This window comes from Centruroides vittatus, unplaced genomic scaffold (genome assembly GCF_030686945.1).
Source record: "Centruroides vittatus isolate TY-2023 unplaced genomic scaffold, ASM3068694v2 contig_955, whole genome shotgun sequence".
In the NCBI taxonomy this organism is placed as follows: domain Eukaryota; kingdom Metazoa; phylum Arthropoda; class Arachnida; order Scorpiones; family Buthidae; genus Centruroides; species Centruroides vittatus.
In genome coordinates, this window is record NW_027122634.1 from 1,081,252 (window position 1) to 1,337,141 (window position 255,890).

Below are 255,890 nucleotides of genomic sequence, written 5' to 3' on the forward strand. Positions count from 1 at the left end.
ATTACCTGTACAGTTTGATTAACAGCACGTACATTATTAGAATTTAATTCACTTAATGTGCAGTGGTAATAAGTGTGTTTGACAGGAAACATTGTTAGCAATAATTGACAACGCTAGAAAACTTGGACAACTCCGAGCTGTTTTACATTTTCTCCATAATTAAACGTTATCAATCAATCGATAGGTAAAATATAATTGTAATTAATTAATTAATTTTAATTAATCGAATTAAACTAAATTATAAATTGCAACTGCTTTCATAAATCACCAGCGAGTAAATTTTTTTTTCTCCTATCTTTTTAGATGTCAAATAGAAAATTTTAAACATGCTTTTTTTCTCCCTTTAAAAAATAAAAAAGCTTAGAAGTAAAAATCGATGGATTTTTGTAAATTCTGGCGATAATTTAAAGGCCGTACACAAATAATCCTGTTGAAAATTTTTAATGAAATCAGCTGACAAGTAAAAAATATATCTGAGTGTTTTGTAACTCAAAAGAGGAGGATCTCACGCACCAGTAGTGAAGAATAGGCCATCAACAAAATGGCTGTACATCTAAATTTGGTAAATTTATCGAGAACATAAATCTAATATGAGAAATGGGATTTCATATTTTATATGTCCACCAATTTTAATAGTATACGGTGTCTGGCATATTTGCGAGTTCTAAGAGTCAAGTAGATCAATAACCCCGCTTCAACTCCATGCAAAGTTATGCACTGCAAAAATATGCGCTTTAACACAATTCTCTCGTCCGACACGTCACAGACATCGCTTTCAAGCGTTTCTATGAATCATTGATGAGCTTTTGTTACAAATTTCCCAATAAATTCGATGTATTTTTTTTTTTTTTTTTTTTTGTAAATGATCCTTTGTTGCGACGGATTTTAAAGAGATGGCCCTAATGCTAATGCTAAATGTAATGTTCGTGCTCAATTTTCGACCCGAGGCGGGTCGATTTTCTACACCGGAAGAACAGATCGTGTACGGAACCTACCAGGCCATTAAAGAAAAACGTCCGGTTTGCTCTAATCAGACTTTCTGCATCGTAGGATGCTGCCATTACGATCACGGAAGCGTCGCGTCGTGTAAGTACTGTACCAGCGACTTTCTCTGGCGCCACGTGTAGTCTTTATGTAGAGATAGGTTACGTTATCCTCACCTATGCGACGACGATAACAGGAAGACGACAGGATACAGGTGTATTTGCTGATTCGATTAGGTAAACGTCGAAAAGCTCCAACGATCCCCGGCTCGGACCGACGGACTAAAAACGTGGGAATGTGCGTCATTAACTAAACATAACGATGGTTAAAAGATGCACGAAACGTATTCAATTTGACTTAAATAAACATCTACCGAATGTACCTTTACTCGTAATACAGATTAACGATTTTAGAATATTACACGCCAAACCGATAGACACTTATTAACGTTACGGGATAGGAACAAATATGGCGCCGATCCACGAAACGGCAGGAGGACGGAAAATTTAGATACGAGACGACAACATCTGCCAAAAACCCGTCATAGGAAAATTTTAATATAAACTAACGATATTTACCAAATCCACTCTTTAATTAAAGCCGTAACGACGATAAACATTCGAATAAGGTCTAATGAAGGAACAGAACGTTTGTTCGAAGATATTTATGAAGAATACTTGAAATTTAACGAAATTAATTTTGCCAATGACGATAATACCAAGACGGCTTAATGATATTGATAATTATTACTTTACCGACGAAGAATTTACAACTTTTATAATTATATACACGCAGGGTGGCCCAAAAGCATGCTAACCGTGTTTTGTGTCACGGGTATATGAATGGTAAATTGGGTTTAAAATTGCGCGTTTTTCTCTCGCAAAATTGGGAAATATGATTTAAAAATATGCTAAATAAGAAATTAGTTTAATCTCTACAGTAGTTTTTTTGGACCACCCTTTATGTAATTACTACTCGTCCACGCTTAAATACTGTGACTATCACTGCAAGATACTTCCTATATATATATACGAACCACACAAATAAAAACTGCACACGTGTTTATACAGTTACAACACTGGCATGTGGCTTCTCTTTTTTTTTAAGTTTAGATTTTGGTTTGATGTTAGAAAGCGGTCGAAGAGTTTAATTGAGCGAGTGGAAGCGAAAACCGATTTTAATTTTCTACTTTGGTAGAAGGAAACGGAAACTAAACTTTTACGAATTTAAAAAAAAGAAAAGAAAAAGAAAAACTTGATTTTCGGAAGCCCTAAAGCAAAAAAGATTCTCTCCGCATGTTACTTTCCTAGATTATGTCGGAAATGTTTCTTTTCGAGCTGACAAAACGCGACATATTGTTCGAAAAACTGCGGGTTATATACAGTCGATTCGATTTTTATTTATTTATTTAATAAATTTACACTGTTTATAACTTTATAACCGATTTATAAACGTTATACTATTTATTTTAAATTATAAAATTGATGGAATAAAGTCTTTCTATTGATATTATACAGAGTAAAACGTAAAAAAAAAAGCATAGTGTGTGCGCGGGCGCGTGTGTAATGTAGAATGGGAAGAGAGAGAGAAGAGAGTGGATAGAACAGAGATGAATGCTTAGAAAAGATAAATATCCAATCCGCTCGGATGATCTAGATAGAGAATGATGATGGCTATGTCTTTACAGATGTCAACACTATTTTCGAAAGAATTTGGGAGAAAATTTTTTTCTTTTTTTGTACCGAAAATAAACGGGTTTTAAAATATTAAACACGTCTAACGTGTCTAAAACTCGTTAATACCTAATCTAAAGTAATAATCTAAACATGTTTTAATTACTTTCAACCTAGAAAAAAACCGATCGCTGACGATAAAATCTGATAAATACAACAACTAATGTTATTTTTTTGGATCAAGATCCATAATACTTAGCAATAAATAAAATTAAAAAGACAGAAAATTGATATTAAAAATACTGATGTAAAGATATTTAATTATGTGATCAAACTTATTATTTTATTTATTTTTTTTTCAGGAAAAGATAACGTTTCGTTTAAGAAAAAAAAATAGTCTAAATATTATTTTAGAATTAAATATGTTTAATTATTGAAACAATTAGAATTTTTAAATATATTTCTAGAAAATAAACTTTTCTGGAATGAGAGAAAATTGTATTAAAACAGGGGGGAAAACGGCTGTTTTAATACAATTTCTGCATTCAGGTAAGTATTTATGTCGGTGATTTTTTAAATATATAAACAATCGTTTACGCAGAGATGTAAAAAATTAATAATTAATTAATATGTCAAGATAATATTTAGAAAAATAAACGTGCAGACGTTTCTCGTTCATCCAAAAACATTAAATTAGCGAGACAACATCTTGAATTATTGAACGAAGAACCAATAGACAATACAACAAATTGTAATTACAGAAAAGGCCAAGAAGAAATTAATTCGATACTACACATAATATAAAAACAATTAAAAGAAAAATAATAAAAATTATCATCGACTCTTAAAATTGCTGATAATTTATAAATTCGGACGATGTTTATTGCATTTTCTTTCCTTTTAAAAACAGATTTTTAATCAATTTCGAATAGAAATTTAACAGAACAAAATTAAGTCGGCAGATAAATTCACTTCTTAAAACTTCATTTCATTAAATTCTCTATTACAAACTTCTATTTACTCTTTTCTCCGGCCATTTATATACACTGCAGAAGTTTTTCTATCCAAACATCCATTTGCAGAATTCTATCATCAATCTTCTCAAACCGGTAAATTCGTTTTATTGATTTTTTCTTTTTTTTATGTTATTATTATTATTATTATTATTTTCTTTTTCTTTCAAATTTGTAATCATAAAATATATAAAAATATTAAGCGTGTTTTATGTCTTATTAAAATAGTACAGATATATGTTTAGCGTTATAATACGATGGTGGCAAATTACTTTCGAGAAGATTCGTCTTCTTTTTTTATATTTATATATATTTTTTAAATTACAAATGGCTTTTCTTGATTCTCTTCCATAACAATATATCACCGCCATACTTCACTTCTGTTCGATACAATTGCCTGTTATTTACTTAATTTTCTTTCCGATATTTTTCAATTCAAATCTTTAAGTTTAATGTCTCCTCTTTTTTTTAAATTTCTATATATATATATATATATTTTTTTTTCTATTGTTAAAAGGGGAGACAACTTTCGCATCGCATCGCCTCGTATCTTATACACTAGGTAAATACACTGAATTTTCTGTCTTTGCCGTCGATTAGATTTATAAAAATAATCTTATTTATCGAACTTGTTTAAGGAAAAGAAAAAATGCCGATTGGCTCCTTTTGATCAGAAAATTTCAATTGTATCCGTCTCTTACGTCAGTTAGATTTATAGTAACAACCCTTTTGTACTATTTCTCTAGACCTTTTACCTATCAAGACGTAAGCTTATATTAAAAGTTTTTATTGAACTATAGACGACTCTCTTTTGATCCAAAATTTCCAGATAAAGTTTCTTTTTATCCTTCTAGATCTGTATTAACAGCTTCTTTTTTTATACCAAATAGATTTATAGCAACTGTCTCTTTGGTGGAATTTTTCAATTCTAGTCTCTTTTTACTTAACTTTTCCGCTCTCTTCCTCCTTTTATGTATTCCTTTTTCTTATTGACACGTTGGTATATAAAAATACTTTGATTAGACATACAGATTTTGTCCCTTTCTGATCCAATAACGCGTTTAACCTCCGGGATTTACATAACACCTCCCACTGTCGAATATACAAACCCCAGCACCTGTAACAATATTAACTTCTTTTATTTGCTAATTGCATCTATATCTTATATTGACGATGCCTATTTTTTTTTATCAATCAAATTTATAGTAACTTTCTCAACGGACTAGTTCCAGTTTACATTACATCACAGGAATCATTTCCTCTGTTTTTTCCAGCTCTTCGGCTGTATATTTAATCATTTTTATTCTTATACACGCATAGAAAATCTATGCGAAGAGGTTCCTAAATAGAACTTTCTAAAGCAATTTAGCCAATCTTAACTCGAATTAGATCTATTTTACCATTACTTTTAGATCTCAAACTAGCCATTGCAATTTTTTTTTCTTACTTATCTGAGCTATATTTATACGTAACACTCCCTAGGAACCGAATCTGTCGACTAGATCTGTATCTACAGTTAACCACTCCTTTGGATATAAAACTTTCTCGACTCTAGTGCCTTTCTAACGCCAACTGTGGCAAAAGTAACTGCGTTAACCCGAGCCACACCTATAATAACAGTCTCCTTTTACCGAACTTTCCAGCAAGATCTACAATTAAGTCCCTATTTATCCGAAATCTAGTTACTATGGCTATTGATCCAGCATCTCCACCTCGACCTTTTACTCGCAATCTTTTTCGATACGCAACCCTTCACACAATCTCACCAACGGGTATCAACCGAAATTATATTTTCCTATCTTTTATCCAATTTCTTAGACAGAAAAAAGCAGTTTTGATCTACATTTTTTTACCATTTTCCCCCCATTTTTTTGCGTTATTAAAGTAGAGAAACTCGATCCCGAAGTATATTCACTTTCTTTAATTTAAATTCTTTAAAATGTAAATAACCGAAGCTGGACATTTTAAAACTTTTCGTTTTGTTGTTTTAATTTCTGCAGACAATTTAAAAATATAAATTTGTAGCAATGAAAGAGTTCACCAAATTGCTCTTTACGTAATAGCGTCTGGAATAACGTTTCCTCTTTATTATTGTTATATACTTTTTACAGATTGTCTTTCGTCACGCCTTTATCCATTGTACAAAACATATTTATTTATTTATTTTTTTATATATTTTTTTCCTGTTTGATGCTGCCAATTGTTATATTTATGACTCAATAACAATTTTTCACTTTATACGTCATTTATGCTTTGTTACGTAAGTAATTTCCGTTTAGTGAAATGTTTTTATGCTCTCGGAAATGTCTAATGGGCCTCAAACTTTTAGTGAAACGAATGGGGAAAAAAAAACAAATTGTACAGAATTTTTCATACTTTAGAAGTGAAGCCGATCGTAACGAGACGTTTGTATTTTCGTACTTGCAGCTACACCCAAAACACGGATAAAGCGCGAACTTTTTTTAAATTTTCAAGCTATAGAAATTATTATTAAGTGATAATTCTGAGTAAATCGAAGAAATTATGAAGTATTATTATAATGATTCGTTAAAAATTAAAATAATTCGTATACGGCGTATAAAAGGATGCCATGTTCCTTCGGGTTATACGCATTAACGACTCGTAAATATTTTCTCGATCATATTTGGATTAATATTAATGTAAGATATGGAATTTTATTTTATTCTGACGAAAATTATATTAATTTCTGAACTACTCTTCCTTCTTTATGTTAATAAAATAGATTGTTAAGTGTGTAGAGACAAGATAAATATACGTTACTTTTGTCTCGTGTTTAAAATTTATCCATACGTAAACTTATTTACTCTGCTCTAATTCAATTACATTAGTTTATAAAGTACATATGAACATAAGGTAATTTATGATCGCATAAACATGTCGTTGCTTTTATATATTCTTGACTTATATAACAAATTTGATTTTATAAGCATGCAATCATCATCTTGTACATAACGTAGAGTGGTTCTTATCCTATTAAATTCCAAGAAATGCGTAAAAGACTTGGTAGATTTGTATTCAAATTATGTTTTCTCGTAAAAAATTGATATGTAGATAGCTCTATACATTTGCAAATGCTTATTGATATGTATACTTTGCGTATAATATACGACGTTGGTATAATGGACTAGCTCATAAACACTTATTCGGGACTGGATTTAGACTCGTTGTGGCCTTATGCCAAGGCCCTTACCCTTCACCAAATAAGGATGCGTGTAAAAATGTGAGGCCCTTAGTTATAGACTGGTAACGCCAGGCCCTAAACTGCATCTTATTCGGTGTAAGATATCTTGTAACACGTCTGACGTTTTAAAGTACACAATACATGCATACAAATCGCTAGTTTACGTTGTCAAGATGCAGCAGTTCTCGATTAAACAAAATAAAAGTATAAAAATAGAAATGTTTATTTATAAATTTAACATATGCAAGAATTCAAATTTATTTTTTTGACGAGTCGTCACGAAAGTAAAGTTTTAAGAGGTTATATCCATAGTAGATATATCTTTATACGGCGTGTGCAGCTTTTTACGATCCAAATAACGTAGAAAAAAGAGGGGGAAAAGTCCAAAGAAGTTTTATACAGGAAAGTTAACCTACAGGAGAAATTATTTATGCATTGTCAGTGTGTATTCTCTATCCAAGTTTGTAAGATTTTTTAAAACTTCATTTGTATGCGCCAACAGAGTTAAGGGGAGAAAAAAGTTTATAGATATGTAAGTCTGTAGTTAATATCCGCCTAGAACTTGTTTGAATTATGTAAATGTTTTTTTTACTCATGCATAAATATAGTTTCTTTCTGCTTTTATACTATATCAGTATATTTTTCTTTTCTTTGCCCCCACGTAGCCTTATCTAAATATACAAAAAGTTAATAAAACATATAATCAAATAAGGAGAGTGATATTAAGCGTGGAATGTAAAAATCCGAGTTAGGAATATGAATGGAAAATTCAATAATCGATTTTTATTTAAGAGAATATTTCAATATAAAGAAAAATAATCCCTGACAGAATCTCAATCTTGAAAAATGAGTTTTTTCTTAGCATACATTCGTGACAGGCCATCTTAGCTTTTCTCATTTCCATCTACTTTCTCATAATCTCGTCTTCTTTATATTCTTTTCTCTTCTTCTTCCTTGTCATACATCTTACATCGGCAAACAATATTGTCTTCTCTTCTACTTTTTACTAAACTATAAAGCATTTCCCAGATTAATATTAGTAAGCGACGGATAGGGATCTTTTCTTCTTGCTCTTCTTCCTTTCTGATGGATGATGATTCTTCACCCAATGTGCGCCAAAGAAATTACCCTCCAGATATGTATTAGTCCATTTTAGTATTAGATGGGTAGGGAAATTTCCCTAACGGTCCTCGATTTCGGCAATTTCCGTATAAATAGGTCCTTACTATAACGAGATGTTTTATGTTCCCTGCTACATGTATCTTATTTATTGAAGATGTTTAGTAGAAGAGATCCTTTCTGCTACGAAAATAATCATTTTGTTAAGTTTTACTCGCTATAAATTGATCAGTAATAGCTCTCATTTATTCTGATTTTATTAAATTATAAAGGAATTAAGGGGAAAAAGATGCTCCTACACGATAATACTATGTTTTTATCACAACGCGATTGATTTAGAATTTTATTTAAATTGTCAAATATTTTCTATATTTTTTGCAATAAAAAAAAGGCTTTCTGTGAAAGGATAACGATGCTGAATCAGGAAATTTTTTGTTGAATCAAATTAGTCCGCAGGGAAATTGCTATATTAGAAAATTATGCATATGGGGACTCCCCTCTCTAAAAAATGACTCCGCAGGGACCTTACATCTTCCCATTGGCACTGAGCTGTTATGACGATATTTTCCCCACTCCAAAGATGTTTTGTCGCTTTACTAAATGTAAAGAAATTTCCCTAGGTTAAGGAGATTTTTCCTACGTGGAAAATTTCCTGCCTGTTTTTCATCATGGGAGAAATTCTTGAAGATTTCTGTATATTAAAATTTCTTCGATAGTACTAAACGTTTTTAAAATTTATTCTTCGAAAATTCCCTTTATTAGTGAAGTATTTGTTAATATGTAAAGATTTGAAGTTAATATCTACGACTCACAGGAGAAATTTCCATAAAAAACAGTATAATTTACAGGAAATCTTTCTAATTTGTATGAAAAAAAAGAAGAGTTCTTTAATTAAATATTCATATTTGCTTAAAATTGCCCTAATATATAATGATTTCTTACATTTACAGCGAGACATCCCCTTTTAAGCATGTATATAACCAACGATAACATTCTTCTATCCACGAAAACGTTGATATTTAGGAATTATATTTTATTATACATGCATTCGGTAAATGGAATTTTCCCCATTGGGCCCATCCTTTCCTCTTTTTATTATTTTTAAACCATATAAAAATACTTAAATAGTAAAAATATTTGGGCACATATACAGATGGCAGCACTTAACTGTACAGCAGTTTAATTTATTATTCATTTACTTCATCCCCTTTCTCTGTCTCTATTCCATTTTTTCATTAAAAATTTACATCTTTAATTTCGTAGACTATACTTTATCATCAGAGCAGAGAAATTTCGTTTTTAAATTTTTACTCTTTAAGTGGTGAAATAAAAAAAAGGGGGAAAGAAAAGAAAATAATCATAGTGAAAGAAAGAAAATGTTCTTCGACCTATCAGTATCACGCACTTGAAGGTTTTCTGATAGAAAATATTTTCTGTTTGGATAATGTACGTTATCGATTATGTCTCAAGTAAAAAGTCGTTTTTTGATATACGGTCCACCCATCCTAATTTTGTATTCTCGCAGTCGTTTTAATGTTCGGAGGGAGTGAATCTTAGAAAAATTCAACATCAGCAAATGATATAGCACATATTAGTTATTAAAAATGCATTCGATTCATTTTTTCTCCCTTAAAGAAAGAGGGGAAAAAATTCTAGATTTACCATATCGCCCGCTTACTTAAACAGATGTAAGGTTTTATGTACTCGTTTCCGATCGAGAAAATTACAAATTTTATCATTTAAAACACATATATACAGCCTATACTTACATATTTCGAGTGCATACATTTTTTTATTGTTATTATTATTATTTAAAAATAAAAATAAAGTCCCACTTCGATGCTATCTAGAATTGGGTTACTCGCCTGATTCTCTTTCGATTCTCTTCAGTTTCTGGTTCAATGCACACTGTAAAGCAGCAACTGGAAATTTTCCATGGAAAATGGTATGCCTTGCCTTACATGATTATTCTACAGTTATTATAGCGATAATTAAACTTTACTTCACCTTCTACAATCAACGTAATCTTTCACAAACACCCGTTAAGCTTATTAACCCCTGTGAACAAACTTGAAATAAAATTGCAAAGTTTTGTTTACGTAATAGCGAGTTTTCAATTCTTTTCTACTCTTTAGATGAAACTATTTCGTTTTATTTCTTTCGCCTTTTTTTCTACTTGCCATTACTTTTCATGTCTGTTTCTTTTCGTGCCATGTTTTTTTTGCATTGCTCCCGAATAATGAACATTTTAACACGTTTAAAGTTTTATAAAGTGTTTTAAAGAATACATTTTACGCGATTTTTTTTACTTAAAATTTGATTAAAATAATTATAAAAGTTCATTTTAATTCCTTATTTAGCGTCGGAGTGGAAATCAGTCGAATAGGAGGATCTTTCGGTTTGTTTCTTTTTTCCATCCACACACCTGAAACCTTGCTCACCCATCCATTTACAAGGTTGAGACAACCTTTCAGGTGTAAGGAAAGGTAATTCAAATATCTTCATCGACCGCCTTCTAAATTAATCCTTAATGATCATCGAAATAGTAAAAATATACCACCTTTCCCTCCCTTTATGATAAGGGAAAAATTATAAAATTTGTCTAGTAATATTGGACGAAATCGTGAGATGTACTACATGTGGGCCTAACACACCTGAAACTTTGCTCACCTGTACCTAATTGTTCAGGTTGAGACAAAGTTCCAGGCACACTAGGGACACATTTTTTAAATAAATATATATATATTTATATACCTACAGGAGCACTTATAACTTGAAGAAAAGAGCTTCGTTAAAATAAAGGATCCTTAAAGTTGGTTGGATTTGCCCGAAGCCATAAACTCGAGTTGCCTTACATTATGAATTTCTTTAACATGACTCCTTGAATACGCATTCGTACTTTTCAGCATTATATATATATATTTTTTTTTAAAAAAAAAAAGCTCTTTTTTACAACGATATGCAATGTCAACAAAAAACTGAAACTGTTTCTAAAAACTAGGCACTACCTAAATATCCAGAAGGCATGTTCCTCCACACAAAACTTCAACTCGATAAAGATAGTCGGATGCACTTTGTAAGAAAACCAAAGCTTCCGGCTATGGTGGTTCAAACGTTTCCCTTTTTTTTATTTTTTTCACTCCCCCTTTATCGTTTTGTAGAAGGCAAGTCGGACTATCTGGATACATTTTCGAGATTCGGCTTGTTACATAGAACGAGGACAGAAACACAGATTATCGAAAGAAGCGAACATAAGCTGCTAACATTATAACAAATCACGAGAGAAACAGCTGCAACTTACTACAGATATTTTACCTAATAGTCAAGTGTTTCTAAATAACTAAATTAGGAAGTAAATAAAATGTCTCGAAAGTTTTCAACGAGTAGTAAAGCTAATTTATTTGTAAGCATCTTATATGGAATTTACTAATTGTTGGCGAGGATTACCTGTACAAAGCAGAAGGGAACAATTAAGGTTTCACTTAAAACATCTTCCCGTCTACTTCTAATCTCTCTGTGACAAGGAATTTATGGTTAGAAAACCTTATTCATCCTTACAGGATAATGTTCTTTCTGCAGGTTGTTCGTGTCACATTGCTAGTAATCCAGCAATCAATTTTCCTTTCCTTTAAATTCTTAATTACCACTTATTCCTTTCTCTTTTAGTTAATTTTCTTTCTTTTATCTTAATCTTTCAAAACACAATTTACATTTATAAATGTCTACAGGCTGTGTTTTCGTGTCATCAAATAATAGCAACGTTTAATAGATTGATCCAAATTGTTCCCTCTTATTTTTTACTACTAATCAATGGCTTTTAAACACAATTCTTTCGTCTTTTTTCTTTTTTTTTCCACCTAGAAACAAATTTTTCTTAAATTTATTTAGTCACAATACTAATTTCAATTCGATTTTTCTTTATATTTTCACTTACTTGCTTAATGTTTCAATTACAATAAAGTAAAGCGTTAATTACAATTAATTCAAGCGTTGATTTCAATTAACTAATTTTACTTCAATTTCAACAAAGCTTTTATTTGTATATTTCACTGATTTAAACTTAATTGTTACTTTCAATAAGATAATAGGTTAATTGTTATCAAATGTGTAAATTTTAAATAATATCTCTATTCAATTTAATTGAATAGCATTTAAATTCAAATAAAAATGTCAATTTCGACCAGATCGCTTAATTACAATTAAGTAGCGTGTTAATTTCAATTAGATTTTTTTCCCTTTACCTTTAAATATTTAAAACAATGGTACTTTCGGGTTAGAATTTGCCCTTATCGACTCGTCTTCTAGCATTGGCGAAGGTTACGGTGATGCAACTTTTGAGGGATGTAACCAGGAATCTATAACGATTATCACAGTGAAATTCGGCGAGGATAATAAGAACATAAGTGGCTGTACTATAACCAAATTTGGTGTAGATATTCTAATTAGGTGGATCGCCCTCCTGTCTAATTTAGGAAGGTATTTTTGGCTTTTGCACATTACGGTTAAAGGTAGAAGGGCAGAATAGCTTTAGCATACCTGCAGTTTATCAAAAGAATACTCTTCTGTCAAATTAACTTTTAATTAAGAAAGAAAAGAAAAGATGCTTCTGCCTTCGTTTTGAAATATTGATTCTTTTAAACGCATCTTCCCTAATTAAAAATCTCACTGATGAGATTGCTGAACAATGCATTAATTTTGAAATGAAAAAAAAATTTAAAAAATTACATATAGTAAGATTAAATTTGAAAACGCTCAAATAATAAAAGAAGCTTTTATCAACACTGTTAAAGGTTGGAGAAAAAATTATTTACTATATACGGGTGTCAAATAATATTAAAAAGTTCATCGATCTTACTACAATTCGATTTGTAACATTATCTCGTTCTTCTTTAATTTAATAATTCAAGAAAGCTTTTTTTAAAAACCAATTAATTACTACGCTATTGTCTTATTTGTGAACAATTTGGAGAAAATAAGCATTTTTTCCCTCGCTCAAATGTAAGGAAATGTTGCACTCTTATTGCCAAATAAATTAGTCACGTGTATATCTGATACACTTAAATTCTATGTTAATAATTAGTCTATCGTCTTATTTGATATGGTTACGATGATTGATGAAAATAAGAGTAAATTTGAACAAGAAATATAATAAGAATAATTGAATATGAATACTTCATTAAAGAATCTTTACAGAAATTTTATAAATAACCGTGAAGATACAAGGAATGATTATTATCCTTTGTAACTTCTTCCTTATAGGTACAAAAACAAGTATCACGGATCCTTCATAACCCATTTTTGAAAGTACAAAAAGTGATTGTCAAGGGTCGTAACCTTCAAGCTAACGTTTATGCGAGGAATGACGTTTTACACTTATCCTTAATGCATCATGATTGTACAGTAACTAGGCTATACATTAGGGATAAAGTTTGTGAATAGCATGTAATTGTATAGTGATAATTACTGTATAGAATTGTATGCTAATTGCGAGGAAAGATCCCTCGCATATTAGCATACTTCTTAGCACGACATCAAAATATTCTTTATTTTTAATGCTTAGTGAGCTTTATCTAATATAAATTCGAATTTATTTATTTTTTCTCGAAATTAACTTTTTTAGCTTTAATATAATTTCAACAACAAGAAAGAAAAACTAAATAGGGAGGAAAAAAACGTAGAGAGACAAACTTCTTGGAAAAAGCATCTCTCTCTCTCCTGCTTCTCTCTCGCTCTCTCTTAAACAATTTTCAATCAGTCTTGCTCCACTTTTCCTTAATCTATTTGATTAAACTGAAAATACATATTGGAAATTCCAACTAGAGAAGAGGAAAGTATTTTGGAGACGAAAGAAGAAGGGAGGGAGAAAAAAAAATCTGAAGAAAAGCGTAGAGAAAAAATTGGAGCCAACAGTGCAACTGCATTCCAATTACGTGGCTATTAATCTAAAAATTGTTTAGCTTATTTCTAAAAATGAAAAGAATGGATAATTATGTTGTATATTAATCTGGAGAAATAAATTTGCTGGAAGAGAGTTGACAAACAGTACAGCAGGCAAGCGGTCCTTCATTACAAACTCTGTTCTCTGATCGCATAAAGGGATCTGCACTCCGCCATAGTCAGTGACTTAATAAATCAACTTTTTCTTTAGTGCTGCAATAAATGTCGCTTGACATGTCACGAGGTGACGTCTACAAATGACAGAATCTAAACGAATCGGTTAGGTCATTCTCTCTATATCATCTAGTCTCATAAATAAAATGTCATATGCCTGGTGTGCACCAATTTGCCAACCTTTGCAGCTACATCTAATCACTACTAATTAATAAAATTAGAAAGAGAAAAAAAGGAAAAAAGTCGGCCAAACTAATCTTATAGACTGATACAACTCTGCTCACGTGACTGGAAAGTTCTTTTATTACGAAGTATCGACAATTCGAGTGGGAATTGTTCCACAGAGACCACTTCGTTCACGTAAGCTCTTCGTGAGTCTAGACTTGTGCTAATATTTAATACAGACCGCATTACCTGTCACGAGGACCACACCCAATGCGAGATGTAATGCGAAGTACAGGTATAGTTTGATTTAATGTCGTTTGATATGTATTTATAATGAATGCTGCAGAATTTTTCATCGTAAAAATGGATAAAAATGCCTGCTAAAAAATTCGATTTAACGAGATTGATGGTAGAATTAACTCTTCTTATATTAAATTCTTCTAAGAAACGGCCTTTTCCTAGATTTGTCCGCATTTACGGGCTATTTTCGCCGAAACGAGATTGTAACCTGTTTTTATGTTTCGTAAATTAAGAGTGGCGCTGAGTGAAATCCCAGTTAAGTAATTACTTTTAAAGATTTAATCCAAGAAAAGACAGAATCTGTAGAAATTCTCGTTAATGTTTAAAGGTGATTTAAGCCCAAAAAATCTATTGTGTACTTTCTTCTGTAAGTTGAGAAATTTTTGAATTTTTCACCAAATATATCACTTTTTAATATTAAAAAAAAAAACCTACCTGAAAGACAACTTATCAAGCGAATATATAAAAATTTAATCAAAATTACGCAGAAATATAATAAAAGTAAAACGTTTACGTTATAGCGAGGTTGTATTGAATTTCACTCTTCTTAAATTAAATAAAAGATCTTTTTTTTAAAAGAAAAAAAATCCATTTCAAGACATCTTCGAAAATATCTTTTGATGGATTTTTATCCTGTACTTAATTTAGAAAGAATAAAATGTCAATAAAATTTTTCAATCTCTTTCTTATAACGTTTTGTCGTGCGAAAATAGTAAAAAACACAATAAAAATTAATAATAATAAAAATATTCGCGTTATAACGAATAAAAGCACAAATTCGAGCATTATTTCCGAGAATTTGGCTTGTAATTTCATAATTTATTTAACATGAATTGGTAGAGAAAACTAATTAAAAACAAATTTGCCTTATAATGAAGCATGGCGTAATTTACCGTATAATGAGGTAATATAAAAAATAATAATAATAACATTTAAACTTACTTTAGTGAATTAACATCTTACGTATAATACCTACCGATTTTCTATTAATTAAGAGAGGAAAATAGATCGAATTTATAAGAATTAATTATTGTTATATAAAGTTTATATGACTAAATATTAATTATATTTAATATAACAGAAGTCAAAAATGTCAACAAAATTCCTCTTATAAACAGTTTATGATACATTGAACAAAGATATAACTCATATTTTAATTATATAATATTTATATTAAATTTTATTGCTTAAAATAAAGTATTGAATGAAGGAATAAGAATTCAATAAAAATAATATACTGGAATGTGTCAATTCTCTTATGAATATTATATTTAATTTATCAAAATCTTCGTTATAAGAGAAATGTTTATAATAAAGTTTTGATATATTAAGCATAATATTTATATATTACTAATTAAATAACTTTTAAGAGGATTAATAACGTGAATAATTAAGTTAATAGTATTAAGAGGATTAATAATGTGCAGATGGGAATCTTTTAACCTCGGACGATGCCTCCAATGTGTGATTAGTACAGGTATATTTTCGAAAATTAAATTTTGTTCAGACTTTAAAAATATGCCCATAATGATAAAGTATATCGTCTATGCACAAAGAGTTATAGCTTTACCATTACATATGTATATTTATACATATACAATGCTAAAGTATTGATATTGTTTATGCACGTATATCATAGCATAACAATAAAGTATACGTGTAATTTTGCATTCATTTATAATGCTGAAATGTAGAGTTATACCCTAATATTAAAGGTATACACAAAGGTTTTTGATAGTTTTATTACACATTACTCATCTGGTTGCATTTAATTAAGTTAATAATAGTAATAATAACTCAATTTTATGTATAGATGACATATTTTATATTTTAAAATGTGATATCAAATGCATTTTGCTTGTTACTAAAGAATATAACTAATATCAAATAAAAATCGATAAGTTTTATGCATTTCTTTACGTTCACCTTTATATTATATTGTGTAATAAACTAAAAAGCATTATAAAGAAAAAATAAAGTAGAAATAACTTAAAATATTAAAAGAATTTCGATAAATATTTACGTTATATCGAGTTTATGAGAGATATTAAACAAAAATACTCATATTTTCATCAATTAAACATCTTTTAAAAGGTTTAACGTAAAGTAAATACGATTTTATATCAAAATTCCGACGAAGTGATGGCATTTTAAGTATAAAATATTACATTTTTACAAAGTTTAAACGTTTTTTAAGCTATTAATAATACTGATATTCGTATTGCATGCATTAAAACTAAATTTATATCTATAAATATCGAACATTTCCGTTATAACGAATATTAGAATATATTAAATATATTAAAAGAATATATTAAAAGCTAAAATAGACATCTCGTAAATTAGAGAGACTTTAAGAGCGAATTATTAATAATTGATGAGCATTTTATATGAAATTTATATACAGGTTAATAAATATTTTTATTGATTTTTTTTCTGTCATTTTTTTAATGCAGTGGGCATTCGAGGATTGAGTAAATCATATGTATCAATACTTCTCTATATACATAAAGTACAGCAAGGAGCAACGAAATCGTTCACTATATAGGATGGTCACTATAACAATAATTGACTGTATATATTGTCCAGTATGAATTACGTAGGGTTAAGCTTAAATTAGACCCTGAAGATGTCCTTAAGGGCTAGGAATAGGCTTAAATTCTTCTGTTTCTCCTATTTCTTTTGTCTTATACGTTACATAAATTAATATATATAAAAAAAATCCTCGAGAAAATCATTATTACATTATCCATTCTTCCCAAAACAGAAGGAAAAAAGAAATAAATTTAAAAAACTTTTAAAGCAATTAAACCGAACTCATTAAAGAGTCGCAAAATTTGTGTTCATATTAAATAGAATTAAATATAATAATTCTTTCTCCTCTCCTCCTTTTTTTTATTATTATTTTTAAAAAATAATTTACGGTATGTAGTAATTTAAATATTTTATAAAAGTTAAAAATGATTTAAGTAAAATATTAAAAAAAAAAAAGAAAAATTTATTTTATTCTTAATGAACGTTTTAAAAATAATGTTTAAAACTTCTCTATCTTTCTTTAAATAGCCGCATTAAGAGATAACAAAAATAATTTTTCTAATGGAAGAGAATCTTATAAAATCGCTTAGTTTTGTAATTTTCTTTTATAATTTCCAATTTTGTTTTATAACTAACTAAACCAGTCTTGGGAAATTTAAATGGAAGAAAGAAACACTGAGAAATGGGGAAGAAAACGGAAAAAAATAAATAAGGAGTAGAAGAAGAGGAGGAGGAAGAAGAAGAAGAAGAAGAAGAAGAGAGAGAAAAAAACAGAAGGGAGAGACTATTATGATCTGTCTATTAAAAAATTCTTTCCTACGACAAATTATGCTTTAATGAAAAATAAAGAGTTAATCTCTGTAATCAAAAAGCCATTTTTTTACTTTTTTGCCACTTTCTAATTCCCATAGTAGAGTAGGGAAAAAAGGAGAATTAAAGAAGAATTTTTATTCTTTAAATAATAAAATATATATATATATATATTACCGCTAGTTTTCACTAGTGACAAATTAAGAAACGACGTTGTTTCTTAAGGTTTTCCTTTTTTCTTTTTTTTTTTTTTTTTTGATGAAATTTATCGTCTCAGATCGGTTTGTATCAATTAAAAAGTGATCGGGACCGTTTTCTAATTCGGTGGAGTGGGTCTGCGGGTTATACGAGGTTACGAGGTGAAAAGTAGAAAGTAGAATATAAAAAAAAAAAAAGGGAGAGAGGGGAGAGAGATTGATAAAGTCCGAAAATAACTTTTCCGATTTTATTGGATGTTTAATAAAGATAAAAGAAATGTGGACATTAGCGAATTTTAGATGGAACATTAGATGGAGATAGAAGGAAAAGATCCACATCACGTGACAAATAATCATCCGGCACGAGAGAGAAATGACAGCTGACAAAAAGAGAAGACACGCTATTGGTGGATAGATGGACAGCACGTGATCTTTGTGACAAGGGAAGAAGGACCTAGTGACGTCTCTATTTCCTGCAGCAGATAAGGGGGTTCGTTTATCTGACTTGTCTCTGGGTGTTGTAGCATCCGCGCACTTATTTCCTGCTCGTTCTCATCATTAGAAGATCTTTTGTTTCGCGACTGATATCGCGCCAAAATGGTCGAATCTTCTTATTAACTATAAATTTGCATCTCTCTCTCTCTCTCTCTCTCTCTTATCGATTCTATAACGATTTACAATTTTTTAACAGTTGTTTGGCGCCTCTGAAATTCTTCTATTTCTTTTTTTTTATCCCCCTGTCAACTTTTCCATAAAGTTGCACTAAATCGATTTGTGTAAAATGGCGAGTGATGGAACGTCTAGGTAGATAAACAAGATTCGAGCATTCAAACATTGTCGCAGCTCTCTTCTCTCCCTCTTTACTTTCTCTCTCTTTCGCCTAACTTCTAGATATGAAGCTGGAAAGTTTGAGTGCGCGATTTAATAAAAATCTTGAAAATTATATTGCTTTATATCGAAAAAGGTGTCAATTTTTACTAGATAAATTAATATTAAAATATCCGGTGCGTGTAAAACTAGCGATATTGACAAGAGTTTGGACAAAATGAAGGGGTTATCATAATAATTCATCGGTCTGAAAAGTATGCAAATGCATTTCGAGAATATTATAAAAGTATAACAAGTAGGAAAAGTAAAAATCGATATATTGCTTCCTGGTAATATTATCGAGTCAGATCAATCGTCCAACCGCAAATTTCCAACAGACGAGGGTCGTAATAAACGAACACACGATGGTGTGATCTGTCCGGCTATAAAACATAACGAGGGACATTGCAGTGTAATTGCATGGGTGTAATGACCGATGGAAGACGCCAGATGGTGCAACAGACGACAGACTGTTGATAGAAGACTCAGGTAAGTTCTGTAAAAAAATAAATAAATAAAAAAGTATTCCCTAAGAATAACAACAATTAAATCTTCCTTTTTATTGCGGCTTCATTCAATTAAAAAAAAAGTTTCTAGAATTTTACATTTCTCTAGAATTCTAGAATGGAAATTTTACGTTTTATTCGTGGATGCAGATTTAATCAGTTATCTTCGCGTCGCGTCGCGCTTTGACGCGCGCAATTCTAATAATATCCCTTCTCTCTTTCGTGTATTAAAACGTCGATTGTTTAAAATATTATCTCGCAACGCGTGTTTATATAGTTTAACATTTGTCATTAAACGATGCAGTTTAGTTTTCGTTATATAGAGTAGCGCGCCGCGACGCGTCGCGTGGCTTAGATAACGAGGCGAATCGTGGCCAGTTTTCTAACTTTTGCTATGCTATCTTCTTTCAGGTTGCGTCCTATTTTACGCTCGAGTACGACAATGAAAGTTTCTATTTTCTGACTCCTGACAATTCTTTCTTTAAAGATCAATTGCTGCCATACGTCGGAATACAACAATGAAAGTTAATATTTCTGATTTCTTCGTGGATCTATTTCTACAATTCGTTCGAATATAACAATGAAAGTTTCCCAGTTTGGAATGTTTTCTTCTCTCTCTTTTTTTCTGAGTCCGTTCCAATTATTTAGTAAGAATGAATCGTTAAAACGAAAATTCTCAACTCGGAAACAATGAAACTTTCTGTTTTACTAAGTTTTAATCATTAAACTCATTAACAATGAACATTCTGTTATTGAATTCGACAACAATGAAGGTTTCTGTTACTGTGATTACTGTGCAACGAGATTCATTGAAATGTTCGCATACACTTCGTTCTTCTGATTCAAACGATTCGAAAGTCTCCCTCTTTCTCTATTTTATATTAAATTAAGAAACAAAAATACACTTTGATTGATTCTAATTACGAAGATTCAAGGTTTTTCTAGAATTTTTTATTTATTTATTTACGAAGAGAAACACGGTGACAAAGTTTTTTTTTATTTTATTGTGAAGATTATTTCTTTGGAGATCGCATTTCACGGAAAAATAGAAAGAAACAAGTTTCTTAGTTGAGTCTGATTTACTAGATTCACTCGAACTAGAAATCTTTGTTGTTGTCTCCGTGTATTCTGTAATAGAAAAGATCTTTCAAAATACGAGCCATAAACCAGGAAAAGATTTTTTGTTGTTTATTGTTGTGTATATGATGGAAACAATTCTTCAAAGCGAAAGTCATTTAATTCTAGAAACAGATATTTATTGCTGCTTTTTAACGTATGATTCCGCAGAAGTTCCGCAGAACAATGGATAAACAAAATATAAAGAAAAAAAACAAGTAAAAGACATTTTCTTTTGTCGTTGCTCTTATTCGTTAATCGTTTTCTAAGACATCGAAATCTTGTATTCCATGACAGAATTCCGTTTGTTGGAATACAGTGATCAGTTTTTTTTTTCTTTATGTAAGAAAAAACTTTTATGTAGTGATTTCCTTTATGTTTAAATGCGTCGAAATCAGAATATACAAGATGGATATGTCGTCGTGTTTAGCAGTGCATCAAATTTAGAATAATGGAAAATTTCTTCTATTAAATCCACTGTAACCGGCAACAAAAGATGGAACATCTGTTTTATAAAAATGTAATTATTTTATTTATACTTTACCAATAAATTTTTACTAAAATAACAGAGAATTAGTTGTTACAAAATTGTCTAATACTTGACGCGTAATGAATTATTTTCGGATATATCGAAAATCAGGATTAAATTGTTATATTGTGTTGTATTAAAATAAGATATAATAAAGACAAAATTGGTGTTCCACTACAGGAAAGTCAGTGTTATTTCTGACTTTACTGATCCATTTTATGAGAATATTCTTATCATATACTAGAAATCAACAATAGAAATGTGTTTCTAGGTTTAAATAATTAAAATATTTGCTATTATACGCTAGAAAATAAGAAGAAAAAATAGTTTTTCTACTGTTATAAGCCCGAGATTATATTAGAAATGAATTTTAAAAAGTGTTTAAATTAAGAGACGTTAATTAAACAAGTTTGTAATTTTTCAAGAACTTTGTTAACTTGTAAATTAGAAGTGTTAAATTATTTATAATTTGAATGTTATAACGGTATTTATCAATTGTTTTTTTGTATATATAATTGGCAGGTGCAGTTTGAAATTTGAAAGTTTCAATGATGAAAATGTTTATCATATAACGAATTAAAACTTTTAGCAGAAGGTAATTTAGTAAAGCGAAAATATAAATTCCATCATTAGACCAAACACAAACAGAATAATCAGGAAAATTGCAAAATCGATAACAATATAAATGTAAATTGTTTCTAATTATCAATTTTTTTTCGTTCTTTCCAAAACTATACGCTTATAAACGATGAGGATTATGTTTCTGAAGTAGATTAAAAGAATTTATTTCTCAATATCTCGACGACGACGACTTTTGGAATTGTTAGGAACTTGAGAGTAGTTGGAAGCAGCAAGGAATTTTTATATATTTATAGAGGATCACTCGACCCGGAAATCATAAAATCTTGACAGAAATTAAAAGTTAAAGGAGCATTACGACATAAATTTGATTGAGATGGAAAGCCATACTAAGGCATTGCTTCCCCGAGCAGCAAAATTTCTGATCACAAGAGTGCAATTTATTCACATCCAGACGGTATCGACCTAAAGTCGATTTTCTATGAACAAGTAGCGATCGTGTGAGTAGCGAAGAGTAAAATAAAAGATGTAGTCTCCCGAGACAACGTCATTGTGGCCGAACTGTTTACACAACCGCAGTGTTGTGTGGACGATGAAAGCAGTAATGGGATTACAATACGATTATTGGCTACATCGATGGTCACATCGTTGCCAACTTGGAACAAATGCTGTCTCTGACCGCTCCTACGGACTCGTGCAAGAGATTTTAATGAAATATTCCAACGAATTCTGAATACAAAATCTAATTTCCTTTTACAAAAACATCCGTATTGCGACTAAGATGCCAACTTTGAAGAGGAATCATTACCTAACTACGCTTATTTTCATCTTAAATAGGATAATTTAGTTAGAAATTTGGTCAAGTAGTGATTAAAACACGCTTTTCTTCCGATTTTCTTTTCATGTAATAAGGTCAAGCGCGATTATTGGAAATGTCACGGTCACATCTCTGCTGGCTCAGAATGAAAACCACAATCTGACCTCAGATACAAATAAAATTAAGAGATTTTAATGAAAGATTCCACTTAATTCTAACTGGAAATATATTTTTTTTTTTTTACGTCAGAAAGAATTAAAATACATTTTATATTAGAATTAGATAAAATCCTCCATTAAAATCTCTTAATGTAACCTGTATTTGAGTTAGATTGTGATTACTTTATTTAACAACATCGATCAGATACGAGGGTAGTGTTTAGTTTTAACGTAAAAAGTTTTCAAGAGCCTCTCCTGAATTCTGATTTATGGATATCTATTTATCTAGAAAACTAGATTAATATGGGATCGATATCTATAATCTAGTTTTCTTGTAATAGCCCTTTCCTTATTATATATGGTATCTAATAACTACATCAATATTAATGAAATTCATTGCCTGACTTGAGATTATTTATGAAAGATTTAATGAAAAATTTTCAAAATTCTAATTTATTATCTATTTTTCTACTATTAAGACGATTTTTTCTTGCAAACAACGTGATCACGACAAGATTACACGGCATATCGAAGCTGAAAAGAGGTGCTGCCTGCGACCATAAAATATAACTGAACTAAGCGATTTTAATGAAAAATTTATGGAAATTCCAGTATATAAGTTGGCAAGAAATCTTTTCTGTCATATAACGTGAATTATAATAGCATTGTTAATTATTTGGAAGTCGTATCGAGAAGAGAATTCACACACGAGTGTAGATAAAACTTAACCACAAGATTTTAACGAGAGATTCGGACGAATTCCAATTATCAATTTAGTTTTCTTGTAATAAGAAATTTTTTTATTTATACATAAACTTAGTCTATATCTCTTATCGAAGTTCTGACAAAAAATTCGTGTTGCCTCCTCATATCTATAGCAATTAGAGAGAAAAAAGGGAAACCTTATTGATTGAAAACGTAATAACATCTCTCGTTCTTCCCCCGTTAAACTAAAACTTCGTGGACAAATTAACTGCCGAAGATTAAACATCAGTCTAGTGAAGTCATATTTCTTCAAATAACACATCTTCTTCTTCCCTTTAAGTAAATATCTGCAAAGACATTAGACGGTTCTGTCGTATTGTTCTCCAATCTAGCCTATACGTTGCTATGGAGACTCCCAGTTGATAATGGTTAGGGGGCTATTTTGCACAGCACGAGTAGCGTGCAGTGAAAATAGCATTTCTTAACGATTTTTTTAAGAAACGAAAGGGAAAGAGAGATGTAAAAATCCCTTTTATAAACAGAGGAATGAGTTTAAAAAATTGCTAGACACAGAAAAAGTTTCTTTTTTTATCCATTAACCTAACCTCGAGGGTTGTAGTTAATGTCCACGCAAGATTTAAGTTCGGTATTTTAACATAAATAAATAAAACCGATATAAAAGAACTTTTTAACAATTTTTTAAAAGGCATAATTCTTTGGAGTCATTAAAAAGTGATATTATACACATCAGTATAACGTTGTATGCCTATTATGCAATTTACATTAGGAGGAATAGGGTCTAGAATCTTCCTTTCCACCTGTCGAGACTCACGCGAGGCGAATTCAATATAATTCAATGTCGTGAACTTGACGTAATTCATTCGTGACAGTTTAGTCTCTTGGCAGCGGTCTGCCTGTAAGATTCTAGGAACCACTTCTGGGTATCTGGACTTATCGATTGATCAATAAGTCAGCAATCATGAACGTCAAAGTACAAAGGAGTTACAGTGTCTAATGCAGTGGTAATTGCAAAGGAGACTAGCCTTTTCAACAGATAGTAACCAAGGAGACCAAACACATTAAGGGCAACAGAAATGGTTCTCACATGTTCTATAATGGCACAACAATCAATTATTATTCCATGAAAATGTACGACGTGAAGAAAATAAACACGTAATTAATCACCAGCTTAAGTACGAAACGTCATAAATTTTAATAGAAAATGCGGAGTTTTTGAAGACGGAGAAGAGAGTATCCCCCTTCTTAAGTGTATTTATTGTATTGTTTGTTGTGATAGATATACAGCTGAATTCGAGGAAAATTTATATTGGTTGAGTGGAAAGTTTTAGTGAAAGAGGAGAAATTTATTTAAATCTTTTCGAGTTGTTTTCGTGATAAAGAAAATTGTGGAAAATGGAAAATTTTTGAGGAAAGATGAAAAAAACATGGTATTATTTATGACAGGTAGCTTTAGTTAGAGCTTTCGATTACGGTTTAAGACCAAATATATTCTCAAGTGTGAATAATAGTTTGGTTGGCCTTTGTGCAACCGACGATGCGGCACCTTGCATAAATAATTTAATCGTATTTTAATCTTTATTTAATTTTGCCTTTATCCTTTAATTAGACTTAATTGCCTCTCGAAAATTAAGATTTCTAAGCTGTACTTTTGGTTTTAAGTAATATTAAGCTCTGTTTTGGCTTTAATACTTTTCTGTGGCCTTTCGGCTTAACTAAACTTTTATCTTTGTTCGTGGGTTAACTACATTTTCTTTCTTCGTTTACTATTAACTCTACTTCTACCTTAAAGATAAAAGAAGCTTGTTTACTCTCAGCTAACCTATAATTTATTTTAATCACGCATTTCGATATATCTTACGCTGTTTTTTATCGCTCATTTTGATTTAAAAAAGTTTAATTAACTAAATATTCCGTGATAAATAAAATATACATATGTGATATTTTTCGTTTTCTAACAGTTAAAATCGAAATCGAATAATACCAACAACAATACGAGAAACCAAAGCTTTGTAAAGCAGCCTGCATCTTTCCTCTCGAAGATCACAAAGAGAATCTTAACAATGGATTTACAGATTAAAGCCAGGGATTAAAAATGTTATAATATCTAGAGATTAAAAATCAGCTTACAGCTATTAAAAAATTAATTTTTATCCAATTAATTTTTAATGTATTTTTTAAATTAACGGGTTTTTTAATCGACTGTTTCTCTTATTTTTCTAGACGAAAAATTTCTTTTCTTAAAGATCCGCGAAGAGAATCTTAACAATGGATTTACGGATTAGAGCCGGGGATTAAAGAAGTTAGCTTATAGCGAGGATTAAAAGTTATCTTAGAACTAAGAATAAAAAAAAATTAACTTAACAGCTATTTAAAGAATTGTTTTATCTGCCTTTCATCTATGGCCTTTACATTAACAATAGAGTTTTTAACTTCATCCTTGGCCTTTACGTTAACTGTTGTTATCTTAACCTATCCTTGGCCTGTAAAATGATGATTTTCAAAATGACTTCTCCTTATTTCCTATTCGAAAAATCTCTCTTCTACGGAGAGAATCTTAACAATGGACTTAAAAAATTTCAATTAAATTAAAGATAAATATTTTTTAAAATCCACTTTGACAATTTTTCGACTGGAAAGTTAACTTTTACATTAGTACAGGAGTCGAAACTGGAAAACATTTAATTTATTTTAGACCTAATAGAAATTTGAGGCAATTTGATAAGATCGAATTAATTTAAGTTAGTTAGTAAAATTAAAAAGAAAAAAAAAAGAAGTCGTAAAAGCGAATGATAGCGAATGAAGCAGACTACTAATAACAGAACAAGGGAAATACAAACTGTTAATTCGCTGGTGGAGCCAACCAGACCTGTTGCTATGGTGATCACGATCCAGAATGTTGTTGACTCAGCACAGATAATAGCATTACGTTGTTCATTGGTCTAACGTCTTACATGTTAAGTAGAGAAACATTCTAGTCAGCCAAATCTTTACAGTGCCAAAAGCAGAAAGTTTTTACTTACATATTGGTCCTCGCTTGAGTAGAAAGTTCTGTAAATTGCTGGCTGAATAACTCATCCGAGAGGTCATCACCACCGAGAAGAAAACTCGTAACGGTTTCACGAAATTTAATCCTGTTGAGAAAATCAATAAAGAATTTCAATAACAAATACATATATCTTCTCCGTATAGCTTATTGTTGGAGTTGTGGATCCCTAGAAGTCAACTTTATTCGCATCAAAGAAAAGTTTGTTTACGATCCTTTCTCTGGTATTATTTTACGATACGAGTTGTGTCGGTATAAAATATATATATAAATTCGCTAAAATGTGTTTGTGCGATTATGACTTCATAAGATTCTACAGCGAGGATATAAGCTGCGCGTTTAGTGGGAATCTCTTTAAGACCATTCGGCCATTCGCTAAATCGAGTCATTAAGAGATGCAATTCGTTCCGAAGCGTGCTTTGAAACGTGTTAAATGTACATCCTAGTACTTTAAACAGGTCACACCTCTCGTAGAAATATCACACCGATGGGAAATGCTGATTTATAGCTTTTTCTTCCTTCCTGTGCTAACAGTTTTCTTGTTTAAACAATGCGATAAGAGGTAGAAGAGGGGGATCTACTCGCCGTCCTTCTCGCCGTATGAACTTTTAATTATCCCGTGTATGCAAAAAACAGGTGCTAGTTTTCTTATATTGATGTTGATGTCTTGTTTCTACAAGTGGAAACATACGGGAATTCCTATCGACAGTTAAAGGAGGAGAGTATTGTAAGGTATCTACGACATTATCTAGAAACGAAAAGCCGCCGTCGATGCTACTTACGTGTTAATAATGCTAAACAATTTTCCTATCTACGAAATTATAGAGATTTTAATAAACGTTTCCCGTATTTGTAAAGAATAAAACCGGGCTGCAACGATATCCAACGGGAGAAAAAGCCATATAGATAATGAACAACTTAAAATGGTAATAAAGTCACGCAATTAATTATAATTCATATAAAAATACAAATTTTATTGTTTCAAATGATAAAAATTCATAAATGTAAACTAATAAACTAAAAAATTTATAAAATTAAACTAGATAAATGGATCTACAGTATTATTTAAGAGAGAATATGTTGATGTTATAGAGCTATAAAGTTAAGTAACTATTATACTTACGGGGAGAATAAAAAAAGGGAGAATTTTTGTTGTTAATGATAAAATTTTGTTTTCTCAAACCACAAATTTCATAAAACTGAATTAATAGCTAAACCTTTACAGCGCTAAGACAGGTATATTTCTAATGCTTGTAAAGCTAATGAATTAACTATTACGCTTTTTTTAAAAAAAAAGGCAATTCTTTTACGATTATTATCCATAAAAAACCTTGTCCTATAAATCGTAAAATTCATAAAATTAGACCAATACCTAAACATCTGTAGCTCTATCAAAGGTAGAAAAAACTTGCAGATGGCTTATACACTACGTTAATAAAGATAAGCATGAATTTTTTTTTTTCCTTAGAAAGTGGAGTGATAGGTAAATATCAGTAATCGAAAGCTAAAAGTACCGAAAGTAGAATTAATATTATAGTAGACATGTTGTTACTATAGTAACAATCGTACATGGGTAATATTAAATGGACGTGAAATTTTTATATTAGCTAGGATATTTATAAAACGAACAAAAATGGATTAAAAAAATAAAAAAATTATATCTGACATATAAAGTTCTAATGTTGGGTGTGGCCTTCTCTACAAAGCATTTCTGACTAGACGTTTAAAAAAAAAATATATATATATAAGTTACTTTTTTATACTCGAATCATAAATATCTACCAATTGAAAATTTATAAAACTCCAACTGCATCGTTTTTAGAAAGATATAATAATAAAAAAACGCCTTGTACGATATGAAATCTTAGCCAATAAGTAGGATGGAACTTTATTCAATTTAGCTTTATAAATAGACCCCACCCATGATAATGATTTCTGGGTCACTATCAAATTAGCTAGTTAAGAAATAGCATTCAAAGTTGAAAAGTTTTCTCTTAAAAAAAATGCAATAAATAAAAAAATATATCCTATATACGACGGAGACACGTTCTATTGGCTAGTATTTTGTAGTGTCCTTGCATTTCTTTCTATGAGCGAGACGTTACAGTATAAATCATTATCAAAGAAAAATTCTTATTTTTGAAGATTTACACACACAAAAAAAGGTGGATATGAACTGTAAACAAGATTAAAATACTTCTATAAGTATCGTTTTTTATTCAGAAAATAGTATTTTCTAAGTACGAATGACAGATGCTGATAATTGGACTTTTACAATTCTTTGTTGGAAATACTTTAAAAGGTCATAATATAATTGAGAACTAGAAATTATTCTTAGCGTGTAAAATCGTATTTTCTCTGAAATATAGGCTAATAATCATGTATTAATATCGCTTCTAAATTAGCAAAGGATGAAGAATTCTTATTCTGCTGATTCAGATACTATCTTAAGTTCAATAAATAAACTAAAATATCACATAACCTATTCTGACATAAAAATATTAAGTATCGAACGAAATTTACATAACATTTTAGTAGATATTTAATATAAGCGAAGATACATCTACGTTCTTTATAAATAAATGCTCTCTTCACCTATATATATATTTCGAATCTTGACCCAATCTACATCTTTCTGTCGTATCTTATATCTTATATTTACAGCTTAAACTTGTTCATAAAGGAAGAAAGCCTTCACTTTAATATTTTTCTACATTAAAACAGCCAAGAAATTGCTTTTATATATCGGATTTTTGACTCGTTAATTTAAAAACTTGGTGTTTATTCTATATATAAAATAAACACATGACGAATAAATATACATTTTCTATTTTTAAGTATCATTGAAACCAACGTGTATATCTAATTTCTTAAACATAATTGAGATTCTACCACCTCGAAGAAGGGCGTATAATAATTTACAACTTTATAAGAATTTAAAATTAATTTTTTGACTGGATAAAAGTTTAATCTATATTTATTCGAAGCAATCTCTAGAATTATTATTTTTTTAATATTTAACACGCCAGTAACTTCTAATCTTTGTTCTTTATGTGTAACTGAAGATTACTACACTGGGAAAAAAGGGGAGATAGAAGAACATCTTCGTCATATCTTGTATTTTCGGGCCAGAAATTTAGAATGGTTTTTTAAAGTCGACAGAAAGTTACGATCTAGAACTACCTCGAACTATGGATTATTTTCAATCCTCTCGATGGCCTCTATCCTGATAAATCGGGCGGAGATATTTTACAGTTTCTATCTCTTAAATGGCTATTGCTAAATTCAAAAAGAAGTATTATATTAATCCATTATACTATATCTAGAGCAGCTAAATCAAAAAAAGAGGAAGAAAAAAATGTTTCTAAGATCTATTCCGAGTAAAGGACAGAAAAACTAAATTAGTAACGTCGATAGTATCGCGGGTGATCATTCTTAAAAGGAGTACTTAACGAAGTCGACTCGGCCACATTCGCTGTCGTTAGATAATAAAATATGATTATTATTATTATTATTATTTTTTTAATTAAAAAACACGTGATATTTTTAAAGGGTCATAAAATGTGATTAACTACGTAAAACCTATTAGATCCATTAAATACTTTCTGAAAGTTGCAATAAAAGTAATATATTGGAGCAGTTGTTGTGTTATTCTTTATAGAATTAAAGGGAGAAAAAGTATATTTTTGACTTTTCATATATAACTTATATATATGTTTTCTAGTTTAATTTTTGAACTGGCAATTTGACAAGTTTCGTGGTCTAAATATGTGACACATTGGAGATAAAACTTCTGCCACTTCCGCTTATTTTTATCCCCGTGTGAATGATAAAAGAGCAGATGGATTTTTCGAGTGTTTGTTCTCTCCCTCTCTCTTCTGTGCGAACTTTGATTGTTTGCACGTTTGGATCTTGTCTTTCTAACGTTGCGAAAATTCACTTTTGTAAAATAAAAATACTTAATAACAAAAAGCCAAAGGGTAAATTAATAATACGATAATTTACATAAACCTATCAAAAATGTCAGTATTTATTAAATCGTAACGTAATTTAATAAAGTAAAAGGTCAGAGCGCTTATTGAACGCATCGATGAACCAGTGCGCTTTTATCGTAGACGACAATTTGCTCACCTCCTCGTAAAATGATGGATTTGCAGCGAAAAACAGGAAAGAAAACAACGGATTAAGCACTCGAGTTGGATTAATCTCTACAATCTGCGTGCAGTTGACTGATTTCTGATCTCGAAAATATTAATTAAACTCGTTTAGACGGAGAGTGTTTATTCATACTGACTTGACTCCAACTTAAAAAGATTAAAACTGGATTAACAAAAACGGTACTAATCGAAAAAAAACAGAACCATATTTTAAAAAATCAACAGAGAATAAAAGGATACAATTTATTTACATACGATAAATATAAGGTTGTTGCATAAACACATATTTTACCAGATAAGGCAGTGGTTGTCACGATAGCTAGCTATTAGTTTCAGCCTGTTTCCCTTCAACGACTTGTCCCCTAATTCCACCCTGCTGTCACAAACACCGGTTGCTAGGTAAGCTCCAATCGATCCAACTGGTGCAGCCCTTCCTTCCTTGTCGTTACCAACCAACTACACTCCACCCACTTTCTGGTACAATCGTTACCAGCAGAATTACATCACACACACACACACAGCTAGTTGAAGGCTGGGCACAACGGGTCAACCTACATTATGAAACGATCATTTTCTGTATCACAGAATAAAAAAGAAATGTGTATAAAATAAAATAAGCCCTATTATTGTTCATCTTCAACGCTAAAGTATATAATTTTGCTTTCTTTTCTTGCTTGTACAGTTGAGATTTATTCATTTATTCGTCTAGAAAGAGGGAGAAAACCAGGATAATTTTTTACTTTATCACAAATTCATTTATAGTGATCGATATATATATATATATTCTTTTTTCGTTATTATTTTTACTTTTAAAGAAGTCGAAAACGAGAAAGAGAAAGCTTTCTTTCCACGTACAATTTTGTCAATATTTATTTTTCGAACAAAGGTTTTGGTACATTTCTAGCAACGGTCATTAACAAAAGGAAGAAAGGATGCGAAGGAAAAACAAATCGACCATAGCTTTCATTGTCAACAGGCTACATCAATAATGTGTTTAATAATAATTAGCATGTAATTGTATCTAAGCTAAAAAGAGGAGTAAGAAAAGCATTGCGATGCTACATTTGTTAGTAACGTCGCAATGAGAAACTATCACTCTTTGTTCTGTTTCAGAAAAGGAAAAGAGAAAGAAGAGCGGGACGAAAAAAAAGCAGCAAGCTTCTCCCGCTCAGACTAGATAACAATACATGCTGTGCATGTGCAGGAAGAAAAAAATTACAGATAATCGTAAATCACGAATGAGTTAGTTTTAAAAGTTCTTTTATTGCCCACATAAAAGTTCTGTTAAAACTGCGATATTTTTCGATGCCAGAGTTTTTATAAAGTTTAAAAATTCGTGTGTTAATTATCACTTAAAAATATGAGAATTTTTCTAATGTAATGATTCTTCTTCTGTGTGCTCTGTTTTTCTTTTATCTTTTGCATTTTTTTTCTTATATTCATGTATACACATTTGTCTTACTTGTAAAATATTTTACATATTTTTCATTGAATAGAAAGAAAAGAGTTTCATATTTTTCTTTAAACTTTTATCCTTCTTTTGTTATGATTTCTGTACAGATTTCTGTTTCTTGTACACTCTTTTATCCTTTCTGTGTACATTTCTGCATATTCTTTCTTGTCTTTTCAGCATATTTTTGAATTTTTCTTTCTTTTCATCCTTATCTAATATTTTTGTGTACCCTTAATACATTGTTTTGTATATACACTCCCATTCAGTGCATCTTGTATCAAGATATATTCGTATATTATTCTATGTTCTATATCTTATGCGTATACGTGGTTCTTTTTTTGCATAAATATTTTTCTTAAAAGCTTATCATTTAATTTTCTTGTATAGATTTGAAAATACAGAAATTTCTAGAGCAAAACACAAGTGTACATATATCCGTTACGCATTTCTGAATTTTAAAATGGAGAATAATTTCCATTTATTTATAGAGAAAGGCCGCAATAAAGGAGAAGAATAATGACCAATCCATTCAAAGAAATGAAAAATAAGGAGAGTAATGATGATATTTTCAATAAGGATGAGTTAAAACGCAGAATTTTCGTCTCCCCTCGCAAAAATTATTAATGATTAAAAGGCAAATTGGGAAATTTCATCAGTACGTAAGATCGCGTGTTGAGAAGAATCATCTCTAGAGATGAAATTTACGTAAGTCCTCTTTCCGTAATGATTACTTGTCGTAGCCAACAATTTCATTCGACTCGATAATTTAGATGGCGGAGGTTTTGGGACAAATTTCGAATTGGCATCTTAAAGAGATCATTTCTCAAAGTAATACTTGTTCTTTGTGACTCTGGCAATTGAATTTAATCAAGAGAGTAGCGAAGCCCGCTATTGACCTATCACTGTTCTCGCCACACGTGTGAGTATTCGACTCACCCTTATTGATCAAGTGCGTGCACATGCCGCACGGTGCTATAGCGTGCTACAGTGGGTGGTGCTTGATTAGTCATTTGTCTAGTTGCATGGTTCCAGATATCGTGTCCTTTCTCTTAAAAAAGAAAGATAAGCAAAGAGACTTCTATTACATAAACCATTACCGATGCCAACCGTGACATAAAACCATTTACAATACGCATAATCGTGTAACTCGTTATGCGAATAACTATACCCATATATAAGATTGTAAAAGGTCAAGCTCAAAGCTAAACAGCATTTCGTGTTTTCCTGTTTTCGGTTAAAGTCACTTTTCTATTATCGTCTCGTAAATTTTTACTCCAGTGTCTATGGCGCTATGCTACTTTAGTAACAATAAGTGCGCGTATTAAGAGTTTATACGAGACGATCCTATGGGGAGAGTTAAGCTTTATGTTGCTAAATGAGAAGAGAAATTTGGATCGTGAAGAGGAAGGAGGGAGAAATAAATAAATAAAGAAATGGCCTAACTAGAAATCGAGCTACTCGACTGAACAGAACGGAACCAAAAAAAGTAGAAGGAAAAAAAGAGACCATTTCGATTTTATTGTATTCTTCCATTTTCCAGTTGTGTTCTTGCTTTTGTATCTAAAATGCATTTCTACGAGATGAGGGAGCTACACAACAAAACAACGTAATAATCTCTTTTACTACCCAATGCATTTCTATAATTGAATGTACTCCTGATGGTTTCTATAACCATTGAGTGCTGACGCATGATAGAAAATAAATAATATTTAGTGTGGTGAGTGCTTCCAACTTTTTTACAATATATTATTGTGTTAGAAATTGTCTAAAAGTTATTTGTCATGTCCTAGATGTTGACCTATTTACAATGAAGGCTACATAAAACATTCATCGAAATTAAATTTTATAGAAAATATTAAACTCGGTTATAAGTTAATCAAATTGAGTGAATTGTAGAAAGCATGCGAATGTATACGTCTACTTCGAACTTCAGTTAGAAGTTTACCAATAAAGGATTCCTATAAGTTGCTGTAATGCTGCGAAAATAAATGTTGTGGAAAGAATCGGATGATGTATTGAGCTATCGATATCATTTGATATTGATATATCATTATTAGCTCTTCTAGTACAATATTTGCATATAGATTATTATAAAGTAAAGATAGTGTAAATTACGGTAAAGTAAACAAAGTGTAGATTATTAAGTTGTGAAGTAAAATATAATTAAGGGGTATTACAATCATCTTACTCCTCTCGTATTGATCATGCTAATTAATACTCGCAATAATCAGTACTGATTGATCAATAATGAAGTGTAATTAATAATTCTATATATTACTAATTTATAAATTTCTACATTCTGCAATACAATATATTTCATAATTATTATACACATTCGGTAAGGGAGGTCACATAATCCGCGGCTCAACCTTTACTTCCGGCCTTTCTTAGTGTTTTACGTATATACACTATCAGTATCACATGATACTAACATCATTATACTCTTTCTAACATTAAAATAGTCATTGTGTAAACCAAAACTTCCTGTAACAGTAATTGTTAGAGAAGAATTAAAGGAAATTCACTGTATTCTTATGTAATACAAAGCTAATGAATAATTATCAACTTTCTACATTTTATGAATTTCTATATAATAATTATAAACTTTATTATCCTCCACAGCTTTATTCATAACTATTATGCATTTTATATTGTAGGATTAGTAAGAAAAAATAATTATGCAAAATACCTCACGCGATCTAAGACCTTAACCTTCACTTTCAGCCTTTATAACTCTTTTATTTTTACACATTACTGTACTAGATTCATATAATTTCCTACGCAATAAAGAGAATAAAAATTTCGATTCTATTATAATTTATTTATTATATAAACTTTTCAGTTTGACTGTCCTATTCTTTATAGCTACTAAATACATTCTTTTGTATTGTTCGTAAAAAAAAGGGCTGTATAATCTTCCCACGTGATCAGAGACCTTAACCTTTACTTCCGGTCTTTTCCCTGTCCTTTTTTTAGTGTCGATAATGGCTTTATTTCCAAACATACTTTACAACTTTTCGAATTGTAAAAAACTTTAAACAGTTTTGTATCTCAATGCTAATACATAAGGAGGAAGAGTGAGATATAGAAGAGGATGTGACAAAGATTGTTAAAAATTAAACTTACTGAAACAGAACAAAAAACAATTTCTGGTATTTGTTATGCGTGACCGATCGCAAGTTTCTTCGACAATGGAGTCTTGTGACTTTTAAATTTCTGCCTGAAAGTCTAGCGTATCGTTTTACTTATAGAAGCACACCCAAAGTATCTATAGTTTCTGGCGGGGGGTAGAAGCGCAGTAAATGGATGACGCCTACAGAATAGAAGAGTAGAAGAATTAAGCTAAAAGTATTGTTACAATCGAGTCACGAACTAGTCAATTAGGAGATTATAAAGAATATTAATAAAACTTCTTACTCCTTATGCAGTCTAATGACCTCATTGCACTGGAAGAAATTGTGAAATAAACTGTATATGGGTCATTGAAACACATCTCCAGCTGGTTTTAATCTCCATACACAGCTTGCAATAAAACACTTATAATGACATTTGCTTGTATTTTTTTAATGTTCTATGGCTGTTTAATGGAATTGTCTCCAAAACGCCAGATGGCAAGTAACTAGACTAATTTTATATTTTTAATCCCAATAGAATGGCTAGAAAATATATATATATATATATATATAGAGATAGATAGATAAACATTTATTCGTTGAAAAGTGGATTCTCGGAACTGTTAGCTAATGATTGGGTCTTATACTGTAATAGGCCTAGACTAGTTTCTATTAAACTGCAAGAGTTCCAGCTGTCATCAGGATATTTGTAAAATACAGCTAGATAAATTGTATTTTTACGCTCTAAACAATAAAATAAAAAAGGAATACGGAAGAGGGGGAAAAAAAGGCGACGTTAACAAAATTTCCAAACCGTAAAGAAGCATACGACGATATTCTTTTCTATCGCGTATAAATTTATTTTTTTCATTATTTTATAGTTTAATTATTTTTTTAATATATAAAAAAACTACAAGGCCATTATAAATTAATCTATCTTTATTACGTTATACGTTAATGCTGAAAGAATAATAATAAAAAAAATGAGAGAGACTAGATTGACAGTTAATGGCATAAAAACTGGTCGAGAAAATATTATAATTTTCTAAAAAGTAATTACGGTAATTGTAAAGCTATCGTTTTATCAATCACTTCTTCTTAGAATAAGTTTAGGTAATAAAATATCTGCGACGTAAATAACTTTCAATTATTAAAAAAAAGGCACATAAAAAAGGAGACTTAAAGAGGTGAAGAATTGGGAGTTGCTGTTGTTGTTGTTGCTCTAACGAATTAAAATTTTTTTTAATTATATTTTTATGAAATAGCTTGATTAATATTAAAATATGTAAAAGATAAACTTTTGATGAGACTTAAATTAATGTTAAAAATTTAATAATTTAATTAGATTTATTTAATTTTGTTTTTGTTGACTAGAAGAATTGCGGAGTTAGAAAAGTTTTGGGCTATGCTAGAAATTAAGTTTGCAAACTTTTTCCCCCTTTTAAAACGTGATAAGCTTGTATTGGTTGGGCTAAACTTTGTTGATTCTTTTAGAAATCGAGATAGATAAATCCTCACATTATCTTCCAATGAGAGATGTTCACGACATTTGTTCTTGACGGTTGTCATTGCTGAAAGTGCTTCTCATTCCAATGTAGGAGAAAGACCTAGAGGAAGAATACTCATAATTTTTTTTTTCTTTCTTTCTTTTAGTCGAGGATGTCTATTTTCGATCGAAAGATGAAGAAGAATAGAAAGGAGGAAAAGAATTCAACCAGATTGCTTTTGAATGTTCGATTTTTAAATTTGCAATCTCTATTGACTTGAATGGACTCTTCATATTTTCTCGGTATGAGGTTAATAGGTCTTCTCGAAGAATGTTCTTTTCTCAGTCGAAATTCTGACATTGAATGATGGAATATGGTAACTAGTCTTTTAGACGGAGATACGATCGGAGCTTATTCTTAAAATTTGTTTTTGAGATGTTTTTGAACATTCGTATCTGTTCTTTAGTGAAGATAAATTTCCGTGGTATTTTCCAAGAAAGTAATAAAAAATTGATGTAGATTATGTTACTGGTCACTCGCTCCTTCGAAATAATAATGAGATGTATGTAGTCATCCAAGGTTGCATGTTAAATTCGTATCTTTTAGCGCGTATCCTCCTCAGATAAATTATGTAAATTTTGTGTAACTGCTAAAAATTTTAAATTCAAAAGAATGTTCTCAAGTAATAGCCAAGCTATCACCCAAATAGAGGATATGCACTACACTTTTATCCAAAAAATGTCGCTTGAACAGCAGAATACTCAGTAAATACTCATCAAGGAAGCTATGGAACAGAGAAGAGAAACGCACACTAAAAACTATATACTGTATATCAATGTGTGTAATATCTAAAATATTCAAGATATAAATTTACGAGTATATTCTTCAATTTTCTCCTTTAGTCACCAAAAATTCAACAGTTGTTCTAAGAAAACAAAAATAACATAGCTAACGTTACTCGTGATAAACAACTGCTTTGAGATATTAATAAAGCGTAGACAAACCATCTGGACGAACACGTGCTAAAAACACGTATTTAGCACGTGTTTCTCCAGATGGTTTGTGTACGTTTCACAACTGATGGTTTGTTTGTATGACTCCTAAATATTTTAATTCAGAAGTGATGTTCGCACGTTTTACCTATACGATCACGCAAGGGGGGAAAAAAGACACGCGCTAAACACGCATCAGCGAAGCATCGGATCATCAATAACAATACAAAAATAACGTTACAATGTAGTACACATATAAAATATTATTAAAGATTAACCGCAAAACACTATCGATAATGTGTTTAAATTATATTTTTTCACATTCCTCTAGCGTAGGACAATTTTTTATTATTATATCGTTAGTAAATTCTCATTGAGTTTACAGAATATATCTCCTAACTTCTAATCCAGAAATAAAAATAGATAGCTAAGAAAATAAGAATCTGAAAAGATTTTTCTTTAAAAAAAACTCGAACTAATCCCTTTGAGTTCCATCGCCATGTTGATATTCAGCTTTATCTGTTTTGACTTCTGTAAAAATGGCTTTATCTAGTTGCACTGAAGATTCTTTTGTCTTACCCGAAAAACAGTTTCATCATCGGTAATTACCGATTTCATAAAAGTTTCATCACTGCTCTTGTGGCAGATGGCCAGAAGATTGTCTTTCTGCTCTCAATTCTTAGAACTTGAAACAAACTTCATATACGTTCCTCCATACAAAAATCCCTTATATTTAATACCTAAAACATTAATTCTACACCCGTTTTTTTTTTCTTTTCTTATATAAAATTTCAATCATTTTATTTTTATTCGTGTATTTTTTTTTATGCAATTTAAAAACATTCGAAAAATTACATTTTTTTTTAATTTTTCTTACTTGATATAAAAAATTATTAAAGTATAGTTGTTTAATTTGTTAAGTAAATTAATTCAAGATGACATAATAAATGTGTAAATAGGCAATTTAATTCATTTACTGTTGACTGAAATTTTTTGACAATGAAATGTAATAAATTAATGGAAGGAACTTTAATTAAAGAATTTTTTTTCTTTCTTTTTTTTAAGATCAAAAGAAAGTTCTTCACAATTGTTCATTGTCTGAGTGTCTTTCTTGAATTAAAGACTAATTTAAACCTGCTTAAAGAAATATATAAAATAAATATTTATAGCACTTAAATATGGTAAAATTTTATTTATTTCGTAATAAAAGCGGTAATTTCTATATAGAAAATTCATAAACAAAATTTTTATTTGGTTATTTGCTGTATAATTAAGAATTCAGAAGCGAATTTAAAATGAATTAATTAACTGGTACCAAATAATTTTGCCATTCATGCCATGTATTTTGCTATACAGACGACTTATAATAAAAATTATAATTTCTTCAGAATTAATTCAATTAATAGAAACAAACAAGAAGTCCCAAAGTTTCGATTCGTTTTATAATGAATTTTATAAAATAAACACGTTAAAAACATTTTTTTTATTATGTTTATTCTGAAAAATAACAAGATAATTAGAAAAATAGGAATTAATAACGTTAGAGGATGCTGTAAAATCTTTATACGAGTTTTGTTTGTTTATGGGCGGAATGTAATGAAAAATTGGAGCAGACGGTGCCGCCCGTCTTGGCTTTGAAGACTTTAGTCACAGAGTTGACGCCAGAAGCAATTATGTTTGTGTATCTGCGATTTCCTTCTCAATACTTAATAACTTAGATGGAAACCGTTTATTCCTCTGCTTTATTACAAGAGAAACATTCGTGTCAATGCTGTTACAAAGCAAAATTAGGTCGAGCATTATGACCACTCTCGTCCGACGCCTCTTACAAATTACATTTATTTGTTTACCGAAAAATGTTTTCGAAACTAAGAAAAGGGGGAACGAAAGCTACAAAATGGAAGAAACGTTCCACATATAAATAAATATAAAAAGAAGAAGGAAACGATATTTAAAAAAAAACTTCAAAAAACTTCTACATTAATAAATTGATTTAACAAAGAAAAACTTCTTCGACTGCATCTAATTAAGAAGAGTTATTTATTTTTATATGAAAGAACAACAATTACATGAAAATGAATTTCCAACATTAATGTATTTCGGTAACCAAATAAAAGATAATAGGATTTAAAACAAGAATGGACACAATCCATTAATAAAATGAGTTAAAGAGGCAACAAATGACTCCAACCTTTAACATTTAATCGTCTGATGAATATTAACTGTTGAAATAAAATTATATGAATTAAAATTTGTTAAAACATAAATCTGTATTTTCAAATTTTTTAAAATATTTTGGAGATTAACATCGAGATCATTTTTCTTTTCGTACAGAGCAACAATCATCTCCGTACCGTATCGAGTGCAGCTCTAGCATCTAGTAACTTATAATAGAAAATCTATTCAACCTAGTAGAAGTTCTAGTGGAACTCCAATTGAGAATCTAGTAGAATTCTAGTAGAGCATCTAGTATTACTCCGGTAAAGCATTCAATGAGGCTCGATAAAACATCTATACAGCAGTTCCAGTCCAGCATCAATATAATACTTTTCAAACAGAAAATCCACTTGCATATTTAATGCAATTTTAGCATAAAAGTCTGTAAATTTGAAATAAAACATTTCATACAGATGAAATTATGCATTTAAAATCCATTTTAAAGGAGTATTTAATCTAAATTTAAATATAACAAATATAAAATATGAAAATATTCTCCTTCAATGCATTCTATTTTTACGAAATATTCGATAGATTTAATACTATATTAGCGTAGACTGGGATGTAACTCTATAATAGCGTTCTGTCTGGATACAGTCTTTTCTCTTTCAAAGTTTAGTGTAGTATATACATAGATTTTTTAGGTGTAGTAAAATCCTCTAAGAGAATGAATGTCTAAGGCAATTCTAGGAATCTTCAAAGCTTTGAATTAACAATTAGTACTATTACAATTATATTACTAGAACATTCACTAGAGATGTGGTGAAGCAGTCACGCAAGCGTTAGCAGAGCATCTCACATTATTTTAGAAGAGTTGAAGAGAGAAACCAATACGACTTGCTATGGAGGTTTCGGGGGCCTTCGCCTATTAGACCGTCTAAAGTAAATGTTGCAGAGCGAATTTGGCTTTAGTAAAGCGTCTATTGGAGCTTTAATAAAGAATAGAGTTAAGCTCCAGTAGAGCAACTAGCGCAACCATGTTAAAAGCATCGAAATGCTCTCTTTTCATATAAAGCAATTACAATTCAATAGTTACGCTAGAATGGCACTTTCGGTTCCGTAGTATTATCCATTTATTTCTTTTCTCTTTGGACTTTGATAGAATATTTTATAAACAAAGTTATTTACTCTTTTATAGATAATTCGATAGATAAAACGAATAGATCTCATTGAGCAAACCGAATTAAATCTTCGTCTGTGAACAATTTTCAAATCAGTAAATCTTACGGGGAAGAAAGCGTGTCCTCTGAACTATTCATCCCGAGAAACAATCAGAGAAACGTAACACACCTTCAATCAATGTTACTTTCATCTGGAATCAAATTACTCGGAGCGTGCTCGAAACAATGAGACAGCCAACAATTTCCAATAGCCAATTCTCATGTTTCTTCGTTGATAGTCTAGATATAAAAGATGAATTACATCTTTCAGTTTACCACGCCAAAGTGAATACGTTGTAAGCATTTTTTCACTAACGTTTTTATCTCTGACGAAAATAGAATAGAAACATTAATTTGGCGATAAATTATATGCGGATAACAAATGAAGATCTCTCTGTTGACTTACAGCATCTTGTTTACTACTATATGTAGCGAGGATGAAGATAATATGATTGATTATCCTATGAAACGGAAGAATCATTCGTGTTTAGTTAGGATAATATAAAATACGGGCATAAATAAGAAGAAAATAAAAAGAAATTTTCCAAATCGTATCCATAAAGGAGTGTCCTTCTTTGTCTTTGGCATACAAATGCGTTTCGGCTTTTATCAAAACTACTGTTTGTAATAAAATTCGCTTGTCTCTCTTCTTATCTTTAGTCGAATAGTACATTAAATATATTTTACACGTGTAAAGCTTGGCAATTTTATAGATTCTTATGCGTGTCTCTCCGCCGAAAATCCTCTAAATAAAACGTCTCAAATGATCAACATAGTAAAAGGCAACTTAACCCAGTCTGGAAAATTATCTCGATGTTTGCATATTAAACACGAACAAATATTTAAAATTCGATAGGAACCAAAGAGAATTAATTCTTTAAACTTAAGAACATTATCTTTAATCTGTTAATTAACAAAAGCTTATTTTATATATATTTTTTTCCTTTAGAAATTTTTCTCTTTATTAATTTTCTAAATTAAGTAGAGTTGCTTGGCAAACTTTGTCCAATGGGTGGTGCCTTAAATTATGATTTTCAAAAATTGATTTTCGATAATCCCATTTTACAACACATTAGTTTCATAAATTACAAACGGGATTAGATCTACAATATAATTATCTTATTAATACCAAGACATCATCAATAATGCTTAATATATGTCACATTATGTTGTAATTCCATTTTAAAATTCCGCACGGTGCATAATTAAACCCGAGAATATATTTATCATGAAGATTTATACGGCCTAATGTATTATATTCGAGCCGTCTTTATCTGAGAAGGTGGCATAAATATGGATGTATAAAATTTCATAGTTAGTAATTCGTGTCGCATTTCAATTAAATATACTTAATACCGATTAACTCAGGCATACCACAGACGAAAATTTGTTATAACTAACGAGGAGGAGGAGGAGGAGGAGGAGGGGAAGTTTTTGCTTATTCTACTGTAGTACTTGAACAGGTTGTTAAGATAAGAAGCCATATTTTTAAAATCTGCAGCTTTAATATTCGAGAGTGGGCTTTTAAAAGCACTTTGGGAGTATTTAAATAATACTAATAGCGTTTTCTACTTTTAGTACAGTAGGAGAAGGGTACTTGGTCACTCACAGACACATTCAAAAATTTCCTATGCAATATTCTACCCAATATGGCTACCTTGGTAATGGGATTAAACATAAAAAATATATATATTCATTTTATTGAGTCGTTTTCTTGGCATAAAAAGAAATTTCCATATTTAATTTATTAGAAACCTGTCTGGACTTTCTAAAAATAAAAATTAAATGAGTATTAATTATCCGTTGAAAGTTTGATGCATTCGTTTGTGATGAGAATGCTAATGATTGACGTATATTCCGGATCGTACAGTACATCTACAATATAGATTCTGACCTTTTGTGCGCGTTGCAGGTGCTACATCGATTATATCGATTATTACTATGGGAATATTTAGGTCTATACTTCGTATATAGGTGCTTTCTGCACAGAGATGCATATTGATGATTTCGATTGGTGCGTTTATATCTCTTATCGCTTTGTATCAAGTGCTTTTTAAACTGAAAAATTGTCATTCCAGTTAAAATCTAATTTAAAACACGTCGTCGGAAAATTCTAGTACATTTCGAAAGCGATAATTTAAAAAAAATTCATCTTTTTGACGCTGTAATCGATAAGTGATGAACCAACCCTTTAAGATGAATTTCAGTTTCCTTTCCGCAGCCATTCAGTTCCAGTATATTATACAACCAAACAAATCGGTGTGGAAGACCAACTCCTTGCTAGCGTTTTGCTCCAGGGATTTCGACGTTTACTACAGCAACAATGAATTTAATATCGAGCTACACGTTTCAATAGATACACCATATTGAAGTAGGTAACACCTTATTTCATCATATCAGAAAAGCTCTGGAATGATGCGAGCTCTCCAAGTTGGAGTTGTCTTGCTAGCTTCAACCTGTTAGGCACCGAATTAATGTTATTATCTAGAGCTATCCTTATTATCCAGATCGATCGTCCAGTAATTACACTTGTCTTTCTACCCCGTAACTACACCTCCGGTTGTATTGGATATAATATCGTAAATATCACTAGATATAGCTAATGTGGTTCCTTATTGAATAAATGTAACCTGAATTTATACTGATTGTGTCTGGTTTGTATCTAAAATTGTCCTGTTTTATTCTAAACGAATTATTGTCTAACAATGAAAAGTACTGATGACATTTCTGAGAATTACAACATGGAGTTAATGAGTAGATTGCTAATTAATCGGCTGTTGGGTAAATTTCATATTTGATCTAACTTTAACGAAATGAAAGCTTTAATAAAATGGAGAAAGACAGTTTTATTCACAATAAAACATTAAATTAATAGATCTGTTATGTTTTAACTACTGCAAGGATGATTATTTTTAATTATATCCCAATAGACTACGTACTATTACTAATTTAGATTAAGGCGTCAAAGATGAATCCTCAATCTTACTTATGTGATTATCACCGAAATCTAATTTTTGAAGACGTTAACAATAAATGAACGTAACAAAATTAGTTTAAAGAAAATTAATTTGAGCCATTAAGTCTACCATCAATAATACACAGCTGATAATTTTTTCTCTCTTTTCTTGCCCCCTTAATACACTTTTCTGCAGTCAGTGGCAGCTGGAATTAGATGATGAGATAAAGATCAATTTATAAAGATTGGCAGAGTATCAACGTGTGTTTTATACTTTAGAATTTTTATATTACAGTTAATCGATATTTGCATGTAATAAGTTAAAAGATAACATTATAAAGACAACAATGGAAATGCGATAAGTCGAAAATAATCATTTTCCCAGCCGTTGTTTAAACTTTAATGTAGATCTCACTTTAAAACTGATTATCCATTAACTATCCATAGTTAATTTCCATATACGCTTCATAGAATGATATAAACGAACAAATTTATTTGTAGAAATAGATTTTCCTTTCCTGTTAAGATCAAACTGTTCTAAATACCCAACAGAGCAGATCAAGACAAAGCCTGGAAGTGTTCCCAATACATTAAACACAATGGAAGTCATCCAGGTGGTTTTTATAGATATAACGGACAAAATTACTAGCTTTAATAGAGAACGACACTAGAGAGTAAAAGCTGTTTTCTATTGTTATATAGCAATGTTTGATAGGAATGCGATAAAACGTGGTTCTATCACTTTCTCCGACATCTCAAAGCAAGTTATTTTGCCGTTCGACCACTAAAGCTAGAAATATAAAAAGAAAAACTTCCTAGTAAACGAAAGTACATTAAATTAGAAACTTTCACACTTGCTTTCATTATTTAGACAGCGTATCCAGTGGAGAACCACACGCAGGGCTTACACGACGTTGACAAGGGGAGGACATGGAGATCACACAAAGAGATTACTGTTGTTTGTCGCAGTAATCCTTAATGAAGAAACTTAGTGTTCTGAACAGAACAGACAAACAGTTAAGTCGACTATCGAAGGAGAAAAAACAATCGAAGTTGTTTAGCATATATTCTTTTTCCTTAATGTAACTTGGTGCAGTAATAAAGGAATAATTCACTGTCGCCTTCTTTCAAATATATCGATTAAACATGAAGTAAAAAAAAGAATTATATAAAGTCTTCTTGGTTGAGAATACAATTTCAGACATCTACATATTAATTTTATTTTTTACAGCATTTCTCGAAACGGAAATTAACTTTATAGCGAACACTCATTAAAACAAGAATCGTTCGCAAAATGAATGATAGGTTTCATAACATTCCAGACAACTCTTCAACTTTTTACAATTTCCAATTAAAATTTTACTGCCCGGATTTTGAAATTAAATTATTATTTTTTAAAGTAATTTCCCTTCTTAATGTTGTTCACTCAGCGAAACAAATCTAGCTACGTCAGAGAAATATCTTTAGAAAAATAATAATAATAAAAAAAGAATATTCTAAAACAACATTGTCAGCAGTTGGTCTGAATCTGTTCTTGTCATCAGTTGATAATTCATGCCTTAACTTGGGCGGTAACTGTCATTCGCACATGAAATAATGCGAAATAATGCTCTAAAAACCCATTTTGTCTTTTTTCTTTATCTTTCGATTGATATCAGCTGACGACATTTTAACACTACTAATTGGACCTCTCTAATGGTAATTTCAACCAAATTATGTACAAGAAACTTTAATCAATGACTTTAAAAGCTAAGAAAAAATTATAACAAAAACTACACATTTCTATTTATATGTAAAAAAACAAATTTTATATACATGTATCAAATTTACGGCTTTAAATATTCTATCATCTCCGCTTCGCAACTAAATCTATGAATTTAAATTTATTGTATTTCTTTTAAAAAATGTTATCAAAACCAAACCAGAATAATAATAATAATAATAAATAAGATAAATATTAAAATGCATACATTTTTTCTGGCTAACAGTAAAAGTATTAAATGGAAGAGATCAGAAGCAGATTTGAAAATAAACAAATTTAAAAAAGAATTGGATGTTGAAATGAACATTGATATAAAAGATATTATTTCAAGATAAAATTACAAAAATAAGCAAGAATATTAAGATAAATAATTAAATCTTAAACGTCAAAATAAGCGAGCGTATGAAAAAAGCATTAAAGTTAACAAGTGAGTATGAAAAACAGCGTAGAAATAAGCATTTTTTCAATTAAGAAAACAACAAGATGCGAGGGAAAAAATGTAGTATAAACAGCGAAGAATGCATTCAAAAGAAAATGTGTAGTATTGCTTATAGATATTTATGGAAATACTGAAGAAGTAAAACCAATTCTTGAGGAAAATAGAACCATTGAAATAGAAAAGCAAAGAAATGAAGAGTAAAAGTCTTCATGAAAGGAAGAAAAGAAGAGAAGGGAAATCATTTTGAGATCGATTTAAGAAAAGAATGGTAAAGTAGCTATACCATAATAAATATGAAAGGACATAGATATAAAAACATGACGAACATAAAGGAGTAAAAGAAATATCTGCTACTGTATAGAAGAATAAGATTTAGGATCAAGAAATAAAAGAGATTACTCACGTATATAAATATATACATTTTAAAATATATTTTATATAATATTTAATACAAAAAATACAATTATATTTATTCGTAAAATCGATCATTTTTATGATAAAATAACTCTTACAAAGTAAGAAATTGGATTATTATTTAATTATAAATCTCTTATAATGGCACTTGATATCAGTTTTGTGTAAATACACTTAAAGTCATAACGTTAAGTACTGCAGATGTTTTGGTCCCTGAATATTTATGTAATTAAAAATTAAAAAAGAAAGAAATTTAATGAACAAACATAAATTTTTAAAATATATTTTCAAAAGTTTCTGAAGAGAAATAAAAAGTACTTTAAATAATTACAATGCAGAATTGTATAAATTAATTAACATAAAATTGACTTTTTTATGACTAAAATTTACATCATTTTTGACTTTTTTTTAAAATAAAAATACAATAATAGTCATTAAAAAGGAATTTTTTTCCCCTTTGAAAATATTGAACATTACGACTTTCATATAACGATAACGATAGCCTAGATAAAAATACAAAATATTTACCTAAAATATTGATTTTTTAATATCTCATAGGAATATTTTGCTTTATTGTTAATAAAATAAAAATAACTTTAGTATATATATATATTTTTTTTCTTAATTTTCTTTTATTACGGCAAAGAAAATTGCGTATAAGTAGTTATTTAAAATGAGACATAGAAAAATAGCGTCAATCAACGTATGTATCATAGGAAAAAGAGTGGAAAAATAAAGAAAATGAAAGTACAAAAATGTAATTTAAAAATTTTTATATAATTTTAAAGTTTATTTTGCTTAAACAAAATAATTGGTTGTATATCTTTAAACTTTTAGATCAAGGACACAGTTTGTAATTGGAATTTTCCCAGAAAACTTGATAATCAAATTAATTCTTGTTCTCATGGTTGATAGAGTGAATAATGTATAAAAATAAATTAAATTGGATTCCATTAATATAAAAGAAAAAGAAAACATTCCATTCTCTAATTTTAAAATTATATTTATATATAATTTCATTTAATTTTATATTATAAAGTAAATAATTCGATTTTACGTTTATATAAAGTAATATGATACATCACTCAATCTAATTCAAGTTTCCAAGCATATATAAAAATTTAATAAATTAAAAATGAAATTAAATATTTTATTTCTTAATTAGAATTTTAAAATATTTCATTTTTAACTAAATCTAAATACTGTAAATTAAATATTTAAATTATAATGACAAAAATTATACTGAAAAATGTTAAAAGATCATTTTTCTTATAAATAAATATAATATTTAATAATTAAATTTTCTACATTCATAACTGTCAAGTTTTATTAAAATATATTTATGTAAATTTTTTACTCAATTACTTTTATTAATTTTATTAAACTGGTTAACTAAAATTATAATTAATTCTAAGATCAGATCTAATCTTATAAATTATTAATTAATATTTTTAATTAATTTTTAAATATATTATATATATACACATAATTTAATTCAGTTTTTATTATAAATAAATAAATATATAAATATAAATAAATAATTCTTATAATATAATAAGATTTTAAAGTAAATTTAGTACATAGGATGTATAATTATCAAATTATCTTATATTTTTAAGGGAAAAAAACAACTTAATTTAATTAATTATTTTAATTAGTTTTTTCATTTGTTTTCGAATTGATAAATATTAATATATACATTTATAATGTTTTTTTAAAATTATTAATAAATTATCTTTATTATTATTTTTTTTTCTGGGCGATATGCTGTAGTTTGCTATAAAATGTAAAGTATAAAAAGAAATACCAAGAACACGTGTTGTGTGAATTTAAAGTGGAAGCCCAAGTTGGGCATTTTGCCAAAGCAGGGCTGCTTAAAGAATGTTGTTTCAGACAGGAAAAACAAAGTACAACTTGTAGCATACACGAAGCATTCGAAGAAATAAGGATTTCTAGTTAAGTTCTCGATTTCTCTGAATGTTTTTTTAGAAATGCTTCCGTTGTAAATAGGGAAAATATGTTAATCAGATGATCGACATCGATAAATTATAAATATGGCGACATATATTATTTACCTTCTGATAATTAATTTATAATAAATGACATTTCTATATTTCTATATATATATATATATATATATATATATATATACGTAACTTTGATTTATTATTTTTCTCTTGTTCTTTTAATAACTTTCCGTTTTAAATTAAGTATGAATTATTTTTTTCCTATTTTTCTAATACATTCTTCTTTTTATTCTTGTATTTATCGTCTTATTTTAGTTATTTATAATATGCAGAAATCTTCCTTTGGGTTTATGAGTTTTATATATATATATATTATTACACGAAGAAATTTTTAAGAATATTAGGAAATGAAATATTCAGTAATACATTGAAATTGTTAGAGAAAGGAAGAGAATTTAAGCAAGAATCTACTTTGAATATATCTAAAAATGTTAGAACTGTAAATAAGAAGAATGTGAGAATATTAAAGCGGGGTAATTGTTAGAGAAATGAAGGAAATTTTAAGAATGTTAAGAGATATTTTTAAGATTTTTTAAAACTATTATGAGTTAATAAGATTATAGTAATCTGAAATAATTTAATTTAGTGGAACAACTTTTAGTTACGGTGATATTTTCGAATAGTTTAAATGCATCAGTAGTGTAAAAATGGATATAAAAGTATAAGACAGGAGCGTTATTAAACAGAAAAGAAAATTTATATCTTGGAAATATCATTAACGATAAAAATAGACGTGTGATAGATAGTAGCGCAATAAATAAATTATATACTTTAATGCATTCAGACGTTGATAAAGAGAAAGAAAAATATTGGATATGGAAAAATAAGGGACATTTCGAAAGGGAAAATACTTCACAGATCCGTCCGGAAATATTGGAACATATGAAAGCGAAATGTGAAAATATTAAATAGGGAAATTGTTGGAAAAATATGGAGAATTTCAGAATGGAGGTATTTTCAAAAGTATTCGGGAATATTGGAATGTTAGCAGAAAGAATGCGAGAATATTAAATAGAGAAAATAAGGGAAATTTCAGAAATAGTTACATTTCAAAAATATTTAAGGATATTAAAGAGGAAGTCGATAGTATATTAATTTAACAAGGAAATTTTGGATAAAGATATTCATTAACGATAATTAGGAGGAGAAAATATCAAACGTCCCCGATAAATAATTTTCGCAAAAATCAAATTTTAAATCCACTTTGTTAATTTTTATTGCAGCTCAGAGAGCTATTTACTCGAACACAAATTGCACCATCATTAAAATTATCGGAAGTGGACGGAATTAAAAGGAGCCTAAAGCAAATAGAAATCTTTTAACAGTCGATAAAAAAAAATGGCCAGAGAAGTAATGTGCAGAACAAATATGTGCTGCATTGGCAGAGTTTGTCGATATTTTAATTTAATTTAATATTGATTGACTCGAAAGAAATCAACTTTGGTACAGAAGTGTTATTGAGAAACAAAGAGAAGAAGATCAGTCAGGCACGTAGTCAACAAGTCTACGGGTAACGGGATTACTTGTAATCTGTGTGTCAGTCTCGACGCTTGCAATCACAAGTCTTGGGAGCAAATCAATCGTTTTAACTTTCCCAATCCACAAAGTCGAAACTGAAAAAATTGGATTTCGTCCAGTTACTTTGGGAGAAAATCTAAGATTTTCTATTTCCATTTAGAAAGTCGCACATTGACAAATCGTCGAAGTATAATCTTTACTCCATTTAATGGCTTTATCTTCAGTTTTCTTTGATGTCGAGCATCTGATAAATGGATGCAAAGTTTAATTTGAAAGCAACAGTCTATCTCTTTCTCGTTCCGTGACAAACGGAGCGAAAGAAACCTAAAGTGCACAAGTTTATTAGGCCCATAGCTGAGTAGGAGCAATAAGAAAGCTAGTAAAATCCGATGGAATTCGGAGACTCGCAGTAATATGCCTAAAATACTTTTATATTATACTACTTTGTATCCATCATTCGGTTGAAAGTTTTCTAGCCACTACTTTTCTACATCGGTTAGGAGAATGATAGCATTTCGATGTTGTAGAAAAGCCATAAGACACAGAATGTAAGATAATGTTGCTGTTACGACCATTTCACTTACTTTATCACGTAAAGAACATAACGATCTGCTGAACGAAAACCGCAACATTAATTGTAACCTAGCCAGACGTGTTTCTCTTTAATAATAAAAGCCACGTTTGCTACAAATGCTAAATTTAGTAAGTTTATCGTTAAATTCTTTATCCGTCTTTTTTCAGATAAATATTGCTCGGATGTAGCGCGAATTCGAAATTCTACAAATTATCGAGAAGATCGTAAAAATGACAAAACAAAATTTGAAATTTAAATATTCGCAACTAGAGAATATCTTTAGAGCACCTTTATACTCAGCTTTTACTCTGATCTATGACTTGGTATTGTTGATATATTTTCGATAAAGGGACAACTTTCAATAGTAAAGCTTCTACAAATCCTTCTTTTGGGTTGCTACAATGAACGTCTTTGGTTATCCGGCATTACACGACCAAGAATAAAAGTCTATGGTACTTACCATTTCTGTTCGGGGAGATTACTGTTCAAAATCTCTAACCGATAGGAGATGACAGTTGAACGATCACCTATATACTCGCACGATGCCAGTGATTTATTCATTGGTTGGACGCCATATTGTCTCGTGAGAGGTAAGGAAGTAGATGGCACAGGACTTCCGTACGGTAATTAATGCTCTGTCACCCCCCTGAGATTGCAGAAGGTGTCGAATTCTGATGGATTTCCCAACTTCAATTATGGAGAAGATCTTCTGTTCCCACTGCACTCTGTCCCATGACGTCTAAGCAAGACCCTATGTTTACTTTTTCGAGTGATGGATATACAGGGTGGCTTGTCAATTAAATCATAGTTATATTCCAATAAACTATGATTGAATTGGATGAACTTCTTTATTGATATATATTCTGAAAAAATAAAGTGTTATCATCTATATAAAAACCAACTTTTTTATAGAAAAAAATACGTAAAAAGGAATTTAATCACTATTCAACATGAAAGATGATATGATTACACCTTTAAATATTTTTTAATAAAATAAATAAATATATTTTTCATGTCGATTTATGAAAGAGTAAAGTATGGATCATTAAATATATTTTAGCCAAAATTTTTTGATTCGAGATAGTTTTAGTAAATAATAATAAAATATAAGAATTTTAAAAGTATAGACTATTATAAGAGGATGAATAGTTGGTAAGTTTGAAGTGCATAATAAAATTTTGGCAAATGAAGATTGTCGTCTTATAATGGAATTTTGGTAGATGAGCATGAGCATTGTGGCGTATGATAAAATTTTAGATAAGTAATTCAATATTGTGATAATTTAGCATACATTATATTCACTGCAGGACGTAGGGAAAAGTCTTAAAAGTTAGTTTCATCAGTTTATTATTCTGAAACGTATAATAAGTGAAGATAGCGCTATAATATACAATAATGGGGAGAATTATCATCCAACTCTCGTTTAACGCAAAGTTGAGCTTATCTCCTTTGACAATGCCTTATAATTAAATCCCGGTTTACGAAGACATCTTAAATAAAGCCAAATAAATATTGTTTAATAAGCTTTAGTTTTAAATGATATTAATTTCTGACGTAATCTTTGACTGGCATCGGATGGTTATTTAAGGAAATGGCTTTACATTTGTAACAATAAGATTTAAGTGACTTTTAAGAATTGTGTAAGATAGACGAATAATCGATAGGAAAATGCATAGTAAAAGACTTAAATGGGATTTCTTTCTTTGAGAATGAAGATGATAGCCTAGATTTCCATTCTCAAAGAAAGAAATCCAATTCTGGCTTCTTAAAAAAGATTTAATTCTAACTCGCGAAGGATAGGAATTGAATGTAGGAAAAAGTCTTTTTTAGCAGATATTTTGTCATTTTCGGATTAAAAAAATTCACCGATCATCTAAAATAGCCACTCTGGTTTATTTGTCCCGGTTTGAAAAAACCTATCAATCAATCAGTTCTGTTATCTCAAAAGCAACATTGCTATCTACAGTTATGTTACAGAAATTCTCTGGTTTTTTTCCTTTCTTTTTATAGAGAAAAATCAAAGATTTTCCAAGTTACTTTTCAATCTAAGGAGAAAATAAACTTCATTCTTAATAGATCTTCCACCAATTTTCTCAATTATAGAGATCGTTTAAGAAAGAAAAACCTACCTCTGCACTTAACCTTTAACTTCTTTTGTTCGTAGACTCGAAATTGCGAGGATGAACAGTTGTATGTTCGTACAACGGGCACGTCCTTATGACATAGCTGCAATCTTCTTTACACATTGTTATTTAAGACAGAGTTTGGAGGATGGGAAAATGCGATCTCCCGCTAGATAACACCAGCTTCGTCTGGAGTAAGCATCGGCTCAGAGTTCTTTTTGTCCTTGCACCTAGGTCAAGGTATAAAAAGTAATGTTTTATTGGGATATCAAATCAATCACAATTAAATCTATTTTTTGAAAAAAAAAAAGTTTAATGGAATAAACTCAATTTTAGATTTATTTTTAGGTTTTTCTCATAATTTGCATTTAAAGCAGGTGAAGTTTTGCCTAAGTCCTATTTACAGCTAATTATCCGCTTTGCCTAGTCCTTATTCCCATCCAATTAGTTTCACATAACCCCATTTCCATCTAGTTATTGTAACATTTATTTCTAGTTAGAGATCTATTTTAGTCTTTATTCACATTTAAATTTCATGAGATAACACGCGTCTAGACTCTATTTTTATCCAACGAGATTTTTTGTGTGAAAACCTCCGTTATCATAAAAATATTTTTATGGAGCCAATTCCAGAAAAATAATATTACTAGAAAAATTTCATAAAGTATGTTAACAAAAATCCTTTCATTAACCTAATTTTCAATGGAAGATTTCTTTCTAAGACTTACTCCTTATCCACAAATCTATATATTGAATACATTTTAAGTTTTAGAATCCTTTCATTAACTCAAAATAAACTCCTTCATGTAACAAAATTCGATAAATCCTATAGGCTATACTCATCAAGGAACTCTTATCATATATCCTACCACTATCAATATAAATACCCTTCATAAACCTAAAGATACTTTATCTGCATTAGATCTATTCCAGCAAGAAACATTATTCATGGATCATATTCTAGCAATAAATCCTCTATTTAACGAGAAACTATTTCATTGACTCACCTTCATTAAGAAATATTTTTCTTACATCTCTAGCACTAAATCTCCTCATAATTCGAATTTCAATAAAAGAATATTCTCTTAGGCCGCATCCAGTAAAACTTTTTCGTATTTCTATTTTAAGCCAATCCTTCTTACGTATTTACTACTTTGTGTAAAGCTCGACTCAGTCTTTTAACATTTAGCATAGCGTATCCCAGTGCAGAACCAGTTCCCACTCCTCGCATTGGTTAGGTTATTGTCTATGATAACGAAAAGAAACTTGTTACACAATGACAATAAGCTTGCATTCGATTTAGTTTTTAGGCGTAAATATGTTCCTTATGAAAGAATTGCGAATTAACAAGAACAAGAGTTGAAATAATATAATTGAGTGGGACAAACGCTTTGACTTTAAAAACAGCCATTAATCATTTGTCAATTCCAGAGGATAAAAAAAAGGGGGAAAATATTAATCATCAACCCTCAACCTAGTCATTTAGCGACAGCTAAGAAGAAAACCTGATTTCCATTGCACTTTAATGATTTATTACAGCATAATGTATATCTACATCTTGCTGCGAATGTTATGAGGATATACAATAGTTTTAGTTTTGAATCTTTCAGACAGCCTATTTTTATTCTGACTGCAGAAAATGACCAAGAGATATAATTCATTTTAATAAAAGAAGCATTTATTTACTGTAGAAAAAAATCTTCAAAAAGAAAAGAAAAGACATTATGGATAACTCCGAATTTCAAGAAAAAATATGTATATTATATATTTATATTTTTGAATTCAGACAATGTAGAAAATATTCAAGTGAAATTTTTCATTTTCCATAAATTTTAAAGAATAGTTAATGACGATAATAAAGGAGGAGTTTTGTGGAGTATTTTTCCCACTTTTCGAGATCAATTAAGGCATATCCCAGTTCAACTTGGTATTAATTAAAAATAAATCAAAACACGTAATGAGAAAAGATCATGAAGAAGTTATGAATCATCAAAGTGGAGAAGATTCATTAATCAGTTTTGTAATACAAGGCATCATGTAAGGAAGTCATTAAGCGAAATACGACGTAATCTGCAGAAAGTGCTTAAGCCGTGAGCAGCCAAACATAACAACTATGCTTTGGGCGGAATTTGATGTAGTTTGGCCAAAATGAGCAGGAAAGGAACACTAATGATTCTACAATACCCCATCGTTTATTTCATTAGGTTTAGTGTAAATTTATGTCGAACGAGAATATTAAAAAATCGAATAATGCTTTCTTATATTAACAAAATGGTGGATTATATATATATTATTTAGCTTATAGGAATTCATCTTCCTCATCAAAAGAGACTCATTAAAATTTTCCTCCCAATCACAATTCATAAAACTAAAAATAAAAGAGCAAAATAGAGAGTTACTAAGTAAAATGAAAAAAAAAATATTGCATTCCAATTATATTTTTTGTTGGATTTTTAAAATTTTTTATATAAATAAATGTTCATTTTTGTAATATTTTCTCTTAATTTAAAGATTCAATTCCCGAAGCAGAAGAGAAGTTCAATTAAATGTTTTGTACAAGAATGCAATTTGCCGGCGCTATTTTTTACTTATTTGTTTTGATTTACTAAATATATAGTTAGATTTTCGTCAAAGAAAATCGTAAACAGGAATTTATTTTTGTCTTAAGGGTAAATTCGTTTTTCATTCACATCTTGTTCAATCAATAAAAAATAAATAAAATAAAATCAGCCCGTGGGGAAAAGACACGAGCTTATTCGAGTACATTTTCTTATGATCAAAAGGGATTTTCAAAAATCGTCTATTCACGAATAAACAGAATGTATTGAAGTGGAAACTCGACCACGTGCCATCAATATAAATCAAATTATGGATAACACGTCACACTTATGATATATCTGACGGAAGACAGGATTTGCAGTAAAATTTCATCTGGAGTCAAACTTGTGACCACAGTTGGCGTGGTATTCATTCTTATATGGCTTATAACCGTAACGCTGTTTTTGACGCAGAGGGGGTGGAAAATGGCATGATGCCAGCAACGTGACCACTTTCACTGGTTGACCCAGAGGACTAAACATCTGGTATCACACCAGAAATCAAATCGAAACTTCATATAAGACAGATTCCACGCATCGCTGGCCATAAATTTTGTGACAATTTGGAATAGATCCACGGAATTTTTCGCGCGTACTCTTTTAAAAAAAACACTATGGGGTTATCAAAAAGTGGAAATTATGATTCTAGACGCGTTAGACCGTGTTTAAATTGTTTAATTGGCAATTAGTATTTAACTACACGCTAGATTTATATTGTAACTATAATTATTCCATTTAGTCGAATTAAATACTGCTTAAGTAATGTGCACTATTATTTAGACATAAAATCGATTATCGAGTGGACCAAAACCGAGAAATCATTTAAAATTCATATTTGCGGAATAATTAAATTGAATTAGTCGGATTGTAGCTTTGGTAGAAACATTAATAACTGAACCATAAAGAGCGTAATCTAGTGCTTTTCGGTGGGCCCCCTTGCCCCATCGATCGGGCCCTCTTCAGAAGTCACTAAGCACGAATTAATCATGTTTATCACGGTTTAAGCCCAGATGAGTCTATCAGCACCAGCGTGTCGCTTGTGTGGTCCATCTTCCAATACAATTACTAGTATTAATAGACAATTAACCTGGCAACACGTTCCTCGTTAATCACCATCATGTCTTGCCCCTCGAAGGTCAAAGTGCATCAGGTAACACGCAAGCAGGTGTTTTAGTTCTCAGCTTTGTCGTGATGTTGGACTGGAACGAAAGCTGCTTAACCTAAGTAACAAGGAAAGCATTTGCATCAACCGTCAAACACGAATTTTCTAAGAGAGATTTCGGCATACAAACGTCAATCTCTTTGAAAAAAACACACATCGTCTCCATCCAGTAAATTAAAAGTCTTAGAAAAGAGTAAAGTTTTACAGGTACGACGCTTAATCTTAATGTAAGGTCTATTGATTAATGGCGTTATTCTGTTATCTATAATGACTCGGCCAAGAAAAATTCGGTATGACATTGGCAGACGTGTCAGATAGCAATGATGATATTTTACGGAAAGTAATATTTTTTGATTCTAGTAAATATCGCTAAAAGTTTAATAACGTTAAATATCTGATCGGTAAAGTATCAATCTGGCTTTTTGTTACGGTAATTTCACTTACGTAACACGCATTAACTGATATAAACGTCAATCACACTAGGCTTATAAGCCAATATAGGCCAACTACGTTGCTAAATTTAGTATAGGCCTATAGGAAGAATGTTTAGTATAGTTTCAATTATCGTGGAATAATAGCGATTATTGTAGTATTAGGATCGTGACTGCAATTAAAGCCCAGAATGACACGAGATAAACAGAGATGAACATAATGAGAGAGTTAACTTCATAGTTGCGACATCCTATATGTCAGTTGCAACAATCGCATACTTCCATTGTTACGTCGTTTATGACGAATTAAACGTATAAAGATTTTCCTTATCACAAATTTCAAGAAACGCTAATTTGTTTAATATTAAGATTGTTTATCGAGTAAATAATCCCATTGTGAACAGTTATTTATCATCATATCTCTAAACTAAGGTATAATTAGCAGCTGAAGTTTTAAGCTTTATAATCATCAACTTTGTGCAAGAATTTTAATTAAATGGCAAAACCAATGTTAAATTATATTAACACAAAATTTTACGAATTTCAAAAAAATACAAAAAAAAATTTTAAGACGTTTAAATTAATTTTATTAAAAGAAAATTTCGTATTTAGGAGAAATCCATTAAAGAAAGCGAAATCACCTATATTAAACGTTTCACGGAGAATAATTAATCAAGGAAAGGTATTAAGTCTCCTCTTACAATCAATTTTCCCAGATAAAAAATAAAAAAAAAGGAAAACATTCTAGTAATCAAGATAATCGTTGTAAGATATATAAGCCACGGTTCAGTTTAACATTTTTCGATGTTCATTTAAGTATTTTAAAAGCTAGAAAATATTGCTATCGATAAATACCACAAGGGAATTTATTTACGTTTCGTAAATCTACAGAATTACTTTAGGTTCCCCCGAGGACACTAACTCTCCCCCATATCTTTGTTGACTTTAACCACCCCCTTAATTATGTGTTACCACAAACGAGATTTTCCTCCAGCACTTTTGTTTGGTCATCACTATTAGAATGAAAAGCAAACTTACAAATCAGGTTTCCCGAATCTTTTCCATTAATTCTTCCATCAGGACTAAGATCTGGATAAACAATATCCCTTAATCATGTGTCCTAGACGATTTATTCCATTCCGGATATAGTTAAGCATGACACAGAATGTAAGAAAAATAGCAATTTAGCACGGTTTAAGGAGTAAAACATTCGTGACTCGGTTTAAAAAAATAAAAAAAGAGGGGAGACTAGAATAGATAATGTTGAAGTGGTTTCGACAATGTTGCACAAACTTCACACTATACTCGTTCGGGTCCACTTTGGGGAATTAATTTTAATTTAACGTGTAACGAGGCGTAAATGAATGTTAGAAAATACTTATTAGTACCTCAATTGCATTTATAAAGGTTGATTTTTTTAATATATAAGTGGAACACTTTAAAATATTCCAAAATGATAAGGAGAGATAAGTGTTCGATACACCTTTCTGCTGTTTTTTTTAAAGAATGAGAGTTTTTGTACTTTCCAATTTCTTCAGAAAATAATTAAGCGAGAAAATCAGATAAGTTGATATAGCGGAAGACAAAGAATACTTCAGTAGAAAGAAAGCGCATTCCCAAGAGATCCTTTGGTTTTGATCAGGTTGGATGACTAATTCCGTACGAACCTCGTGAGGAATGTCAATCCTTGCATCATTGGTATTATATTGTGACTCCATTCAGAAAGGTTGCAACAATTCCATCGACAACATTTCGGATGCATTTATCTGGAATGCCAATGACGATGTTTGTGATGCGGATGAGAAATAGCAGGAATGCAATTGTATCCGGAGGTAGAACAAATGGTGGACAGCCGATAACGAAATCAAAGTTGACATTTAGGACAATTCATGGCATGAACACGTCACTTACAATATATAAGAAAATTTATCACGTATTTTTCTTCGTAAACGGCCGAACAGTACTTTTGTTCAATGATTTATTTTTTGTTTATTGGACGTAAACAAAAGCTCAATTCTCTCAAACCAACTTTTTAGTGTCGGTGCCTTGTTAAATTGGTTTTCACCGAGATGAAAAAAAGAAATAGATATACAGCTTATATTTATAAATAAAATATAAAATGTAAAATCAATAAATTGAAAGATTCGACAAAGATAATTTTATTTCACCCCGTTCATAAACCGCTTCTCTTGTCTTTTAGAGTGATATAGGGTTTAATATTGTCTTATATTGTTCTCATCTTTATTCCGTACCTGCTGGGTGATATTATCTTTCCATATCTATATGCTACAAGCGGCTGAATAAGGAAACTACTTAATTTAAAATTTCCTCTAGAAAAATCCTACCGGAAACAGGGAGTGATGACAATAGACGGCACAGCAGGGATCCGCTGCAATTATTACTCTGGACAGATTAATTTTCGCCATCTCACAGCAGATGTCACCACCAACACTAGGGGTCCGTCTACTAGGTTCTCATCAATCTTGTAATTAACGCCGACCGTGTGCGAGTTAGCGAACAATGCTGTGCAACGGGTCCAATTTCCGTTTTCGCTATCCTCAAATTCAACCATCTACATCTATTGACTAACTTGAAATTATAAACATACGAATTACTATAGAAAACTATTGTAAAACTTAGAAATTAATTCGGCAGAACAAAGATCAATGCGTGGCAGGAAGTGAGCAATTAAGATCTCTCTCGATAGAAACGACTTTCGTGCAATAAATATTCTAGGTTCTGAAGTTTGTAGATTATTATCAATTTGTCTGTTCTAGGTTGTCCTACTTGTACTTTTATCCATCAATTTATTTTATTCTAGGTTCTCTCCTCTTTGTACATTTATCCGTCAATTTATTTTCTTGTAGGTTCTTCGTTTAGATTGTTATCATTATTATTTTTTGCAGATTATCTTCCTTGTAGATAACCATCAATTTTATATGGTTGTAGGTTTTCTTCCTTGAGATTATCATCAAATTTATTTATTGTACGTCAGCCTCCTTCTAGATTATCATTCATCAAATGTATTTGCTGCAAGTTCTTCGCCTTTGTAGATTACCATCAGCTTTACTTGATACAAGATTTCTTCCTTGTATATTATATTATTATTTGTCGCAAATTTGTCGTAGGTTTGCATCAACTGAAACTTATTTTTGTATAAATAAACAATTGCATGCGCCTAAAACCTGCAAATAAATGAAAATTATCGTTATTATATAGGTATCATTTTAAATAGTTTACATTACGCTTTTGATATTACGCGCATTACAGTTTTGCTTACTAAAAATTGTATTTAATCCCAGCCTTCATTTATATTTCTTTGTGTACTAAAAAATTATCTTTATAAAGGAAGATAAATTGCATATATTTTTTTCCTACGTACCAAAAAAAGGAAGAGAAGTAAAATTAATGTTCTAATTTGTTGCGAGTTCCTACTTATTCATCACCATAAAATTTGTTATTGGTCTCTTTTATTGATTATCATCAAATTTGTTGTAGGTTACAATCCTTGTAACTGCCATCAAATTTATTTGCTGTAGGTTAGATTCCTTGTAGATTATCTTCCATCAAATTTATGTAAGGCAAGCGCTCTCGTTGTAGATTACCAATTAAATTTACTTGTTAGAAAAATGATTTTCTTCCAGTTATACCATTGCTAATTACTCTTTGAATGGAATTTTACCTATTTATTATCACGTAGAACTATTAAGATTTAATAAGATTTTTGTGGTTTGTATGTTTACCGCAATGTCAGGTCCATAGGTTTCACTATTTGAAGTTATCGCCATTTGCAACAGAATAGATTATGATTCTTGAAGGCAGCATCAACTTATTAAATTACATATCATATCATTTTTCTCATAAGTTTTCTCTTTTTTCATTAATATAAAATATGTTTATTTTGGTTTTGTTTTTTAATGTATCGAATTTCATTGTAGACTTTTCTCATTAAAGATTCATATTCATCAAATTTATTATTGCATTTTCCAAAATTATCAACAAATCTGTATCCATTTCATTATACTTTTCTTGTAAATTATATCAAAATGACTCAATGTTTTCCTGTAGATTTTTAATATCACTTTATTGATTACAGTAAAATTTATCTCGTATATAATCTCTTCATTATATAGATTATCATCGAGTTTATTCTTTAAAGACTCTTCTCCATACATTCATTCATTTCACTTAATGCAAACTAAGTTTTTCTATATTTAAATTATACTTTTTAATTGTTTCTAATCTTTGTTTTCACGTTTCACGATACTTTTCCATCTAAAACATCGTAGCATAATTTTTTTGTTAATGATTCTTCATTATTATAATTATTCGTTGTAAGTTCTAATTCCTTTATATTATCATCACTATAACCGTAAAGTTACTCTTAAAGATCTGCATGAAAAATACTAATTAACTGGGTATTAATTATATCCTGTTTCATTTTAAGAATAGTGAAGTAAACTCTTCCAGAACGTGCATTTCTATCCAAATTGGTTGATTTTAACTACTTTTTTTTTTTTAGATCTTTAGAGAGAATGCCACAAACATACAACGTCTTTAATACTCTTTTCTGTAATAATGAAAACATGGATCAGAAAGCCTTATTAATTTTGGCTAAAGTATTCTTGTTACAGCAATAATGATCTCTGCATTTTTTCCATAAAGAAAAGAGCAAAGAAAACTTCTACTAATAAGCAATAAACACAATTTTTTTTTCGGTTTTGTTTTCAAACTTTCTTGGAGACTCTACGTCCTTATTAAGCTTTCAAAACTATTTATAAGTTTTAATATCTCGGAGAATCGTCGCTTAATATTATCGAAATTCTTTCGTACCATAAATATGTCACAATTTGTCTCTATCAATGAAAAGTCACGAAAAGTGCAGACATTGTTGAAATTAAAAAGGTTGTTACGACACAAAAGTTTACTTTGCCTTATTAATTTGTGGGAAGAGAAGAGATAAATTTTTACTAACATCAGAAAAACTTTCATTTTGTAATGTTGACTTATCTCGTCAACGCTCTCTGCCCACCATCTCGTTATCTTCAATATGAAAATTTATGACTCATTACTGCCTTACTATCCAACAGAGCTACACCAAATAAAAAATGTAATATTTTGTCTTCACTCCGAGGATTAAACGTTTTCAAGAAATTCTCCTAAAAATAAAAAAATAAAGAAAAAAACATTCCCTGGTTTTAACCTGTTAAATTGTTTATGAAAACTTTCTAATTGTGCAAGAATTTAAGCTTTAACCTATGATGGATAGATATCATCTGCATCCTATTTCCTTTTAATGAATATCTAAGAAATGCTTTCTGTTTCAGATCATTTTTCTTGTAAAAAATAACATGTAAATATTTTGATTAAACCTTATAATTTTAAAAATGTTTCAACTTTATAATAATTATTTTTAAAAAAATGATTACTGAGGAAGCGATTTTAAATTTAAAAAGTAAAAAAATAAATAAATAGAGATCTGCACAAAGCCGGTATCAGAATAGAAACAAAAAAAGAATCTTCCGAAAGAAGAAATCAAATTATTAGTATGGAGGAATTTTCCGTAAGATATAGGTCTATTCCACTTATTACCGTGAATATTCAACCAGAAATTTTGAATTATCTTTTCATGGAAACAGAATTCTGTTAATGAAAGTGTTCATATAGTGAGATGGGGAATGTATCCAAGCGTACTACTCTTAAAACTTTAATGCATAATGATGAATTATCGATAGGAAGCTCCTAAATCGTGATTTCTTATTTAGCATTAAGTCTGACCTAGCGAGAAAATTCAACAGATTAATGTTTTTAAGTTATAAAATATTGGCATTTTTTTTTTTTAAGGAAAGGGGGAAAAAAGACATGAAATGCAATAGAGTAGGTCGTTAATGAAAATAGGTTATTAGTAAAGCATTTTTATTGTTATTTTTATATTTTAATTTAATTTTTAATATTAGTTTCTATATTAAAATTCAAAAACAAGTGAAGTGTTTTGTTTATTTGTTTAAGGGAAATGCCGAACAATTTTACTCGGCTTTGTCACACAGAAGGATGGTGATTAACTGGAAAGTCAAATAAGTTCAGCTCCGTCTCCTAATAAGTTAGCAAACTGGAATTTCACTAAATTGGGCGGAGTTTTACGCTTTTATCTTGATTAAAATAGCAATATAATGGTTTTTGTAGGCTATTTTTAATCGTTTACTACAATAAATGCAATGCAAGCTATCATAATAGGTATTTAAATATTTAATTATTGTTAGCTACCGGTAATACACTCTTAGATGATAAATATTTAAACATTATAGTTATTGTAATAGACATTTAAATCATAGATATTTAATTAAAGCAACTGTAAGTAACGTTTAAATTATAAATAAAATCGAAAAATAAATATTTAATAGTAAAAAAGGTCATAAGAAAATAAATAAAATAGAAGAAGTAAAATATTGAAAAAAAGCAATAAAATAAAGTAAAATAGTAAAAGAAGGGAGAAGAAGAAAGAATAAATCCGATTTTAGTTCGTTTATCAAAACTAAACATTGTAACATTCTTAATGTAGAAACCAAATTAGTCGAACCTGTAGGGATTGGTGATTTAATTTTAGATCGGCAATAATAACTTTGAACTAATTCAAATCTTTATCATATGATTAAGCATATTTAATTATTCAAACATTAAGAGTTGTCTTATTGTTATTTCTATCTTCTAATAACAATTCGAAAGGGATTTAATATATAATTTATTATTCAGTTTTAAAGCTATATATATATATATATATATATATATATATATATATATATATATCAAACTTTATTTTTATAAATTTACAGCAACATGTCTGCTCTAATAAAATTTAAGCATCATAATATTATTTGATAATAGTAAACAAGATAAAAGAAGAGAAATTCGGTTTAAACCCATCTAAACATTTCACACTGAATATAGATTATTAAATCTGATGAATTTAAAGTTTACAGATAGAAGTTCTTTCAATAAAACAAATGAGATTTTATTTATTTACTAAATATAAATTTATATTGTTTGCTTTACAAAATTTTTCTTCTTTTTCTTCAAAAAAAAGAGAAAAAAATAAGTAAAAGAAAAATATATACGTATATATATATATACGTATATATATATATATATTATTGAGAGACACACGTCCGAAATTAGCTGAGAAAGTTTAGAAGATAACAATCAACCGAGACGAGTTTTAATTTAAAAGTAAAAATTCCAAAACTTAAAATTCCCCAAGTACAAAAGATTAATTCTTTGTATATCTTCCAGTAGAGTGTTGGGGGCTGGAAGTTCTTTTAAAAAGCAAACGTTTTTCTCGCTGCATAGAGCGACATATTTTACTGATCTAGCTAAAGAAGAAACCATCTTATCAAGTTCCGTTTGTTCGTTGTGAACAGAAGATACCCCGAGGGCGTTTCTGCAGAAGATGAAACGATCAAGTTCTTGAATGAATAGAGAACGTTCCTTTCTGATGTCTAGCTGACTATCCAATGTCATTGATGACACTTTCCTCTCTCCTAATCCACCAAAGCAGAAAAAAAAAGAAGAAAAAATTATCATATTGAGCATCTTTGTTTTGAAATCAAGACTTTTGTTCTGATGGAAAAGGTATAAAAAAAATATATTCTGCCATCGTTTCAAAAAATAAAAAGGATGTAATCAAGAAAAGCTGTTACATTAAATAACTACAGTCAACATTATATGAATCTACAAAGTCTAGCAAAAGAAATTGGCTATAACCACAAAATATTCCTATTATTATTAATAAAAATTGAGATTAAACTTGTACATTTTCAATACTCTGTTTTCTTTATTATTAAATTTAACAGCTTTTTTAATTAAACAGCTTCTTTTTTTTATTATTATTATATTTTCTTTATTTTCTTTTTATGAAATGGCATATTAAGCTGTTGTGTATGGTTTGGAAAGAAACTACACTTTTGAAGTTTAATTGGTTTAAAGGATTAAGAAAAGAAGTAAAAATTCATATTTAAATAAATACGCTAGAAAATAAACATTTAGATTTATTTTAATTTTATTTTATTTTTTATAAAGTGCTTTGTTATCGATTATACTATGCAAATTACAGAATTTTCTGCTGGCGTGAGTTTTTTAAAGGGAAAAAAATAACCATTTACATTCAAATGATAACGGTAAAAATACAAATTTAAGTTATAAATATATATACATATAATTTTTAATTATTTTTAAACCGAATGTTTGTTTTATAATTATTATAAAATTTAGATGATAAATATGTAAAAAATTCGATTAATTTTTTAATTTTTTTAAAAAATATTAGTTTATTTTAAAAAGATGGATTCCATATACGACAAACTGCAGTTCGGTACTCGGGTTTATTTATAATAGTCCCAAAATAAACTTATGTTGATAGAGATATTAAACTTCAAATGGTTCGATGACCAAAAAAATTTTAAGAGCTTCAGATATTTTTGGACGTTATTATTAATTCTTTAAACTATTCTTTACCTTAAATTTTTATTTTAAGCTAAAAGATAACATAAAATATATGTGGTCTAATGGCTTAGCCTATGTTAAGATTTCTTCTTTTTAAAGTTGGGTTTCAGGTTGTTATAGTTTCTCTTATGTTTGTCTTTATTTTTTATGTCTTTTACGTTATCTTCGACTGTACTCGAAAGGATAATCGAAGCTAACATAAAAGATATAAAAATCGATGAATCATATGAAAGGGATTTTAACCATGTAATAATAGGTAAGGTAAAGGGGGGAAAAATATTCCAAAACATCTAAGATAACAACTTTTAAGCCGAAATGCACAAGTTTTGTATAATATATTTATAAAGCGTAGAAAAATATGAAGTTAGATGCGAGATATCTTTCTTTACGACGCAACACGTTAGCGAAACTTTAGCAGAAATGCCACTCGCTAAAGTAAACGTCGCCACTCATAGCCTTATGTTGACATTACACTTGCCAGCAATAAAAGTAAGGACGGGGACTTAAGCCGGCAGATTGCCCGCAGGAACCCTGACTCACGGCTGTCCACCTGACCGATAGAAAGACGTGGATGCAGTGTAAACGTTTATACGCCAAAGTTCAACATAAAACTAAGCGGCTGGGAAATATCCTCAGCTGTAAAACACTTCTGGATCTGCCACACATCTGTTTAGGCAGGATTAGAAAAACAGACGTTCACTCAGAAGTCGATGACATTGTCCCTTTTTTTCTTAAATAAAAAAAGAATAACTCAAAACTTACACGAGAATATCCTGTTACAGTACAATAGAAGGGGGAAAAACTGATTAAAAAATAGTCTTGGGTGTGGCTTTGTTGTGTCAGTAAAATCTTTAATGCGAGTTATGTAACAAAACTATAAAGCAAGAATGAAGAATTTCTATTAATTGGACATTTGACAGGTACTAGGTCTACGTGGAACGTCATCTGTACAGAAATAAAGGCAGATCCGGGCTATGCTCAGTTGAATGACAGCTCAGTAAATAGCCGAAGACTAAATGTTTATTTTACCATTAGGTGATAGGATCAGAGAGGAAGTTCATTCGACAGCTTTCTCAGTCCTGCAGTGAATACGATTCGAGAGTATTCAGTAATAAAGGCCTTCCAGTTGATACGCCATGGCTAAAAATGACGATTAAAGGCCGTTCTACCTCTAAATTACCACCATCCGGATTGAATAAGAAGAATTTCCTAACAGCGATTTTTCATATCCGAATATGAAGATACAAAATGATTAACTTACTATACGATGTTGAGCGAAATCGTTTTGAATATTTTAACATTTACGAATAAATAAATAATTTTAAAAAATACAAACAAAAACTAAATTATTTCGATAATAACGTAGACTTTAAAAAAAACTTTTGACAATGAATGGTGACTGTCAAAACTCCTTTAATGATAGATCAGGCACTGCATTGTCCCCGTTCCTCGAACATTACGCTTATCTAAAACATTAATGTTTATTTTAAGTTTCTAAAATACACTCGGAGAGACTGACGGATATCGCCTACTTTAAAATAACCGCCAAGAATACGAGCGAATATATATATATATAAGTTATATTGCAAATACAGCACTTTTTCCAGCTTGTATCAACCGATGAAAGGTAATTGAATTAGGACCGGTTTTTAACTCGTTTAATAATTAAAGAAAATTGAAATGTTTATGATGCGAAAAGAGAAAAAAAAGAGGTTAAAAAAACAATCTCGACTAGCCAACAGATAGTCCAAATATTTCTTGTGAGGTGGCCAAAAATCTGCCATTAGCATCGATTACTGCTTTCGGCGCTTCGCCTGAAGACGAAAGCTTGGCTACACCAGTGACGTCATGTCACCATGGTAACGGGCAATATGTGTGCCTCACATGGTTTGCAGTCATGTCCATTTATAGAAATGTATTCACCAATCTTGACAGTTATCGTTTTTATTTTCGAAAATATCGACTGATTTGAGACGAAATTAAAACAAACAAAAATGATTTTTTTTCTTTTATTCTATAGAATTTATGTTTTTTACCGTATAAAAAAGCTTTACACGTAAAATAGTGTTAGCATATATATATATATAAATTTATTATGTATATCTGGTATCAAGTCGTTCCCTTTCTATGACATTTCTAAAGCTGAAAAATCGGTATTTGGTGATATTTCCAAATTCTAGCATCTTTAAAGTTATAAATCTAACAAGAATGACAATATGTCACAATTGATATATATATAATATATATATATAACAAACTATTTTCTTAAAAAGTAAAAAATAAACAAGCAAATAAAGAGATTTATAGGAACATCAGCTTAAAGTCCAATCTTGTGCCACAATTCATACGTTTTTTTACCTGATTTTTTTTTCCTGTTTCTTCTTTTTCTTCTCTAAAGATGTTCATCTGGGCTATTCTATATATAAAAATACCCGGTTAAAGAAGAATGTTTGTTTAAATCGAGACTCGACATTGTCAGTTGACTGTGGCATTTACAAACAATAGGGACTTTATAGCAAATCGTTGTACTTCAAAATTCGAAAACGATGTATTCAGTATGGAATACAGAAAATACAAAGTGAATAAAACCAAAAATATTTATATAGTATTAATGTAAATCTTTTCCTGTAATGTCAACAAAAACTATTTGTTTCACGCAAACTTTTTCAATACAATATATGAACTACAGTATATAAGCTATATGTTTTTTACATTCTTTACTTTTTTGTTTGAAAAACTAACTCAATACATATAAATTTCTGCACGTTTCTAGATTTACAGTATAAAAACTGATGTATAAACTATCCCAGGCTACGTGCATAAACGCTATTGACAATGGGCCTCATATTTATACTATAAACAAAATATATCTCATACTCAATAATGTATCAGTGAAGTTCAGGGTATGTCAACTTGTTTTTTTTTTACGTTTATAAATAAAAATATCGACGTACAGAATATAAATATGGTGTATTATATAATCTTTTTATATAAATTATTCGAATCATCATTATCGATCAATTAAATATATCTGCATTTTCTTTTAGGTTCCAGATTGTTGCCAACAATCTATAAATCTTTCTGATAAACTGTAACTATAATAAAAATGAAGATAGTATTTTTTATTTAATTTAATATTATATTGATTTCCACTTTAATTTATGTGTGTATAATTTTATATTGATTGATCGGAGGAAGTCTTCATGAAAGTATAGATTATAGCCTTCAATCTATAATTAATAATCTACTATATATAAAATTGCATAGTATATAACAGAAAGAGATGAATTTATAATATATTTATAACTTTGTAAATTGATAGTCCTTTAAAGATGATTATTTATGCAATAATCTATAAAAAAAAATATATATATATAAACTAATAATGCAATGATATGTTTACAGCCTATTGTAGTTGTGGGCACATATTAAAACATATATTATTTATAAAAGTAAATATTTGATTCCATCTAAAAATAGTGATATCGATAAGAAGAAAGTAAGCGTACTATATAAACGAATAAAATATTTTAAAATATCAATTTTTTAAAGCATTTTAGAAATTCAAAAGTAAAATAATAATCTGTCTAATTTGCATATTTCTATCTTTTAGTAGTATTTGTTTACCGAAAGAAAACTTCTGTTTATCTTTAGGACTTAGAACATAAAAGGATCTTTGTGTCTATAAATACTATCTAAAAACTCTTTTACAAATTGCCATCATACTTATATTAAATGTCTTTTATAAATTACAATCATAAGTAACTTATAAAAATTTATGTATAGTATATAAAACAAAAATTTGATATATATAAAATTAGAAGAATGCAAATTGGATTCTTAGAAATGGATCCAAAGGTTAATCGACAATGCATTCAGTTGCCATTTGATTCCAATCAGAGTTAAACAATCCGAAAAATTTCATTTATTGTTGGGTTAAATTTTATTATTCCAATGTTTCAAGATTCCATTAAATGTCAACGAATAAGAAAAGCGTTTGTTAAAAATGAAAGCTAAAAAAAAAAATACATTAAAAAAAAGTTGAAATAGAAGTGATTCTTTATTAAATTGTAAGTTTTTGAAATAAAAATGCACCAGAATTATTTTTATTATTCAGCCATTTCAATGTGATATGAATAAGTACTAAAAATATCCTAACAGGAAGAAGAAAAAGTAAAGAAAAAGAATTATTTTAACTTTAGATTAATTTAATTTTTCTAAATATAACTTTTTTTATTGAATTTTAATTTAATATATATTAACAAATAACTCTATTTTATACGAAAAAAATCTTCATTCTTCGTATTAGAAAATTATTATTTAATATGTAATAAATTATAAAATATTTTTAATATATATGACGTATCCTGATATAATTTTTTTAATTATTTTCCTCTATAATATTTTCCTGCGCGAGTTGCATATATAAAAAGTAAAAATTGCAAATTAGTTATAATACCGGTTATAAAAAGTTAGCACGGTTCCATAAATATCACCGATATTTTTATAAAATATTTTATGACCTTGTAGGCCTAGATATATTACATAAAACAGGGCTAATCCTAAAGTATAATAATCGTTAAATTATACATAATTAAGCCCTACCTCATATTTTTATGCTATATTATTATAAATAATAAAAAAAATGTTATTCCTATAAAATTCTTTAAAAATTCGCCATTTTCCTATTCATATTGAATTTTATTCTCTATAGAGAAAAAAAAGGCGATCCTTTTTTAAGGTCATGATTTTCCTCGTCTTCCATTTTACCTTTATGTATTATCATAATTGTCTATTGTGAGTTCTGACCCGTCTAAACCAGTTTAACACATACAGGTGCCAATCTTAAATCACATACTGTTTAACATGGCACGTTTCAATATATCATCATTCCTTACATTCGCATCAATCAATCAATTCCCAGATAGCACATCTGTTCAAGAGTCATGCACGGTTCATCATATCCAAATCTCACTTCTATACATCAAAAATGTTGACAATCTCACCTCAGCGCTTTCAAAATAGGATATTGCATCATACATTTTTGAATATATTTTTAATATTACATTAATCATTTTTATGTTGAAATATTCTAACTAATTCTTCTTTTGTATTATTTTGAAACCGTTTATTTAACGTCATTCTTACGTATACAAGTAGAATTTAAAATAAAAAAAATAAATAAATAAATAAAGACAAGAATCTCTTTAAGCAATTATCATTCCGGTTTGTCCTTCACGTTTATTAAGATTCGAATAACAACGGATGCATTATCTGTCATTATCCTATACAATAGTAATACCAAATCGTACAAATGTTCTCACACAAGCCAATTGCTCATGTTCATCGCTTTCCTGCTCCAAATCTCATTTATAGCATTCTATCTCAGGATTATTACAAGACCTTTATCCATTATGTCTTTCACGAATCGTTGCAGGAATAACTCGATTCTCTTAGGCCTACATCTTTCATCTTCTTCTTTTTCTTTCAATAAATTATACAGATTTACACGAATTATCTTCTAAAATATTATATAAAACGATTATAGATTAAAAAGAAATTCTTAACGACTTTTTTCTTTCTTCTTCTCTCTTCTTTTTCATTTTTAGAAAGTTTCAATTTTCTCATTATCTTCATTTTTACGCCATTTATTTTTAGATTTTTATACTCTTTTTCCACAGAATTTTGTCACCTTATCCGCTAATTAACGGATAATAAGCAAATCCTATTCTGGCACTTTGCGCCTCTTCGAATTTTAAGGTATGCACAGTTTTCTTTAAAAATCTACTTTACTGTCTTTACTGCTTTAGTAGAAGTTATTTGATACTTTCAATGCGACGTGATCAAGTAAAAAAGAAAAGAAAAAGCAAATGTGTTGCACGCAATTCTTTTTCTTTTTTATTTATTTCATTGAGATGGAATTCGATATAACAAGAAACCTCACTGGTTTAGAGAAGATTATTTTCACTTCGAAACTATTATTATCCGGTCGAAAGCTTAATTTCTAGTTTGGAAATTTCCTATATATATATATATATATTTCTCTATACGTGTTGTTGTTATCCATCATTCTTTAGTTTTACTCTCTAGTTTGAATTCTTATTCAGTTCCAGATTTTCTGTTATGCAATTTACTAGCGTGGTCCCTCACGAAAAACTCGATTTCTGAAACATATTTGATATTCGATGAATGGCGAAAAATCTGAAAAGAACGGATTTTGTTCAGAATTATTGATGTCCAGAAATTGAACAATGGATATGAGCACAATACGAGTTACATCTACAAGAAAATATAGAATGAAATAAAATAAAATAAAAAATAGACCATTGCTAATGATGCCAAAATGTGTTTCTCTCCAATACATTTTAATATAGATCCTCTACAGTATATAAATATAACACTTTTGTATTTTCTGCTGTGACAAGTTCGGCGAAAGATTTTATATCTTTAACTTAAAAAAAAAAAAAATCTATTTTCTAGATTGAAATTATGGTTTTATAACTAAAAATTTATTAAATATATCTATAAAGCTATATATTTATAGAATAATAATAATAATAATAATAATTTTTTTAAACATTTACTAGGAAGTCGTGCAGTACAGAGATTTATATAGGCTTTAATTTTTTGTTTTTTGTTTTAGAATAATACAAGTATAAAATTTTAAAACAGAAATTCATTGTTTTTTAAATATATTTTTAAATTTTTTAAAATAAAATCATCGTTTGTCTCGACAATAAATTTTTGTATGCATGTATATACTACAAATATAAGGTTATAACAATATTTTAAAATTACATTTTGTGTAGTTGTAGGGGGGAAAAAGAATTTATTTTACAAATTTTAAAATGTAAATCAAATAATTTTCTACTTTTAAACAAAATATATTCATTCTTATAAACAACGTTGTATAAAATTATATAATATTTTACCAATTTTGTATCAAAGTTAGAATATTTTTACGAGTTTCCTCTTAATTTTTCTTTTCTTTTTTTTATTTTCAAAAAAAAATATTTTTTTATTATCTTTTTGTATTCTTGCCAACATCTCCATTTACAAATCACAGCTTTGTCATCCGGATATTTTAATTAGGAAAATAATAATAATTTATAAACATTTTTTATTTTTAAAAATGCAATTTACAGTGTGTATATTATATATATAAATGTATTTTTTTTAATTTAAAAATATAAAATGTCCTTAATTAAAACGATTACAAATCAACTGAATGCACAAATTATCTGACAGAAATTGCTTATCGTTTAGAAGTTAAAAGTTATTACCATAAACTTGCATAGAGTGTAAAGATGAGTAAAGTAATCTCGAGAGAAATGAAATATTCATACTTTTCTTTGATTAGTTTCATGCTGAAGCAAATCCTTCAGAGAACAGCTATTTTAGTGTCGGGTGATATAAAGGATTGTCACATAAATTGTGTCTCGTTTGAGGATGGAATGCCTAATCACGGGTAATTTTCGAGCGAAATGCGAAAATATCTCTGAAAAGACAACAATTTTACATAATAAATAAGTCCTAACTAGTATCTGTCGGAAGCATTTTTTTATATATATATGTATATAAATATAAGTTATATTTATACGAAATTAAAACTTAAGAAGGAGTCGTATTGCATATACTTGGAGTAAATTTTTAACAAGATTTTTCTCCTTCATTTAACAGCGATATAAATTGTCAGATTTGGAATTTGTTTATGGCTCAGAGCTGTCACTTTTGTTTTAAAATCATTATCAATCAGTTAACTATTATTAATTTATGCTGATACGCTAATTAGTAAAAGAAATAAAGTATGTTAATTACCAGGAAAAATAATAAATTGATTTAACTCGAAATTCGGATACACACACACACACACTTAACAAAACTGATAAATTATTTAAATAACGATGGCTTAAGCTTTTATTAATCCGTAGCTCACTTTATTAGTTTTAATATTATTTATTATTATTTTTATGACTTTTAAAACGAGTAGAGATTTATCTTTCTACGACTTAGAAATGTTAGAAATTTAAACGGGAAGAAAAAAGATGAAAGAATGATCGTATTATCTAGACTTAAAATAATTTTCCGGTGGTGAAGATGAAATGTAAACTTTAGCGTGATTATTTTTCATATTCGAATACAAAAATCCAATGAAAATAGAAAAGAGGATTAGGAATACTTTAGAGAAAAGTAAAAAACTTTCCCTAACTCGACAAATTAATATGAACTACAGATTGGTGAAGATATGTCAACGTTGCAGAATCCTTGGTAAAAGATTGAGACGTAATGAAGTAGGCATAAACGGTAAAGAAGGAAAATTAATAAATCTCTACCTTATATTTATAGAATCTTAAGATATTTTTCAAGTAGCTGCGACATTTTTTTCCACTTACTTATTGCTTCAATGTAATTTCAATATTCGCATTTAGCTCCGGTTTAGATCCTTTTTTAGTTACTTTATTAAGGTTTGTTGATTCTCTAGCAGAGCAGAAAATATTACATTTTATAACTTAAATAATTTTCTAGCTTATAAAAATAAAAAAAAATTTTAATCGCTCCAAAACTTTTAATGAGTTAGATAAAACTAAAAGAGGTAAGGGGGAGGAAGGAAGACAGAAAGTAATAATAATAATAATAATAATATTATTATTTTTTTTTTAAACAAGATTTTAGTATAGCTAAAATTTGCATGAATATATCTTCTTTTATTTTCGATACAGACGAAAATTATAGTTAATTTTAAAAAATGATAATAATCTGTTAAAGATCCATTATGGTTCGATTTAGGTCGAATGTAGTCGGTAAAAAAGCATGGATGGTGCCATTAGATATCCATATTTTTATCTGAGGGATTAATAGAGCTCCACCAAAATGACATTTTTGGAAAGTTTTTCGTCCAAGGGATCATCAAAAACATCTGCGCTTGAATATTCAACAAAACTTTAACAATGTGATCGACTTCTGATAAATAAATAGACAATTTTTTTTCTAAAAAATTCTATATATACTGTATATATATATATATATAAAGTTAACAAAAATAAAATTTTTCAGTAAGTGCAAAATCTTGAATTAAATACTCGGAAAAAAGATCAAGATATTGTAATTTTTTGATCGTAAAGTAAAAAGTTTAAAATTCGATTTAGAAACTTCTAGTAGGACCAAAGTACAAGAAAATGAGCCAAGACTTTAAGAAAACGTTAAAAATTCATTATATTAGCTTTATATATTATTTTTTTAAACATTAAATTCCATTAAACTAGTTAAACTGGGGAAAAAAATCCAAAAAGATCGTTCGTCTAAGTGAATAAACAGATGAAACTTTACAAACGGAAAAAATTGAAAGAAAAAGAAGAATAAGAGAGATTAGTTTTGCCGAAATTTTTACCGATGAGTAAACTAATTGAATAATTTCCAGTTTATAAATTAAAATTAATAACAAAATTATTTCTTGGAGAACAAGTATCTTAAAAGAGAACTAGTTTCTAACAATCTGTTGGAAATTCGATTTGCGAGACATCTGGAGAATTTTCATGACTTTAGAGCTCCGAGCAATATTCTCCTGATGAGAGATCATCAGAGAACAAAACAACCAAATGATACTATATATGCTTAAATTTTGTTTATAATGTAGCAAAATTCCTTTGAATTAATGTTTTCTCCTATTACTCCGCATCACAAATGAAAATAGATTTGCAACTTTATCATCCAAATAAAACCTGCAAACCGTTACGAATATTTTACTATGTTAACAGACGTTTATATAATTGAATTATAACAGTTAACAAAGTAGAATTCGAGTAATGTCATTAAAGGTAGAAATATTTAAATTTTACGCTCTCTACTTTATTAAATTATTATATTATTTATTTTCAAACTTGTCGTACAAATAGAAAAAAATCGTATTGACAGAATGTTTGGAACATACCGTTCTTTTTGTAACGTACAGTACAGTACAGCTTATTTTTTATTATTACTATTATTATTCGTAAACTAAATCAATGTTCGTGCTATGAAACATTAATATAAACAGGTAGGGCCAATAAAAAGTAAAACAGTTCGGTCGTATTTTATGTCATACTTCACGAAAAGTGTATTTTGAATTCAGATCGGTCGTCGTGACGTTCGAAGTTTGATCAGAATGTTCATTTCGCACGCTTGATGCCGATTTCTAATTTTAGAACCAGAATTAATTACTCAAAAGTTAAATTCCGTAATGCCAACTAATCAATTCTTGTTTGTTTTAAATAGCTAAAAATATTTCTGATATTAGTTATAAACCATTTTAATTAAAAGCTTAAATTATTATAAACCGAAAGACGTTCTTATAACAGAGGAAAAAATTATGGAGATTGATGAGGATTTTTTCCCCTCTGTTTAAAGAGGAGGATTTTCGGTTAACAGTAAGCCCTCGTATAAAAATTGCGGAAATTAACGTGTAAGTAGCGTGTTGGAAATGATGTTGTTTCGGAAGATTTGCGAGAAAGTCATACAGCGATGGCCTCGTATATGGCCTATGTGATAGTTCTGTCATTAATGTATGGAACTATAATCTCTAGACTTATATGCGGTAGACAAAAACATAAAACTTGTATGATGGTGATGGAGATGCGTTATCTGGCTGGTCACTATGTTATAAATTCATGTTAGGAATGATATGACGGTAATATGTGGCGTGAAATAGTAGCTATGCGATTGATAGGAACTGCACAGATGTGTTGAATGATTTCGTTCTGGAATGTTACGTAGTAAAGTGAAAGAATAAGTAAGGACATTTTCCACATTTTAAATCCTTCCATACTTATAAAAGTTGTATCTAAGTTTCAGTCCAAGATCTCAAGAAAATAATGATAATAATAATTTCAGAATTGAAGTCAATTTTCTCCGTTATTTTATAACACTCCAAATAAGTTAAGGTATTATTTTTTTTCGTGTTTATATTATAACGATAATAAAAATATATCTAATCTGGAGAGAGTAGAAGATAGATAAAAGGCGAATATTTCGAAAGAGCAATTTCTTGTTACAATAGAGGATAAATGAAGTTCAAATATTAGATAAAGAATAGAAATGAAGTACGGTATTTTTGAAGTAGGCTTCAGAACAATGATGTAACAGTTGTTTGCACGGTACTTTCTGTATTCTTGTTATTGTTATAGATTATTATTTGACCAGCATTTTTTGTATTTATTCTGCATTTCTAAACCGGTTTCGTATAATTTAATATACAAATACTCTATTATCTACTTAGACTTTAGTATTATCTTAGTATTGAAAATGTATTATGTAACATTATTATGTTATTTTCATTCTTATTCTGTATTATTTAAGTACTGCTTATGGTTACTTATTCAGATAAATTAATGTAGTAGATAATAAATAAATTATAACCAACAAAAGATTAATATATTATAACTTTAATTAACGATTTTTTGTCACATCTACCAGACAGATTACTATAGATGCTGTAAATTAATTACTAGGAAAAAAATATAGCAAGTTTACGGCTTAAAACTAACGAAAAAAGGGGAAAAATACTTTTTCCTACAAAAGCTTATCTTCTAAATGAAGCTATGTAACCTATTTGCAGAATTTCCAACGTGGGTAAGATTAAGTTAAACGATAGATATTATCTAAAAATCGAAGAGATAAGTGGAAAACACTTCAATTTATATCTACTTTTAACAGTTCAGTAAATTTCAAATACAAATAAACACTTTTACAGTTTGAGTGAACATAATAGAAATACAAATCTGATCCACAATAGTTTGCTCATTCGTTCCAGATGAGAAATGTTACTTTCTGGATGGATGAAGAAACAAGTGATGATGTCGTCAATGCTTGATATATAAACAGTACGTGATCAAACAACAGTATTACAGATTTAGATCCGGGATTCTACTTTATCTCTTCGACGTTCGAAGGCTTCACCTTTAAACAGAAGGATAATGTCCATGTTATCACATAACGATACTATTAATGAAACAAAATCCTTTAAATTGTTGTAAAGACATTTGCATAATTTATTTGAAGTAAAAGCGAATAAAACTTTCTTAAAACTACATTTGTAACTTCATAATCTCATTTTACTTTCTGAATCCTTAAATTCTTAAAAGGATTCAGAATAGAAAATTTTAACAGAAAGAAAAAAAAAAAGATTTTTTAAAATTCAATTTTAAAATAATGTAGCTGTAATAATAATAACATTATTAGTTTTACAGTTTTTACTGGATTATATTTTAATTAAATAATATTTAAATTTGTTAAAAGTCTTTTACTTCCTTAAAAAATGGCAAGTAAACTGCTTAAACATTTGCAAAAGCTCTTTATAAAAATACAGCATTGATTAAAAACCTTAAATTAAGTTGTTCTCACTAGGGTATAACATACAAGATTGATTAAGTGTCAAATACAATAACGTTTCTAATTATTATTGACTTAATTTGACATTTTTTGTGAATTAATTGAAAAGAAGCGTACACGTAGCACTTTCTTAAAAAATACTAAGGGGTTATTTACACGTGTTTATTAACATATATCCGTATATAAGTCATGAAAGATGCAGGTGCAACCAAGATATAGGATTGATGCCGTGACTGTTTCGATAGAGTCATGCACGTCATACAGTGCACGATCTCGAAATTTTCTTGGAAGTTGAATTTTATTCTTTACAGAAACACGATTATAATTAGAAATCAGAAAAGCGTGACCTCCTGGAAGGCGATACAATCTATTTATTTTCATATATAAAAATCCGCATCCGAACAACCACACAATTCTATTCAAGGATTACAAGATATACTCCCGAATTGTATGTCTGCATAAATATTTATAAATTACCGAAACCGCATATATGGATTTATATATACATTTAAAAAAATGCGAATAAACGAATTACAAAGTCAAATTCTCGTTATATTGTTAATACGAAATTTAATTCGACTTTTAAATCTGTATTATAATAAGCTCGAACGTTTTATGTGTGGGCGTGCTGTTTAGTAATTGTTGTGATTATATGCTTATTTTTAGAGATTCTATCTACGCTTCGTTATTATCTAGAAAAGAATTGTGATAAGAAGATCAAAAATGTATGATTGATCGCAGCAATCGACTTATAAAGAAGGGTGACTCCATTATGGAACCAAAAATGAGTTTCATAAACGTAAAATTGTTTGCTTTTTTCAAAAAAAAGGAAGTACAGTATATATGTAATACTGGTCACTGTTTGCATACTGATATAAAATTGAATCAATGAAATGACTTGCACGACTTCTGAGGCGAGATAATCAGAGTAATCAAATTTTTAATTTCTCAAGATGTCATGTTAATTAATTTCGCAATTAACAAGGAAAGAGAATTATGTTTACATTCAGTTAAAGAATTAATTGAACAAACAGTTTCTATAATAACCAAATGCCGAACGATTATTTAGTTGCGAGACATTTTGCTTTTAAATGAAAAATCAATCGATAATTGAAATATGAAAGTGTAAAATTTTATGTTTCACTTTCTTTTTTATAAAAATTTCTGGTATTAATATATTAAACCCGAACAAGTTTCTATAAAGACGAAATAAATTATTAAATATTTTTGTTTTTTACTTGGAATTTTTGGCAAAATTTTGAACGAGACTATAATTTATTAATTATCTTAAGAATTTATTACTGTACTTTATAAGAAAAATGAAAATAATAAATAAAAAACTATATATATATAGCTTTATTTGGCAATGTTTCAAATCCAAATAAACATAAGTAGGTTAACAAAAATTCTTTTTCTTAAAAAAATTAATTTAATAACAGTTATTTTCAACATTTTAATCAAAAAATAACTAAGCTGATTGAATTATTAAAATTAAATTTTTAAACTTTTTAAAAGGCAAATATATATATATATATATATTTTAAAGAAAGAATATATAATAATATAAACCAAGTTATCTTAAGATTTAAAAATGCAGATTTTTGAAGAGAAACGGTTAGAACATAGTTAAAATAAATGATTTGCACGGACCGAAAAATCAGAAATTAATGTAATGCAAAGTAAATTGGATGACTTCTAGAAATTATGCAAATTAAAATAAAAAATATCGATGGGAAGAGGTAAATGTAGAAAATTAGGAAATTTTTAAATACTTTCCAGAATTTTATCCTTTTCTCTCTCTCTCTCTCTCTCTCTCTCTTTTTTTTTTTTTTTTTTTTATATTTCTCCCCTTCTTCTCCTAAAGAACGAACAAAAGTTTATTAAAAAGGTAAAGATTTAATTGAAAGGCGAGTTGTTAAAGTGTCAGATACACTTGGTTGACTTAACAATGCCGAAAGAGGTTAGGAATGCGTATGTATCTTCCGAGCATTAAATGCAGTTTGTTAGATATGACTTTTCCCCATTGGAACACATTGCTTGTCAATCCGTACCAACTGAAACGAAACGTCATTTCCTTTTGCATAGTTCAGTAAACTTTTTTGAATGGGACATGAAAGCCATGCAAAAGTATTCTATAGGCAATCACGCAATCAAGAAACACAGTTATAACGCCGACCGTACACATACTATACATCTGGTAGGTAGTTTAAACATCATTATATACAACTTTAACAGTACCTTTGACATATATATATGTATGATATATTTTATTCGGGTTGTTTGATTTATATATATATATATATATATATATAGTTATTTTCATAAGAGAATATCGATAAGAATTATATATATTTTTAAAAAAATACATCGCTTAATAAGATCTTCTATAGAGAAGGGTACGAAGTTACTTCTAAATTTTGTTTGAATTATCATTTTAAAATGGTTCCGTAACAGTAACCGCCGATTCGTGTCTTCCAACAGAATATATTAACAAATGTCTTAATAAACTGATTTAAATATGAAAAAAACTTTTCTAAAGCAATCTAAAACATACCTTTCTTTAACGGTAATGCATTATGCATGGTTTATATAAATTTTTATTAATCAAGTCATTAATATTTAAATATTAAAAAAAAAATTCTTTAGTCGGAGAAGTTAACTTTTTATTAACTTTGATCTCTCTCTCTCTTTCTCTCTCTTCCTGGTATTATTATTATTATTATTATTATATTTTCTTTTTAATTTATAAACTTGAAAAACTAGCGAGAGCTTTTTACGAATTCGTTTTTAAATTATTCAAACAATTAAGTTTAATTTTAATTAAGTAATAAATATATAAAAATTCTATGTTAATATTTAATTCTTTAAGAATGTAATTTTGTTTATATATATGAGGAAACGAATACATATATATAGGTTAGTGGATTCTTAATTATATAAGAGACGAAAGGAGAAAAAAACAAAACAAATTTAGCCAGTTTGAAGGAGGATTTAGTTTAAAGGTTATGCATATTTAAAGTTTTATAGCTATGATTCAACTTGCTTGCTTAAGATTACAGGTTTTTTTTTTTTTTCTTCCTATATTAGGCCTTTCTGTTTTAGTCAGATTATAGGGTTTATAGGCCTTTCTATTTTACTCAGATTATAGGTCTTTCTTACTAAGGTTAATAGGCCTTTATGCGTTTTAGAATTTCTTTTTCCTAACTATAATTATAGTTCTTTTCTACTATACTTATATACCATATTTTCCTTACTGTTGTTTTCTTATATTCTTATACACTACAGATCCTTCTAATAAACTTTATATATATATATATATATATATTTAGATCCTCATCCTTTATTTATACAAAATCTTTTCACTGTATAAAGTGAACAACCACAACCAGGAAAAAACTTTAAAGGAAAGTTTAAACTTACCTGAATTTCGATAAATTAAAATAAATAAAACAGACGAAACGAGGAAGATATAATAAATTTATTTTAAAAAAATTAGACGTAAAAAAATGAGAAGGAAAATTATTAATAAGCAACATATGTCTTAAATATAGTTAAATTTATATGAAAACTCACCTCTTACGTATGGAATGGAAGCAGAAGGGTCCGAGTCGATATCCAAGACTTTACACGAGGGTTAGAAAAGGGGAAAAAAGAAAATAAAGGTAAAAAAAAAAGCAAATAATGCCTGTCTGGTCTCTTCATCTTTTAATCAGCGACAGCACATCCATCAAAATGTTTCTCTTTTTTTTTCCACTAGATAAAAAGACCTGACCTATCGGCAGACGTTCAAATTGACGTCTGCTGCTCTCGACTGACTGTCTCGCAAACGCTAACGTTCTCTGTTAGCAACTTAACTGTCGTCTGTTGTGACGTCACGCGCGCATCGACCAATAACGTACCGTATGGGTCGTGACGTAACGCGATGATGGGGACACTCACCCAAATCTCGATTTTTTTTTATTTTTATTTTTAATATATATATATATAAGCTCGATAAGGATGGTTTAAAACGATAAAAATAATTTCTATTGTCTTGTCAGTAAGAAAAGGAAGCGTTGAGAATAATCATAACTAGAAATAAAAAATAGAAAAAAATGTGTGTGTGTGTTTGTGTGTGTGTATATATATATATATATATATCGGAACGTCAGTTTGAATTGTGAATGTTTGGAGGAAAATTATGGAGAAATTTCCGCCCATTTTTCGAATTTTATGTTTCGTATATTTTATGGTAGATTAATTCTCGTTTAATATATAATTTAATTCTGTATTGTTATCCTTAGTTAATAATGGAATGAGTAGTTCGCTATAGAATTTATATTATATAGCCTTCGGAGATTGTTGTGGAATGTTGTCTCTGCACTATTGAGGTAACAAAAGTGATTGTTTAGTAACGCAGAGCAGAAATGTAATTTTCCGAATATTTTCTTACCCTTTTCTTCTTTTAATTTCTCCTCGGTTTACGAAGAAAAATTGTTTTTTAAAGAAAAGGGAAACGTAATGTATTTTGTAAAGAAAAATATACATAATTTCCATTTTTAATGATGATTTCTTTTTAAAAATATGCTCAGATTTATAATCTCCCAACAAAAAGTAATAATATTAAAACTGAATTATGAGGTAATAGTTATAAACGAGATAAACTAATTATTAAAAAAATTATGACGTTTTCTAAAATTCTTCCCACTTTTTCTCTAGAGAGGAAAAAGAAGAGTGCATAAAATATTGATCAATTTTAACATCATTAAAGAATATTTTCCAAAATACGATGAAAGACTTTGTACCATTTTCTAAACAAAAATAATCCAATATAGTCTTATATATTAATATATATATATATATATATATATATATATGTGTGTGTGTGTGTGTGTGTGTATGTCTGTATGTGTCTGTGTGTGTATGTTTACAAAGTTATCCAATTAAAAATATTTCTTTGTGTATCTGAACTAAAGAGAAACACAAATGATTTTCGTGTTTCTTTCCTTTATTTTATTTAGTTTATTTTTCTATTCTTGTTATTATCCTTTTGAAATCTCTAAATCATTGTAGATGCTTGACATAAAGATAAATAACTCTTGAAAATTTTCGTTTTTGTTTTGATCACAAAAGACTTATTGAAATTATTCTTTAAACCGACTCTATTGGATTTTTTTCTTCTTCTTCTTCTCTTCTCTCTCTATTTTCTAAATACTAGGAAATTAAATGGTATATTATTATATATATATTTTTACTTTCTATCTACCTGAATGAGTTCTTTTATTCTTCTATAATATCCGAGACTAAATTCCGTATCGGAAAAAATAGTTTATATAATTAATTTAATTATATAAATTATTTTTAAGATCTCGGCTATAATAAATTTAAGATATAATAGTTTAGAAAAGTTTAATTTCTCTATTCCAAAATAAAGCTTCGAAGCATTAAGGAAGCTCTAAATCCTATCAAGAAGGGATTTTATATAATTAATATAATTATATAAATTATTTTAAGAGTTTGGAAGACGTCAAATTGGTGTTGCTTTACTTTAGTTATACTGCTCCATAACGTAGCTATACCGAACAGGTAAGTTTGTGTAGATTATTTATTAATATTTTATTATAAAACCTGAACTTACAGAAAAATTTTATAGCCTTATTAAATTAATTTAAGGCATTATATAAGGATTTAACATCATCATAGTTTAATCTCATCTATTTTGAAAGTTCTAAACCTATTAAATAATTGAATTTATTTTAAAAAAATTATAACCTTAAGGCATTAAAACTTTATTAAATTGATAAAAATGTCTAAATCAGTTCTGTATAGAATTTATTTTAAGAAATTCTGAACAAGCAGAAGAAATTCTATAATAAGATAGGAGAGTTAATATAATTAATTTATGCCCGCCTACGCGATATGATATTTAGATCGCTTTCAAAGTTAGAAAATGATAATATGAGATTTTAAAATAATTACATAAATTATTTTGGGATCTTAAATTATAGATGATCAATTTCGCATAATTATTTAATGTGGCGTAAGTTAATTCTAACCATTCTAAACTTATTAGCGATGATGTTCTAAACTATATAGAGAGCTTATATAATTAATATAATTATATAAATTATTTTAAGATCTCAAATTGCGTCATTTTCATTATATAAACATTTGGCATGGCGTTAGTAACGGCTTGGAATTTATACGTGAGTAGCAATAATTCATTTTTAAATAAGTCATTACCATCGCTACAAGTCGAACTTTTATTATACATCTTATAAAAAGCGAGTTAAACCGATTTAGATGAATTACATCCATAAAATATGATTGAAGATCCATTTTTCCCTCATTGGACTTTCAGATCAGAATCTTGTCATTGTTTCATTCTAAAAAGAGGAGTCGTGAGGGGTTTAATTCTGTATTAATTTAACATCATAAATTTAAAAATATATATTTCGAAGGTCTCGAGTTAAATTATTATAAAATAGAAAGTCATAAATTTATATATATATATATTTTTTATGTTATTGTTGATATACGTTAGAATTGTTTCTTCTATAAAAATATTTTTCTTGCGATTGGTACCAAAGGCAGATCATAAAACACACCAGCAAGCTGTACTGACTGTTACAGTGGAAAGTTCAGAAGAAAATATTCTACAGATTGTGTGAGTCTAACCTTCAAGCGCGGGATTTTCCACTATTGTCTAAATTTAGTACTGTTGGACGAGAATACGTCTTGATTCAAGGTCTGAACACCATTTATTTCTCCGCCCTTAGTCAAACTGGTGCCTCTAACCACAACAATAATTATCAAGGACTAGTTTAATTAAATAAGTTAAGCATGTGGGTCGACCTTATAATATTCTATTTTCGAACATTTTTATAAAAATGTAACTTTTCAATTTTCTACATTATTATACTATTTTAATACTTAATTATACTTTCGAGTATTGAAAAACTAGACACGCCCGAATTGGATGAGGCTTTTTTCTCAGTATTTCGACTTATTAAGAGGTCGATTTTATTCATCTAAAGAGAGTTATGAGAAAAGGTGAACTGATGATCTTAATTACTTCAGTGGTTCTAATTGGTTTCTCAATCATTTGAATGATATAATTAATACGTAATTGTAAGTCTTTAGTTATTCTTTTATATTAAAAACAATGATATTTTCCAGTAAAAATTATTGTTATTCAGTTATTTAATTTTAAAGATTATATTATTTATCAAAAAATGAAGAGCAATGAGCTTTATTGCTTTGCGCTGTTATCAATTTGAGATTAATTTAATTACAATAAATATTTAATTAATTACCAAATTTATTAGTACATTGTTAAAGATCTTGTTTTAAGGTTAATTTATTCATTAAAACATCATCCAGGCTAAATATATTGAATAGTTCAATAATATTAATTAACTTCGTAAAAATAAAATTAATTTTTAATTATAAATTTATTGACTATATCGAAAATATCTAATTTTTAATTTAAAATATAATTTTTCAGCTTTTTATTTGAATAAAAAAATCGATTTATTCGAAGGAAAAACACGAGTCATAAAGTATGAATAGGCCTACTTTAATTAGTTTACTAAGACCTTAACAATGAATTTATGAATATAATTAACTACATTTCTAACATTTATGTTAAATATTTTAAAAAGTACACATTTTAAATATGAATTTTAAAATATTTATCCTCTTATTAAGATATTTTATTCATCAAAATCGAGTTTTCGTGACGAGTATCCGATGTTCGGTGGTTCAAGATACTTTCTTAGTAAATTGAGTAGTATAATTAATAGACCAACTTAATTATAGTTGTTATACTGAATATTTAAAAAGCAGACAAACCCGCCTTAAAAATGATTTTTTGTAGATGTTTATCTAGTTAAAAAAAAGAACCTAAAAACATTGCTTTATTCAACAGAATTTTTGAGAACTGGTTCAATGGTATAGACTAATTTCGCTACAGGTTCTAAATAACTTAATTATATTGTTTAATAACAAAGTATAGACACGTTCAGTTTTAAAATGCGATTTTTAAGTATTTTATGTTATTAAAAATGAAATCGCTTTATTCATTAGAACCAAATTTACAGGGCGAGTAAGCAGAAATGCATTATCAGCAGCAGTGGTATTGACTAGTTTCGTTTATTAAATGGCACATTCAATGGTTTTATTGTTACGAATACAACAGGTATTCCTAGTAAAACAATAAGAGAGGATTAATTAAATTCCTCTTATTAAATGTTCCATCATTAAGTAAATTTCAGTAAAATTATTAACAGAATCAAAAATTACTTTTAAGACTTAAATAGATTTCTATCGTAAATTCAATTAAGTGTTGATGAGATTATAAATGAGAATGTTGACGAAAAATAAGGTTTAAGAGATAATAATAGAATTTTCATTGAAATAATTTGGATAATGCCAATATGATTTCACGCGATTATCTTTAGCGATAACCGAAAATAAGCTTTATAACTTTTTAAATAAATATTCTGTCATTATCTCGCAGCTTAAAAGGAAAATATTTTATTCTTTTTTATCAATTGTTTATCTAACAAAAATAAATAATTTTGGCATTAGATCCAGAGACTAAAAAGAAAGAAAAGTATTTCCACTCATCACAAGTGCAGACAGCCAGACGTGCATCCTTCTCATAAATTTTTTTTATAAAAATAGAGAAAAACGTTAAGTTTTCGTATAGAGCAAACATAATTATTCATAAAGCTATATTAGTCTATATAAAAGTGTATATACCCTACTAAATATTTAATTTTTTAAAGGAATACATATATGTTTAAAAACAAACAATTAAAAAAAATATTAGGAAAATTGGTATTTATTTTTATACAGGCAAAGATCTACTTCAATATAAGAAAGAAGTTTAAATTGTTTTGGACAGAAAAAAATGGCATTTTATATATAGGCTATTCCAGTTTCTTTCAAACGAAAATGATCAGAATTTCATCTGAACTTTTTCAAAAAACCTGAAATATTTTTTAAAATTGATATATCGAGATAAAATTCTTCATTGTTCTTCTCTTTCGTTCTCCCTCTTGTTCTTTTTTTTTAAAGTTAAAGAATATCTTAATGTATTTTCAAAACTACAGAATAAATTCTTAATATCCACATCAACAGAGATCAAAGTTTGTTAAGAGATGTCAACTACACCTACACAAATCGATATATATATATATATATATAGGCCTATATTAAATATATAAAAATAAATTTTAAATTATAAACTTTAAAAAAAGGCGAAAATATATAAGAAATATTGGAAATAATCAATTAATTGATTTTAGAACCGAAATATTCTATAGAATAGATTCGCTATTGATATGCTAGTTGCGGTTTTTTCGGTTGCCTGGTAACATTACAATATCTTTAAAGTTGAAGTTGATATATGTGACATTGATTTTTCTAATAATACTTTTGTTTAGAATTAAATTGTCGAGAGACGCATATTAATGTATTATTTCTTTTATCTTCTTAAGATAACGTTTTTAATACATATATCGATTTTATAAAGGTAAATTTGTATGTTTGTTAAACTCTATATATGTATTAAATCTTTTTTTTTATTTTTTGAATTGTTTAATTCAGAAATATTAAATTTATTCTATTGTATGTTTTCATTTTATCTATTATATATATATATATATTCAATCTTTAATCAAAAATCTCTTGAGGGGGTGATAGGTGCTGAAAAATTCCAGTTCGGTCTGATTTTTATCATGATAATAAATTCATTTTCATGCACTTTGAACTATTGATAATCATATATTTTTTGATCATTTTCGTGACCTGATATATTTTATTTTCTTACGTAATAAGAATAATCTGCACCACTATCATCTCCTCCGATCGGATACTAGATAAGACAATTATATATAATTTCCACTGATATTTTGATGTAGGTGTATATTAGTTAACCAATATCAAGTAACCTGTGTAACAAGTTTTGACAATTATTACTTTTTTTTTTTTTTTTAATTTTTGTTCTCTCTCTTTCTCTCTTCCCCTCCTCTCTTCTGGCAAAGTTTCATATGGTTCTGCTTTTTATTTATGATTTTAATATATATGTACGTGATACGACTTCGTGTATAACATCCGTTTAATTCTATTTAAAAATTTTTTTTTGTGTAAGAAATTATAATAGGGCATTCTTCACGTAGAAAATTTATTTATTAATCGTTTATTTTTATCTTTTTTTTTCTTTGTTTATTAAATAAAAATTATATATAATTAACGTAAATGATGTTATCAATAAATTCTGAATGATTGGTTCCTTTTTGTTGTATATTTTGATTGATGGTCGATGTCAGAATATATATTAAGTGAATATTTTCTGTGAAAGTGCTTTAGACAATGAAAATTTTCACGTTTTTCTCTTCCTAAAATCGAGTCCATTCTTTTAATGATTGATTTTTTTTATTGCCTAATTTTCTTAATAAATAAACAAGTTAGTAATTTATTGCTTTTTCGTGTTATAAATATTTAAAAAAAAAAAATGGCTGCAGTTCGAGTACTTAAGCCCCGAAACAGTTTAAAAATCTGATAGAGAAAATGCAAGATAGTTGAAAAATCTAGCTGACTTATGCAAAATTTTAACAATGCTATTAATCACTTATAGATCTATTAATTTTATTTCTTAAAGTAGCATAACAAATTATTCAAGTTAATAGGATCATTGGATTACACAATTAATCTTTTGTCCCTGCACAACACATTGATTTGAACCCTGACGAGGGTGATTGCCAGTATGTGCAATGAATAGGAAAACATCTGATGGTTTCAATAGGATTAATGGCTCAGAAATACATAAAAAGCAATTTGACTTAATTGAAATCAAAATATTTCTTCTATTTTAATAGATTAAAAAAATAATAAGGTTAATAATTGAATTTGATTGAGGAGCCATACCAAAATTAATTGAATTGTTTGCAGGAAAGCACGATGAAGATCACTACTAGTCGCCACTGCTTTCAATTACTTTAACATCAATTTTTATAAAGCTTACTAATTAGTTGAGAAATTAATATAACTAAGAGTTAACGGCTCAAAAGTTTTATAAGAAAGCTTTGTTAATATAACAATTATTATAATTATTCGCGATTTAAAAGTGGTAATACCAATTAATCATTCTTCTTCCACTTTAGGATGCATTAATCTGTCAGGTACCGGCTTACAGGCTTTAATAGCACATTTTTATACAGTGCAGAGTACGAAATCTGATATCTGACATCACATAAAAGTTCCGAGGATGTTAAAGTTATTTACTAGTGTTTGCTCATCAATAAAGAGAAGCCAAAATTTAATGTTTCGGTTAACATGCCATACATCATTCATCGACGTTTTCTGTTTTAAGTGCTGTAAAAACTAATTAGGAAGATGGAGAAAGTCATGGGTTCGATTTTTTTCCTCATCTCTCTCTCTCTCTCTCTCTTTATTGCCCGTACTACTTTAAGGAATTTCTGTTATAATGAAAGCAAATTGAATATGATTGAACGAAATGGACTATGCAATTAGACTTAAGTAATTGTATTGCACGCGCTTGTTTATAGTTTAACACTGATTTATACTCACAAAAAACGTACAGAAATGTGTTTAAAACATTAAAATATGTATGTATATTTGTAATTTGTATTAAAAATGGTGTAAAAATATATTATTATAAATAAAAGTAAATATTGGAGTCGTTTTAATAAACAATAATAAAAGAAAGAGAACTTTTGGTATTCAGGTTATGCAAAGTCATTATTTTTATTGCATTTTTTAAGTTACACCCTTAATTACTGAGCTTTTGTTCGAGATGTTATTTTGTCATTTCTTCAAAACAATAAAATAAAAATACAATTTCTTAACCAAAAGAATTTTCAAACGTTTATATCAAACAAGTTTTAACGGATTTTCTGTTTTGTCGTTGAAATATTTAATTTAATTTTTAATTAGAAAAAGTATTTTTGAGAGAAAATTTGTATTAGTTCAATTAGGTCATCAGTAAATAATTAAGGAAATATTTAAGCGGTAGAGGTGGCATTCATTTAAATGATAAATTAACAGGGTTTTATAATTTAGAAATTTTGAAAATTATATATGTAGATCTATATATTATTTTAATGTTTTTGGTGATTTTTAATTTTTCTACAAGTTTCTCCGCTATATTTTACATTTTGATTACTTTTATAGTATAAACTGAATTCTTAAAGGTAACGCTACGTATTAATCATTGAGAGAACACACTGTAAATACTAATTTTTAATAAATTAGTAATATATTTTTGTTTAAAAATATGATTTTTTTAGTAAGGTTTTGCGTGCCGAATTGCTTTAAATCAAATTCTTTTAGGCCTATTTTTCATTGCTGTGCGAAATTCTAGGCAAGTTTAGCATCGATTCCATAATACTCGTACATCAGCGTGCCATCTGTGATCGGAGTTAGTAACTTCGTCCCCTTCTCTAATGCGAGCGGACGGATAACAACACCTCATCGCTTTATTTTCTTTCCATAAAAGCTGGATTCGAATCTGTACACGCTCTTTTGACCGTCCCGAAAATAAATAATTTAATCATCGTATTACCATAACATCCTTCAAAATTCAGCAATGGCCTAAGTGTAATAGCAATACACTCCGTCAATTTGATGTCAAAAATATATAAACAGGATTACATAAGTAGTCCGAGAGATTTAGAGAACCCTTTTGAGTTTTTACCGCTATTTACGACTTCTATACACTTAAAACTTTTTGACTGCCATCACAATACATAACAAATAAAAACACGAATACATATCATCGTTGATATTCCGCTTTTAGATGGTGTGCACAACATTCCGACAGCAACGTGCCACTCAGGGAAGCGTAGACAATAAATAACCCAGGACAGATTCGCCAGGAGACATCCCTTTACACAACCGTATCTTATAGCTGGCCAATATAAAATCCATTTGTCCATGTGAGCCATATTTCACAGGCGAAACATTACAGGGTGCAGCCTTACAGCTTATTCTATAAATATTCTACTTCTGTATGCTATCTTAGCGTTGTGGATCCAATCTCTTTGCTTCCTTCCTGTCACAATTTAAAGAAGGCATTTCTTAGTCTTGTTCTCGTCACCAATCTATTCCTTTCACTTTTTCCATATGTTTGTCATGATTTAGGCTCCAAAACAAAAAAGAAAATGCCTATGATGTATCGATATTATTAAGGTAATTTTTATATAGAGTTCTGTCACCTCCTTCTCCTACTACAATCCAGCAAGATGTACAACTTATAACTACATATATATTTTTTCCTGCAGTTAATCTTCTATATATTTTTGCTTGTTTTCTTTCAGAAAGTTTTATTGGGAGCTCAATTAGAGAGCTTGACAGTTGGATCAAAATCATAAACCGAGACGTCCAATGACTGGTTTTGGGAATGAAGCTAAGTGGATAGTGTAAAGATCACCTCAGGGAACATCAAGTAGGAGGTGTAAATATATATTAGAAACCCATAAATGTCCTTCAAGTAACGTGTAAGCAATCTGAGACATTAATAAGAGACACGTCTAACTATATTTCAACTTGGCCTAATTACGTACTGATCCTCTTATATTTTTCATAAATAATAAACTCCCAACCGATTTTCTTTTAATGTTATCATCGTTAAGACGTTATATTGAATGTAAAAGGTCAAACCGAGTCATTTTAACATCGTATTAATTAATTATATCAAACGATAAATTCGAAAAGCAAAGCATTCCTATAAACTTAAATGGTGTAATTAATTAATTGAAAAATAGTAAATATATTCGTGTGACATTTTGCAAGAAAGTAAAATTTGTATTTAATCCCCTTTCGGATGTTGTCGGTATGAATTTCATTTATTTCTAAATCGTGATTTGTCAAAACTTGCCACTTAAATCCGAGAAAATGTTTCTCCATTATCAAAGTTTTCAAAGCGTTACACACTCACCTTATGTAATTTAACCTTTGCTGATATAATCCATACCAACTAATTATATGCCACTCGTTAAGCGATGTCACGTTTCGCATTTCACCAAATAAATTGATCCATTCTTCGTTTAAGATGGAGATGGTTTCACATTTCAAACGAAATATTAACCAACTTTACTAAAATTCCAGAATATTAATTTTGAACTAGACGCTGCTCCCTTCATAAATTGGCGAAAATCAAAATCCCACATGCCTTTACTACTTTCCCATCTTCCTAAATTACAGAAATACATAGGTTAAGCTTATAATAATTAAACAAATATAAATTTATAGGTCTATAACCTGCACCTGCCAATGCATTGTTTTCGATTACAAATATAAGCTAAAGTATGTAACCCGAAGGTAGACATGGGCAATGTTCTTTAATCTGTTGCTATATTTATATATATCGTACATCTATAAATTGCTCGTGATATTATTGATCAGCGACGTTTTAAAAATAAGATTTTCTAACTTTATTTTCTATACTTCTTTGCCTTTCGACAATTTGAAGAAGTTGCAACATAGTCGGAATTTTAAGCGAAATTTTATCTCTTTTCTATCTAAGACGGGATCACTTTAGCATGAAGATTCAAAACGATTTTGTTTAATGTTAAAAAAAAATCAATTTAGTTATCAAACATAGAGAACTAAATACTTTTTAAACAAACTATAAAAATATACTTTCTGAAAAATCGAATTCTAGTTTGAAATTTAATATTTCCAGACGTTTTTAGGCAAGGAATGGCGCCCAATAGGGAAATACGCCCAAAATCTGAATAATTATATGACGATAGAGGCATATTGTGCATGGAGAAACTTCTCTTCCAGCACGATAAAAGAATTTTTCAAATCAAATAATAAAAATCATTTATCTACTAATGGAAAATTTTGAGCATCATCTCCAGACTGACTTTACTAATTATATCCAAGATTTATCGAAATTTCTTGATTTGATTAGTTAAGTACAGTTTATACGATCGAGGATTTGTCAAATTACTGTTTAGATATATCAGCTAATCAGTTAATTACGTTATTTATCCATAAAAGTTTTGTTAACCGAGGTTTACAATTGAATATTCCTTTTAAAAATGTTACAAGATACTGTCAATACTAACTGAAAAATCTAATACCAATATTCTTAAAATATAATATTTTTTGAAATATTCAAAAAAAAGGCAATGTATATGAATAAGTTTATCTGCTGCAGGACTTCATCCTGTTTTCTTTTCAGATGGTTATTGGATTTTAGGCTATTCTGTCTGTGGCTAGCTTTACTGATCATAGAAACGGAGATGCAAAATACTTGAAAATGGAATAATTTTTCTCCATTCGTTTAAATGTTTACTTCTTATCATAACAATAAAATATTTTCTTTATGAAAATCTGCCTGGTTATTTTTACGAAATAAAATGTTTATGGTATTTTTTCTCCCTGATATATTTTGTTCAAGATTTATTAAAGTTGATATTAATGTTTGAATAAAGTTTTTATATTATATTATCGTCGCATAAACTTATAAAATAAGGGCATATTTAGTATATAAAATAAAATTGTTAATCGCTGTAGCAACGGGTAATAAAACTTTTCTTCGACAATTCCTAGCGAAGTTTTAATGCTGTAATTTCATTTAAAAATTACAATTTATGAACTCGACATTTTAGAATATAAACAGCTAACAATAAAAAAATATGGATCGATAATTCTAAAATATTTTAAAGTTATTTTTTACGATATAATATAAACATTTTTAAGAGAAAACTACTTTCAACTTTAACAAAATTTAATTTTGCAGTTCATTAACTAATGTCAGATATTAATTAATCTTATAAAACCCACAAAAATTTTAATTTAGTCTCTAATAACCGACTAAAATTTATCAATATTCTTTACTCGCTTATTTCTTTTTAAAACAATTTTATACATACCTATATATATATATATATATATATATATATATATTCTTCTATCGTTTCTCATTCTTTCTATACCGTAAAAGTAAAATAAAAAAGAGAGAAAAATTTAAGACAAATCTAAAACTATCGTTTCAATGTTGAAATTTTGATCCAATTCTTTTTAAAATTGCATGGAAATGTCCCCTTTGGGTGACATAAGAATGCGAATGGACAAATCTCAACAAAAAATATCACTCAAACGACAACAGAATACTCGAACTAAAATGCAATTTCCCTTCCAAAATTACTAACTTAATATATCTTGTAAGCAAACTTATTAATTTCTAGAATAAAATTTTCGTAATTATTAATATAGAATAATCGGTAAAATAACCCTATCCAAACACACATACACACACTTCTACTTCATAACAAAACTCAATCCGTCATAACTTAAACTTATAATAATAATAATAATAAAATTATATTGATAAATAATAGTAAAAAAAATAAAATAAAATAAATTATTGTCTTTTAATTTTCTTAGCAATTCATATTGTGTTTAAAACAGTGCCATAAATATATTCTGACAGGTTCGTTACGTTATTTAAGTACGTTGGACTATGAACAGCTGGTCAGAGTTCGTTTATGTTCTGTAAGGTATAAAAAAAAATGGAGTAGAGAAAAGGAGTCTCCAATTAAAACTGATGCTTTACTAGGCTGTAATTGGCAGGTGTAATTGATACCATCTTCTCCAAAGAGTCAATTAAGTTCCCCAATTATAGCGAACATCGACGCTTTACTCAAACTCTCAAATGATGCGTTGATGATTATTAACGTAGCTTATGCTTGTTCATTTAATTGCAAACTATACGAAAAACACAGACCAGTTATACAGTTAAAGAATATCGTAAAACTTTACGTGAAATATTACTTTCGTACCTATAATAAATTATCATCATATACCTGCTAACGTTTTTAATAGTTTCCAGCTATAAACTTTGTAATAAATTTCTCTACTTTAATGATAAATACTCTTCCTATTTATAATTTTTCTTCTTTATAATTCCCCAAAAAAAGAATATTACTTCAATCTTTTATAACTTATTTAAGTATTTAAATTTATTATTATAATTATATTTTATTTCGGATTTTTTCGAATTAATTAATTTAAAAAAAATAATTAAAAGAGTGCCTTAAATATATTATGCATATTTAAAAAAATAAAGAATTAAACATATTAATATTATTCAATTTTTTTTTTAGTCGAAAATAAAAGAAGAAAAGAGCGCTACTTATTGTTAGATTTCGAACTGTAAATAAGTCGATTTTGTCGCCACATCCAACATGGTCTGGTTGCCATGGCTACCAATTACCTGGACTCACTCGGCACCTAGTCCAACGAAATTGGATTTCAGCGTTTTGTCGTATAAAGAATATAATAACAGTGGTAATAGACTTTGTTGGAAACTATTGCTTTAAAAATTGAACGTCGGGTCAATAGTTGGTATTACCAATGTTCAAGTAGCTTAATTCGCGATTGTCCTACACCTGGACTATGAAGTTTAGTTCTTGCACACCTTTTTCCCTTTCTAAAAATACATTTCTCCCTCCCTCTCTCCGCTCTCTGATTTAAAAATTCAAAATAATGTAAAAAGTCAAGTAAAATGGGAAAATTTATGAAAATATTTTTCTTATTATGTTTTATTTTTCTTCATTTTATAGAAATAAAGTTTGTGTCGGTTCCCTCAGACAATTAAATTTACTGATTTCGATAGTAGATGCCAGTCAAACAACAATAAAATTGGTTCACTTTAACAATATATAATATATAAAACTAGTAAAAATAAATTAAAAAAATTATTAAAAAAAAGTTTATTAATTTTGAAATATGTTTATATAACTTTGTTTTCTTCCTGGGGGGGGAGTTGCGAAAATTGAATTGAAAAGTAATTATATTCCTCAAATATTAAACTATTTTTTAAAATGATTGTTTTAAAAATTTGAAATTAATATACGTTAATAATAATTTTAATTTAAATATCTAATTACTACGTAAATTTTAATAATGCGATAAAGAAAAAAGATGAAAATGGCTGCAGAGAGGAAAAACAAGCAGAAATTTCAGTTGATCTTTCTGACTTTAATTTCCATTTCTGTCTAAATAGGGAGCGTAAGAGCAAAATTTATTGTCCAAAGACCGAGGAGGAAATGAAGTGTAACCACAAAGTAGGCAACGTCAATATATTTATCAGCCAAGTACATTTTCGTGTAGGACAAGCGGTTGACAGGAGAAATTGTTAAGTAAACCTATCTTTGGAACAGCAGGAACAAATCTAATGGCGTCCATATTGACTCTAGGTTCTGTCGCCATTCTGTATACACCAAACTATCTATCTATCAGGAAATTATCAAGAATACGACGTTGTAAAGTTTCATGACGTTGCAGAATATAAAAGTGTTCATTGTGTTTGCTATGCTAACGTCATGCTTGTGATTAATAATAATACCCAACAGTCTAGTTATTTACGTTTCTAAATAAATGACGTCGAACGTACTTTACAGAATATTTCTTCTTCTTCTTCTTTTTTAATATATAACATATAATAATCTCTAAAAATGTCGCATAATAGTCGCATTATTCGAGGTCGAAAAATATCATTCGGTTCACTTTTCAAACATACGTTTAATGAGAAATATTCGGATATGTATTATTAAATCCGTTCTTTTTTCATATGATAAAGGTTAAATTTTTATAAAAGATCGTTATATATTTATTGCAGTCCGAATACAAATTTCAAAGAACGTTTCAAACTTTAAACTATCCAATATTGAATTTCAAGAAGGGATTTTAAAAATAGAAATCTTTCGAGAGCCTACGTATACATTAATGGAAGAAAAAAGTTAAAATATATAAGTCCAATGTATACTTTTTAACTGAATACTGACAGATTTGTGTATATGTACCTATACATATAAAATCTATTTTTCATTTTTATGAAGGAAAAAATCTCGATAATGAATGAGTTAATCTATAGAGTAGAGAGAGTATCAATATGAATCTCTTTGCCGATTTTCGTTATTTTTTTCTTTCCTTTTTATTAAAAAAATCAAAATTCTAGATCCGCTCTCAGTTATTATTGCGGATGTTTAGAAACGGAACTGGATGGTGACCATGTGTAAAAGTCATTACGTCATCTTCGAATAAAGTCATTAAGTAGGACACTGACCTTTGACCGGCGAATGTTTGGAAAATCTGCGATGATAACATAATGACGAGGTCCGGTGTATAATCATTTCTGGGATGACGTCATGCTTCTACAGCAACATTTATCACAACAAGAAGTGACCTGTCGGCACTCTAATCACGGACATACTATTGGTCACTATACCAAGGTAGTGTTTAGTATAATTCACCATCCAATTTTCTTCTATAAAGAGATAACCGTGTGCGAAAGAAAACAATTCTCCGTGTGAAGTCCATTTACTCATATTTTAACATAAGCGTGATCTTATCTAAACACCTGCACATTAATAAATTAATTTGTAAATTTTACATTAATCAAGTCCCGAAAACAGCTTTTATGGAAATTTTTTAATATAAAAATATTCATTCTATTGTTTTATGATATGGAGGGGGGATTTTTTTTGCTTTTTTCAGTTTCCGGTCGTGCAATCAGGTCAAGTACATCCGATTCGACAAAAATCTACAGAGATTGAACACCTATCTCAAAAAATAAATATTGTAGAGCTCCAAGTTTCTTTGACCAACAGCAACAATAGAAAAAAAAAATTACTGCTAGATGTGGAAGTTGTGTTACGTGTTTCAAATGATTAAAATCTTTCCGTTTGATTCTTGGTTTCGGCTATTACTTTTGTGTTATACAAAGGACAAATATTTTCTTTTATTTAATATAAATTTTATAAATAGTAGCGTGGCCTTTCATACTCTTTAGAATAATTGTGTGATTATTTTAGAGTTCAAACGCTTATGAATAAAAATAAGGAAATCATGTATAAAAATTTATATTTTGTATTCGTGGCAGATCTCGGATAGATTGATAGATGATTGGGAGTGTTTACGGAAAAATTTTTAACATGAATTCTCTTGTTCTTTAAATGCTTGTAAGTTGTACACTCATTGGCATATGTATAATGCTATCTTTTCCTATAAAAATTTCGAATATTTACTAGGGAAAAAAAGTACAATATTATGTTTTGCAACAGCTTTAGATTCTTGCAATGTTGTGGTAAAATATAATCCTTTTGTTGATTCTTTACAGCGAAAACTGTCTGCAAAATCCTACAAAATCGATGCAGTTCTTGTTCTGTCTGTCACATTGCTTCAGAAATATTTCAGCATTTTTTTTTCTTTTTATCTTTCGATTTTTCTGTTTAGCTAACGAACATTCTTTTAGTTCCAACGCGAGAAGAAGACAATCGAAATCAATTGTTTTCCAGAGAATTTTTAATCAGTTACAACAATTCACATTCTAACAATGTTAAAAGTAGCAAATTCGATGTACATAAAACCATAAATATCATGTATTTACATCATTTTACGTACAAAAAAAAAATCGAAATTTTTTCATTTCTTTAAACACTATTTCTCTTCGTTAATTTATACTTAAATCAAAATTTATAATTTAAAAAAAATGTTAATATTTTCACATAGATAAATTAATAAACGCGTTCTTAATTTTATATAAATAATTAAAAATTTTATTTAGAAGGCATTGACACATTCACGGCATATTAAACCCATAAACTTAGAGCCATTTACAGGAAATTAGTGAATGTATAAACGCTCTAATAAATAAATGAATAATTTAAAAAAATAAAAAATAAAGATTTTAATCGCAAGTTTTAAATTCGAATTAACTGAATCGCTGATCTAATTTTTCTATTTATTTTTTAAAATAAGTCAACGTTTAATTAAATTGCGAGCAAACGAGTGTATAATAAGAAAGAAAGAACGAAAAAAAAACATGTCAAATATGAATAAACAAAATTTAATTTACGATTTTTTTTATTATTAATTTATTTATCAACATTTAATTTACAACTTCCTCTTTGCTTTAGAGCTTAATATTATTAAAGAATTAATTGATAATAAGTCAGAGATAATCTTTTAACGATCCAATATTGCAAGATTAAACTTTTTGTTACGCTCTAATAAATTAAAATAATAATAATAAAAGGGTTTATAGTAGCTGATACAAGTTTTATAAATACTGTACTTCCCCTTCTTTCTTTATTTCACACACACATATATATATATATATACATATATTTTTTTCCTCTCTGTGTTTATGTGAATTCAAGGACTTCTCATGATTCATAATTGAAGTAGGCTCACTTCCGTCATTACTAAAAAATACATATACAAAACTGGAACGTATCAAGTGAGTTTGATGCTTTATTTATTGGTAAAAAAAATACTATCTAACTTCATGAAATATTATTTAAATAAAAGAAATTATTATATATAAAAATTTAAAAAAATAAATTTAAATTGAAAAAAATGAGTTAAATTATAAATTGGTAAAATAAAAAATGGTAGAGTTTTATACTTTTTTGATCAAGATAAAATTGTTATTCATCCATGTGAGAAAACAATCATAAATTTTGTATTTATGTATATATATATATTTTCCTTCTTAAATAACAATTTAATAGTGTTTATCTGGTAAAAATACGTATTTTCTTTGTTACTGATAAAATAAAATGGATTAAAATGAGAAGAAATGTTATAAAATTCTTACGTGAAATTAAAATATTTTGTTTAGATTCAAATATTATATATTTTAAAATTTTATAAAATTATTTTTATGCTTTTTTTAAACCATTTTTTTGTAATAATTTGAATTTTATCGATGTTTAATTCGAAGTGAAGTGTATGGTAAAGTAGTAAATTCTCCTAAGGCAACTTACGTAAATAATTCGATACATTTGTAGAAAAATATAAAAAATTATAACAATTTTCATTAATTTTATTGTTTTATTGATCTCTTTACTGTTAGTGGGAGGATATTACCGTGTATAAAATATACGTTCCACCCAAACTCTTTAACTAACATTAGCTAATAACATATTGTAGAGATTCTATGGCTAATGAATACTAAATTTCTTAATCTCCTTCCTTTGAATTGGTATATCTGGGTTATAAATCGTTTCTTTATTATGCAAATGAATGTCTAATCTCCCGCTTGAAACCAATTAATGTTAAGTAAATGAGTTACAGATTTGCTCCACCCAATTTACAAAACTGGTAAAATTTGTATACAGTCAAACTTCGATTTAGCGCCACCTCTGAAATTTCCTCTAAATCGAATGTGGCACTAAACTGAAGTATCCCAAGCAACAATAATTGTATATGGTAATGGGGTCTAAACACAAATTTCATTTTGTGAGAACCGGAGGTTTTGTATGCCTCTTCGTTGCTTGAATGTTTTTTTAAAAAAAACTACTAAAAACTACAATTTTCACTTGTCTAGATCAGTAGGGACCCGGCAATTTTTTGCAGGGGACCTCAAAATTATAATTGCACCATTTTGAGAGTTTGAAAGTCACACGATTTGGTGATAACAATGTCATTTATAATGAAAAATCATACGTTTAGCAATTCACAAATACTGAAGGGTTATCAATTTAATATTTACGTGTATTCAACGGCGCTTTAAAACAGTGGCGTTATATAGGAGAACGTTATGTCGATGTTTGAGCAGGAGCGAATCTAGAATGATCAATTACCGCCGAGGTTTTTTTATTGCTAACAGGCGCTTCATTATTCCTTTAAAACAATGTTTACATTTTTATATTGTTTATTTTAAGTAATTTTTAAAACAATAAAACTTTTATTTCATTACAATAATTAAAAATCTCCCTCGTAAGATATGGAACACGCTTCAGGTTTGACCTGTATACATAAATTATAATTATTGAATATCTCAAAAGGTCTTTTATATACTATATATATATATATATATATTCAATAATTTGTAATTATTTTAAATTTACAGCATCAAACTTAAGGCAGGTTCCAGGAGCATACCTAACAGGAGAGTGATTTTTAATTCTTGTAATGAAATAAAAATTTTATTGTTTTAAAAATTACTTAAAATAAATTATATAAAGTATATATATATATATATATATTTTCAATTGGTAACATTTATAAAGCGTTATATTAATCTATGTTTCATCTTGTTCTATTGTTGAGCATTTCTATTTTCATCGATAGACCAGATTTAGTATCAAGTTTCCTTACAAACAGCATTTCTTGATAGAAAGTTGATCTTTCTTTTCCTTTTTCTCTTTTCTTTTCCTTTTTTTTCCCGTTTAGTAAGGATTATTTTCAAAAATTGATAACATGTAATCTAGTTTTAAATTCTTCTATATTACCCACTACTGTTTTTCCTTTATATATATTTATTTATATACAAAATTCAGTATTTTCTATGTATTTTTATTTCTGTTTGTGGACAGTGTTCTAGATTTTCTGCTAAATTAAATCAACTCGGTCTGACCTCAAACGCATTCTATCCGATACAATCAACCAATTGTACTCTCAGTATAAATAGAAGGCTTCACTTATATAAAGGTCATAAAGTTAAGCCATAAAGGCAACTACTATTAAATTAAATTTCTATCGTTATTTTTAAACAATAAAGATTATATGTGTTTCTTTAATTTCTTTTATTAGTACGCTGCTGTTTGCATTTAATTTGATTATAAATATAATAAGTAAATGAAGAATTGTCGGTGTTATAAGATGGTTTTAGTGAGTTTAATTTGTTAAAATTATAAAATAATTCGTTACGAATTTGTTTAAATTTAATATTAATGTTTATAAATTTAATTTTTATTGTATTTTTATAGTAATTTGTAGGCAAAATTATAATAGAAGAGAAGTTTCCTATTGACGAACGTGACGAGTCATTTAAATTTTATATTCATGGATGAATTTCCTGTACTTTTCTGTATATTTTTGTATATTTACGTTGTATAATATAATGAAACATCGATCGTAAAGTTTAACAATTTTATAAAGTTTTATAATTCAGGCACAAAATATAAATTGGATCAACAGAAACGTTCATTTTTAAGGCATGAAAATGAAAATTACTTTATAAAATGCATTCGTATATATCTTTTTATTTGTTTTACACATAAAATTACATAAGACCATGCCTAATTTTCTTTAAAAAATCAGTAAAATGAATGTATACCATTTACTTACCTAACAATTTACATACAGAATTTTAAAATATTGAATATAGATACAAATAAATTTGTTATTTTTTTTGTAGTAAAAAATCCAATTGCTTTGTTAGATTTATCTAAGAAATTACCGAAGAGAGGTTTTTTTTCGTCTATTGACACTGTTGTACACAAAGTTTGTTTAGGGTTTAGGTTAATTGACAAAACATGTCCAGCAACGGCTGAGATCTGGGCATGTGCAGAGGAGAATCCTCGTAGGCTATCGCATGAGTCATACCGAAACGAAGAATAAATGGAGTAGAATAAGACAAAAGTAATTAAACTTATCGAGGGATTACAATCATGACTCTTCGCTTCTTCGATACTTTAATATGACATAAAGATAAAACTGGAAGAAAATCGCTTTGGGGGATAATATCGAGCTAAAACACTAACAGTACTCTTTTAGATGGGTTGATTTTCCACAGAAATCATCAGATAACAATCTCTACATTATGCCACATATATGAAGATAGAGCCCAATTGGATTATATACCTCATCTACGACAAACGATGGCGAAATAATAAAATAACATTGAATTATCTACTCTTTAATGAGATTTCTGTTGCCAGTTTGATCGATCAGAGTATCGATTCACAGAGGGAAAAAGAAAAGAAAGAAGAAAGAAAGAAAGAAAGAAAAAACTGTTATTGAAAAGGACAAGACATATTGAAGAAACAACACTTGGCTGATTTCTTTGTTTAGTTTCGATCCCACTCACACGAGAGTATCCAATTTTTATATAAATAAAACAATGAAGATAGCAACAGAAATTTATAGCTGTAGCTAGAATTTCGATTGTTCATAATTTCAATTTAGATATCAACAGTTGGCTTCTAAAAGACGATCGGAATCCCAGTTTTGGGATAATAAATCAACTAAAGCATCTGCCGTCAACAGATTGGAGTATGAAAACGTTACATACAGATATTATTAACGGAATAATCTTTAGAAAATGAAATTGGGTGCATATAATCATTTATTACACCTCCAAGACGAAAACATTTATTTAATTTTGAAGTTTAAAATTAAAAAGAAAAGCGGTCGAAAATATTCCTAAGTTGCTCGTTTCTCAGATACGTATCGCCAGTTACGTTTAAAACTTCGTTATAATATTAATAAAATATGTCTAGATTATCAGTTTAATGTCAGAAAGGATTTAAATTTTAATTTCTTTTATTTTTTTATTATTATTTTTAAAATTACCTCGAGCGAGTGAAATTTATTTTCTTGCTAAAATAGTTTTTCTTTCAGCGCTCTTAATACTTTCCCACGTGACAATAATCTTCTCAGAGCCTGGTTCTTTTAAGTAGAAGCTACTTGGCACTCGAAATGAAAAACATGCAGAGGAATTTAATGCGTAGGATTTAATAAAATTCACAAGTTTTACAAGTAGCATTAACGTAACACTTAATTTAAGATTAATTTTCCTATTTGATATTTATCGCGGTTAAGAAAGTAATATGTCTGAATCATGTTTTGAATGCCACACCTGATTGTCGACCTGTCATGCTTACTCCATCATTCCATTAAACACTCCCATACAATATGATGAATTATAATGGAAGGGGATAAAAAAGAAGGAATTATTCACGTAACTCATCGGTTACGAACTAGTTTTTGAAATGATAAATATATTTAAATAGACTAGTTCAAACTTTGTGTAAGAGTGTACTAAATCAATATCGTTAGAATGCTTTGTTAACCAATCCATACTAAAAATCAATATTTCATCGCTGATAAATATTAAATAATCTAGCCGTGATTATCTATAAACAAAGACTTAGGAGCTTATAAATGTTTCAAACGAAAGAGTAAGAGTAAAGACCAAGGTTTGAAGAAAGCTTACCAGAAGATTTGAGACAGATATATTGAAAGATATAGTCTAAGGCCATAATGTTTGAAGAAAACGGACACAAAGTACAAAATGCGTAGAAAGACGTTGACACACCGAAGATGTAAGATCGTTGTCTGTAAGTTATGCCCAAAAAGAAGAAGATATATCAAAGATATGGGACCGTAAATGTTGAGAAAGAATAGATAAGTTTATATAAAGGGACATAAATGCCCAACGATAAGCAGGCTCAGGAGTACAAATAAGGAATCAGGCATACTAAAGATATACTGAGTTTTACTACAAATGCTTAAATGGGATCAGATATATGAAAAGACATCAGAAAATCATGCCTGGTATATTTTAATATATCTTATTTACAGAAGAATAGTATCAGAAAAATATGCTTTAAAATGGAGACAAAAAGAGTGCAAGTGTAGAAATCAGATATAGCAATGGTTATAAATGTTGAAATGGTATCAAATATATTGAAATGTTTTTAAAAATATGGTATTAAAGACAGGTAACTTGGATGTAAGACCTCAAAGCTTGTGAAAGATCAGGTTATAAATGAAAAATTCAATGTTAAATTAAGAAATATATATAGAAATATGGATGATATCACAAAAATAAAGCCTTTGAAAATTAAGAAATGAAAGAAATTAAGGCTGTAAATATTTACTAAAGACAATGGATGCCTAGAAAGATCACTTCCTTACCGAAACCAGAACTATCGACTCTTAGAAAGAGGACAGACATACAAAAAGATGCGCCGATATTTAGAAGGAAACAGCGATTAGACAAGGACTTATACTAAGGCTGAATGTAAAGAATAAAAAAAGAGGTTCTTTATTGCTGAGTCTGCCCTTTAAATTCAAGGATTGTAGATGCAGCTGCATCTGTTGAATAATAGGATGATACGCTCCATTTTATCAAAGCTATATTAAATCAAAAAACAAAAAAATAAAAGAGATCACAAAAGAAGATTTGGAAGAAACGTTTATAGCAAAAGTGAAAGCTTTTCGTTTTTTCGACGATTGAAAAGATTCAAGATTGTATTGCCTGGTGTAAGAAATGTGCGAGACACATGAAATTTCAGCGTGAGTAGAAAGAGATGATGCTACATGTTGATGTTGGTTGATGATGACTAGTTGAGTTTATTACTTAGTTTTTTTCCTCTCTCCCCTTGCCTAAAGCAGTGATCAAAGCAGATGAGCGTGGTAATTAGGAAGAGGAAAAATTGACACTTGAGCAATTTAACTTTATTCATTATGGTTTATGCGGTTAGGATAGATAATAACGACGACATTTTTGAATTGCCATGTCTTTTCTTTACTGGATACGCCGTAATCAGCGAGTTTGACGTTTATTTACGCTAATATATAACATAATCCGTGCAAGAAAAATTAAATAGATAAGTAAATGTTTCATTTAAATTACAATTACTTTTTAAAATGAATAATTTATCTAGAAGTGTATCTGCTCGTTATGGCAACTTTAAAATATTTTAATTAAAAATTAAGTGCTATAGGTACTATTTTTACAAGTGGTTTGAATATATATTTTTTATATAAAATGTACAACTAGTGTCACGTGATACAGCTGCAGGCGTGAAAACCGCCCAGCCTGACGAATCACTGTTATGACGAGTTCCGGTCCAACGCTACTGATTTGCGTCAGTCACGTGAGTGATCTTTCGTGTCACAGACTCTAGCTAAAGGAAAAGAGAGAGAGAGAAAGAGAGGGGAAAAAATCAAACAGAACATTATGAGAATTTTTAAAAAGTTCGACACGGAAAAACTGATAAAAAAAAAAAACAAATTTTCACTTTCTATTTCACGCTAAGAAATATAAAAAACAGCAACAGAATTTTCAAAAATCCGCGGATTATATAATATATATATACATTTAATATAATTTTCTCGACATTTTTATCATCGAGGGATGTTGGCCTTTATAGAGTATAGAAAATGCAAGAGTTATAACAAAGGTTCCTCTGCCCTTTGAAATCGCTTTGTTTGCAATCTTGCAAAACCGGCTTCGACGAAAACCACTTTTCTTTAAAATAAGATTGACTTTTTTTTTTTTTTTAAAGAAAAAAGTCTGGCGTCAAACCTTAAACATCAAAAATTCTAACATTCTTCAGTGATGAATATAAAAGTCGAGACGATCGTGTGACATCTCCGAGCTCGAAAGAAAGAAAAAAAAAATGTTTTTTCTCTATGATCAAATGAAAGCATCAGATTGTCACGTCAATCAAACGTTTATCGATCTATAATATTTGATAAAAAATAAATAAATCGATAGAGAGTATCTGATCAAAAGAATAAAGAAAAAAATAAAAGGAACGATGTTAAAGGTTCTGTAATTTCCTCAACTTATCTGTTAACACCTACACAACGAACAAATAAGACCAACCCAAATATTGACAGCTCCCTCTTATCAAACAGGTTTTCTTATATGAGTCATCGCTCCTTAAGACCTTCAAAATATATACTTTCCGCTTGCAATGTTGACATTTTACACTTACAAGGTTAAAATTCAGTTTCCATTCACCATTTTCGTCAAAAGTTATTAAATATTCAAATTAGAAATTCGGTCGGTGTGACGAATCTTCTCTATCCACCATCGAAGTAATCGATACGAAGTCGAGGTAAAAATTTCTTGTGTTTATTTAACCCGATGGTTACCCAATGTAAAATAACAATCAGAAATTTAATTAAAGATTCGTAACTAAAAATATTCTTTTAAATAAAGAAGAATATAGCGCAACGACATAATAACTGCGATCGACTTCTGCCGATCGTAACAAAGGATGGCTCCTTTATTCTTCGAGGTGTGTGAGAGATACAACATTGTTTTTTCATCTTCGTTTTATTAGTTGCTTCTTAATAGAATGGTAGCTTGACAATGAGTTCTTAACAAAATCCTATCAGGCCTTATCTGGATGATTTAAATCTCTGGTGATAAGGCCTTTCGGGCCTCATTAACGCACGATCATATCCGTAAATATTAAATATTCATAATTAATATTTTTATTAAAAATATCCATTTTTATTCAATAGTTTTTAAAGAAATTAGGCCGTGGAACCTGAAAAGTGCTTAACACTGTCTAAGGCCTCGAAGGATTTAATTTTTTCATATAATTCAAGCTTCTGACAACTAAATTTAAATTAAAAACATGGGCCTATTAGATTATTTTTGATATCCGTGATTCGAAATTGATTCTTAAATATTTGATAATTCCATTTAAAATTTAATACAAGCTATGATAATTTGTATAGCTTCTAATTACTAATTTAGATCCTAATCAGAATCTCCATTAGTTTCAATCCGTAAATCTTACAAATCTTACAACTCTATCCAGAAACTTAAAGAATCCTAAATTCTAATAGTTAAGTTCTAATCAGAAGCTTAATTAGATTCTAACTAGACTTCTGATAATTGGATCTTAGTTAAAAGACTAACCATTAAAGTTCTACTTAACTAGGTCCTAATCAGAAGCTCCATTAAGCATTGCCAAAATGAGGAAAAATTTAATTTTTTCGTGATACAACTTCGACTTTCCGAAGGCAGTTAACACGAAAAACTATCACTAGAGAAAATTACCAGTTTCGTAACACTTTAATCAACGTAAAAGTCTAGTTATATAAGAGAAAATATAAACATCCAGCTCCACGGTATCCTTGATCACCGTAAAGGTTAAAACTATTGCAACAGGAGTAACATTTACAATAATGAAACCGTTAACACGGCTCAATCTAGAAAAGAATCTAGTTTACCAATATAATAATTACAAAAGTTGGTGTAACGAGAGACAAACATTTAATAATTTAGAAGTTGCGGTTTGAACGGAAAAAAAAACACCATAAACAGTAATGGTTTCAGTTTGTAAACCACAGATTACTGTATAGGTTTGGTTACAGCAAGCCTACAAGACCACTATTAGTAACAGTGTGAATCACTGGTCCCCCCCTTTTTTTTCTTTAGAGAAAATATAAATTTATGACATTATCGATTTTCATTCCCACTACATTAAAAGGATTGCCTCTTACGCGTTTCAAATTGTATCGATCTTAAAAAATATGGATTTAATTATATCCAGATAAAAGAGCATGCTGAGCTTTTATAAGACGCGTTCCCTCATTTAATAAAGAGGAAATGGCTCTTTTCTTACTTTCATATTACTAAGGTTTAACTAGGCCCGTTAAGTGCTTTTATCTCTCTCTCTCTTCTTGCCTTAGGTAAGAGAAATTTAAGTGTGTTCTCAGCAGAAATGCATCTTAAGAACTCTTTTATCTTTTATTAAATGTTAAACTCATATAGTCCACAAAGTTTGCATCACGTTTTTTTTTTTTTTTTTAATTTTATTTTACCCAAAAACTATCTTTTTTATGGAATCTTTCTAATCTTATCAATAACAAATCTAAAAGTTTGATATTATTACCAATATAATACTTAGTGATTTAAATATAAATCCTCCTCTTGTCGAAACCTTAAAAGTATGCGTAATTGGCTTAAAACCTCAATATTTTGCTTGTCGGTTGGATTTGTTTATCTTACTTTTGACATAAAGTGAATCGAGTTCTGTTTTTTTTTAATATATGTTAAAAAATAGTTAATGCAGAAAATAACTTTATTTCTTTCGAATATCTCTCTAGAAATAAAAAAAAATCGAATTTTTCTTGAATGTTTTCATATAGATCCTGCACTTATCGGAAGATATTGAAAACTCTGACGATAAATAAAATCTTTTCTATCGAATATGTAGAGTATTTCTTGGTATGAAAACACAAAATTGAAAAATATATATTATATATATATATATATACACACAAAAAAGTCGAAATTCAATTTTTATTTCGTATGTATTTCATTCATTATTATTATTATTATTTTTGATTGATGATGCCAAAATACATCGGTGGTTCACGTAGAAATTTCGATTGATTTCTTTCCGGAGAATTTTGTTATCACCTCATCATCGTTTTTGTCTTCGATTTGATCTACTTTATAAGTCTGTTGAAGAGCTAGATAGGTAGCTTTTGCGAAATTTCCAAGCGTAGTAGTGGTACCTCTAACAGAAGTGTAGCAGTCTTCCACTCCAGCTAACGTCAGAAGTTTTTTTGGTACAGGAGCCGCTACGATACCCGTACCTCTGGGAGCTGGAATTAAAGTCACGAGAACACTTCCACATTTACCACTAACTTTACAAGATACGGTATGAGGTTTGCCTTGTTTCTTAGCCCAGTAACCGAGCCTCGCAGGGATGAGAGATAATTTAGCCAAGATAATAGCCCCTCTTATGGCCGATGCTACTTCTTTAGAGCACTTAACTCCCAGTCCGAGATAGTGATTACAGTCACCAATTGCCACAAATGCTTTGAATCTCGTTCGAACGCCATCGACGGTTTGTTTCTGAATCGGTACGATCTTCAAAACTTCTTCTTTCAAAACTGGTCCCAAGAAGTAATCAACGACTTCTACTTCCTTAATAGGAAGTGAAAATAAAAATATATCTTGTAATTGTTTAATCTTCCCATCTTTAACGAGTCGACCTAGTTTCGTTATGGGAATCCATTCGCCTTTGCCATTTTTCTCGCGCTTCCCTAGTACCCGTTCTCCTCTCCATTCGTTACATCCAAAACCGCCTCGAAAACCCCGCCTGGCATTAAATTCATCCATTTTTTAATTCTATAAAAAAGAATAGGGGTTAAAATTTTGCCATCTTTGTAGCAACAAGTAAGAAATAACAATAAAATAAAAATAGTAAAGTTGTCTGGCGTGTGTTAAACAAAACTGAAAAAAGCACTATCGATAATGGAAAGTTAATAAAAGGGTTTAGTCAGGACGGTGACCTCACGAGAAGTCGTGGCCAATTCGTTAGAAAGGTGTCAATAGTTGACATGTTACCACCACATAAGTCTATCATTACCGAAGCTGTATTCATTGCATTTGATCGATTCAGTTAATCAACTTTGTTCGTGTAAGATGGTACTACAAGAGGTGCTGACCTTTGGTGGAAAAAGTCGATATTCTCGATTTAGACGGACATCTAGGAAAAATAACGGCCTTTTTTCTAGTTTAGGTCGTAGAACTAAGAAGAGAAACTCGGTAGTATCAACCCATTGTGGTGCATTACTCGTACACATAATTAATCTGTAATGGATAGTATATAATTTATGACAATATATAGAGCATAACACGGTATGTGGTATGTCATAATGGAATGGATATCCAGCTGATTAGAAGCGAGGGAGAGGCTTTCGTTCTATTCCATGCGGGTAGTGAAGTTTTAAATCAATATGACGTGTCTACAATGGATAGAAATAGCATGAAAAATATATTCCCGTCTGACATTACTTTTCGTCATTAATGCCATTAGTTAATAAATTTTGTAAGTTATTAGAAATTAATGCAATTAACAATTAAAGATATAATAAATTTTTAGCTGTAAAAGACATAATAATCAATAAAGCTGGAAATAAATGACCGAGAAAAATCCATTACAATCTAAACTTATTAATCTAGTAATTTAATTTATGTTTTATAAATAATCCAAAGCGGAATTAATTTTTAATATAAAAATGTTCCGAAGGAATTCCTACCTTACAGTTTAGTTTTAGAAGCGTTCGATTTTTCCACAATGAATAAGAATGAATTCAAAAATCATTAATCTCGTGTTGGAAATTTTCAAGAATTTTTAATAAAGTAATTAAGATTTCATTTAAATTTTATAAAATTTTTAACAGAAATCCCCGAATTATTATTCTTTTTTTAAAAATTATCATTTCCTACAATGTCATTTTCTAGTTACAGGGATAAACAACAAAAATCTCTGTCACTATCATATTATATATTTTGGACATGATCTCAGGATAAATTTCAATATGTAAAATTCAATTTTAATTTTTAAAAATGCACAGTTTAATTTATATATGTGTGCAGAAGTTTACTCCTTTGTTAGGGTTTTTTCCCCCTTCCAATATAGGAATAAGCCCCTATGTTATTGTTGAATTAGAATGAGTTTTTTTTTTGTCTCTTTTTAAATTTAAAATCTTCAGCTCTATACAGAATTCTATCCCCAATATTTTATTCTTACTCTATTGTCTCGCAACTTTATTTTTTTAATAAATGAATCAGATTATCCTGAAAACTACTTAAGAAAAATTCATAAAAATTAGCTATTATAGATAAAAACAGGCTATTTTTAATAATTATGTAAATATCACTGAAGAGAATATTAAAAATAATTTAAAATTGTCTCAGTGAAAACAAGTAAGAAAATGCCAATTATGATCTTTATAATTTCTAAAATTAAATATATTTTCAATATAGGTTAAATATAATTTATTTTACATTATAAACTATAAAAAAGAAGCATTTAAAATATTTAAAAATAAATTTTAGTGTAATAATTTTCTATTTTTAAGACTTGTGACTTGAACTATCAACCAGAAAATCTCATTATATTATTTTTTATTTTTCATTAAGATAAGATCTTTAAATTAATATTTTATAAATAAATAAATTTTTAAAAATGAAATTTTATTATTCAACCTACGCTAAAGATATTTATTTTCTATAATATAAACTTACTTTAGTTTTAAACGAATTTTTCCAATTTTTAACATTTAAAAAAGAAATAAAATAAAATATCTAAAACAACTGGAATTATTTTATTTTTGTTCTTATACAAAATTCTGATCAATATATTATTACTATTTTTTTTTTTTAAACATAAAATTTATAAAAATATACTTTAAAAACAAAATTTATATACAATTCTCTTTATGGAGGTGTAATAATCTCAATTTAACTTTGTGTATTTTAAACATGCGCACTCTAAAACTGTTATATTATTTAAATTTTTATTTAAAAAATTAATCTTAAAAAGTATTCATGAGTTTATTTAAAAGTATAATTTTGTATCCACTTAAAAATTGATGTTATTAACATAAAAAAAACCCTCTTTAAATATATATAAAAATTCTCAACTTTTACAAATTTTACAGATAAACTTGATAAAGAAACAGGAATTAATCAATAAAAACTTTATATTTTTATAGTTAACTTCAGTCACAGTATTCTCTTATATTATAAAAATAGTCATCGACGTGCACAACAGCCCCGTCTTTTTTTCTGTTTTTTTAATCCTCTAAGTATGTATTTTGAATATGCATGGTATAGAATGTGATCCAGGCTGTATTTTCTATGGGCGATTTTAAGAGGAAAAAGAAGAAAAAAAGAAGCTGCGTGAAGAAGAATGTTTTGCTGTTTCTAAGCCGGACAGCAATCTCTAAATCGGCTTCTATTGTTCCACTGAGGAAATACCGTTGGATGACTGTATCTCTCATGTCAGGTTTATTCAAGTCTACTGAGTGCAACGGATTGTTCCACAGAAACAAAGTTCGATACCCAGATGCGTTCTAGCGTTACTCCATCCAGATAAAACGGATAAATATAATATATATATGTACTGTACAGTACTTATATATATATATATATATATATATATCGAATTACAAGAATAACTAGTAAAAAAATTTATTACGCCATTTATAAAAATACTTCACACTTCATAAGATTGATTCATAAAATTAAATAATGTGTAAACGTTTGTTAATGTGTCGGGAATGCAGATATATATATATATATATACATTTTTTTTAACTTTTTTCGTTTCAATAACCTGTAAAGAACTATAAAGTCTTTAAAGGCGTAGGATGCGGTATTTATTAAGTAGGCTGGATGGCGTCAGAACACGAAAAAGTCTCCGGGCATTATCACATATCTGATGTAAAGAGTCACGATGATGTCTGTGTAAATCCACCCTCGTCTAGGTTTGTAATTTTAACCGCATAATGGACGTCACTACCTATCATGTTCCTTAAAACAAAAAAAAAAAAAAAAACAAAAAGTAGGTAGTGAGGAGAAGAGATTGGTTGCAGATGCAGAAAAAGACCATTTTTATGTTAAATATTTCCCTTTTAATGTACTTAATTCTAAACGTTTCTTAGTTGTAAGAATGAATTTACAAGAAAAAGTTATGATGAATTACACTGTTTCTTGTTTCATCAGTAATAAAAATGTGTAAGATTATAAATTATAATCAGGTAAATTGGATAATAAGTCGTAGATTGTGACATCCGGTAATTACTGATAAAGAATAATGTACAAATGTAGATCATGTTACCACAGAGAGTAATAAATAATAATTAGATAGTAAAATGAGTTCAAGAATAAGATTTTTACATAAATTTTCGAGAAAGAAAAACTTATTCGATAATAAGAATTTGTTTATGATCTTTTTTTTTTGTTATTTTTAACTTAAGGTCTATAATCATTACTACATCTGCATTTTATCAATTTAACTCTGTATTTTATTTAGTTTTTCTTCCTTACTTTTACGAAATTTCGATTCGAATCACGACTTTGTACATAGACTAATACCGAAATTGTTTTAACAAATTCAATATTCGGTCTCCAGTTAGCATCTTGATAAACATACAAATGTTATTTTTCGTATGTCATACTTAATGTAATTATAATAATTTTATGAGGTTTCATCAGATAAAATGAAGAAAACCATTCTTCAGTTTGCAGATGCAAGTACAGAATGCTTAGCAAAGGAAGGAAAACATTTTTATTCTTTGAAACGAATAAAAATTGCTGATGATATTTTCTAAATCCAGAAAAAATGTGTTAGTGAAGTGAATAAAATTGACGGAATATACGTGAAATTAATGCTAAATGATATAAATAAATAAATTATAAACGGAAATATACAGTAAAATGACGAAATTTTCTGTTGAAAATGGAAAATATATACCGATAAAATAAACTAACAAAATTAAATAAAACATAGCACTGATGAAACTAACAACGTTTACTGATGAAACAAACAAACATTTACAAATGAAACAGAAAAAAGAAAAGGAAAAAAAAGTTTAAACTAACAACATAAGAGTGCTGATGAAATTAGAGAAATATTTACTGTTAAAATATAGACAAATCTGGCAAAAAGTTACTGATGAAACTAAAGAAAATAAATATTTCTGAAAGAAAATTATCTTTTTCTTTATATTATCTTTCTAGAATGTCATCTAAACATGTCTAGTAGCAATTTTAAGGTGGAAAAGTCCTTGGTTATCATCAGTAAAATAATTATTTTTTTCTGTTATGCTATCATAAAAGAGATAAATAAGAACAAGGTCCTTGGGTGGCCGAGTGGAATATAATAATTGCCAGTCTTTATATGTAAGTTTTTCTCTTGTTTAGCTGTTCTATTCTAGATTGTGTGATCAATGGAACATTACATACTACATAATATACACCAGAGAGCACCTATAAATAAGTGATATCAGACTAAACTGCGTTGTATCATCTTTATTACTACTAAAACTTGGAGAAAGGCGATATGGCATTCAAATCCTATTTTTTATGATCTGCGTATGTGTGACATACAATATAATCTCACAAAATAAAACATACTTTTTATATATTATCGGTATCGATTTTATTAAATTAAGCATAGAAAAAACCATCTTGGAAAAGGAAGGAAATTTTGCAGCTTTCACCTTGAGTGAGAAACTTGATTAAATGGTGCGAAAATGCTATGAATAAATAAATAAATGCTTTTTTTTTCCTATTTTGAATTATTTAAGATGATTTTCTTTCAAGAATAAACTTAAATTCTACAAATAATTTTTATATTTTAAATTAAAATACTGTGAAAACGTTATCAGATAATATATATACATACATATATGTATACAGAGTAAAAAATCTGAGTGTAAAACTCCAGTTCGTGCAAAGTATGTCCTTGCACACTTGAGAATTGGCCATGAACATCTCACCATTTTTGTGCTGAAAGCCAAAGATGTTCCTGTTTGTGAACATCTACGTGCTTTACTTGAATATCGAGTTTAACATTGAACGGGAACAGCTTTTAAAAGAACTGTCTGTCTGCAGGACAACCTGTCACTCTGACTTGTGAGACATCACATGAATGATATTATCCCTTCCTTACCCACAAAAATATAAAACTTTTTAGTTTTTAAAGTATGGCATTTTAGAATATTTTCAGAAATTTACTAAATGCATTTTTCTTCTTTTTGTGATATAAAGAATATAAAATTTTATGAGGCCAGTATTATTTAAAAATGTTCTTTAGCTGTATACAACAGACTAGTTTTGTTTCATTTATAATTTTACTACATAATAGCTTTATTCTAAATTTTATCAACGTTTTAAGGATATTAAAAAACATCAAATCAACTTCTGTATGAAAGAAAAAACATTGTAATCTAATAATATATACATAATTTAACAAATATATCTACAAAGAAACAAAGTTATTTTAAGAATTTGACAAAAGTTATTAAACAATTTTCATTTCTAAATGGATTTTTTTTCAGAAAATATCTTCACTTTGAATAAAGTTAACATTTTAATTTGATGTAAAATAAGATAAGATGGTGTGCAAGCATGCATGACTTTTTTATAAACATTTTTTTAATTGGATAAATTAATCATGTATGCAAAAATAAATTATTTATGATGTAATTCACTTTAATTTTCATTAACATGAGCATGTACTAAATGTTACAAAGTAATGAAAAACAAGTCTCTGAATCCCTTACAATATATTAATGTACTTTTACAAATACATAGTTTGATGTGGAAGTTCGTTACCATATTTTAAATATTGATATATATAACTTATTGTAAATTATTTTGTAACATTTAAAAAGTATATTTTTAAGAACAGCTAAAAAGTCTTTTGTGATACATTTATTATGTCACCATCTATTGAAATAATGGGCTTTTTTTACTTTCATATATATAATTTTTTATTAATTTCAATAAATATAAATTTAGAACACACCTACATAAATTTACATTTAAATTTTTTATTTTTTTAAATATAATATTTCACAGACTTCTGTAATAGGAATATCAGAAATTGGAGGAATGCCTCTGTCACTTCTCTGCTTAGTTCTTGGTGGTAAAGCATATTTATCAGTAATAGTTCTCACAGAACTGAATGAAGGTGTAAGTAAATAATTAATTCCGGGGTAAAGGAATACTGCAAATATGAATATCCCAATGCAAACATAAACTGGAATTGCAATTGCCCAATACTTTTGTGGCCAATAACTTAATCCTACTGCATGTAACCACTTAGTGGGTACATAAGCCCAAACCAAGTATAGAGTGAGAACTGCGTATGAACCTAGATACAACACAAAACCGTAAAAGCATCGTGCCTGGGTGGGTGCGGGTGAACGCTCGGTCATTTCGTGGAATCTTTTAAATGTTCGGGCTGATGTAAGATGAGTAATCACACTTTTAATCTGAAAAAAAATTTAACATTAATAATAACAACAACAACAGAATATAAAAAAAAGGAAGTTAACTGAACATGTAGAAAATTCAGAAAATTTCATTTAAAATTCAAATTTAATCAATTATGTATTTTAAAATTCAATTTAATATCTAAACATTCCAAAAATAATTGGAATTTCACTTAAAAAAATATTATTTTTTAAAAATAATTTAATTTTTTTACATTTAAAATAAGCAGAATTTTTTGGTAATGGAAAGCAAATGTGATATAAAATGTTATCAGGATTTTAATTTGCACAGGTTATGATTATGCTTACTTAAGTACAAATTGTATTGAAAAAGAATATGTGTAGATTATATTGGACATCTGGTTAGACTAGTCTTTAAATTTCTTATGTCTAAGATTATTTTTACTATTGATTTTTATCTTCCTAATATAATTATAATTGAGTGAAGTTATGTAGACAGACCAAAGTTATCAAGCTTACATTCTTCTTTTAATTATTTATCTAGTGGATTGATCAGCTATGTAAAATATTTTATATAACATTAAAAAAATACATGCTTCATTAGTTAATTTAGTGATTGATTGCGAGCCAATTTTGTAAATACAATACAATCATAGTTGATAAATTTCAAATTTTTTTTTAATTATATCATTTTTGAAGTTTAAAAAAACTTCAAAATTCTAATTGTCTACATATTTTTATTTACTATTAAAAAATAGTATATAAAAATATTAAGTAAACAATCTGAAAATTAATTTAAATATATATTGACTTTATTCATTTTTTAAATAATAATAAGATTAAATATTTGAAAAAAATTTTTAGAATAATGTGTATTAAAGAAAGAAAAAAAGCTATATCTTGTTCACATATTCTTCATCTTGGCTTCTTTTTCTAATATTCATCTATAAACTGTTTAAAAAATTTCAATATATTAAAAACTGATTGAAGATATATCAAAATATGAATATATAAAAATTCCATTTTGATATTTTACCTTCATTTAAGATAAAAGAACCAAAATGGACAGAAATTTAATTATTAAAATGACTATTTTTTTTCATATTTAGTCTAATCATGGGAGAAAAATTATATCAGCTTATAACAAGCTAAAAAATCTATAGAGTGGAGAAGGCTAAAAACTGATTTAACTTTGATGCAACCTAGAGGCAAATTTTTTAAAAATCCACCCTGGGGTGACAAGTCATTGAAGTCAAAGCTCAAATTAGCTTCAGTTTTTTATATAAACAAATTATCGAGTGATAATTTGTAATATAAAAAGTTTGCTTTGATGAGACTTGATAAGAACTGTCATTACTTGTAAATGCATAAAAAATTTTTAATTAGACGTCAATGTTCCATCTGAATTCCCAATATGAGCCAAGCTAACCATATAAGATTAGTAATCCTATGCAAACTTAGTTTATATAGAATTTTAAATTATGATTGCTGATTAATTAAAAAAAATTTTTGATAACTTTTTTTATAAACAAACTTCATTGAAGTTTTAAATTAGAATTTAAAATAAAAATTACAGATAAATAATTGATGATAATAAAATAATAATCATTTCATGATGATATATTAGAAATTTTTATTTATTATTAATTTTTATTTTCTATATAGAGAATAAAGAAACAGTCTATTATAAGAAATAGATTTTATTGATTATAAGCTGGCTTATAAAATATATATTAACATTAAGTCTACATTGTTCATAAAAAAGAATGGAATATAAGAGGTCAATCAATATAATTCATTAGAAAAATGATGTAAAAACATTGATAAAATGATTAAGAAAATAATAGTGTCTTAATATTTTAAATAAAGGCAATAAAATTATTATAATTTATCATTTTTTCTACTAAATAGAAATGATTCGCTTTCAAAAACTCAACTGCTTTTATGTAAAACATATATACATTATTCAATTTAATTTAATAATGAACTGAATCAGTAAATTTCTAATATTAAATAAAAACAGTTTTATAATTTTATGGTAGGTTTTAGTTGGAAATAGATAACTAGAGCCATCTGTTACCAAATTTTGTTAATAAAAATTTTATTTTATTTTATTGAAATTTGTTATTTAGAAATTATTATTTATATTTAATTCAAGATAATGTAATATATTTTTCATTTTTTAAACTAAATATTAATATATTAAAGATCAATATTTTTATATTAATTAAATTTAACGTTATGAAATATAAATGAAAAAATGTATATATACATTATATATATATATATATATATATATATATATTTTTTTTTTCATTTCAACAAAAATATTTTAATTATAGAAAGTTAATATTTGATAAGAGATATTCCAATGTATTTATTGTTTAGTTAAAATAATTCATTCTCATCTTTTTTAATTACATATACCTGTATAGTGGTATATCTATAATTTTCATTAAATTAATACAGTTATCAGTTATTAAATAATAAATAATATAAATAATAAAAATATCTTATTTTCTTCACTTTATATAGAATATTAAAAAAATAGTTTTTAAAAGTTATTCAAATTTAATCATTAAATTTATGAGTTTTTTGATTTCACATACAATATTTTAAAAGAAATTCCTTAGTTTATATATTATAGTAGTAACATTGTATACAGAGCTTGAGACAGATGAGACGTGACCCAGATCACTGATGAATGTGGAGCTCCGCCCTTCTTCAAAGCCATAAAAATATATGAATAAATCAATAAAATAAATAAACAGATTTTTTTTCTCCAGTTATAAAAAAATAAATATCATATATGTGACTTTTGTATCATATTTTTTACATAAAAGACAAAATTTTGGGTTTTCCTTTGTATCTAAAACTCAAGTCAAGTATCATGCTGTCCACTATCTATCGGGGTTGAATATATATATACATTAGTTATACTAACTGTTTATATTATTGATATCACTTTGAATTAGAATAATTATGATTAGAATAGGATTAGAACAGAATTACAAATAGATACATACAATAATTATCTTATATATTATTAGGATGAAATTTTACAATTAGATTGCTTTGCTTTTATTTCACTTGTATTATGTATTAATATATTTCTTTAAAAGAATTAATGAAACAATATATTGTCTAGGTTACAAATGAAAAAACTAGATTTTTTTAAAGCATGAAAAATTTACAAAATTGAATTTGATGTAAATAACATATTTAAAAATAGTTTTATTTTTTCCATTTTTCTTTTTATGAAAATGAATTAAATAAAACAAGCATAATCTTTCTCACATGTATTTTCATTATTATGAAAATAGATATAAGAAAGAAGTCAATTTACATTGATCAATGAATTAAGATTAATATGCTGTGTATAAGTAGAGACGTTACATCTTTGACTAGATGAAAAATGATAAAATCTTTACACAAAACTTACACAGAACAATTTGATTTATTTAAAACAAATTAATTAAAACATGACTTACATTAAAAATTACATTTTTTTTTCATTAAATTTAAATATGTAGTAAGAGAATTTGTTCTGGCATTTATATAATGTAGATGACCTTTAAACAAATGACAACAGATCACTAAATGATTTTATTCTGTTAAATATCATAATCAAATTTTTGTCATGAAATAAATACTTTAAAGTACGATTTTATTTAATGCTGATTATTTAATTACTTATCAGATAATTTTAAAATAACAAATAAATGTAGTGCAGAAAGTTTAATAAAATTTAGTGTTTTTTTTATTAAAAGTATTAAATACAAAATAATATTAACAATTTTAAATTTAATTTATTTAAGAAAAATATGTGCAAATATCCATATATACAGTAAACAAGGATATTAATTCTTCACGCTTTTCACTGTCACTTGAATGACCTACTTCAGAAAAGAACAATAACATTAAATTAAAATGCAGTAATTGATTTGATATGGAACCGGACATGTAATCTAAAATCACTAGAGAATACATTGTGTCAGTTGTGCATCTGTCATATGTCTCCTAAAGGCGTTATTATTAAATAAAGCAAATTTACTATTAATAAAATGAGTAAGCACAAAACAAAGAATGAGATGTAAAATATAAAAGAAAAATTTTAATAATTTTATCATTTAGGGAAATATTTAATTTGTGGGATAAAATAAAAAAAATTAATATACAGAAATAACACCTGTATTGTGTCAAAAAGTATAAATACACAATATAAAAATATCTATGACTAATCACTAATTGCATGGCTCAAGAGAGTATGCAATTAATTTTGCAAAGTATATTAAGTATAATATATATCCTGTTACCATATTATTATCTTGAGAAAGACAGTCTTTTCTATTATGTAAAGGTAAAGAATTTTTATATAATTACTATCTGACAGAACTAGAAAATTATCACTTAAAACAATTTTATAAAAAAATGAATAAATAAAAAACAATTATGCCAAAAACTAATTATGATGATATTTACAAATGAATTAAAACTGTATAATTTGAATTATAATATTTTAGATATTTTAAATAAAACAACATAAAGATAGACTTTAGTTGTTTAATTTATTTAAAATTTATAAAGGAAAAATTTGAGTTTTTTGTTAAATCAGATGAAACAGTAGACAGTAGAATTATTTTACAATTACTGAAAACTAGGTTGAAGCGACTTTTGAAAATCTTAAATAAATAAAAACTATAATTAAAGAAATATGTTTAAAGTATTGTATTAGAAAGTCTAATTTAAATTATTTGTATATTCTATATCTTAACAGACTCATTATAGCATAACTTGTATATAACAAGCATTTTTCGGTTTAGAAAAATTGTCACTTTGCAAACATTATGCAAATCATGATGTAATATAATACCATTGCTTATAGTGATTGTAATTTTATAGAAATATAGTTATTTTGAAATAAAATTATAAACACTTTACAGATGATCTAAACTGTATAACATTTATTAAAGTTCTAATATACAACAATTTAGAGATGGTTTAAGTAATTAGTTCTATTTCAATTAAATAACATTGACTAACCTTTTCCATTTATACAGAGGAATATGACGTTTTACATATGACGTTTTAAAAATTTGGGGGAGTGTAGAAAATGAAATTTTGAACATTTTGATATAAGGAACCCATAGCCAGAAATGTCATATAAAGTTTCTACAGTGGTAGGAAGTGCTTGACTGTGCTTCACTTTGGTAGCTACCCTTCCGTCATGTTATTGTTCTTGACTTCTTCCTCTGGGGTTATATAATTTCCCTTGTGTACACAACACCTGTAGGAACAGTTCATGAGCTTACGGAGTGCATCTTTACAGCATTTAATATCATCAGAGGGGAGCATGGCATCTTACAGAGAGTCGGACAAAACATGATTCGTCGTTGCACACAATGTAACGAAGTTGGTGGTTGTCACATTGAACATTTACTCTAAAGTAGTGCAGCTACTAATTCGATGTACAATTTGATTGTATTCTACTGTTTTGTCAATAAAATTTATCATAAATACTGTATTCTGCTGTTTCATTCAGCATACTGACTGCAAAGTGCAAAGTAGTGTAGAAACTTTATATCACGTTTCTGGCTATGGGTTCCTTATATTAAAACATTCAAAATTTCATCCTCTACAATCCCCCAATTTTTTAAAAAGTCATTCTGATACACCCTGTATATGGTAAAGCTAATCTCTTATATGGAAAAATCTATATCAAAGTATTCAAACATTCTGAACAGGTTAATTATTGAGCTACAATGCTAGCTGAAATATATTCAGCCTCCATGAATGTAAGAGCCATGCAGTTCTGTTTTCTGGAGTACCATGCAGTTAGATTTCCAGCGTGAAAACCAATCATTCCACTCACACTTTTCTTAGTTTTTGTATCTCCTCCCCAGTCAGCATCACTCCATCTAAACCTTTCATAAAACAAAATGTAAGATGATGTCTCGTGCAACTTAAGTATCAAAGAATTCTTTTACCTGTCATCCACAACTGATCTGTTGGTCTGTCTAGATATCAACTAAGACGACAGACTATACACAATATCTGGCCTGCTTGTAACAGAAATATACTGTACATCAGACTGCACACCAATCTGCAAAATGGATTTTCTTCACTCAAATTGGATTCTGCTAAATGAAATTTCATTTCCTTTGGTGTGGCAACTTCACAACACTGTTCCATATTAAATTCACTTAAGATACGAGTAATTATTTGGACTGACTGATTTTTAATTCCTTTTCATCCTGATCAAACTTATTCCTAAGAACAATGAGACTTCTCCCAAATCTCTGACATTGAACTCTTTGTGCAGATCATTCATTAATTTGTCAATCTCTGCATCTTCACCTGTGACAATCACATCGTCAATGAAACTAGTAAAGTAGGCACTGTTACCTACATACAAACAGAAGTCATATTTTGACCTACAAAAACCTAACTTTTCCATTACTTCATTAAACTTGTCATTCCAACATTTTGGTGCATTTCTCAAGCCATACAATACTATATCCAATTTCAATGTCCTTTTTTGACATTTAAACCCTTCTGGTGTATTGATGTATACATCTTTTTCTAGATATCCATTTAGAAAGGCAGTTGGGAGTCTATCTGATGTAGCTTCAGTTATGCTGTACTACCACAGAAAGTAAAATTCTAAATGTAAATGTTCTACAGACTGGTGCATAGCAAAATTCTCCTTCTCCATAAAGTACTTGGAATAAAAAACAAATGAAAGGGTTCACCACAAACGTTTTTGAACTGCTGTGAGTTCTTCCTCAGGTGACTTCGTTAGAGACAACAGACTTGATAGGGACCTCATTTACATCAGATCGACCAAACGCTCCTTGGGGGTCAGGTTGCAGGAGCACATAGCGGACATTCAACATTAGAGAAACTCCACTGCCCTTGCCATTTACACCTCCAATGCTGACATCGCAGCGGTCTTTAATCAGGTGAAGCTAGTCTGCACTACATCACACATGGAACACCTAAAATGGCTTGAGGCCATTCACATTTATAAATTAACCCTTAATGACACGTGCATCAATTTTAAACATGAGTTAGTTTTGTCTGTAGCCTGGCAGACATTGATGGACTCCGAACTTTAATTGTTAAAATCTGGTAACCCTACAATTACGCATGCGTGACTCATGTTACACTTTTGAATATTTTTTCTCATATTTCATTAACCGATTGCTCCATCCCATCAGTAACTCCATTTTACACCTGAGGACGAACTCACAGCAGTTTGAAAACATTTGTGGTGAACCCTTTCATTTTTTTCGTCACACCAGATATAGGTTCTAGGAGTATGATTTATTTTTTAACACATCCTGGTGTTTTGTGTTGTTGTTGAGTACTTTGAACCCTCTTGCCACTAACCTGGCCTTTTTTGTTCCATCTCCATTAATTTTAAATATTCATTTTGAGTCTATAGCTATCTGGCTTTCTGGCAAATTTACAGGTGTCAACATTTGAAGTTTCTGATGAGAGTCTAATCCTTTCTCTATAGCTTTCCTCCATTCTGGGAACTTGCATGCTTCCTGGTATGTTTTAGGCCCTTCTGTTGATGATAAACAATATGCAGTATACAATTCAAAATCATTTAAATGGAAAGGTTTCTTAATGACAAAAGGGAAAATTCTAAAGTTAGAATTTTGTTCCTCCTGCTCACTGTTATTGTTTCCTAGTATTCTTCCATCATCATCTTGCTCTTCTCCTTTAATACTGGGTGTAATATAGTTGGGAATACCACCTATTTGTTTTGGTCTGGCTCTTTTGTTCCCTATATACTCCATACAGCTTTCATCAAATCATACATCTGATGATTTTACTATCATTTCTTCTGTTGGGATCCACAACCTGTAGCCACTACTACAGTATCCCATCATAACTGCTCTTGTTTATTTTATTTTGGCAGGATGTTGAACCATGCTCAACATCCAAATATTTTCAGCTTGCCGAGAGCATTCCATCCATGCCACAGAAATGATGGCATTTTCTTTCTCTGAAGAGTACTTGTTGGAGATCTATTTAGTTCCTAGGCTGAGCTCTTTAATGCCTCTCCCCATAACTCCTTTGGGATTTCTGAGTCAATGAGATTTGTGCGAGTCATATTTAATAAAGTCTTATTCATGTGTTCAGCCTTTCTTCCCATCTATGGGCTGTAACTCATAGTGTATTCCAATAGTATACCAATGTTTTGCAAATTGTTTAAAACTGTTTGAACTGAATTTGCCACCATTATCTAACCACAGTCTTTTCACAGAAGAACCATGTTAAGCTTTCATTTCTTGAATGTAATATATCAAGTTATCTTTTGCTTCACTCTTGTTCTTTACAATTTAACAATGACAAAATGTGAAAGTCATCTAAGATTACCTGAAAATACTTTTTACCACTCATAATTGGCCCACACATATCGCTATATACAAGATCACCTATGGCAGTAGTTTGTCTTTCATTATGGTAGAAAGGGACTTGAAAAGCCTTTCCTTCAATTTGAAACTGAGTTCAAGCTGTCACAGTGCATCCCTTCGTAAGTGACCAAGATGTCAATGCCACAAATTGTCTTCAGCTGCAGCATGACACTCTTTAATCATACTGTCCATCTTTTATTGTGTGTTCAACCCTTGTCCCTTGCATTATCAGATAATTTAAACCTATCTTTAACAGATTAAATTAATAATAATCATCCACATCAAGCTTAAAAAAATGAAAAATTTAAAATAATATAGTTGATGTAGGCAGTCCTACTAATACCAGGTCTATTTATAGGCCTGCACAATTTTTTCAGCTTGTCCCCTCATCTATAAATCTAGCCCCTCAATGATTTATTCTTGGCTTTAGAACTGCATCTTATCTATATATACATTGCTGTATACAACTCACAAATGTCTATGAATTTCAATCAGTATGTAACCTTTCATTGCTAAAAATTCAATTAATGATTGATGTTTCTGTAAAGAATGAAGAAGACCACTATTTATTTATGTTTAAACTTGACTATTATAAAATGATTCAACATAATGAACTTAAACTGCAAACATACAGATTAGACACTCAGCTACTAAATGGTTGTGGGCATATGTTTCCATCCTTAAATTTCATGGAATGCTATGATAGGAGACTTTATTTATCAATCAGCCAGCATAATATGCAAGGTATAAATTACAGCAAATAATTTTCATTCTATTCAAAAAACAAATCAAAATATTAATAAGGAAGAATTTATTTGTTAAATATTCATTTAGATTTAGGATAAATGTATTAACTAATTCTTTACTGAGAGCTTTGATGTGCTATATGCTCTTAGGATGGTTTAACTTTTTTCTATAAATTGGATGCACAGATAGTTTAAGTAAATAGTTTAACTTTATAGTTAAATCATTCATCTGATTATTTTATAAATAACATTCAAAATACTTTTTATCATAATATACAAATCGTAAGTTTATCAATGAAAATAATAAAATTAATAAAATATTTAAAATGTTACTTTTTATCTAGAGTTAAACAAAGTTTTCTATGTTTTGTTTGAGAAATGAATAGATTTAAAATATTTTTAACCAATAATTTTCATTAATTACTTATCTATAGGATAAACAATATGATACATTTAGGAAGAGCCTGGTTTGATCTCCTCAGCTAATTTTTCAGTCTGCTGATAATTTTGATCACTATCTTAGGAGTACTGTAAAAACATGGAAATTCAAATGTGTAAATCCTGACCTGTTGTCCTTAGAGAAAAATCTAGTTTTCACAATTGGTACAAGGATAAATGCTGTGATAAATAAAAAGACTTACTATAATATTTATAAGTTAAACATTACTTGCTTTCCTTATTACTTCAGGTACATTTAAATAAGCTTCAGTTAAGATTTAAGAATCAAACAGTTTTGTTTTTAAACCAAATGATATTGTATGTAGTGGATCAGAGAATTCACTGGTATATTTAATTCTTTTTTGTAAAAATTTTTTATTTCAAAGGAAAAAATGTTATAAGTTAATTCTGTTAATCTATCTAATAAAATCTTATCTTATCATACTAAATTATCACTAAAATTGATTCATCTACATAATAATTTTATAAAATATATACCATATTTACTCACATATAAGACGATCTCGTATATAGGACGAGGTGTGATTTTAAAGACCAAAATAAAGAAAATTAGATTTATTAATACAATTCTAACTTTATTTCATTTAATCACAAATAAAATATCAAATGCAAGTAAATGCACACATTGTCCTGCAAAAATTACTAGCATTTTAAACTTTAAGGAAAAATCTTGTAAAATAGACAGCATAATTTGTTCATATAAAGTTGGACAATTGTGAACCTTTTTTGCCAATTCTTAACAGTCAAATTCACTCTTCATCGATTAAACTTATCAGTTTCTCTGAATTCTGATTTCCAAATAATCATCTGTTTTCACATGGGAATGAATTAAAATTTATATCGGGCTCCCGTGTAATTTTGGAATTCGATTCAAAAGCTTTGCTTATCTTATTGCTATTCATCTTTACTCCTGACAATACACAAGAATGATTCAAACAACCCAGATAAAATACTTTTGTTTTTAAACACCAGAAGGTGAGAATCCGGTAAAAAATGTGAATACACAGTTCACAAAAATTATTGCAAAAACACTAGAAATCCTTCACTCGTGCATATAGGATGACCTAGGTTTTTGAAGCAGTGAAAAATGAATAAAAACCTTGTCTTATATGTGAGTAGATATGGTATATTCAAGCAATTATGTTAATTTAAAAATTTATTTTTCTTCAAGTTTGTTTATTGTTTAACAGAAGATCTAAAATATAATTTTGATTGATGAATTACTCAACACTGCTTTGTGTACTTTGATGTACAGTGAAACCTACCTGTGTAAGATGACCACTTTGAGCTGATCCTTCAATAGTCACATTAGCAGGTTTCATTGTAATTTTGACTTAAAATTTTGATTTTATGTAACCCAACAACATAAGTAGCGTATATGGTTTAATACAAAACTGGACTTGAAATTACTTATCTGAATTAAATACAACAGTTGCTTTTATTTTAATTTACAGTTTGACAGTTCAATTTAGAGTTTGAAGATTTCGTTTAGATGAAGTTGAGAAATTGTAACGTGAAACTGTTTAGATTAAATTAGAAGTTTTTCTCTTATTGACAATTGATTAGAGAAACCTCCTTTTTCAAGTAGTTAGTTTACTAATTGTAATATTGTAAATGAAACTTCAATCTAAAGAAGATTATATATATATATATGTATGTTCAAACAACAGAATCAAATATCTGGCTAAAAATTAGCATTAAACATCATATGCATTCTGTACATATGACTAGAATAACAAATAAATAATCAAATAAAATTTATTTGTTTATTTTACTTAAAATTAAACATTAAAAATTTATGTAATGGTTTTAATCTTTAAAGAAATAATCTTTGTAAAAATAGGTATTACATAACAAATGAAATGAAATGAAATGAAAGAACAATAAGAATAAAATTTACTTACTGGAATAAAATGAACAAAAGTACAAATTCTTTGGATATTTTTCTCTAATAAAAATTTAAAAAAGAATATAGAATGCAAAATCACAGTATTTTTTTAACTAAAAATCATTAAGATTTTAAAAAGAAATAAAATGAAGTATTTTTAGACATAATATATTGATAAACAATAAAGAATATAATGATAGAAATATATACCAAACAATGTAAAAATAATGAAATAAAAAAATAATTTTAGAAATATTTGTACATTTATAAATTTTAAACATAAACATAATGGAGTCTTTATGATTAATTCATAAGAATTCCATTATATTCTATTAATCTTTTATTTTACATTTTCAAAAATAAAGGAAAATATTTCACTAAAAATGAACTAGCTGCTAAGTTCAATGTATTTTCAAACTATTAAATCAGATTTTTGATAAACAAGAAGATTTGAGTTAAAATTGAAAATTTTAGATCTTATTTTTTAATGTTTCTTTTTATTATAGCAATGCCACAATTACTTGTTAAATAAAAGTATTTTTTTAAATATCAATAATTAAACATCAATGTTTGAAGAGAAATCTTAATCTACAACCTAGAAAACAAGAACTAACATCTTAAGAATCTGACATTTTGCTTAATCAATCAGAAGTTTTTATGTATGTGAAAGTTACAGTCTATTGTCTGATTAGACTGAAGACATAAATCAAGTTCTTTTAAAATCTCTGAAATTTGATAGCTAAAATAAAAATAAAAATTCTTTTGCAGTTTGCCAAACTATTTAAACTGGTAAAAGAGCAGATGTTAAAGAATTAATGTAATTAACCTTTTACCATGATTCAGTGTGTTCATGTAATTGGAATCCTAAATTTATTGGATTTATCTTGAAATATAGACCTCTGTATCTGTGAAGTAGATACAATATTTCTCTACAATTATTCTGGATACAATGTGCTTTTAACCTGAAGCAGACCTCAAGTGAGGCCGAAAACGTTTGTTTTGTGGAGAGTAAAAAAGTACCGGATATAAAGGTTCAAAAAGTGAGTAAATATTTCTCTTTTACTACAATAGAAATTAGAATTAAAAGAGTTTCTAGAAAATCTGTTAAGGTTTTTAGACTAAGCAAACAGATTATAATTTTATTAATTGACAAGAAGATCAATTAATTAGTAAAAATTTAAATTTTTTTAAATTTTATATTTTTAGATTAGTTTCCTTTATTAAAAATCTTACATTTTATTATATAATTTAACTTAATTTAATGTATTTTTCCACCAATTCCTTCAAATCTTCATAAACCACATTGTTAATGTGGTTATTTAATGTCTTTTAATTTTGCAAATTTTTGGCATCTAGGCATCAAAAGCTTGATCCCTAGATGAATTTTCACCTCAAATAATGTTTATGGAAAGCAGAAATGTAGTGTATTTCATGTACAATGGGCAGAAAAATTATAAAAATACAATGAATTATTGAAATCATTTTGTTGCATTATCATAGCATGAAGACACATTCTATATTTTTTGCACCTTGGCAGCCATTGCTGGAATCAGAGATTGGCATAGCAAATAGAGTAAAGTGATGTCATATCAATTTTTGAAGTCCACTACAGATTTTATGGTCTGGATACAATGTGGCTGTCCACCAATTTTTTTATATATAATTGTATTGTATATAGAATAAGAACTCCTTTAATTTTTAACCCTTCCCCGTCACGTGACAGGATCTTTACTATTCGTGGGTCCTGATTGGCTGATTTACAAAGGGACAGAAAGGGGGTCCTGCCCAAAGTGACCGTTAGACATGAGGTGAGGAGAAAGGACACTTTTTGGGTTTGCCACCAAGAAGAGAGGTCAAGCGGAGTGACCAGAGGACCGTGTGTAAGGCTGAGGGCAAAAGAGAGAAAGTGACAGCATAAACCAAGTAGGAACAGAGACAAGAAAATAATTGAGATAGCTGTTCCAGAGAGGTCCAAGGAACTGCCTCAACACAAGTTTATTAATAGCTGCTTTGTACTCCTCTGGATGCAAACGGATTGTAAATTCACCGTGCACAAAGTGATCACTATCGATATTCACACAGTTCAGGACCCACAGATCTAGCTACTGGTAGATTTTATAACTATCCTTCCTTTTCCTCTTTCTAGTAGTAATAGTATTAGGTTAAGTTTAATTATAAGTATCAGTTTTAATCGGGATTATTTGTATGTATTAAATTTGTCGCGGGAAGATCGAATGAGAGAGGAAATGCTATAAATGTATCTGTATGTAATTGTCTCTGTGACAGGCATTCCATTCTCTGTCAACTCATTCATCTAATAAAGCAATTTGATCATTATTTGCTTTGTTGTCTTATCAAGTGCTTTACATGCACACTTTCACAACAGTATTCATATGCAGCTACAAACACAGACATTATGACAAGTACAAAACATAAAAGAAAGTATTTAATTCACAATAGTGGTGATTATATTGATGAAGATGCATTTCTTTATGTTTTAAATTTAGAAACTGCAGTGATGAAAACATATTAAATCTTCAACAGGAGGATTTAATATGTTTTCATCACTGGTTTTTATAGATTTTACATTCCATTTATCAATGGAATGTAAAATCTGTTTAATCAATTAATTATTGATGAAAATCTTCATCAATAATTAATTGATTAAATAAATGACAGATTTTATCTTAAATTTCCAAAAACAAATTTCTTTCTTCAAAACAAGTTTTAGATCTTAAAATTATTTTCTATCAGAATTTAAGTAAATTTTGTTTATTTTTTAATTAGTTTCATTTTGTTTAAATATCTCAATAATTCTTTTGTTTTATACAAAGCTACAAAAAAAAAAAACCAAATAACCAACAGAAAAAAATTGGGAAGTGCTAATATTTTCGAATGTATTGAACAGGCATCCTCAGGCTAACTAATCCTGTAACTGCTGAAACAATGAGGAATTGCCATACATGTGTGAAAAAGGGGGCTGATGTAAGAAGGAGAGTGAGAGGGAGAGAGGAAAATAAATTTACAGTTAGAAGAAAGACTTCCATGCTATCAGGAAGGCATCTACATCATAAAAGTTAATAGCAATATTTTAGTGGGCAGCCTTATAAATTTCTACTCATTCTAGATGTCTGAGAAACAGTGGTGTAGCGAGGAGGGGGCAAGGAGTGTATCATGCTCCGGACGCCACTTGCAGAGGGGCGCCCAAATGGTCTCCAAGACAAACTGTGTTTCTGGAGATGGAGGGGGTGCCAATAAAGTGTTGTGCCCCGGGCGCCAGTTATGTTCGCTACGCCACTGCTGAGAAAGGGTTGCTGGGAAGAGCTACATATGAGGCGTGCAAGGTCAAAATGGGTGGTTTAAGCCATTTTATCTTTTGCTTTATTTGAAACTTTTCATTATAATTATTTGTTTTACTCCAAAGCTTTGGAAAAATAATCATCATAAATTTTTTTCTAGTTTTACTTACTTTGCAAACTACAATAATAATTTCTGGAGTCCTATGAAATTATATTTCTTAATCCAAAAATTTTAGATATAAAGTTTATTTTCCAGGTTGAATAGCCAAGAAAATAATGTAGTAAATGTAGCAATGCAATGTTACAGTTGCTTTAAATTTTCTGTAAAAATAAATACTTATATGAATGTGTACATTTTTTGTGAGTTTTATAAACCACGACAAAACAAGATTATAAATATTTTTAAAAAAATCTAATTGTTTCAATATTTGTTATTTTAAAATTTCTCTTATCAAAAACAATATAATTTAAAGCTTATCATTAGTGCTTTATTACAATATGCTCAGTATCATAAAGCATGTATTAAAATTCAAATATTTTAATAAATATAACAAATTATTAATAAATATCTTAACATTTATTTTCATCATAGTTTTGTTCTGCATCATATTGTTATGAAGCATGATTATGAATATTTATTAATTATGAATTAATCTTTTATGTTCTTTAATTCATAATAAGCAAGCAAAATTTCTAAACTTCTATTTAATAAATTTACAAAAAAAATTTGTTTATTTACAAAAAATTTAATAAATTCATATTTAGAAAAAAAATGAGAATAATTATTTTACCTTTGATAATTTATGAGAAATAAAATAAAGTTTGTTAAAATTTCTGAAGTTTGCTTTTAGATACAGAATAATGTAATAATGTGTCTAGATAAAAGAATTGGCTTCTCTCCAAATTTAAATTATTTTCAGAAATAAAACAAATTCCAACATAGATCAAGTTTCTACTGCAAAATTAATTTAAAATGAAAACATTCCAAAAGAAAGAAGAAATTCTTAAAATATTTCAGTAATTATACTTATTACCTAATAATTATTTTTACAATAGTATAAATTTTTAATTAGATTTTATGACAATTGTGCATTTCAATACAAAAATACATTTCGGCAGAAATCTAACCAAATATACGAATATGTATGCTCAAACATCCTCTATCTTTACTCAGTCAGTATACATATCATATGTACAGAGTCAAGTTAAAACATGATTGTAAACATCATTTTAATCTATTTCTAACAAAAATAAATAATATTTGATTAACAAAAATAAGTCTGAAAGACTTAGTTCTGTTTATTAAAAATAAATGCTCAACATATAAAATTCCACAGAAAGTATTTTAACATTACTGATCAGTGTTTCTTTATAAATAATTTCTAATTTATATTAATATAGCACTACTTTTTAGGAAAAATAATATTTTTTTTACTCTGTAGAATAAAAGCTGTATTATTGAATATTTACAATGTCTTCAGAAATTCTTTCCATCTTCCAAAACTTTAAAATGTACACAAATCTGTCTTTTATATGGTTTAGAGATAATTAATTTCTTTTAAATTTGAATAAAAATATTTGATAGATATATGCAATAGTTTTTATAACTTTTTTAATGTTACAAAAATTAAATTTACAAAAACTAAAGTCACATTTTCATTTTTAAGAGTTTCAACTATGTCTAAACAATACTCAGCTATACATGCACAAAATATCAAATAACAGCAGATATATTTAAACTCGTGCATCTTTTTCACACAGCTGTTTTTAAAATAAACACTTAACTAATGGATTAAAATTTTCTTTAAGAATTTATTACTATCTTTAAAATATTTTTTCAAAATCCTGATCTATGAGTATGTAGCCATATGATACAATGTTTCATTTAAACAATTTTTTAATATAAAAAAAATTATTACAATTAATGATTCTGAAATGATAATTTTAAGAGTAATTTTCTATAATTTTAACTAATTAGGCCTATAAAAATATCTTAAAATATTTCTTTATTTAAAAAAAATCATGTATTTTAGCAAATATTCTTTTATATGAAATATTTAATAAAATTAAAACAGTTATAAATTAATACTAATCAGTTTAACAACAGAAATATAAAAAAGTTTGATGAAAGTTTATTAGGCAATCAAAGAATAAATTCTAATATGATTTAGTGTGATATATTTATTGATTAGAATGAGTTAATATATAATGGTGACAGTTAATACCCAAATATGCTATTTCTGAGAAAAACAATTTATTTAATAAAATAATAAACTATTGTAAAATATCAATGTTTATTGATTTTTATATTAAATTATTCTATGCTTGTTATCTGTTTTAAGCAGGATTATTATATGATTTATTATTATTAATTTGATAATTTGTTAACAAATAACTTTTATCTTGTACAATTTTAAATCAAATTAAATTTACTAAAAGGTAGTTTAGTTGTATTAAAACTGTCAATTAAAAAAATAAAATTTTAAAGAAAAAATTAGAACACTATGACCGTGTAATGCAAAACCAATTAGTATAAACTTAATAATTACTCACATTCTTTATAAAAACCTTACATAAACACTAACTGTATACATAATGATAAATCAGTTTTTTAATTATGAAGTTTTTTATATATAAAATATATAGATAAGTTAAAGTATAACTATGTACTGTACATAATCTTAAATGATCAGCAGATGATAATTCGAGATTGTTTGTGTAATTTGTGTAATCATATTTTAACTTGTTTAAATTCTGTATTTTCACAAAGTTATATTAAAACTTCTAACCAATTTATTCATTTTTTTTTTTTTAATTTTTAATAAAATTGAGAATATTGGCTTACTTGATTTAAAATTATATTATAAAATATGTTTCTCAGCAAAAATATAATATTGTTTAATCATGATACTTTAGAAATCTGAGGCAATGTAATTTAAAAACTATAGGGATATATTCATTTCCTCTTTTATTCTTTCTTTTCTACTTCAAAAGATGGGTATACTCTGAAAGAAAAAAAACTGTATTACAATAAAATAAATTTACAATGTGTAACTTAAATAACAATATAAAATTTTAATTAATTAATCAAATGGTAATTAGTTTTTATCTAAATTTGCTGTTTGATTAATAAATGACTTACATTCAAAAATGTGGAAAAGTATTCTTATGTTCTGATAAAAAAAATTAAGTAAAATTTTTATTTCCCAGCTCTGTTATATATCTGTATAACAGAGGGCAAGTATGGCAATCAGTTAAAAAAATGATCCAAGATTTTTACATTGTTGGACTTGGGACCTTGAAATGTCAAGAAATTGATTTGTTGTGAAACCATGTTGTATTGTCTTAGAAGTGTTGAACACAAGATCGTGTTAATAACAATCACATGGCTTTTTCCACCTTTATTTAGTTGATCTATGTCAAGAAATGCAAAAACTTCAGGAGTTTTTCTGTATGTATAGATGTGTGTATGAGGGGGAAACAATTTTGTTCATCCACTTTGAAGCTTAATAACTTAATAACTCCCATGTCTTTTGTCAACAATTTCTGAAATTTTGCAGGGAGGTTTGTGTATTAGGAGATTAATGCTATTAAATCTTGGTGGTTACAGGTCAAAGGGATTGGGAAATAGAGGAGGATCATGTGTCCTATCTCAAGTAGGATTGAACTTAATGAAAATTTTACTTGTTATTAGTATTTATAATATTTTATAAAACTCATCTCTATCCTCAAAATTAACCTTTTTGTCATTTTATAATAATTAATTATGTAAAAAGTTTTTAATAAAATATCATAACGGATGACATCACATGCATCCAGAGATAAACCTTGCTACAGAAGACTTTCTTCCCATACCATTGATAAGTGACTAGCAAAGGCAAATTTACATGCCTAGTAAATGATATGCATTCTGCCATTAACATTCCAATGTCATTGACTTCAGTTTCAGTGGTGTTATGATAAAAAAGCCTGTTATAGACTGGCAGCATATCATCTTTGACAATAAATCCCAGTTCTGTTTGGGAATGAACAACCACCATGATAGTGTATAGAAATATCACTGGTAACCCCACCTTTACTCTTTAGCTACTTTAGCAGTACACTTCTTCCACTCTTGGTGTGCTGGTCTGGAAGTCATCTTGTATGACTTGTAGTAGTGGTATGAAAAACATTGACAGCACTGTAGTATGTTCAAGAAATCCTGCACCCTCACATTACCTTTTATGACAAGGCTGCAGTCATTTTCCAGAAAGATAATGCTTGACCACACAATTAGTTACCAAAGAATGTCTCTTGTCACATTTCCACACTTCCTTAGCCTGCCTGTTCTTCAGATTTGTTGCCTATCAAGTATTTATGAGACCAGATGGTATTCTAACTTCAGCCATCTATAAGTATGACAGATCCAGAGCAGCAGTTGCAATAGATGTGAGCAAATCTGTTGCAGCAGATTATATAGTGGCTGTATGTTTCCAAGCCCAACCACAATGCAGCATGTACCCAAGCAAGAGGAGGTCCTACAAGTTACTAAAGGTCTCTTTAAATTGTACTGTTGTTCCATAGGAAACTGTCCTTTTGCTATGAAATTGTAATCACTTATTACCCATCATTATGTTTACACTAATGAAGTTTTATTTGATTCCAGCAAATCCTTCTTGGTGCATAACTTTTTTTGATCAATGAGTGTGTCATTATTTTTATATATGTAAATATTGATATATCTATTTAGCTTAATTTATAAATGTAATATTAAACTAATCAATGAATATATTAACATATCAAAAGCATTGTTGTCAGGCTGGAATTTTCAAAAATTGTAGACCTATAAATTCCTACCAGCATCCATCTGTCTGTCCTTCCTTGTTCAAGAATGGAGTTAGATAGATGGAAGTCAAGACCAGATATGGAAAGCTTAGGGACAGGAGGTCCCAATTAACTACATACAAACTTCCAGTTTGAACCAGAAGTCATTCATGTTATTTCAATTCAAAAATTTTCTCTTGAACGAAGATAGACTAAGAGTTAGATCAACATGACTCCATAGTTAACAGGAAAAATATGATGTACAGGAGCAAGACACTACTAACATTGACAGCATTGTGATGATGTCACAATAAATAATTGCTCATTATTATCAGTATTATTATTATTTCATAAATTCACTACATTAAAAGTCAAAATGTATTAAATGATAGAAATGTAACCAATTTAAAAATACATACATTGCAATTAATTCTAAAAAGATTGTATTCATTAATTATTCTCTTATTCAAACATTGAAAGTGTTGGTAAATACAATATGAAATATGAATTTCACTTTATAGGAAAACCATGTTATAATATCAATACATAAGTATAAACTTTTCAGAGTAAAAGTGAATAAAAGATACAGAAAAAGAAAAAAAAACGATTTTTAAAAATGAACAAACAAATTCCTATAAAGAAAGCTTTAAGTTTATTTATTTCTTTTTTTAATTATCTATAATGAAAGTGTAATTACAATTAACCAAATATTGTTCAGAAGTACTCAGCAAAGATAAATTACAAGCTTACTACAACACCTGTGCATTTTCTGAGAAAATTTTTTTTTATTAACAAATGTTTTCAGTCTACTCCCATAGGCCATCAAGTTTTTACATCTGTTTTTAGAAAATGTTCCACAAATAAAACATGCCATTTAAATTTTAACTTTTGAAGTATTCTAAATAAAAATTTAAAGTTAAACAAATTAAATTAATAAATTATGAAAAATATAAGGTTAACAAAATACAAATAAAAATGAAATTAAGAAAAATATAAAATATAACACAAAAGCCAAATATAATTATAGGGGGACACATAATTCAGAGGTTTTTATGTAATACAATTTTAGCAGCAATGTCACAGGTGGAAGGAAGTTATAAAGTGGGATGAAACAAATGTTATTAAAAAAGGTACCTTCTCCAACCATCGCTATGAATATGAAAAAATAGATATATACAAAAGAAAGGTAAAAAAGCAGTGCCTAAACACAAGGGATGCAAATGCATTATCTTCAGCTCAGAAATAAATCATTGAAAAAAGATTAGGATATAAAAACCCCTAAATTATGTGTACTTTCTATGGGAAACTGGCCCCTATTTAAGCATTACAAACCTGAAGAAAACCAGAAAACTCCATGTGGTTAGACTGTTGGCAAGATCCCAGAACCAACTACCAGTGTTCAGTGGCTTCATGCACTTGGCTGCTGATGGGCTCTACTAATAATTTGATTAAAATTTAATGCATATATTTTTGTAAATTTATTACATTAAGTTTGTCTGGTCTGTAACTATATTATTTTTAAAATTACTAAAATTTTTCAATAATTTAATATTAGTGCTTCATATAATATGTTTTGTTTATATTTGAATATTAATTTTTATATTTAATACATATAGGCATATTTCACTTCTGTCAATATTTTCACAAGTTATACAGTTTGTTATGATTTTATTGATTAAATAAATATGCAATTATTATTAAAATGAAGAAAAATATTAGTTAATAGTTTTTATTTATGTAATTCTCCTTAAATGTCAATCCAAACTGGATTTCAAAATCAAAATATCTTGCAATTATTTATTGAAAAAATTTATATATGGTCTTTGTAAATTTCAAAACATTAAAAATATAATTTTGTCTGTACTCAAGTGCTTTCTGTTACAAAAAGTTCTATATATTTTTATTATTCTTTTATAGTTAATTTTTACAAAAATAGAGAATTTAAAGATCATTTCTTGAAATAAAATATTTAACAGAATCATACTATGAAGAGTTACTTGATATAGACTGAAAATAATCTTTATCATATGTTAGTAATTTCTAATCATATTACTCATGCAGTTATATGTAATGTAAATGATGAAATACTTATCAAAAAATCTTTTTTTTTCCCCTGGAAGTATTTTCTTATTTTTCATAGGCTATTTTAGATATGTATAATTATCAATTTTGTGTAATTGATGATGATTTGATTTAATCAAACCTAAATTCACAAATTAAGAATGTGTTACTTCTCTAATTTTTGATGAAATTAAATGTTTGATTACAAATTTTTTCCAGAATTCTTAACTTCTGTACAGAAGTTAAGAATTCTGGAAAAATGTATGGAATTTACATTTGCTGTTATGGCAATAAATGGGAACAATCTGAAGCTGTGTAAGATAATGCAATATCATTTGTTAGTTGAATGTAAATATTATGTTCATTAAAGAGATTTTTCAGCAGAAATAGCTATTAGAAAATCAAAAACATATTGTCTTTTAAATAAAAAAAAATTAAAACTTATCTGATATAGATTTTGAGTAACCTAATTATTAACTTAGTAAATTGTTTGTTTTGTTAAAAGCACCATATCTATTGAAGATCTAATTAAACAATTCCCTGCAGTATACCTTCTTTTATCATTAGAAGAGTGAGACTATGATACTAATTTAATTAAATACAACCATAAATTATGTTTAATTAAATTTATTCTTTAGAACGTTTCAGTATACATTCCTGACTACACAAACTAAAATCTTATATTTAAAAACCTTTAGAATTAACTTTAATTTAACAAAATTCTGTTAATATTCACATAAAAGACTTCTATAATTACTACATATTAATTTATTGATTGATTTTATTTAAAAATTCATTATAGAATTCATAAACGAGTAAAATAAACACACAAATTTCGGGTATAAAAATAAAAAATCTATTACCTATAGTTTCTAACCATAACAACTAACGCCATCTGTCCATTTAAGATGTTTCGAAAAAATTAAGTTTAAAATAAATATTTAAACGAGAATAAGATAATAATATTAAATTAAATTCAATTTAAAATACTTCATAAAGTTTAATAAGAATAATTTATATATTTTATAAAATATTAACGACGTGTTAGAAAATGTAAGTCACGTGTCAAAAGTAGTGACTCGTCATATGTTTAATTTCAAAACATCACAATTACGTAAATAAAAAACAACCAATAATCATACTTATAACTAACTAACTAGTTGATTCAGCTGATGGTTTATAGGCGTCATTTTGTTCTCTTTAAATGTTCTCGGTTCGAAGTTTTATGAATTATAAATCAATTTGACATTCATTTACAAATTATCTAATTCGTAAACATTGTTAAAAATGAACTGTAATAATTATACAATGAATTTTCATTATTAGGATTTCTTAAAGTGAATATGGGAATATTATTTGCAAAAATTTGGAGTTTGTTTAATAATGAAGGTAAGAAATATACGAAAATGTTTCATTAATATATATTTAAATCAATAAATAATTAATCACCAATGACCTGTTTATTATTTTTATTCAAACTGCAAATGTTGTTTATGTATATCAAATTTTTAAGTATTTTGTCATATGGGATATAGTTTATATACAAAGAAATCCTGTTTTGCATATATAAAATGAAATTTTTCTTTTTATAGATTCATTTTGAATGATTTTTATATGAAAAGGTATTTCATAAGCAAGTATGTTTTACTATAATTTGAAAACAAGTTAATATGTCAAGGCCTTTTGCTGGTTAGAATTCCTGAACAAGTCGTTATCCGTACCTGATTATTAGAATAATTTACTTTAAAATAATATAAATTACTTAAGAATTATTCCCTTTGTTGTTTCTTCGAAGAACTAACAATTTTGAAAGTTTTTTTTGTTGTCCTTAAACATATTTGTTGTTTTTGGTAGTTTTGGATCTTTTTTGTTTTACTTTCGTTTATGTATCTTGCTTAAAACAGAAAAATAAGCCAACTTTTTAATCTGAAATATGTTTGATATTAAAATCCATCTAATAAACAAAGCATTGACAAATATATCACACTAACCTTAAAATGCTTTGCAAATATTTAACGTATCACAAACATTTTCGGTCTACTACATCACAAACATCTACTCTAGGATCTTTTTCGGGTGGAGTTCTACTAGAGAAAATCTTTTTCTGGTGCGATTCCGTTCTGTTCTGTTTCCAACGTGTTCTAATTTCCTTCAAATTTCCTTTTTAAATTTTAAATTTCTAATGAATTGCACCACAAAAGCATATTCTCTAGTAGAACTTCACCCCTCCTAGGGTGGACCAAAAACGTTTGCAAATATTTAACATATTACAAAGCACTTTAAAGTTAGTGTGATATATATGTTTGATATTGATCAATGTATAAACTTTGCAATATTGAATAAATGTAATTACGTAGATAAAATTGCATTTTATGTAATTTGTCATAATTTTTAATAAGTAAATATAATTTTCTGCAGACAATTTGCATAGTGGGATATTTAAAAATGTTATTATAAGTCGTTATGGAAGCTTAGAGTTGTCTTGCTGAGTTGCTAAATATATATATTTTTTTTATACGTAAATATTTACATATTGTTAGTGGGTCATCTTTAAACTTGTAAACTCATCAAATTTGATAAAATTTAAATTAATACCACATTGCCTGTTATGAGACAGTTTAAACCAGGGGTGTACAGCCCACGGGCTGCATGCGGCCCAAGGCAAGTTCCAATGCGATTCAATAAATGTGTAAACAAAACCGACAAATTGTTTTATTTATTTTTTATTTATTTATTTTAATGGCATAAACTCAAAAGAGAAGTTTCACAAAACTTTATACATATTTTATTTTTGAATGTAAAGGAAATATTTTCAAATACTTGGAAAGTGTGAATGAGAAAGGAATACTAAATAAAACTGGTGTTGTGACTCAAAGGATTATAGACCCAAATTTGGGGAAAGGACAAAAGATAAAAAGTAGTGAGAAAGGTTAAATAGACCTTCTGTTATGCAAATATTGACCTTTAATTTTCCAACCTTTCTCACTACTTTATCTTTTGTCCTTTCTCTCCTTGGGTCTATAATCCTTTGAGTCCCAACTCCAGCTTTATTTAGTATTCCTTCCAGTGTTACATTTGGCTACCCTTTTTAGTTTGGCACAAAAAAATAGCATTTGGCACATTGGTTACTTTTTGGGCTACATATTATTTATAAATATATTAGTTGAATAAAAATGCATTTTAAAATGGTGTTTCATCATTTTTTATTAATTAGAGACCCAAATAAAATAAATATTTGTTTTTCAAATAAATTTTTGTTTGTCTCCTGTATAATAAATGAATTTATCTATTTGTAAGTAAAAATTAAAAGTGCCTGTAGAAGTAATTTTTTAAAATATCCTTTATTGTGATAAAGTTCTTACTCTAATCTAGACATGTTAATCCTTAAATATACTTGTATATTTAAGGATTGGGCCACCAGTATATTATACATACTTGTGGCCCAAAACTCCATGACTTCTTCTAATGTGGCCAGAGGAACAGAAAGGTTGGATACCCCTGGTTTAAACAAAGGTTGGTTAAATAATCCAAAAATGTCTTTCACACAGTAATTTTGACTTTATAAATAAGACTGTTTGTTTCAGTAGAAATGAAGTTAGGAGAAAAATTTAAGAGTAGAATTAAAATTAAGAGATTTATAATTTTATCCATGATATAAGAAAACAGACTAAAAAGTTAAAATGTGCACTTTTGCCATTTTTTTTTCATTTAAGGATGCTTCTGATTATAACTTTATTACCGATTGAAAAACACACATAAAGTGATCACTGGTATTTTAAATTTTTGGTTTGTTTTCTGGTATTCTCAATAAAACTGTACATATCAATTTTGATATTTTGCAAAAAATATGCCTGTATATTTCTGTTTACAGAGTATAAAGTATAATTAATTAGTATTCAGTTTTAAAAATGTTTGTAAGGATATATTAAATATGTTACTGATTACATTTAAATTGGTTTTATTATTATTGACATAACATTTCAAACATTTTATAAAAAGTTGTCCAAATTATTATAATTTTTTTCTAAATTCTCTAAGTTAAACTTTAAGCTTGAAATTAGTAAAAAAAAAAAATAAGGAACAAACATTTCTATATATAAAATGAAAAAATAGTACTAAAAAAAGTAACTTTTTCTATTTAGAATTTTTGTTCAATTTTTAACTGTAAGCTAATTACAATGATTATTTTAATTAACAGTCAAACTATAATGAAAATTATTGGTAGCTGGGATTTAATTTTTAAAAAAATTAAATCCCAGCTACCAACTGTAATTAAACTAATTAAACTGTAATTAAACGTGTAAGTTTAATAGTGCACCATTTAAATTTAACACATGCATTCCAATTAGTAATGATTATTTTGAATGTTTGTTTATTTGATAAAATTATGTTTTGAAGTATTTCAGTATTTGTGCAATCAGTTATAGTTGGTTTAAATAATTTAACATGTGTATGTTTTTAATCTTTATTGTAAAATTGACATTTTTATATCCATAAATCACTCTTTCATACATTTCAAAATTAATATTTTAAGCTACTTTAATTTTATGAAATTCAGAAATTATATTCAATAATTTTGTAATTTAATTTCTATGAAAGATTTTTTAGTATATTTATCTGTTTTTTCTACGATTTTCATTTAAAATACAGTATTTTTAAGATAATTTTTTTTAGTATTGTAACTAAGTTTTTTATAATAAATTGATATTATTTAAAATTATAATATATTTGTAAATTATCATTACCTTTTTGTAAATTTAAAAACTGTTAGTTGGAAAAATAAACATCTAGATTTATAAGCTATCTTTGTTTCCAGTCATTGACCTTTTATTGCTTTAAATTTCTTGGGTGTTAAATTTCATTTTTTGTTTGTAGAATATTTATAACTCTATTGACAATTTTTGAGTAAATTTTAAAAAAAATTAATAAATCTAACAAATTTAATGATAATTTTTAGATCTAAAATTTAACAAAATTAAAAATATAGATGCAAGAGGGATATATGTCCACAAATGACTGGTTTTGAGCTATTGGTGATTTTGCTTTCTGTGCATATCTTATCTTTCCATACAATAAAAATATATGTTGTGTGTAATTATGGACTATCACAAGCATTCAAAGTTTGAGTAAAGGATAGGTATAATTTCCAAAGATGTATATACGCCTATCCCTCGTTTTACACGGTACTTCTTTTACACATTTTCGCTTTTACACGGTTTAAAAAATAAATGTAGAAAATAAACTGGCTATGACCAAAAGGAACAATTTTTAACTCTAATCTACATCTATATTCCAATCCACCTTAATTATATGTTATAGTTGATATTTAGGATACTAGGTGACAGTTTTATTTCAATCTGTCAAATAGTAACTGATAAACTGATGTAGGGTACTCCCCCATACACATGAAGTTGCATTCATTGCACATAGTTTTAAACCAGAAAATTTTAATTTTTCATATTCATAAGTAACAAACAGTTACATTATTTTTAATTACATTTTTTACATTACATTACATTACACAATTACATTACATTTTTATGAATCTTTCAGATTTTATTTTTTGTTCCTTTGTACTTCGTATTTAATTAATAAAAGAATAATATATTTTTTTTGCCTTTCAATATTTTTGTTTGATTTATGTACCTTTAAAAAATTGAAAAAAATTCATAATTAATAAACAACGAAATTATGCGTTTTTTGCATACTTTTCGATTTACACGGTTTTACATTCAAAAAGATACAAATTCAATTTACATGTTTTTCTCAGGAACCTATCTTCCGTGTAAATCGAGGGATAGGTGTACTACTAAAATGCTTGTGGGAAAGTGACAAGATAAGAAGGGTAAAAGTCTATAGGTGCATGTTGTTCTGTTTCTTAGAGGACAATAATGCCAAATTTTCAAATGGGGAAGTCATCCTGTTCAATGCACACTTGTTGAATAAATAACTGAGGGCACTAAGAATGCCTATTTACTTGTTTAGTACAATATTAAGGTTTAAGATTAAGGATTTTTTGTAATTATTTTCTCTGTATAGTCAGAATTAGATAACTAATCATAATGTTCATCAGCTTGGGCAAAAGGCATAGTTTTGTATTGGAAGCAATGTTTAATGAAACTTGTAGATTTCATTGATTTGCAAGTTCTTTGGAAGAATTACAATAACAAAGAAACACATTTTGAATGACAATACCTTGAATAAAAGTTCATAATCTTGAATCAAAAGTGTGTTTAACATTGACTGAAACTCTTGCATGCAACATAAGGATATATTTCCAGGGCTTTTCATGGTCACAACTGTGTTGACATTTTATCTACTGGATAGTTTTTTGTGGGACAGAAAGCCTCTTTTAGTTCTATGGGCCACTGGAAAAAAATCCAATGTTAAGTACTTTATGTAGGAGATTTATTTATTTATTTTTTTCTATTTCCAAAAATACTGTGTAAAAACTGAAATTTTAAATTTCTACACATAATTCTTAAATTTTTTCCAAACTACTGCATTTTAATTTTGGGACTAATAGGATATTTTTTCAAATCTGTTGTTTATAGTGCCAACTTGCCTACTGCAAAATAAAACTCCAGGACTAATGAATCACCTCACTTCTGTCTCTTAGAATTGATAGTTGAGGGAGGAAAGAAAAGCTGAATGTTGTTTGTGTTACTTTGTCAGTAATTCTAATATTTTGATGATGCATGGATAATCTGCACATGGGTAATCAGGAGTTCAGTGTAAATAAAATACATCATTGAAACTGAAACGTCACAAATAAACAATACACTCTGTTCAGTATGCAAGTAAATGCTTTTTAGCAGATGAGAATTTGACACTCTGTATAATTTATTTATGTACTTTTGACAAATATAAGTTAGATAAATAACACTTTTGTTTGCAGAATATTTATTTATTGTATACAACTCCTTAACAAAAAGTTAGAATATTCATCTAACTGAAAGTTTAGTGTACATTTTCTCATGAACAACACAGAGTACAAAAATTATTTTGGACACTACATAAACAATGTCTATATATATTTATTATACCCATTAATCAGACAAATTAACTCAAATGTTTTTTGTTACAAATGGAAATTAAATGACAAAAAAATAGAATATTAGCTAAATGTGGGTTAAATATAGGAAATACAATGAAATGAACTTAATGTTTTTTGACATTGCATGCCAAAAAACATTAAGTTTATTTCGTTGTTTTTACTGCTTGCAATCTTTGGACATGGTGCAGATTAATGCTTCACGTTCGTTTCTGGTGATGCAGTTCCAAATGTGTTGAATGCACGTCACTAGTAACTCTTTAGAAGTTAGGCATCGTTCATTAAGTTGTCGTTTCATGACTCCCCACAAATTTTCAAAGGGGTTTAAGTCTGGAGAACTGCTTGGTGAAGGCAGGATTGCAGTCTTTCATTCTTGTAATCAACATATTATTGACTTTGCAGTATGAGAGGATGCCCTGTTTTATTGAAATAGAAATGCTTCCTCAACTAAATTCTCTGCTGATGGTATCACAAATGTTTCTAAGATGTCTTGATATGTCTGTGCATTGACATGTTCCCGAAGAATGCACAGTTGTTCTATGCCATTAGCACTCATGCATCCCCAGATCATGATGGACGATGCAGACTTCAAGGATCTCTTCACACAGTCCTTTTCAAAGGCCTCTTTGGTTGTTCTCCATACACATGGGCCTTGGTCACCACAGGAGAGACAAAACAGGGATTTGTCACTGAAGAGAATATTATTCCAATCATCTTGTCACCATATGAGCCTCTTTCTGCACCATCTGACACATGCTGGTCATCGCTTTTTCATTAGAGATGGCTTCATCTTGGGAACATGGCCGTTGAAGTGCAAGTTGTTCAACCTTCGGCATGTGGTTTGGCTACTAACATTCACTCCAGTTGTTCTCTATTGTGCATGCAAGTGTTTTTTGCTTTTAAAGCAATTTTGCATGACAGTCCTCAAGTTTCTCTCGTCCCTCACAGTTGTTGCTCATTTACATCCACATTTTTGGCATTTGTTAGTTAAAACTTGAACACTGTTTGTTGTTTCAGTACTCTACAGACTATTGGCTGTGAGCACTTTACATAATTCACAATTTCTTTTTGTGTTCTTCCTGCTTTGTACAAGGCTATGATTGTATCTTTATGCCCCATGTTGCACTGTTATATTGCACTGCCCAACAATATGCAAATTTAGTTTTTTGGTTGTTTGCTGTTTTTGCTAATATTCTAATTTTTTATCATGGTCAAACTGTTTTAATTTTTTTGTCATTTCATTTCCATTTGTAACAAAAAACATTTGAGTTAATTTGTCTGATTAATGGGTATAATAAATATATGTAGATATTATTTATGTAGTGTCGAAAACAATTTTCATGCTCTAGTTGTTTATGAGAAAATGTACACTGAACTTCCAGTTAGGTGAATATTCTAATTTTTTGTCTAGGAGTTGTATAATATGCAATTCTGTACAGGATGCATACATATGTATGTATGTATGGTATATATATACAATTTTTTGTGCTAGTGAAAAATTAACAATTGTTTTATTAATTGTCATTTTGTTTTATCTTGTTTAAATAATTGTATTCCACAAATTTTTTTATTTAGAACTTTTTAGTAAAGTCTTTTTGAGTCTCTTGCATTTCTGTTCAGCTGTGTATAGTCACAAGATCTAATAGGGTTGCCTGGAGTAATTGTAAAGTTTATTTCCTGGCATTTGCATGCCAGAGAGAGAAAAATAGTACTTGTTGTCCAAAATGAATGTTTAGAAATCAAAATTTCTCATGAGCCATCTGTGTTGAGTTCAGATTTCATCAATTTTTTCAGCAGTGTACTCTGTGGCCCTCTTTTTCTTCCTTTTCTTTATGCCCATCTTATAGTGTTGCTATCTTTTTTTAAAATTGCTGATCCAGACATTTTAAAGTTAGAATGTTATACTTAGAAATAAAAAAAATTGATTTTCTTTATTGTGAGTAGAAAATAAATATTTTTTCTTATTAGAAGGTAAACATGTACATGATATATTATTAAAGTAATACAATAATCACATGTGGCATATCCAAAAATAATAAAACAAACAACTTACTGGAATATAAATACTTTAAAAAAACCAACACCTTAGAATTTCCAGCAATGATGTATTTAATAAAATAATAATGTTTTATCCAAAAATAATTAGTAACAGTCCGATGTCGATATAAATTGCAAATACATAAAAGTAAAAATAATAAATAGTAACACATACCAACATTAATAATAATAAGTTACAAACAATACATTGTATCTGATACAATATATAATACATATATATAAATTTGAAAACTAACATCAGTAATGGTTACATATAATAATAAACTACATGAAAATAATTGAGAAAATTACATTATTCTTTATTTACTGCCTTAAAAGTGTATTTTTGGTTGCTCCTAGCTGCTTCTAAAAGTTATTATTTCTTCATAAAAATTTTTACATTCAATTTTTGTTACTGCAAATTAGTAGTTTGGCTTTAATATTTTCCAGTGTTAATCTGTTTCTTTTATCTCACCATAAGTTATTCATTGAAGAGAAACATCTTTCAACGTATGCATTAAAAGTTGGAATGCTAAATATAAATTTAATTATCCTCTGAATGTTTGGAAATTTCCTTTTTTTAATATAATTGCACATGACTGTGAATTATTTTTTCTGCTTTTAACTTGTCTTCCAAATTTCCTACTCTTTCTAGTATTGTGCACAGTTTGTTAAAAACATTCAAAAACCGCACAAGTTAATAATTAATCCAGACCATGAATTTAAAAACCAGCTTGTCTGGGTGAAAACCAGCCTGGTGACAACACTATCATCTTAAGTGTCTTACCTATTTATGTTTGATGACAATGCAATCTTTTAGCTGCCTTCACCTGGCTAATTGCATCTTTGTTGTCAAACATTTATAGCAATGTTCTTTGGTTTTTAGCATTCATAACAACTAGCTTTCTTCCACTTTCTGATCTTTTCCATGTTCCAGATATTTCATACTTTTTCAAAATATTATATACAGTTGATTTGTTATGACTTTCAGCTAAAAAATCCACCCCCATTAATTTTTTTGAGTGGTTTGCTTCCTTTTTGTACATTTATACAATGTGCTTTCTTAATATGTTCTCTTTTGAAGTCATTTTTCCAAACAGACTCACAAATGTTTGAAAGCTTCATGTGCTGTAACCGGATGTGTATAATGTAATTTTTGGTGCAAAGATTTTAAAATGATTTTTTTGAGTTCAGAAGTTATGATGCTTTAAACTCAGTCCAGATTTTTTTTTGTCTCACTGTGTTATTCATATGACAGTGTTGAGCTCAAAGCAAACGTTAATGTTTGAGAGTGGGCAATTTCTAAAAGAATTACCATACAATCTTGGGCTTTTTAGCATGCTCTATTATAGTAGTGAAGTGCTTCTGTTAGGACTTTTGTCTGTCTGTCAGATATCCATGTGCATATGCAATGACTTCACTTTTGTTATCTAAGTGTTATGTTCCATTCAATCCATTTATTGCGCATGTGCAACAACTACTTGATTCAGAGAATTTATAAAATTTATTTTAAACAAAATTAATATTTAATTCGCTTTTGTGGAGTGTGCTATCAGATTGGCTTGACCAAGCTTGTTAGTATTGGTCTTAATGCATAGCCTTCAGAAACATGGTGTTATGTTATCTCAAAAAGGTGAACATTTTCTAGCTCTGGATAACTTTTTCCAAAAATAGCAGGTTTTGCAACTATGCAGTTACCTCAGTCCTAGTATGTTGTGTTAAACTTAATTTTTAATTTAAGGCTAACACCAACAGTTTCTTAGCTATTCTTCATTCTTTAAATTTAAAAATTTATGAAATGAAGAATAGCTGAGAACTGAGTAGTATGAAATTTGCATAGAGAAAACAGACAGGTTAACAATTTAATGTTTTCAACTTTTAAAAAAATATTTCTTGCAGAATGTAATCTAAAAATAAAATTTAAAATATGTTAATTTGTTTAGTTAAATTATCAAGTAATTATAACATTTTTGATTTAAAAATAATGATCATTTAAAAAAATAAATAAATAAATTTTTAATGCAAAAATTATATTTATTTCAGAGCATAAAGTCATTATTATAGGCTTAGATAATGCTGGGAAAACTACAATTTTATATCAGTTGTAAGTATTACAATAATCAAAATAAAAATCTGGTATTTTAACTTTCAAGTGATTAAAAAATATCTGGATTATTTATTTCTATTTAGGTTAAGTTATTATTATAGAAAATTACTTTATTAAAATATATTAGGTTAGGTTATTATTATAAAAAATACAATAGATTAAATATTTATTTCTACTTATAAATGTTGATTTTTTTAATATTTTTTTGAAACTTGTTTTAAGTTTCAAAAAATCAACTAACTCAAAAATCAAGAAAATAAACTATTATCAATGTTTATTTTCTTAGTTGCTTTATCAATTTATTTTTATCAATTATTTCAACAGCTTAATGAATGAAGTTGTTCATACAACACCAACTATAGGGAGTAATGTTGAAGAAGTCATTTGGAAAAATATTCGTTTTGTCATGTGGGATTTAGGAGGACAAGAATCATTACGTTCTTCTTGGAATACTTATTACAATAATACTGAGGTTAAAAGTTAATTTTTTTTATTATGAATATAAATTATAATTTTAATTACAAAATTATTTTTTTCTTCTTGACTTTTAAGTTATTAGTTAATATATTTAAAACTTGCATTACAGATAAAATATGCATTTCACTCAAGATGAAAATAATTTAATATTAAACTGAGTAACACTATTTTTTTTATTATTATATTCTATGTTTTTACTTTGTTTCACTCATTGATTGCATGATGTTTGAATCAAGACTATTTATATCATATTTTTTCTTACATCTTTAGAATATCAGTTTGAAAGTAAAATCCCATTCACTACTATTCAATTATTTTTCTTTAAACTCAACAATATTTAGAGAAACTACTAATTATTTATGCTGAACTATTTATTTCTTGTTATATATTTAGTGTAAAAATGCTAAAGAAATAGCTACATAAGTTGCATAATATATGAAATATTACCTTGCATAATGTAAACTTAACAATCTAAATAATAATAAAAAAAATTTTGTTTTGTGGTTATTAAATGTATTTTTGTATAAATTATATCTTTTATGTTAATACATAATTTATCTTATAAAATTATCTTACTTTCTGCAAAAAGTGCAAGTATGCATGTTCAGAGTTTACAGAATTGAGTAATTGTTTGTAGATTGTATGTCAACTTATTGATATTTCTTTGGCATCTTTTTTAAAACTAAAAGAATTTTTTCACTAACAAAAAGCAATTTTGTTTAGATTTTTTTTTCTTTTAGATTGAAAAACTAAATGTAGTACTGTACATTCTTGCTTTCAAATAGCTATTCTATCAATTTAGACAAAATATATTGTAAACATGTTTTGGTTCAAGCTACATATATTTATAACATTTAGATAAAATTTGATGATATAACTACTGGGTCAATTTATTTGGGACATTTGATATAATAAATACAGTATTATTACACTTATTGATTTAAGCAAGAGCTTTTTACAGTGGGAGAGAACATAAAAATATACAATATTAGTAAAATTTATCTTAAATAAGTTAGTGAATGGAAAAAATAGACAAATTTTAAACAATAGTTTAGAAAGACTTTCATTATTTGGCATTGAGTAAAATGAATACCCAATATCTGGTCTTTGAGATTGGTCTAAGTTGAGCAAGAAGCAAATAGTGAGTTACTAATAGATCTTCATTAGTACCACAGTAAGGACAAGTTGCTGTTGAAGCTATATTTATACAATGGTCTTTAAATTTGACATCAAACTTGTTTAATTTCAATTGAAGTTCCATTAAGAGATGGCACCTAATGTCTTCCTTGTTATTCATATCATATAATTTTCAAATTTAATATTTGTAGCTTAATTCCTGCCTGATTAATTTGGCTGTTGGTTGATTGATTATTAATATATATTGAGTTATTGAGATGTTTATATTGAAGGATCAATGGTAAATTAAAAAAAAAAACTGAACTCAAAAAATAAATTTCTAAATATTTGATCTCAGGAACAAATTTAACTTCTGTTTTATTAATAAAAAGTCTGTCAGATTTTTTTAGTTTTTCATTATTTTGAAATATTACACCTTTTTTGTTTTTCAACATTTATTGAAAAGTTAAGTTTTATATATTTCTGTTGGTTTACATTGAATGCAACTTTGGAATCAGCTAAGAGTGATGTATAATTTGCATTTAATAAACAGTGTAGATTTTGCTCTGAATCAAAAGAAAGTCCCTGTAATCCCAATAGTACAAATATTTCTGAAAATTCATTTATATATAGTATAAAAATAAAGGAAAGAGAGGTTCTTAGTGTGATAATTCTTTATTTGAATAACCTTCTCTGTATAAATTTGACATTTGTTAATTTCATAACAAGTTCTATAATAAAGTTATGAAGGATTTAGAAATTTTCATTCTATATAATTTAACTCATAAAATAGTGGTTCACACTTTTGTTAATATATCTAAATTTATTATTCTACTAGCAGTTCATTAGCTATTACTACAAACAATTAAAAACTTGTTAAATCATTTTTCTCTTCTAATTAAACCTGAGAAAAATGGATATATTATATATTTTCATTTAAGGAACATTTAAAAAGTGTGCAATTACAAAATTTCAATTTTTTTTGGATTTAATGAATGCTGGGAAATTATTGTAGAAGTTTATTCAACATCTTTTAGACAGAATAAAAAAAAGGAATAATTATGTTATATTTTATATTGTTTGAATTATCTATGTATGATTTTTGGGCTGCAATTTGAAAAAATTGTAGACCTGTAAATTCCTTCTGTCTGTCTTTCCTTAATCTTGAGAATGGAGTTAGTTAGATGAAAGCCGAGACCAGATTTGGAAAGCTTGGAGGCAGGAGGCCCTGATTAACTATATACAAACTTCCAATGTAAACCGGAAGTCATATTATTTTAATTCAAAAATTCTTCCTTGAAAGGAGTTAGTTAGATGACTGGCATGACACTATTGCTAACAGGAAAAGTATGATGTACAGGGGCTTGCTACAGGAAAAGTGTGCTGTGTAGGGGAAAGACACTACTGAAAGAAATTTGATATGAAGAGTATATTATTTAAATTCAATAAATTAAAAATATGGTTGTCACAATACTGGACTGCAATTTTTAATGTGTTGGTTTATGTTGAAATGCAATTTTGGAATCAGCTAAGAGTGTGACATTGTCACAATGTCACAATACCGTGCTACAATTTTTACCCATAAATAATAATCATTGTGACGTCACAATAAATATTTGCTTGTTAAAATATAGGCTTCAGATTGCTTAAAAGGTTTATTGGTATTATCTAGACAATTTTAATTATGAGTCTATAAACACTTACCTACATATTTGAGATATAATCAATAGATATAGTAGAACCTTGCTAATTCAGACTAATTGGAATAGTCTAGTTCAAATTAGTGAAAGTCTGAAATAGCAAGGTTTTTACTCAAATGAATATTGTATGGTCTGAAATTGCACTTTATTTAAAAATCAGATTTTATTGGGCACTTTAAATGAACAAATACAGTGGTTTAATAAACTTGTACGATGCAATAGTAGTAGTGGCATTGTTCTAGTCACTGCCAATATTAACTAATTTGGGCTTAAAAAAAGAAGTTAATTTTTGTTTGTAATTTCTTTTTCTAATTGTTCTTTGATTGTATCTTGATGCATTTTGTTAAAGCTTGGATTAGAATTGACAAAGTCATTATCTTGAAAAAAATACACAATGCAAAACAATAGTCCAAATTAGAGAGGTTTTACTTTATTTATATTTTTCAATCTTTTCAGAGGATAAATATTTTTGGTCTGTTTTAAGTAACCTTTTGCAATATATAATTGTAGAATAAAACATTCTAAACATCTTTTTGTTTTCTAAGTGATTTTTACTTTACTTGAATTATACCTGAAAATATTAAATTTTTATAAATTTAATATTTTGAGACTTTTTAATTGTACATTGATTATATTGCTTACGTATAGGTTTAATATTGATTTTAAGCATGCTGTATTTTTTTCATTGCTAATATCATGAAATTGTTAACTTAAATTTTTGTATGTTTTTAATTTTTTATATAGTTAAATTGCAATAAACAAACTTGACATCACAGTTGTATTCTAAATAAAATTTTTAATCAAGTAACCAACACCTTATTTGTTGCCAAGGGAGTTTATTAAAGAACGAAAAATATTATTTATGGAGTAGATCATCTACTCCATAGATAATAATAATATCTATGGAGTAGATCAAAAACATTCGTTTTTTAATAAACTCCCTTGGCAACGAATAAGGTGTTGGTTACTTGATTAATTATTTTGCTGAGAACATTTCTGTTCAAACTTTTTAATACTATAAATTTTAAATTAAGACTGATATTTTTATTAGTGACAATCTGAGACAAATCATTCATTTTAAAATGTAACTACAATAATATACATTTTATTCTTAAAACTGTTGTATCTATTAGCTGTATAAGAATAAATGTTGTAAAAATTGTTATTGTATATGATTAAACTCAATAAAGTGTAAAAAAAAGGCTTAAAAAGATATCTTCTAAATCTTTTATATTCATAAATTTTAATCCAAAATTGTTTTTGTTGTCCTTTTTATCGGTGCTTTTATTTATGAGGTAGCACTGGCGTACGTTATCTCATATAATCAGGTTTCAACTGCATATCAGATAAAAATTAAAAATTTGAATTAAAAGAGTATTAAAAACTCCAAAGTATTTGAAATATTAATAAATGCTTGAAAGGATTGCAGTTTAGGTGGATGCAACTACCATGTTCAAGAAGTTATGACAATTTCAGCCAAATTCATCTGAATATGCCATTTTTAGTACTTCAAATAGTTCATTTTACTAACCTGTTTTTTTAAATTAGCAATTACTAATAAAAATAAAATTTTAATTAAATATTTCTAGAAGATAACAGAAATTTGACATTTCAGTGCTGTCATTAGATAACTATTCCAAAATCATACTGTTAAAATTAGGTTAATACAGCTGTTAGAGTATTGAGACAGTTTTCTAAAGATATGTAGTTCAAATTCATTATCTAGCAATAACTTATTTACTATCTTTTGATCATTTTGAAATTTAATTTAATTTTTATTTTTATGTACATTTTTCTTCTTGATTTATACTTATTTTGTGTAATTAATTTATTTTATCATTTGACAAAAAATTTTGATATGAAATAAGTATTATGCAATGTCTATTTTGAAATAGATTAAGGTTATTAATATAGATAAGATATAAGTCATAACATTTAATTTTATTCATTAAAAAACATTTGAAATGTTTCATGTATTTTTAATTAGTTTTAAAATTTTTCCAACAAAAGATTAAAATATTGCATTTTAATATAATAATTATTTTTAAATTATATTTTGTTAATCAAATTGGTTTTTAAAAATACTTTGTTTTGTAAATTAAAAAAATTATATAGCAGTGTTTGTGACTTGGTGCTTATATTTAAAGAATTTTTAATTTTATCAGAAATTATAGCTTCCAACCAATTTCTTTGCTGAAATCATAAAATTTTGACAAAACTTGACATTTTTAAGCTACTTTTATTACTAATGTTGTACAAAAATATTGGTTAATTACTATTTCTGTGTTACATCTTGCAATCATTTTAGTTCTGAGAATTCAAAAATTAGTGAATGAGGAAAAAACAATTATACTGATTACTTTTAATTACATTTATGTTTATAATAAATTAGGTTAAACTATTTAAAGTTTTCTTTTTGATTTTATTACTAAATTTAGTTGATTTTTATTTTCACAACTGATTTTTTTATTTAAAAATAAAATTAATATTTTTGTTTTGAAAAAGCAAAAATATGGCTTTAATATCTTCTTCATAACTGTTAAATTGTTTTTTTATATTATTGCATTTTGAATTATTTATAATTTTATTAATGCATAATATTAATTGGAAATGCTCTATTTTTGTTTCAGTTTTAATGCCAAACTAAAATAATAAATATTGTGTTTTTTTCTTTTAAAAGTAAAAATTTAATATGTTATTGGGTAATTATCAAAATAAATTATTAAGACTATTATAAAAAATTTAAAATAATGTTATGAAATTATAAAATATATCGATTTTAATGGTTTATTGTATCATTAGTTGGGTTTTTTGAATAGATTATATTTTAAAAATAAATTATTCTACTGAAAATAAAATGTCAAGTTTTTTTATTTTTAGATAAGATATTTTTGCTGTTTAAATTTATAAATTACACACACATACACATCATTTTTATATATGTATATACAGTATATATAATAATAATAAAAAAACTTTAGATGTGATTTTTGTTTATTGTAACACACTAATCAATATTTCATTTTTCTTTTTTGACAAAATTCTTTTTCTAAATTTTCACAAAAGTAATTAGTTTTTGACTAAAAGTTTAAAATTAATCTATATAGATTAACATTCCCAAGTAAATTAATCTTTTGTAAAGTTTATACAAATATTCTTTCAGTTCAGTTTTGTGCTTTTTTTTATTTGTTTAATAAAATTAAATATATTTAAACAAATGTAATTTGTATATAAAAATATGTTTAAACAAATTTTTGGAAGTATATTTTGATTTTACTTTTCTCTCTCGAACTTTCTGGAAAAGTTTTTTCCTATTTATTAATCCTATCATAATCTTATCTATTAATCCTATTAAACTTATTAACTTACAGGAGATTATTTTTTTTGATGTTATTAATATTAACATTTTCAGAATGTTTTGATAATTTGTAATTTTTCAAAAATTTTTTATCATAAGTTTTTTATTATTAAATATATAATTAATCTTTTTAAAATAAAAAAAGTAATTGTAATCTTCTTCATTTTAGTTTGTCATTGTAGTATTGGATAGCACTGATCGAGAAAGGCTTCACATTACTAAAGAAGAACTTTGGAAATTGATGAATCATGAAGTATGTGATTTATAATAATAATAAACTACTTCACAATTATTATTAAGTATAAAATTGTTTGATAAAATAGTTGATTAAAAGTTGATTTGTATAACTAAATATTGCATTGAATAAGATATCTTATCAATTTTTTTTAAGATTTATTTTATGATTGTGGTATAAAAATTTATAATAATAAATCTGTTATTATTTCAATGATGGTTTTAACCAGCTTTATCAAAAATAAATTAAAACGTCATTTATACTTTAAGTTTGAATTAATATTTAAAATTTAAAAAAAAAAGTTTTTAAATGCTATATTATGTTTTGTTTTTAATTGTTAATTTTTTTAACCTAAAGTTAAACTGTAAGTAATATAAATATTGTATTTGTTGCATATATATCAATGCAATATATTTATTTTATAATCATCATCATCATCATCATTTATTGTCTATTGGAAATTTCTTCCCTATTACAAGGGGGTTACATTTACATTGTTTACTTGTTTTTTACTTTACAATACTTTTGATTTTAATTTACACCTATTTTTCCGTGAATACATTCCAAACATTTTTAATTTGAATCTTACAATTTTATTGTTCTATTTCATTAATAATAACATGTTTTAATACTTCATTAGTGTTAGTTTGTTTTGTTTTTATAAATGTCGATTATTTTACAAAAATAGTTATAAATTTTATATAAGTCTTTTTTACCCATTTTGTTGAAGTTTTTTAACAATTCTATTAGCGAATTGCATTTATAAGTTCGAGTTATGTCATAGTGTTCACGAATATCATTTAATTTTGGACATTTTAATATTAAATGATAAGGTGTTGAATCATCGGAGTTACATAAGAAACATTTTGTTGATAAGCTTATGTAAGTGTTGTTAACATACAGCGAATTTTTATTTAAACGAAGTTGTGCTATAAAGCGTTTTACATTCAAGTTTACCGAATACAACATATATGATTGAACTGATGGTATTTTAAATATATCTAAGTACCACGGATGATATTTACTGCTATGTAATGAGAACTGATCTTTGTTTATGGATTGTGCCATAGCTGAGTTTAAAAGTAGTGAGTAGCCTGTTTTCCAATCTTGAATGTTATCTTGAAATAGTAGTTCTGATACTCCAAAAGAGTTGAAGATAGTTTTTAATTTGTTATGCCATAGCTGTTTATTTTTTTGAAGTTTACTTTGCTTGATGTTTTCATGATATAGAGCAATCAAATTGTTGTCACTATTGAATTTGAGTCTGTAATAAAATTTAATGATTCGTTTTAATATGAACGGGAAAGACCATATACGATTGGTTTCATGACGTAGTGCATATCCGGGTATTGTCCGTTCTAACTGAAATAATCTGCGTAGATAGTATATTTATTTTATAATTATGAACAGATTTATTATGAATGCAGAAAATACACATGTAATTAAAATTGACAGAATTTTACTTAATAGGAAATTATCTAAGCTACATCAATGGTGGATTTAGAGATCCAGAGGTCCTATATAATTGAAATGACTTAGTTATGAAAATGGAATATTTTAATATTTTTTTACTTATTTATAATTCCAGATTTTTAAGGAACAGTTAAAAATTTTGCGAATGATTTTGAATAGGTTTTTCAATTGTTGAAATCTTAATGGTAGCTTAGTTTATTTATTGCTAAATTTATTATTATATAATATGTAGCTGTTTATTATTTTGTTAGAAATTACACGTCTTTTGTTGTTGCAAATACAATTTAATGGAAGAAAGTTTATCATTTTATAAGATGATATATATAGTTTGTTGTTATTACTTATGAGGGGATGGCATGATGGCATGACATTAGGGGTCACAGACTTTGATCAAACTCAGTGAGGATATAGTTCATTCCCAATGATTGAATGTGCCAAGCAGTAAGGTGCAACACTTAAAATTAAAAAGAGAAATTTAAAGTTGAAAATTGCAGAATCACTTAAATCCTTTAGAATATCTATCAATATTTACAGAGAGGCTGGTGGCTCAGTAGGGATGCAGTTGTTTCATAATCATGAGGTTGATGTTTTGAATCTCAGTATTAATGTAATTTTTTTTTTAAATAAAACTTATTTTTACTTTATTCTTTGTATTTTTAAATTTATTATATTTATTTCAAAGTTATTTTCAAATATTCATGTACTGTACATATGGCATTCATATGTAATATTTACTGTATTTATAATTTTTTTGGAAAGATAATAAGATATAAACAAAATTATCATTATTCAAGACCAGTTTTGTTAATAAAAAGTTATTTCATTCTATTTGCTGTTTGGGAGCACAATTTTGTGGATAATAATTATTGTACAAGCATATGAAAAAAACATTTCTGCAGTGTGCACATTGAATAAATGTAGCATTTTTACAATAAGATTTACATGTCACTGGAAAACAAACTTAATTAACACATAAAAACTCTTCTCTGTCATCAACTACAGTAGAGTATTGATTATCCGACCTCCGATCAACCATCACATCAGTTAACCGACCCCGTTCTAGTCGGCAAATTCAAATGTCTGCTAGTGATGTGACACTGCAATATTTGGCTAGGTCTTGACTACTTTAATGTTATTTTTGTTAAATTTTTGTGAGTTTTAGCTGGCAACATGGCTCGACCATGAAAGGGAGGCCGGTATTTATTTTGTGCAAAATAAAGAAATAATTTTTAACGATACAATAGCGACGATTATTATTTAAAAAAAAAAAAATTTTGTTAGGCTTAACATTTATGAAAATTCAACGTGAAGTAGGTTAATAGCGATATACTAATATACTATACTAATATCGTATTTTTTCATACTTTTCAGTTATCCGTTTTTTCAGTTATCTGACCAACCCCAGTCCCTAATTGAGTCGGATAATCAATGCTTTACTGTAATTTTAAGGAGAAACATACCATATCACATTTGAAAATAATGGAGATATTAATGTTTTCTCCAATCATCTTTGCAAATTCGAAAATTAATGTAGAATCCTTGGTTGCAATAAGATCTTGATTTTGAAGGATGCTTTCACAATACATCAAACAATATTTTGCAATACTATCATGAATTGATTCTTCTGCAGAACAAATTTCTTTACTTTTGATGTTAGCATGCAATATCAAAGCCATCTTTTCATTCTTTAGTGAACAAAGACACAATTATAGGCACATTTAGGTTAAATAATGACTTTGTTGTCAGAGTATGTATGTACTGTAAGTGAATACAATAGAGCGTCGAAAATCGGAATCAATTGGAGACTGGGGTTGTTCCGATTAGTCATTTGTTCCAATTACCGACTTTGTACGAAAAAATATATTAACCTGTCCGATGTTCAAACTTTTCTCCGTTGCGTGTCGCTTCGTGTTGAATTTTCGTCGATTTTAAGCCTAACGAAAATTTTTATAATAATAATCGAGGCTATCGTATCGTTAAAAATTATTTCTTCATTTTGTACAGGGGCAATCAGTTAATTGCAGGGGCAATCTAGGGTCCATTTGTACGTGCGTGGTGGCAGAAAAGACAAAGACGACAAGTATTTGACAAAAACCATTTATTTTAACATAAAATAAACATACACTATGTACAAAATAGTTTGCTTTAGGACAATCAGCTGTTCGGACGTCCTGGGCATTGATGTGGTTCTTTAATTGTCGATCGAAGGTGGTCCCAGGACAGTGATGTTGACAAGTCTGTAAGGCACGAGGAGACTTCGTCCATTGGCGTCGGAGAGACAGTCTAAGTCTGAAGTGGCATGAGTTATGCACAATAGACACAGATAATAGACACAATAGACGAGAAACTGTTTGTTTGTTTTTTTTTTATTTCGCGTTGACACATGGCGTTTTGGTTATTCGGAACATTAACTGAGTGCAAGGTGTCTTCGATTGTTGGGGATTATATCAATCTCTGTTCTTTCTTTCGTCCATTTTGATTGGTCGTTCTCCCTCAATTATGCTTCCCGAGTGGTTGGTCCCTCGTTACTAAATGTAACAAGACTCTTAACTGGAGCACAAGAAAAGTCAAAATCAAAGATGAATTTGATCTTCCACCGATCATAGGATGACTTCCTTCTGCAATTTATGGTTTCTGCCTTGCGGTTTGATATAAACAATGGGTGTCTGACTATAAACGACTTTTTCCTGTTTTTTAAACTAATAAATTTTTCTCTAGTTTTTTCGTGTCTTTCATGACTGTTCAGACCTGTCTGGAACCTCACATTTCCATAAAAATTTTAAACAAATACTGAAAATGACAAAAATAAACAATTTATGTATTTTAGTTCTAAAATACTATTTGTATTTTAGAACTAAAATAATACGATACTAATTGATATGATACAAACAATAATAGAAAAACTTGTTTAACTTGTAATAAACTAACTTTATTTGGCAATTTTTTTTTTCCCTGCAAAGTCATTAATTACTTTATTATAAAAGTTGCTGGTCATTGATTCCATCAACATATTTGAAAGCTCTTTTTCTATTGAAAGCGATGCTAGCGACGACAATCTTTCCTCCGACTGAGTGTTCCAGGCCAATGTATGAATTTGTTTTGTGGTTGAAAAACTGCATTCAACAGACCCACTGGTAGATAGTACTGTAAAAATTAATGATATTAAATCTTATAATTCTTTTAGTACATCTTTGTTCGGATTGTCATTAATTATAATACTTTTTACTTCTAAGAGTTACTTGTCAATATAATCCGGACACGAATATAAATATTGCAATTTACTACGTAATTTAGATAAATCAAAAAATTTCCCATAAAATTTACTTAATTTAAAGAATTAAATAAAACATGCTTGGAAAAATTGTTTTTCATAATATTAAAATTATTAACATCCAAAAGTGATAAAAATTCTAAAGATTTGTCTGAAAATCTGTCAATATAATTACAATATAATTAAAAGAAAATTATAATTAAATATAACTTTGCAAAGAAACGTACATAAAAATAACATTGAATATTCTTTACTTTTTAAATCTTAAAGCAATTCACTTAGTCAGATAGCTCCCTATCAGTGGCTAAGGGATAGAATTGTTGGAAGCATTATATGATATTTTGGTGTGTAGCTTCCACCAGCTAAATCAGGTGAGGTTGGTGCTCTGTAAAGCGCATGCGCCAACGCCTATAATCTGGCTGCTTTACACCATTCAGTTATTTTCATTGTGGAAGCTGACCCGGTTTCGACAATACAGCGCTTCCATTCCGCCACTGATATTTGAATATACAATAGTAATCTTATCATTTTTTTCACATGTAGTATAGAAATTTGTAATAAGATACATAATGCAGTTATAATAAAATATTAATTTTAATTAATTTAAAGTACGTTAAAATGTGAAAATAATCGCCCAATATGAATTTGCTAAATACAAGGGAAGCGGCGGTTCCACCACTTCCAATGACGGCATGCCACTTCTATATGGCATGTGGGTTCAAAAAGGTTTGCCATTCTTACCCTAGGCTATGCCCACCCAGGAGAACACCCTTCGGCCACCCCCGCTGTACCCTGCCCAAGGTATACTGGCGGTCTAGTCCTCTTTTCTTTCTGCCGCCCTATCTACGGCTTTGTTCTCCTCTTCCTTTGCTTAGATGCATGGGTGTATATGAGATCATTGTTGGTTTAGATCTTGTCTGATTTTCTTTCTCTTCCGTAGAATATTTTCCATGGCAGTTTTAACTTGCTGGAAGCACTGCTTTTCTAGGATCTTGCGAATGTCCATGTCTGACTTTAAAGACAGTTCTGTTAAGACGTTCAATCTTCTTTGTTCCTGGTCGTAAATTGGGCAATACAGCAGAACGTGCATTGCTGTATTCTCTTGTCCACATTCACACAATGGGCTGTTTTCCAGTGCGAATCCAAAGAGCTTTGCATTGAAATCCCCGTGGCCTGTTAGGAATTGTGTAGTGTAGAAGTTACTTCTCAGCCACTTCACCTGTTGCTGGCGTTTAATGTTGTGTAATAGTCGGTACGTATGTCGACTATTACACAACATTAAACGCCTTTAGTCATTGTTGACCACTCTTGCTGCCATTGTCCTCTTGAGTATTGTTCCACTTCTCGTTTTATGTTCTGTTTACTTTCGCTTGTTGGCGTTGCTTGAAAGTCTCGTTTGTTGATTTTGAACTTTTCGCCCTTCCTAATATAGTAGCGGGCGTGTGCTGTCCATACTTCATGTAAGATGGGTGGAGCGTTTGCCACCACCTGTAGCGCTGCCGCTGAACAGGTCTTGTATCCTTTAAGAGCCCTTAAAAGGGCTGTGCGCTGGACACTTAATAATTTTCTTTTACTATGAGCAGTTAGCTTGTCAGCCCATGCTGCAGCAGCGTACGTTATTAATGGGATGAACAGTCCCTTATAGATCGTTAGCATTGCTCAGTTACCTAGGCCCCAGTCTGCCTTGGTGATTCTTCCTAAACAGTTTAAGTAGTTTGACGCTTTACTGGTTATGTTTTTGATATGTTCCGTTACATTGAAACCTTTGCTTATTGTGAGTCCTAGGTACTTCACTGTTTCGAGCATTTTTATTGTTTTTCCGTAAAGTTTGATAGTAGGTGGCCGCTCGATACAAAGGCTACTCTTTAACATGACCATTACAGTCTTGTCAGTCAAGAACCAGAGCTTGTGGGCTGTTGCCCATTTCTCTTGCTCCATCATTAATTGCTGTCCGTCAAGTTCTATTTCTTTTCTGCTGTTTCCTTCGAGGACGATCATCTCGTCGTCTGCATATGCAATTGTTGGGAATCTCTGTTCTTGTAGGAGCCTTAGATTAGAGTCAAAGACTAGGTTCCACATGTCCAGGCCCAGTAGGGAGCCCTGTGGGCAGCCCTGATAGATTTGTTTTGTTACTTTTTGATTGTCATCTGCTATTGATCTTTTACCTACAAGACTTTTCGGTCTTGTAGGTAATCCTTTATCAGCCAATAGAGGTTTCCCGTGCACTTCAGAGTTATAAGTTTGTCAAGTATGTTTGGCCACCATGGATGGTCAAAAGCGCCGACTATGTCGAAGAAAACTCTGATTACGTACTTTTTCCTTGATTTTTCCACTAGTTCTTTTAGCCTTAAGATGGCATCCATCGTTGAGCGCCCTGGCCAGAAGCCATATTGGTTATTTTCCGTTTTTTCCTCTATGTCTGTTTTAATTCTCATCCAGATATGGCCTTCCAGAGCCTTTCCCAGTAGAGGGAGGAAATTGATCTGTAGGACTGTGGGTCACTCCTGTCACTTTTCCCAGGTTTGAGTATTGTTATTAACAGGCCCTCTTTCCATTCTGCTGGGAAAATCCCGTATTCCAGGCATGCATTATAGCCTCTGAGTAATTCGGGCACAATGAGCTCATAGGCCTCATCTAGAATGTGCTTTGTGATGCCATCCATACCAGGGGCCCTGCCCCTTTGCATTCTGTTTATTACACAACGTAGCTCAGACTCCCTAAATGGGGTACTGGTTATTGCATCTCTGTAGACGCTTGTTCGCCTTCGTATCTCTTCTTGATCTGGCGTGTCCTCCTCCGGGTTGTCCGATTTGAACAGTGCTTGGAGGATATTGGAGGTGGCTTGCCTCCAGTTTGTTGCCTCAGACGATCCAAGTCTTATTGGGCCGAGTGTCTGGACACATTTCACTTTCCCCGTTTGGAGCTTATATGCCAGCCCCCATGGGTTCATCTGGCTCGTGTCCATGATATATTGTCTCCAGCTCTTTTGCTTGGCGTCTCTGACAGCCATGCGAAATTCTCGGTTGAGTCGATAGTATTCCGTTCTCAGTCTTCCCTGCCTCTCTGGGTCTGTTTCTCTTTGGTAAGTGTGGCGGGCCTTATATGTTTTGCACTTTTGTTTTTCAAGATTGCTATTCCACCGCTTTTGATGTTGCTTCCGTTCTTGACGTTGTGGTATTGCAACTAGGGATTGCAATTGCTGGATCCCTCATCCAGCAATCCAGCTGGATCCAGTGCATTCTTCGGCCTGCTGGATCCAGCACTTGGTGCTGGATCCAGCGCTGCGGATCCGCAAATACTCAATTAACTTTCTAAATAATTGTGAAAAAGTCTACGTTGTCGCGTTGCCGCTTTGCTAACTACTAGACTGCTACTAATTACTTACTCGCTACTTTACTAACACTAATAATTAAATTACTCATAAATAAACTATACCTTAATCAATCCAGCAAAATTTAATAAAATAATAACGTATTCAATCGCTTTTAACTATCTTCCTCAGTTACAAAAAAATACATTAACTATAGAACATAAAATGTGTTTGGAATAAATATAAAAAGAATAGTGCTTAATTACATCCCATTTTTTTTTAAACAAGATACATAGATGTACTGCCAGGTCTGATAATTTTCGTATTGTATACCGACGTAATCCCACTGTTTTCAAACTTTTAAGAAACGATAAAAAGAAAGAGGATCGAAATTCAACAACGGGTATATATTCGGTGCCTTTACACAACCAACGTTTCAATTCCAAGCTTGTTTATGTGGGTGCAACGATGCGCAGTTTAAAACAAAGGCTCAAGAGCACAAATATACAATCAGTAAGAACCTTGACAACACTGCGCTGGCATCATACACCAGACAGAAGGATATTAACGTCCAGTGGGATCAAGCGGCAATTATAAAAACGATGACGAATAGGCAAATGGTCAAACATCTTGAGAGATTGGAAATCTGCAAGGCGCACATGACAACTGGTTATATAAACCATAGAGATGCGGACTCATTGTCTACCACGTGGAGATCCTTTTACATTAATTAATGTTATTAACGGACAATGCTGGTTTCGTTGGATCTTATATACAGGGTGTTTTTTTTTTTTTAAACTGACTGTACTCAGAAACATCTGTAGAGCAATTTAACAGCCGGACTGTCGCCAAATTTGGGAGAGTGACTAAGGACGACATGAGAAAGAGATTTCGCAAAGAAAAAAGTAGTACCCAAATTTTCTGGTAGGGGTGGATTTGGCGCTGTTGTAGCGAAACAGCTAAGAATCTGCATAAAATCCAGCTGCAATTAACAAACACACGAATGAATAATCAGACAGAGGTTTCAGTGTAATAACGAAAGTTTAATTAATCAGCAAATAACCTTCTCTCTTCTTCAACGTGATCACCGTCCTGCTGGACAACTCATTGCATCCTGAACACCGTGTTCTCTATGGCCGAACGTAACATGTCCGCAGGAATGTTCATCACAGTTCGAGAAATGTTGTCCTTCAAAGTCATCAAGTTTGGGACACTACTAATATAGACCTTGGACTTTAAGTAACCCCACAGGAAAAAGTAACATGGGGTTAGATCCGGGGAGCGAGGCGGCCATGCAAGTGGAAAAAAGCGACTGATGACCCTTTCTTTAGTGAAGTGCTGGTAGCTTTTTCGCTACAACAGCGCCAAATCTTCCTCTATCGGCGAATTTAGGTACTACTTTGCGGAATCTCTTTTCCATGTCGTCCTTAGTCACTCTCCCAAATTTGGCGACAGTCCGGCTGCTAGATTGCTCTACAGATGTTTCTGAGTACCGTCAGTTAAAAAAAACACCCTGTATATATTTTTTCCGCTATTTATTTTGTTTATTTATCTATATTTTGTCCGTTTGGGCGTTTTCCGTTAATTTTCATATTTATTCCGAACACATTTTATGTTCTATATTTAATGTTCTATTTTTTTTTGTAACCGAGGAAGACCGTTAAAAACGATTGAAAAGGTTATTATTTTATTAAATTTTGCTGGATTAATAAAGGTGTAGTTTATTTAACTTATTCTACTTCCAGTACATAGTTTTACGTACCTATAAATAACTACAGACTAATATGTAGAGTCTTTATATATGAAAACTGGTAAGACTGATAGCCACTTAGCCACTGATTATCCGTCCTTACATTATTATAATATATTAATATAAATTAATCAGTAGAATTACCTTTGCTATTATTTAACTTAAAGATTACATAATTATAATCTAACTAAACATTTAAAGTTAATTATCTCTGTCTCGAATGTTAAACCAAACCAAAGTTAATTTTACTACCTAAATGTGTAAGAAGTTTTACTGATTTATAGTGACCAGTCTAAATAATAAAAGCTTTTAAAGTATTTTTTTAAAATGTTTTATTTCATTAAAAAAACATAAATTGCAGGATAGATAGATAGATAACACTTTATTGCACCAAAAATACATCCAGGCTGGATCCGCGTTGGATCCAGCTGGAATGATTTCAATCCAGCAAAAATCCAGCTGGATTCAAAACACTGCTGGATTGCAATCCCTAATTGCAACCTTAGTTGCTTTCAAAATAGCTTTTTGCACACCATAACGCTGCCTTATTACGTCCATCCCAATGGCAACTACACTCAAACCTGATTTTGTGCAGTCTATTTTTGTACGATTTTTTATTTGTGCGATTTGTTTTGTGTGATTTTTTGTGTGCAGTATATGAATTTCAATCAAATTGGTATACTGCACAAAAATAATTGCACAAAACACATTGCACGTATAAAAAATCGCACAAAAAAAGACCGCACAAAAACAGGTTTGAGTGTACTCGTCGTTTTTGGATTTCTGTGGTTAAGATTGCTTTAAACAGCCTCCAGCCTAGGCTATGCCCAGTGGCTCCTACATAGTTTAACTTTTTGTTAAAGCAGAGATCTAATGGAATAGTATATACTCCAAAGACATTGGAATAATTGGCCGTCATCTTGTTATTTTATAGAATTCTAAAGATTTTAGGATTGAAAAAATATGGAAGATAACAATGATCTTGGGATTACTTTTATACACAAGGTTTACGTTATGTTTAGTATCTCTTTGTATATTTTTCTTAACACTTGAAAATGGTTTAACATGACTCTTCCCATATACTTGGTTTGTGAATGGACAGTCCTTGTTGTTTCATAAATAGAAATTAAGTGTCATATAACTGTGACCAGAAAGCCATCATGCTTGGTAATTTTCTTGACATACTTGAGCTCACTTATGGTGTCTGTGATGCTTGTGCTGCAATGAGTGAACATTCTTCATAATAATAATCTGAACACTGAGAATTTGGTGTACAGTGAGTCAACTGAGTTGTACAAGATGAAAACCAGTTAGTATGTATGTTTACAGTAATGTTGCTGTAAATGATGAATACAAATGATAATTAATACTTTATAAAGAATATTTTACTCATGTTTTAAAAATATTCATTACATTGTATGAACAATCATCAATAAGTTGTTTTTTTAAATATATTTGTAGTTGAAAAGGCAAGTAAATTAAATATATTATTTATTTATTTTTAAAATTAGTTTTATTCAACTCTTCTAATGACTAAATAGAAAATTTAATTTAAAAGATGCAAATTAAATGTTAGTTTGTGAGCTTTTAAGTTTTAGAATTAAAAATTGCAAAATCTGTTTAGCATTTTTAAGGAATAATTTATCACTGTTTTATTTCTTTTATATCTTTTATAACTAGCAGTAAATTTATTTCAACTTAACTTCAAGGTTAATAATTATCAAATTAAAGAAATTTTGCACTGGTTTTTTTATTGTTTAAAAGATATGATTGTGATAAATAAAATTTTTTTTTCTTTAAAATTATGAATGAAAAAATAACATCTTAATATTTTTGCATAAAATTTTATTTGCTTTGATGAGAATATTTAAGATTTTATTTATAAATTTAATTTTTAAAGTTTAAATAAAAATTATTAATAATTCAAGTGAAAATATTTATTATTTAGAAAGTTTTAAATTGAACATTCTTTTAAAAATAATAATATACTAAAATTATTACATAACAATCATATAAGATATTTTATATTACAATCTCAGTTGGATTAAGGAGATTTCAAGCAAAACTTATGATCCAGACCCTCAAAAGAAGAGTCAATAATTATATTATATTTATTTGAAAAAAATGGCAGTTACACTTGCACTTAATAATACAGTAAAACCTTGATTTAATAGACTAATATTTGTGAGGGGTATGTGTTAAAGCCAAAAGTCCATTATATAATAAGGTAGGTTTTCTAAATGCTTGTGTTAAAAAATTGACAAATTAGTTAGTTTATCTGTTTTTACTTATGTAGATACATTTATGTGATTAAAATTAAATATGTATGAGAAGTTTAATTTTACAGAAAAGTTTTCTATGTGTATTATTGCTTATGTATTCACCATCATAGTTCTGGGACTGTAGTAAACAAGTATACAGCTAAATAAACAAACATTTTTTGGAAAATACACTTTATTTGTTTAGTTAAATACAATTAATGTTCTTAAAAGAAAACCCTCAAATTTAAATTTGGCAAGAACACAGAATTTTCTATTTATTTGTTTTTGGATGATGATATATTGATACACAGCCATGTGGCATAAAGTTAAGAGTGGGTGACTTTTTGAATTTGAAAAAAATAACATGTTTATTTAATTACATATAAGAAGCATTTTAAAATTAAACAGGTGTTAACTTTTACATGACATTGACTGGAAATTTTGTCCATTAAATCCAAAGTCCATTAGATCGAGGTTTCACTGTAATATCAAATAAAAATGTAATAGTTAAATTTATTACAAATGCTGACAGTTTTACTCATTAAAAACAAACTAGTATTCTATTAATAAAATATAATATCTTCAATAGTTACTTTCTTTACAAAATTGAAAATTCATGCATGTACACACAGAATTGAAAATTCAGTTTTTAATTTATGTATCAGATGATCATACTTAAAATAATCATTTAAATGATACTCTTCTATATATAGATTTGAAAGTATTCAGGATTTTGTGAATGTTTTATCTTTTAATGTTTTGTGATAAAGACATGAAAAAATTATTTTGAAGATTTTGAGGTTGTTTTGACTTCAAATAATTTAATTTTTAGTTATTATTATTAAGTTGAAACTATTACTAAATAGTAACTGATATATCAATGCTCATAACTAAATAGCAATTAAAACTAAAAAGATAATAAATAACATACCACTGTAATTAATCTTACAAATGTTTTATCACTTTTTTGAAAACATAGTTGTTTGTTTGAATGCTGTTACTTATCCCAGCTATAGGAACATACAGAATTTCATTTACAGATGAGGCTAGCCTTATTGCTATCAAATGCTGCTTACTGTACCAGTTTTCTCATTGGCTATGCATTTAAAGTCTGCTTGAGAGTTGCAAGGCTATTAAAGTTTAGCTTTGAGTTTACATGCATGTCTTATATTGGTCAAAAAACTATTAAAACTGTGATTTGTGAGTTTTCTCAGTCTATTTGATATGCTCAATGAAAATTTTCAATTTTGCAATAATATTTATAAATATTTAGGAAGAATGGGTCAAAAGCCTTAGATACTTTACTAGTGATAATATCTAAATTTGGAAATGTTATTACCATTGTTATTACCAAATAAATGAATGCAGTGATCCTGGTAATGTATTACTTTTCCAGAATCATTGCATTCATTGTCTGTGTTTACTTTTAATGCAAATGCTATATTATTTTTACTCTGTAATTCTTGAATGTTGATATTAGTTGCTTACATCTCTTAAAGCATTTCAGATTCAAATGATTGATATTCATCATTCACTTACTTCATACTTGAAATTTAAATGTTTTTTATGTGATCTGTACATATAATTTACAGGCCTATGAAATTCAGCCCTATGCTGAATGCTCTGCTAGCACCTAAGACCAATTTTGATTACAATAATAACACTCTATAATAATAATAATATGGAATTAATTTGAATTTTGTTATATACTTGTAGAAAAGATTGTTTTGAGATGAATTTTTTTTTAGGATCTCAGAAAAGCAGCAGTACTTATTTATGCTAATAAGCAAGATGTTAAGGGGTGCATGACTCCAGCAGAAATAACGAAACAGCTTAATTTAACTTCCATAAAAAAACATCGTTGGAGGATACAACCATGCTGTGCTTTGACAGGTGAAGGGTAAGAAAAAAATTAATATTTTTAATTTTTTTACATTTTAACATAAACTTATCTTTTAAGTTATTTTTGACTCAATTTTTAAATGCTCATTTTAAGTTTTATTGAATCAAAACATAATTTTTAAAGTTCTTAAAAGTCCATATGTGAGAGTAACTCTTTGTATTTGATTTTCTATTACAACTGTAAATATTTATTTATACAGTGGAACATCACTTAATGAGCACCTCGCACAACGAGTATTTCGTATAACGAGCAAAACAAATTGTAAAAATTTGCCTCACTTAACAAGCAATGTTTTGCATAACAAGTGATGAGGAGAGGGGAAGTCCCGAATTGTGTGCATGCGGCATGCTCCATCAGTCTGTGTTTAGCACTTGTTCCGCTAGCATCTTTGTGTTGCTTGTGATCACATATTTTTCCAAACTTGTGTTCACACATATTACTTATAAACATCAACAACCATAGCCCGTTATATAATAAACACGCCAAACGATATGCCAAATTCTTGGGTTATTAAATTTAATGATCGATTCCAAATTAAATTTTAGAAATGTGTGAATTAAAAATTAACTATTTATAATTATTAAATTTAATACGAGATGGAAACATGTATTAACCTGCAAAGAGAGAGGATGAAATACAAATATTTTTTTTATTCTTCTACTTCATTACCGTATGCATAATACTGTTTTCTTAAGCTAGATTTTTGTTTTCTTCCATGAACTAAAAGATATGAAATAAACTTTGATAATTTAAGTAGATCTGTCTTTAGTTAACTTTTTAAATGTGAAATCGGTCAAAATTGGCTTAATTTATTCGAGACAAAATCACCCAAGGGAAGGTTGCCTAAAGGTAATGAATGAAGTGACATGTTTTTCTTTAGTACTGATTCTTTTTTTGGCAGCAGGTGAGCAAATAATATGGCATGCTGAAATGCAATACTGTACAAAGAAATAAAACACGAGTAAACAGGATGTGTGACTTGATTAACATTTTCATGAAAATGGGAGCACATAGGCAATCACACTGGGAGGTGTGCCAGATAATTGAGAGGCTTGATTGTTGAAGGCCAAATTAGTAAGTCTCTATCTGTATAAGTCTAAGTTCTACTGTAATAATAATATGGTTAATTAACAGTAACATTTTTATTCACAAGTTGGGTTAGGTAGGTTACCTGTAGCCTAGTAAAGACTGTTTAAGGAATTTATTAGCCTAGTAAAAACTGTTTAAGGAATTCATTAGCCTATGGGAGATAAACCTCATATAAGATGCAAGATGATTCCTCTCCCACAAAATACAGCAATTAGAAATGCTAATGTATAAGATAAAAAAATCCCATTCTGCCATACTGAGAAAAATGACTGTAACTACATCCTTACAAATTTGTAGATAAATGTGAATTATTGTTTGTATTTGCACTGTACTAATGCTATTTATCCTGCAAAACCTGACCTTAAATTTTATCTTCAAATGAAGCAAGCATAATGTAATGGAGTATAATGTTTTTTGAATGGTATTTGCTAGGCACATTAATTTGTAGGTAATGTTCTTGCTAAGCATGTTTTAGGTTCTAAAGAAATAATCCAACACAAAAAACTGTAACTCCATTTCAATAGAAAACCAAGTGTAAATGTAGGTCCAGGAGAAAATTTAGTAAGAAGCACTTAACAAAAGAAAAAGGGGGATCTGGAGTGTTAATCCCTAACAGGAAGTTACAGATGTGTAGTCCTGAGAAAGGGTTCTGAACATAAGAAAGTTAGTTTTCGTTATAATATTGATCAATTTTTGTCAATTATGAGATTGTTTTATGATAAGGAATTGAATTATAAAGTAAAATATGATAAAATTGTAAGAAGAGAATTATCAATAAAATACTTATGAAGGATGGATTAAATTATCAACAACCGTGAGGCATATAATAGTGGAGGGCTTATCAAACCAATGATGGGCACAAATACTCAGGGATCAAGTGAAAACAATTTAATAAACACAAAAATTACTACATAAGTATGGAAACAAAAACCCAAAATGCATTTCGGACTATTTTCTCTATAGGAAATAGTCCCTCAACAGTTTGGTATGAACTAAGGGTAAAGCTATATTAAAAATTATACAAGGTAATGATCAACTTAAAAATATGCCTAAAGCTATACAATATAAAGATGAAAATGCCGTTATAACTGTATGAGCAGTAAGCATATCAGTGTAAACAGGTGTAATAAATCTTCATAATGTAGCATGATGGTTGTGACGTACAGGGTGCTGATACGAAACAGTTATAAGTTAGACAATTATGGTGCACAAGTGGTGACAACATATGATACAATTACAAGATTTAATTTAAACTTAATTAATTATATATTATACCAAGGGCTAGAAGCAACCTTTGTAATAATTTCACTTATGAAGGAATTATGTATGTATTTGGTTCCAACACTTTTACTTCCTGAAGTTCAGTTTGTGCTCCTTTTTTTCCTTTTTATTGAATTTTAAGTTTATTTTCTATCCAAGAAGTCATCCATGTTTATAACCAGCAACCCCCTCCAAAATGAATAGTGTGATTCTAGCATTAGGAGTACAGATTTATGATAATGGCTTCCATCTTTCCCTTACAGATTCTGGGAGCTTCTTCCTAGTCTTTGCTTTTGGCACTACATCTTGTATTGATTTTGCTGTCAGGAAGTTTAGTTCCTTTTCAGCAGTTTTATAAGAGAATTTTATTGTCATATTACACTATTTCACAAACCATCTACTATATAAGATTTTCAAACATACTTATTCAAGATCTTCAATTCTTTCTTGGTATGTCAGGCCAACTTCCAAAGTTGCCTATCTCTGACAGTGTCTTTATAGTTGGAAAAAGTGCAAACCTTTCCCTTCTTGTGACTAAGTTCTAACACTTGGTGATGAAGGTTAATTATCTTTGGACATAAATTTATATTCTGGCTTGAAGAATCTCGACTTGATAACATCTGAAAATATTTCCACCAAGTTCATGACATACACCAGAAAAGTGAAAAGTTTCCAAGTTTTATTCTACTGATTGCAGTTAACAAGCCACAGTAAAATGTGCTGTACAATACATCATGAAACAGCAGAAAGCTGTGTGGAAAGAGCTGATATCTTCTTTTTCTTTTCCTTTCAGACATAGCTTCAGCCATAGGATAGCCAGGAGTTTTTAATGGATCTTCTTACCAATCAGAATAAAACTTTCATTAAAAAGAAAGCCTTCAAGGGTAAGGCTTTTCCTCCTAGCACTTGTAGATGTGGACTTATAGATCTCATGATTGCTATTTTGGTTGACTGATATACTTTACTGATCTGTTTAAAATGACGAGTTTGAAACAGGAAAGATATGCCCACTGACATATTATTTACCATATACTACAATTGTGCTCCATGTCATAGTAAAAACATTTTTGAAGGGTTTACCATAGCACGTACAGAACACTCTTAAGCTTTGAGAACTGCACATAGGAATTTAATGATACCCAGCATTTATTTAGCAGTTTAAACTAGCTGGAATCTGTTGTAGACATGGTGTCTATTGGAGAATTTACAGTATGTGCTTTAGTTATTATCTAATAATTTCGTATAAATTTGAATAAAATAATATTTTATACATAAGTATTTTGTAGATTAGTAATTTGAATTATTCTTTACTTTTAACTATTGATATAGATTGTAATTTTTGGGTCAAACAATTATTAATTAGAATTATCATTATAAGATTTGTTTATTTAGTATTCTATAATGTTTATTTTTTAAATTTAATATCAAGTGTCATCTGAAGAATATAATTTTATTTTACCAAATTATAAAAATAAACATTAATTTATCTTACTAATAGAATTCAATTTTCTTTTCCTGTTAATCAAATACAGTGATACCTCAGTTTTTGTTGATAATCTGTTTGAAAACAATTGGCAAAAACTGAGGCAATTATTTCCATATGAATCAATGTAAATCCAATTAATTCATTCTAGACACTCCAAAATACATACCAAAAACACATTTTATAGAGAATTAATATAGCATTAAATACTAAAAGCAATAAGAAATTAATATAAGAGACTAATCTAAAGGAAAGCAATGGAATTGTTTGGCTAGATGTGCGGGGTAATGTCTTGTCTTGTAGAAGCTTAGTTGGACATGAGCTTCTAGCCTATATCGCCCCGTGGTAAAGTGTGATGTAATTGTCATGTAGTAGTAGTTGTGTGCATTTATTATGGTCGTATTGAGAGGAATAATGCCTTCCAGGAGGTCCATTTAAGGGGTAATTGGCCCCTATTCAGGTGTTACAGACATGGAGAAACCCAGAAAACTTCACGTGGCCAGCCCATCCTGGCGAAGCATGAACCCACGACCGAGCTCCCAGTGTTCAGGGAACGGAACTGTTGGCCAATGATGGACAGTTGCTGGGTAATGTTCATACAACGAGAAATAACGCCACACTGAGCCAGAAAATGTGTGGGTTGCCCTTTGTTTTCATGAAATTAGCAGTGAGGTCACTTGGGCACGCCAACGAAATCCGTGGCAATCGACGAAAACTGAGACAAATTTTTTGCAAAAGAAATCAATGAAAACTGAAACCGACGATAACTGAAAGAAGTCAACGAAAACTGAGGTATTACTGTATCTCAAACAGACAGTTTTGTAAATAACCAATATTGTATTTTTAAAAGTTGATTTTATTATTATAAAAGAAGAATTAAACTCTGGGATGCTATAGCTAATAATTTGTTTTTGTGTGTAATTATTAGATTTGATCATGTATTTAGCAAAGAATGGAATTCATTAAATTGAAAGTATAAAGGAATGTATAATTTTTTTTCAAGAAAGAATAAATTTTATTTTATGTTCATTTTTTACATTCTTATGAAAGAAGTTAATATTTACTATACATTGCTTAATGTAGCATATCACATTTTAATTATAGTTTATAGGCAAGTACTATGTCATAAATTATAAACATAAGAATTTTTCCCCTGGAATTAAATGTAAGACTATGGTAAGCTAGGCCATGCGTAAATACTAAATTAAATAATGATAAATTAATTTCTGTAGGAAAATCATAAGAATTTCGTTGCTTCATTTTTGTTTATGGTATTCTTATTATAGGATATTATCTTGGGTCTCAAGTCCCCTAATAGTCAAATCTATTGATAGAAAGAAGTGATCAGTGCTGAAATATCATATATCTAAAGTTACACACACACATTCATATTATAAATATAAACATCTAGTTCACATTATTCTCACCAGATGGTGCTAGCACCAAAGTATTGCACACCGTATAATGGCTCTTATATTATTACTTTTTTCATTTATTACATTAGAAGAATATTTATGTATATCATAGATTGCCAGTGTTAGTTTGATTATCTTAAATTTAAATTGAAATTATATAAATTTGTGAAATTCATATGCAATTTATGGGGCTAGACTCCCCAGGAAGAATGTGTCTTTTTATATTAATAAGGAAGAGCTAAAGGTGGTGAATGAAATCAAGTTCTTGGGGGTTATTTTAACTCCTACTCTATCCTTTGATAAACAAGTTAATACACCCATGATTAAAGCGAACAAGCTAATTAACAATGCAGTGAAGTTTTCAATGATCAAGCTAAAAAATATTCGAGTTCAGTTTAAGTTGTTCAATTCTATTATTGTAAACGCAGTGAGTTATGCCTCTCCAATTTGGTATCTCTGTAAATATCAGAAACTGGAAGTAATTCAGAATAGATTTATATGTAAAATATTTTCATTAGAGTTTAATGTAGTACCTGGTAGTGCACTTAGGTTGGAGCTGAGTAGATTTAAATTAAGTACAATGTTTATAAAAAGATGTATTAAATTCCTTGTGAAATTGAGGGATAGGGGGCAGCCTTTGACCATCCTACTGAAACAATTATATCATAAATCACTGTTGAATGGACTGAATAGAAACTGGGTGAGTCAATTGGCTAAAGTGTTTAATAGTTATGGGTTTTCCATATGGCCGTTTTTGGATACGCCGGAGATAAGTGAAGAATTAAGCACTCAATTAATCTGGAATGTTTTGGAAAGTTTGTTATCATGATATTGAAGATATTCATATACATAAATTGCCAGATTGGTACAGCATGATACTGGAATATCCTTACATTAATAACTATATATTGACAAACTTACAATTTAACATTAAAAAATTCTTTATTCAACTTAGACTGAACAAAGATGTTATATTGATTAATAATAAATTTTATGTGTATTCTAATAATGCTTGCTTGAGATGTAGTGATAATTTTTCAAAATTTCACTTGATTTGTAGTTGTGAAAGGGCTAAAGAATTAAGAGGTATGGGCTTCATTTCTTAAGTGACTATACCTTAGAAAAATCGATGTATAGTTTTTTTCACTCAGCCAACATAGAAACAATATATAAATTGTATAATTATGTTAACAAATTTGTTGAGACCAGTCGGGAAGCATTGATCACTTGACTTAATATAATGTTAATGTACCAATAATTAACTCCCTTTGTAACAGGCTAGAGCCTAATACGAATAAAGGTTTGATTGATTGATATGCAATTTACAAATTAGGAAATCAATATGCAACAGTTATATTAAAAAGCATAGTTGATTAACATTAATTTGAGTTTAGAACTGATGCTATGGAAAAATGAAGTTTAATGGAACAAAAAATATATACTACATAAAATTTGAGTACTTTTTAACTCAAATTTGAGTTAAAAATTGAGTACTTTATATATATTTTAAGGTATATTCTTGTGAACTTGTGAATAGGGATGACACAAACAAAAGAATTAAGGAACTCATAAGAGAAACACATCTGGCAATATTAACATTGTTTTAGTTCAGCATGCTTTAGATAGAGATTTAGATGTTTTGTGGAATAAGATGCTCAGTGCTGTGCCATACTATGATGCAGAGAGGTGACAATATCAGGTGGCACCATAAGGGGGCAGCATAAAAAACATTTATGGGGCAGAATTTCAAAGACTTGCATTGTACTGAGAAAATCTACCGCATGATCCTGAAGATGTTACTATAGAAATCCTTAAAATTTGAGGACAGCTACAATGGAATAATAGATTTGAGAGAGGGCTAAAAGCTAATGTTATTAACTATTGAGACATTGATAATCTAGCCAGTCATAGCTAGTTGATAATTCATCCTGATAGTAGACTGAAAAAAGCCAAAATACTATGACTTAATAATAATTAATTATCAGTAATTTAGTTTCTATTACTAACTTTATATTATTCGATGTATTTCTCATTATATTAAGTTCTATATGTTCATATTGATAGTTTCTTATATACAGGATGGTCATAAAGTAATTTGATTAACAGTGATCTCAGGAGTATGGAAAATGGAGGAATTCATTGAAACTTTTGCAGGGTAAGTACAGGATGATGTGTGCTCATGATATAAGAAAATAGGGTAGAACATGTGTCACAGTTATGGTTAATGTAACCACGAATCAAACATTTTCAATACATACATCAGAAATTCACAATGTCATGAGATTCTGCAGGATGGAAAACAGCATAAGGTGTTAGAATGATGTGTAGAACAAAAAACAACAAATATATTGGTATTTGAACAATGGGAAGTGGGCAAGCCAATATCTGCAACAGAAAGCCTGTACACATTTGCAGATGAGTGAGAAAACAGGAGAATGTGCACTTTGTTGAATTCCATTCAACAGATGCTTTTATACCTTGCAGCTGACATCACAGTATGCTTCAGCTGCAAAGCTGCCATCCCATATATGTACAGGTCTAACCATAATTTGAAAATTTCAATGTGACACCTGATATAAGAAAGTAGGGTAGAATGAGCACATGTCATTCTGTACTTATCCTTTGTCATCCTGTACTTATCTCTATCAATGTTTACAGTGACTCTCAGTCTGTCTTAAAAGCCCTATTAAATCCCAATTGCAATAGCAACAAAATCACATATATCCAGCACCATATTAAAAATCATGTTAATAAGATAACTTTTATTTTTGTTCCTGGCCATACTGGCATACTAGGAAATGAAAAAGCTGACTTTGAGGCTAAGTCAGCTGAAAAGGACACTGACTTGGACTATACTCTCATCCCTCTCTCACGTAGCAGCCTTAAAAATTATATTCATGTCAATGCTATGCAGAAGTGGAACCAGCAATGGTTGAGCAGTAAAACTGGTAGAATAACAAGACTTTATTTTCCTAGTGTTGATAGCAGATTCTTATCACCACTTGGAGATTTAACGCTTGCTACTGCTCAACTTCTTACTGAGCATGGTAATTTTAGAAGCTACCTGGCGATGTATAAACAGGCAGAAACTGCCTTTTGCTTTTGCTCTACAGTAACCTTGACACCGTCGACCATATGATCTATTATTGTCCAATTTACAATCAAGATAGACTTATTCTGAAATTAGAAATCTTCATGCATGGTTTCAGGTGGCCATGTCCACTGGATAAGCTTGTTCAGAAGCCACTGTTTGATGCCTTTTACAATTTTGTTCAAAAAAATAGAAGAAAAGACTATTTATAATTTCTAATTTCTAGTTTTTTACTTTTTAGTTTTTACTAAAAGCCAAATTTCTAATTTTATGTTTACTTTGAATCATATATTTCGGTTTATACTCTTAGTGTTATACTCTGATAGGAGTGGTGCACTTATTTCTAATTTAAAAAAAATATATATATATATTTATTACATTTATATTAATATATATATATATATATATATTATATTTTTAAATTAGAAATAAGTGCACCACTCCTATCAGAGTATAACACTAAGAGTATAAACCAAAATATATGATTCAAAGTAAACATAAAATTAGAAATTTGGCTTTTAGTAAAAACTAAAAAGTAAAAAACTAGAAATTAGAAATTATAAATAGTCTTTTCTTCCATATTTTTTGAACAAAATTGTAAAAGGCATCAAACAGTGGCTTCTGAACAAGCTTATCCAGTGGACATGGCCACCTGAAACCACACAGGCATCCAAAATATCTAGGGCACTTGTCCTCTCAAACTACAAAAGTCAAAATTATAAAAAAGAACTATATGAGGAGTTCAATGGACAGAGAGACTAAGTGATTTAACATTATTTTCTATGAAAATTCAGAAGTGAAGAAACTAGACTTATCCAAGGCAAGGGATATATTTGGTACAATTAAGTCCATAAAAAATTTTAGGTGGGTTTTGTTCATTGCAAAGTAAGTAGGACTACAGTGTACTGTAAGCTTGCTTCTATTAGTTCAATGTAGTGTATTAATGTATTTATTTTTAAAATAAATAAATTACTTATCACTTTATAATTTTATGTATATTAGGCTATGTCACAAGAAAAACAACAGAAAGCCCATTTTGGAAATTTTGCACAGGGGCCACTCTTATGTAGTTATGCCATTGTAAATTATCAGGAAACAGTGAATTAAACATGACATTTTGTTGCTATGGGAACAATTTAAAATAAATAAATAAATATATTTATATTTATAATAATATATATATTTAATTGACACCACTCAACTGACATTATATTTATTTTTTGACAGTTTGATTTAGAGAAAATTATAAAAACTTCTAGATTCTGACTTGACTATCTTAGCACTAATGAGTAAGATAATCATAAATGACTTATTTTAAACTCCTCTCTTTACCTCTATCTGATAAATAAAAGTGTGCTTTTTATTTATTTATTTATTTATTTTTTAAACCAGAATACAGTTTAAAAAAAAAATGGTGCAAAGTACCAAAGGCACATTGTTTAAATATGCTAAATATTTTTTTTCTCAATATTCTGTGCTGAAATGGAGGTGTCTTACATACATGTGCATCTTATATGCTGTAAAATACAGTAGTATTTAAATATAACTATTTCTATTATATCAATTTATATAATAGACAGATTTATATCATATAGCTATAAATTATATCTATCACAAATCTTGATGATCTATCTTATGTCAAGATCCATGGGTGTGGTTATGATGGCTGTCAGTTAACATAAACATTGCAGGGATAATAGAACATAATATTTGATATACATGCTAGCCTGTGTGTTGTTCATTTCAATCACTATTAACAATGTATTTACTATCCATTTAACATTTTTATTTACTGGATTTATTTTACTGTCTTATTAAGTTTTTTTTTTATTTTTCCAATCTTCATTTTAAAGTTAAACATAATTCAGGTTTCAAGCTGTTTTCTTGTCATTGGAACTTCTTAGCCTGTTCTGTGTTTGAATCCATTAAGTGTTCAATATGATAAGACTATCATTATGTCGTTGGATTGAACCCTTAATGGATTCATAAAACATTTAATCAGAAATAAACAAATTGGCTCATTGAATTGTATAGTGACTGTTTGTTAAATTATTTTTATATATTTAAATATATATAATTTAAAATCCAATTTTCTGATATACAATTGATATTAATGAATGGAAAGATACTGTGTATATGCTAAGGAGACCAACTTTTTTACAATGAAAATGAGGACACACAAATTGAAAGAAAAAATATTGTAAATAAAAGAATCATTTTATTCATTGCAACAATAATACACTATAATAATCTCTACTGCATGCGTATGTGCAGTGTTGTGTTTCGGTAAGAAGTAAACAAAGCTACTTGCATGCAGCACACTCTCTCAATGTCTCCTGTGCAGAACACATGCGTTTCATAATTGCATTTTGCTGCACTGTACCAAGCCTCGGTGAACCATCATGTCAAATACAAACACATCACATCACATTACATGCAGCGGATTGGATTGGCATCAATCAAATATGGAGATTTACAGATTAGTCTTCAAATATCAAAAAGGAGGACATGTAGGAGAACACTTTTCGAGGGAGGACAGAACTTACAAAAGAAGAACTGTCCTCACTAAAGGAGGATGGTTGGTCATCTTATATATGCCCCAGTTTCTTGAATTCTTTTTGTTGATGATATTTTTAGTATCTGTCATGAAGAATTGATCTAAATTGAAGAATTCCAGTATTGCAAATTTATTTGGAGAGCTTTTGCAAAAATATGAAAGTTATGCTATTAAAAGTGGGAAGTAGGGAATTATTCCATTTCCAGCTTCTGTTTATTTCATTTATTCATTCATGTCTGTGTTTTACCATGATTGTGCAGTTTAGTGATTTTCATCACAAAATTTCACTACCATCTTGAATTTATTTTTACAGTTTATCACAGTAGGTTTATCATCTTTTATTTTCATTGTAATCCTGTTTTTACATGATGATACAGTATAAAATATGCAATTCCTATAGTTTATAGTAGAAGTTATTATACAAATCTATTCATTGCTACTACTTACAAACGTGTTGAATTGTAATATTCACTATCATACTAAAGTCGTAAATTGATGAGTAAATAAGAGTTTTGCAGTGTTTTAGTGTCATTTGGAAAACTGGAGTTATTTAAATGGACTTGGAACAAGTTAAATTTTTTTTCCTGTAAGAAATAATGAAAAACCTTATAGATATTCAAATTCTTGATGATCATAGTTTTTAGGAATGTATTAGATTTTGGATAATAGAATATGGATATATTATTACAAGATACATTGTCAATACTACAAATTTAAGAACTCAAAATGGGTTTGACTGATTAATTGCATCTGCTGAAGTCACAAGTTATTTGTACCAATATAAATTAATAAAATCTGCCATTTTACTACTTTTATAACATGTAAATTGGTTAATATAATGAAATTAGAATAGTTCTTTTAGTTATTTGGAATTGTACCAGTTAATGAATAGCAAATCCAGTTGTAGTTAATCAAATATATGAATTGGCAATGAAAATTAGTTTCATTTCTCTATTAACAAAGCTATTTTGTTTATTATTGAAATTATCTTTATTCATAACAAAATTTGCTTTAATATTTTTACTATTATTATTTTAGATTATACATAATAAATTTTATTATTAGAAAATCTCTCTTAAGGCCTATTTACAATATAACAACATTCAAAAGCTAACAGAAGTTATTAAAATATTTTTAGTATATAGATTGTATTCTAAATGTTTGTGTCAAAATTTTTACATATAATCTTCAATTCAGATGAAAATTTTTAAAATTTGAATACTTTTTGATAAGTGTAAAAAGCCGGATTATCACAATTATATAAAAATATCATCTATTGCATCATTACCTTTGTGCAATAAACACTGAGTATTGTAATAAAAATTAATGATAGTCTTTTAATTAACACACATAAAACAGTCTGTTATAAATTAAATTTATTATGATTAATTCAGGTATTGTAAGTCTTTGAAATGAAATAATAATCTATGGTATTGCTTATATGGTTTCAAAGGACATATTGCAATGTTGAAATAAATGTATGAAATTTTTTTATAAAGAAATTAGTTTTCTATATTGCTTTAAAAGCTGATTAATCAGAAATTCTTTAGAAATGGTTATTGAGGGTATTTTTATAGCTACAGAATGACACTGTTTATTTCTAAAGGATGATACAATCAGCTAGAGATTTCTGAATTCTCATTATGACATAATCTGATGTATTAAAATAGAAACAGACTTTGAATAGATATTTATATATAATTAGGTTTTATCAATAAACTTTATTAAAAGAAGAAAAAAATGCTGTTTATTGAATTCTCTTTATGTACCTTAGAACTAAAGTTGGTTTAGTTTATCTTGTAAACATATATAATTATTTAGATTTTTTTAAGTGTATATGAAGACACAAATAACGTTCTCTTTGAAGTTTCATCAAATAATAATAATTAATTTTTTTACAATATGCAAGTATTCAAATAACATCAATAACTTTAGAGTATAAACTTCTTAAAGAAATCAGTATCTATAGAAAAATAAGTATTGAAAAACTGAGTAATAATAAAATCCAGTTCTAATAAGAGATCAATAAATGTGTTTGTTTAACTTAAATTTGACATTTACTCTAGGGAGGACTGAATTTTTCTTTTAAGATGTTTAATTTCTCCCTAGAGCAAATTCATTTTTTCTGAGTTTTATTTTTCTCTTTTTGAGAAATTGTAATTCATAAGCATAATTATAAACTCTTAAAGGCAATTTATTTTTAATTGTTTTTTTTTTTAATGAACTTCAATGTTCAAAAAAACTTGTATTCATTGATAAAATTATTTTTAATTATGCAGTGTGAAAGTTTGTTGTCTATTGTAGGTTATATCAAATGTGCAATCAAAAATATTGCCAAAAGTTCTATATAAATATAGTAGAAATATTGTAACAAATTGACAATATACAGTATAATAAAAGATCAATAGGATTTGTTACAATTTGAAATAATTCTCAGATGTATTTTGAATGTTTCTTTTCATTTTTTGTGAATTGTAAATTGATATTGGTTTGAATGTGATTTATAAACTATATTTATTAACAATTCATAACATTTAAATTTAAATTTTTTGATTTGTAATGTTTTAACTTTTTACATTTGAATTGTTGAAAGTATTCTTCTCCATTATTGTTGAAGATGGCCTAAATTAAGTTGAAAATAACAGTGTTTTTTGGATGGATTAATACATTAAATTTCTGTAAATGTAGCTTTTATCTTTCCTTATAAAAAAAAAGCTGATATTCAATCATAACATAAACCATAAATTGATTGAGAAAATTACATCAAGTAAAATCTCATAACAAATATGTTTACTTCCTATATTACTATTAAACTTAAAAATTTGGTTCTAAACAACATGCATGAAAATTTTATTTATTAAATACAAATAAATTATTTACAGATAAGCAAATATTTTTGTAATCTTACAAAAAGCTTTGTAAGTGAGATGATTTGGATTTAAAAAAACATTGTATATTGATCACACGTTGTGAGAAAAAGAAATTGATGGATGTAATGCTTCTGCAAAGGTCAAGGTTTAAATTTTATTGACCATTGTTTGTTTTGTTATATAAATAAAGTTTTCTGATTTCATAACTATTTAAGGTGTTCGACTATAAAATGAATCGAAAAAATAAATGAGAAATTTAATTTAGTAATTATAATCACCGTCAAACTCATTTCATTAGTTCAAACTATGTGTGTGTGTTATGTATGGAAATTTCCTTTTGAGTTTAAGGTTAATCATTCTCTTGCTTAATATCAAATTTTAATTCAATTACAAAACTAACATTTAAATATGATTTTGATATACTTTTCTAAATGTCATAAAAATTATCTTTATGAATTAAAAACCAAACTTATTTTCAAGTATAAAAAGAAAGTTTAAAACGCATTCTATATATTTTAACAATTAGATTTTAAATTTTCTTGTGTATTTGCAATATGTATAATTTTTATTTTTCTGTAACATAAATATGAAAAATATTTATCTTTTCAAGAAAGTTAATGTCTTATATAATAAATTTATTATTACGGTACTTATGTATAATAGTTTTATTTTTTAACTTTTATGATATACTTTAATGGAATTGAAAATATTTTGTTATTTCTTTTAATGTTTAAAACTTGGCACTATATCTTAAAGTTGTAATGAAAAATAAAAATACAGCTAAATTTAAGACAATGAAATTTTTTAATAGGTGAGAAATGTATGAGTTGAAGCTGGATTGTAAGATATTCCAAAAATATTTCTTGCCTAATAAGTTTTTTTGTTTTAAATTGAAAATTATCTGATTTAAATTTTTTTGAAACACTGTACAAATTATATAGGTGATAAGCTGAAAAAATATTTATTGCATATATTAATATTAATTTTGTAGTGGATAAACTTCATAAATGTGAATTTGTTAGACTACAGCTTAATTTTTAACTTTTTATCATAGCAATCAGATAAAATTGCATAGTTATCAAATTTGAAATCATGTTATTAGTTTCAGCATAATTTAATAAATGTTTAATTATAATTTTCAAATGTTTAATCAAAAAGTTTTAACAACACTATTTGTAATAATAAAATTACAACATTGAATTCTTATATTATTTCACTGTAAATTGTTTAATGTTAAAATTCAAGATAAAAATTAAAGACAATATTTAGTTTTTATGAAAAATCTGAGACCAAAAAAATCTTACTTACAAATGAAATTTTTGAAACTTAAATACAGCCATATCTTTAATCTTGATTAAAATTTGTTAGGACAATGCAATTATAAACCTTTAGGATGTAAAGTATAATTGTAAAAATATAGAATGACAACAGAAATTCCAAAAACAATATATTTAGATGCAGTTATTACTAATTTGAAAAATTGGCAAATTTTTTTTTGTTTTTTGAATAGTATGGTCATATACAAAACAACAGCATTAAGTGTCAAGATATTTGTGGCAAATTTCTTGTGACACCTAATTAAAAGTAATCAATAGCTATTTTATATTTTTATGCATTTTTTTAAATAATATAGTGGCTTTATTTATTTATTAAAATGAAAGGCATGGTAAAAATAAAAATCAGAATATTGTAAAAGATGGATTTAAATATATTTATTAAAATTAAATTAAATGTTTTAGATATCTGAATGTGACTACATTAGATTTTGTTTTTATTCCACTTTCACTTATAATTTCTTCTTTTCTTTTATTTTAATAGTGGATAATAATATAAGCTAGATTCTAAGAATGAACCTAGTTAGTCATAAATCAATTAAACTGAATGCTCAATTCTGAGCTTCTGTGTGATAAAATGAAATGCCTAGATTTTCATGTTCATATTACGAATAAAATATGTATGCTTTTGATTCATCACTATATAATGGGCATATTATAATAGAATTGTTTATGAATTTATTCATAAAACAAATATGATAGCAATTATCATGAAAAAATAGAGTGGATTTAAATTTTGATTGTATCATTTGATATATTGGATGTTCTATACTATAAATCTTATTGATGTTAAACTGTAATACTTGAGCATTTTATTGATTAAATCAATATTTAATTTTGTAATGATTTAATTATAAAAATGTTTAATTTTTTTAAAAATTTTTAATGATTTTCAATATGGAGACTCTCCTTTCTTATCAATCTTTTTTTCTTAAAAGAGAACATCCATGAAATCACTTAATTTTGAAAATATTCTTGTTGATGAATAAAACACTTATAAAAAATTTTTAAACTGTCATAAAGTTATTTTAAAATATCTAAGTAAAATTCAATATACTTTCTACAAATATGTAGTACTTAATTTTATTGAAGGATTATCGTACAGTTGAAACCATTATTGCCTTATTTGCCTCTTAAAATGCATTTCAGCTCCTGTATGATAACAGTTTAATAAACTTATGTACTACATATTTGTAGAAAGTTCATTGTATTATATAGAAAAAGCAATTAAGGGTTAATTGATAAATTTAAGAAAAAATTATTTTATATATAATCCATTTTCTATTCATTAAAATGACTTTTTGTAAGAGAATAAGATTAAATTTATTTCTAATTCCTTATTTAAAAATTAAAGCATTTTTTGTAATAATTTTTATTGGCCAAAATTTTTAATTATCTTAGAAGTATATATTATTACAAATGAACATAATTTATTATATTTCAGATTATATCAAGGACTAGACTGGGTGTATTTGCAAATGAAGAATAAGAAATGAATATTCATGCATATTATGGGAAAAATTCTACTGAAGAAATCAACTCTGAATGTGTGTAAGGATAAGTTATGTATTATAAGTAAATTGTTGAATACAGGGCTTGTGAACTTTACATTTATTCATCAATGAATGGCCAGTTTTGTACTCTTAAATTGTTTAACAATGTAATATGTATTTGCCAGTTACCTGACATCATTTCATCATGGAATCCTTTAAATTACTAAATCTTCAATGATCATTCTACAAAATGATTTAATATATATAGACAAAACTACATTTCAGCTTTAATTAAAAAAAACAATTCATATAAATCTCTAACACATTGAGGAATACTTTCATCCAGTATCAAATTTTTTTAAATCAATAATTTTTGAAGTTTTATAATTATGAAATTTTTAAAGACAATATTTGAGATTAGATAAAATTTTGCAAGTAGACTTCCATTTCTCATAGATTCATGAATTAGCAGCCCCTTTTCTGAGAGATTTCTTTTACAAAAGATAGAACAAAACTCAAATTTATACATAAGAAGTCTTCAAATGATATAGCCTTCTGTATATAAAAAGTAACCTGAGATATTAAAAATTACAAGAAACAAAAAACATGTTGATATATATACTAAAAGATTTTGGTCGATTTACTATAGAAGGGGCCAAATCATAAAGTTAAAACATTTGAAATGGACTATATAAATAACATAAATAAATTCAAGAAATGAAATTTTTATATGTAGCTATCAATAAAATATGATGTATTGTTAAACCATTTAAGAATTTTCATCGCTTAAAATGCTCTTTCAAAATTGTATGTTGTACATACATTATTTGTGTATTTCCAATAGAAGTGAAAATAATGAATATATCTAGTGACATTGACGATCAATATATTTCAAGTGAAAATATTTAAAACATATAGGACAAATGATTTTAAAACTGAATAATTTGTAAATTCTATACATTAAGTTAAAATCAATGGAATGGATTATTTACAACTGGATGCTTAAATTTATTGTAAATGAATATATGGTGATAAACTTCTGCTGGGCAAGAATATGATTTATATGGTGATACAAAATGATGGTACAGAAGTGTGTACATAACTTGAAATTTCCCATACATAATGTATCAGTTAACTCTTATTACCTGTATCAAGATAATATGCATATACTGGTGCTTGTTAAAGAGTGATATAAAAAAAAATTTTCAATCTAAAAATGATAATTTTCTGTTTGTATAAATTCTCATTTTTAGATTTTGATTTGGCATTATCAAAAAACTAATTTATTATAAAGTTTTTAAATTAAAAAATTTTTGAAACAAATACACACACAAATTGTATATTGAATATTATTTTTTGACTGATATTTTCATTAAAAGCAATAAAAATTGTAAATATTTATAGTTTTCAAAACTAAAAAGAAACTTTTTTATATGTTCTTTATACTTGTATTTTATTTCAGATATTCAAATTTGGAATAATTAATTCCGAGCATGATTGAAGTTTTGTAACGAAATAAAGTTAGATTTTAACATGTGTGTTGTTTTTTCTGTAGTAAAAAATTTTTAAAATTATTTGCTATCCTTTTTCAAATATTAATAAAATCAGTACAGAGATGAGAAGTCTTTTCTGACTTTTAGTATTGTGATAAAATATGAAATCTTTTTACATACCTGTTTTTCTTTACTTTTTAGATATTACTTGTTCCTAAGCTATGTTTCAGTTAATTTACTTCTTGTAATATTTTTTATCATATGCTTTATTGTGATTTTCTGTTTATAATGATTATTTAACTTATGCAATCAGCAATTCAAGTTGTAGCCTTCTGATTAAAAATGTTTAACTTCTGTTTGTATAGAGTCAGCTCAAAAATTAAAGATGGATTGTTCTTATTCCTCTTCCATTCTAAAAATTATATTCTTGTAAAAATCTGTGCTTTAAATTGTCTTATTTCTTTTTATCATCTAAAATTCTTGAAAAGCCCTTAACCAAAATGGCAAAAAAATTCAAATTAATAGCTAGATTTTTTTTGAAATTGTTATAATTTATATATAGTCTAAGTTCCAGTACAACTCTACTTTCTTTTATTTTCAGTCTAAAACAAGCTTTACAAATGTACTATAAATGACAAGTCAGACATATAATAATTTTTCACTTTCTGGTAATTTGCACGAAGTGTATCTGACTTGTATAAGTGTATCAAATGTGAAATATAGGTCTAGTATAATTATTTTTCAAACAAATGAAAAAAAAATACATATCAAAAATACTACTACTACTACTACATATAATTTTCTGCAAAAATTCCATAATAAATCTAAGTAATGTGACTTAAAATTGAACTAAACAAAATGAACCAAATTAATATTGACAGAAATAGATGGTCTGCAAATGTAAAGTTCGTGAAATCAAATTACCTATAATTTTTTTGTTTGTTTGTTTATTATAGTTTCTATATGAATTATTTTAAAAGATTAAACTTATAAAAAAAATTATTGTTCAACAATTTTATATTTTTAACAGTTTAATATTTTTTGTTTTGTCTTCTATTAACTTCTGTAAGAAAATAAAAAATTTTAACTTGAGAAACTTTGAAACATATTTTTACAAAAATTTTTTCTTGGGTCATACATCAAAATCAAGCTTGTATAACAGGTGTAATTTTTTAATGTGTTATATGTTAAAAATCAATATTCCATCCATAAAACAAGTTTTATTTTGGAGATTTTTACAGACAGCTTATAAAAGTAATTTATTATTTTTCATTTTAAAAAATTTGCTACTTTCTTTATAGTTTTGCATAAAAACAATTTTAACTTCATATAATGCAAATTAAATATGATTTATATAATTCACACCAAAGCTCTAAATTTACGATTATTTTAAAATATTTTATACATATTTTATGACAAATGATTTATTTTTCTACTTCCTAATATAATTTTTGTTCAATTTCTGTTAAAAAAATGACGGTAAATATATCCTTTACCAAAAAAAATTAAATGAATATAAGTTAAAAACCAATATTAAAATAAAACTCTAGTAATTTAAAATATTCAGTTTCCTATTAGTATGTGTAGGTTTGGAATCATAAATAATAATTTAAAATATCCGTTTGAATAAACTACATTATTTTTCTATTTGAATTTATTAATATTCTTAATTTTTTATTTCAACTTTAAAACTTTTAATATAAATTCTTGGAATAATAACCTCTTATGTATTAATTTTTAAATATTTAATTAAGAGAATTGAAGACAAATTGCAAAATATTTAGAACTGGAAGAATAATTTATAAAAATTTAAAATTGAATAAAGTTTAAGTAATTAGAATAAATTTATATATAAAAATTTATGAATAATTATGTTTATCATCTGCAAAAGAATCTCTTTAAAATAAGTTCTGTTCTCTAAGATTCTTTTTTCAGAAGAAAAAAATATATATTTTTAATAGAATTTTAACACTCTCACATACTGTAATTATTAATAAGATGGTAACATTCAACTATTTAGAATCTTTTGCAAATATAAAAATATCAAATGACTAGAAATTTGCATAATTTAATAATTTACTTTCATAATGTTTTGAGTTGAGAAAGAAAATGAAATAATAATCCTTTTTACATAAACAGTCTTTTACTGTTTTTTAATTTAAAAATTTAATAATTGTCTATATATTAATAAATTAGTTAAATATGATTTAATACAAAATTTGCATTTTCATAATAATTTCCGATTTATTTCACTCAGGCGTGATTTGACATTTCTGGAAAATATAGGAGTTGAGAGAAAATCTCAATCTAAGATCTGATAAAGACGAGAGACATCATTTCTCTGGTATGGTTACCGCTTCTACATAGATTTATAGGAATTTTTCACAATTAGATTTAGAGAAAATCAAAATTTAAACATTTCAATCATAGGACGAGTAGTAATTACAGTTCCCTATACTTAAACAAATGAAGCAAACGTTCGTCCAAGTAATTGAAATCGCTTTAAACTATAGCAATTACATGTCTTTCACGCCACAATAACAATTTGTGGATTTGTTTCGTACGAAGATTTGTTTTTCCGGATTGTATAATCAGAACTCTTCAACGTCAAGATTAACATTTAAGCTAAACTAATCACAACAGTCGCATTTGTGCGAAAAGAATTAAGAGAATAATGTAGTGCAATTTTCTGAAATTGGACTTGTCAGCATTATGTATAAAACGCAATCGCCAACATTTCATCCGCTCAGCTTAACTCATTGTTCTATATTAACCTCCATTCTAACACTATGACATTCTGTGCAATTTAACACTAATCTCTCCTCTCCTCCTTTTCTCTCTCTCTCTCTCTCTTGACAAACTTAACTTTGCTTTGTTAATAATTCCTCATTTTTCTTACTTAATGCGTTAATTTCGAAATTATCAAAATGAAAATTTCTCCGTTAACAAATTGAGATTTTACTACTTATTTATATATTTTATTCTCTCTTTTTTTTAATATATAAATTATTAATTTAAATTTAAAACTAAAACACAGCACGAAATATTCTTTTTTAAATTAACATTTTATATATTTTAATACGCGAAATTTATATAAAAATAATATAATCGATAATATATATATATATATGGTATATTTATGAATTTTATAATAAATTTAAATCTAATCTTTTTTTTTAAGATTTAAATATTTATTAGATTTTATTTATTTATTTTATTGGTAAAAGGATTTTTCGAGTATTCTTTATTAAATTTCTAAAAAAATATATCTCAAATTTTTGATTTTTTAAAAAAATTACTTTTTTCTTTTTCAACAAAATTTTTGATTTTTCTAAAAAAAAATCCAAAATTTTAATTAAAAGTAAATATATTTTTGATATTGGAAACTTGAATTAAATCAAAAATATTTTGTTAAAAATAGAATTTTTAAACGGAAAAAATGTAAGTTATTTTAAGGTAGATATTTGGTTTTATATATAATTTTTTGAAAAAATTACTACTAGTGTGATTTTATTAAATTTTTTATTTAAAAAAAATTTAAAAATACTGGAGACTTCCTAAAATAGTTTTTTTTAATAAATATATAAATTTGCGACATATTTCTTTGCATAAAAGTTTGCCTTTCGAGAACAATTCATAATGCCATTAACAGATCCAGGACTGGTTCAAAGAATGTTCTTGGTGTTGAAATGCAAGTCTTCCCCCCGTTCTAGGTAATACTTAATTAGCGAGTATTCATTTTTGACAGACTTCACCTTCATAGAAACATTATAGAAGGATATTAACAAAGCAAAGTTTTGAAATTATAAACTTCAGAGTCGCTAGATAGGCACCACTCATATTTCTATTGAAATACAAGTCCTTTGTCACCGGTCTTTTAAGTATTGTTTTCGGGATATATTTCATCAATAATGGATGCAATTATTAAGGCCGAAAATGTAAACTAAATAATTATGCAGTTCGTATATATTAAATTACAGGTTTACGAGTTTAAAACCGTACGCCATTGGATTTTCAAGTTTTCTATACAAATTTACGAGCTTAAATTGATCCCGTAAACATTCTGTATAGTTAAGATTAATTAAAGAACTATAGACATTGATGAAACAATAACTGTTGATACTTTCGAATATTTTCCATCTGTTAAGAGGAAAATTACAAAAAAAAAAAAAAATTCTCCGAGTAATACCTTTATAACACTCACTGGCGATTCTTTAATGATTTTTAGAGTGATTAGAAACGTTAATATAGGAGAGAAAAAAAGGATAAAGCATCGATGAAATTAACAGATATTTACCTCAGTGTATATAATTTTTAATATTTTTGGTCATTGTTAAGACGAAAATTATATAAGACGTGTCTTTATTTTGTATCAATATCACTAGCAATTCTTAATTTTTCAAGATGATGCGCTTAGAAACAGTTAATTTATGAGAATTTTTGTCTTTTTTCCTCTCTCCCAAGGAAAAAAAAAAGGGAAAAATGCATTTATTATATAACAATCAATCCCTTAGAGATTCATTTTGAAGTTTACAGCTTTATTTTTTTAATATAACATCAATTTTAGAAGGGAGAAAAAAAATCTGTCAACTTGTGAATAATTCTACATAAGGATACACAGAAAATAGATATTGATAATAAATTTTCAAATATGATAATAAATTTATAAACGAAATTAAATAAATTTTATTATTATTATTATTTTTAAGCTTCTCAAATATAATTTATTTTTTATTTGATGATAGACTTTTTCAATATTCTTGTATCTTTAAATAATAAAAAGAAATCAAAAAAGTTGAAAAATTTTTCTATGAAAAGTATTATATTTCTATTAGTTAAAACTTTAAAAATTAATTATCGGAAATCTGTAAGAAGAAAAGGAAGGAAAAAAAATTAATTAAATTGTTCAATAATTAAAGCAAGAAATTGGATATTTAATTTTTTAAATGGATAAAAAAAACTGGAAATTTTTTTTAAGTATAAAATATAAATTTTAATTAAATTTAATATAGAGAGACATTTAAGAATAAAAAAAAACACAAGTTTAAAAATTAATTCAATAAAAATTCCAAAAACCCCCTCAAAAAATTGGATTAAATTGAAATTAACTTAATCATTATTTTCGAAAATTTTTGTTTCATGAACTGACTACAAACACATGAAAATTTAATCGAATAAATTTATAATTACGTTTAAATATAATAAAAGTGTCACAATTTAAACTTTAATTATAAATATTTATATAATTTTATCGAATAAAAATTCTTAATTAATAAAATATTTTCTATAAAAGAGAGAGTGTTTCAGGACAAAACAAAAATTGATAAAAGTTATTTTTAAAATATTGAATATAAATAAAAATTCTTTTATTATGTTAATTTATCTTTTGTATATTTTGAAGAGATTTTTTTTTTTATTTTTTAAATAATTTTTGCTCACTTATTTCCTCTTATAAATCATTTTATAATAATAATAATTATAATTATTATTTTTTAAATATATTTCAAATGTTGAAACACGTCTCATTCGATCATTCTTTAATTAAAAAAATGAATTTTTCTTTAAAAAAACATAATGATTAAAATATAATTGTGATCGAGTTTTTTCATAAAGATCAAAGAAAAACTATCTGTCAAGTATATTTTTTAATGCAACAGTTTTTTTTTAATTTTATATTTTTATAAAAATACTTTATATACATACAAAAAAAATGTTTTTTTCGTTTAATTTTCGGTTTTCTTTTCTCCAATATAATTTTCCATCTCGTTTTCTTAGGTTTTCATCTATCCTCTTGTTTGAATATTTAGTTTTACCTCAATTTCCAAGTAGAACACTTCCTGATAGCAACTTGTGCTTTGCTGGAGTGTCTCCAAAATTCCAATCAATCACCTTTCACTTCGAATTTTGTTCCCATGTCTTGATCTTCCCTCCTCTTCTCCTCTTTCCAATTAAGTTTTTCCTCGAAACCTTATTTCCGTTGTTGTCGAATAATCTATAATACGCTTAAATTTCTTATTTAAAAATAATAAGTATATATAGTTACTTTAAAATTATAATAAATTTAACATATAATACTTTCTTTACCATATTTACACGATTAAGTTATAAAAGCGGGGAATGTGTAAACTTTGCCAAAGATTTGACGTGAAATCAATCAATCACAACGATCATGTGACCTTTATCAATCAATTCTTAACAATAATTGCTTGTCAATTTTCTTAAAAATAATGTAGCTAAACCGAAATAGTTTTTTTTTTCTTTATAAAAATAATAAAAAAAGATATTAATCTTATATATATATATATAATATATAATTTATTATTTTTTTTTCTTAGATATCCTTCAACTGTATTCTTCAATATTGAAAACATATTTTAATAGGCGTTACTTTAGGGAATATTTATCATCTTAAAGTGAGGTAATTTAAGTTAAATATTCCCTGATTAAGTTTTCTTAACGGTGAATAGACAAACACGTCAGTAAAATTCGAGAAATAATTGTTATTAGATGATTAACAAAGTTGAGGATAGAAAGTCTGTTCAATATTATTACCATTGACTGCATTTACATTTAGAAAATTATCGTTGAACATATGAAATTTTGAGTAATTTACGAATATAATGAATATTAATCTCGCTTGTAGAATGTTGTTCTTGATTATAAACGCTTAAGAGATTTCGTCTTCAAATTATCGATTGGAGACGAAAATGTCATTATGAAAGCAAAACGTTTGATAAATTTTCTCCTTCCGACCGACTTCAAATAATAATAATAATTATCATTATTATTATTATGTCACTGTTAGAAAATATTCTTAAAAATTAAATAATTTAATTTTTTAAATGTTTTTATTAATAAAAAGTTTTAATATTTGTATAATTATAATAATAATAGAAAAAAAATAGATACACTTATTAAGATTTTTTATTAAGAACTTTCTAATAGAAAAATTATTAATTTTTTTGTTTTTTAAAATGTAATTTAAATACAGTGTATATAATTTTAAAAATAATTAAAAATTTACTTTTCTATTTAATTTTAATCAATTTTTTTTTCGATTTTTTAAAAGAAAAATAAGGAAAAAATTGTACAGAAAAGAGAAAACTGTTAAGTATAATCTGAATTACGGTTATAATTCAGGATTCATTATAATTTAAAAGTATCCTAAATTTTGAAAATAGGATAATTCAGAAATTGAATTATTTTTATCCCGAATTTCAAGAAAATTCACGATAAAAATAAAGGTAAATATTTGAAAAATTACAATAAAATTTTTATAATTAGTTAAAAATTATTCAAATTTTAAAAAGTGATTTGAAAAGATAAAAATATTTGGTTAATGTAATCCTTGGTGCCAAGATGGCGGCTCGTCTCTGATTCCAGCAAGGAAACAGTGGGACACAAGTTTTAACCTAACCTAACCTATTCTAATAATTTGGTTGCTAATAATTATGGTAATTTATTAGAATAGGTTAAGTTAGGTTAGGTTAGGTTAGAACGTGTGTCCCACTGTTTCCTTGCTGGAATCAGAGACGAGCCGCCATCTTGGCACCAAGGTTTACATTAACCAAATATTTAAATGGATTTTAAAGTATAAAATAATACCAAAATATTAAGAACTTTCTAAATTATACTTTTAACACAGAAAGAAAATATGATTGAAAATGTTAATTTTTAAAAAGAATACTTTAACTTGAATAATTATTGTTTAAATTTTATTAAATATTAATTTTTGTATAAAAATAATTATATAGGCCTATATATTATTAATAAATAATATGTAATTTAAAAATCAAGTAAATACTGTATAATTATTAAATTTTAAATAAATCTTATAATTTATTTTTTTAAATTCTTTTCATCAATAAAAAAATTTCTCATATTATTTAAAAACATTTAAAATTTCCTTAATTAACATTATTAAATTATAATAAATTTGTGTTTATTTTTTAAGCAGTTAAAAGCATGAAAATAGTAAATAAAAGGAGTGAAATTGTAGAATCTTTGCAATTTGAAGCGATTATTTTTATTATTATTAAACAAAAGCAAATTTTAGTTCGGATGAAAGATTGAGAATCGAGAAAATAATTATGTAAGTTCCGTTGAGATTGTAATTAATATTAATGAGAAATAATTAATTCTTCTGCCATCTGTCATAATAACTGAGATACAAATTTGCCTTTTGTTAACTCGTCTTCTTTAAATGATTTCGAATTTATCTTTTATAATTTCTAAACAATACAGTGTTTCTAATTATCATTTTTCTAACTACATTCATTAAAAATTTTATAACATTATAACTATAAATTATTAAAGTTATAATTCGTGACGGGGGAAAAAAACTCGTGGTTTAAATTACTTTTTACACAATAAATTTGACTAAATTCGAGCTTTATTCTTGTTGTTTATCTTCAATAATTTGTTGATATATTTTTTTATATTAAGTTTTACAATCAATGATGGGAATTAATCGAGATATTTTTTGATATATTACAAAAAAGTCTAAAAAAATAGATTTAATCTCTTGATGGAAAGATCATCAGACTCACTTTTTTTTAACTTTTATCTAGATTGGTTTCCGACATGAATATTCTCCCTCCCCAAAACTACTGTTCATAAAGTATGTATATACATATAAGGGGAAAAGAGGATAACGTGAGTAGCAACAATAATAATATTAAAGTTGTTTAAAGAAATTCTCCATAAATATTAATGTTTGTATGAATTTTATAATATTTAAATATTACCAACTACATGAAGTTAAAGAGAAAGTTGCATGTCATTAACATAAAAAATCGTTTCGAACGGGGATTAGTATTATGTTCTTGTAACTTAATAATAATTTATGATTATTTGGATAATTTAGTGACAAAATATTTACATTATTTAGATTTACTTCACGCTAAATCGATTGTTTTTTCCCCCTTCACCTTTTAGAATTCACATTGCTTGATAAGTCTGTCCAGGTTTTATCGTGTTTGGGATTAATAACTTTGCATACATTTAGTAGGACTATATATTCACTAGCTGTATGAAAACGGCAATTTTATTTGCTTTTTTAAGTATTAATTGTAAAATAACAATTTAAAATAGCTATAAACGATCTATATTGAATTAAAAATTGTTTAAACATCGAATTTTACAGGGCCTACATATAATTTCTGAATTATCTTTTCGGTATATTATGCATCCGAGTGCGATTGAAGATATTTGCTACTAAATATGACAATGTTTCGAGAATATATATTTATAATCCTTTTTTATTTAGACATGTTTAATGGTTAAATCACGCCGCATCGAATTCAGTAGGCGCAACTATTGAATCGTAAGCGACGCCATGCGCCGCGACTTTTCTACAAGTAACTTTTAAGACAATCAAAATTAAATATAGAGGTCTATAAAAGCGATTTAATACAATTAATATTATAGAAATAATCGTATAATATGTAAATATTATGCTTCTTTACGAGATAAATTCGAAAATTTTGTTTGCGACATTCGCTGCGCCGTCGCGCCGTCGTTACAGAGATCTTTACATACAGCAGTTTTTAAAATAACAATGTGTTTACGCATTATAAAAACGAAATGATTTTTTTTACGCATTATAATTCGAATTATTTTTTGAAATTAGTTTTTGTTTTTGTATATATTTTTTGTAATATTGATTATATAAAGTATAAGCGTCATACAATTTTATCGCTGTACGCGCCGCGACGCGAGTTTATGATTAAAAAGATAAAAATATATTAAGAAACTAATAAAAATACGGTTATTTTTATTTTTAAAGAACAATAAATATGTTTTTGTTTTATTTATTTCAAGCAATGTTTGTGCATGAGAAGAATAATATATTTCTTTGTAGGAATGATAAAAAGATGTTATTAACATTTATATCGCTTTATTATTAAGGATTTATCTGTTAAAATAAGAAGAAAATTTAGAATTTGGTAAGAAAACACACCAAAAATAATTTTGTGAGATTAAAAAAAGGAATTAAACATTCAAAGAGATTCGATTTTTATACATTATAGCGTCGTTAAGAATTAAATGCGACATTTAAGTCGTGAACTTAGGAATTTTATCTCTAAAATTACAATTTTCTGTAATGTTTACGGTTAAAATTTTCTATCGATTTTATATTTATTTATTTTCATATATAAATTTTTAAAGATAGCGTATTTAAAATTGAGATATATTGCGAATTTACTGCGAAAACATAATGAAAATGCCCTATTAAAAAAAAGAACTGGGTGTTAATCGATTGATGAGTTAAGGGAATGTATCATATAATATGTAAAGGGGAAAAAGCGAGATATCTAAAAGTATTTATAAAATTCACTCGCAGTCGAGTTGATAAAGATTGGCATATGCAGAATTTGACTTTGACTATAGAAAGGATCTCTAAAACACTCACGTCAAAAATACTTATTGACAAGAAGAAGAGTTTATGGAGAATCCGCATGCATACCTTCGTCCCATCCATCATTTATGTGAAAAGAGTGTTATCAAATCAGCATTCAGCACTATCCGTGTCGTGCATGTCATAAATAAGTAGACAATGAAGATAATTACCATCATTGCGTGTCTTTTATCATCCTCTTTTCAGAAATATTATAAAAAAATTCTAAGCATTGGTTAAAGTCAAGTAAAAAGTTTTACGTGTATAAAAAAAATTGTACTTAAAATTAAGGAATTTCTTCTTTGTTTTTTTAGGCATAAAAATTTAAATTTTGTATATATAAGTTTTACTAATTAATAAAATAAATAAGTCGTGCATTATTGAAATTCAAAATATCAATCTTTATGCAGCATATATTCTATTTCATAATGAAAAAACATTAAGGGGAAAAGAATTGATGAATTCCATTTTTTTATATTTAAAAACTAAGTCATATATTTATTCATTTCCATTATTCAATAGGCCTACTTACAGTATATCAAAGAGTAAGTTGGAAAAACTATCCTTTTCTAAAATTCCAGACTAAAACAAAACTTTATAAACCTAGAAGGATGTTTCTTGTTTCCTATTTCTCGAACCGATGCGTTCTCTAGAGATGGCTACTTTGTTTCTCTACTGAGATATGGAAAATGGATATATTCTAGAATGATCTGATGCATTTCTTAAAAATAAATAGCTAAAAATCTATATATATGGAACTTAAGAACGTATAGATCTACTAATCAAACTACTGAAAGGGATGAAAACAGATTGATTTACATATAAACTATTTGTATATAAGTTGGAGTAATTATTATGATGATTAGCTCTTCTATGAATAATAATTAGCATATTCATGTTATATTCAAATTATCCAATGCGATATTGTAAAAAAAAAGTTCGGGTAAGAAATATAAAAAAAGAAAATAATTGCAATCTATCTGGCGATAATGTAGTCATTGTGTAAATTGTATCTTGGGAAAGACTTTCCCTCAAAAATTACGACCCTTCATCGTTATCGTTTAAATATCGATCGCAGTTTGCACTCTAATCGAAACTAGCTGCGGTTTAAATAGCTACTAAGAATAAACATGGCGGCTATCTGCAGTTTTAAATAGAAAATGTCTCCAAGTAGCGATAAGATATCTGTCAAAATGCAATTTTGCTGGAACAACTCGTTATTATTTTTTAGTAGATGGAGAGAATTAGCCCATATTCAATATAAAAATGCCTATATGCGTAGGTGTATATAAGCTATGTATTTAAAAATTAAATAAAATTTAGTTTTAAGTGTTAAAGTTAAAATGATTTTATGAATAATAATCAGTCGCTGGAAAAAAAATGTAATTAAAGTAGATTTTATATTTCAATTGTTTTTCTGTATATATTCTATATTATATTACATTATTATCATACATTAGATATATCGTATATATCTAATTCTCATAAGAGCAATAAGAAACGAGAAATAATAATTAAAACCTCGTCATAATATCGCTTTTTTTAGTTATTTAAATAAGAAAATCATAAATTTTATAAATCAGAAGCACAAGAAACGTTTGATTCTTACGACAAAATTCATTAAAAATGACATTTGATACGGGGAAAAAAAGAAAAATAATAATAAATTCATTACTCGACATGCTAAAAAATTATATAAAAATAAATTTGAATAATTTTTATAGTCCTATATAATAATAATAATAATAATAATAATAATAATAATAAATGAATTTTTTACATACTAATTAACATAATTTATGATCATGGATAAATTAATAAAAAAAAATAAAAAATAAAATTAGATTCTACTTTTAGTAGTTTCTGAAAGTCAAAAATAAATATAATTACCTAAAAAAAAAATACATTTTCCAAGTAAAAAGTTTAGTTTTTCCCCTCTAAAATCTTCAAGTTAATAATTAAATAAGTAATCAGAAAAAAATTAAAGTAGGAAAAGAATAATTTGTACCTTTTTTTGACATTACATCCATTAAAAAAAATTTAAATGAAAATTATTTAAATATAAAAATTTTTTAAACTTAACTGAATGACTAATTACATATTTAATATTAAAAAAATAATAGGAGTTAGATAATATGCTGTTTAATTATTATTACCTTTTAATATATTTTCATTAATAAATAATAATCTTTAATATATTTAAAAAAATAACAAATGAATAAATTTTTATAGATAATTTTATATATTTTTCCTTGTTTAATTTGACTTTTCAATCTTAATTTTCATTAATGAGCGCTCTTTATAATTACTTTTTTAATTTGAAACAAATATGATCTTAAAAATTATTATTTTTTCTCTCGGGGCTTAAATCTTCAACTCTATTAAATTTTAAAATTTATTATTTAAAAAAAAAGAAAAAGAATAAATTTTATAGTTTTTATTAGAATAAACAATATTTTTTTTGCAATTTAATAGAGCATTAAATGACGATAAAATATTAACAAGCAATCTTAATGATCGATATGGATATAAAATAAATATTGATATATCTAGAGGTCTCCTAACGTAAGAAAAACAAAATTCTGTATAGAAGAATGGTGAATTATTTATATGTTAATTATCCATATAGACCTTAAAAACACAGTCAAATTTCCTGATTAAAATACTGTATTATCTTTAATTTTAAATTCATTTCTTCGAGTATTATCATACGAAATTAAATTTTTCATATAAATTTCCACTGTAAATCGTATATGTAAGTGACCGTTTATCTGTTATAATACTATTTTTCAATACGTTTTTAAAAGATATACAGAAAAGAAAAAAATAATCCAAATTTTCCCCTGTTTAAATTTACGTTATCTAACAAGGAATATTTTACGCTTTTCCGATTCAGAAATGCACTATTATGGAGTTGAATTTTGGAGATGATAATAGACAAAAATAGTCTAAAATTTATTTTAAAATTCTAAATTAAGATTTCATTTACTATCTTCTCAATTGAGATTATTCTTCTTTTTTTTTTTTAAAGTAAAAATACGATGAAATAAATAACTTTATCGCCGCGTTAAAATAGGACTGCGGTTAAACAATGAAAATAACAATTTCAGTTTAGGATATTCCTTATTTTAAATAATTCTTTGATGGTCGCCAATAAGAGCTCGTGATCTCAAAGATCTTGTCTAAGATGTCACAGCGGAGAGGACGCCGAGGAACCAACGAAATTTACTATACTAATGCAAATTTGGATTTCGTGGAACCTTTAAATTCGAATTTGATACCATTAGCACGATTAGGGTAAAGGATCTTACAGTCGGTGATGTTTTATATAAAGTTAAACACGATCTCTCATTCTGAGTATTTTAAATCTTCATTTTACACCTCAAGATTTACTGCTCTTGCATTTAAAAAATGTCTAATTCTCATAAGAGCAATAAGAAACGAGAAATAACTAAAACCTCGTCATAATATCGCTTTTTTTAGTTATTTGAATGTATAGTGAAGATCTAAAATTCAAGTCTTTTAAATATTATTCTAACGAAAGTTACGAAAATGAATAGCTAAATATATAAAATAATCTAACTCAATGTTGTATATTTAACCTATTTTCTAAATGTTCATTATGATTCCTTTCGAAAAGAATTATCCTGGTGACAATAAAATTTTTATTAGATTTAAGTGGATTTTTTTAATAGTATTACTCCATTTCGTAATTATTATGGTTGTAAAAGCTGCCAGTTGAATGAGATGAAATATTATACGTCATTTTGTAAATGACTATATTTTACACCTAACTTAAATACTTACAAAATGAAACTACACACGTGTATATAATTATGGTTACGTTTAACGAACACTTACAGTAAACTATAAACTGGAATACAGTATTTAAAAATACTTTTCATTCGTCTTAAATATCACTTACTAATTAACTAAACATACATCAGTGTCACTAGAAGATAAAAGACTGTAATAATAAAAACGTTACGGGAAATTTCACTGTGTAAAATATTTTAAATAAAATAATTGCAATTTTAAATTATTTTATGTAGTGGTAGTAAAAATTATTGCTTAATTTTATACAGCTGTTAAAGATAGACCTATAGCATATTAGGCTATATATTTTGCAAAATTATTTTTATATTCTTTCAAGAATTTTATATAGTTGAAATTTTAGCAATTCTTTTTAATTTTATACGAATATTTTATATTCAAAACGGTATAAATGCACTTTTTTTTTGGAGATAAAAAGGTGACAGGTGCATAGCCTACGCACATACTCCCATAACTTTATAAAGATGCTCATATATAGTCTTACATGCTATATATGAACCTCTTTATATATCGGTAGACAGCATACATACAGGTGATTAAAAGTGTATTTTTAATCACCTGTATGTATTATTTTTGATAATTATGAAAATATCAAAGTAAGAAGTTTCCTATAGCCGCAATCATAAAGAATTTTATACCAGCTCCTGTTAAAATCATAAAATTTACGCAGTTCAAAATAATAATAAAAAATATTTTATACTTTACAAAACAGTAAAAACCTTATTTTGTAGAAAAATTTATAATACAAAATGGCTATTTTAGCAAATCAAAAGTTCCTTTCTTATACATTGCCTGATTTTGGTACTATTGAAATAGATGAAGATAGCAATTCTGAATCATCTTAAGCGATTTAATCGCAACAAATCAGCCTAGATTAATATAAAAATAATGTCGTAATAGCAATAAATCTGCTAAAAATTAATATTTATCTTAAGCAAATTAATATTTTCAACGCACTTGTCTAAGATGACACACTACAATTAAGATGACATTTTATACAAGCTACCGTCTTTACACGGTTAAGGATAACTGATACTTTCTCTTATAATTATAAAAATTGATTTTAATGACAACGACACGAATAATGTATTTACATATAAAATAATATATATATATATATATATCATCTTTACGTGAAAGATAACAAATTATAAATGCATAATGGATTTATCTGCATCGGAACTAATCACTCTTTAACGAGGACGAAAACAATATATTTTTTAAATCTTTTATACAGTACTAATTAAATCTAAATTTAAAGTATAATATTAAATGTAAATAAGGCAAATAAAAATAAGTTTTAGAATAAATTAAATTATGTTTATGCTCATTAATTTGAAGCATCATCTCCTACAGTTATAAGAGATATTCTATTAGTGTATTTATTATTACAATAAATTATTATTATTTTGATGATAATTTTTGAAATAATTAAACTACTCGGAACTTTTGTAAAACTTTCTCAGATTTATATAATTATAATATTGTTTCGGAAGTTATGCTTATGATTCTATTGCTACTTAACTCGAGAATTGAGTTAAATGGTCGACGTTCAAGTGAACTACAATGACAGCAATATCAATGTCATAAATTATCTCTAGTAACTATTAAAAATGGATCAATGAAATTACTGATTATCACCAGTAAAAAGTGCAGTTTACTTCTTTGAATTGGTGAGTGTATTTTTAAAATTTTCTGTAAAATTACTGTTTATATGGAATTATTTTTTACCAGTTATTTTCTCATCTTTACACACGAAAGAGTAATATGTTGAGATGAATAGGTAGATTTTTAACGAAGGAATTATATAATAATGATGATAATAGATAACCTGAAGTTTTAGGTGTAGTCAATCTAAACTTTTGTCTAGGGCCTGGTCCATATTCGGCTCATTCAAGTACTCATAAGATCCTTGTTAATACTAGACTCTATCTTGTACAACATCAAATATAATATGATACCTGTTAAGTCTATCAGCGCAATGATGCGTTAGGAATAAGTTTATTTTCATAGATACATCTAAAAAGACTTATACAGTATGTATGCTTATATAAAAATAAATTTCAGAAGGTAATTCTATTTATTTATTAACTTTTGGTTAGGGAGGGAATGTACTCCCCTCTATCCTCTCCTTAATATGCCTAAGCTGGCTTTAAATTGTATAAATTTGTATAAAAGAAGCCTAGCAAGTCCACGCTTGTTTATGGCATTTTCGCACTCTAAAACACCTAATAAATGTAAATAAATAATTTTTTATGAATTAAAAAAAGAAAATTTACAGAATTTTAGGAATAAATATGATTTTTAATAAATTTATATGTATATAAATCACTTATATATATATTTTTTTTTTTCTATTTATCTTTCTAATCACAATTTATCGCTTATTAAGGAAATCAATTATTATTCATCATCCGAAAATAAGTAGAAAACTATCTGTTACTGAAGTTTAGCCGTCAGTAAGATATCTTTAATTAAAATCATATAGAATCGACTTCAAAAGTTTAAGTTTGGATAATTTAATTTTTGAAAAATTAACAACATCGGAACAATTATTTCAGATAAAATTACAAATAACGTTATTTCGGAATGTAAACTTTGCTGTTAATTATAGAATATTAACATAATTTTACAGATTGTACACTTAACTGATATAATTAATGACTATATGCAAACATCAGTTACAAAATTACCTGAAAGTATCCCTGAGGGAAATTATACAAAATGTTAAGCAGAAAATAAATAATATTTACCTTTAATAAGTTCTGTACAAATTTGTAAGTCGTTAATTCTTGTAACTATTATTATCCTTTAATATATATATATTTTTTAGTGCAGTACATTATTATAATCATTAAGTGATGATCTAGATGATAAACCAGAACACACCCATCATTTTTATGACTATGCAACTTGTTGAAATACAATTGCACCAATCACAAAAATGATAAGTATGATTAGGTAAATGCCTTTCTTTCACGTGGTCATACCCTGAAAAAAATGACAATTTGTCCTGCTTAATTTATGTAATGGATTAAACTACCAAATTGTATTTTTTTCTTAAATTTATTAACAAGGTATTAGTTTTCTAGTGTCGCTTCTAAGTATTTTTTGTACTGTGGTTATTTTATTTATTTTTTCATTTAATTTTTTTTCCTCCTCCTCTTGGACTTCTCTCGGATCAGTGTCATTCAGTCTTTACAATCATCAGTTGCTCCAAATCCTGGGAACAGAAACGTCCAGATTTCGATAGTGGGATTACCCAGAATTCAAGAGAAACACGCTGTTGTCATGGAGACGACTCCAATTGAACAAAGAGGCCATAGAAGGAAAAGGGTCGTGAATGGTTTCCTTTTTGTTACCAAACGCAACAACATAATAAACAATTATATATATATTTAGAAGCCTTATTCTCCGATTCGATTCGATTTTATACTGAGTTTCTACTAATGAAACTTTTGTAATTTTTATATATTTTTAAATATTTTAGAATATGTACGATACTTACAACACACTTTAAACTTCATCCCCATCTAGGTGTTGATATCTGTAATAAAAAAAAAGATAGAAAATGGCGACTTTAATGCCACATTAGAAGGAATGATTTTTATTTTTTATGATGTTACAACCGATTTAATATTTAAGAAAAAAAATAAAATATCCATTGATAATAGTTGCATTGTATCACATTTATATTCTGTCCTCAATTTATTTACTCACCGAATATTTTGACAGCTGTCTACTATGTTCTATCGTGGGAATTTCTACATTGGCGTGTCTGAAATCCAGATATACGAATTTTTACTGAAAATCTTCCATTGAAACATTACTAGATTCCCAATCGTGTAAAAACCCATCCCTGGAGTAAATCGTACATAAATATATATATGTATAGATGCGATATGTCTCTGTTTTTTGTATACAAGTCATCATACATCTAAAGTTTAAAGATTCACAATGTATCCTGCTATGGAAACACAACTTTTAAAATAATTCAATGGGTAAATTCTCGAAGATGTATGTTGCATTTTGTTTAATGCACACAACTCCACTTTACTGTTTCACATAAATTACATTACCGCTATTATATAGCTTAATGCTTAGCTTTTGAATAAAAGCAATATAATGAGAATGTTTTACTGTATGGCAATTAAAATAATAATTATGCCATTTATAACTAAAGAGAATTTTCGAGGACAGAATTCCGACTTTTACCTAATTTTACATTAAACAAAATTATCATCTATATAATTAATATAACACTAAAGAATGCGTTAATATATAATTTTTACTATTACCATCATTAATAATGTTGATAATTAAGTATCATTAACACGCAATGACTTATATGTTATCAATTTTTATACGGATTTTTACAGGGAAAATGAATTATATCACAGCAAACAATTTAAATTTATATTTATATTTTGTTTTTGCGTGACGATACAGTAATAAATGTATCGAAATAATAATTATTTGAGAAGAAACATTAAGTTAGAAACGTTCAATTTATAAAATATATATCTTATCTATTATTCTTATAGTAGTATCTTGGATAGAAGTAGGCGCTCATCATTGCAAAGCGTATTATCTGACAGAAGATGAATGAATAGACGAAAGCAGAAAGAGGTATATCTATCTTGTTAAATGTATTTTGCTTTTCTTAGAATAGTAGTAATTCCACCACTATTACAACAACAACAACAACAACAACAACAACAACAACAACAACAGCAACAAATTGTTGCCACAATTGCAAAGTATAGAGTTAACTAATCAACATTTTTCGCTGTTTTATTAATTAACTACGATTCTTTGATTTGTAATGGAAGCTGAAGAAGGAATATCCATTATATAAAGGCGAAGCGAGAAAAATCTGTTGGAGCTCATCTACTTTGTTGAATAAAGAAGACTTGATGAAAGAGCTGTCGGGCTGATTAAAAACGTTACTAATAAATTGCCATGACAAACAAGACTTGTAGAATATTTGATGACTGTATTCATTAATTTTCGCATCTCCCTATTAAAAACATCTTACCGGACTTTGGCAAATGTTAAAATTAATTTTGCTTTAAAAACTTGGATAAATATTTAAATTTTTACTTCGTACCTTACTTTTTTTTATATTATATTTTTCCCCTTTAAAAATAAATATTTATAAAGTATATTTTCTTGCTTTTTAAGAATTTCGTTTTATAAATTTTCATTTATTCTTCAACAAAAATACTTTAACAAAGTATTTTTTAAGTCCTTAAGGATTAAATTAGCCCTTGTATTAGCAGAAGCTCGTATTAAATTCCTAGAAAGTATTACTTATTAATCCTTAAAAATACTTTATAAAACTAACAATTTAAAAGAAGTATTTTTATAATTTGTAATGAATTTTTTGATTTAATTTCTCTTGCTTTCTTCGTATTTTTACTTCTAAATTAATATTTGAGTTATTTTATAGAGAAAATTAATGAAATTAATTAGAAAAATGATCTCTTCCTTTCATTTCCTTTCAAAAAAAAATAAAATAAAAATAATTATTTTGCTTTTGTAAATGAAGAATATGAAATTAATTTATTCCTATAAACAAAAACATTTTATCATTTACTTTTATACAAATATTTCGAGAAAAATTACACAATAAAAAAAAAATCCTTTTATTTAAATTTTTGAATATGAAAACATTTTCCTTTAATAAATTTTTTATAATATATTTATTTGTACACATATAAATATTTATATTACACATTTTCATGCAAATATGTACAGAAAAATACTAAAAAATTAAATAAAAATGGTTAAATACATATAAAAAATAAATCAAATTATTTCTAAAATCGAAAATATTTAATAAAATTAATTAATATATTAATAAATAGCGCAAGAATGTATACATTTTTAATATAATAATTATATTAAAATATATATAATTAATTAAAGAAAAATTTATTTTATCAAAATATCGACACGTTACTATTAATTTATATGTTAATTTTAAACATAAATTGAATATTTTTTTTTATTAATTTTTCCGAAGAAAATTGCTAATGAAAGTGATGCTAAAAACTAATTAAAAAGATATTTGAGGCCATTCTCGGTTTTATATTATTTATGTTCTAAAGATTGAAGACGAAGAGAGGTTGTAAAAAAAAATAATAATTAAAAAAAAATGGAGGGTGATACTACGACATGGAAAAATGTCAACCATCAAGAGATGAGATTCCATTAATGGGTAGGGCACATATTTCGATAAAGGCTGTAAATTAGGGGAAAATTAATTAAAACTCTTGTCACAATATATTATTAAGTAGAATGCACAATATGCGATTTTACTAAAACTCCAACAAACTAAAATTCATTTTTAATCATAAACCGCGTGTTGTATGATTTGATTTATTTATTTTAATAAAATAATCACTTCGGATGTTTTTTAATTAAAGAATTTTATTTAAAAAATTCTTCCTTTTATTATTATTATTATTATTATAAAGATTTTTAAAAAAATAAGAAAATGGTTGGGTAATTCAATTGGCAATTTTATTTAAGACCGATGTCGATCAAAGTAAAATCTTAGAAGTAATGTTGACATTATGAGTGGTTTTATTGGCCCTCTGAGGACGTTCTAACCTATTTTCTGTATAAAATAACAAAGGAATTAATAAGTTAAGAAGGGATTTAAATAGAAATTATAGTAGAAATTTAGGATTTTTTTTTTGTTATATGTAACTTATCTAAAACAATTAGGTGTTTTTGCATACGGGAATAGAAATAAAAAGAAAAAAAATTCAGATTTCTGTACAGATTATTTGCATTTTAAGTGAAAAAAATATATGTGTGGAATTTTTCTAGATATAAATATTTCTAGTCTGTACACTTGTTACTTCTTTCTACCGTGTTCGTATTCTGTAGAGAGTTGTTTTGGTATGGAATGACCAAAATTTAACATACTATCTGTCAGAATGCGACGTGATTTATCCTCGGCGATTCCTTTGCCAATAGAAAAAAGAAAAAACAGAGAATCTTGCGAGAATCGAGGATGAAACCTAAGAAAGGATGCGAAAGCAGGGATATGCTGCTCAAACAGAAATGTCAACACAAGTGGAATATGGCAAGTTTACCGATCGGCATGAAAATACATTAAAACTTTCAATCTGTTCTCCATTCAAATAAAACTTTTCTAAAACGTAGAGATGGAAAAATGCCTGTTTAAATAATAATAAAAACTGCTTGCATTTTAATAAATTTATCATCGTCTACAGCCATAAAAATTGAAGTTTATTATCAATTGATACGCGCGCAAAATTTCTTATTGTTACAATCAAATTTTATGTTAAAAATATAATTATCGAAGGAATAAGTATCGAAAAAATACATAACATTAAGCAAGAATGCGGAACGAAAAGATGCAATTAAAATATCTTTCTAGCAATAAACAGCGGCTATCACCCCATCAGGAAAAAAAACTGCACTTAATACACAGCGTTTACGAATAATAATAATAATAATAATAATAATACGAGGGGGAAACACAGTTGAAATTGTAATTTTACGATTTGCGATAAGAAAAATGGTTAATTATTAATTAAAGAAAATTCAATTTTCTTTCGGTAGGACTAGCGACGCCGATTGCAGTCGCTAAAAGATATTTATCTCAATCTAATTCTTGTACCGTACGGCGATTTCTTAGGATCAATAATCAGAAACGATCGATTAAAAAATTATTTATAATAATCATTAAAGATTTTATGGAACGGAAAATTTAATTATATTTAAATTATAACATGCTTAATTTAATATTAAAAAATAAAGAATTAAAAAACGAACCGCAAAGAGCCGAATAGGCTTTGGAAGATTGGAAAATCTTAATGTTTAAAGGAAAGCTACAAGCAAACCTATTCGCTATCAACACGTGTCCAATCAATAAAGTCCACAATTTAAGGCAGTGACACCTACCGATCTTGGAGTCGAAATCCATCACAGCAGCCAATTACCAGTTGATTTGTCACATACCAAAACAATATTCAACATCTGCACAAAGCTATTCAACATCCACCTGCATGTAACACGTGTGCGGCCCAGTCTAACTCCCAAACTCAGCACATCTTCCTACCACTTCTATCGATCTCTTCTGACGGTTGTCATGGAAACGAAACGTTGTGGCCCCCCACCCTCTACCGGTGGTGTTGTCTGCCGTCGACAGGTGTCACTCAACTCTCCGTGTCATACAATTTGTCTTCTCATCCAGATTTCTTTGCCCGTTCAATACACACACCCACCCACTGTAATGTTTAACTAGATAATATATATAGCCTATAACTTTAGTAAGGCGTACGAATCTGTGTTAAAATTAATATTTAAACAGCTTTAAACTTCCAAGATATTAATCATAATTAAGAAGATAAAGATGCCGTGCAAATCCGACTGATATCCACGTATTTTTTTTCGTAAGAAAGAGGAATTATTACGCGCGATTTACAATAATAATCGCCAAGCAATAAGACAAACAGCGATTGTAACGAAATAAGCTAACGACAGAGCATTACAGCGGGGCAAATTCGACAAATTAATTAACTTAAAATGAATTTCTAGCGGCCTCCTTATTCTCCCGCTCGCTAACTGTTATAGAGTAGTTAAATTTCAATTATTATCCTAAGTTCTATCTCCGAATCACTATAAAGTCACGGTATTAGTCAGCATGTTAAGACGCTGAGCACGGATTAGAACTAATCTCCAGCTCGAAATGACAAAGTCTACAAGAATGGTATACAGTAGCATTTGTCAAGCTCAGAAACTAGTTGGCTATCCCGAACACATTTTACTTTTCAGTTCAGTTCACATTTCTTTCTAATGGACAAAGCACGATGTGAAGAGGGGGAATGTCACTATTGACAAATCGAATCAGGTTTGTTAAAAGAGCCATTATCTGTCTTTTTACGTGTCTTTAAGTAACGCTTTCGGATCTATTAATGTAGTTAGTACTCATAAAATTGTCTCTTCTTGTTACCGTACGAGTTTCTTATTCAGAAATCGTATTATTTTCGCTCAATTCAACATCGGTTAGTTTTATTTAGTTTCTCCACTTCATTTAACAATTGATTTTAGTAGATATAGACACAGGACCAGGTTCTTTGCTTTATCTGCACTGGATTAAGATTTGATCCCCTATACATGCTTCACTCCACTGTATTTTCTGAGCGGTAAACACTCTTTTTTTTTATCTCGCTGCTTAGATTGGAGTTAACCTAAATTCTTTATAAAATATGTGTTTATCGTATATTTATTAACGCACCTCCTTTGGTAAATTGGAAAACTTCGAAGAATTTGCATATTACTAATTATTTTCATTAATATGTTAAGGAAATATATATCAAAGTTTTCGCATGAACAACTCAATTAGAGAATTCAAAACAAGACATGATTTGCTTTTAAAACTTCCTTATGTGAATTCAAACGTATAAGCAATTTAAAATTTACGAAATAAGTTTTCAGTAAGTCACAAAGCAACGACAACAATTACTATTTACTCTGCAATATAAGTTATATAAAGAGAACTTACCCAAGCATAAAGGAATTCCCAAAGCACCACAATCTATTAGTAAATATCATACTAAACTACATACAATGCATAAATAGTTATTTTTTTTTCTCTTTCTTTTTCTCTTCGAGTTTTTTTCATCGTTTTATAAAATGCTATCAATTTAGTTTATCCTCTTCCAATGGCAATGTTTGTAAGAGAAACTAAAACATCTTGTACACAGCTAGTAAGGATTCATCGTCCAACAGAAAGCAGGTAAGATACTCTAGAGAGGAACTCGTGCTGTTTCCATGGTAACAATCCATCAAGCTGACAGCGTACAGAGAAGCTACTAATTGGGTGGGTGTCTCTGACTCCGTCCATGCAAATATCCGTGCCAAGAGCTTCCTCTATCTGTCCCTAGAGCAGCAGCAACAGGTATTGTTATGATAGAAGATGTAGCTTTGTTGTCTTATCAGTTCCATTTGTAAGAATGTGACTGATAAAGTAGTTCTATTCTCAAGGCAGCTGATAGATTGATCATGTTAACCACATGGTTTTAAAAAATGCCTTCATTGTGCGAGTTAGATTGATGAAATTCCACATTCTTCTTCACATTTCCGAACGATCAATCTTGAAAATCTACAGACTTTTTTCTTATTTACGTGACTTTTCCTGCAAATTACATTTAAAACTGAAAATTACATTGTAAAAATGCATTTAACTTACAACTTTTCTTATTTATTATGGTTAAAAGGATAAAATTTACGTTACAAACAATTACATGTTTCGATGCGGTAAATCGAAAACGTCTAGGCCTACACCGCAGTGAATTTTATATTGAGACATTAAAATAATTATGAATTACTATAATGTAATGTCACTTTTTTACGTGCGTAACTTTGCGCACGTGACGTGAGTTACGTATAGAATTTTTTCTATGAAAATATTTATAATGAACAAATGAACAAATATGCAAATTTTACATATTTTAAAGTATGTTCTTTCTGCAATAAAAAATATTTACGGTTCTATTCAAAAGCAGTATATTTATCTAGAATTGTGATCAATAATATAATTGTTAAAAGATATAATTTCAGAATTTATTGTTTGCTATATTGAATCTACAAATTGTACTTGAAACAACAAAGATGCAACACTAGACGAACCCTGTTGATCTGTAATGACCAAGTTGCGTGCTGTGTTACTCTAACGACTAGACTTAGTGGATTAGAAGTCGGTAATAGAAGACATTTACTAGTACATTGGATCTATTACAATGGGCTGGCAGGAGTAAAGACTGTCACGCAATACATCTAAAGACAAATTAATGGTAAGAACCTAGCAATATTTTCGCTTGTCGTATACTTAATTGTATTGTACCGATAGAAATACATTTGAGAAACTCCGTAGAAGAGTTAAAAAACATAAATATGCTACATTAAAATCCTTCCGACCGTGCTAAAATTCAGACTAGAGGACATGAAAGAAAGATGTCAGCGACGGAATAACATATCAGGATGTTGGTAAATATATGAACAACATGGCGAATTTAATACAAACTAGACAGTATATATAATTGATATTTCTCTGCGTACTTCTAAAATGAGTAGATCTACGTAGTTTGATGTATCTTTGTGTACACAGCCGTTTTAATGGAATTGAATTCTGTCGCCCGAAGCCAAGTCATCTCATCAACTATTCCTTCGTTCGTCTCATGGGAAAGCACCAACTTTAATAGAACTGTATTAAAAATTCCACAGTAAACATGATACTGTTTGGTACGTCAACAGACAAGCCACAAGTCTGAAAGGCACTTCTGACGTATATTCTGTTCTAACTATAAAAACATACTGGAAAGAAGATAACATCCTTATAAGTAACTAATGCGCCGAAGAAAGTTGGTATTATACATAATGCATGATGCATATACTTTTGTATCTTGCATTCTTTTGTAGCATTCATATAAAATGCACTCTGTTATACATCTCAAAAATCAAATAGAAAGATTTCTTTATCTCAACTATTGCCTTTCAATAATATCTTTATTATCGAATTGCATCGTATCTCTCATAGAAGAAAAGAAATTCACTATCTACTGTATATACAGCGTATCGAGTCCTATGATAAAAGTATGGAGTTTAATTATACTCGTCTTCCAGATGCGATCTGTATTTAAAGTAGGACCAAATGCTTTTCTAAGAATACGGTTAAAAATTACAACCTTAAATAAAACATTTTCAATTTTCAACCATAAAGCTTTGTTATTTATAAAATAATAATATCTGATAATATTAAACAACTTATTATTAAGATTGATGCCCATTCACGATGTTAAATATGATTTTATCTTGTCGGAAACGTCCCAAGAACTCAATTTGCATCTGTGTTTCCTCTCTTCATCTAAGTTACATTAGATCTATTATAATCTTCTATCTTTCATCAAAATTACTTAAAACGAAAGAAACAAAACTGTCCAAAGTTGTAAACAAGAGTAATTAAGATAAATTATTTTCATTAATTTTATTCACAGACAAACTCTACGGGATTACTTCAACAGGATTTTTATCTTTCAATTTTATGAAGAAAACAAATATTTATCAAAAGTTTTTTCCTTTTTTAAAATTTCAAATTGGGGATTTTTTTTACAATAAAATAGCGCATTTTCGACTATTTTATTTAATTTTCTATTTTTGAATACCAAAAGACGTTGAAAAGCAGCGGCACGCTTCCTGTTCGTGGAGTGCATCTTTTATATCTTCTAGAGTATTTATCATTTAAAAAAATATATTTCTATCTATTTCTGTTGAATCACAAATTTTTAAACATTTTTAAAAATCATTTTCCCCCCTCTTATAACCTCGAAAATTTTACAATATTAAAAAAAAAAAATTAAAAGTAAACATTCGAAAATGAACTGTTATATTAAGTTACGATCGCATAAAGTCTGGGGATTACTTTGTGATAGTAAAAACTTCACAAAATTGCTTAAAAATGTCGCTAATATATTTTAAACGAGACTTATATACATATAACCAATGTAAAATTCATCTATACATTTAATAAATTCCTTTTCTTAAGCATAAATCAACTCTCTACTACAGTTATAACCCGCATCATCGTGGTTCACTATTTAACATTTACTTTAGATAATGGAAATTTTATCCGAAATTCTCATCTATTATCCAATTATTGATCTCATTAGAAATCAAATTAAATGTATTTATCCATAAAATATATCTTGAACTTTAAAAAAACGCCATTAAAGTATGAATAATTAGACACGAATTAACTTAAAAATTACACGTATTTAAAGATTAAAAAAGGCTAAATAATGATATGTATGTAGGCCTAAAGAATTTCAGATGCTCGAAAATATAAATTTTAATAAGAATTTTATCTATAAAATAAAAGAATCGAAAAATATAATAAAACATTTGTGATAATAACAAATTGTTTTCTCCAATCTTTCATAAAGTCTATATTATTTGAAGACATCATAAAATCTTCTTCTGGATGATGATATAGTTCAATATCTTTACTGGAAAGTTTCTATCGAGATAGCAATATCCCAGTCAACGAGTTTTCGACAAATCACAACTATTTCTAGAAGAGCGATGTCTATAACTGATTTTGTTCATTTTGTTCCAATTTAAGTCCGAAGTCTCTCCTATATTTTCTCTCTATACATTCCTAGAAACTTGTTGAATGTTTCAAGAGAGAAAAATTCGAAATTTTGTTCTATATTATTCTATAACTTCTCATATCAACAAATCAATTTCATTGAAACTGTTTTAACCGACGAAAAAGTAATCGAAAAAAATAAATAATCGATTTGAAACGAAATTTTCGTGATTTTCATCAAATAAAAAATAGTTTTTTTATTAAATTAATACGAAATAATAAGAATTAAGCGTTTTCTAGAGCGAAAACACATTGAAAATAGTCTTTATAAGGAAGAAAAAATGGTAAAAGATTAAAATTTATGCGTTATATTTTACACATTTCTCTAAACTGGGACGATTCGAGAGGATTTTGTGTATTTTTCTTCCATTTTAAAATTGGGAAACTAACAAATTTTATAAACTTTTTCTATATGAAAATATATTCCATATGAGAAATACTGAATACACGTTTTTGCTCTATAGTATAAGTTTAAAAAGAGGAATCTTATTACCCGAATCAAACAAATGTAAAACATCTGATGCTTTATATCAAGGAAACTAACTTTCTTCGTTCAGAAATTTATGCAAAGTACATCAGTACGACTAAGAAAAAGTCGAACATATTGGAGGAGGAAGAGGAGAGAGAAAGAGAGAGAAATATTGAAAACTAAAATTCTTCAGACCATGGTAAAAGTGCTGTTAAATTCCTAACCGAAGTTGAGTAAATTTTCTGGTAAAAGCCTTCCTTTCATCAAATTACTGGCTTAGAGAAAGTGTACTTCTCACTTCACAGCCACTGTCTACAAAGTACAAGATACCTTCTGACAATTTATAATTGAATTGGAAGTAGGATAGAAGCCTTCAGGTTGAAAAGTCTCTCAGTGGGAACTACTGTTCTTTATTCATTAAAACATTCTAGTTGTAGATGCCAAATGTTTCATTTCATCGATAATTAATTTTCTACAAGAGTTTTAAAAGTGCGCAATGCTCTATCACTTCTATTTAATCATAGAACAGAAAGAGAACAAAAATCATTATCAACAAATTAATTTCCCGAAATGTTCATTTGTATTGTTTAGAGTTGATTTGAAAATAAAGAAGTAACGAAGGGGAAAAAAATAATTTAAAATTAAATAAAAATACACGCGAGAAATTAAATCTTACAAAACAAGTTTTCTACAATAAAATTGAATCGAATGATAAATTTAAAGAGTTTTGTAAACAATAATTAACGTTAAACAATTTCGGTTGGTGTTTGTAGTATCATGAAAAGTGTTATTCTCATAGTCGAACCATTAACGGAATCCTGCTAAGCTTAATTCCCATTAGGATAGCACAGGACGCCAGTTTAACAAATGAGACAGACAAGAAACATGACAGACCAAAATCCACCTTTCCAAATTTTCTTTTGTTTCAGTTTTTATATATATTCTTTTCCTCTCTTTTTCCTTCTTTAAGTATAAATTTCGAAAATTTTTTTCTTCTATTGTTTGATTTTATAGATTTTTCTAAAAAAAAATAAAAAATAAAAATGATTTCCCCCGTCTCTCGACTAGGAAACTATGTTTCTATTGTAGTTTTTATTTGTTCAAACTTATTTCTATTATCGATGATTGAATCGAACCAAATAAAAAATAATAATAAAAATAAAATAAAATAATAATAATAAAGAATAAAAAATTATCCTCTTATACAATAAATAATTTTAATATTTTTCTTAAATAATAATTATTTAAAATTTTTATATCTTAACTTTTTAAAGTGAAAATGTCTATATATTTATAAATTAAAAAAGATTTATGATTAATCTATAAAAATTGTCTAATATTTTTTCAGAATTATCTCATATCTTCAACGTTTGTAACATTGTTTTTCATGAAGTTAGTAAAGAGAAAAGGGAGGAAAAAAATGTTCATAAAGTGGAGCCATTGTACGCAAGTTAAGTATATCTTTTACGTCATCTTATAAATGATAAACTACACTTTTTATGCTTTAAAAAACTACTTTAAACCACCCTTTAAAAATTATCAACTTTCCTATAACCTAAACATCATCATCTTTACTACAGAAAAAAAATTAATGTTTTTTACTTAAAAAATAATTAAAATTATTTTACGCAATACGATTGTTTAAACGCAATTTTCTGAGTCGTAAATTGTAAAATATTTATATATATATTATATATATATATATACAAGATTTCTTTACGTTACAAAATTTAAGTTTGTATATTTATATATAATACCGTTAATTTGCCTTTAAAACTTATAAAAACTTTCTTTTAAAATCTTAAATTATATTTTCAAATTCATTAAATTCAGTGAAAGTTGCTGAAATAATGATGTTGAAATATAATGATTTCTGAACTTAATTAGTTTCATTGTACGGTATTAAAATGATTAGAATGTTATCTTATGTAAATAGCTTTATTACTGAAAAGTTATTTTCATAAAACTTCAGAAAAAAATTATATATATATATATATCTTACATACAATATAAGATAAAAGTTTTCTATACGAGAAGATAAAATTTAGTCAAGATACAGTTTTCATATAAGTGAGTGATATCCCGTTCATAAGGTCAAAGTATCAAACTTCTGTAATACTTTCGAGGAAATTACTCTTGTCTCCAACTTACTTATATACAGAAAAATGAAAAAATGTAAGGAAAATATTCTATTCTAGTAAAGATATAAAATGCAATATCATATTGCTCACTTATGTCTATCTTTTGAAGCATTATAAAAGTTCAAAATGCCGAAATTTCCAAACTATTACATAAAGAAAATAGAAAAAAATGTATATAGAATTATCTGAGATTTCTTTTATTCTTAAATTTATACGCTTTTTAAAATTATTATTATTATTATTTAAAAATAGATGAAAAATATTAATGTGTTTACATTAAAATGTTTTAAAGAATTATTTTATTAATTTTATTATATTACATTTAAGCGTATATGCGCTTTAATTAGTATATAAAATAGAAAATTAATTAAAAATTAAGCGGTAATTTCGCTAAGAAATTTAACATTTATAAACGTCAATAAAACTATTAATAAATCTATTTATAAAGGGCCTGTACATTATTAAAATGTATATTTAATAAGACTTTTTAAAATTAATTAAAATTTGACTTAATATACATCTATTTTACTTTAAATTAAATATCGAAAAATTAATTTCTCATATAAATTATTTATTATAAAATTTTAATTTATAAAATCTATATATATATATAAAATAGTAATATTTTTTCACATTTAATTTTAAGAAAAGTTGACGTTTCTATACCGTTCGATAAGCCCGGTAAATCGAATTTTTTCGTTTCATATTCACGTATAAGTTATATAAATATGCAAAATAATAAAGAACAAGGCGTATCTTTTATATTTTATAGCTTATATACGCCAAAAGTCGTAGCATAGAAGTTGAGCAGTGTTTATAACTTGTGAAAGATGTTGTAGTAAGTGGATTATATTCTGCTTCCATTAAACGGTGCAGAGGTGATGTTTTCGTGTTAACATTTTAGCACCGTAACGATGATGTTCAACAACAACAACGAAAAAAAAATAATCTAATTGGAACTTTTTTATCTTTCTATTTTTATTATTTATCGATAATTTTATAGGGAGACACACACACAAAAAAGACATAAAAAGATGCACCCTCCCTGCGAAACGGACAACAATAACAACATTATATTGATTATAATATCATTTTGTGTCATTTTCTCTTTTCATACGTTTTTTCTCGCTTTCCATTCTTAAAGTAAACAATTAATTAAGCAAACAAACAAAAGCATAAAGGTGTATTTTGTAAATTGAATTTTTAAGAAGGGGGAAAAATGATAGAAATGTATGTTAATGCGTTAACAAACACCTTCATCTTTTCTTAACTTTCAATCAAAAACAATGATATATTTTCGTAGATATTTTACTAGATACGATTTTAAATAGCTTTTAACCTTTATTTTAAAATGATTTACAATTTTTTTTTCTCGCAAAAAATCGTTTTTTAATATCATTTTTTAAAATATATATTTCGATAATAGAATTTCTTTCAGAGTAGTAATTTAAGAATTCTGTTCGAGTTATGAAATTGCCAATGGGTTTTCCTTTCCGACAATTTATGAAATAAGAATTTAATTCGTTATCAATAGCAAATTTTATTATTATTTTTTAAAATTTAAAAATAAAAGATAATTATCCTTAAACAGTAATTAATTTTTTTTAAAAATAATTTGAAAAATTTTACATAAAAATTGTATACGATTTTTATTTAAAAAATGAATTAAAAAATTGAATTTTGCAAAAACTTATTTTGTAAAAAGTAAATTTATATTATTTATTAGTAACTTTTTATTATAGGTTTGTACTTACCTTTAGAACCTTAGCTTTACCTGATTGTTGGAAAGATAAATCAGAGGAAAATGTCTGCGAAGCGTCAACAAGTGAAAAATAAGTTTCTAATGATTTTCATTCGTTATTCGAAAAATGATAAAATTTACAAATGGATTAAAGTAGTCTTCTCTTGTTGTAGAACGTTCGATATCGTCGCATTCTTTCCAATCGATAACTATCTGGACAAATCTGATGGTGATGAGGGAACAAGTAGAGACGACAACCTGTTGCCATAGAAACTGTCGGTTGGGAGACAGCGAATGATGTTATGACAAGGAATGAATGACGATGCAACTGCAACATGGCTGTACTTTCTCGACTTAGTAAGTTTAAAGAAAACAAATGTAATATATAGTCTTATCAGACTTTAACCTCACGTTTTGGAAGTAAATGGACGTCAACCCTCTTGTTTGTAAACAATCACTTTGATAACACGGATGCTTAAACTGTATCCAGCTGAATTTTTAAAGTTTTTTTTAAGATCTCTTTAATGGATACGTAAACAATAAGGGAAGATTTTTTTGAAGTTTTCTTAAAATTAATATTCATAAGAATTTTATCTATGTTTTAAAACTTTAAATCTTTTTTTTATTATTATTATTTAAAAAAAAACTTAGATAAATGCTAATTTCGTATGCATCAGAAATTAATAAAATTTCTGATCTTACTTTAAAAAAATATCTCGCCTTTGAAAAGCTTCTTCACACATACGGTGAAAAAATCATTTTTTTTATTTTTATAGAAAACATTACAAGTTTACATACTCATGATTTTTTTAGGGATTTTTCTTTAATGGTAATTTATGAATTTTAATTTAATTATCTCTCATTAAATCATTCTCAAGTTAAGTAGGCACTACAGAAACTATTAAGTCAAACCTTATTAATATGCGTATTATGATAAGATAACTTGTACACATACAAAAAAATCTTTTTTAATTATTAAAAAAATGAAATAAAATATTCATAAGTTCTCCAGATAAAAATTTACAAAAATTAATATTAAATTCTTAAAAATTACAAAGAATTTTAGATGAAAAATTGTCAGCAAGATTATTTTTTTAAAAAAGTTGTACTTTAACTTTATTTTATTTTTCAGTTTTTATATTATAAATTCTGTATAAAACAGGTAATAAAATAATGTAAAATATGTCGAAAACTCATTTTTGATCATTTAAAAAACAGGTATATATATTTTAAAAATATAATTGATAATAAATGAATAAAAACTTGTTTACATTTTTTAAAAAATTCAGTTTAAAAAATCAATTTAAACTAAAATTCAAATTTAGAAATAAACTTGAAAAATTGTTAAGATTTAGAAAATAAATTTTTTTCTGTTTAAAATGTAGAAATATATTAAAGATAAAGCAATAAAAAATAGTAAAAATGTAATTGAAGATCATCAAAAGCGTTGAAATGTGGGAAAAAATAGAATAAAATTGTAAAAACAATAAAAATATAATTGACTGAAAAGCTGAAAAATTGTTAAAACTTTAAAAAAGTATTGAAAAATTGTAAAAAAAAATTCTTTTTTTTTTAATTTAAAATGGTGAAAAATTTAAAATGAAAGGAAAATAATTGAATGTAAATATATTTAAAAATAATAACAAAATAAAACAAAATTATAAATAAGTATTGAAAGAAAAAACTGGAAAATTGTTAAAATATAAAATATTTCAAAACAAATGAAAAAAATAAATAAATAAAACAATAAAAATATAATAAAGCTTCAAAACAACATTTATAATGTATCGTATTTAATATTTTATCAGATAAAATTTAATTTTTCAGATTTACAAAAAAAAATTTTAATTATTTAATTTCTCAATTAAAAGAAAACTTTACTCAAAGTAAAAAATAATCAATTATTAAACCAATAAAAAAAAAAATAAGTTGTTACTTATAAAGTAAATGAATATTGTAAATAATTAAGACTTTAATAAACTACTCGTAGTATTTAATTTTTTTTTAATTATCTGATAGAAAATTGATATTTATTTTATTTAAAATGTATATATATATATATATATATATATATATATATATATTATATTTCAATATTTTAAAGATTTTTTTTATTTATATATATATATATATTTGTGTATTTATATTATTTATGAGACAAAAGTATATAGTTTAAACGTGTTTAAACTATACAGATTGTCTTTTAACATGAACTATTGCTGGGATGAGCACTTTGATTCTATTTATATCTCGGAAGATGCTCCAGGAATTTGATAAAATTGCTCCTCCATCATTCTGCGGAAATATTTCCTAGCCATCTTCTCTAAAGATTCTTTCGATTGGATAGAGTTGATTCCAATTTTTCTGTTCAACAAATTCGAATACGCTAGTTTAAATGAGGTGACAAAATTACGAAAAAATTATTTTTCATACGATTTAAAATATACTTTTATAGAATAATTTCTAGTTATATATTTATTAACTCCTTGCATTATTTTTTTAGAATTTTTTTACTTTTATTTTTAAGAAAATATATATATTATATATATATATATATATATATATATATATATTTATACAGTCGAACCTTTAAGAAATGCCACGTTACTTTTTTCAGGAACCTTTTTTTTTTAACAGAAATTCATACAAAATAATCTCCTGTAATATATAAATTATATAAAATGTATGTTAACAATATAATAATTCCGAATTATAATCGATATAAATGGTTGTCGTTAGTTCACTGTATTGTTTTTCCTTAAATGAATAAGAAAATGTAGTAAATTTATTTAGAAATTTTTATAGAAAAAATGTAGTATGTATTATGTAAAACATATATTTATTAATGTAATTATTTCGAAGTATAATAGGTATAAGTTACATTTATTAACTTCCTGCATCATTTTTTCTTTCTTAAATTAATAAGATGATGGAGCGAATTTTTTTTTCGAATTTTAAAGGGAAATATATAGAAATTTTTACAGGAAAAATATAATATAATGCTGTGAAAAAGTAAATAAAAAATAAAACAAAAGCTTGTAAAATAAAAAAAATGCTGTTTTTGATATTCATAAACGAAGTTGACATTTTTGTAAAGTGGATTTTGACAAAATGAATTTTATTTAGTAGAGCTTTTAAAAGAATCTTTCAAAATTCAATTTATCCATTTACGATGCATTAAAATCATTTTATTATTGTTATTAATTCACGTTCATCTTTTATAACTGTGGTAATATTCGAGTTTAATTTTTAAATTTCGGTCGGGGACATATGGTGTAGGGATAGATTTTGTCACGCTATATATATATATATATATAAATCTTGGATTTAAAAAAAAAAACTAGAGTTATCCCTCATTTTAGGGCTCTTCCTGACATCAGAAGGTCAGATCTACACTTCCAACCTTCTAAGCTGTCAACTGGATTCTCAATTCAACTGTAAATCGACTCGAGATACATTTCATGCCTCGGGACTTGTATCCCATAAAAATATACAGCACCAAATGTAGATCTAACCTACATATATGTATACATATATTTAAATAATTTATTAGAAAATTTATTTCTTATCTCCATCTACAGAAGAATTCATAACAGGCTCAATGACTTTATCTAATAATTGATATATTCTACTTTCTAACGTGTGTAGGTATATAAAAACGTAATTACTTAATATTTTAAATTAATGATGTAATTAATATAAATTTAAATTTAAAATTAGATCATTTTATTTATAACTGTCAACATGAAACTAACAACCTAAGTGGATAAATTTAAAAGGATTGACACGGTGACTCCTCCTCTTCAATCTATCACGTGATGAAATGGGCTGGATGAAGGGGAAAAAGTTCTTTTAGACTTTGTACAAGATATTTTTCAGCTTAATACTTTTGGATATTTATTTGTTATACTCTTTAAGAAATAAATAAGGTGGGTAGGATATTATGTATCTCGTTTTTATAGTAGTATTTTTCTATATCTTTTATAGAGATATCCTTATATTATCATCAGGTGTAGTACTGATTTTAGGATGTGTAATAAAAATTTCGAATTGTTTAAAAATTCGATTAAGTGGCTAATTAATCACGATTTTCCAACGATTAAATTTTTTACTTAGTTTTTTTTTATTTTTTGCGTGATTGCTTCTCCTATTAACACGGATTATATCTCATTTATAACATCTGTTCTCTTATTCTGTGGATAATTTCAGAGTTTTCCCCCTCTTTAAATTGTTGTAAAATTATTAAATTGGAGTCTAGATGTATTATGGATGCCTTAAGCGATAAATAATATGAAGTTGATTAAATGTTCCTTATCTTCGTTTCGTATTGAGATGTCGTTGTATGTTTTCACAACATTTTCTTCACTTTTATCTCGTCCCCCTTCCAGCTCTCTCTCCCCCTCTTTCCCTATTCCTCAACAGGTAAACAGTATGACCTGTTCTTGGAATTTAACGTATTTTAAAACCATATTTTATATAGAAAATAATAAATTTTATAGATTTTAAGTAGTCTTATTATATAAATATACTTTTTACGGCGAAGAATTTTTCCTCCTACCTGACAGACGTGCTCATTATTTTAATACACGCACAGGAAAATAAGAAAAAAATGTAATTTTCCTTGACCTAAATGTAAAGGCTAACGTGGTCAAACAAATAAGTAAAAAAAAACGAAATAATTATTTGTATTCGCTTCATTATACAAAATATTATCATCAAAAAATACTTTTTAATTTATAACATTTTATTTGTTCTTTAAAAAATTCTTCATTAGTTATACTTATTACAAAAATAAGTTCTTACATAATTTTTGTATTGATTACATTGTAATTGGATAGTTTTATCTTTAGAAGAAGATCAGAAAAATTGAAAATTATTAGTGTGTATACATATTAAAAATGAGCAAAAATAGCTTTAAATTAGAAAAAATCGTTTAATACATTTAAAAATAGCTTTAAAAATGTTTTTATTCCTTCAACTTGTTTACAAATATATATATTGGTATAACAAAATATAATAGATAAAATGTAAAAATAGTCATCACGATACTGAATTCCGTTTCTATGGTTTCTTAAATATCTATAGAATTAATAAAACGAAATAAAAAATCAGTTATCAATTTAAAAAAAGCTGAAAAAGATTATACATTCGTATCATATTACTTCAAAGGTATAAGTTTAAAAGGTAAGAAAAGTCGTCGAGTTACATAAAAAAAGGTTAAAAGTTCACGCTGACATTTCGCCTTGAGGTAAAAAAATCGTTTTAAAGATTAACTTATATTAAAAATAAATTCAAATATGTAATATTTTATAATTAAAACATTTAAATAACAGATTTTTCAGTCGAATTTATATGCAATTTTACTTTGTAAACAGTTTCTAATTATTATAAACAAATAACTTTAATATTTATTCTTGAAAATTTATTATTTTTAGATTAATATGAAGAAAGAAAAATTACCTCTTTTAGGAAATGGAACTAATAATTTTAAAAATTATTCTTCAATTTCAAAACAGGTAATAAATTTTATCTTATATTATTTATTATTAATTTCCAGATAGAAAACGTTCATTTTCTGCTTAACAAGATTCAAATTTATTCTTAGAAATTGCTAAATTTTCTGAATTTTTAAATACAAAAAATGTAATTTTTTTAAGGAAAAAAATATATATATGTTAAATCAATTATACTCTAGATAAAATTAATTTAATATTGATATTTTTTAAATAAATAATATTTAGAAATTAGTCATTTTTACAGCAATTTTTTATAGTTATTTTTGTTTCTATTTTTGAATATATAAATCTATTTTGATCAAAAGAAGATTCGTGTACAATAATAAGCGATGTGTATATTTGTATTTAAAATATCGAGAGTATAACTGCATCAAAGTATCGTGTAAAAATCATATTTTGATATATTTGATATAGAAATACAGAAAATTGAGTTATCGCCGAGAATGTGATATAAATGGAAAACGATTTTTATTATTATTTTCTTCTCGATATTTTACACTTTAAAAAAAATGCATATCATTCAATTCTGTGGACAAAGAGAGAACACGTAACGTATTGATTCGTACATCTGAAAATATATAACTAGCAAAATTATCTACGAAAAGGTTTTTAAAAAAAATCCCTTAAATTGGATGTTTGAGTAAGGGGAGGAGATAGAAAAAATACTATTTTTCTTATTGTTCAAACAAAGCCTAATAGTAGAGATGTCGACATTTGCCCCAGGACAACAATGTCATCGACTTACGCATGTCACATTGGGTGACATTTCGACACGATTGGTAACACGGAAGGCAGAGAAGCGAGTCTGAAACAACATGTCAGATAGACTTACATGTAACTCTAGCAGATTGCACAGAGGACTGGTTTTCACACGATGCTCCCAAGATATTAACTTAGCACAGTACATAGTAATAAGGAAAGACACATAGATTTTATCTTTGAATTGTTTTTGATGCATTTATGTTATATCCAGATCTGACACAAGATTTAACAAAATAATGTCTAGCTTTTTTTTTTCTTCTTCTTCTTCTTTTATAACGTTCTCTCTGCTTGGATAACTTACAAGCTTTCATTTTCAGAACAAGCTGTTTTAGACAATTCAATTATTTCCTACTGTTTCCTTGGATTTATCTTTATTTGGATTTTCTGTAAAACTACTCTGCACTTAAGAAAAAGTACATGCACTTATGATACATTAACGGCATTGTCTGTTGTTATCTTTTTCTTCAGTTTTCTAGTCTCAAAAATAAGTGAAGCAAATGTATTTTGCATTCTTTTTCTTTTACCGCTTTTTTCTTCTTTATCTTCTTTAAATACATATTTTTCTATAGATACCATTAATTTGGCTTTCAGATGAAATTTAATGATATTGTGAAATACAATGTCCTTTCAAAGTTTGTATAATGATGGTAATCCCTTAGTTTGTATATATACAAACTAAATATTACTCTAATGACTAGGATATTTTTTTCTGTTCGAAACCTCCTTATTAATAGAGGATAATGAATAGTTAAATTTGTTTTATTGAGTCAAAAGTCTATAGTTGCCATTAGCTATTTACAAGCAGTGATATGTAGACGATGAATCTCGTCTGAGCAACTAACTTTAACTAGCCTTGGACATTTTTTCTATCGTCTTATCAGCAAAATTTAGGTTATTAACCCGTACCTCTAGCAAAAGCAACAACAAAAAAAAAACACTTTTTAAAATTCAGGTATGAGGTTAGACTTTATAAAAAGAAGAATTTCTGGTGTTTGATGTTTAAATGCTATGTCCTACTTTTTAAATAAAGAGTTTAAAAAGTTTTTAATTAAAATTTTAAAATATTTTTCTAGAAAAATACATCATTGAATGTCAGTATTTTAAGCTGCCAAGATGTCATTCTATCTTGGAACAACATAACAGCTATTGTTGAGGCTCCGAAGAGAAAATGGTTTTTTAGTAAATCTTCAAAGAAACACGAACATCGATACATACTTCGTGACGGTAAATATATTGATTTTTATGCAAAAGCTTTCATTATATCCTTAATGGATACTAAACTTACAACCCTATCTCTTTATCAATGATTAGTGAGTGGTAACATTGGACCTGGACAACTTTTAGCCATAATGGGATCTAGTGGTGCTGGTAAAACAACTTTAATGAACGTTTTAACGTCTAGAAATCTCCAAAATGTTTCAGTTTATGGTAAAGTTAGTGTAAATGGTTATCCTATGGATAATTCTATTATCGGAATGTCTGGTTATGTCCAGCAAGACGATCTTTTCATTGGAACTCTAACTGTTAGAGAACACTTAATTTTTCAGGTGAATGTCTTATTATTATTATTATCTTTTTTCTAAAATGTACATACGTATATATATATATATATATATATATATATATAAATTTTTGATGAGGTGAAAAGTAGAATAGAATATTTAGAAATTTGTAAGAATTTTTATTATTTATTTAAAGGCATTATTAAGGATGGATCAAAATTTATCGAAGAAAGTTCGTTTGCAAAGAGTAGACGACGTTATTGCTTATGTGAGTGTTTATTTTTTTACGTACAATTCTAGTTAGAGTAATCTGATTTCTTCGAATATTTTCTGCATATTTAATGAATCAAATATATTCTAATACAATCTCTACATTTTCATTTGAAATTTAAATATTTTTCTATTCATTTTTCGGCTTTTTATTTTAAAGTTATATTTAGGTTTTTCGTGATTTAATCGAATTTTATACCAAAAATTTCTATGATTTTTTTTTTGTATTCTCTTAAGACTTTTCTTTTCCTATTCTTTACATCAGGAAAATTTTTACGACTTATTCGATATAAATATAATTATCCATGGTTTAAAATTCTACAAATAAAAAATAAATAATTGTATAACAATATATGCATATATGATATTTAATATTATTATATTCCTGTTGAATAAAAACTTTTGAATAAATCTAAAATGAAGAAAAATGCAAAATTTATGGAGTGGAACAACTGATAAAAGTCTGATAACGATCAGATAAGAAGCGATGAGATAATATTTTGGGAACAAAAAACGAGATAAATTGATGAGCTGATACTGATATTTGTTAAAAACCTGGAAAATTTTTATTAATATTATAATTATTAATTAAAATAATATTTTAAAAAATCATATTTTATAGCTAGGTTTGTCAAAATGCGCTAATACAAATATAGGAATTCCTGGCAGAATTAAAGGTATATCAGGAGGAGAAATGAAGAGATTATCTTTTGCTTCTGAGGTAAAATTATATCGATTTTTATTATAAATAGTCAGAAAAATATTTTTTATATGGTTCTTACTTTGGATATTCACTTCTTGCTGTAGATATTAACCAATCCATCATTGCTATTCTGCGACGAACCAACTTCTGGTTTAGATACCTTCATGGCATTGAGTATTATCAGTATCCTAAGAGAAATGGCTGCTGCAGGATGCACTATCGTATGTAGCATACATCAACCATCATCGGAAGTATATGCACTTTTCGATCAAGTATTATTCCTAGCTAACGGACAGGTCGCATTTATGGGTAGTGCTTCTAGGGCTTTAGATTTCTTTTCAGAGTAAGTTCATTTAATTCTTCATAATCTGTAATATTCCCTTGCACGGTAAATAAAGAAAAATGTTAAATAGATAGTAAATAGAAGAAAATTTCAAATTTAGAATGTTTAATATACATTTTCTCTTTGTAAATGAGGTCGTATGTTGTGCAAACATTGAAAATGAGCTCTTCAACTTTCAATGTGTTGATTATTCAAAATATGTTTGTTTTGAACTTTCCGAGTCACTATTGGATTATTTTGTTTGATATTCTGTATAGGAAAGTGTTGAATGACACAAAAGATTTTTCAATTTTCAAAAAAACCTACTAGATCTATTTTTTTAATAATTTAAGGTTGAAACATCGCCACATAAAAACAACTTAACTAGCTTAATTTAAATTCTTGTAAAAAATCAAACGTTTCCTTTAAAAATTTCAACTAATTTAAGATCTAGTGAAGTGTAAAAGTTCTACGGTAATTATTAATTTAAAATTAATCTTATTTTTTTAAACTAAAAAGATTTATCTAATTTAAATCGTACGAAAAAGAAATGTGCACTCCAGAAAAAAAATTTTACTATAAAATTTCATTAATTTTACAAAAGAAATTGTAACTACCGAGATTCTTCCTCTAATCATTACAGGGAAAAATCACAATATCAATTACTATTTGCTATAGAAGACAAAAATCTTATAAATTATACAAAGGAGAATTCATTTAGCCAAGTAAATTTTAGAATAAAGTTTTGTATTATTTGTCCAAAATTAATTCACAGTAAATCCTCTTTACTTTATATCCGGATACAACGAACACAAAACGTAATCTGTGTTTAAAATAAATGTATAGAATCTTAAAGGTTTCATTGAATTATCGCAAAATTCGGTTGGCGTATTTAGATTCCACAATCGAATGCATAACACGAATAAAATCTCATTAAAATGATATTTAAAATTGAAATTAATAGTATTTTATCTTTGTTGAGTGGTTTTTATAGCATAAAGTTATCATTTAATGTGTTTTAGTAGAGCTTGAGAGAGATGGAATGGGGTCTTGAATCAGTAACAAATGTAATGTTCGCTCCCCTCCTGCACTATAAAAATGTATAAATAAAGCCAATAAAACAAAGAAAAACAAACATTTTATTTTCGTAAAGTGTTTTTTACACAAGTTTACTAAATTTTGGCGTTTATCTGTGTCCGGAATCTGAGCCAAACTGCCTCATTGATGCCTCGTTCTGTCTGGCCTACGTGCTGATATCAATACAGAAAATAGCTTAGATATAATTATTCAGAAATGTTTTAATTCTACATAAAATTTCCGGTCTTTCCTAGAAATTTGAAACTATTCCTTCATAGAAGATAGAAACATATTCTTAAAAAATTGTATGATACAATTATCTAGCGTTTAAAATAAAAAATGGTGTATAAATAATAAATTATACTATTTTTAAAAATGATTGTAAAGATTAGTGAAGAAAAATTATCAGCAAAATTTTAAATAAATTTACATCAGATGTTTAGGATTTACAAAAATAGAAGCAATTCACCCGAGGCCAAATTTGCGAGTTAATCTACTTCATTTGTTAAACCTACTTTAAAAAATTTCAAATAAAATCAATATTTTTTGTAGTAAAGACTTAAATAATATATAGATTTTTATTTATTTTTTAATTAAGAATCAGATAGAATTTCTTCTCCATTCGTTAAACACAGACTAAAGCGATTATCATAGAATATTAAAAATTATTTACAAAGAATTTTTTCTGGTAATTTAATCATTTTTGGGAATAATTTATATACCTTTATACGTAGAGCTACTTCCAAAGTTAATAGAAAATATTCATTATTTTGAATAGAGATAATGCATCGCAATGATTTCCACTCGCGAATTTATATATATATTTTTAAATATAAAGATTCAATTTAATGATCATTTGAAGTCCATGTTAAATTAGTTATAATTCATTTATTATATTTGCTCTATATTTATATAGGCCTATATATTTCCTTGCAGCACCTTTATTATAAAGCTTAAAGCTCTTCAACTTTGATAATTTTTACAATAAAATAATGAAAATTTGAAAAATATAATTGAATTTTTTATTAATGACTTAAATATATTTTAAATGGATTCTACTGTAGTTCAAAGCAATAAATTGCGATCCTTATACTATTATCTTTTTATGTTGTAGGCATATTTAATAGGATATTGTAATTCTTACCTTCACCCTATTAAACAAACCTAGTAAGCTTTTATATAGCAATAATATAATTCTCAGTTTATATTATTAAAATATATTCTTTCTAATTTTTCTGTTTACATTATATTGATATATGTAACATGTAACTCTTCTAATAAATCTACTGTATCGAAAGGTAATTTTAAAATACGCAAAATGCCCCCCCCCAAAAAACAATTAACCGTTGTAAATCTTAAATTGCAATTAATTTAATTTTATTTTTACCACGTTTCCAAGTATTCTTTAAAAGGAAAATAGCTATTGTTTCAAGCTCAGTTTACGACTGGTTTTCACAACATACTACACGATTAACTAAATTTTTGGCTGCGTTATAATCATTTTAATATTAAAGTTTTACAGTTTATTATTATAAAAAAGTGTTTTATTAATAGTTTAGGGTTACAATGTCCAACAAATTTTAACCCAGCAGACTTTTTTATAAGCGAACTTTCAATTTTACCTGATCAAGAAGAATATAGCAAAAAGAGAATTCAAGTGAGTTTAAATTAATAAAATTTTCGTTACCATCAATATATATATATATATAAAAATGTAAATTCAATCTTTGACGTTTTATTTTGATAAAGCAAATCTGCGAATCGTATGCAAATATCCGAAATCGTTCTTTGACAAACGGAGAAGTTATTAAAGAAAGCGCAGAAAGGGTTTGCAAATTTAATCATCATTTTTTTTTTATTATTTTGATAGAGAAAATGTATCTTAATATTTTATTAATAATCTAATTTAAAGTTATAATATATATATATTTTCCTCTCAATTTTTATTTAATAGATAAAGAACGTAACAAAAAACTGCATGTAAGTAATTCTTGCACACTTTTTTTGGTCTATTAATATACATAAAACAGAGCTGTATATAGTTAAATATTTTCTTGTCAAAGGTACAAAGCATCTTGGTGGGTTCAGTTCTATGTCATCATATGGAGATCTTTCTTAAGTATAAGACGTAATCCGATTCTCACAACAATGCGATTTGTGCAGACAATAGTAAGTAGCTTACCATTCGAAAAAAGTATCTAAAGATTTATATTAGAAAAGAACATAACTATAGAAACCAAAAAGTAAAAAGCTGTAGCATTCGGCAACCTTTTATAGGTTTTTAAAAAAAAATTAATTAATTTAATTAAATTTTCTAGTATTACAAAACAGAATTAAGGATTATTTTCTGCCTCTCATTTTTTTCCTCTTTCTCTCTCTCTCGCTCTCTCTCTTTAAGGAAATTAATTAATAAAAACTAATTTGCATCTTTAATTTTGAAAACATTTAATCCCCGAAAAATCTCTTTTTGACGAATTAACGTAATTAATAGCAATTATAACATAATTTAGCTGCTTAATGACAATATTCTAGTTAAGAGATTAGAGTTAAATTTGTTCGCTAAATTGATTTGTGAGACTACATATAATAGTAATTAATATAATCTTAATTTTTTTTCTCCTTTTATTTTGAAGAGGAGTGGATTAAAATTCTGCCATTTGTTTATTTTTATTCCATAGAAAAAAAACGTTTCAAATTTATTATTATTTGTAAGAAAACTAGCTATTAATTAATTTATGAGTTATTAAATTTTTTCCTTTTATGTCTCGTGTATCGTACGATTTTTCGCTATAATTAATGTCAAACTCGACGTTTCGTTTAGTAGAACATCTGTTAATTTATCATAGAAACATTGTTTATTTTAACGTATAAGAAACATATTTTTCTCTTCCCCTTTTACCAGATCGTTGCTTTGATTTTGGGATTTATGTACTGGAAACAAACACTTGATCAAGACGGTATCATGAATATAAATGGCGTACTTTTTCTCCTGTTGACGAATGTGACCTTTCAAAATATGTTAGCTGTTATTAATGTAAGTAGATCTAGTGATCTATATTGATAAGACACTAAAGAAATGTTTTTACTCAAACGATAAATCATAAAGTCTCCTATATATTTTTGTTAATATTTAAAATTTCTGATGTTTTAATTATATTAAGGTCTTCTGCGCTGATATACCGGTCTTCTTGAGAGAACATTGGAATGGGATGTATCGTGTAGGGATCTACGTTATCTGCAAAATGTTAGCTGAGGTAAGTTAAGCCAAACTAAAACAAGGGAAGAGGGAGAGAGTAGGGAAAAAACTGATTCTCGAGTCTTGTTTTCTTAAGACTTCATTGACATTTTTTATTTTCTTTTCTGTAGCTTCCAACATTTATTGTTCTTCCTGCTTTGTTTACTTCAATTGTTTACTGGATGGTAGGTGAGTGTGTTTGTATATATAGCTATATATTTATTTATTTTTTATTCTTATTAGATTAAGAGATTTGTCTTTACCGAATCAATTGTGTATAAAAAACAATCCAGATTGAAATCAATCGTTTTCTCCCCCTCCTTCTACAGTTTTTTTTCCCTTCTTCTTCTTGCTCCTTTCAATTTTGTTTCTTTAATTAGGTCTCCGAGCAGACGTCACTTCATTTTTTTTATGTGTTGGGATAGTGACTCTAGCATCGAATGCCGCCTGTTCCTTTGGTAAGTCTATCTTTATTATATTATCTACTGCAGAATGAAAAATTACATTACTTTTTACAGCAACTATTAGAATGATTCTTTTTGGAATACAATGAAGATAAATGGATGTTAATCATACTCTTTCTCTTCTTATATAGCAAAAAATAGCATCCTATTTTGGTAGATAAAAATGATATCTTTAACCTAAATTTGTCAAATTTTAAAGTAAAATATTAGACAAAAATGTGACATTTTAAGAATAAAAAATAAAATCATTTTTAACGTAAAATTTTATGTTAATTTTTAATAGTAATTAATAAAATTAACTTTTTCCCACCGTCTAAGGTTACATGATATCGAGTTGTAGCACTTCTATAAGTATGGCTATATCTATCGGACCACCAATGATTATACCTCTCATGTTATTCGGAGGATTTTTATTGAATATAGAGTAAGAAATTCATAATATCCTCATTAATTTATACATTATATACGTTTCTAAAAAGCATATTTTAATTTTTAAGGACGATACCCATTTATTTTGACTGGGTAAAATATTTATCATGGTTCTACTATGGAAACGAAGCAATGAGTATCATTCAATGGAGTGGAGTTGAACATATTGGTAAGCAGATATAAAATATTTTTATAAATAATTTTAAAAATAAATACAAATTATTAATATTTATAATACAATAATCACGTATTTTATATATATATATATATATATGAGTTATTTCTCTTCATAAATATATTTATTAATATAAAAATATATATTTTAAATTCTTTCAATACAAACAAAAGATATATACTTTATAAAGAAAAGTTTTAAATATTAATTTATTAAAATATATTTATACACTTAAATATTTAATATAAACACTAATAAAGATATATTTTCTCCGTCCATTGTAAACGTAAATTAATAGATTCAGATACTTTCTATACAGATGAATACATCTGTATGGTTGATGATTACATATTTTATATTTAATTTCTAATTAATGAATAAAATATGTTTAGGCATGCTTAATATACATAAATGCTTATTACTAGAATATGAAATATTTAATTACGCTTAACATTTAATAGTTTTATTACATATTAATTCACTAGAAACTTTCCACATAGATTACATCATTTAAATACTTTCTATACGGATTATTTCATTTAAATATTTTCTAAGCAGGTTAATGCATTTAAATATTTTCTCGATTGAATACATTTAAGTATTTTCTATACAGATGAATTCGTCTAAGTACTAACTGCAATGTAAACTGAGTAAAACATATTCACTAATCGCTTTTTGTACAGAAAACAGTGATTAAAAAATACGATTTTTAGTTTTTACATTCGATTTTAATCATTTTTCAATTAATTTAAGCTATAAAATTTTAAATAAAAAATATAATTTATTTATAAAATATTCAAATAATTGAATTAATCTGTTTAAGAAATATGTACTAATTGAATAAAATGCATTCGTTAATCAGTATTTATACAGAAGAAAAAGTAATTAAAAGTTAAATTTTTAAAGATTTTATAGCCTATTTTAATCATTTTTCAATTAATTTAAGCTCAAATGAATATTTTATAAGTAATTTTTAAATCAATTTTTAACTAGTTTCTATACAGATTAATTCATCAATATACAGTTCGCAATGCGAACTGAGTGAAGTCACAGTTTTTATACAGAAAAATACGATTAAAAATTATATTCTTGACATTTTAAAACCTCTTTTAATTGTTATTCTTTTAAATTTAACCCTATAAAGTGTTTAAAATAGTTTATTTATAATATTTTACAGCATGTAACAACTCGACTGTATGTATAAAGAATGGAGACATCGTCTTAGAATCATTAAATTTTAATAAGGTTTGTTATTTTTTTTAAATTAATTGAATATTTTACATAAAAAATAAGAAAGATTAATCCCTTTATGTAAACTTTATTCGAACTAAAGCTACTTTTATATTAATTAATTTTTAATTCAAATAAAAAAAGAAAAGAAACTGATTCTTTTGATGCTCCAATAAGTAGATTTCATTAAATAAATAATAGTAAATTTTCTTTAATTCTATTCATTTTTTAATGTCATATATACAATTACATACATGATTTTGGGATTAAATTATTCATTTAATTAAATTTTTATTATTATTTTATTTATTTTTTTTCAAAAATTTAAAGCTTAATAAAATATTTAAAATATATTAATACATATAGAATGATTTTTACAAATGAAAACAACAAAATTATATTTATTAATAATAGTAATAATAATGCTTGATTGAATTTAATTTAATTACTTCTATTTAATAATATTTTTTAAATGATCTTGTAATAAGAATTAGATTTTAATTAAATATATATATTTTTTTAATTTTTACTTCTATTTCAATTATTATTTAAAGTTAATTTTTAAATATTTAAAAATGTAAGAAAAATATAAAAACATATCAAAATGAATTAATTTTTAAGATGAAAAATATATAGAAAAATTCAATTTTCAATTCATTTTTAATAGAGCATGATCTAAATTAAAGAAAAAGTATATATATATATGAAATATATAACATAAAATTCAATTTTCTTCTGTTAAATTACGTAAGAATATAATTTTTTAAGGTCAAATAATATCAAGAAAGCTTTCTAAAATCTTAATTTATTAATTTTTGGCGAAGTTTTCTTTATGTATAAAAGGCATTAAAAATGATTCGATTCGTCTGTTTGTCTGCCTGATATTTTAAAAACAATAATTAAATTATTAACGAGTTAAAATTCTGTTTTGGAAGTTTAATGATGTTTCTTCGATTTCACTATAAATTATTATTATTTTACTTTACCGTCTGTGTGTCTGCTCTTTATATTTGTTCGATATTTAGAATATTCGTGGCATCAGTTTAAGTTTAGATATTCTTTTATAATTATATTAAATAGGGGTTAAAAATTAATTTTGTATACTCTCCGGAAGTGTAATAATAATTAATTAACTTGTTTATACGCCGTTTGACAGGATAATTTGTGTAAAAAGATAAAGGAATGAGATCAAATTTTGTTTATTAGACAATAAATAACTTTAAAAAATTTAAATATAGAACCTAAAATGTTTTTAAAAGTTTAAAATCTGCATAATTTTCCTATTTTTTCGGGCAGAAAAAATGTATTAAGAAAGTTTTAAATGCTATTTTTTTTTTCATTTCCGAGCTTAATTAACATCATTTAAAATAATAAAAAATTAAAATTATTATTTAAAATAAATTATTATTATTTTTTTTTATCAAGGATCATCTTACTTGGGATATCATGTTACTGTGTGTATTAATAGTGGGCTATCGTCTACTAGCTTATATTGGTTTGTATATAAAAACAATTCATAGGAAATAAATTTGTAATAATATGTGATATATAATAATTAAAATAGTCCCAATGTGAATTTATGTAGAATAAAATTCATTAAAAAATCAACGGAATCTTATAAAATGCTTCCCAAAAGACTTGTATAATCGAAATACAAGCTGTGGATTTTTATATTGGGGCATATAATGTATACAGTACTGTACTGTACATTACTAACTACATACATTTTTTTCTTTTTATATACATTTTCTAATGTAAGTGCAGGGTGGTCAGTTAACCACCGTAAAGACTACGTTTGATAAACAAATTGCTACGCTTTACTTAAATTCAATTCATAATTCGTACAAGTGTACCTGAAACACGCGATACAAAAACACTGTTAACTCATTGGGCCATCCTGTATATTCGAAATTGTTTGTTAATATTAATGTGCATACTTTACTGAATGTAGCCTAAATCTGTATATACGAGTGTTCTGTCAATTATACATTTTATAAATATTTGTTTTTAACATTTTTAAATATTGTATATTGTATATATATATATTTTTGAGAGACATTATTTTTGTAATATATAGGATTTTTCTATTAAACATATTTTAAAAACTATTTTGTCACTCTTTTTTCGGATATTTTTATGTACATTTTTGTCTAGTTACATAATACACCTTGTATTATGTACTGTACACGTGATACTTGTACCCTGTTCATATATACATTTTATGTCGTTACTACATAAATGAATACAATTTTACTGATATATGCAAGTCTATGCAGAGGGAAAGCGGGCTTTTAGGGCCAAAAATATTTCTTAAAAAATATTCATTTGCGTGTATGAAAAGTTTTTTTTTTAAATTTATTTAAAGAATATAATTTTTAACATAACCGCTCTTCAGAAAGATAAGTCTGATTAATTCCGAATATATGACGATAAAGGTATTCGTAATTTAATGTATATGCAGTAAATTACGAATATTGATGCAATTATTGGGCTACAATTTGAAAAAGTTGTTAGACGGAAGGACGAAGATCTGTATGTCTGTCCTTCCTTAATCTCGAGAAAAGTGTTAGATAGATGAAAGTCGAGACCAGAAAGCTTAGGGGCAGGAGGCCCCGATTAACTATATAGAAACTATATACAAGTCACGTGATTTCAATTCAAGAATTTTCCCCAGAACGGAGTTACATAGATGACGGGTACGGCTCTGTTGTTATCAAAAAAAGTATGATGTAAAGGGGCAAGACAGTAATAAAATCAAGGCCTATATTTTAAATTAAATAAGTTAAAAATACGAGCCCGACATTGTGACCACGTCACAATAAATAATTTCTCGTTCAATAAATATATTTGTACCAAGAAGAATATGTTATCAATTCTTATTTTATCAAAGTACACGCTTAACTTCGATATTTTTCTACGTTAACATACAAAATATTTAAATTCTTAAAGCCAGGATGCAAATAAACTGGTCGAATGTTTATCACTGTACATGATAATAATTTCCATTTTCTTTAAAGCTTTTCATTTGTAAAGGATTTAATGAAAATTAGAGACAGTTTGGCCAAGGTGTTGTTAGAAGAATTATACTTCGAGTAGATTCTCTCATTGATCTATTTTTCTATTAAAGACTTCTTTTCTTTGGTGGACTTACAGTCTCTCCGCAAACAATAACGGATCAATTAATTTACTTTTGTTGTTTTCTTATTGTTCTCCAAGTTATGGATCAAGTGCTTCTATCTTATTTTCTCTAGTTGCATTTCCACATTAATAATTTCATAGCAATTTCTAAATGGAATTTTCGATTTAAAACAATCGCCCGCTTGACAATTTCTTATATATTTGAAGCCCTCCTACACCAGTATATTCGCTCGCCTTTCTACCATTCTCTTGCCCTTCTATACTTGTGTATAGTACATGTATATTCATATATATACAGACTTTGTATAGTGTTTTCTATATAAATATTAAATTTGTATTGAGAGGTTTTTGATAAATAAATTTTATGATTAAATTTAAAATGCTACAAGTTAAGCAAATTTTTAATAAAATAAACCTTTTGAATATTTTTAAATATAAATTTTATACTGAATTAATGAATTTTATAAACTGAAAAATTAATTTTGTTTTTAAAATTTTTACTTTAATATAATCATTTCAATTTGTAATAATAAATGATATTTGCTTTAATAATTTTTTATAAATGACATTTGAATAGAGTTAATATTAAAAAAAAAATAGAAATTAAATTTTTTTCGAATTTTCTAAATTGGAAAATAAATAAATAAAATAATACAATTTTAATTTGTAAAAAAATCAAAATAAAATTGTAATTTTATTTATTTATTTCTTTAGAATGAGAGAAATTTGTTTTTTTTAAAGGAATTATAAAATTAATAGAGCTTATTTTAACAGTAAAATATTTGAAAATATGTTAAAAAGCAATAAAAATCTGTTTTTAATTATAAAATTTCTACAGTTTTTCTATCAACATGATACTTTTTATTATATTCAGATATATATATATATATGTGCTATATCAATGCATACAATAATACATCAGTAATATTTTATATATAAGAAAATGAAATATAAAAATATTAAAATATAAATCGAAAATAATGTATTATACATAGTTTCTATGTATATAATTGATAAGCTAAACAAGCAACAGCCTAGGGCCTTATTGCCTCGCTTCATCTCGCTTCCCACATTGCTATATTTCTAATATATGTGGCGTAAGTTTTAAATTTATAATTTTTAAATTTTCAATTACGTTTATTTTTAAATGAAACTTGAATTTGTATAACACACGCCTATCGAAGCTCAGAAAACCATTTAATATACATCAATTATTATTTAATAAAAGAAAAATAAAAGGCCTCTTAATGTTACAACTTAGGCCCACAAGACTTAATCTGGCCCTACTAACGATGGTAATTTAGTTTTTATAGTTTTTAATCGTTAATAATTATCATTTTATATAATATAATTGCAATTAATCCCATACATGTAGAAGTATTTGCTTTATTTTAATAGTTATGTAACTTAATATTACGTAAAACTGTAATTATAACCCGTTATATAAATTAGTCATTATCTTTAAATAATATTTAGAAAGAAGTACTTCATTAAATTATTTACATTTTATGGATATAAATAATGATTATTTAGAATTTTAATTTATTTTAGTAGAGTGTTTTTTTATTATAATTAAGTTTATTTATTTTTATACGTAAAAAGAAGAAGAAAAAACTTGAAGTGGTTGTAATTCATCACCTGTTGATGTCAATTTTTATTCATTGTTTTCTTTATCCATGGCAACTTTTTCATAATTATCATTAAGATGCTAAGGCAAATCTTGTTACTAATGAAGTTATGTGACAGTGACATGTTTATCAATCACTCGATCAGACATTTGCCCGGAACTTGCACAGTTTATCTTAACTTCTTACATAAATATTTGTTTTAAGATATTTATATACATTAATATGTATATATATATATTTATATAATATATATATGTATATATATACAGGTAGAAAGCAACTAATAAAGAAAAAACGGTTGAATTTTTTTTATTTTTTTGTGTAAAAATTGATTTTTAAAATTAATATTAATATATAATTAATAAAATTGAAATATTTTTTTATTTATAAAATGAAAGAAATTTAAATTTTTTGAATTTTTCGAAATGTTTAAAATGCTTTTAGTAGTTCCATCTAGTGCTCTGGATCGAAATTATTATTTATTGTTATAGAAATTTAAATGAATTATAATTAATATTAGGCATTATCGTAGGTGAAAATGCCTAAATTTCTTATTTATTATGAATTTTAATACTTAGATACATTTAAAATGATTATTGTATGAAAATGTTTTAAAATAAATAGCATTTTACGTTCCCCTAAAATTAAATTAAAATACTTAAAACTATTTATTAAATAAGTATAATTAACATATTAATTATATTAACTCATTAAAATTACATAAAACCGTTAATTTAAGTAGTTTTAGTATTTTAAGCATGCAAAAATCACGTTTAAGTATTATAAAAAGATATTTTACATGTATTTTTATACGTTATAATTTACGATAATGCTATATAAATCCAATAATATTATATAATAAGAGATTTAAAGAATTACTTAAAATTTATTTACATTTTGAAACAAAAACATATAAAATTGTAAAAATATGTTAACGTTTAATATAGACATCATTGTAACATTTAATAAAATTAAAATATTTTAAAGGCTTGATGAATAATAATGAATAAATTCTCATTTAAAAAGGAATTCCGAAATCCTTGATGATGATTGTTATAAATTTCATAAATCTTAAGTTAATAAAATATTTACATTAATTATTTTTCTTTTTTTCCCTACCGTTGCAGTGTCAATAAATGTTTCCTGTTTAGGTTATTAATTCATTTTCTCTTATGTTTAATTTTCAAATAGATCGCATCGAAGCAAAAAAGAAAAAAAAATTTCTTATTCTTCAATTGAGTCTTGTTTTTGTACTAAAATTCTATGATAAAATAGGAAAAAAGTACATTTTCTAGATTACTAAAACATTTTTAGTGATAGAAAGAAAAAGTTTTTCATATATTTCGACAAAATCAATTTTTATTCCTTCCATAAACAGAATTAAATTTTTAAATTAAGACATTTAATATTAATTAATATAATATTTATTTAAGCCGTAAACATAATATAACTGTTTCATGGAGGTATATTAATTTATATAAAAAGCAATAATTAGTATATTTTTATAAAAAGACCCGAAAATTCATCTTTCTCTTCTATAGCTAGAATGCTTCCTCCTACAATAATCGTTAATAATATTAATTGAAGAATACAGTCTATATTAAGATAATGATAATAAAATCATATATTATAACTTTTATTTTGTAATAAAAATTAATATAAAATACAGTATAAACTTTAATTAATAGCCCGAAAACGTTTGTGAATTATATAACTTCTCCGCATAGATCCGGTGTTGTGCAGTGAAGACCGCTTTAACGAAATGCTACACGTTAATGATTTAACTTTATAGAATTTCCGTAAAGATAAATATTTATATTAAAAATTTATATTTAAATAACTTTAAAATTATTTGTAATATTTAAGTTAATACTTTATTAAATTAAACGTTAGAATATTATTAATTTTTCCTTTAATTTTTAATTTCAATTGAATTATTAACTCGTTGCCATATTATAAAATATCAGAGATAATTGAAAAGAATTTTAAAGAACGATCTACTACGAATTATTTAGATAATTTATGAAATGTCTAAAGTATAAAGGAAATAAATGAGCCAATATTAACTTGGGAATAAACTTTTTATTTAGTTTTCAGGGATAATAAAAATGTTAAAAAGTCAAATTATATAACTTTTACATCTGTATATATCAAATATTCATATTCTTAGTGTTTATCGTAACATCACAATAGTAAAATAAACTGTAAAACATCTTACTTTAAAAAAAAAATCTTATACCAATGTTTGTTTATTATATAAATTTCAAGTGGATTCATTAGGAATTTTCTCTTTTCCTAATTATCTATACTAACTATATTATAATATATTACGTAACTTCTTTATATAAACACATATTTATTGTTTTTTAATCGGTTCTTGAATTATAAAACAGCTAAGAACCTTCAACTATTCAAAAATATTCATTAATTCTGTCTAAATATTCAATATATAAACATTAAAATTTTTCTTTTTATTTATTAAAATTATATTAAATGTAAGCCAGTTATTTTATTATTAATCCTTAGACTTATAAATAATTAAAAATTTATTCTTTAAAATTTTTCTTTTATGCTTTAAATATACAGGGGGAAAAATATTTTTATGAAAAGAAATTTTATATTTAGTCAATTATATTTAATATAAATTACATATTTTTTAATAAAAATATTTAAATTAATGTTATATTTAGATTTTCAAATAAATAAATCTTTTATATATTAATTTCTTTTGTCTTTAAGATGAAAGACAGACTTGTATTAAAGACATGTTATCAATAATAATGAAAAAATAATATTTTAACCAATATACTTCTTCAAATTAAATAAAAAAAAATTGCTACAATTTCTTGTAAAAATTTATTATATAAGAAGTTTTATTAAATTCTTTTTATCGATTTTTTATATTAAAAACCTGTAGCTTTATCCTTAAATTTTTCATAAACAGGGGAAAAAATTACATTAAAAATATTTGCATATTTTACGACTTTATACATTATTACAATGAACCTTTTATGAAAAGGGTTTCTTACGAGAAAAATTCGAATGTAAACTATAAAGAGAACAAAAACTAAAGTGACTCCATCCGTAAAGCTAATTAAAACATCATCAAAACTTCATTTCTTTGCTGCTATTAACTTTTAGTGCAGTTATTAAAAGTATATGACGGAAATTCACAGCATTTATAACTCACTAATTTCTTATACAATTCTTTTTTTATATATATAAAAAAGTGTAAATATAAATTAATTCTCGGTTTAAACGAATTTCTAGACTGTAAAATGAATGATTATTTCAATTTGGTAAATTTTCAATCAATATTTTTCAGTTAGATATTTAAATAAAATATAAATGCACTAAATTATCAAAGTTATATTATAATAATTTACTATACAATGATAAATGACTCGTGCCAACGTTATGTAGAGAGGAATTACGAATGAATAAATTAATGTAATAAATTCTGATAAATATAAAATATTATTTCTTTATAATAATGAAGTATTTTATGTTTAAACTGATGATGATAATCATATAAACTATCTTAATTAAATATGTAAATGGCCCAATTTAGTTGATGCATCGTGAGTTTTTACAGTTGTATTTTTGTAGTAAATGTACAGTACATAAATTTGAATATACACTAAATTAGCTTGTTACAGAAGGTAATATTCGAATTAAAAAATAATGATTAATTAATTGCACAAATAAGATCTGATTTAATTAACGATACCAGTATAAAGCTATCAGTAGTTAATCAAGTGTATACTAAGATCATTTACAAGCTTACATTTCCTTTAATTAATAACTTTATTATTTGGATAAAATAACATAAAAATCGATTAACTAATTAACTAGCATAATAATTTGATGTAAAATTATGTAAAATATCTTATTAATTTTTTTATTTCTCCAATTTGAGTTGAAAATATAATTTTAAAAATCCTATAAGTGAATAAATTTTTTTAAAAATCTCTCTAATTTATATACAGGGTGTTCCATAAATCTGAGTTGCATTTATATTTCTTTATTCTTTTATAAGTAAAGCATGGAACTAAATAAGTAGGAACAAGTTTAAGTTATTTTATGGGACCAGCAGTGAAAATAAATTGAATTTGTTCCTCCTTATTCAACGCTATGTTTTATACGTAAAAAAATAAACAAAGATCAACGTAACTTCTATGGTTTCAGACTTACGTAATACCCTGTACATTTAGCCATTTAACATAAAGAATAACGTAATAAATACGTGAATTTAACGTATTTTAAGTTAATTTTTCTTTACATCATCACTAGAAAAGTTCATATCACTTAAAACTGCGATAATTAATTAAATTGCTTTCTAATTCTAGTTTATCAGTCAGGATAAGTCTATAAATATTAAATGTATTCAGATAATAATCGATTCTGCATAAATGTGTTTGATTGAAAATGGAATTTGCTGGTTTAAATAACATTCTAAAAATTTACATTTTACTGTTAAGATTTTCAATTTTTAATTTAATTTTAAACAATTTAATAATTTATTATTTAATTAGAGTGATTTTTCTAGACAAATACATCGAATTTATTATGCATTTGTTTATACGGTTTATATAGAAAAATTCTTTATTTATCCATATTTTATGTAAATTTAAATTAGTTTTATACGATATTTTTATTTACAAAATTAATAACACATTAACTCTACATAAATAAATAAATATTTTAATTTACATTTTATGTTTACACGTTCGTTAATATTTAAATGCAGGACTGATTCTTTCTTATTTGCTATTGAAACATATATAACTTCTGAAGTGTGGAAACTAATGTAATTGAAGTTACCAGTTTTCGTGTAGGAAAAATTTTAAAACTTAAAGTAGCTTTTAGTATTTTAATGAGAAAAATACATAAATACATTAAATACGTGTTTATAATTCAAAGATCATCGCTAATTAATTCTTACAAATGACTTACAAATAACCGAAAGTTGTAGCTTCGATATTATTATATATAAATAAATTTTAGATCTGAAGTTTAGATACAAAAAAAAATTGCTCTTAGAGAATCGTTTCTAGGGATTTTTTTAAAATAAAGTGTAAGACGATGCTGATTTTCTTTTCAGAAATACAATCGTCGCCTCTTAATTTGAGTCAGATTAAGTTTAATTTTACTGTTAAACAATGTACGTAACGAAGCAGGAGAAAGATTTGCATCAATAACTTAGCTTTTTATAATGTGTGTAGTGAGAGAACGGAGTCTAACGAAAAATACTTTTAATATTATAATAATTATTATCCTAAGGCTACACGTGAATAACATGGACTACGAAAACAAAAATTCAAAATTGCAATCTTGAAAGATTTAATTTGTTAAGTTAAAGATTGCAACATTACTTGTCAAGGTTGTTTTTTGATTCACGGTACAAGTAAGATGATAGGTAACCTTGTCTTATCTAGACAAGGTTACCTGTCGTCTTACTTGTCTGTCTGACTGTTTTCCTCTTATCAAGACATTTCAATACTGAAATTTATATTCAAAAATAAAGTAATAACTACGTAGAAATGTTTTAATTCCATCATCTGTATTTCATACATAATTGATCACAATTAGATAGAATGCAGAAAATCGATCTAGCTGGAAAAATACTGCATTCCTAAATTATTAATTATAAAATTACTTATAATATATTTATGTATAGACTTATATACCATATTATTAATATATATATATATATATATATAAATTGTAATAAATATAATTTAATAAAACTTGCTTGTTGAACTTATATAAGTTCAATAAGTAAGTTCAAACTAGAAAGTTTATGGAATTCTTGGAAATTAATAGGATGGAAATTGCTAGAGTAGACGTGCTTAAAGGCTACGGAAAGTATTATTTAATGAAGAAAGAAGACGAGAATGAAATTACAAAGAATAAAAAGTTTATATAAGAATATACTCTAATAATTCACTTATTACAAAAGCAAATATATCAAGTATCACTATATTAAAATATGGATATTATACATGCCAGAAAATGGCTTAAATTAAATTAATTTAGAAGTAGTTTCAGCAAAGAAGAAACACAAAGGAAAATAATCAGGAGCAAAAATAATAAATCATAATGTTTTAATTATATCTAAAAACTTTTAGTTAAATCTTATATAGTATGTAACGAAATAGATTTCTCACGAAATTCAACTTATTAAATAATTTAAATCGGAAAAATGATTGCAGTATAAGACTTAGGTAAAACATAAAATATTAAAAGATAAAATGACGTTTCGGTAGAAAAAAATCTATACAGGTATACCTCGTCTTACGTCGGTAATTGGTTCCAGGAGAGGCGACGTAAGTCGAATTTACTTGTGTAGTTACGACGTAAGTCTTAGTTTCGACTTATGTCGTAACTAAACGCCAATAATGGAGGAAACGCCAATAATGAGCACTTAAAGACCGCTAAATAAGACGACAACACAGAAACACAGATGTTTTCATGGTTCGTTTCCTAGGATTTATGATGATTATATTAACATTTACTGTAAATGTACATATTTTAATATGATTTTATGTGCTTTCAACGCTTTTCTAGTGATATTACGTCTTCAATGTTTATGGCGGACGGATTTAAAGTCGAAATAAACTGACTTAAACTTGATTTTTATTTTTCCATATACTTTTTTGACAAACGACGTATAATCGGGAACGTCGTAATTCGAGGTATACCTGTACTCTACGATTGTTAGTAAATTTAGTGAATGTATGAAATGCAAAAGAGATAATACAGACAATAAATTTCCCATTTTCAAGTAATTATAAGCGTTAACATAGCATAAAATGGGCATCGTCTAGCCAAAGAATAGTCCGTTGACGGTTTACAAGTGATCCATTTTTTTATGCCTAAATCACCGAACTTGATGCTAACAGCTTCTTTTATGAATAATATTGAAGCATTTTATGCGACACTTCTTCGTAATTTATAAAAAAAATATTCATTTGATATATAGCAATGTTTAATAAGCGTATTCCACAGTTATTGATGGTTATACCTGACATTATGGGGCCTAAACGAAGATGGAAAAATCGTCCGGTCGCTACGGTAAAAACAATACAAATTCTAAATTTTTATTAGAAAAAAATCTATTTATAAAATGGAAGTGTATAGTCATTTTAGAATAATAAATTGAAAGTACTGGAGAAATTATACTGTAACACATGTTAGATGATAGTATTTAATAAAGGGAGATGAGACGGAAACAGGAAGGGCATAAAGAAAAGACCAAAATTTATAATGACGACGTATGATAACTTAATTTCATGGTTTTGTGCTAAGTTTGCACTTCAGAATGCTCTTTATTTGATGGAGTAATAGTATAGTTCAGCCAGTCATTTCCCTTCTGAACAAGCCATGGAAATCATTGTATGACTTTTAACATATAAAGACTATTTGACTGAATTTATTTACACTCATTACGGACGTCTCACCTGCCCACAATTGGCATAATTGAGCCAGTTACCATAGATGAGAAATGGGAAACGGTACCTCTCTCAGAAAATTCAGTCTCGAATTATGTGTTGAGAATGTCACGTGGTATAAATATATTTGGTGGTGAAATATCACTCACTAACAAGTTTTCTCGGCATGTAATTGTTAATATGCTCATATTCTTATCTGTGTAATTCGATCTGTATGCAATGATAATAGTAGTGTAGTTGCCTCTTGCTTAAATTGCAGAAGACCGCCAAAGTTTATAAAACAGTTTCTTGCTCTGGTTTCTATCTGCTAACAAATAAATTGTTAATAATATTTTCTCTATAATTTTATATATGGAATTTTATTCTTAATTTAATAATATATTCAGTCCTAAAAATTGTTTAGAATGTTTTTTAATTTAAAAACAATTAGAATAACATGCATCAGAATATTATATCAGATTTGATTAATTATGTTGTAGATTCAATATATTTTTTTAAAATATATTTTTACATGATTATTTAATGGAATAATTTATTTCTTTATATTTATTTTTAATCTTTTACTTTAATAATTTATGTTTTATTAACATTTTATAGTTAAGTATATAAGATTTGTTTATTTATTTGAAAATCCAATTAAAATTTTTGTATAAATTTACTAATGAAAAACTATTCTTTTATAAACAATTTTTTTTTAATTTTATAAATTAAAAAATTTATCAAATATTTTTCTCTTTTTATGTTATAACATAAATTATTCATATATTTTGTATTAAGATCATCAAAATACTTCTGTAAAGTTATTATTTTTTAGGAGGGAGAAATTAAATATTTTACTTTAATCATCTTTTATAAATAAGAGAACATTTTTTAAATATATTTAAATTTATGATGAATTTATTCTATTTTAAATTCTATAACTTTAAAAATTATCTTTGTTTCTAAATTAAATTTAACAAATTTAATTTATAAATCACCAAGTAAATTATTAATTTTACTTATTATAAATATACTGTATATATATATATATATATAATGTGAATAAGAATTCTCTTAATGATATAAACAAATAAAAATTCAAAATATTTACTGCAAAAATATACCTTTCTGAAATTATTTAATTTACAACAAGAAGATAATTAATAAGTTGATTAATATTAAATTATTTTCAGTAAACAATCGCCTTCATCATAAATGTCAGCAAATAAATAGGAAAGTTTTAATTATTTTCATTTACTACTAAATAATAAATAAGGCAAAAATATAAGAAATAAATAAATAAGGATTAATATAATAAAATATTAGAATTATTTAAGGAATAAAATTAATTTTTTTAGAAATAAGGAACGGATTAACAACAGTTTACGAGCATATTTTAAAAAAATGTTACTAATTATACATATTCATTATATCCATTCATTAAATTGAGACTGAAAATTAATGGCTTCTGTCTGGAACTGTAAAGTAGACAGCTGGAAAGACAATTATTAATAAATACATTCTAGTTACTTTCATTATAAAATTTTTTTTTATCCTTTTCTTTTCTCATTCTCCTCTTCCAACTCATTGCAAAGAGACTGACAATTGTAACATCTATACTTTATTATTACTCGAATTTTTATTATGCCATAAATAATGTTTATATAGAATTATTTGGTAATTATTTAATAATGTAAAGTTTAATTATATATATATATATATATATATATATATACATATTTCAATTTCTTCTTATTATAATAATTAATTGTATTGGAAGGATAACATATTTTCTTTAATGCAAATTAATTATATATTATTTGACAACGGAATTTTTAATGAATTCTCAGTAAGTTAGACGATTTTAATGCCTAATTATTGGTCTTTGGTACAATTTTTAGATCAAAATTATCTATAAAATCGACTTTAAAGATGTAATAAATGCTAAATCTAGATTATATCTTGCCTACTGTCGACGATAACTTTGTTTTGGTCTTCGAAAAATTCATGTGATAGACATACATACGATTTTCCTGGAACAATTTTCACTTATTTAGCTTAACAAAAGCTATCACAAAAGCTGATAATTAAAATTAAATAATTATTTTGCAAATTAAATTAATAAATAGATTAATAAAAGTTTAATTTGAAATACTTTGTTGCGTAGTAAGCGTAGTAAATATAACTATTTGTTACTAAGATGTTCTCAGAAAATGAAGGAATTTTGATAATTTAATTAATTCACTTTTCCGAAAAAGTATGAAAAGAAAATAATTTAAATATTTTTAGATTAAAATGTTAATTTTTATTAATTATTATAAAAATTCTTTTCAAAATTTTCTTTGATGAAATTAATTAATTTTGAAAATAACATTTTTACTTAATTCAAAAAATCGAAGTTGTTACTTGGAACCATGAATATGATGTTCATTCTGTATAATTAATATTATATTATTTTATTATTATTTAATTAAATAAAAGGTAACTTGTTAACTGCGTATAAAATCTTTTCGACTTCATTATAAATTAAGAAATTTCATTATTGTTATTTAGTGTCTTCCCCCTCTAATTTCTGCACTCTTGCTAGAGTATGCTGCTGAATGTTATAAAGAACAATATTAAAATATAAAAAATCATATTATATTATACAGTATATTTTAGATTATTTCTTTCATTTTAATATATTTATCTTATATTTGCTGTATTATAAGTAAATAACTTCTATCATTTTATGTATTTGAATTTATATCTTTTTTTTCTGAAATTTTATATGAATATATTCTGTAACCTTGTCAGAGAGCACGACTCTATAACATTTATTATTAAATAAACAAATATTCTTATAGGAACTGCTGAAATTATTTCCATAATAAATTCAAGAGGAGACATCATTTTCTCGTTTATAAGCAGAAGAATTAAAAATACACTTGAGTAGCCTACTTATAACGTTCTTCAAGCTATATGTTCTGCCTACTAATTGAAGAACATTATTTCTAGATTATTCAATGTTTCTCAGTTAACAATTAATAAATATAAATTTATATAATTTCTCAGTCTTTATCACTTTAAAATAACGAAAATTAGAGAATTTTTAGTATTAATTTTAAAAATTAAAAAAACATTTTGTTTTAATTTTCTGAAAAATAATGCCTTGAAGGACACTATTTATAACAATTGTAGGCTATTCTGCCTACAAATAAAGATGAAAGTTTAGTTTTTAGTGCCCCTATTTTTATGACCTTTTAAAAGTAATCGTCTTTATTATACATTTAAATTAATGTTATTTTAATTATTAAATACTCCACTAATTTAAATAAAATGTAGCACATTCTTATAGGCTTATGTACTGTACTGCTTCTCATTGTGTTGATTTCTATTTAATTTCCATCCCACGTGTTTTATTAATATTTGTTTAAACATATACAATTCTGCTTATTTTTATTGTTGTGTATGTTTATAGATGTAGACTAGACTTATAAGGTTTGACGTGTATAAATAAAAATTAATAAATTAATACAGAATCAATATTTATATTCTGGAACGTTTCATAAAATAAATACATATATTTTAAAAATTAATATTTGCTTGAATTTTGTAGAGAATTCGTATATTTACTTTCAAATATTAAAAATTTTATTCTATTCTTTAAATAAATTTTAATTAAAATAATAATATAATGAAGCATGATAGTTATGATTACTTGCTTCAAACAATTACAGAATTCAATTGTATTAATTATAATTTAATTAAATAATTGTTTCATTTAAACATGGAAATTTTATCGATATGAAATTTTACTTTAAATTATTTAAAACTGAATAAATAAATATTTTAATGCAACTTTTAGAAAAGGTCTCCGTCAAAGCCTGGAGAGAGATGGTGAGAGATCTCTCTCCATCATCTCTCATCCATAAATGTAGGCCCACTCTTCTCTGGAAGCCTTAAAAATAGATGAATAAAACCAATAAAACAAAATACATTTTCACTATTTACCAAAATACACTTTTATATTAAAGTAATAGGCCTATAAATTAAATGAAAGACTAAATTTTTGGTTTCTCTCTTAGCCTGGGATCCAGACAGTGAAGAATATGGCTGTCAGGCTCTACATTCTGGCTTTATCTCCACTCTTTCTAATATAATAAGTGAAACACTTATCATTCTAAAGTATTTATAACATACATAAATGAAACTTAATCAAAAATTAAAGATAGGAATAACATTTAATAAATGATTTTTCCTTCTAAATTATAAAATATCAATTTCATTACCCCAACGAGGAATAAACTATTTTAATTTAATTAAATTTTTTAAGTTAAAAATATATAATATTTAACAAAATATTCAATTACTCGAGTTGATAGAAAACCTAAATGTAACGCTGCACATAGATATGGTAGAGATATCACATTCTTGTGTCAATATTAAGCATTTTATACATTAATTTATTCCAGAGTTTTGTTATATTAAATTATGGAAGATGTCAAATTTATAAATATTACAATACATATTAATTGTATAATAGATTTGATGCAAATATTTAACTGGATTTCACTATTCACTAATCCTTTTCTTTCTTCTTGTTGCTTTTGATTGTTAATATTCTTCAATCGAGTGTCGTATATATTTTTTCTTTGGTTATCAAAGAAAGCTAAAGATAAACTACACACTTTTAACATAACTTTTAACTACACGCTCTGAGCAATTATTTATTGTGTCATCGTCACAATGCCAGGCTGCAATTTTTAATCATAGTTTTAATTTATTTAACTTAAAATGTATGCTCTCCACATCAAATTAGAAATGGTCTGCCCCTGTACGGTACATCATACTTTTCCTTTAACAATAGAGTAGTGCCGGTCATTTATCTAACACCTTTCGGGGAAAGATTCTTGAAATAACGTGACTTCCAGTTCAAACAGAAAGTTCCTATACAGTTAATCCGGGCTCCCTGCTCCTAAGGTTTCCATATCTTGTCTCACTGTTCATCTATCTAAGTCTTTTCTAGAGATTAAGGAAAGACGGACGACAGTGGGAATTTATAGGTCTACAATTTTTTCCCAATAATGTTTAAGAAAAAGTGTTTACGCAACCACATAAGAAGAATTGGTGACCCCACTCGGGGTCTCAACCCTATATATATATATATATATATATTTTTTTTTTAACTCTTTCCGCCCTGTGGGCACTAAGAGGGCCTCTTTTAGAAGGCCCATTATGGGTTCGGCCAGGCCCACAATGGGGCGACCGGGTGGTGAGGGACGGGGCCCGACATATCCGAACGGACCACCCCCCGAAAAATTCCTGGGGATTTTCGACCCGTTCGGATTCGATCCCGGGTCCCCCAGAGCGGTAGGCTGCCACCTTGACCGCTCGGCCATCCGGCCGTTCCAACCCTATATTTAGGGAAAATCTCTGTTCTACATTATTGTGTTAGTATAACTAGTGCAAAATGATCAAAATGATAAAATAATTTTACAGGTATACCTCGAGTTACGTCGTTCTCGATTATACGTCGTTTGTCAAAAAAGTATATGGAAAAATAAAAATCAAGTTTAAGTCATTTTATTCGACTTTACATCCATCCGCCACAAATATTGAAGTCGTAATATCACTAGAAAAGCGTTAAAAGCACATAAAATCATATTGAAATATGTACATTTACAGTAAATGTTAATATAATCATCATAAATCCTAGAGAACGAAACATGAAAACATCTGTGTTTGTGTTGTCGTCTTATTTAGCGGTCTTTAAGTGCTCATTATTGGCGTTTTCCACCGTAGTTTCGACTTACGTCGCCTCTCCTGGAACCAATTACCGACGTAAGGCGAGGTATACCTGTGTATCATATTCAACAAATTATTTTACCATTTCTGTACACCTTTCACTAGAGAATTCCATCAAAATTGTCAAAACCATTATGTATCTATTTCGATTAAAATTTTGCACGTCAGCTTTTCCGGCTATGATATCGGCTGTTTTCAAAAATCACAGGTTGAGAGCTCTGTATTCTATTCGAGTAAACATCGTTCTAAATTATACAAAATATAATTTAAATGTTGAATTTTAAATTATAAATACGAACATTCAAAAGGAAGACAAGTGTCGAAGGATCCGCGATCTTGTGTCATATGATGAATACCAAAGTTTGATCTTATAGTGGAAACTCCATTACAGGATCAAAATTTGTCTTAAGACATATTTCTTATGACAGAACTAATTTAAATAATTAATTAATTATGCTAAATGATTATTGCCTGTACTGACAGATGAAACAACTTTACATAATACATATTTATTTATTTAAAATGTATTTATATTATACGAATTACACAAATACAGTCAAACCTCGGGTTTCGAACAATTCGGTTTACGAACAAAATTTTGAACGCCATATTTGCCCCGGTTACCGAACAAGCTCGACAAGACCGGCCACAGTAGAAAGACCCAGCTGGTCAACTCCCTATACTTCCTGTGTTAAAGAAAGTCAACGGCCCGACCAATCAACGACGAGACTACCGATTCAGAAGTTAGTGGCGCCGAGATCGCTCCCGTCATTAGACGTCACGAACGCATCATCGACGATCTTGTTATTGAAATTAGATTTCAATGTGCATGTGGGCAAGATACTTCTTCTGTTTATCGGTACGCATCGCAATTGAATTTAAATCAAATTAATTAATAACACCGCGTTAATTGACATTTGAATAATATAAATGACATCGACCAATCCATGTTTAAAGGTGCTTAACTCATATTATATTAATAAATTTTTGTTATTTAATATTTATTAATACTAGTTAGACAGTTAATTAAAATTAAAAATAATCAAATAATTCATGCAGGCAGTCAGAATTGAGTCTCTATTTATAGGACTTGAAAAGTGATAATTTCAGTTTCGGTTGGAGGTGAGAGAACATTTTGTTTTTAATTAATATATAGTATATATAAATGGATATAGATACAAATATAGATAATGTGTTATATTGTATTTGTAGGCATTTTTATATATAAAATACAGCTAAAAAGGTAAAAAAAAAAAGAGCTTTGTTTTGGGGTCGGGAACGGATTAACTTGCTTTCTACCGAAAATTTGTAAAAGAGAATTTTTTGTTCATTATAATAATCTCCCTAATTACATTTGCACTAGGGCACATAGCAATATCAAACCATTGTTTAATATAAAGTTTAAAAGATATCCATACGCATTGTCCTCGATTCGTAGCCATATTGTTTACATTTTACATGCGCCACCACAAAATGCAATAGTATCTTGGGTGAGAATACAGAGGCGTTAAAATAAGTCAGTTTGAATTATCGTCATATTTTGATGAAATGGAACAAGTGTAAAATTACTAGAAAGTCAGATTTTAAATAGATTTGTAAATTTGATAGTGTTATTTTGTAATAAACGAATAAATTAAAGTTTGCAATATTTTCGGAAGAGACACGTTTAGGAGGATCCGTAACCCAAGGTCACGTGATAGATTCCAAATTTTGATACTATAGTGGAAACCCCTAAAAACGCTTCGAATTTTGTTCTATTCATGAATTTATTGAAAAAACTTTAGTCGCTAAGTCAAATGCAATGCAATTGATACGCTTTATAATAGAACTATGCTTAGAATGTTTAACACAGAATATTTCTGTGGTACTTTCTTGCCAGTTAAGTTTTGGCATGATTAAATATGACTCTTATTCAACAGAAAAATGAAATTAGCTGACGGATTTCTATGGATGAGTCATCCATAACTCATTATATAAATATAAAGATAAACATAATTTAATTTCTAATTGAAGAAAATATAAAAATTCGCCTTAAGTTCAAGTGATTAACCACTTACAATATAAATATACGCCAATATGCATGTTGTAATTTTTAATAAAAAACAAAATGTTCCATGCACGTTTACAGTATCATTTGATAGGAGGCCGGATGGTCGAGCGGTCAAGGTGGCAGTCTACTGCTCTGGGGGACCCGGGATCGAATCCGAACGGGTCGAATAATCCCAGGAATTTTTCGGGGGGTAGTCCGTTCGGATATGTCGGGCCCCGTCCCTCACCACCCGGTCTCTCCATTGTGAGCCTGTCCGAACCCATAATGGGTCTTTTAAAAAAGGCCCTCTTAGTGCCCACAAGGCGGAAAGAGTTTAAAAAAAAGTATCATTTGATAAAATGAATATTTTTCGTACTCAAAAAAGTACACTAAATTTTTGACACTTTTATATAATATTCCATAATTA

At 27.4% G+C, this 255,890-nt stretch overlaps 3 protein-coding genes, 3 long non-coding RNA genes and 1 pseudogene across 13 annotated transcripts; 4 read left to right on the plus strand and 3 right to left on the minus strand.

Annotated features, from left to right (window-relative positions):
• Window positions 1-18,927: 18,927 nt before the first annotated feature.
• Window positions 18,928-81,732, minus strand: LOC136985213 (uncharacterized). 8 transcript variants are annotated; one of them, XR_010882307.1, is made up of 7 exons: window positions 81,465-81,732; window positions 52,849-53,072; window positions 51,180-51,582; window positions 51,008-51,115; window positions 26,428-26,538; window positions 26,245-26,353; window positions 18,928-21,103 (listed from the first exon to the last, which is right to left on the minus strand). XR_010882307.1 is itself a non-coding variant. In XM_067282446.1 (6 exons), exons 4-6 carry the CDS (start codon window positions 51,278-51,280, stop codon window positions 19,286-19,288), a joined length of 399 nt encoding a protein of 132 aa, XP_067138547.1. In that variant the 5' UTR covers window positions 51,281-51,582; window positions 52,849-53,072; window positions 72,875-73,026; window positions 81,465-81,732; the 3' UTR covers window positions 18,928-19,285. The 8 variants fall into 8 exon arrangements, 3 of the variants coding, with proteins under 3 accessions (XP_067138547.1, XP_067138546.1, XP_067138548.1); XR_010882306.1 differs by having other exon boundaries at window positions 18,928-19,472; window positions 51,008-51,582; XR_010882304.1 differs by having other exon boundaries at window positions 18,928-20,610; window positions 51,008-51,582.
• LOC136985215 (uncharacterized) lies at window positions 69,443-188,018 on the plus strand. Its single transcript, XR_010882309.1, has 3 exons — window positions 69,443-69,458; window positions 187,213-187,510; window positions 187,549-188,018. It is a non-coding gene; the product is annotated as an uncharacterized lncRNA (long non-coding RNA).
• On the minus strand, window positions 108,697-109,557 carry LOC136985222 (small ribosomal subunit protein uS5 pseudogene; annotated as a pseudogene).
• Window positions 116,186-138,885, minus strand: LOC136985216 (uncharacterized). The gene is made up of 5 exons (XR_010882310.1): window positions 138,717-138,885; window positions 133,835-133,994; window positions 127,707-127,750; window positions 125,230-125,369; window positions 116,186-116,207 (listed from the first exon to the last, which is right to left on the minus strand). It is a non-coding gene; the product is annotated as an uncharacterized lncRNA (long non-coding RNA).
• LOC136985209 (ADP-ribosylation factor-like protein 5A) lies at window positions 138,934-187,085 on the plus strand. Its single transcript, XM_067282442.1, has 6 exons — window positions 138,934-139,242; window positions 148,988-149,048; window positions 149,376-149,523; window positions 155,872-155,955; window positions 169,751-169,902; window positions 186,449-187,085. The coding sequence occupies exons 1-6, from the start codon at window positions 139,197-139,199 to the stop codon at window positions 186,498-186,500; spliced, it is 543 nt and encodes a 180-aa protein (XP_067138543.1). The 5' UTR covers window positions 138,934-139,196; the 3' UTR covers window positions 186,501-187,085.
• Window positions 188,019-189,782: 1,764 nt separating the features above from the next.
• On the plus strand, window positions 189,783-196,587 carry LOC136985149 (uncharacterized). The gene is made up of 4 exons (XR_010882296.1): window positions 189,783-189,820; window positions 190,248-190,334; window positions 195,948-196,082; window positions 196,561-196,587. It is a non-coding gene; the product is annotated as an uncharacterized lncRNA (long non-coding RNA).
• A 27,021-nt stretch (window positions 196,588-223,608) lies between these two features.
• On the plus strand, window positions 223,609-237,322 carry w (eye pigment precursor family transporter white). The gene is made up of 19 exons (XM_067282465.1): window positions 223,609-223,692; window positions 225,199-225,279; window positions 227,115-227,265; window positions 227,353-227,588; window positions 227,740-227,811; window positions 228,436-228,534; window positions 228,621-228,859; window positions 231,470-231,572; window positions 231,665-231,742; window positions 231,870-231,895; window positions 231,979-232,084; window positions 232,818-232,949; window positions 233,077-233,169; window positions 233,282-233,339; window positions 233,531-233,608; window positions 233,933-234,038; window positions 234,112-234,212; window positions 235,396-235,463; window positions 236,874-237,322. The coding sequence occupies exons 2-19, from the start codon at window positions 225,205-225,207 to the stop codon at window positions 236,973-236,975; spliced, it is 1,923 nt and encodes a 640-aa protein (XP_067138566.1). The 5' UTR covers window positions 223,609-223,692; window positions 225,199-225,204; the 3' UTR covers window positions 236,976-237,322.
• Window positions 237,323-255,890: the final 18,568 nt, after the last annotated feature.

Coding starts and splice junctions, on each gene's coding strand:
- LOC136985213 (XM_067282445.1), bottom strand. CDS start 51,280: ATGAATAAATCACTGGCATCGTGCGAGTATATAGGTGATCGTTCAACT. Junction 26,539..51,179: donor AATCTCCCCGAACAGAAATG/GTAAGTACCATA, acceptor TTTTCTCAACAG/GATTAAATTTCGTGAAACCG. Junction 19,473..26,427: donor ACTCAAGCGAGGACCAATAT/GTAAGTAAAAAC, acceptor ATTTTTTTACAG/AACTTACCTGAGTCTTCTAT.
- w (XM_067282465.1), top strand. CDS start 225,205: ATGAAGAAAGAAAAATTACCTCTTTTAGGAAATGGAACTAATAATTTT. Junction 228,860..231,469: donor GCTTTAGATTTCTTTTCAGA/GTAAGTTCATTT, acceptor TTTTATTAATAG/TTTAGGGTTACAATGTCCAA. Junction 233,170..233,281: donor TCTGCAAAATGTTAGCTGAG/GTAAGTTAAGCC, acceptor TCTTTTCTGTAG/CTTCCAACATTTATTGTTCT.
- LOC136985209 (XM_067282442.1), top strand. CDS start 139,197: ATGGGAATATTATTTGCAAAAATTTGGAGTTTGTTTAATAATGAAG. Junction 149,049..149,375: donor ACTACAATTTTATATCAGTT/GTAAGTATTACA, acceptor TTATTTCAACAG/CTTAATGAATGAAGTTGTTC. Junction 149,524..155,871: donor CTTATTACAATAATACTGAG/GTTAAAAGTTAA, acceptor TCTTCATTTTAG/TTTGTCATTGTAGTATTGGA.